We start from the raw sequence: 242,914 nt of genomic DNA, 5'->3' as shown, positions 1-242,914 counted from the left end.
AGTTCTGTGAGACCATGATCCGAAGGTAGATGGGGCAGTATGTACATGGGAGTTTTCAGAGCCCTGGTCTGAAGCTGGTTTTAAGGCTTGCTCCATCATGGGAGCCTGAACTTTATCTCCTTGTTCTTACAAGATTTGCTTATAAATGAAGTACAGGTTGAACACTTTGAGGGAATATGGGTATCCTCCAGACACTCATATTAACTGGGATAGATTCCTGGCAGGAAAGACATTTAAAGCCTGGAGATCACAGAGTATCCCAGAAATTAAGAGTCTAAAGTGACCCGCAAACAAGGAAAAAAACAGAAGTAAAAAGGAACTATTTACAAACTATAAACTAGCTATTTAACAACACTAAAGCACTCAGTAGAAGTGAGCACACTAGTTGACAACGAACTGCGGGTGGTTCACCCATGCAGCCCTATAGATCCTTAGTACAGGGCATGAGGATGTGTGGAGTGCATGTGTGCACTGAACAGGCACTGCTACCAAAAATCTCCGATCAAAGGTGCAGAAGCACATACACACCTGAAGTAGAGCACCCATGGGGACACTACTAAAAGAACTTCACATACCAAGTAAGAGAACCTGCATCATCCTTGACTTGTTATCAGTTTGTTGTAATGGATCATCTTGCACTCCAAAATGTAGGATTCCTTCACCTTCTTAGGAATTAGAATTTTACTGGGCTAGTGAGAAGGCAGCTTTGAAATCCCTTCCTACATATCTCCTAAAAGAGACAGGAATGGAAATTAGATCAGTTCTTTTAAGAATCAGGTTTCTAGACACAAGGGACATATCTCCTCTGATCTGCTGCACCTTAGTGCCTTGATCTAGGATGTCCCTGAATAGTCTGTTCCCTTTCACTAGAAGAGAGGGATCCTAAATTTGGCGGGCCAACAGTTGCTAGGTCATGGGCTCTTCTCTCAACCAGATGGCCTGTCATAGATGGGGTTGCTAATCTGACGGAGCCTTCCTTGTGCAGCATCATGTCAGAAAGTGGACATTAGCATTCACTCATACACCAGATTGCAGAATACAGATCAGGACATAGGAACCATGTCCTGCAGAGAGGGAATGCATTGAGGCACTGTGTTGTTAATTAGACATTTTCCGAAGAGCCCCACCCTCCTTTTTATCAAGGGCATTCTTAGAGGAGATAAAGCCTTTCAATGGGGGAGGACTGGCTGGGGCCCCTTTCGGGGTGAGCTCAAGGGTGACTCCCATTTAGGGAGTTTATGTAATCCATCTGTGATGTTCAGATCATGGTATTTGCCATCTTGGTTCTCCCAGGTGGAATGCACTGGAGGCCCTTCCAGGGGTAGTCAGTTATTTTTTGTCAAAGTCCAAATTTCTTGGTCAAAGGTATTGTCAAGGTCCAGCCTCCAGAGAAAAATAATAATTAAAAAACCCCCCAACAATGATAAGTAAATGAAAAGATTTCAGGGTCCTTTCAAAAGCATCTGGCAGTCTGGATTTGGCCCATGGTCCGCCTGTTGACTACCACAGCTCCATCCTATGTGGCTTTTGGGTGCTTAGAGACTACTATAGAGAAAGCTAAGGTAGACAGAACTGTTCTTCCTCAGGCACAGATGGCTAGGAAGGGATTAAATAAAAGGGCTTTGACAGCCTGAAGCTCTTATATTTCCCCCTTAGTATTTTGTATAGCTGCCTTAGATTCTGGGGTGGGAGAATGGCCCTTCCTCTTAGTGCTTCTGTATATGATCCTCTTGGAAAAAAAATATGCCTCAGGTTGAACTCCCCTTTGAGGGAAAAAAAATCTCTTCAGATTCCTGGATCTGGAGATGCAGCTAGTTCTGGGGTGGGGCAAGGCTGCAGGTTTCACCCCCTGGGTAGGGGCGTCAGGGTAACAGCCACCCAAGTTAAAGCAAGATCAAGTTATTTTCTCTACTGGAACAGACACCCTGTAAAATTTCACTCCACAGACTGTCTAAGAGTCACTGATTCAGCAGAACTGCTCCTTGCTGCTTTTGGACCACCTTACTCAGGCACTTCTCCCCACTAGTAACCATTGCTTTGATGTTCCTGTGAGGAAGAGGGGGAGGCTGTGGAATACTTTGCCCCCTCTAACAAAGATAGGTCCCTGGCTGCAGTGGGGACAGAGCTGTCCTATATTTGTGGCCACAAACCTGGTACCTTTTTACCTTTGGGTTGGACTCTGTTCTGCTGAAAGCCACAACCTCACAGACACAGCTGCTGCAACTGTCTTCTTGCTGAGATGAAGAGAGACAAGTAAGAGCATGTGACAGCAGCTAAGGAGTTGGGGAGGGGGAGAGGGAAGGAGAGACAGAGAGAGAGAGGAGTACCAGGAAATGTGCTGAGCTGACTGCCTGGTCAAACTGGGAAGAGCCACCATCAAGCTCAACCTGGTGAACTGAGGAAGACAGATACACATACTCACAAGCAACTTACCAACTTGAAGCCGATGTGTCATAGCTGAGGGCAGGCGGATAGGTGGAACCACCTTGGCCACTTAGAGCCTTACCATCCAGGGTTCCTCTGAGGAATTAAGACTTGTATTGTCATTAGCAGGGCACCTTGCTTCTTTCTTCCACCCCCCAAAAAATCCATATACGCCTGCCTTACCACACCCTCACTGTCCGCCTGCTTAGCTGCCCACTGCTCCTTGGGCACCAGTTCATCCTCCCTCATTGCACATACTCACTTTTATGCCAGTTGCCTTCGCAGCCCGCGCTCTGCCAATTGTATACAGTGCAACTGAATATGAGATGGTCTTAAACGTTTTTCAGTTACACCTGTGCATGAGGCTGCATGTTGTGACTTGGAGCAGAATTTGGGCCTTGGTGTGTAAATTGGTTGAAGGATTTCTTAGAACATGAGAGGGGACTAGCTTGATAACTTGTTTCCAGTCTGCTAGCATTCTGCCCTCTCTGCTGCTCCTGACACTGAGGTATAACTGTGGGTCAGGAGGGCAAAGAAAGGATCAGAAAACTTCAAATAAATGTGAAGTAGACTGAGGTACAGGTGACTGCTATAAAAGGAGCAGCAGAGAATTGCTCTCACTCTCTGGAGGTGGGAGAGGAAACAAGCAGTGCATGGGGAGGACAATGAAGAGAATGCAGGACTTGCCTCCCTATGTCTGTAACATCTGGGTTGAATCTACAGGCTCCAGGCTTCTTATGTAGATGTTAAAGTTTACAAGAGTCATGTGAAAGAGCCAGATCATCAGAGATTGAAACACTGGCTGCTATCTATAGCTTAGAGGCTGCTGAAAGGTGGTGTTCTGTGTAAAGCAGACACAGCCCCTTCTACCCAGTGGAGTGGGCCAAGAGAGAGGAAGGACACATTGGAAATGGAGTGTGGCTGTCCCAAGACTGTGACAGTCTGAGTAAGGGACTTGCATACGAGTCAGAAGGAGAGGTGACATTATTTTTGAATTTTAAAAGCCCTTTAAAAAGACTGAAAATATGCTCACTTGCTGGGTTTAAACTTCCATGGTACTTTCCCCAAGATTTAGGGATATTAATGTTAATATTTTGGCCAGATTCTAATTGAATCACATTCCATCTACCCAAACCCCTCAATCTTACACAACAGATTTCACTCCAAACCATTTCACAGTGCTTCACAAACAGGGATAACTTCACCCACCACTGAAACAGTGGAGAGTAACACTACCAAATAGGTTAGGACAGGAAGTGAAGAATACCCTATTCAGTTGAAGCGGCCAGAGAAATTTAGGGAAGAAGAATGTACTATAAATCAGTGGTTTTCCAACTGCGGGTCACGACCCAAAACTGGGTCACGGAATGGAAGGGACTGGGTTGCGGCAGCGCTGGTCAGCACCACCAACTGGGCCGTTAAAAGTCCTGTCGGCAGTAGTGTCCGGCTAAGGCAGGCTAGTCCCTACCTGTTCCAACATTGCGCTGCGCCCCAGAAGCAGCCAGCAGCAGGTCCGGCTCCTAGGCGGGGGGGGCCCACGGGACACTGTGCGCTGCCCCTGCCCCGAGCACCAGTTCCACACTCCCATTGGCTGGTTCCCCGGCCCTGATCCCCTCCCACACCCCAACCCCAAGACCCTGCCCCAGCCCAGAGCCCCCTCCCATACCCTGAACCCCTCATTCCTGGCCCCACCCCACAGCCCTCACCCCAACCCTCTGCCCCAGCCCTGAGTCCCTCCTACACCCCTAACCCCCAGCTCTGTTTGGTCATGGACATCAATAATTTTCTTCAACTGGGTCGCCAGAAAAAAAGTTTGAAAACCACTGTTATAAATAACCCCAATCTCCTGCTAAATATTTTTTGGGTAAACACCCCTCCTCTACAGAAAATGATCCTGTTTCCCAGGATCCTGTATCTCAGTTTAGAGAGAGAGTTGTATGTATGAGGAATCCTGGAACACTGCACCATGGGTCAGGGCACAATCCTGGTCCTACTGAGTTAACAGTTTTGCCAGCATGGGAGAGAAAGGGTAAAATTCAAGGGAAGATAGGAGATCTCCCAGGAGAAGAGAGAGAATGAGAAGGAAGAAGAGAAAGAAAAGCATCAATTTAAGTTAGTGAACAGAGAAATATTCAGAAAAAAATAATATAGGAGAGAAACTGGAGGGCAAGATAAAAGGATAATAAACTCTTGCCCACGTCTATTCACAGTAATAGATTAGCACAGCGGTGAAACCAATGGCTATTTTATGTACCCAGAGAGAGCGGCATATCATGAACATTTTGTCATACATTGCCTGGTTAAGAAACTGGAAGGTATTCCTCCATGCCCCTTTTAATCCCAGCTGGCAGAGTCCCCTCTCCTCACCTGCACCCATTTGTAGAGTGAGAGAATGAGATTCAGCACAGAAATGACACAAACAGACTCTTCTCAAACAGTTTAATAGCAAATAAACAAAGGAAGGTACCACACTTGGCATATACAAAATGACTTGTTGGTGTGTCTGTGCAATTAAAACAGCTTTAAGTTCCCTATCGGGACAAAAGAAAAAAAAAACACACGAAGGAAGAAAATTCCTTTAACACATACTCGCTCGTTCCAAACTTGTAACAAATCTTTTCATTTTGAAATCCACTACACAAACTCCGCGATCAGATCAGAAAAGCAACATGTGCTCCTCTGCTTTTAAACCATTAAAGTAAAATCCATAATTTTCTACAGAGTACAACACAATTTCACACAAGAAGACATTTTGTTTTGCAAATCAAAACAAGAAAAGGAACAGCTCAAACAAAGTAAAGAAAAGCATTTCTACAACTGAATCACGACTTCGAGTTGATTAAATCCTGTTACTGCAGAACAGACTCTACATTTGGTCATAGTGGCAAATTGTTTTCTTGTCACATTGTGAATCACTTTACATTGTTTTCTAGTAGAAAAGGCAAAAAACTGTACAAAACCCCTAGTGTTAAATACGTTTGTACCAATAAAAAAGCCCACAGGTTTGTCTCCAAAATGTAAATTTTCTTTTTTAAATTATTCACAAAAAGCAGCCAAAAATCAAAAAGGCAGCTGCTGCTCCACTGTCTCAAATCCATTAAAACCACCACAGAACAATTAAAACAACCAAAGGGAGAAAAGGAAGGAAAGGAAAGGAACATCCAACGTTTGGCATTTTGATTTTCTCCAGAGATTTTTCCACAGGTTTCCCCAGAGTTCCTCATGGAACTGAATGCACATTGTATAGAAATGTATTGGCAAAATTACTCAATACACTGCGGGGTCTCAGCGCCCCAACTGACAGACGGCCTGATGCATTCAGACTGTGGGGCTAACAGCAGCCATCTCACAATCCTATCTCAAAATGAGTCCCCACCTTCTTCTCATACAGCCTCATCCCCCAAGTCCCAGATCTATAAATCACAACCAAAAATAACATGTATTGAGAAGTAGTGAAATCCCAAGCCAACTCTGGGAGGGGAAAGAATAAATCGTCTCGTTCCCTTTTCACCACCCCAAGCACAGGGTAACCTACACAGCCAGGAGATCAGTCTCAGATCTTTCACTCTTTCCAACCTCTCTCCCCCTAGGATTTTACCTCATATGCTTTTCCCACACTGGGGTCCTTCACCAACTCACCTCCCTTAGTGACTAGGGTCTCCCCGTAGCCACAGTCTTGCAGGTGCTTCCAAGTGCCAGTTTCTAGCCATGCAGTCTCACAGCAGATGTTTGTAGGGCCAGGGGAAGCCAGATGCCCTTAGAATAGTAGCCTGTACTGCAGGGCAGGAACAGAAACTGCTTGACTCTTTACCCAATTAAAGACTAAACAAAAACTAAAAAAAAAAAAAAATCTTTATAGAGATTCCCCAGCTAAGGCCCCTGAGAAGAGGAGCTGGGGTTGGTACCCTGTTCAGGTAACAGCGTAAGAAGCTGTTGTATTGTGCTTGTCATTTGGAGTAAGAGCCAGCAGTTGCATGACCAGGCTTACAAAGGCCTTCTCTGGGATATTCTGAACACTCTACTGCCAGTGCTAACCTAGAGTAACTAAGCCTCCCTCCACCATCTCACTGACAGCGTTAAACTGGGGCTGAACCTCACAAAAATTATGCCCCAAATTATATAAAATAAAATTTAAGAATGTATGAAGGGAGCCCCAGTTCTCCGGAATTTTAGAAGCAGAATTACTGCAACGATCCCTCACTTACCTGCTTCCCATCTATCCTGGTCTACCAAAACTCCTACTAGAACAATGCAACCAACCCTCCTCCTGGGAGCCTCTGACAGCTGTGGAGATGTAACAAGGCCCAGATGCTGTGTCAGGCAGACAGTCTAAGTGCACCGGTAGATGCCTCAGGTGGCATCTGATCAGAAATTTGTCACACCAAAAAACACCAATTTAAAAGGATACCTTTGAAACCCAATAAATTGCTCAGTTTTTGCACAAACTATAGAAAACAGAGAGGTGAAGGTGATATATTTGAGGGTGTGAAGAAAACAGCAGGAAACATGCACTATCTGAGTTTGGAAGAATAAAACTAAAACAATCACATTTTGCTGAAGAGATTGTAGTTACAAAAACAAAACAAAAACAAAACAAGCATGCTGGGGTTTAACAAAATACAACATCAACTTTGATCAAATTTTCACTACAGACAAAGGCTGATAACTACACAGGAAAGGAAAAAACAGTAAGTGCCAGGGCAAAAATGCCGCTACAATCAGGAGAAAATATAATTCAAGTGTTTTGTGCTGATGCCACTCAAGTCAGAGTTTGAACTCATAAAAATACAAACTATTTCCTCAAGCACAGAAACCATTTCAGCAAAATGTGACCAGAAGCCTCCTGAAAGGCTAAGTCGTATCATTCAATTGACTTTTTTCTTCAGATTTTTGTTTTTAAAACTAAGCACACAGAAAAAACTAAGCCGAGAAAGTGACTGGCTGTATGTTCACAGAAATACAAATACTCCACGCGGTATGCTAGCAAGGCTGCTCTGAAGACAATTACAAAGAGTCAGAATCACAAAATCAAGTGGTTATCTTACGAAGTTCTAGAAAAATAGAAATTTTTTTTTATATTCAAATGCAAGTTTAAATATTCTCCTTCAGCAGTCTTTCTAGCAAAACCAAATTTGGCAGCACACACAAAAAAAAACAAACCAAAACAAAAAACCAAAAACAAACCAAAAACAAAGAAAGAAACAAACGTAATAAAAATACACATCAGCGTCAAAGGTCAACACAAGGTCAAAGGTGAGAGTTCAAGCATCAGAGAAGCTGAAGAGACAAGGATTTGGACGATGTACTTGAACGCCACATCGACATGCTTTAGGCACAACGATGAACAAACGGCAGGAATCTAGAAAAAAACAAACCAGAAAGAGGGAGACCCACTGAGTTACACAGAGCAGTACATCCAAACAAGGAGAGAGAGAACAGGAATGGGCACTGTACAATGAGACCTCTTGGGGAGGGGAGTTGACAGGGAGGGCAGCACATGCCAACGATGGACAAGTAAAAGTCAAAGTACATGGAGGACACCAAGTAAACATCAAAATGCCAGAAATAAAATGGAAGCAGAGGCCTGGATTTCCCTTTGGACACTGGTTTTGTGGGACTGCTGTGCATTCACCTTTGCCCCATGCCCAGTGTCCCTGCTAGCTCTTCTTGCGAGAAAGACAACAGAGCAAGCCCCACCCCAGGAGCCCACCTCCAAAGATATGGCTCCAGGATTAACACCCAACTCACAGAAATTCAGACAGCAAGAGACAGGACAGAGGACACGGGGGTGATTCACAGGTGATTTGACAGTTGAGACCTTTTTATGTCTAATCAAGGGAAATGCTTAGGTAGTGGTAGCCCAGGAAATCCGTGCTCTTTGCTTCAGCTCCAGTCCCTTCCCATCCCTTAGGAACACAAAAGGGAGGGTTGGTTGATTTTAGAACCAAATGAAAAGATTGTACAAGACACATAAGCGGAACCAAAACCCCCACACAATAGAGAAGAATTCCTTAAGACTTGCCCTAGCTGAGCCCTTTTCACACTATTATACCTGGGCAGAAATTTTCCTTTCCCAACCCTTTCAATAGAAAGCCCTCTGCACTCTGATTTGTGAGAAGGGGATTCTGGGCACTGAGAAACTCTACAGTCACTGTTGCCAGTTTGGAAAACTGGAAAGTATTTTGCCTGAACCTTTCTTGAGCAGAGTTTTCAGATCTGATGGGATCCCTACCAAGGGATGCTAACAGCTTTGCTGTCTTCTCGCGGCCACCAAACTGCAAAAGAGAGGGAGCCTTTTAGAGTGAACGTGGAAAGTAGAGGAGAAAGGGAGGTATCTTTTAGGATTCCACTTTACACCCAGTTGTGGTGCCATGTTCTTCAGAGTCTCTCAAAACTGCTTAAGGGTTGCTGGTGAGTGATGTGAAGCTTTCAGTATCCCTATGAGTGAACCTGATGATTCCCCAGAACGTGCAGCTATCTCAAGGAGTTCAAGGACCCTTCTCTGAATAATGGGGCAACAAAAACATGTTGCCACAGGCTGGCTAGCACTGGTGGTTTGGGTTTTCTCCCCATGCTTACCCTTCCAAAGACAACTGAGCAAGGAGACTGAGTGAAACCTCAACTAGCAAGAGACACTGCAACATTAAACATGATTTCTATAGTTCTAGCAGGTTTTTAGGTGCTTGGCAAACAGCTACAAGGACCAGGTCTCTGCCCCAAAGAGCTTACAATCCAGAAAGGCAAAGTATCAGTGGAGAAATGGAGCATGTGAAAGAACAAAAGCTAAGGGTTCAAATGACATTTAGCAGACATCATGGGAATTCCTTGTGTGGTTTTGTCTTTTTTTTTTTGGTAGATATTTTCAAATGTCTTCTCTGTCAACAACTTTGAGGGAAAGACTGGGATTCATTAGAGGCCTTTTGGAAGAAGTGTCTAAAGGAGAGACTTGGATGAAAGACTGGAGGGGTGGCAGGTTGGGGCACATAATGACATAAGGAAAGAGAGAGAGTTATTTCTGTGTCCTTGTTTCTCTCTCACATTTGTGGTCGATAACATTATACTGAAATTTTTCTGCATTCTATATTTTATACTTCGTAACATTTCCGCTTAGTGATCCACAACATCCTTATATTTGTCTGTTTGCATCAGGAAAATCCAAATGTACATTGTTGGCATCTGCACTCTTGATTTGTAATTTTTTAGCTATGACATTGCTCAGGTGAAATAGTCGTGTAAAACAGTGTTTCACTGAGCTGTTTTTAGATTGCTGCTGATTATCTGTTTTATTTCAGGAGGAAGTCAATGGGTTCACAAGTATGCAGAATTCCCTCTCCCCTTCTATACAGATATAAACAAATGGAATTGCCTGAGTTAATTCTGCCTTGCAGGCAGGCAAGTTTCTAATATATATTTTACTGTTCAGGTTAAGGGCTTTTTATTTAAGGATTTAATTGTCTGGGTGGAATTTCCCATGGTGATAATTGTATTTTCCAGATAGATTTAACTTGTTTGATCTATTATCTCATCATTAAAACATAAAAGATATTTCCAAAAATTGTTTCAGACTCTTTTGGAAAGTTCTAAGCCTAAGCAAAATGAGGGTTGATTTTAATGAATATGTATCAAAAGCATTTTCTAATAAATGCAAGCTCTGCATATTGGTAAGATAACTAAGCTGTAAGGAGACATCTAATTTTAGACTCTTATTTAGGTGCTGAAGAATCTAATCAGAGTAGGTTTGCTACAGCTGTAGATATTAAACAGTATCAGGCTAAGCCCAATCACAGTCTTACCTAATTCTTTGCTCTTAATACGGGATGCCAAGTAGAATCAAATGTCTTCTGAAAGTCGCAAAGCAGGCAAATACTTCCCCCTTGTTTCTATGAAGCAGATTGCTATTTACAAGGATCTGCAGAGTATATACATGCAGTCTGGAGTTCTGTGGTTCAACAGAAATCATACTGGATTTTGTTGTAGAATCTCTTTGGAAAATCCAGATTCTTTAGATTATGAGCATACAAAATACTTTGCCCATTTGGCTACTTCAGCAAATCCTTCTGTAGTTATTTGAACTGAGTCAACTCTTATGCCAATATCAATGTAACATTAAGAGGTTTCAGAGAAGTGCATAGATTATAACCAACCTAAATATTTTGCAATAGCTTCCTATATTTAAATATTTCAGAATGGGTCAAGTCTGTCCCAAATAATTTTGCCAGTTTCAGTTACGTAAATTCTTTCTTCTCCCTTCCAGTCTCATCTTTAATAGTCTTTGGTAGCATACAAAGTTTTTATTCTGGGGACAGTTTCTCATTTGGATTATTTCTAAAGAGTAGTTCGAAGTGATTTTACTAGATTTTTGTCACAAGGGGCTGCTAATTCAGAGTCTGCTTTTATGTTTAGTCAATTTATTCCAATGGTCCTCAAAACAGCTGACTGATTTGATTTGCAATAGAATGAGAGCGATTTAAAAAAATACAGGATTTCCTGCCAAAAAGTGAGGAAGAAAACTCTGTTCAAATCTGGAAGGAATGAAGGAAGAGACAGAAATCCCTAGTCTGTAGCAGCTGCCACCAAGCAGAAATTAACACACTTATTTTTATACAATCAGCTGCACTGCGCAGTAAAAAACCTCTACCAGTCAAAGACTTGATGCATTTATTAACTTTGGCACCACATGCCTGGACACACCAATAGACTGAATGAAGCTGAAACAGACAAACATTTAGGGTCCAAATCTTTAGCTGGTATAAATTAGTGTAGCTCAATTAAATTAAATGGAATTGCGTCAATTCAGAGATATTGGGGATCAGGCCCTTAGAATTTAACCTGCATAGATCTGCATTGGCAATACTTGCATTATAGTCATGCCAATAAGGCACAAGAGCTAGCCCAGGTTAGGCTTCTAGTAAAGATAATCACATTATCTGGGAAGAGTCATAGGGCTAAATTCATCCCTGGCATAAGTGGGTGAATCTTCCACTTAAATTAATGGAAGTTACACCTGTCTACAACAGGGCTGAGTTTAGTCAGTACAGGATGCAAAGGCTAAAGATACAAAATACAGGGCAACTGAAATGACTAGTTAAAGGAACAAGCCCATGTCTGGGGTCAATGGAGCAAGGGTCTCAGCAGCATGTAGCGTACTATAAAAGAGTGACTGTAGAGACCACAGAGTACAGCTATCCCCTCCACTGATTCACAGCATTAATCCTTCCTCATTTAGCAGTTAGCCTGAAAACAGGCCACTGAAAATCAGTAGTTTCAATCATGCACATAATTGTATGTGTAAAACAATCACATTCAGGATTCTACAAAACCCTGGCCTTTTTTCCAATGAAATAATTTAAGTAATAAATATTCTCCACCCTGGAGCGGTATAAAACTTCTATAAAAATAGAAACAACATTCTTGGTTACAGCAGGTCATGCTTGGAGCGGTTGCTCCCAATCATGATCTCTTTTCTTTTTGTCTTTTTTTTTTTTTTTTTTTGCAAAGTATATTTATAAAATAATCCCATTATGACCTTAGAGGCCTTAACACTCCAACACTTTCTTCTCAGAAAACCAGGACACATCTCTCCCAGTGCACAGAATTCAAGTGTACATGGTTCACCTAAGTATGTATGTATGTATGTTTATAGAGAGACCCAAATAGGTAACATGAAAGGGTACCATATGCCAGCATAAATGGGAAATTTGGCAGTCTGTGCTTTTAACCTTTTGTCACCACAATATTCTCTGTATAATACTCACAATTTCTCCTACCCATCTGCCAGCACTACAAACAGGTTGGCACCAAAAAACTATTTGAGTTTCAAACTCATCAACAGAAAGGGCACTTTACCCTGGTGCTCTGATGCTGTGGGTCAGGCCTTGTATTTGTGAGGTTTAAGAGTCCAGGGGACCCAGTCCCTGGATATGCCTGACTTTCCCCATGGACCGTAAGAGAGTATCTGTAAACACAGGCACATTCAAAACAACATTTCAGGGGCTTATGGCTCCTCCTGCTAGAGTAGAGAAGGAAGTAAACACCCTGTGTCTGACCCCACATGCTTCCTACTTAGGAGCCAGCTCCCAAACACAGGATTGCAGTGTTACTTGGTGGGCTGAGGAAAAGCATCACCCCAAACTGGGAACATAAAGGCGAAGAGGAAATGGAGAAAATATGAGGTAAATGGAATCTCTATTAAAGATATACAGAAACTGTAAACTTCCCGTGTGACAGAGGTGGATTTTGGTGGTTAGAGCAGTAGCCTCTACTGTGACTCCTTGACGTGCTTCAGGCCAGAGTCTCAAAGGAGCTTTGAGCCTCCTAAAATCAGTGTATACTAAGGCCCCTGTAACACATTCTTTGCACATTTGTGAATTTGCCAATGTGTGTGTTCAAGAGGGGAGTGTCTGCTCTTCCTTCAACATACTGGGTGACAGCCACTGCCAAAGGCAGAATAAGACTGGGTGGTTCAAGGGTCTGCTCTAGTACACTCACCACTTTAAAGGAAAACTGCAGTGTAAAAAGTAAATCTAATTTCTATACCAAATCACATCACAGAATTACTAGTGAACAGGAAATTGCCTTTGGAAAAGAGTATGACTGCGGAAACAGCTCCCACTTGGATATGCAAGGCAGCAGAAACCTCAGAACATGTCAAGTATGGTGTATTATTTGTTGTCAATTTAATGGTTTAACAATAAATAATTAGCATTTAGATTGTGCCTAGTGAGTATTAATTCAAAGACCTGTGAGATGGGCATTAGTGTCATTATACAAATGGGAAAACTGAAGCACAGGGATGGGAAGAGATTTGACCAAGGTGACACACAAAGTCTGTGGCAGATTTGGGATAAGAACTCAGGAGTTCCTGGCTTCCAGCCCCAAATTTATTCCTCCAGACTACAGTGCCTCTCTAAACCCTAGCACAATTCCCAGCTGATCAGTCAAGAATAAGATTTCCTAAACACTGGGAAATTCAATTAATATGTAACTCTAGATGGACTATGAGGTTTTCTGGGCAGGGAGAGTGTCTAAAATTTTTTTTAAAAAGTGCTGTGTACATTCACAGTGCAATAATAAATATCACTTTATATAGCAAAATAATCACTGCAGTTTTCCTTTAACCCATTAACCTCTTTGCTCTTCGATTTTTCACCTGCTCTAGTGACAGATTCAGCTAGGAAGTTCCCACAGAAGACATTTAACTAAGGAAATATGAGAGCATGGGGCATGGCAAAGGCTACATGAGGTCTGCTCCATACCCATCTCAAGGTGGGTCTCCCTCTCCTCCTTTCTTTTCCTCAATGCAGTCTGGTGTCAATCCTGCTCCTCCTCCTTCCCTCTGGTGTCGTGTCAGTTCTGCTGCTCTTTCTAGACTCCCCCGCTTCCCTCCCCTCCCAAGGTAGCTGGCATTGGTCCTTCTCAACACACACTGGATACAAACACAGCAAACTTCAAATAAGGAAAAACAACAACAAAAAAACACCTCAGTGATATGGCACCTAAAATCCAAAGTAAAATACTGGAAACAAAATCACAAACTTGTCCTCCATCCGAAGCAGAAATCCCAGCGGATGCTGCAGCTGAGTCTTCAGGGGGAAGATGTGCCAGCTAGAATGGCATGGATCAGCATCCAGGACTGTAAAAACACAGCCTTAGGACTTCGAATCACTAAGTGCGCTCCTCCCCAACTTACCAGAAGATCCTTCTCCCTCCAGTCCCAGAGGGGAGGGGCGCTCAGTATGGCTTGCTGTCATTCTTAGAGCGCTTGAGCTGTACTTTCAGACGCTTCATGCCAATTTGAAAGCCGTTCATTGACTGGATGGCAGCCTGCGCAGAGACAGGATTGTCGTAACTTACAAAACCTGGGAAAAGGAAAAATACATAATTATAGCATGCTCAGATCCCAAACAGACAAGTGGATAAGAGCTCTGCTCCAAGAGCTGCATGCACCCAGGTTATCTCAAGGTAAACAGGTTTGCATGAAGTGCCATTTTCAAAAGCTCATAACTTCACTAGATCACTCAGGCACTTCTCAAAGGTTCCTGGCTAAACTGTAGCTTTCTGCCACAAGCCACTTTGGCACAAGAGCTGTTGTTTAAAAAAATAAAAAAATTAAAGGTAGCACTACAATTTAAAAAAAAAAAAAACAGACAGGGAAAGGTTTTTCCACCAGTCTCCTCAGATTCAAACATAGCTTACTCAAACTTCACAAAAAATCATCCCTGGGGAGAGACCAGACTTGGAAATTTTCAGTCCAAAAGATGAAAAACTTTGGAAAGTTATAAATAATTACAAACAGGAGCTCAGCATGGAAATTCTCATGTAACCTTAATTATAGCTATTGACCATGTTCCAGTTATGAGAACAAAAACTGATTTATTGGGCATAACTGAAACCTAGCTGATAACTCTTGTAACAATAATGTCAGTATAGGCAAGGTAAAAGGGGAAGAAAAGTGGCGTTGTATGTTAGAAATATTTACATGCTGAGGCACTATGATTAGACAAACAGTAAGTATGTTGGTAAAACTCTTTGAATAGGGCCACAATGAGAAACAGTGGGCATTTGTTAGAGACCCCTACGAGTAGAGACCAGGAAGGTGAAATGAGCCAGCTCTCAGGGTACCTGGGACCACTGGATACTGTACTCAGAAAGGCTTAACTACAGAGATCTCCACTGTGTAACAAATACACCTAGCATGTTTCAAAGAGGTTCACTAGTCATTCAGAGAAAAACTTCACGATCATAAAAGTACAGATTCCAACCAGTGGAGAAGATGCCTTGGGGGACCACAGTATAGAGCAGGGGTAGGCAACCACCAGTCTGGGGGGCTCTGCATTTTAATTCAATTTTAAATGAAGCTTCTTAAACATTTTAAAAACCTTATTTATTTTACATACAACAATAGCTTAGTTATATATTATAGACTTATTGAAAGAGACCTTCTAAAAACATTAAAATGTATTACTGACATGCGAAACCTTAAATTAGAGTGAATAAATGAAGACTCGGCACACCGCTTCTGAAAGGTTGCCGACCCCTGGTATAGAGGAACTGACAGGGAATGCCAGAATCCAGCAGTATAAAGGGACTAGATCTCAGAAAGAAGTCTAGTAAGCTGTAAATGACAGGAAGTGTTAAAATCCACCAACATGGAACATGGCTGGGTGATTGAAAGACATGATACCTAAGGCAAAAGAGACTATAACTTTGTTTAAAAAATAATATAAAGTAAAAGCAGCAGCCAGGGTGGTTTCATGAGCAATTATCTGCAATCTGAATTCAAAATAAACAAAGTACTTGGAAAAGGAAAAAAGAGGGAGGCAAAGAAAGAAGTTTACAAAAGTTAATTAAAGCTGTGAATGAACAGGGGGAAGTAAGGGGAGCCAAAACATAGAATGAAATATACTAACCAGGGGGACTAAGGAGAATAAAAATGTTCTTACAGATATATAATCAGGGTAAGTAGTCCTTGGGAGAAACTAAGAAATTAAGAAGTGAGGAAGGAGATGAAAATTACCCTAAAATAGCCAAGATAATTCACTCCTTTTTAAAGTTTGCCTTAGAAAAACATTAACAAGTAAGGACAATTGGGAAGTAAGAAAGATATATAGCAACAGATATTGACTAAAAAAATAAGGGAATACTAAGAAAATGTGAAATACTTAAGTTAGCGGGGTCAGATTAGGTGCATCCAAGGATTTAGCGGAACTAACAAAAAAATGATCAAACCACTCACTTAGTTTAAAGTATTATAGGTAACTGGGGAGAGATGAGAGAAAATAAACATAGTCCCAATCTTCAAAAAAATGAAATCAGAGGCATCCTACTAATTAGCTTCCTGTCAAGTCTAAAATTCTATCCCTACTAAAATAATAGAACAAATATTAAAAGAAAAAACATCGCTAAACATTTAGAGGATAATGGTGCCATAAACAACAAAAACAGCACTGTGGATTTTCAAAAAACACAAATCTTGCCAGATAAACTTGTTTGGCTCTTTTAATAGGATTACAAAATTAGTTGACAGAAGTGCAGTTTTAGGTATCTATTTTTATCAAGCAGACATTTTAATCAAAATGAATTAAAATAACTTGAATATACTAAAGTACTGAGTGGGGGAAATATTTCATGGAGTACTACAAGGAATCCGCTAGTTCTGGACTTGCTAAACATCTTTGCTCATGATGTAGAACAGAGAGCAACTAGGACATTATCAATCTGGAAGGAGATAGAAATACTAGTGAAGACAAAGGAAGATACAAAAGTTATATAGAGAGGATAAATATGTGGGCAGAAAACAACAAAATGTGATAGCTTGGGATAATGCAGATAAGCACATCCTTGGAAAAATAACCAAAATCACGGTAATTGAAAAGAGAGGGAAAAACCAGGGAAGCAGTACTATTATGAGAGACTCAACAGCACTGGGGGACATGAAATTAGACACAAGTTTCCTAAGCAAAAATGACCAGTGCAAATTTTGGGTTGCATACTACAGTCATCAAAGTGCAGGGAAAGAGTAGTACCATTCCTTAAGGTTCTGGTATGACCATGCACCTCATTACCAGAAAAAATATCGACAAATTATCAGGAGTTCAGAGACAAGAAAAATGATTAGAGAACTTCTAAGGAAAAATCAACAGAACTATACACAAAAAGCACCATGTTAAGATTGCAGAGTTAAAATGACCATGAATTAGGATACACAACAATTAAGGTTCCAACAACGATTTATTTGACCATACCATACATCCTGCATGTTTTATGGAATATGTTTAAAGATACAGTTTATATTAATCTCTATACATTTAACTAAGAAAAGAAGAATGGAAAACACTATGTGTGTTCAGTTTAGTTGAGTTAACGTTGCTGGTGGAATCTTAACCTTAGTATTTCCTGGCTTTGTTATTTTAACACTGCAAGCTCAAATTTGCGTGACTGCAGGGTTGTTTTTTAAGAAAAACAGCAAATACTAAACAGCTTTGCTTAATAGTGTTAGACTTCATACAATCCAAATTAGGCTTTGAAATTTAATCTAGGCAATACCCAGATATCAGAGTGATTGGCATGGTATAAAAAAAACACAAAATAAATTGCCTCCTTAGCTGCTGCTATTTATTTGATTGGAGGAAGTATTTTGCAAGTTGAGTTAACAGGGGAGCATTACACTTGTTTACACTGGAGAGCTGGATGAAAAAGTAGTGTATGTAGATTGTTATAGAAATACCTTGAGACTGCAACATCCATTAAGCTTTTTTCACACCCACATTGCTCTAGTCTCTATTATTAAGGCAGGATCAGAAAGAATTTTGCTGCGCATATTTCAGTGAGATGTTCACAATCTCTCTCTGCAGATCTTCCCAGGGCCCTGCTCAGGACAGGCATAGAGAACTTGCAGCAATGCCACAAAATGAGCAAGGCTCTATTATGTTCTATGTAGACGTAAGCATGCTCAGTATCATCTGCTAAGAAGCGATAATATTTTCTTCCAAATCTAAGCTGCGGCAAATTCTGAGGGAAGGCTTTCCCCCACACTTGGAACTTCAACCACTTATCCTGCAGTTCTGGACAAAATCAGGATTGTCCAAAGAACCAGATTCTCTGCCACCTTCTACATAGGAGAAGTGGTTCCATCTCAACTAAAACTAAGGAGTTTAGCTAAACTTTAAAAATATCCCCTTCAGATAGAGATCAAGCATTGGTAATTTCAGTATGAGATGAATGTTTCACAAAGATATGTTTGATAAGACAAGAAACTATAATGGAAGCTATATTGCAACCTTAATAATGGATGTGAGTAGAATCCACTATTGCTTGGCTAACCAATAACCGTCAGGATGGTACCATAACAACAGTCTGCAGATTTTTCAAGGTGTAAACACTAATGATGATGAATTATTTAGGGCAGTACATTGTGGCATAACTAGGAGTAATGGGATGAAATTTAAAAAAAGGAAAATTCAAGGTGAATATCAGGAAAACCTTCCAGATAGTGAACTGTATTAGTCTGTGAAATAATCTCTTAATGAAATGAAGTAACACACATCACTTGCTCAAAACTAGACTGGACAAAGCACCAGAGAAGAGACTGTGAGGAACAATCTGTCATTTGCACCAGCAGGATCAGCTACAGTTATCCCAATATGCAAAGGAGGCCCAGTGGGTAACAGGATTGAGGATTCTACTATAAGTAGGGCCCTACCAAATTCACAGTCCATTTTGATCAATTTCACTGCCGGAGGGATTTTTAATTGGTCAATTTCACGTTTCAGGTGTTTACATCTGAAATTTCACAGTATTGTAACAATGGGGGTCCCAACCGTAAAGGTACCCAGAAGTGGGTTTGATTTCCCCCCCACCCCTCTCAGAGCTGCCATGCCAGGGAAGGACAAGTCCTGTATCTCCCCAGTCCAGCAGGGACTTACAGCTGGGAGCTCCCTGGTTGGGGGTGCTTCCAGGAGTAGGGGGAGGCACTCGGAGGTGGGTCTGATCTCACCCCTGCCCCCAGCTGCCATGCAAGGGAAAGAGAAGTCCTATTGCTTCCCAACCCAGCAGGGAGGTGCAGCTAGGAGCCCCCCTAGCTGGGGTGCTCCCAGGAGCAAGGTGATATTGGACCCACCTCCAGAAGTCTCCGACAGCTGAAGGAACCTCCGGGGCTAGAGCTTCCTGCAGCAGGGGGAAGCACTCTGAGGTGGGTCTGATCTTCCCCCTGAGAGCAAGAGTGGCCACGGAGGGGAAGGACAAGTCCTCTCCATCAGTCCTCTCCATCCCCCCAGCCAGGACTTGCAGCTGGGAGCCCCTTAACAGGGGCACTCCCAGCCACAAGGGGGAGATCAGATTTCATGGGGAAGGACTTATTTCACATTCCATGACATGTTTTTTCACAGCTGTGAAATTGGTAGGGTCCTAACTATAAGAGTTGTCCACATCCACATTATTCCAGCATCACCTCAGGCTACTGGGGTCTGAAGGTCAGGGCTTTCCTAGACAGACTGACTACTGAGGTCAAAGAATAAAGACAAATACCTCTGACTATCTGACCACTGTATGCAACTGTCTGCCATCCCTCCATGAAAATCTCCACCCAACTTATTTTCTCCCAGAGAATGGCAGTGATTTATCTTTTCATTCTTCACCCCCTGCTACTGACAGTGATTGGAACCAACATACCAAAACACTTGCTTAGATTGGTCTGCTTGTCAATGAAAACCTTGGCGGAGACGACATTCCCAAATGGCATGAACATCTGCAGCAGGTCCTGGTCCCCAAACTCCTGGGGGAGGTGGTAGATGAACAGATTGGCTCCCTCTGGACCTTCAAAACAACCATCGATTAGAAACACAAATTCAGCAAAAGCATGGGAGGTTGGGCCCTAATCTCAAAGCAGAGACTCAAGAGCCGTTCAATATAATTAACTCTGCCCTCTTCTCCCCGAGAAACCGGACCATCTTGATTTCAAAATAAGGCAACATAGTCTGTTGCTGGCATCAAATATTAAAGTGATTTTAGCTCCTTCCCCACTGTCTTTTCTCTGATTACTACACTTTTGGCCATCACATTGAAGTCAACATTGGCTCAGCACCACAGATCTCCTTATTTGCTGCTGCATGGGAGACCTATGGGTATGAATCAGCCCAGGGTGCTGACTAAAACAAAACAGGTACTTATGCCAAGTCTGCAGCATGAGGAAAACAGCCACATTGAATATAAAGACTAAAATGCTCCTGATATCTTGTATATTGGCAATGCCCTAAAACTCTCAGGTCCTGTTCCTTGCCTCTGAGTCAATCCTCCTCCTCATTCCACCTGCTGCCCACATCACAGTCCCATAGTCCACAGTCTTTCACTCTACATGCTAAATTAATTCAGTATCTGAAGTGTCAAAATACCAGCGACAGGGACTGTTCAGGGTGGTAACAAAAGGAAGAAATACAAGCAATAAAATGAAATTAAGAAAAGAAATATCCCTGATAGTGACGTATCAGGCTGTGGCGACACCTCCCCCCAAAGGAATGTTAAACCTGAACAAAGCACCAGAGAAATCAACTGTATGGCACAATTCTGCAGTGGTCCCCCCGAATGGAGGAACTATAAGAGAATTTTCACTCTAGCTTCTGTGATTCTAGGAAGGCAAATGCTGTGTATGTGGTATGTGTATAAGGCTCAGGGCTTACTCTTCCTCAAACCCCCACTCAAGTCCTCTGCATAACTTCCCACCTACCTTCTTTTTGACTTCCTGCTGCACCAATACTCTGTTGTGTTAACAGACTCTGGTTGTAGAGAGTGGGCAATGCGGCAGCAGCGTATTGCTGAATCCCAGAGTACGCTTGAGTGAGGGCCTCCATTGTGCTACCCGTGCCATTTGAGAGGCCACCGCTGCCAAGTCCACCATTTAAGGCTGCCATCCCTATGCAAGAAAAGTGAAATGAAGATTTAATAATTGAATGGTGTGTCTGAGCCAATGCTAGTCAACTTTCAATACACTTCACTGCTGTCAGAAACAAGCAACGGAGAACAGGCAGGGATAAACAGAATAGCTTATCCAGGAAGCACTACCACAACTACAGGAATTATAATCAGTCATTTTTCCCTCCCCTCACTACATAGAGCTTACCTGCTAAAGAGCTGACATTGAGGCCTGCTGTAGCACCTGCTAACGTCTGCAGCGCTCCAAGGGAGGCCATTGGGTTAACAGAGGAGCTGCTACTCGAGCTAGGTGAGGAACCTGCTATTAAAATGAGAGAATTAAACACCAAACAATAACTTCTACCCTTTATCATTCAAATCCCTCGTTAACCCATTTTTACTGCAATGCTAGTAACTAGTAACAAGTAACTAGTCAACCAATAATGACTAGAGCAGAGCAGTTGAGGATAGTTTACATTAAAAAACCAACTAACAAGCTATGGCCAATCAACCTTCTGATTGATGTGCATGTATGAGGAATCCCCTTCCTGCATTTTTTAACTGTTTTTTGTCTTTTATAGCAAGAGCTCTTTGGGGACAGGGACTGTCTTTGTGTGTGTGTACAGTACCCAGCACATTTTGGATGCTACTTAATATAAAATAACAACAACATAATTAATAATACATTTGCTGCAGAGTATCTAAGCCAGGCCTGGATGCAACCAAAGCATGATAACCAGCTGGGGTCTCCATCCGAATAATATAAAAATCAGTAGTGCTGCAATGTGGAATAAAATAAGTATCTGAGACTGTATTACTATCAATCACATGCAAGATGAGAGAGAGAGAGAGAGAGAGATCCTGAAGAGATTAAAGAAGGCTCCAGTCAGACTGAACACAAGGTTTTCCCTTACAGATAGGGCACGGAGAACAGATGTCTAGAATCTATTCTGGCAACTGAAATCATTTTCCACTATGGAATTCCTGCTGCAGCAGCTGGGGCTGAGGTCAGGGCCAGGAACAAGTCAGAGAACAAGTATCTCCAACACAAAAGTTCTCCTCCTCCATCACAAGACTGTGATTGCTAATTGTCCTTTTAAGCAAAGAATCAAACAGATTATTTATCAATCAGGCATGGTCTCTAACACACACACACACTCCATACTGAACCCAGTTCAACAACAGATAGAGTTAGTCACAACAAACCGGATAGGGCAGCTGATAGGAAGCACCCTGTCTCTTTCAGGTCAGTAGTTTCTGAAAAGAGAGAGAGATTTGCAGGGGAATAGAGGTTCAAACCATAGGTCATCTGTATAGGTCTCAGCACTGGTGAGAAAGAAGAAGAATTCCCTGTTATTATAGAGGCATCTCAGAGCCACCTTTTTGGATGTGACAGATCACAAGCGTACACAGGCTGACAAGCATCAGTGAGCGATAAGTGCTGTGACATTTTAGCATATTCTACTCAGTTAATCTCTTGTTTCTATTGCACCTCAGCCAAAATGTTCTCAATGTGGTTTACATACTATTAAAGCTGGTTGAAGTTTTTCATATTTTTGAAAAAATATTTCATAATTGTCATCACTATTTTTCATCCAAATCTATTCTACACAATTTATACATTAATAATTTCACCTGTCATATGACACACAGCAACTTCTAGAGTGGTATATTAGCTATTTAATAGGGTACAGCAAAGCTACAAGACATTTTAGGGCAGAAATAAGGAATCCTGTAGCCAATAAAAACTGTAGGGGAACAAAGGAGACCAGAATTTTAAAATCTGGATTTCATTTTGGCCATGATTCCTGGTCAACAAGACTACTCGTTATAAAAGTTCCAGAGAACCTTTGGAGTCTAGTTAGAACCTCAGTTTTACATCTCAACTAAAATAATCCAACAACAGTATCCCTTCCATAATGCTAAGCTGGGTTACTATTTCCATACTGACTCGGAGGGAAGAGGGCCACCTAACAGATCATTATTATTTGAGCAAAGCTAGTATGGTTAGCACTATACAATGCAGAGAGAACGTTATGATCTGTTCCACAAGTTGACAGACAAAACAGACGACATACCAGTTGGCTAGACGAAGGTCCAAGTTCAGAAATGGTGCTAATTGTTGTGTCGTGTCTAAAATGAGATTTACTTCTACAATGGTTAACTACTTAAAAGCTTTGTAGAAGAATGCGCCACAAGGCAGGATCTGAACAAAGTCATTTGGAGCACAAGAAAGAGATTATTTCAAGAACAAGGAGTAGCACAAAAAAAGGAATGAAGCCAAGAGTGGAGAAGGATACAGAGGGAATAGACATGAGAGAAGGGAATGGATGCCTTGTCTATATAAAAAAACAGCACCAGTTTAATTTAAGGTGTAATTTTAAACCAATTTGAGTGCAAAAGGTTGTGTGGACACTTATTTCAGTTTAGCTTAGTCAATTAGGATCTGTTTAAACTAAATCAAAATAACCCCTCAAACTGAGATAAGTGAGCCCACACGGGGGTTTGCACTCGGTTCAACTAAACTGATGGTAAAAACAAATTTAAATTAAATCAGTGTACATTTCCCACATAAACAAGGCCAGGGTGAAGGCAGGGAGCAGTGGAATAGAATTAGGGAGAAATGTGAGCAGAGATGTAGAGAGGAGTGGTGTTGTGCACAGTATCAAAGTGAGGACCATGAGCTTGAATTTAACATGGAAAAAGGGGAGCCAGGAAAGGGCTCTAAATAAGAGACTAGCATGGCCTGAGAGGTGTGAAAATCATTAACACTATTTAGGTTTTACTGTTACACTTACTATTTGTATTGCAGTAGTGCCTAGAGGCCCCAGCTCCATTGTGCTATGCACTGTGTAAACATATAACAGACAGTCCCTGCCCCAAAGGGCTTACAGTCTAACAAGTACCACTAACTAGGCCTCATTCCATTTAGCGTGTAGGATCTGAAGAGATCACAGCCTGTAGTGGCAAGGTTGTAGGTAATCCTCCCACTGAACTCACCACAGGTGATCTTCTCAAAGACCTTTCCAGTGACAAATGCAAGTAAAAAAAAAAGGAGATAATACTGGAGATCAACTGATATGCCAGTGGTATCAAGACTCAAAGTTCTGTGATAAATTGTGAGGAGACATACCATGACATCGAATGTTGTTTATACTTCTGCTTTTTTCAAAAGAATGACAGTAAATGGCATATAAGCACAGTACAGCACAGGATTAAAACTGAGCCAGATTTTGCCAGGTCAACAACCCCAGCAATCTTCTTAGTGCTGCTATCTTGTTCTCCAGAATCACAACTGTAATTTAAGTCTTTAGCCTTTGCAGTTATGTAGAAATCCCTGAAAACATGAAGTGTAATTGATGCAGTAATGTTTGCCCGAGTCTGCAGAAAGCCTGAAACAATAGCTTTAAGAGATGTGAATTGCCCCACACATCTCCTTGGGATGGTCACTCAGATGTCCAACAATGATCGTTTAAATATCAACATTTAACTATATTACAGTAGAACCTCAAGAGTTACGAACACCTTGGGAATGGAGGTTGTTTGTAACTGAAATGTTCGTAACTTTGAACAAAACATTCTTTCAAAAGTTTACAACTGAACATTGACTTTATACAGCTTTGAAACTTTACTACGTTGAAGAAAAATGCTGCCTTCCCTTTTTTCTTTTAGCAGTTTACGTTTAACAGAGTACTCTATTCTATTTGCCCTCTTTTTTTCCATCTCTGCTGCTGCCTGATTGTGTACTTACGGTTCCAAATGAGGTGTGTGTTTGACTGGCCAGTTCGTAACTCTGAGGTTATACTTAGGGTGACCAGATGTCCCGATTTTATAGGGACAGTCCCGAATTTTGGTTCTTTTTCGTATATTACTCCCCACCCCCATCCCAATTTTTCACATTTGCTGTCTGGTCACCCTAGTTATACTGTATGCTATTAAAGCACAGAAGAAAGGATAAGGAGAATCAGAGATCTGCACAATCTCCGCTGAGTGGCACCATCTCATTTTGGCACCAGGAGTGGATGGCACTTGAGAGAAAACCACTATTTTTTCCTTCCAATATGACCCTGGAAAAGGCCAAAGGACAGGAGCAGAGCCCTGGGATGCATCTGAGCCTCATCAAGTGGATGGTATTCCTGCAGAACATCTAAGCTCCACTGAGGGGAAGCCAATTCTAGAGAGCCCTCTGTGGCATTGAAACCCTACAGCCTAGTCCCATTAAGCAGCAAAGACCAGCTTCTATTCTGGTGGTAGATATGGGGCCAAGGATGGCCACTGCTCTGCCCTGCTGGATGGAGGCTCTCTGCAGAGTCACACAAACACCACTGTACCAGTTACACTAGGGTCACATTCAAGTTTTTTCTTCCTCTACACGTGAAGACTGGAAACATATTTTTAATGAAAGCTTAAATTCTGACATCTTCACAACTCTGGGAGTCAGGGCGTAGCTGTGTGTGTATATATACACACACACTCCTTACTTTAAATCTTACTGAGTAAGAACCAAACCTGACTAGCCCAACAGAGCCTGTGTGATCATATTTTGAACATCTGCACAATCTGTTGTGTGTGTAATCTCATTTTGGCATCTCAAATGGGTTGATTTTGAGAGAGAGTACAACTATTCCCCTTCAGTGCAAGGAAATATCTATGTTCCTAGACTATGCTCACATACATGTTTTTATCTAGGGAGGGACTGAAGCAGAGGGCCTTGGGAATTCTCTCTCTCTTCTCTTCTCTAATAGCCTGAACTCTTTGATATAGATTTTAGGGTAAACATTTTTTACTATAGGGTAATCTGACAGGCAGCCAAAGTAACTAAAAGAGTAACTGTCAACTTTAGTGAACCACACCTCTCAGTAAAAAAAAAATTATGAGGGACAACTTCTCTGACAACAGGTGTTCTCTTGAAGGCCCTCTGAGCTTGAATCTTCCTTAGGGACTTCCATAGACAGGGGAAGCCTTCTGATTTAAATCAAAACCAAAGGTCCACAATTTAACTTCTGACCCTGCAACATGAGGTTTCCCAACCAAAGTTCCCATAAGTCTCTTTCTCCAACACTAGCCATCTGGGCCTGCTGAGCAGTATGTATCTGAATCAGTACAACAGTAGATTGGTCTGGCAGACAGGGGTAAGGTTATCATCTCTATAGACTGTATATTAGAGCTGGATGAGCAATTAGGCCTTTCCATGAAAAGAAAAACTCTCTGCTAAAGACCAGTACAGTCCTCTCCCTAACTCTATGAATATTAATAATGGTCAATGGTGGTTAAAATCATGACAATCCAAAGCAAGAAATGGGTTCTATAAATAAAGGGACCTCTTTCTTTTTCTGTGTCAGTGGTTTAGAGTAGGCAGAAGTAGCTGGCCCAGGCAAAATTTTGGCTTACACTGGTACTAAAATAGAGCTTGGCTCATATAATCTAGTTTGGGTGTATGTTTTTGCTTTGCCATTTGTTATCTTTGTTAATTTAGATGTCTAGATAATCACACTTAACAAGAAATCAGCAAGACAGTGCTTAAGGAGAACTTAAATGTTCTAATCTCCCTGGTATTACACCCATAATAAAGATATCGGAAAGAATAAAAAAAGGGTAAGTAGAACAAAACTTTGTCTGTATTTGCATCCCTGCATGAGCAGCTGTATGAGATAATGTCTCCTCTCCCTAGCCAATCAACAAAACATATTGGAAATTAGAGCTATGTTTGTTTTAGAGGAAACTGTGACTGCCCCTCAGGTTTTAATGAAGATAAAGCTGTGTGTGGATTTTCTTGCATACATGTGCGCTACTCTATGTTCAAGGGCATATCTATTGCAAGAAAACTTGGGAGAGGCCAAAAACTCTACAGCATCTGCCTAAAATGCTGCTTGAGTAGTGATGGACCATGTGACCTGCATGTACTAGCAATGACTAGAGAGGTGCTGACTTCCTGTTTTATGGCAATCCCAACACTTCCTTTTACTCAAGATTAAAGTAAGCCCCTGGAGAAAATAACCTCTTCACACAAAAGCATTTGCTGGCAAAAGTATACCTAGCTTAACAAATACTAGAGAACCTCATTGGACAGGTGAGCAAAAAGACCATTTCTACTGGTTACAACTGCCTACCCACTGAAGAATACACAGAGCATTAACTATGGACTGAGAGAGAGAGGATGGCATAAAAGGACTCCCGAGCTGATCTAAGCCATGCAATAATGCACTATGCAACAAATGGCCTTCTTACCTGAACTGGTGAGCACACTTAGGGGACTGCTGGAAGAAGTGAGTGCAGCGGTGCCACTTGGTGTGTTCTGAGCTGCACTGGCTGCAGCTGCTAATGCAGCCAGGTTCTGTAACTGCATCGCATTCAACCCTGCAACACATTAAAGAATGCACAGGATTTCTGCTCTGATATTGTCCATTCAGCAGCCTCCCTCACTCTGCACGGGGAACAATGGCAGCTGGGAGGAGCTATGCCATCTTGTTACAACAGATAAAAAGTTCCCATCTAGCCATAAAGGAAACAGATCATGATCCCTCTGGACCTGTTCATGAATCCCAGTGGGTCCCAACACCATGGTTCACAATTCACTATAGAAATTCCCAGACAATCAGGGCTCTTTCCCCAGAAGAGCCAGCGCATCAGCTACAGCCAAGGGTGCAACAGATAAGTCAGGGCCTTTCGGCCCACCTGTACCTAACCTCCAGGCCCAAAGGAACTTGCCTGGGTCCAGTGACCTCCCTACACACACTCCACATAGTAACAGCAGCAGCCAGGATAGTCTGCTGAGTCTCCAGACATGCCAGTGTTACGTGAATGATTTATAACTGCTGTATTGTTGCTGCTTGCCAGTCTCCCTTCATCCCACCCCTTTTCTACTTCACTAATCCCTCAGGTGCCCAATCCAACTTTCCCTATATATTTTGCTTCTCACCCCTGTTTCTTCTGCCCATCTACTTTTACCTACTCCTCCAATCCCTTCCTCTCCCCTCGTGTCAACCCCAAGTAACTCATTCCCAAAACCCAAATGAATATAAAACTAAGTAATGGTCTTGTTTGTCTTACACTTGCACGCAGATGCCCGAGTCAGGTTTGGTGCCTCATTGTGCTGGGTGCTGTGCAAGTACATGGTAACACATACTCCTTGCCCCAAAGAACTCAGTTCAAGTTGTTTTTTTAAATACAAATATAGAAACATCTTTTAAAAAGTGCACATAGAACAAACGTGACATACACATCAATTATCCTCCTGATCACTTGTATTTCTTGAGGATAGGTGCTAAGCAGTTTGTCCCATTTACATTGTAATTACCAGATGGCATTCACCCAAGAGTTCTGAAAGAACTCAAATGTGAAATTGTGGAACTATTAACTATGGTTTGTAACCTGTCCTTTAAATCGGCTTCTGCACCCAATGACTGGAAGATAGCTAATGTAACGCCGATATTTAAAAAGGCTAGAGGTGATCCCAGCAATTACAGACCGGTAAGTCTAACGTCAGTACCAGGCAAATTAGTTGAAACAATTGTAAAGAATAAAATTGTCAGACACATAGAAGAACGTAAATTGCTGGGCAAAAGTCAACATGGTTTCTCTAAAGGGAAATCATGTCTTACTAATCTATTAGAGTTCTTTGAAGGGGTCAACAAACATGTGGACAAGGGAGATCCAGTGGACATAGTGTACTTAGATTTCCAGAAAGCCTTTGACAAGGTCCCTCACCAAAGGCTCTTATGTAAATTAAGTTGTCATGGGATTAGAGGGAACATCCTTTCATGGATTGAGAAGTGGTTAAAGGACAGGGAACAAAAGGGTAGGAATAAATGGTAAATTTTCAGAATGGAGAGGGGTAACTAGTGGTGTTCCCCAAGAGTCAGTCCTAGGACCAATCCTATTCAATTTATTCGTAAGTGATCTGGAGAAAGGGGTAAACAGTGAGGAGGCAAAGTTTGCAGACGATACTAAACTGCTCTAGATAGTTAAGACCAAAGCAGACTGTGAAGAACTTCAAAAAGATCTCACAAAACTAAGTGATTGGGCAACAAAATGGCAAATGAAATTTAATCTGGATAAATGTAAAGTAATGCACATTGGAAAAAATAACCCCAACTATACATGCAATATGATGGGGGCTAATTTAGCTACAACTAGTCAGGAGTCATCGTGGATAGTTCTCTGAAGACGTCCACGCAGTGTGCTGCGTTAGTCAAAAAAGCAAACAGGATGTTAGGAATCATTTAAAAAAGGGATAGAGAATAAGACGGAGAATATCTTATTGCCCTTATATAAATCCATGGTACGCCTACATCTTGAATACTGCGTACAGATATGGTCTCCTCATCTCAAAAAAGATATACTGGCATTAGACAAGGTTCAGAGAAGGGCAACTAAAATGATTAGGGGTTTGGAATGGGTCCCATATGAGGAGAGATTAAAGAGGCTAGGACTTTTCAGCTTGGAAAAGAGGAGACTAAGGGGGGATATGATAGAGGTATATAAAATCATGAGTGGTGTGGAGAAAGTGAATAAGGAAAAGTTATGTACTTGTTCCCATAATATAAGAACTAGGAGCCACCAAAGGAAATTAATGGGCAGCAGGTTTAAAATAAATAAAAGGAAGTTCTTCTTCACACAGTGTACAACCTGTGGAACTCCTTGCCTGAGGAGAGGTTGTGAAGGCTAGGACTATAACAGCATTTAAAAGAGAACTAGATAAATTCATGGAGGTTAAGTCCATTAATAGCTATTAGCCAGGATGGGTAAGGAATGGTGTCCCTAGCCTCTGTTTGTCAGAGGGTGAAGATGGACGGCAGGAGAGAGATCACTTGATCATTACCTGTTAGGTTCACTCCCTCTGGGGCACCTGGCATTGGACACTGTCGGCAGACAGGATACTGGGCTGGATGGACCTTTGGTCTGACCCAGTATGGCCATTCTTATGTTCTTATGTAATGGATTGAAAACTACATATATGCTACAGCTAGTGCAGAATGCAACAGCTTGCAGCATTATCTCCTGAAAATGTAAACTTGTTTGTCTGAGTGATTGGCTGAACAAGTAGTAGGACTGAGTGGACTTGCAGGCTCTAAAATTTTACATTGCTTTATTTTTGGATTCAAGTTTTTTTGTAGTTAATTCTACATTTGTAAGTTCAACTTTCATGATAAAGAGACTGCATTATAGTATTTGTATTAGGTGAACTGAAAAATACTATTTTTTTTTTTTTTTACAGTGAAAAATACTTGTAATAAAAAATAAATATAAAGTGAGCACTGTATACTTTGTATTCTGTGTTGTAATTTAAATCAATATATTTGAAAATGTAGAAAACATCCAAAAATATTTAAATAAGCGGTATTCAATTATTGTTTAATAGCACAATTAATCACGATTAATTTTTTTAGTTGCGCAATTAATCAAGATACATTTTTTTAATCGCTTGACAGCCCTAGTAATTTTTTGCTTCCACAAGATGGTGCAGATTGGTACCTGACAGGTTCATGTCTTTAACTAAGAGCTGTGAAAAAACCTAGAATGGACAGACTGGACTTTATGTACCTTAGAGTCAGAGCCTAGGGTGAGAACTGACATACTGGCTTTAAGTCCAACTTTCTACAAGATGCAGAAGGGGCTACAATATACTATTTTCCATAAGCTCCTTCTCATTAATGTGTTACAGCTAAGTGTATGCACACACATACATCAGGACATTCAAAATTAATTCACATTGTTAACTTGGCCTCTATTCACATAATGCACATAGTGTTTTGCATGACTGTACAGTATATGGAGATAATTTTAATGGCTTAATATGTCTATGCAATGCTGGGACCATAACTTTCGCTTTCCTAACTGTTGAATTGAATGACAGATCTATTAACAGCTTTCAACATGGTTTATTATGACATGTAGCCTCCAGCCTGCAGGATCTGGCAGGGTGGTTGATGGTACTAAGATGGTTTTCATTATTTTTCTTCTTCCATGAAGGCACTGGCTGCCAAACCACTTTCAGTCACAATGCAAGATCCTTTTCATTATCTACAAATCTCTAAATGGCCTTTGACTCAGCTCCCCACAGAACTCTTCTTTATGACTCCGCTGAAGTAGCTGCAATTGGTATGAATCCTGGCTTACAGCCTCCAGTGAGGAATCTGGCTCATTTTATTAAAACACAAGCCATTTCCCTCCTCTGTACCTGTATTGGCTCTACAGAGAGATATCAGACAGGCGACTCAAATGCCTGGGCAGCAGATATCGTGAATGAAAGGCCACTTTTACAAGTCACCTTTCTTACAATAGCATTTTCTACATTTTATCCATTTAAATTCTTTCTTACAAGAAAACAATTTAAATTAAAAGCCTCAGAGCATGTTCTATCAATTAAATATATGCAGTAGTGTTTATTTCAACATGAGATGCTTCAGACACATCCCTACGTTCAAGAACATCTAGAGTTCCATGCCTCTCTGCTCATGAAAGAAGACAAACATTTACTCAAAAACATGCCCACCAGAAGTAGGGTAGATCCTGAGAGCACACCGCAACTTCCAGGGAACCACTGCTAACTAAACTCAAAGGAGAACATCCTCGCATGCAGATTTGTAACTGCAGGGCTGGGTACCTCATAATCCCTCTCTCTCCTGTGCAGTGGTGAGTAACTCAGGACTACTCTTCATAAAGGAGGCAGATATGTCAGCAGCCCTTTGGCTTCCTTCACTACTAGATCACCACTGCCTCTCCTCTATTTTGGTATGGAACCTGCCTTCAGGTGAAACACTCACCTCCCATTGGATGGAGACTGCTCAATGTGTTCAGGTTCCCAGATGAGGCAGCTGCTGTCTGCTGAAGGAGCTGCAAATAAAGCTAGACATTACACCAAAAAACAAAATAAGAGTAAGAGTGAGGGCTGGCTCTGCTTCTGGGAGAAACTGCACCACACCACAGCCAGAGCGCCGCCATAAGGAGAATTCCCATTCCCCATGCATCATGCTACAGCAAAAGCACCAGCATAAGAAGAATTCCTCACATTCACTACAGCCAGAGGACCGTCATAATGGGAATCCCCAATGCTCACGCACCACGCCATAGCCAAAGATCATCATCAGAGTGCCACCGCTAAGGGCATCCCCCTTCATGCCCCACACTATTGCTAGAGTGCTAGCACAGTGTGATTGCCAACCACACAAAGACATTACACTGAAGCCAGAGTGCCAGGGTGTGGGGAATGCCCTCCACATTCTTCAGCTACAGCAAGAGCACCATCATGAGGGGAATGCCCATCATGTACTGACTGAGCCACAGCCAGAATGCCATTTAGGGGGAATTCCTGTCCTTTTCTTCATAGCTAGAGTGCTGTCACAAAGAAACCCCACTTCAACAAATCCAAAGCAATAGCATAAAGGGAAATTTCCTCTACCTCCTGCATTACATCACAACAAGAACGAGGTGAAAATTTCACCCTTCTCTACCTCCCACACTGTAACAGCATGAGGAGAATCCCTCAATCCCCTTGAAGTCCCACACAAGAGCCAGAGCAGTGATGTGAGAGACATTTCTCCCCTTTGAACCCAGCAAAGCCAAACAACTGAGAAAATTGGTCACAATAAGCTTGAAGAATAATTTAGTTTGTCATTTTTTGTTATAAAATGCTATATATGCTGTACCACTATTCCCTACATCTAGTCTCTGCCTGCCAGTTTGTTGGGGTTTTAAATTGTGAGCTCCTTGGGGTAGGGATCAGACATTCTTTTCTGTTTGTACAGCACCTAAGGCATTTGTGGGTGTCACTGGAAATAAATAATAAGAGTAATGTAATAAATGCTGGAGAAAAAAGAATGGGAGATGAATACAACAACTTTGATGGCAGATAGAACTGAAAATGGGCTTGAAATTACATACACGTAAAGTACTCAAGAGAAGCTAACCTAAGGAGAAAATCTTCCCAGCAGGTGACTTTGGGTAAATTACAGTATCTCTATGCCTCAGCTCCCCATCTGTAAAATGGGGAATAACATTACTTCCCTCACAGGAATGTAGTGAATATAAATACATTGAAGATTGTGACATGCTCAAATAGTACGGTGAGGAGGCCTATATAAGCATCTTAGATAGGCAGATTGGTAGAACCCACGCAGGAAACTCACTGCTAAGTATTGGGGTCCAAGTGTGTTCAGACCAGCCAGGTTTCCCCATACAGAGGCAGCGCTTATCTGTTGCATCTGCTGCTGGAGTTGCTGAGCAATACGTTTCTGCTCTTTGTCCTTCTGCGTATCTGCAAATTTCACCACAATGGGAGAAGAGCAACCCTGCAAATAGCAGTTCACATGGTTACAACCTCCCAAGCAACTGCATAAATATGACAAAAAACTATGCGAATGGCATGCTCTCCCCCCTGCACATATGAAGGTGCCCTTCCTACCTCAAATGTTCAAAATCTCAGCTGCTTTTCACTCTAGTTTGTATTGACTTTTGCTATTTGCTAAAATATTTAATAAATCTTTCAGTCCAAGACCCACTGTCAGGAAAACTAACTCCAAAGCTCCCCTCTCCTCCCACCCATCAAGCTTTATGATCTCTGTGTGGTGCAGCCTATCCCCACATCCCCAAAAAAGATTTATCTTACCTCCATGGTCTGTGCTTGGTGCATTGCTTTGATTGCTGTTTGTGCCATGGCTCTTGTTGTAAAAGTCACAAATGCACAACCTGGGGAGAGGGTAGAAAGAATCAAACTCACCCCCAGATTCATCTCAACAACTGAAGGCAAAGGAAAATGCCCCTGGGGCTTAAGCACCCTACCAATCACAAATATAGCTGAAATCTGATCTTGAGGTGCAGGGGAAAGAGTCCAGAGGAAAATCTTGAACTGTCAGGGAAGCTTTGTGCTTACCTCGGCTCAGGCCATCTGGGCCCCGTAATATCCTGCATTCCTCAATCTGCCCAAAGGAGGAGAACATCACCCGGATGTCATTTTCATTGCACTTCTTGGAGATCATCCCAATAAACAGCTTTCTATCTTCCACTGCTGAGGAATCAAAGGACATAAACTTTGACATTACAGTAACGTAGCACTCACATCAAGCAGGGAACTCCAGAGCTCTCATTGTTTCAGTAGGCCTTCTTTATATTACCCAGCTACTCTAGTGGTTGAAATCAGAAGCTGAAGGAGCAATGTTCCTGCAATAAGAGATACTCAGGGTGATAAAGCACTGAGTATCAACTCAGAGAAAGAGAGAGGTTAAAGGGATCAGCAATTAGATTGAGGAAGACGAGTTCTTCTAATTTAGTCAAACCCCTCTTCCTCTCACCTGACAGTGCGGGATTGTTCCCTACAGTAGAAATCTCTAGGGATTTGTCCAGTCAAACTCCCACCTATTCCAAGTAATGAGATTTTACTCATTTAAGAGAATGCACATAGAACATTTCTAGCGAAGCTGAAAGGAGCCTACAAGTGTTTTATGTTTTAATTACATTAATAAATAATAATGTGCTGAATGCTTGCTCCTTCCTTCCAAGCCTTTTGAATGTGAGGGATTGAACTGAACTCTTCCCACAGAGAGAGCTTTGTTGAAGGGGATATAGATGTATTCGCTCATTCTGCTATGCCCGCTACTGGTCTTGGGTGGTTCTGCAGTGTCTGTCCTCAGTTTCCCTTCTCCATGGAACTCCTCAATACAAGTCACATATTAGCACTCCTTCTCAAGCACTAGTTTGTTAAAATGAGAAAACTTAAAAACAGTCTCTCTTCCCAGACTCTTGCTGGTGTCACAGTTCTCTCTCTCTGAGGTCTGGCTATTTTACAGTTTCTACTCCGGGGACATCTGCGTCACTGTGTTTGCACAGAATTCATGGCCCTCATAGATTTCTTTGTTTCCCTGCAAGAGCGGTCATGCACTCCCTTCTTGGCAGTGCAGGCAGGTTGGTTTGGGCACCCAGAGCAGAGGGTAGAGACGTAAATTACCATGGGGGTGAGGGTGTTGGGCAGTCGTGTGTGAGAGAGACAGAAACTCTGTCCCTCTCACTTGCTATTGCAGCACGCTCGGCGTGAAGGGGCAGGGCTTTGGAGTGTTTCTGAAGAGGTAAGCGTGGGGCAGGCTCTGTTCCCTCAGGCAGAGCAGAACGTAGCAGCCTGCCTGCTTAGTGAATTGTTCCATTGTTCTTAGGGCAGGTCTACACTAAGGGCGGGGGTCGAACTAGGGTACGCAAGTTCAGCTACGTGAATAGCGTAGCTGAATTCGAAGTACCCTAGTTCGAACTACTCACCCGTCCAGACACCGCGGGATCGAAGTCCGCGGCTCCAAGGTCGACTCCGCCACCCGCCTTTTGCAGTGGTGGAGTACCGGAGTCGACCGCGGCACTTCCGGAGTTCGAACTATCGCGTCCAGATTAGACGCGATAGTTCGAACTCCGAGAAGTCGAACTCACCACGTCGACCCGGCTGGCAAGTGTAGACTAGCCCTTAGTGAATTCCCCCAGGTGCATAAAACAGGTGTAAAAATTTTAAGCCTCCTTTACATTGCCAGAGTGGTGCAAAGGAGCCTTACTGTAAATAACAGTATGGCCCTATAAATGCTTATGGTGCTTTAGTGATTAAAACTCATCTAAATTTTGGACTGAAAAAAAAAATCCTATCAAAATGTGCTCCATTAACTGTTTGCTACTGACCTTTTTGGAGATGGTCAGTAGCCAGTATAAACTGTGAATCTGAATCCCCAGCCCTCACTTGCTCTTCAGTTGCCTATGATGCAACACTGAGCATATGGTTGCATTTTTTGTTGTCTAATAACTGGAAGTAAAGGGTCAATACTAGCTACATTACTATTAGACAACGCGGGTTTGGTGATTTCCTCCAATGCTCCCCACTCCCATTCTCCGTCCATTGTATTGTAGTTCAAATAAATTACCAAAATAATTGAAACCAGCTTGATTATATTGTGTTATTTTGACAAAAAAATGCAGAATTTTAAAATATTGTGCACAGAATTTTTATTTTTTTAGCACAGAATTCCTCCAGGAATAAGTTTCAAACAGTCTCTCTCTTCCCAGTCTCTCTCTGGGCACAGCTTCTCTCTTCTGAGGTCTGTCTTCAATTGTCTCCAGATAGTCTCTCTAGCTGTTCCCCCTACTCTCTCCTCTTTAGAGTCTTGGTGTTACCCAGGCGCTCTATCCTGGGTCTGTACTCGCTAAACTTTCAGGCTGCTCCTTGGAGGCTTACCAGACTGCTTCTCAGCCCCAGCTCTCCAGCTGGGTCCTGGCTGTCTCCAGCAGCACTCTGTCATTGCTCCTGACTCTTCTGAGTTCTTCTCAACCCTGTTTCTATAGTCCTCCCTAATTCCCTCCCCGCAACTGGGATCAATTTTAAGTAAGTCCTCTTACAGAGGACAGTTAATTTGCCCAGGAGAAGACACTTCCCCATACTTGTCAGTTAGTGGATGGTTTATGATCTAAGCCATTGGTTTTCAAGCTTTTTTCATTTGTGGACCCCTAAAAAATTTCAAATGGAGGTGCAGACTCCTTTGGAAATCTCAGATATAGTCTGAAGACCCCCTGGGGTCTGTGGACCACAGGTTGAAAACCACTGCTCTAAGTCAACAGGGTATGATATTCCTTATGTTTTGTTTTATCCTATCTAATGTAACTGTAGATGCGTTCATTATCTGTGTAACTGTCTACTCCTTTTTTGACTCTTACTAAGCTCTTGGACTCAGTAATAATTAATTACAGGAGCTCCATAGGTTATTTATGTATTATGTGAATGCCCCATAAAAAAACGAAGACCAAAATCATAGACACGTCCCTATTTGTTTTATCAGTTATAAATTTGTTAGTTTATAGTTTTATCAAATGTCTCCTTGTTCTTGCATCATAAGAGAGGGTAAATACAATTTACTTTCTTGTTACTATTTGTTATTTTATGCACCTCTATCATGTTTCCGCTCATTTACCTCCTCTCCTAACAGTGAATCTTCTTTTCAATCTCTTTCTTAATACAGCAGTCTTTCCATACCTCTACTCAATCTCGTGATTCATCCCTAAATCTCCTCTATTTCTGCCAATGTCCCTTCAAAGACAGGTGATAAGAATCCAACATAGTATCCCAGATGAGCACATATAATGAATTTAGATAGTCATACTGTAATCCAAGCTAATCAAAAGAGTTCACTTTTTTTTGCAAATTTTTTATTAAAGTTCAAAACAATTTTCATTCCAGTTTTTGAAAAAGAACAATTTTAATGTATTCAAATTTTTTTCCATGAACATTTTTATTCAAAAATTCTTTTTTGTTTTCCTGGAAAAAAAAACCCATCTGTTTTTAGTTTGGAAATTTTCATTTAAAGACAGAAAATTTTGAAAAACCCCAAATTTCCTTTAAAAATTCTCATTTCCAATAAAAGACCATTTTTGATGAAAAAATTTTCATTAGAAAAATTCTGAACAGCATTAATTATATTTTAGTATAATTTTCTGTCCCACTCTTTTTGTATCCTAACATTCTGTTTGCTTTCTTCACTGTCACTGTGTACTGAGTAACTGTTGAGTTATCTGCCATCACACTGCCCATTTTTTTATGTCATGTACAAATTTTGCTAGCTCATTGCTTACCTGCTTTCCAGACCATAAATATCTTAAACAATACCAAACCTAGTATGGAACCTCAAGGCACCCCACTGTTAGCCTTTTGCCACTTTGAAAATTGACCATTCATCCCCAACTCCTTGATTGTCTTTTTGACAGTTTCTAACCTATGGCAGAACTTTCTCTCTCACCTCATGACTAGACACCGATAACTTTCTGAAACATTTACCTTTGGGCCTGAAACTATTTTCCGACAGGACTCTAACCTGATGGTGACTTTGCATATCAGAGAGAGAGTTTGAGCACACAAAGTTCAGCTGATTTTGTAAATGCGAGAACAATTCATTTCTCATAAATAAATTATGGCTCCCTTTTTCTGAATTTCTCTAGTGCTGAAACAATGAGGCATTTAAATATGGCCTATAACTAGCCACCAGAGCATCCTGGTAAAATTTGGTCTTGATTTGATTGAATTAAACAAAGCCCCCATGTAATCTACTGTGATCTGGACCTAAATTTTGCAGAAAGGTTCTGCTGCACTCTGAAGGAAATTCTCAAAATTCTGCACAAGCTTCAGATAATTTTAAAAACAGATTATGTTATTAAGCTAAATATGAAAATGGATAACAACATAGTAGCCCCATGTTATTTACTATGGTATAGTCACACTGTATTTTGTGCTGCCCTTACATATTCAGTTTATTATATACCACAGATTGTCATCTTTAGGTTAACAACCCATTTAGCTGAATAGAGCAGTTCATGTTTCTCAGGGCTATTGTTATAGGCCAGTGGTCCCCAACCTTTTCGTCCGGCGGCCGCCAGACGAAGGACCGTGGCGGCGGTCAAGTATCTGCCAAAATGCCGCAGAAATTCGGCGGCATTTCGGTAGCGACGCCTCTGGATGACGTTGCTTGTTGGTGGCAAGTGGTGTCATCCAGAGGTGTCGCCGCTGAAATGCTGCCGAATTCAGCGGCATTTCAGTGGATGCTCGACCGCCGGCCAGGACGCAGGCGCATTCAGATGCCCCCGTGGGCACCATGGCGCCCGCGGGCACTGCGTTAGGGACCCTTGTTATAGGCTGTCTGCGAACAAGCAGAAATCATTCCAATACATTACATTTTCAAGGCTTTCTTCACAACCACAAAGGCCAGAAACATAACATAGATTTAAAAAAAAAAAAAAAAGCCAAAAGCTCAGATTCTGGAGCACAATTCTGTGACAAGCTTTGCTGCTATGAAAAATCAGAATAGGTCCTCAGTTACAACCTTTAAAAATGCATGTTATGCACAGTACTTTCTGCACAGGGTTTGTCACAGAGCTCAGCAAAGGAAGGCAGGATTCTGGCTAATGTAGCTGGCCAGTGAAAGTGTAGGGAAGGCTAAGCATACCTGGAAAGGTTCAAGGGTGGGAGCTCTGCTCTTATTCACCTGAGTCATTCGTAAGACATACAGGAATGAAGCTCCCTCCTGTGGGCTTTCTATGGTGCTCTACAAGGATGTTCCAAGCAGTGTCCAACCAAATTGTTTCAGATTACAAGATTTTCTCATGCTCTTGTCAATCAGTTGCAGCCAGCACAGCTTAAAATCTGAAATTATTCTTTATGGTTTTTCTAATCTCTTTGTTACATGAATCTCAATTGTTACTTGTAACAATGTAGGTTAATTTTCAGACAGAAGTGTGATTTTTAATTGGTTTCCCCACAAACTCTTTGTCCCTGCCTTCAAGGCCCAGCACAACTCCAACATTGCCTATATCTCATATCCTGAGTCATGCAAAACCTTCCATAACTCCTACCCTGCAATACTGCCAAGACCTGAAATTCCGTTTGTTGTTTATTCTCTCTCTCCAATCTCCATGCCTTTTCCAGGTTGCTCCTTATTTATGTAATGACCTGCCAAACTCAACTTAGTCAGTCACCAATCCTTCCTCATTCAAACTGTCTCCAGATTCACTCCTTCCATGTTGTCTAGACGTAGTGAGTTAAATGTGTTTCTATATAAAGATTACTCCAACTCCAAGTTACTCCCTTCTCCAGGGTGTCCAATACATCCTGTCTTCTTTATGTCTGTCTTTTAAATTGTAGGCTCTTTGGGGCAAGGATTGTCTTTCCAAGTCTTATACAGCACTGAGCACACAGCTGTTGTGACAATCAATCAATAAATATATTGGTCCATGAAGACAGTAAAATTAGGGTAAGCATAAAAGAATGAAAAAATACTACAAGATGTTATGCTACACACTCTTACCCAAGGCTGCTGAATTATTGTATGTTGTTTTATTGTATTATTTGAGAAAAGTCTACGATTATGTAATTAGATTATTGAAATGTAGTTGTACAAGGGAGAAAAGACAAAAGTAGGAGGGTACATGCAACCTTAACTCTGGCATTTTCTGCATGTACTGATATTGCTGATGGAGTATCAACAAACAAATTTCCACCATGAAGAATTTATTATTTATACTGTGGTAACAGTTAGGGACCTCAACCAGTCTGGGGGATCGTACTGGGCTAGCCACTGTACAAATATACAGCAAGTGATAACCTCTACCTTAAAAAGTTATTTAGACCCCAGTTTCATCTTTCTTGTAAAGCAGACACCTTATTAGAGGAGATTGTGACTCCAACACTAGATATGGTGGACTTTATCTCAAACCAATCGACCAGCCAAGTACATGGATAATAGTGTCTGGGGTTAAATACCAGGCAAGCACAGAAAATAACTCACTGAATGCCTTCCCAATTAGCATAACTGTTGTGGGACGAGCAGCAGCAGGAGAGAGAGTGTGATTCCAGGAAGTTTAGAAACCTCACCCGTATTTATTTATCCCTTTGTGGGCATAAATTCCTCCCAGCTCTCGAATTCACAAACTTCACCACACACACAGATGCTCTGCTGCCCAGAGACCATTACAAGAGCGACGGGACCTCTTGGAATTTCCCTATCAACATTAATGAGACCCTAAAAACCAGACTTTAGTACAACTTACCATTATTTTTTTCACTGTCAGCTGGTTTCATCTGGATGGGATGGTGCATCTGAAACCCAAAGAAGAGCATCTCAAACTTGATGCATTCACTCTATACCTAGCTGAGGTACATTACCCCACAGGAACCACTAAGGACATGGAGGGGAGCCAACACAGCCATTAGAGAAGGGTGAGACATAACCCCACAGAAATTTCTAGGAAAGGTCCCCAGGGAGTGTTCCCTATATCTTTCATACTGATATGCCCCCATTCCCCCTGGGTACCTCAGGGTGTTCCCCAGATGCAGCACACACAATTCCCTGCCACCCCCCTTTCTCTTCAAAACCTCTTGAAAATTCCTTAGAGATCTGCTGCCATGACTTGCAGTTCAAGGCCCCTCCCTCTGAAGTCATGTTCTAAAATAATCACGCAGAAGAGCACGGCAATGTTTGTGCATCAGTGAAGCCAAAGAGCTCAGAACATGGGTAAATGGCAGGACAGAAAGACAAGCAAAAGAGATGCTTGAAAGAGCATGCTGCCTCTTACCCCTGGGAGGATCTTCATGTTGTGGAGAGCATTCTGTGCTTCTAGTGCAGCTTTACGGGTATAAAATGTAACAAAACAGCACCCTGCAATGCAAACCCAAAACAAGCAAATCAAGGATATTCAATTCCTGTGTGACATACTGGGATACAGAGCGCACCACTTCTACCCCTCAATCACAAACTCTTTGATGGACACGAGGATCATGGATGGAAACAGATGGCAATAGCTTAATATTGAATCTATTTAGAATAGGACTTCTGTCAAAATAAGTATAATATAACATGTGATGTCTTCAATGACTAGGCCCAACAGCCCCTGTATCACACTCAAAGGTTCGTAAGAGCTCTCCTCTCATCCCAACTGGGCTTGCCCAACAATACTTTTCTAGAGACATTCTCATTTTTCCAGTAAGCACGGTATTTTTCTGCCAGTGCAAGTAATTGTTCAATACTGTCAGCACCACTCTCAAAGATACCTAGCCCAATGAGGACTAATTCTTGGCATCACCAGGGATAAGCCTTCTCTATACAGACTTTTAAATGCTCCACTTAGCACTCGGGACAAATAATGAACATTCTCTTTGCCCACTTAATCAGACTCCAGCCTTGGGCATAAACTCTTGAGATAGAATTTGTCTCCACTAGATGGGCATAGTGTGCAAAGCAATTACACTCAACAGTTCTCAAATGACTGTAGTTATTTATACAGAAAGTTACAACTCCAAAACATAACCAATAACGCATGATGCCCCACAGGCTTTTTGTCTATAAAAGTGGATATAGTTACAAATAGGATAGTTATTAAGCACAGACAATAGAGTTCAGCTTTATGAGCAGTCCTTAGCCTCTACTATTTCTGTCTCCCCAAATGCAGCATGCAGACTACAGAATCATAGAAATTAGAGATAGAAAAAAACTGTTAAGTTTTTCTAGTCTGTTCACTCTTCCTCCTTCAAGCCCCTGGGACAGTGCAGAATTGCAGGTCTGTGTGAAGTGTGTTCTCCCTCACTCCAATTCCTTTCTCCTTCTTCCCTTGTCTTCCCATCAGCACGGGCTCTGGGTGGCATTCGTGATTTAGGACCTGACCACCTCCGTTTCCAAATCTACAACTCTATCCCCTTTCTGTGCAGACTAGAAAGACATTGGCTGTACTCCTGTGAGAGCATGTGTCATTCAGAGAGGTGTTAAAGAGTAGGTTACTGTATTCTGTTTTGCTAGTCTCAAACAGGTAGCTACTCTAGGGGATGGATATAAGAACCAGAAGTTAAAGATGAAGAAACGCTACTATTAAGTTTCTTCTCCATTCCCCTGGAGGCAAGATAGGATTGTTCCCTATTTGTTCAGTTTAATTTTAAACAATCAACAGCAATTAGGCTCTCGCCACTTCCCATAGGTGACATTTCTGCAACCTAATAGATCTCTACAAGGAAGTTTTTACTGATACTCGGCAAAATTTACCCTTTCAAGAAATTTACCAGAAATATTAAATAAAATGCATATATTCATAGAATATCAGCGTTGAAAGGGACCTCAGGAGGTCATCTAGTCCAACCCCCTGCTCAAAGCAGGATCAATCCCCATATAGTCACATGTAAACATCTCATAGCAAATCCCCTCTCTCACAAGCCAAGTGAAAAATGCTTATGATAGACTACTTAGTTGGCATATACAAAGCATATCTGTGAGCTGCATCTGAACTTTCCTTCTCAAAGTGCTTTATAAACTGTCATTACAGGCATGACTCACCACCTCTGAAATGGAGCTACCCCCGGGCTGAAACATAGCAGTTGTTTGACAGTGCACAGAAAGTCTACGAAACAGTTAAGATAGGAAGAGAAACATATTGTAGCGAACTGAACTGCAGGAGAACGTAATAACTTGATATGAAATTTAGCGAAGACACTGGGGTTAAGCAACCTCTTAAAAGAGTTCTATACGATCTTCAGCTGGTTCAGATGACCAAGACTTGTTTTGAATGTCATCCAAAATATTACACCTCCAATATTACAGTCCTTCAGAAGAGAAATCTAAACCTAACAAATAGGCTACATACCTTGGACATCCATTTCCCTTAGTGGTCTCCCATTTGTCTGACCACTCTAGCCCAATTTATGCAATGAGATCACAGTACAGCTACATATGAATGCAGATGCACTTATAGAACACAAAGGTCAGGTGTGTATGTATTTGTACATCTACAGTTAACTCTTTGGCATGTGAATAAGAGAGATGAAGCATGACAGAGTGCAAGTGACTATAGCTGGGAACCCAAGTATCAGCTGAGAAGGATCGAAGTGCTCACCTTTGCTCTGAGGAGGGTTTTGGCTCCTGTCCCTCAGGACGTTAATTTCATAGACAGCACCATACTGTTCAAAGAGTTCTCTGAGATCCTTCTCACACCAGCTCCGTGGAACCTGCCCCACAAACATCTTGATGGCATCTAGGTCAGGTTGATCTGGGTGATCCAGTGTGCCATTCATTTTCTTTGAGCTGCACAGGACAGGGAGGAACTTCTGTTACATCATCACCACCACCACCCTGTCTAGATTAATCTTTCTCACTAGGTACCAACTAATGTTGCAGCTCCAAACAGCCTGCTTATGATGCTGTGGAAAAAGGTCTCTCAACAGCAGTATTTTAAAAGGACTCCTGCACACTCCAAGCAAACAAAGAAAACATTTAGATTTAGCCATCACTCTCACTATAGAGCTCTGTGCTTGGAGACTGTCTCTCCCCTCCTAGCTCCTACAGCAGGGATTGGCAACCTTTAGCACCCTTGGTGGGCCAGGCTGGTTTGTTTACCTGTTGCGTCCACAGGTTCGGCCGATCACGACTCCCACTGGCCACGGCTTGCTGCTCCAGGCCAATGGGGGCTGTGGGAAGCGGCGTGGGCTGAGGGATGTGCTGGCCGCCGCGTGCCAAAGGTTGCCGATCCCTGCTCTACAGTATAATCAGCCACCTGGATTTGGGACACCAAAGTCTTTTGTGTAAAAGACTGAAATGTCATTGCCCATCACTGCGGAATTGGACACAAGGAAAAACTGGAGTGGGAAGGAGCCAAAAACCTGGTATTATTAGCAAAGCTACTAACAAACTATAAAAATGATTGGGGAGCCAAAGGATTTTTATTTAAATCTGACAATCCACAGGTCCCTCTTAAGCTAAGGAAAAGTGACTAGAATGAAGACATTAGAAGTTCCATAAGAGGTTCACATTACAGTAAGATTCTCATGGGTCCAGAGAACTCTGAACAAAATTCTGGGGGAAAAAACAAGGTCAGGGTTGTGGCTGAAAATGAACACATTGGTCTTATACACTATTTGGTCCCAGAGGATGATCAGGATTGATTTATCATTGATCTTGAAGTACCATCATTTTGAGAAAACTAACGGAATAGTACTGGGGGCCCAATTAGGGAGGAGGAATCATTTATCAGAATACAGAAGACAAAATCTTGTTTACAACAGGCTTCTAGGTCATCTCTCAAACAGCGCCCAACAACTGATGATCCCACACAACAATCTGCATTGGCTCATTGTTTAGCTAGTGCAAGATGAGTCTTACTATTAGTATCAAAGACCTTAAATAATACAGGGTGAGTTGCTCTGGGAGACTGCCTGAAATGATATCCTGCTACAGCAGTGGATATTAGCAGGGTGAAACTGCTAACAATCCCTATGTATAATCTAGAAGAGTGAGGGGAGAGGGGGCCAGTGACTATGAAATGATTCCCTTTTCCCTCCCACACATGGTTGAAGGCTGTGAGTGGCCTTCTGGGCCAGTCTTCTTATTTTAGTTTTTGTTGTTGTCCTCTATTTACTGTACATTAAGGAAGATAGGTGTTTTATCACCTTGGACTTATTTGTGGTCATGTTCTTCCACAGTGTTTATTAAGAAGTCTTTAAGTACGGAATTTTTAAAAACAAAATTACCAGTCAAGTTCCATTAAATGTGGACTGGATATTTATTGTGTGTATTCTGGAATCTCTTTCAACTTGCTATGTGCTGGTTCAGACACATAGGAAGACAACTGTTGCCAGAAAGTGCTCCCATATTCTAAGAAGGGTTTGCACAAGGATGGGAAGCATAAGGCTCTTTACTGGGAAAAGGAAAGGGGGTGACATAATGCCTTTCACTCCACCAGAACTCCCACTGCAAGGGATTAATGCCTTTCAAAGAATCCAGAACACCAACTCCTTTTATTAAGGGGTGAACTACACAATGCTTGAATTCTGAGGGGGAGCAACTGATAGGTATACATTATCCTGTGGCAGTTGGTCCCAGCTCTGGTGTCACTCCCATGAGAAGCTCCAAGAGGGCAAAAACAACGAGGAGTACTTGTGGCACCTTAGAGACTAACAGCATGTCTTTTGGTAGCTAAATCCACATGGTCACCATATGACCTTAGAAACAGTTCAAAGATCATTCAATTCCTGTCTAAAAGAGAGCAGTCCAAAGCCATTCAGAAGGAAGGAATCTCCTAACACTGCACTTCAGCCACTGGTTTCAGAGCATCAGTACAGTGACTTCTACTGGATTCTGTAAGGAGTGCCACCAAGTAGCTTTATCCCAAAGGGGTTAACTGTTTTCAGAGGGAATGAAGATGTGTTCTGAGCAAGAGAAAAATCAACTGTAAACAACATCCAGGATTTCTTTTAGAATGCAGCTCTGAGACTCTCCTGCCCTTTCACCTTTTCCTCCAAGGGGAATATATTAGGTAGCAAAGAAACTTCCAAAGAGGCAATTCCAAGCTAAGAACATAAGCAAAAAAGCAGATATGAAGATACAAAATACTTACACAGGACTAGCATTCAAGGAACAATGGTCCACCATCATCTCTGGGAGGAAATCCAACTTAAACGCAGCCATCGCCTCTATTGTCACAAACCACTAACACTAAGTCAACGTACTGTCTAACCCACAAACAAAAATGCCACTTCCTAAAGTCCTGCAGGTCTTAACACACCAAGGCACACAAAAAAGCATTCAAATCACAGAAACAGGAGCTCAGGGAGACCAGCAATAGACATCAGAGAAATAGGCTGGACTGGAAAAGGGACATGGAGTCGTGGATTAAAAGGGGGATGTGACCATGTGAAGGGAGGCTCAGCTCACTACACAATGAAAGTGCTGATGCATTGGGCTTGTTTTGTGCAATTTTCCCTGGCGAAGCAGGACTGAGTGCTCTGTCAGATAAACAGAGTGTCAGATCAATGAAGATAGCAGTGGTTGACAGAGCAGAAGGAACACAAACTCTAACCTCAGAGACCCCAACAAACTCTTCACCCCCAAAAATGCCAGCCCTAGGCCTTGGGGTCCACTAATAGATAGGTGCTGGAACAGAGTCTTGGTTCAGGACCTGAGTGTTGACACTTCACAGGGCCAACACAGATCAAGGTGTGGCTGCTATCTTTTGCCATAATGAGTTCTAGTAGCTTGCTGCTACAAGGAGGCTTGACCACTCAAACCTCCTCATCATCTGTGAAGGAGTGCCTTCTCTGACTACTCTCCCTCTACTATGGGCCAAAACACATGAAGTCTCACACAATAAGAATAATACTTTGCACGTACATACAGAGTACATGAAATGTGAGGGCAAGAACAGGAGAAAGTGTCTAGTGGTCATTGCAGGGAACAGAGTCAACACTCTTGGATTCTATACTGACCAATGCTACAGATTAATTGAGTCATCTTGGTAAAGTCAGTTGATCATGGTGCACCAGTTTCCTTATAATTAAAACAAGGACAATACATGCTGACCTACTGAGGTTTACATGTTTGTAGTGCGCTTTGAGATCCTGGAGAGAAAGATGTTACAGATATGCACAGAACTACTATAAACAGGAAGACAAAGGAGCCTAGTATTGAACATGCTGGGAAAACCGACCAGTACTAACTTGAATGAAAACAACATTTAAAACCATGTGTTCACCAATATTACACAAGAAACAGTTGCACTCCATTACTGTTTTAACAGCTGTCCCCCACCACCTTGCAAGGATCACATCCCACGCACTACCTCTCTGAAATGTTGAAAAAAGAACTGGTCTCAGATACATCAATTTCCTAGTTTGGGAACTGCAGACTTCACATTACCTTATACTCAAACATCACTTCAGCCCCCTGCCTTCAATAGCAGGACCAAGTACAGATTTTTTTGCCCCAGATCCCTAAGCAGCCCCCTCAAGGACTGAACTCACAACCATTGAGCTATTCCTCCCCCTCGAGCCAATATTGCCAATATTCACTGCACTTTTCCTATACCTATACCCACGGGTCCCCAGGGTTTAAAGCTTCCATGGAGCAGAATTCATTCCCACTCCACACTAGGGTGGGCCATATTCACCATGGTTTGAATTGCAGAGCAGTGCTCTAATGAGGCACTCCAAAGCTAATGTCACAATTAGCGTTTCTTATTAAAGGTATTTATGGGAATAATATAATGGAGTTTTGAATCTTTCCCTTTCTATTGTGACTGTAAACCAAATGGTGTGTCTGTCTGCTTTAATCACCCCTCCAGGTCTGCTGAATGTCTGACAGAGATCAGGAAGAGAAAGAAGAGGTGTAGGGAGGATATGTTCTGCAAGATCCTCCAACCCTCTATAGCCTTGGACCATAAACACAGGCCATGGAGAGGCCACAGGACCATGATTATAGGGAAGGGCCAAGAGTAGAGAGAGCAGTTGCTGCAGCAGAGGGCAAGCATGAGCATCAAAAAATGCACCAGGACATCATGGGTTTGCTCAGGCAACAAACTCAGATGCTGTAGAACGGTATCGACACAAACACTCCAGACTCAGCAGCTTTTTCAATCCTTGGAAAACTCCATGGTCAGTGCACCCTACACTCCCCAACACAACAAGTGGCAGCATGATGTACATCCTTACCCCTACCAAGCCACATCAGGAGAAAACAAGAACCAGAGCAACACATATACTGACATGCAAAAACCACAGGATCAGCCACAATTTACTACACTGTAGTAAATTTTACACGAATGTTCACTGTTTACTTCCATTTATACCTGAGGTTTTAAATTATGGTTAAGCCCCTTCATTTTCAGTTTAAACAGATTTTTACCAAAAAGTTCCCGGGTTTTATAAAAAGTTTTTTTTGTTTTTTTTTTTCTGATTTTCATCCTACATTTTTAGGATTCAAATATATAAAAAAATAACTTGTTTTATTAGGAAAATACAATACATTGCATGAGATATATGTATTACAAGAATACATTAGTCTGTGCGTATATGCAAAGCTGCCTGTTGAAGTAAGGCTATTAGTCTAGAAGATACACACAATAAACGAAGAGGCATGTACGCACGCTCTGAAGTGCGTATACATCTGAATGTACTGAAGACTTTCACGCCTACCATGTACATATTTCAAACTGCTGACAGATAACCGTTTAAAGATTTGACACACTAAAATGGGAAGAAAATGAAAATCTGTATCAGAATACGTTTCAGAACACAAATATTCAAAAGTTTTAAAAAACAAAAGCAGGAGAAAAGGATGAAGTTGAGTGTATGCGCTGCAAATGGTGTGGCCGAATTAGTCAATGTAAATATTTATAGGCTAATAGTTCTAAATCTACAACCAGGGCTTTGGAGCTGTGCTCCAGCTCCAGGCAAAAACCTGCAGCTCCACTGCTCCGGAGCTGCTCTGTGCTCCAGCTCTGCTTCAAAGCCCAGTCAACAGTAAACTGTTTATTGAAATGAAAAGTTTTATTTGGGAATTGAGAGAGATATTTTCTTAAACTCAGAGGTGGCATTGTGTTTTGAGTTCTGTTTTAGTTTTGCAGCAAACCACATTGATGAACAGAATTCTAAGCATTAATCTACTGAATACTTTTTCCTCCTGGTCTTTCCGTCCACCAAAACAAACCTCGATATTTACCCAGAAAAATTATTAAATAGCTTTTTGTATTGATTTTCACTTGTTTTTGTTGTTGTGATAATACACACTGATAAAGTCCCAGGAAAAATTAAATAAAATAAAAACTGAAAATGAAGGGCCCTAAGTATGGTTTACCCCAGGGGTCTCAAACATGCGGCCCGCGGAGCTCCCCAGGGCCGCCCAGAGGGGGGGGCAAAGGGGGCAATTTGCCCCGGGCTCCACAGGGGCCCCCAAGAGAAAAGCGGAGGCTCCCGCCTCCGCCCCTCTCCTGGAGCCTCGGCGCATAGAGCGCCGAGTCTCCGTCCGAGCGCCTGAGCCCCGCCCCGATCCGAGCCGCGTGGGGAGGGGGCGGGGCTGGGAGCTCTGTGCTGAGCGCTGAGCTCAGCGTGGAGCTCACAGCCCCGCCCCCTCACCACGCGGCTCTGAGCGGGACGAAGCTCAGGCCTCGCCGGAGACGCGCTCGGGTAAGGGGGGGGGGAAGCGGGAGCCGCCGGGGCCGGGCCGGGGCCTGGGTGGGAAGCGGGACCCGCCGGGGCCGGGCGGTGGGGGGGGGACGGGAAGCGAGACCCGCCGGGCCGGGCCGGGGGAGGGAAGCGAGACCCGCCGGGGCCGGGCCCGGCCGGGCCGGGGGGGGGGGGGAAGGGAAGCGAGACCCGCCGGGCCGGGCCGGGGGGGGGGAAGGGAAGCGAGACCCGCCGGGCCGGGCCGGGGGAGGGAAGCGAGACCCGCCGGGGCTGGGCCGGGCCGGGCGGGGGGGGGGGGCAGGGAAGCGAGACCCGCCGGGCCGGGCCGGGGGGGGGGAAGGGAAGCGAGACCCGCCGGGGCCGGGGCCGGGCCGGGCCGGGGGGGGGGAAGGGAAGCGAGACCCGCCGGGCCGGGGGTGGGGAAGGGAAGCAAGACCCGCCGGGGCCGGGCCGGGCCGGGGGAGGGAAGCGGGACCGGCCGGGGCCGGGGTGGGAAGCGGGACCGGCCGGGGTGGGGAAAAGAGGGACCCGCCGCCGCCGAAGCGCAGCCCGGTCTTCGGCGGTGGGGGGCCCCTTCTGTTCCGGGACCCGCCGCCTAAGTGCCCCGCCGCCAAGCCACCAAACAGCTGTTGGTGGCGCTTAGCACTTTCCAGGAGGGAGGGGGGAGGAGCGGGGAGCCGCGCGCTTAGGGGAGGAGGTGGAGAAGAGACAGGGCAGGGGCGGGGCCTCATGGAAGGGGTGGATTGGGGGTGGGGCCAGGGGCAGCAAGGGGGCGTGTCAGTGATGCGGCCCTCGGGCCAATGCACTAGTCCTCATGCGGCCCTCGGGGTCATTTGAGTTTGAGACCCCTGGTTTACCCTGTTACAGTGTTGCTAAATGGTTTTTACCTTGTATGTTTGTTTGCACTTTAATTTGTTGCCCGTTTCTTTGAACAAAATAAAATTGTATTTTTGGAAACTCAAACTATCTTTGTTAGTTTACACCACACATTGCAAAATTCACAGCAGAGGCAATAACCCACCCTTATTCAATCACCATATACACGAGACACTATTTCATAGAAGCAAAAGACAACACTACTGTGGTTGACTGTTAAAATGGCCTTTTCAGGCCTCCCTCAACCATATGGCTCCACAGTTGGCTCTTCTAATAGACCTTGTGTCCAGCTGTTCAAATTCAGAAAACAGTCCACTTTGCTGCTCCACCCTGGCGGTAGCTTTTCCCCCTTCACGTCACAGATATTATGCAGTACACAACATGCAGCTATAATGATAGGCATGTTTGCCTCACTGAGATCCAATCTAGTAAGTAAACCGTGCCAGCAACTCCTCAATCTACCAAAAGCATTTACTTGTGAGGGCATTCTGTGCCAAAAAAAATTTAAATTCTGCGAACAATATTTTAAAATTCTGCAAATTTGTCAAATGTGAAGCCTCCAGTATGGCACCCAACCTTGACACAGTGCAAGGACTCAGCCTGCCCCAGAAACATCCCTGGGCCCTGCCCCTCGGTGTGGGCGGGCAGGCAGGCTCAGTAACGCAGGATTCAAGTGTGGAGGGGCTTAATGGGGGGATCCAGGTGTGGGTTGAGAGGGTTCTGTGTGGGGGCAATTTGGGTACAGGTGGCTCAGTGGGGGATCTGGGTGAGGGGGGGGATCTGGATGCACAGGGGCCTGTTGGGGGGGTCCAGGTGAAGGTGGTTGGGGCACAGTGCCGGGGAGTGGGCTAATGGGGGAGGATTGAGCTCAGCAGAAGGGTGTGGGTGTGGGGGCCTCAGTGCGAGGTCCAGATGCTGAGGGAGTGGAGCTCAGTGAGGTGGGAATCTGGCTGTGGGGGGCTTGCTGATGTGGTCCAGATGTAGGGGGCGTGGGACTCATTGGCGGGGGGGGGGGGGTTCTGAGTGTGTGTGTGTGGGGGGGGTTCGGTGGGAGGATTTGGGTATGATGGGGTCTGGCATATAGGGGAGCAGCTCCCTGTACAGGGATCCCTCCCCCCTGCAGCTGAGGAGCAATGGGTGCAGGAGAGTTTGCAGAGTTTCCTGCAGCCGGGGGAGAAATCTGGGGGTGGGTCTGACCCAGCCCTGGATGCCATGCAGGAGAAGAGGAAGTCCCGTCCTCCTCAGCCCAGCCGGGACTAGTAGCTGAGCCCAGCGCAGGGTAGGAGCCACCAGCCTGGTCTTCCCCAGTCCCGCCTCCTGCCCACAGTGATTTACCTCTCTGCCGGCTGCCCTGGGCACCCAAAACATCCTGCTGCGGAGGGTAGCATGACCGCTCTTGTGGCTTCCCTTTGCTTCCCCGTCAAAAAGTCAGTTTTCTGTGGGGAAGAAATCTGCAGGTGACATAAATTCTGTGCCTGTGCAGTGGCGCAGAACTCCCCCAGGAGTATGAATTGTTACTGCACAGATAAGGGTGATCATATTTCCCAAAGGAAAAATGGGACACCGCGGCTAGCCTGACCCCCACCCCCTCCTCTCCTCGTGCAGGGGTGGCCCAAGCTGCTTGCCCAAGGCTCCCCCACCCTTGCCGGGCTGGCGTTGCTACTCGTCCAAGTCTTGCCCCCCCACCCTGTGAGGCTGGGCTGGCGTTGCCACTCACCCCGCCCCCCCACATTCCTCCACACCCCATTTTTTGGCAAAAGTGGGCATTTGTCCTGTTTGCTCTTGTCAACTGATCAAGTTAGCAAGACCAAACGGGACAAATGCTCACTTTTGCCAAAAAAAAGTCAGGACAGCTGGGACAGGGCTTAAAAAAGGGACTGTCCTGGCCAAAACGGGACATATGGTCACCCTAGCACAGACAGTACCAATACACATTTTCTCCTCCTCTAGCATGCCTCACATCTGCTCTAGAAGTCAAGAGGTAAATTCAATTTCTGGCACACTGAATCATTGGCTCTTTGCTGAGATTGCCAACAAGTGGGACAACCAGTGTCAAATGGGGTAGTGCTTTTAGGTGAAAGCTTATCGCTAGGAAATGGATTAAATCACCAATTCACAGCACACAGGCCAAACAGCTATCAAGACCCAATTTGCCAGCGACCTAAATGTCATTCCTAATAACATGAGCCATTCAGTCTCAACCCCTCCACACTAGAAAGATAAGGTTCATACATTGCACAGAATGATCTCAAAACAGTTTGCAATCCCTCTTCAGGCACACACACTCCCCTTCGCCCCCCCCCCCGTCGGAAACGCAGCCAAAGGGAGCGTGCAGGAGGTGTACTCAATCACCACCAGCTGAGGTTGCAGGTGCTAGAAAATTCTACAACTCAATGGACCCCAGGCTCTAGACACAATGAACTGTTTCTCTAGTAAAAAGCAGCTGCAAGACTTTACCCGAATGTTTGCTTTCATGGTGCACAGATTGCAGTTATTAAAGCAGCCTTAGGCTGCCAGCCCAGCACCTGACCTGCTACAGCTGTGTTTTCTATTTAAGTGACTGAAATGACAAAGGTTTACACTGATACAAAAAAAAAAATCACATGGATGGGAGTGAGAAAGTCTTCCTGGCAGGTCTGAATCATCTGCCCATCTATCGTCACACTATTTTCTTACTGCACAACTACTAAAAAAGTAAACTCAGAAACTGTTAAGCTGAAGGAATTCTCAGAGTCTCTCAAAGCTCAAGTTTGGGAGGATTCAAATCTCCTTCCACTGCTCTTTGGCTATATCACCATCATCATTTCCAGCACCCCTAGCTCCTCAGTCTTTTTCTAGATGAGGGCAGAAGCTACAAAAATGTTCTCTTAGCACTGCACTCCCCAACAGTATCACTTAGAGAGTGAAACAGTCAATAAGAGCAATCGAGGAAGAAACCAGAGAAATAATTCCCAAGAGCAGCTAGCTCCTCTCCATCTTGCAGACTCTGTTTTCTAGAAGGGCATTTGGACAGAAATCAAAGCGGTAATTATTCACTGTACCAGGTCTGTGCATAGCATAAGACACCTTAAAACTTTTATGAGATCGAGGGTACTAACAAAAGATAACAGCCATCTTGGTCAGCAACAATCTTCACACCAAATTAAGAAAATCAGAAGAATAGAAACAGAGATGCTACAAAACATTGCAGAGGCTCAACTGAAAAAATTTAAATGCAAAAGTGAAATCTTTGGGCTTGGCTACACTTGCAAGTTGCAGCGCTGGTAGAGGCTTTCCAGCGCTGCAATTAGTAACTGTCCACACCTGCAAGGCACATCCAGCGCTGCAACTCCCTGGCTGCAGCGCTGGCTGTACACCTGGCCAGGTTGGGGTGTAGCGATTGCAGCGCTGGTGATCCAGCGCTGCTCATCAAGTGTGGACACACACCAGCGCTTTTATTGGCCTCCAGGGAATAAGGAGATATCCCAGAATGCTTTAAACTAAATTACTCCCTTTGTTTTGTTATGCAGCCTCTCTTTGTTTTGTTGTGAACCTCCGGAGGAGCTCCGTTTCGCTCCGTTTCTACGGGAGCTGCTTATCAGCTCCTGTTTGCTGTGATCAATCTGTGAACAATCAAATGAGATCCTCCTCCCTGTTGTGAACAGCTCTGTGGAGCTCCTCCGTTGCTGCTATCTAAAAAACAAACACAGCTCCTGTTTGCTGTGATCATCTGTACTTGGCTGTAAACAATCAAATGAGAGGCAGGCAGGGAAACAGCGGGGAGTCGTGTTGCCTACATGCTGTTTGCAATTAAGAGTTAAGACTAAGGGGTCGGAAAAATGTTCTGATTTTTCAAGTCAGGAAGCTAACACACAGTGTTGGCTCCAAAAATCCACTCTCTCTTTCCCCCCGCTCCCTGTCACACTAGACCCCACTCCACCCCCCTCTTTTGAAAAGCGCGTTGCGGCCACTTGAATGCTGGGATAGCTGCCCATAATGCATCACTCCCAACAGCGCTGGAAATGCTGCAAATGTGGCCACACACCAGCGCTGGTAGCTGTGAGTGTGGCCACACACCAGCGCTGCTCCTACACAGCTGGATGACCAGCGCTGCAAACTACCAGCGCTGCAAACTGTAAGTGTAGCCAAGCCCTTTGTTAAAACTTCTGTACATATCCCATTACTGGAATGCATGGGAACTATCCAACTTCTCTTTTGAGTCTAATCGTTTTCCACCAGTACCTGTTTTCCTAGCAATAAATTAAACACTTAACAAATTTCAGTGAATCTTCCTGATGGCGCTAATATGAGAGGTACCTGGATCCTTTTGATCCTTTTGATAGCTTTAGAGGTTTTATTTTGGTTACTTAAGATTAAAGATTTGTGGCAAAGTCCCGTCTCAGTCTCCCCAGCCTCTGCTGTTTTTAGCTCTGGAGAGACCGGCTAGGGTAATGCAGTCCCCCTTAGGACTCAGGGGAAGTCTGTTCCCTGTCTTCTCACCAGTCTTAATTAGAGTATTTTTACCCTGCCTTGTAGGAGAGTGTCCTGCCGCTCTGCCTGGGGAGGCTTGCTGCTTCAACACTCCTGGTAGCCAGGCTCCTTCTCTCTCTGCTTCCCCCCCCCCGCTTCCTTCCTCCCAGGAAGGGGTTTAAAAAGGTCTCAGGCAGCTCCAAGTTGGAACCAGCTGATCCTAATTACCCTCAGGTAGCTCCCCTCAGCTGATTCTAATTTGCTACCTTGGTAACCCTTTCTCAGCTGAACCTGCTTGACCTGTAGTTGCCTCTCAGTTGATAAGGAGGAGGGCCTTTTAACCCTCTGGGACTGACTCCTCCCCCCCCCTCTGGCAACTGTCTGTCCTGAGTTTATCACACATCCCCCCCCCCCGCTCAACACTACAGGGTTGGGCTACTTGGGTCGGCAAAACAGTGTACCCTTGAAAGGCCATCCGCGTTGCCATGCTTGATTCCAGACCTATGTTGTACTCTGAAGTGGAAGGGTTGTAGCGACAGGAACCACCTGGTCACTCTCGCATTTTTCTCTTTGTTTTGGTGCATCCACTTCAGGGGAGCATGGTCCGTGACAAGGGTAAACTTCCGTCCGAGTAGGTAATAGCGAAGGCTTTCAATGGCCCACTTTACGGCCAGGCATTCCTTTTCAACTACGGCATATTTCCGTTCCCTGGGCAGGAGTTTCCTACTGAGGAACAGGACGGGGTGTTCTTCCGCTCCAACCAGTTGTGAAAGGACCGCTCCCAACCCAACTTCTGAGGCATCCGTTTGCAAGATAAACTCCTTCTCCCAGTCTGGAGCTACCAGCACTGGGTCAGTGCAGAGCGCGGTCCGCAGGTCTGCAAATGCCTCTTCAGCCGCGCTAGACCATTTCACTATATCTGGGCCACGGGCTTTCGTTAGGTCAGTTAGCGGGCATGCCCTGGTGGCGAAGTGGGGGATGAACCGCCTGTAGTACCCCACTAGCCCCAGGAATGCTCTGACCTGTTTCTTCCGGACAGGTCGGGGCCAATTCTGTATTGCCTCTAACTTGTTGAGTTGGGGCTTTACCACACCTCTCCCCACTATATATCCAAGGTATTTGGCTTCTGCTAGCCCAATTGCGCATTTGGAGGGATTTGCAGTCAGCCCTGCCTTCCTCAAGGTGTCTAGGACTGCTTCCACCTTCCCCAAGTGCGTCTCCCAATCCGGACTATGTATAATGACGTCATCAAGATAGGCGGCCGCATACCTGCCATGTGGGCGTAACAGTTTGTCCATGAGTCGTTGGAAGGTGGCAGGAGCCCCATGTAAACCGAACGGGAGGACAGTGTATTGATACAGTCCCTCTGGAGTTGAAAAGGCCGTCTTCTCTTTGTCGGCCCTGGCCAAGGGAATTTGCCAATAACCCTTAGTCAGGTCAAGGGTGGACAAAAATCGTGCTTTCCCGAGTCGGTCAATTAGCTCATCTATCCGGGGTATAGGGTACGCATCAAATTGGGACACCTCATTCAGTTTCCGGAAGTCATTGCAAAACCTCATACTGCCATCCGGCTTAGGTACTAGGACCACTGGGCTTGACCATTGGCTATGAGACTCTTCAATGACCCCTAACTTCAACATTTTCCTGACTTCTGACTTGATCTCTTCTCTTTTCGCCTCCGGGATCCGGTATGGCTTTACATTCACCTTCACTCCAGGCTCCGTGAGGATGTGATGGTGAACCTCAGTAGTCCTGCCTGGCTTTTCCGAGAACACGTCCTGGTTGCGTTCAATCATGTGGATCACCTCCACTCGTTGGTCAGAGGTCAATTCTGGGGATATTCCCACTTGGCCAGGCAGGTTGCTCTCGGGAGGGGGTGACCCTATAGTGACCACATGCGCTTCTCTGTCTTGCCAAGGTTTCAACAGGTTCACATGATAGATTTGTTCCAGCTTCCGGCGTCCGGGCTGTCGGACTTTGTAATCGACCTCTCCAACGGCTTCTATTACCTCGTATGGCTCCTGCCATCTGGCCAGGAGCTTGCTCTCTGCTGTGGGTACGAGTACCATCACCCGATCTCCCACCTGGAATTTTCGGGTCGTCGCCTGGCGATTGTAATATGTTTGTTGGGCCCCTTGTGCTCTCTCCATGTGTTCCCGCACTATGGGAGTGACTTGGGCTATCCTGTCTTTCATCTGCAACACATGCTCGATGACGTTTCTCCCTGGGTTCGGCTGTTCTTCCCAACTTTCTTTGGCAATGTCCAGTATGCCACGGGGGTGGCGACCATATAACAGTTCGAACGGGGAAAACCCAGTCGAAGTCTGAGGCACCTCCCTGATCGCAAACATTAGGTACGGTAGCAGGGTGTCCCAGTTCCTCCCATCCCGGCTCACCACCTTTCGTATCATGCTCTTCAACGTCCTATTAAAACGCTCGACGAGGCCATCAGTCTGCGGATGATAGACTGATGTCCTTAGGGTCCTTATGTGGAGCATTGCACATAGATCCTTCATTAATTTAGACACAAAGGGAGTTCCTTGATCTGTCAGGATCTCTTTGGGTATTCCCACTCTAGCGAAAATTTGGATTAATTCTTTAGCTATGGTCTTGGACGTAGTGTTCCGTAGGGGAATGGCCTCGGGGTATCGGGTGGCGTAATCTAGCACCACCAGTATGTGCTGATGGCCCCGGGCTGATCTTTCTAACGGCCCTACTAGGTCCATAGCTATCCGCTCAAAGGGGACTTCAATAATCGGGAGAGGTACCAAAGGTGCCCTTAAGCGGGGTCGGGGCCCGTGTAACTGGCATTCTGGACAGGAGGCACAATATCGTCGGACCGCTGCATATATTCCAGGCCAAAAAAACCTCTGTAGAATTCGGTCTAGGGTTTTATCTACCCCTAGATGTCCCCCGAACAAATGGCTGTGAGCTAGCTCCATCACGCCCCTCTGATGTTTCTGTGGTACTAGGAGCTGTTCCACGACTTGCTCTTGGATACGGACAACACGGTACAGCAGATCCTTCTTGATCATATAATACGGCCTTGGGCCCTTGGCTCTCCCTTCCACAGGGACCCCATTCACCTCCACTACTTCTTTGTGAATGTTCTGGTATACTGGATCATTGGCCTGATCCTGTCCAAAATTCTCTAGTGAAGTTCCAAGTTGCCCAAACTCAGAGGGTTCTATCTCCCCCTCCCCTTCAAGGGAGGTCCCTGGGGAACTGGGCCCGGCTACTGGCTCCCCAACCTCCTGCCTAGTCCCCTCGTCCGTTGGGCCAACTCTCTCCCCTACGAGTATAGGCTTCTGATTCTGGGCCAAGATGCTCGTTCCCCTCCTCTTATCTGCCCTCCTTTCTCGCCGAGTCTTCCTGGTTTTCCCAGGGGGCGAGAATAAGTCCTGGGCAAATTCTTGGAAGGCTGGGGGGTTGCTAACTATTGAGGCCACCCCATTGCTCTCTGGGGTGTTACCTTCTTCTGACTCCTCTCCAGGAAGTAGACTGCCAAACCCTGGGAAGTCTCGCCCTATGAGGACTGGGTAGGGGAGTTTCGGGACCACCCCCGCCATCACCTTAGTGGGATTTCCTTGGACCTCTATTTTCACTCGGATGGTCGGATAGTAATTTACATCCCCATGGACACAGGATATCCCTGTGCGCTTGGCCCGGGATAGTTGGTCATACCCGACCAGCTTTCCCGAGACCAGCGTGACTGCACTTCCTGAGTCTACTAACGCGGTGGTCTTTATACCATTCATTTTAACTTGCCTAGTATATCTATGAGGGACCGTCGCTACTCCTACTAGGCTTATCAGGTCACATGACTCTTCTAGATTTCCCAGGTCGCATTGCATGGGCTCCTCTAGGTTTGGGCATTGGGCAGCTATATGCCCTATCTCTCCACATGCATAGCATCGGTACCCTCCTCGGGGCAGCCCCTTAATTTTTGGGCTGTGGGGCCTTACCCCCCGAGTCTCTCTCTCCCAGTCCCCAGGTCCCTCTGAGTACTTTGGCCGCTCTTCGTCCTCCTTCTTCCCTGCCATAGTTCGGCCTGGAGCGATGGCAACTCGGGCCCTTGGTACGTAGCCTTGCCTCCTATCCTGGCGCCTCCCTTCCCCAGTGGTCCGAGAGAGTTCCTGTGCTGCTAGACGTCTCTCTACAAGGGCAACTAGCTCATCATAGGAGGAGGGATCATTTTGACTGACCCATCCTCGTATGTCCGGCGGTAGCCCTCTCATGTACCTGTCCACAACTATGGTTTCCACGACTTCCTCCGGCCGGCGGGTCTCGGGGCACAGCCACCTCCGGGCCAGATGGATCAGGTCAAACAGCTGGGACCTCGGGGCTTTGTTGGCTCGGTATTTCCACTCATGGAACCTCTGCGCCCTTATAGCTGTCGTCACGCCTGACCTTGCCAGGATCTCCGCCTTTAGCTGGGAGTAATCGGAAGCTGCTTCTGTTGCCATATCAAAATACGCTTTCTGTGCCTCCCCACACAGAAAAGGTGCCAGGATACTGGCCCACTGGTCTTGGGGCCAGGCCTCCCGCTGGGCCGTCCTCTCAAACGCAAGGAGATACGCCTCCACGTCATCATCCACTGTCATCTTCTGTAAGTAGCGGCTGGCGTGCAGGGGCCGAGTCCCATGGGGCCCATGCGTTAGGGTGGTCAGGGCCTTTAGCTGGTTCACAACCTCATGCAAGGTGGCTCGATCCTGAGCCGCCTGGCTCATCAGGAGTTGATTTGTCTCCTGCTGCATTCGTACCGCCTCCTGCTGGGCAGCCATCTGCACCCTGGTAGCTTCTTGCTGGACCGCAGTGGCCTGCACCAATGCCTTCACTACATCTTCCATATTTTTATTTTTATTTTGGGGTGCTTTTACCCTGCCCTGAGACGGTTTGCCGCAAAGTCTCACTCAAATCCCACTCCTGACACCACGTGTGGCAAAGTCCCGTCTCAGTCTCCCCAGCCTCTGCTGTTTTTAGCTCTGGAGAGACCGGCTAGGGTAATGCAGTCCCCCTTAGGACTCAGGGGAAGTCTGTTCCCTGTCTTCTCACCAGTCTTAATTAGAGTATTTTTACCCTGCCTTGTAGGAGAGTGTCCTGCCGCTCTGCCTGGGGAGGCTTGCTGCTTCAACACTCCTGGTAGCCAGGCTCCTTCTCTCTCTGCTTTCCCCCCCCCGCTTCCTTCCTCCCAGGAAGGGGTTTAAAAAGGTCTCAGGCAGCTCCAAGTTGGAACCAGCTGATCCTAATTACCCTCAGGTAGCTCCCCTCAGCTGATTCTAATTTGCTACCTTGGTAACCCTTTCTCAGCTGAACCTGCTTGACCTGTAGTTGCCTCTCAGTTGATAAGGAGGAGGGCCTTTTAACCCTCTGGGACTGACTCCTCCCCCCCCCTCTGGCAACTGTCTGTCCTGAGTTTATCACAGATTAAAGAAAGTATTACCAAAAAGTCAAATGTCAAAGTTACTGGCCGTGAAAACAGCCACCTAAATTTGCCATAAATGTTCCAGTCTGTCCCAGATTGATACATTTAATTTCTCCATTTTATCTGGCACATCTATTTACACCTTACTGACCTAAATAGGGGTGGGGAAAGCCTGTGTTGTCAGCCAATTCCTTTTGTTACCTCTTTGTCAGATAGTTAAGGAGGGCATTTAGCACAGAGGAATACAGAAACAGCTTTATTATATCCAGCATAGATGAGTCTTGTATAATGGGATATCATACATATTTGATACACAAAATACAGCATAAACCTTGCTGAGAATGAAGACGACAACAACAGAGAGACGTAAAAATGGGAGTTAAAGGGGATGACTAGACACCACATAGGTTTGCTAGGGTAATTCACTGTGTCAAATCTTACAGTAGTAATAATCACATATGATCACATATGAATCCAAGGACAGTTGCATTTAGAGTGGAGACTTATTTATCTGTAGCTTTCACATTTCTCCCTGCCTTTGATTCACACCTACAGACAAATTAAGGTTAGTATGCCAAAGATAAACTGGGTTTGTGTCCTTTTTTGCTTCTTAATGATAGAGAAAGACGACGTGAAAGAAGTTAAAAAAAACAACAACAATTATATACATATTACAATTTTAGGTCCTGCCTAAGCTGAAAGACTATTTGCTAAGTATACAAGCAGGAATTCCAGCACAAAATTCCCATTGGTGTTACCACTAGTCAGAATACCAGTGTAGACAAGGCTCTGGCAACTTTCAGTATTAAAATGTGTGCAATGCTCTGATTATAAAATAAAGGAATGACTCTTTAAAAAAAAACAAAAAAAAACTTTCAGTATTTTTACCACCGTATTAGTTAAACCTACTGAAGAATAAAACAGAAGTTATGCTACCCAAAGAGAGAAAATAATACAAATTGTGAAATTTTGCAATAGAGTCTGAAACTAGGGCAAGAACTTGGTTTTAGAAGGGATTTGAAAATGAGGAGGACACCTGGCACACACAAAAGGAGAAGGAAGCAATCAAAAAGTGGTATGGTGGCAAAAAAGGCAGCAAACATGACAGAGAGCAGGTAGGAAGTGATGGCAGAGGAGATAGAAGCATGGATAGAGCCTTAAAAGTGAGAACAGAGTCTCAACTTTCTGTGGAAGCAGCAAAGAATCCTGTGGCACCTTATAGACTAACAGACGTTTTGCAGCATGAGCTTTCGTGGGTGAATACCCACTTCTTCGGATGCAAGTGGTGGAAATTTCCTGGGGCAGGTATATATAAGCAAGCAAGAAGCAAGCTAGAGATAACGAGGTTAGATCAATCAGGGTGGATGACGCCCTGTTCTAGCAGTTGAGGTGTGAAAACCAAGGGAGGAGAAACTGGTTCTGTAATTGGCAAGCCATTCACAGTCTTTGTTTAGTCCCGAGCTGATGGTGTCAAATTTGCAGATGAATGGCTTGCCAATTACAGAACCAGTTTCTCCTCCCTTGGTTTTCACACCTCAACTGCTAGAACAGGGCGTCATCCACCCTGATTGATCTAACCTCGTTATCTCTAGCTTGCTTCTTGCTTGCTTATATATACCTGCCCCAGGAAATTTCCACCACTTGCATCCGAAGAAGTGGGTATTCACCCACGAAAGCTCATGCTGCAAAACGTCTGTTAGTCTATAAGGTGCCACAGGATTCTTTGCTGCTTCTACAGAACCAGACTAACACGGCTACCCCTCTGATACTTAACTTTCTGTGGAAAGAGATGGAGCTAGTGAAAGTGTTGGCAGTTTAAGCACAGGAGGAGACAAAGATTATTATTTTAGCTATTGAATGTTGGATAGTGATATAGCTAGAGGGGATTTGTGGTAACTTTGAAGCTTGCAGACTCACTCTGAATGCTTCAAGAGAAGAGAATCATAGAGACACAATGTTCGCAAGCTACCTCACACTTATCATGGGTGAGTTTTACTCCACATAAATGTACCCCTGGATCCTGCCTGAGTCCAGAAAAATTATGCTTCTTAGAATCCAATGGAGGCACTGCTAATTCTCAGGGTTCACTACTCCCTAGTATTTCATCTGAATGAAGCTCTGTGTTAATAGGAAACAAACAGGAAAGGACTCCTGAATTCCTTAGGTAATCCTGTGCAATAATGCAGGCCCCTCCACAGCCATTCTTTTCTAGGCCCAGAACACAAGCTACAGGCCCAGAAACCTAGCATCAGAATGGGCCTGCAGTGTACTGCCTTTTATTCCTGTTAAAGGAACCTGCAGTTTTTAATTCAACTACAAAGGTAGGATGAAAGCAAACATTCAACAGTCTTGATAATTTCTGGATAAACAATTTCAGGACCAGAACCTATACCACATTTTATAATTTTTGTCTCCTGTTAAACCACAGCTAAGAAACTAGTCTCTAGCCTAGTACCAAGAAACCTATATATAGTCCAAGCCAAAAATCTGGCAGAGTACTACCCTGTATAAAGTAATTATATTTACATATAAAGCGGTCTCCATTCTAGTTTACTTGACTGAAGGAAGCCTAGACCAGCGGTTCTCAACCTGGGGTCTGGAGCCTCCTGGGGGGCCCCGAGCAGGTTTAAGGGGGTCTGTCAAAATAAACCAGTGAGGGGCCTGTGTGAGACTCACTGGGGCCCAGGGCAGAAAGCGAACGCCCAAACCCCACCACTTGGGGCTGACGTTGAAGCCTGAGCAACTTAGCTTCACGCGGCCTCCTTTGGCATAGGACCCCGGACAACTGTCTTGCTTGCTACCCCTAATGCTGGCCCTGGCTTTTAATCTGCTGGATATGCAGAAAAACAGTTATGGCACAAGTGGGCTGTGAAACTTTTATAGCATGTTGGGGGGGTGGGGCGGTGGCAGAAAGAAAAAGGTTCAGAATCCCTTGCCTAGAGAACCAGGTGTCCGCTCCAGTTAACCCCCAGAGATTGGCAAAGCACACAGCACCCCATTATGTGAGACCTACATTGTGAACCAAAACTCTATTAAAAAGAAATACATCTTACACCCAGATCTAAACGTTAAAATGAGACCATGGTCTAAATGTTCACTTTTTGACTTGTGGTTTTTAGGTAGGTTTACCTTTAATTTTTTTTTTATTATTATTATTATTATTTAAGGGACACCATATTTTTAAATTGGATAATTACAAACGTCTATTTTCTGATAATAATCCTTTAAATAGCCCAATCTAAGTTATGTTTTTATAAGAATTTAAAAATGTTAAAGAGGTTTTTCTTTCTTCCCTGATAATGTTTAGAAGATCTTCTGGGCAGGATTGAGAGCAACAAGTCTCAAGTTTCCTCCTTCCGTGCAGGCATCAAAACCATACAAGCTGTTTTAAAAAGGAGTTACTCATTAAACTGTTTCTCCAAATTGTCCCAAATGTAACACAGAACCAGTTAATTTTATGGTAACTTACAAAATCACCCATTATTCCAGCCAATTTTTACAATTTGTTTGCTCTTATCCTACTGAAATCCTTGTTTTGTATCTCTCTCTAGAACAGTATTCATTTGCCAGCCTCACAGACCCCCAGGCGCACAAAGCCTCTTCCTAATAGAGTGATGCAAACCATGCAATTACAACACTTTAGTTTAGACAGACCTGTGATAACACTCTTAACGCTTCAACTTATACCATTAAACAGCACAATTTCCCATGACACTTCACCAGAGGTCACTAATGCAGCAGGAACATCTCCAACAGTGTTCACTGAGGGCTTGTCTACACTTGAAACACTACTGCAGCTGCACCGCTGTAGCGCTTCAGTGTAAACACTGCCTACACCAACAGGAGGGATTCTCCCATCATCATAGGTAATCCATCTCCCCAAGAGGTAGTGGTGTCTACACTGGGGGTTAGGACAGCTTACCTTCGTCACTTGGGGATGCTGATTTTTCACATGCCTGGGTCATTTTTATACTTCACTAATGTTTTAGTGTAGACCAGGCCTGAGACAGAGTAACAGAGAGTAAGATGAGGGCTGAAGTTTTGATGCAGTAAGAGCAACTCAAGCTCCCAGATACACGCAGCTTACATGAATACAGATAAGTATACTGCCTGGTCCAAATGAAACAGAGACAACTTAAAACAAAAATTCTGGGTTTGGTCGTAGAAGTCACCTTGTCTTTGGAGAACTGCATAGGAGGCGGCCAAGTGGAGGAAGATGGACCCCCGCTATCCAAGTGAAGAGTCAGATGGTAAACTGTCCTAAGCTACATTTGAAGGGAGCAAACCTTGAAAACTGGACCACCTGCATGTAAGTGGACATCTGCCCCAAGAGTCTCAAGCACGTTGGAACTGTCATGGAAGGCTGAGACTGCATAGCAGCAACATTTTCCTTCTTACCAGTTATTTCTCTAAGGTCATTAAACCCCAAGCTGCGCAGAAGGTTGCTGCTCACTTGGTACTCACAGTCCTAAACAAGTTGGTTCTGCCCGCCCCCACCACAGCACGCACACAGCAAATTGCCCAAAGCCTAAGGGTTCAGGGGACACTGCTCTTTGTAAGGGAAAATGAACACTCACTTTACTGAAGCCAATAGAAACCTTGCTCTAAAAAGGCATCTAAGAGAAAGGTCCAATAAGCAACTCAGAGGGAACCTGTATTTGGTTCATACCTGTAGCTATGCTCCTCCCTCTAGAAGGTACAGTCTTCACTCTAAAAGACAAGAATAAAAATAGACACTCTGTGCTCTGGAGCTACAAGCAAAGATATCATGAATCATCAAGTAAGCTCCAGTAACCCTACACAGGAGTAGGACTGGAGATAGTAAAGTGAATTTCTAATAATAGAAATCAGCATGAGGTACTCACCATCCCTTTTTAGACATATTTTACAGAAAATGTTTGCACCTTTTCAGAACTGCGGAGAACAAATGGAAGGGTGTGTGAAAGAGAACTAAAAACACAGGCCTGTGGAATAGGAATTGCTTCACTGTCATGGCAGCTTCCCAGTGATTCTGAAGTAGTTTGTCTTCTGGGTTCCCAAAACAGAAAAGACGGTTACTCACCGTTGTAACTGTTGTTCTTCGAGATGTGGGAGGCCAAGGAAAAAGAGACGAGCGGCCAGTCCCATAGATAGAGGGGAGGAGTCTATGGAGGCAACACCAAGTTTGGGTCAGGGGAGATTACAGGATGGCTTAAGGGGAACCACAAGGGAAGATAGGAATGGAAGGAGCTTGCAACCAGGGGGAACGGGGGATAGGTTAGAGGACCACACTGTCCCCAGGCAAAGGCAGGTCTACGTGATTGGGGACTCCATACTGAGAAGGTTGGACAGGCCTGTGACCAGGGCCGATCCGGAGAACAGAAGGGTGTGCTGTCTACCGGGCGCTAAAATACGGGATGTGGACCTGAGGTTGAAAAGGATCCTAAGAGGAGCAGGTAAGAACCCTTTGATCATCCTTCATGTGGGAACGAATGATACTGCTAGATTCTCGCTAGACAGGATCAAGGGAGACTATGCCAGGTTGGGTAAGACGCTTAAGGAAATTGAGGCTCAGGTGATCTTCAGTGGGATCCTACCTGTCCCTAGGGAAGGGCGCCAAAGGGGTGAGAGAATCCTGACGATTAATAGTTGGCTGAGAGAGTGGTGTTACAAGGAGGGCTTTGGGATGTATGGGCACTGGGAGGCTTTTGGGGACAGACAACTGTTCTCACGGGATGGGCTCCACCTAAGTAGGGAAGGAAGTAGACTTCTAGGAGGGAGGCTGGCTCATCTGATTAAAAGAGCTTTAAACTAGACACTGGGGGGAGACGGTTGGGAGAGGCCCTGGTGCACTCCACGCCAAATTTATACATTGGGAGTGGGAACAAGAAGATAACAACAGATATAGCCAGAGGGGGACGGCTAGGTGTAAGGAAGAGGGGGGGGACAGATACTAGATCGACAGGTCATACTGGTAGTACTGTGTCCCTACCGAGCGGGGTGAGAAGAGTGAGAGGAGCCCAACAGCAAAAGGTAGGATGTTTGTTCACCAATGCGAGAAGCTTAGGTAATAAAATGGAGGAACTGGAGCTCCTGGTCCGAGAATTGAAACCGGATATCGTAGGAATAACCGAAACATGGTGGAACGATAGCCATGACTGGAGTACAGGTATGGAAGGGTATGTGCTGTTTAGAAAAGACCGATGCAAAGGTAAAGGTGGGGGAGTAGCATTGTATATCAATAATGAGGTGAAATGTAATGAAATAACTAGCAATGCAATGGTTAATACGGAGTCTGTGTGGGCAATGGTCACATTAGGGAAGAAAACTACCAGAGCCTCACCCGGGATAGTGATTGGGGTGTGCTATAGACCGCCGGGATCTAGCTTGGAGACGGATAGAGAGCTCTTTAATGTTTTTAAGGAGGTAAACACTAATAGGAACTGCTTGATCATGGGAGACTTTAACTTCCCAGATATAGATTGGGAAACAAATGCTAGTAATAACAATAGGGCTCAGCTTTTCCTAGACGTGATAGCTGATGAATTCCTCCATCAAGTGGTTGCTGAACCGACGAGGGGGGATGCCATTTTAGATCTGATTTTGGTGAGTAATGAGGACCTTGTTGAGGAAATAGTTGTAGGGGACAACCTTGGCTCGAGTGATCACGAGCTAATTCGTTTCAAAATTAATGAGAGAATAATCAATATTGCATCTGAGACTAGGGTTTACGATTTCAAAAGGGCTAACTTTACTAAATTAAGACGACTAGTTAGGGAAGAGGACTGGACCAACATATTTAGGAATCTAAAGGTAGATGACGCCTGGGGTTACTTCAGGATGAAATTGCAGGAGTTGTCAGAGGCATGTATCCCGAGAAAGGGAAAACGGCTCGTAGGTAGCAGTTTTAGACCGAGCTGGATGACCAAGCGTCTTAGAGGGGTCATTAAGAAAAAACAGAAAGCGTACCGGGAGTGGAAAATGGGAGGGATCAGCAAAGAAACCTACCTTATTGAGGTCAGAGGGTGTAGGGATGCAGTGAGAAAGGCAAAGCGACGGGTGGAGATGGACCTAGCGAAGGGGATTAAAACCAATAGCAAAAGGTTTTTTAGCCATATAAATAGGAAGAAAACCAAAAAGGAAGAAGTGGGACCGCTTAAAACTTTAAACGGAGTGGAGATTAGGGATAATCTTGGAATGGCACAATATCTGAATGAATATTTTGCCACGGTCTTTAATGAGGCTAATGAAGGGCTAAGGAATAGTGATAGAGGGACCGATGGGAATGAAGATATGGGGGTAGACATTACGGTATCTGAGGTGGAGGCCAAACTTGAACAGCTTAACGGAAGTAAATCGGGGGGCCCGGATAATCTTCATCCTAGAATATTAAGGGAATTGGCGAGTGATATTGCTAGCCCGTTAGCGATGATTTTTAATAAATCTCTAAATTCGGGGATTGTACCGTTGGACTGGAGATTAGCTAATGTAGTTCCTATATTCAAGAAGGGGAAAAAAAGTGACCCGGGTAACTACAGGCCTGTTAGTTTAACATCTGTAGTATGCAAAGTAATGGAAAAAATTTTGAAAGAGAGAGTGGTTAAGGAGCAGGAGGCCGATGACAACTGGGATAGATTACAGCATGGATTTACGAAAGGTAGATCGTGCCAAACCAATCTGATCTCCTTCTTTGAGAAAGTAACAGATTTTTTAGACAAGGGAAATGCGGTGGATCTAATATATCTGGATTTCAGCAAGGCGTTTGATACGGTACCGCATGAGGAATTATTGGTTAAATTGGAAAAGATGGGGATCGAAATGAAGATCCAGAGGTGGATAAGGAGTTGGTTAAAGGGGAGACTGCAGAGGGTAGTACTGAAAGGGGAACTGTCGGGTTGGAGGGGGGTTACCAGTGGAGTTCCTCAAGGTTCGGTTTTGGGTCCTATTTTATTCAATCTATTTATTGCTGACCTGGGAACCAAGAGTAGGAGTGGGCTGATAAAGTTTGCGGACGACACCAAGTTGGGAGGTATTGCCAATTCGGAGAAGGATCGGGATATCCTCCAGGGAGATTTGGATGACCTTGTAAACTGGAGTATTAGTAACAGGATGAAATTCAATAGTGAGAAGTGTAAGGTTATGCATTTAGGGATGACTAACAAGAATTTTAGTTATAAGCTAGGGACGCACCAGTTGGAAGTAACGGAGGAGGAGAAGGACCTGGGAGTCCTGGTTGATCGTAGGATGACTATGAGTAGGCAATGTGATGTGGCCGTTAAAAAAGCTAATGCGGTCTTGGGTTGCATTAGGCGGGGTATTTCTAGTAGGGATAAGGAAGTGCTAGTCCCGTTATATAAGGCGTTGGTGAGACCTCATTTGGAATATTGTGTGCAGTTTTGGTCTCCCATGTTTAAGAAGGATGAGTTAAAACTGGAACGGGTACAAAGAAGGGCCACTAGAATGATCCGAGGAATGGAAGGCCTGTCGTATGACAGGAGACTTGAGGAGCTCGGTTTGTTTTCCTTAACCAAAAGAAGGATAAGGGGAGATATGATTGCACTCTTTAAATATATCAGAGGGATAAATACCAGGGAAGGAGAGGAATTATTTCAGCTCAGTGCTAATGTAGACACGAGGACAAACGGATATAAATTGTCAGTCAGGAAATTTAGGCTTGAAATTAGACGAAGGTTTCTAACCATCAGGGGAGTGCAATACTGGAACAGCCTACCGAGGGAAACAGTAGGGGCGAAGGACCTCCATGACTTTAAGATCAAGCTAGATAAGTTTATGGAGGAGATGGTATAATAGGATAACGGGCTTAGTCAATAGGTCAATTAAGTGCCAAACTGGTACTTAATTGGGTCAAATTGGGTCAATGATATGATATTCTTAACCTCTTTCAGAGGGTATGGCTGGAGAGTCTTGCCCGCATGCTCGGGGTTCAGCTGACCGCCATATTTGGGGTCGGGAAGGAATTTTCCTCCAGGGCAGATTGGCAGTGTCCCTGGAGGTTTTTCGCCTTCCTCCGAAGCATGGGGCAGGGGTCGCTTGCTAAAAGAGTGGGTAGATCGGCTAATGTGGCCTGCATCTTGCAGGAGGTCAGACTAGATGATCATAATGGTCCCTTCTGATCTTGAATTCTATGATTCTATGATTCTATGTGTTGCTCATATCCATTCCAGTTAGGTATGTGCGCGCCGCGTGCATGTTCGTCGGAAGATTTTTACCCTAGCAACACTCGGTGGGTCGGCTGGGCGCCCCCTGGAGTGGCGCCGCTATGGCGCAGGATATATACCCCTGCCGACCCATCCGCTCCTCAGTTCCTTCTTGCCAGCTACTCCGACAGTGGGGAAGGAGGGCGGGTCTGGAATGGATATGAGCAACACATCTCGAAGAACAACAGTTACAACGGTGAGTAACCGTCTTTTCTTCTTCGAGTGATTACTCATATGCATTCCAGTTAGGTGATTCCCAAGCCTTATGTAGGCGGTGGAGTCGGAGTTAGATGTTGCAGAATGCAAAACTGCTGAGCCAAAGGCTGCATCAGCTCTGGACTCTTGGACCAATGAGGCAAAGGTGTGGACCGAGGACCAGGTAGTTGCACGACACATCCCCTGAAAGGGTATGTGAGCCAGGAAGGCAGCAGAGAAGCCTGAGCCCTGGTGGAATGTGCAGTAAGGTGGCTCTATGGAACATGGGCCAAAACACAGGAGGTGCGGATGCACAATGTCATTGAAGATGAAATCCTCTAGGAGGAGACAGGTAAGCCCTTCGTCCGGTATGCCGGTACGACGAAGGTTTGGGGGCGTTACGAAAGGGCTTTGTCCGCTCGATATAGATTGCGGACGCTCTACGGACGTCTAGGGAGGGCAACTGTTGCTCTCCTTGCGATGAGTGTGGCTTCGGAAAGAAGACCGGAAGGAAGATATCCTGGTTGATATGAGAGGCCGACACCACCTAAGGGAGGAAGGTCGGACGTGGCAACAACTGCCCTTTTCCTTGAGGAACACAGTATACCGTGGGTCCATTGTGAGAGCCTGAAGCTCGGAGACTCGTCTGGCCAATGGAAAGGCTACAAGGAAAACTGTCTTCCAGGACAGGTATATCAATGAGCATGTTGTCAGTGGCTCGAATAGGGCAGTCATAAAACTGGTTAGAACCAGGTTGAAGACCCAGGTTCTGGCGGGGACCAACTGCGGGGGGTATAAACGCTCCAAGCCCTTGAGGAACCTAGAAACCACAAGGTGTAAGAATACAGAGCGGCCACTCTCCGCTGGGTGGAAGGTAGAGATGGCTGCCAAGTGTACCCTTAATGATGATCGCGCCAGGCGCTGCTGTTTGAGAGACCAGAGGTAGTCCAAGATGGAATGGAACGGGACCTCGGCGGGAGAAACATTGCGTGTTTCGAAGCAGCAGGAGAAACGCTTCCACTTGGCCAGATACGTTAACCGAGTGGAAGATTTCCTACCACCCAGGAGAATCCTGTAGAACCGAGGCAGAACAACGTAACTCAGATCGGTTTAGCCACGCAGCAGCCATGCTGTGAGGTGCAGGGATTACAAGTCCGGGTGGTGAAGCTTGCCGTGATCCCGCGTCATGGGGTCTGGGCAAAGAGGCAGGGGAACAGGGTTGGCTACCGACAGGTGTAGCAACGTGGTGTACCAGTGCTGCCTGGGTTACGCTGGAGCGATCATGATCAGGAGCGCTCTGTCCCTGCGGAGTTTTAGCAGGACCCTGTGAACCAGCGGGAACAGTGGAAAAGCATATAGCAGATGGCTCATCCACGGCATCAGAAAAACCTCCAAGACCGAGCCTGGGGAGAGGCCTTGGAATGAGGAGAACTTCTCTCTCTTTTCGTTCTCGCGAGAGCGAAGAGGGCTATGCGGGGAAAGTCCCACTTCCGGAAAACGGAATGGATAATGTCCGGAGGAAACGACCACTTGTGAGACAGGAAGGATCTGCTGAGGCGATCTGCCAGCTGAAACGCCTGGTATACAAGGCAGACTGCTCTCAGCTCTCGGACATTGATGTGTAAGGCCAGCTCTTGAGCCGACCGAAGGCCGTGAGTGCAAAACTGACCCAGGTGAGTCCCCAGGTCATGAGGGACCCCGAGGGGTGAATGGAACAGCATCCCTGGATACACCAGGGAGGGCGCTGACTCCCGGTCGAGGGAGCCTAGGATGCTCGGGGGGAGCGAGACGACCATGAGTATGCTATCTCTGCCCGGGTGGTACACCAAGGTGAGCCACGATTGAAGTGGATGGAGGCGAAGCCTGGCATGTTTGGTTACAAACGTGCAGACAGCCATGTGACTCAGGAAACCTAGGCAAGTGCGAGCCAAAGTTGTCAGGAAGGTCCGTAGACCTTGTACAATTGTTACCATCGCCTGAAACCGAGGCTGAGGTAAGCAGGCTCTGGCGAGACTGGAGTCCAGGATGGCCCCAATGAATTCTATTCCCTGTGTGGGAATCAGAGTGGATTTTTCTATTGATCGTCAGGCCTAGACACAGGAATAGGTCCGTGTCGATGCCCACATGACTGGTAACTTGGGCCCGGTGGTCCCTCGAATGAGCCAATCGTTTAGATACGGAGAACGTGTATCCGACAGTGGCGAAGAGAGGCGGCGACTACAGCCATGCACTTTGAATACACTTGGGCTGTATAGAGGCCAACCGGGAGGGCCGTATACTGGAAATGACGACGGTAGGCCCCAAACCGAGGGTACCTTCTGTGTGGAGGAGAAATGGCGACGTGAAAATACGCGCCCTTCATATCGAGGGCGGCCTACCAGTCTCCGGGATCCAAGGATGGGATGACGGTCCCCATGGGTACCATGCGGAACTTAGCTGTATCGTGAACTTATTGAGTTCCCGCAGGTCTAGGATAGGTCTGAGACCTCCCTTCGCCTAGGGGATTAGGAATTAGTGGGAGTAGAACCCTTTGCCCCTTTCGTCCTTAGGTACCTCCTGTATAGCTCCGATGAAGAGGAGCGTCCGCACCTCTTGCAAGAGGAATCGCTCGTGAGAGGGGTCCCCAAAAGGGACGAGGATGGGTAGGCTTTTGCCCCATTGGTGATTAGAAGGACCCTAATTTCGGCTCCTTTGGGGTCCTGATTGACGCCTACGACCGCGTAAGCCACGCCCGCTGGCAAAGTCCTGTCTTTGTCTAGGCGCAGGGTAAGAGCAGTGAGGCTGGGGACGGTAAGGTCGGCGCTGAAGCACCGGCGTGTGCATGCCGAGAGAGAGCGCAGTGACCCTGCTGCCCTTTAGGCTTTGCAGCTTAGGGCCAGTTTTTTTTTTGTTTTGTTTTTTTCTTTCCCAGAGAACAGGCCTTCGCCATTGAAGGGCAAGTCCTGTATAGTGTGCAGCAGCTGCGAGGGAAGGCTCGATAACTGGAGCCATGAAATGCGCCTTGTGGCAACACCCGAGGCCAGAGTCGTGGCAGCAGAGTCAGCTGCATCCAACGAGGCCTGGAGGGAAGCTCTCGCCAGCTTCTTCCTTTGTTCCAGGAGGGCATCGAACTCTTGACGGAAGTTCTGAAGAACCGACTCTGTAAATTTGCCCACCGCCACCCATAGTAGCGGCTAAGCAGGGCTTGCTAGTTTGCTACACAAAGTTGCAGGGCCCCCGCTGAGTACATCTTACAGCCCAGTAAGACCATTCGCCTAGCCTCCTTGGATTTAGGGGCTGGTGCCTGCTGGCCATGGCGTTCCGTCCCATTGAGGGACTGGACGACAAGGGAGCGGGGGGGAGTACATATAGGTACTCGTACCCACTGGAGGATACCATGTACTTGCGTTTCGATCAGAGGAGGGCCCGAGGAGTATGTTCCTGCCCCCGCCTCATCTGGGGAGGAGGAAGAAGAAAGGCCAGGGACAAGCGGGTCCTGTGTGGGCTCGCGCTCCTGGACGACCTCCTGATCCGGTGGGATCTGGGAGCCCGGTGGCTGAACCGGGGCTTGCTCTGTACCGGTCGGAGGGGGACGGCTAATTGTCGCCTCTAGCACCCAGAGCTCCGACGGAACGGAGCGAGATGGGATCACCGGTATGCCTCTGGCGTGGTAGTACGCCCAAGGTGACTAGAATGACCACTGATAGGTCTCCTGGAAGACTCTGGAGGGCACATCGGAAAACAGAGTACTGCGCATATGAAGTGTCTGCACGGGACGACACTGATGCGTGGCTGGATGGCCCTGGAGGAGCTGAAAAGCCCTTGGTAGAGTCTCCCTCTCTAACTGACGTCGCTCGATGCGGCACCGGGGATCGGTACCGGGAGACATACCGGTACCGAGAACGGGACCTGCCACCGGAGCGGTGCAGGGCGGTCGACCGAGATCGCGAGGCTCGATGTTCGGGAGTGGCTACGGGAGTCCTGGTGCCTGGAGCTGGATCTGTGCTGAGTGTACCGGGCCGGCGAACAGGACGCTGACCGGTGCCGTGAGTACTACTGGTACCGAAATGGAGAACGGTGCCGAGACTGTGAGCGGCGTCAGGACCTCGATTGGTGACGGGTCCGAGAACGTCTGCAGTACTGCGATCGTGAACGGTGCCGCTCTGCGGTGCCGACGGAGGGTGGTCTGATCAAGGCAGGCTTGCCGATCGACTATATAACCCGCACCGGCGGTGCCGGGGGTTGAGGCAGCGCAGACGCTGTCATTGCAATCAGCTCCCTCGTCGTGGAAACTGTCTCCGGCATGGAGGGAATAGTGAGCTCGACCACAGCTCGCGCCGGGGAGCTTTCAGGCACCGGACTTGACGGCTCTTGTGTGGCCGGGGTCGACGGTGCCGGTATTGTTGGTGCCACGGCAGGTATCGGGGCCGGGCAGTCCTACTTGGTATAGCGCTCGGGCTGCGAAGCAGGCGGCTCTGACGCAGCTTAATAGCGAGCTCAACCACGGCTTGTACCGGGGAGCTTTCCGGCACCGGACTCGACGGCTCTTGCGTGGCCGGAGGCGATGGTGCCGATATTGTCGGTGCCACGGCAGATATCCGTGCCGGGCAGTCCGACTTAGTATAGTGCTTGGGTGTGGAGCAGGCGGCTCGGACGCAGCAGGAGTCCTGTGCCTCTTCATCCTCCAGGAGAGGGATCCGTGCCGAGTGAACGTCAGTGCCGGCAACAGCCAGTGCCGGGATGCCTTGGTGGTACCGGTGATCCGGTGCCGAGGGAGCACTTCTTGAAGACTTACCAGCGCTCAGTGCCGAGAGCGGAGGCGTAAGAGCTGCCTCCCTCAGGAGCTACTTGAGACAAAAGTCTCGCTCCCCTATTGTTCTCGGCTTAAAGGCCTTACAAATGCGGCACTTATCTGTCAGGTGAGACTCCTCGAGGCACTTAGGAGAGGATCTCTTGTCGGCATCAGCTTATGGCCGGCCGAGCACGGTTTGAAATCCTGTGAACCGGGCATAGTACCCGGCACTGGGTGCGGGGAAGGGAATAAGCCCCAAACCCCTGTGACTATATACACAAACTATACTACAAACGAATGAAGTGAACTATCTATACAAGAATTAACGAGAGAAACTACGAGTAGCTAGGGAAGTGGAGGTCAGCTAAGCCGCGCTCCACTGTTCCAACGACCGACACGGGCTGTAAGAAGGAACTGAGGAGCGGATGGGTCGGCAGGGGGTATATCTCCTGCGCCATAGCGGCGCCACTCCAGGGGGCGCCCAGCCGACCCACCGAGTGTTGCTAGGGTAAAAATCTTCCGACAAACGTGCACGCGGCGCGCACACACCTAACTGGAATGCATATGAGCAATCACTCGAAGAAGAACGAGCAGAGCTGCTGTCAGCACTACAGACAATCCTGTAGTCCCTTATTATACTATGTTGGCAGTGGGGGCAGTATAGTATGCCCATGAACCTGCAGATGGGAGCGCTAATACCAAGTAGTGCAGATGGAAAAACTCTGGATTGGAACACACAGAATCAACAGCATAGCAAGGAAAACGATTCTTTCACACTTTCAGTAAATAAGCAGACAGAGAACACAGAGAGATCTCAGCAATAGTCACATTTACTTGTGTTTAATGAGACGAGATCATGTTTCTCTTCTTAAGGGCATAGGATTTCTCTTGTTGCAGTGTCTGCCCCTCTAGCTATCAGGGAGCTGTAGGGACAACTGCCTCGTTATTAACAGGATTTAGAGGTATTTGTGATAGGCCTTCCTTGTGTTTTAATGGAAGAAAAACACAAGGATCTTTTGTTCAGGTTTAAATTTATTGGGGAGGGAGAGAAATATTGTGAATGTAGGGCATTTATCTCTTGAGAGGCTCAAGGATTGACCCATACCACAAACTAAAATTAATTAAAATACAAATTGTCCTGTCTACAACTAGGTGTTAGTTAACACATTTTAAAAACACACCCCTTTTCCCAGTTTAGACATAGCCTTATTAAACTGTTCTTATGACTGCCTAGTAAAACTGTCCAGAAAGTTTACCTACCGAGGTATCCTTTACCATTATAACAGTGGAATGTATAGTATTTGACTCACCTGAACAAAAAATACCAAAACCCTTCCCATCTGGGAGTAAGCAGAATTTTGCAAGGCTGTCTTAAGAGCCATTATATTCTCCCTACTACAGGTCAAGCCTCACCACCTCTTGTTCTTTTCCTCGTTAATTAGTGAGGATAATTGATCCTGATCCTCTTTCTAACATACTTTTTCATATTCAGAGACATTTATCACATCTACAGTCATTCTCTTCTCCAAAATGTCAAGCATCAGAGGGGTAGCCGTGTTAGTCTGGATATGTAAAAAGCAACAAAGAGTCCTGTGGCACCTTATAGACCAGGAGTAGGCAACCTGTGGCACATGAGCTGATTTTCAGTGGCACTCATACTGCCCGGGTCCTGGCCACTAGTCCGAGGGGCTCTGCATTTTAATTTAATTTTAAATGAAGCTTCTTAAACATTTTAAAAACCTTATTTACTTTACATACAATAGTTTAGTTATATAATATAGACTTACAGAAAGAGATCTTCTAAAAACGTTAAAATGTATTACTGGCACACGAAACCTTAAATCAGAGTGAATAAATGAAGACTCGGCACACCGCTTCTGAAAGGTTGCCGACCCCTGTTATAGACTAACTGACGTATTGGAGCATAAGCTTTCGTGGGTGAATACCCGAAAGCTTATGCTCCAATACGTCAGTTAGTCTATAAGATGCCACAGGACTCTCTGCTGCTTCTTCAGAATGAATATTCCTAGTTCTTGTAATCTTTCCTTATAGGTTTTTTCTTCAAAAATGTGTTGCTCTTCTAAATTCTTCACAATTTGTTCAAATCTTTTTATAAAATATTGTGCTTCAAGCTGAATACAGCCCCCGAAGCAAGGTCTAATGATATAAATCAATATAACATACAAGAATAATTTCACTGGAACTCAGGAGTTTGAAAAAACAAAAAATCTGAAGATCACGAAAATTTGAAGGGTTCCACAAATAACTTCAACTCCTCCTCAGCAAATAGATAAAAATTTGATGCACAATTTTGGAGGTTTTTGAGAACATTACAGATAGCTCACTATTGGGCTTAGAACAGAAGCATTACATAGAATATATCAGAAAATTTTATAAATATTAATTAAAAACTACAAATTACATCCTTGACTATGGAGTTTCTACTTGTGGCTCAGACAAAATATTTGTCTGAGCCTGTCCCCTCTTTTCTTTTATTGAAGTAAATATATATATATATATATATATATATTTTTTTTTAATTTTTTTTAATTTTTTTTTTTAATTTTTTTTTAATTTTTATTTTTTTTATTTTTTTTTATTTTATTTTATTTTATTTTATTTTATTTCCCAAAAGTCTCAGCTCCCTACCGGCAGCCTTTTTTGTTTTGTTTTTTAACCCAGAGCTGACAGACATTTATAAGCCCTGCAGAAGTGTAATGAACCCAAAGATATAAGTTTGTGCTACTCAGTTTTAGTAAAGCCTGAAATAAGCAACTCATGCTTACAAACGTTGCAGGACATGATGATAGAACTTCTCAAAGGTTTCAGATATGTCTCTTCTCATGCCAGATACAAGCATGTGACCTCTTGAGTATCAGTCTTAACATTTTGTGTAAGTTACAAACACTGCACCAGCCAGGGAAATCCATGATGCATGTGAGCACCACTGATGAAAACTCTTTGTACTATTCAGGTATGTAGAACAGTGAAGGCTCCATGAGTAAGTAACAAATCTGATACAACCACCTCCGAGAGGCCTGGGAAATATTCATCTGGGAAGCATCTGTCATTTGATAAAAAATGTCTCACTATGGCTTGTTTTAACCACATTGAGAACCTATCAGTCTATTTTATGTAAGTTTATGCATCAGATAGGCCTTACAACTCTCTCCCTTCTCAAAGAAAACTAGAACTCAGTTTCCTGTGTTCTCGTAATGCACTGCTCCTGGCAGGTGCCACTCCTTTATTCAAGTGTGCATGGTGTACCAAATTCTGTACAACTGGCAGAGAAAGGTTTTGTGTTCACTGAGGATTTACCCCATTATCAGTCTTGGGAGGCCCACTGCTGTTATAGATGCATGGGTAAAAACACCTACTAGAGACAGGAAAACATAAGCTGCAACTTGCATCTGTGCAGTTTACTGTGGTTTCTAGCAGTGGTGAACTACACAGGTACAAATTGTGGCTGAGGGCTTGTCCACACCTGGAAATTATTCCAGAATAAGGCAGAGTGTGAATTTAAGGCAGAATAGCTATTCTGGAACAACTTCCATGTCTGGATGCTTTCATTCCAAAATTCCAAAGTGGATTAGGCTAATTCAGAAAAAGGCACTCTTCTTCCAAATATTTTTCTGGAATAGCTATCCTTGAATAGCTCTATGTGTAGACAAGACCCTTACAATGGTTTACTGTATATATACACAAGGGGTTTAGACCAGTGCAGTTAAACAGTGGCTGGCCACCAGTGTCTGAAATTCCCAGTTTAAAGTCTACATTTGTCACAGTGCTCAGATTCCATGATTCTTTATGTTATTTAGATCCCTGTGACTCATGTTTTTTTTCTCAAGCTTCACTGTCAAATAAATAACATCACCACAGGGATATATTTCACCACAGGGATATATTTCACCACATTTCTTTTTGCAAAGAGAAAAATTCTGCTGCTGCCTTCCCCCTGCAGGGGTGTGCATTTGGGTGTAGATTCTGTTTCCAGTCTCCCCTATTGAGTATGTGGGGGAATTCTATTACTGTCCACCTTTCCCATGAAGAGGAATGAAGACTATACCACTGCATATTTCATGCAAGGATGCAGGAGTGAGAAAAGATATGACTGCTAATGAACAAACTGTTGCCTCTAATGGGACATCAGGTAGATAGGATTGCTGCTGCTACTGAAAGGAGTGGCTCAGGGCCTTGGTCCCCAGAACATGGATTTAAGAACAGCTTCTTTATCAATACCTCCAAGTGGCACACTACTCACGTTTTCCAAATTCTCAGGCCTGGTCTACAGTTAAAATTTAGTTTGATATAGCTACCTTACTCAAAGGCCATACCCCTGGGCAACATAGCTATGCTGATCTAGCCCCAAGTGTAGATGCAGATATGTGGACAGAAGAATGTTCCATCAACAGAGTTGTTGTCGCTTAGGGAGGTAGTGTTCCTACACCAATGGAAAAACTCCTTTCCTTGGTGTAGGCTGTCTACACTACAGAGTAATGCTGCCATAGCTACAGCATCACAGCTACACTGCTATAGTCCCCAGAGAGTAGACATGGCTTGAGTCATGTTAACACACTGGCGTGCCTACAGAATACATTCCCTGCCCAGTGAGTGTACCCGTGCCCATTTACTGCATCTACCCTTCCCCACTAGGGGTTTATATTTAGACTTAACTTAATTGATTTATGTTTGTTCCAGTAACAAATGTTTATTAATAGTCTAGATTAGCATTTATAATCATATTCGCTAACTACCTAATTGGCAATCAATTAACTTGAGTTAAAACAGGACCACAAACTCTAATTTAGATAGATATATGTTAGGGGCCCAAATATTCTTAGTTAAATTAGGGCTGTCGATTAATCACAGTTAACTCACGCAATTAACAAAAAAATTAATTGCGATTAATCACACTTTTAAATCTCACTGTTATACAATAGAATACCAATTGAAATTTATTAAATATGTTTGGATGTTTTCTACATTTTCAAATATATTGATTTTAATTACAACACAGAATACAAAGTGTACAGTGCTCACTTTATATTATTTTTATGACAAATATTTGCACTGTAAAAATGATAAACAAAAGAAATTGTATTTTTCAATTCACTTCATACAAGTACCATAGTGCAAGCTCATTATCATGAAAGTGCAACTTACAAAAGGTAGAATTTTTTTTTTACATAAATGCACTCAAAAACAAAACAATGTAAAACTTTAGAGCCTACAAGTCCACTCAGTCCTATTTCTTGTTCAGCCAAGCACTCAGACAAACAAGTTTGTTTACATTTACGGGAGAGACTGCTGCCGGCTTCTTATTTACAATGTCACCTGAAAGTGAGAACAGGTGTTCGCATGGCACTTTTGTAGCCGGCGTTGCAAGGTATTTACATGCCAGATATGCTAAACATTCCTATGCCCCTTCATACTTCAGCCACCATTCCAGAGGACGTACTTCCACACTGATGATGCTCATTAAAAAAAATTAGTTAATTACATTTGCGACTGAACTCCTTAGGGGAGAATTGTATGTGTCCTGCTCTCGCATTCTGCCATACATTTCATGTTATAGCAGGCTCGGATGATGACCCAGCACATGTTGTTCATTTTAAGAAAACTTTCACTGCAGATTTCACAAAATGCAAAGAAGATACCAATGTGAGATTTCTAAAGATAGCTACAGCACTTAACCCAAGGTTTAAGAATCTGAAGTGCCTTCTGAAATCTGAGAGGGAGGAAGTGTGCAACATGCTTTCAGAAGAGTTAAAGGAGCAACACTCCGATGCAGAAACTACAGAACCCAAACCACCAAAAAAGAGAAAATCAACCTTCTGCTGGTGGCATCTGACTCAGATGATGAAAATGAATGGCATCGGTCTGCACTGCTCTGGATCGTTATTGAGCAGAACCCATCATCAGCATGGACACGTCCTCTGGAATGGTGGCTGAAGCCTGAAGGGATATATGAATCCTCCGTGCCTCTGGCACGTAAATATATTGTGATGCTGGCTACAACAATGTCATGAGAACGCCGGTTCTTACTTTCAGGTGACATTGTAAATTAAAACTAAAAACTCATCAAAGGAGGATTTTTTCATGTGATTAAACAGTAATTTCCCCCCGTGGGCTTCTTAGCACTCCTGTTTTTCTATATTTTTCCCTCTCACTCAACAATTTATTTATAGATTGTCCAAAGTGTGCTAAGCACTGTACAAAACATAGAAGACCTATGGCCCAAGAATTTACAATCTAAACAGAGGAAAAAAAGATTAAGCGTGTCGGAGGGTATAACACACAGAAATGCTAAATGCTACATTTCTCCCAGAACCACATTGGCTTTAGCGTCACCCCCAACACAGACTTTGTCTTGTTTGAAGAAATGTGATTTGGCAAGAAAGTCACTTGAAAGTCATCTACTGAGTATGGAGGAAAAAAACCTTTCGGTCTTTGTTGATTTAAGCTGCCTTTCATCCACAAACAACACTCATGGCCCGCCCCGGGCCTGGCAAACATCCCCTCTAGTCAAGCTTTCTTGTGGTGATTAATGTTCACTGACAGCTGTGTCAGGGCACTTTTACATTCTCTTCATGATTCTCTAAGGCCCTGCCAGATTTCTCTGTTGTGCTGGGTCTGAGTCCGTCACCTGATTCAAGACATTCAAGGAGGGGGATGATTGTTTACTGTAGTGACCCAGTGTCTTTGCATTCAACTGCTGTCATGGTTCAGAGACTGCCCATGCACTTTGCCAAGCACTAGAGATATTCAGCATTCATTTGCAGTTTCATGCACAAGTTTTCAGTTACTCACTTATTTTCTCCTTCTATTCTTTCCATTCACTCTTCCGGCAGGGCATAGTGTGACATTAGCTGTATTCCACCGTTATAAGAGAAGAAGACTGGACAAACTTCATGTCAAAACAAGTGCTATAAATATAACTATTGGCTGAACATCTTAATGAGGAACCAAAAAAAAACCCAAACAAAACAAAACACCACCACAGCTACAAAATCCTCTTACACCTCTTGTAGGATTCTAGGAGACCCCATACATCCTGTCTCCTTAATAGAAAAGGGGCAAGAATCCAGGTGTGGTGATTCACATGCCGTAACTCCCTTTCTCTACTCCCATGTCAGCAGCATAGCTCACCTCCTTTCCCAAGAACTGTCAGTATAGTCACATCATACATCAGGTCAATATGAATTTATTATACATTTTGAAAAGACACTTTGTCATTGCATATTTCCCTACATGGAGGTTAAATTCAAAGTAAGACTGCAGGTATCACACTTTAATCCGCAATGCCTCTCATTCAACTTTGAGGGGCTTTACCCCAGAGAATGAGGGAGGTCAGTGCTCAATAAAATATGAGACTGAAGAGGGTGGGGATGTAATGACAGAAATAAGCTAAGAATATCAACGTTCATAGCTATATTATCTACAGTCCAGTCTCCCTGGATTTACCCTGTTTAGTTTTAAAACATTCCAAGTGGTGAGGCTTCCACTACTTCCCTAGAGGGAATATTCCACACTATAATAAACCTCACTGTCAGCGTGCTGTCCCTGATGTTCATCTTTTTGTTATCCTTTGCTCAATTTCATTCCACTATTCCTAGTTATACCTCTTGGATAATTCCTCATTGTCCCTGGGCTCTCTTTTTAAAATTTGCAAGCAATCAGAACCCCACCCTTGGCCAACCTATACCTATTTAGTTCATTTAATATTTTCTCATCTGAATCCTTGCAGCCTTCATTTGTGTGTGTGATTAATCTTGCATCCTCCATCTTGAATCTAATTATTTTCCTGTTCATATTTAACCTACTTTTGTCTTTCTGGTATGTGTCATCTGTAATTGTAGTTCAGCAACAATTGTGACATGTTGTCTACCTTCCCTTCTAAATCATTAATGAAGCTATTTAATAAAACTGGACCGAACTCCCATCTCTGCAATACCCCAACACATTTCCCATCAATCTGATACACTGTTGTTTACTATTACCCTTTTTATCAGTATGCAGGGAAAAATAGGAGTTCCTTAATTTTAGGAGGATAACAGTAGCCAGAATAAAATCAGAAGTAAGCTGCCTCCTAGAACTTTTAAAAGAATGCTAGAGTAGGTTAGATTCCCCCTGACTTCCAATCCTGCTTTGTTGTGCAAGTCCCTATAAAAAGGACACGAAACAACCTTTTTTGTGGGTATAACATGGATCTGTGGTCCTTCTCCCTTAGGACTACTCAAGCTTACAGTATATTTTCAAGTAAGATTTTCTGACTACCAATTCCTAATGCATTATGTTATATGGCATGGCTCCCTTGAATCAACAGGAATAGGCATAGCCCCAAGTGGCTCCCTTTCAGCCACTAGGATCTAGCAGGAAGGCAGATTTTACTGCACTGAAAAATACATCAGCTTTCCAAGAAATGGAAGTTGGAGTGTAGCTCTGCAAACCACCATCCTCTGATGTTCTGTCATTATGTGCCTATTCCTACTCTCTCAATAGGGGTACTGGGAAAAGGCAGGGAGGGTACCAGGAAGCATTCCAAAGGCCAGGGAGGAGTGGGGTAACCATGAAGTACCTGGGACAAGCAAGCTGCATTGAGTAAAATCCCAATTTTACTTTTAAATTAGCATTTTAAAATAAGATTTGTTCCAATTTAATCTCTGCTACTCTGCTCTTGCTGGTGCACATAGAGGAGGGTATACCTGTAGGGGGATTGAGAATGGTCAGGCAGGAATGAGGAGAGGCAGAGAGCACTGAGAGGATGTGGCAGTATCTTTGGTATTCCGCATGGGCTTGCAAGGAGAAGGGTTTGAAACTCCAGAAGCCACTCCATATGCAGTGAACATCACAAGACTACCAGATGAAGGAGGAACAACTGTCAGCATGTGTCTACCATTACACAAACAACAACTATCAGAAATCAGCCACACAACAAGCAGCCACTTGTTAAGTAGACAGTCCTAGAGTGAGATGTCCCTCTGTCACACAAATCTATCAACTTCGTCTCTTCTGATCCCAAATATGTCTACAGACACACCTGTGGAGTCGAGACCCCCATTCAGCCCCATAACCTGCTTGTTTCCTCTGGGAGGTGACGGGTCCGACCCTAATAGTTACAAACATTTCAAATATTTGAAACATGCTGGGGATACTGCAACACTAGGAAAGAAGTCAACTCAGACCAGGTCCCTAGAGCACTCAAGGAAGATTGGAGCAAACATCTCTCTTTTTACTTTCCACACATGAATCAGCAGAAAGCTTTAGTAACCAAAATCCCAGAGACTTAGGGCGTGATTTCCAGAGGTGCAGAACATCCATAGCTCCAGCTGAAGTGAGCAGGAGCTATAAGTGGTCAGCATCAAGACCTTGTCTATCCTGAGGAAAATTTTTCAAAAGATCACACCAGTACTAATGGTTGGTTCAGTTGCCACCACTGTTTTCAGCACCATTTCATTAACCCTGCTCACAGTAAGTCCTATCAACACTGTGTTCACAAAAGCGTCCGCAGCTGGCAGCCTGTTTACATGAGGATAAACATCTGTAACCCCAGTTCAGCTGAACTTATATTAAAGGTAAGACAATTTTTAAAAATGTCCCTGGTGTAAATAGGGTCTTAGTGTGAGGTTCACACAAATGCGCAGTCAGAGAGAACAGTTAAATTTCTAGCTCTTCCTAATAAGGTATTCCATGAAGGCCCAACCTCCAACATCACCTTCAACCTGCACTCACCACCTCAAACCAAAAAAGGCGGGGCAGGATCTATCCCCTTATTAATCCCGGTTAATCACAAGTGGCAAAGAAATCATGTAGTTTGTCAGGTAGAGTATCTACCTTTCACTAATCCTCAGGGCAGTCAGAGTGAGAGCAGCTCTTCTGGGGCAGAGTATAATACCAGTTCCCAAGGCAGGCAGGGCCATCAAAGCCCCCCAGAGAGGAGCAGCCCTCTTTTTGGAGCTTGCAGCATTGCTGTTCTAGTGTGATTACCTGCCCACTGCGCTCTTTTCCAGCAAAGCAACTGTGTACTCATCTCCACTCCCAGCCCTAGATTCACAACTTTCATGGATTGTAACTTACAAGAAAAGCCCCACAAATAGATCACCTTTCATGTGGAAATCAGTCCTCCCCAGAAACACAGACAGATGGACGGACGCAAGGACAGAGACTGCAAGCTCTGGCTCACAATTCTGATCAGCAAATCCCGTGCCTGCACAAGACCAGCCACACCACCTAGCTAATGTGCTGTTGCTGTACAAACATAGAAAGTGGAACGAGAGTTTCAGCAGAACACATTCTGCTCAGCTTTCTCAGAGGGAGGAGCAGGGAGTTGAACAGCTTTACCCATACATGGTCGATGAAAGGGGTCACTGCTGAGACAAGTTTCTTCTCACACATTCATTCACCGTCGGACTGTGCTGGAGAAGAAACAGAATTAAGCTCCAAAGGGAGTGTGGGGGGGTGGAGGGTGGCACACTATGAACTTTGCTTCAAGTAAGGTTTGACGGAGTTCATTTCAGTTAAACAAATTTCCAGTACTCATATCCAACAAACAGCACCAAGTCTGACATAACGGGAAACGTTAATGTCCAGAAAATCCTTAAATCTATCCACATTCCTGAGCTGCTGTCTGATCTGCACAGGCCATGCCTTCACAGCTGCTTCCAGAAGCACCTGCCCAATTACCTACTCAGATTCTTCAAATTGATTTACAGCAATAATTTACATCTGGCTTTTTTTGATACTTTCCTAAAATGGCTAATACGAACTTTCCCACTGGTTGGTATAAACAGAAACATGTTAGAAGTCTTGATCTCCCTACTAGGTTACTACAGCTTAAATCTTTAACAGTTAACATTCTCAGGGTATGGCTACACTGGCGATTTGCAGCGCTGGAAAGCCTCCACCAGCGCTGCAATTAGTAAGTGGCCACACCTGCAGGGCACTTCCAGCGCTGCAACTCCCTGGCTGCAGCGCTGGCCGTACACCTCACTCGGCATGGGGAATAAGGATTCCAGCGCTGGTGCTGCAGCGCTGGTCATCAAGTGTGGCCACACACCAGCGCTGTGATTGGCCTCCAGGGTATAAGGATGTATCCCAGAATGCCTGTTCAGCCACTCTGCTCATCAGGTCAGACTCTACTGCCCTGGCCTCAGGTGACCCGCCCTTTAAATGCCCCGGGAATTTTAAAAATCCCCTTCCTGTTTGCTCACCCAGGTGTGGAGTGCAATCAGTGAATCTTTACAGGTGACCATGCCTCCACGTGGCAAACGAGCCCCAGCATGGAGCAATGGCGAGCTGATGGACCTCATCAGTGTTTGGGGGGAGGAATCTGTGCAGGCACAGCTGCGCTCTAGCCGTAAGAATTATGATACCTTTGCCCAGGTATCAAGAGCCATGCTGGAAAGGGGCCATGAGCATGACGCGTTGCAGTGCAGGGTTAAAGTAAAGGAGCTGCGGAGTGCCTATTGCAAAGCACGTGAGGGGAACCGTAGATCCGGCGCTGCCCCCACGACCTGCCGGTTTTACAAGGAGCTGGATGCGATTTATGGGGGTGACCCCTCTGTAAATCCAAGGACCACGATGGACAGTTCAGAGCCGGTAGAGGAGGGGGAGGGGGAGGGGGAGGGAGACAGTGAGGCTACTGTGGTGGGGGAAGACACCCCGGAGTCCCAGGAGGCATGCAGTCAGGAGCTCTTCTCAAGCCAGGAGGAAGCTAGCCAGTCGCAGCCCCTGGGGCTTGGTGCAGAAGAATCACAGGAGCAGGTCCCAGGTAAGCAGCTTTTATTGCAATGCAAAGGTTTTGGGAGAGGAGGGGGGGTGGTATGGCTGCATGCCTGCATGCCTAGACATGGAATATCCCATTGATGTGGTCTATCACGTTGCGGTAATCTGCCTCTGTAATCTCTTCAAAAGTTTCTGCAAGAGCATAGGCAATTCGTGTGACCAAGTTTAAAGGGAGAGCCAGTGTGGTCCCTGTCCCAGTCAGGCTAACGCGTCCACGCCACTGTTCCAGGAGGGGTGGGGGAACCATGGCTGAACACAGGCAAGCTGCATAGGGGCCAGGGCGGAATCCGCATTGTTGTAGGAGACCCTCCCTTGCTTCTTTGGTAACCCGCAGCAGGGAGATATCTTCAAGTATTAACTCCTATGGGAAATGGAGGGAGTGTTTCAGTGCTGCTTTCCCCAAGTGCTGCTTGCTGCCTGCCTTTAACAAAGCCCAAAAACAGGCACTGTACCCATGAAGCAAAAAGCACCCCTGCCCAAGCAAACCGCGGCAGGAACTCCAGGGTTAATTCCAGAGGGACATGGCAGTGCTGCTTTCCCCAAGTGCTGCTTGCTGCCTGCCTTTAACAAAGCCCAAAAACAGGCTCTGTACCCATGAAGCAAAAAGCACCCCTGCCCAAGCAAACCGCGGCAGGAACCCCAGGGTTAATTCCAGAGGGACATGGCAGTGCTGCTTTCCCCAAGTGCTGCTTGCTGCCTGCCTTTAACAAAGCCCAAAAACAGGCACTGTACCCTAACTTACCATTTCTGGGAGGCTGTGAATTCTCTAGCTGTGTTTGAAATGTCTGAGGAATGCTACAGTGTGAGACTTGAAACTAACTTCAGATTATACACAATGCAGGCTCTATTAAAATGTATCATTTGCTGATTTTTTACAGTGTCCTTGACTAGTCCTGGTCCGGTGTTATCAGTGACTGAAAGAAAGCTTCAGAACCTGAGAAGGAAGCCTAACAAAAGCAAAGAAGATTTGGTGAAGGCAGTTATGAACCAGTGTGCAAAAGAGAATAAAACTGCGCAGGAATGGAGAGAAAAGATGCAGCACTGGAAGGAAACAGAAAGCAGGAGAAAGGCGTTGACGCTGAAGAAAACCATGAGGCAGCTTATAAACCTCATGGCGCGCCAAACAGACTGTATGCAGTCACTGGTAGCAATGCAGGCAGAGCACTACCGTGCCAAACCCCCACCCTCCCAAACCTCTTTCCCCTATGCACCAATGTCAGCTCCAAGTCCCGTTCCCCAGCATCCAGGTTCTTACCTACACCATCACCAGCTGCCCCCGACACCTGTACGGTCACCTATGAGCCCAGAGAACTACGACCCTTACCCTCTGCACTCAACCCCCCATCACCATGCAACAGTACAATCCTGAGGTGCACAACAGCACTCCTGGCAGTACATATGCAAAACTATGAATGTACAGTTCAACAACCAACCCCCCTGCCCGTTTATTTGGTTTTTTTTAAATAAATGATTTCTTTGATTATGAAACAGTTTTTATTATTGCATAAAGTGAAAGATAACAAACCCCAAGGAAAACACAGGTAACAAACAGCAAGGAAAACACAGGCACTTAAAAGCACTGTAACCAGTGCATGTCACTCCTGGTCAAGGCAAAAAACATTACTGTTGGCTTTCAGCCTCAAATTCCTCCCTCAAGGCATCCCTAATCCTTGTTGCCCTGTGGTGGGCGTCTCTAGTAGCCCTGCTGTCTGGCTGTGCAAATTCAGCCTCCAGGACTTGCACCTCGTTGGTCCATGCCTGGCTGAATGTTTCACCCTTCCCTTCACAAATATTATGGAGGGTACAGCACGCGGATATAACCGCAGGGATGCTGCTTTCCCCCAAGTCTAGCTTCCCATAAAGCGCCCGCCAGCGCCCCTTTAAACGGCCGAAAGCACACTCCACAGTCATTCGGCACCGGCTCAGCCTGTAGTTGAAACGGTCCTGGCTCCTGTCCAGCTTCCCTGTATAGGGTTTCATGAGCCAAGGCATTAATGGGTAAGCGGGGTCCCCAAGGATCACAATGGGCATTTCAACGTCCCCTACTGTGATCTTTCGGTCTGGGAAAAATGTCCCTTCCTGCATCTTCCTGAACAGGCCACTGTTCCGAAAGATGCGTGCATCATGCACTTTTCCAGGCCAGCCTGTGTAAATGTCAATGAAACGCCCACGGTGATCCACAAGCGCCTGGAGAACCATAGAGAAATACCCCTTGCGATTAATGTACTCGTAGGCTAGGTGGGGTGGTGCCAGAATAGGAATATGTGTCCCATCTATTGCCCCTCCACAGTTAGGGAAACCCATTTCTGCAAAGCCATCCACAATGTCCTGCACGTTCCCCACAGCCACGGTTCTCCTTAGCAGGATGCGATTAATGGCCCTGCAAACTTGCATCAAAACGATTCCCACGGTCGACTTTCCCACTCCAAACTGGTTCCCAACCAATCGGTAGCTGTCTGGAGTTGCCAGTTTCCAGATTGCAATAGCCACACGCTTCTCCACCATCAGGGCAGCTCTCAATCTCGTGTCCTTGCGCCGCAGGGTGGGGGCGAGCTCAGCACACAGTCCCATGAAAGTGGCTTTTCTCAGACGAAAGTTCTGCAGCCACTGCTCGTCATCCCAGACTTCCATGAGAATGTGATCCCACCACTCACTGCTTGTTTCACGAGCCCAAAAGCGGCGTTCCACGGTGCTGAGCATTTCCGTTACCGCCACAAGCAATTTCATGTCACCCGCATTAGGCAAATCCAGATCATCGTCGGACTCCTCACTGTCACTTTGGAGCTGAAGGAATAGCTCAACTGCCAAACGTGATGTGCTGGCGACAGTCATCAGCAAAGTCCTCAGCAGCTCAGGCTCCATTTCACACAGAAAGCGTGCTGCACTCACAATGGCTAGAAATGTGGACGGGGAAACTGTACTGCTGGGAAGTGAAGCGATGCACCACGGGGCGTTGGAACAGGAAGCGGAATGACTCACACACTTCCTTCCCCTTCCCACAATACTCAGCGGCAAAACGGCGCCAAAACAGGACGAAGTGCTCTGTGGGATAGCTGCCCACAATGCACCTCTCGGTACAGCGCTGCAAATTCTGCAAATGTGGCCACACTGCAGCGCTGTCAGCTGTCAGTGTGGCCACACTGCAGCGCTGTCAGCTGTCAGTGTGGCCACACTGCAGCGCTGGCCCTGCACAGCTGGACGACCAGCGCTGCAAACTACCAGCGCTGCAACTCGTCAGTGTAGCCATACCCTCAGACAATGTAATTTTTCATATTCTTTTTACAAAAGGAAAAAAAATACCTGACCCAGATTAACATGCAAGCCCTTGTTTTAGGATAACAAAAATTCTGGCATGGAAAGACAGCAGCAATCTAATTCTATACCAAAGGCCCCATTTGCTCCAGAGAAAGCATAATATAAGTTCTGGGGCCTGATACCTGGATTCTGGTGTGGCAGACTGCAAATTCTGTGGCAGCTTCATTTATATTTTAAAGTGTATGTTTTTATTAAATATTAAAATAGCACAATCAATACAGCAGCCTCAGCTATTTGTATATTAAATTCAATGTATTTTATGCTGACTCATATTTTCCAAGTTCAGTATGCTGCAGATTTTTGTACTCATACTGTAGGAGTTATTAGGGACAAAACTTGACATTTGGGCAGATAAGTAAGGGGCAGCTGAAATTTTAGCATCAAAGGAGGCATGGGAGCCAGTCTGGAACTGAGATAAGCACATCAGCTGGATATTTCTGCTAAACAATCAGTAATAAAATAAGAAACAACGCTGACGTTTAAACTCCTCTTTCGGTTTCAGAGGTAACACTCCATTAAGGTGACTGGGGTACTTCACATCTCTTATACAGTTATTGCTTCAGACTGTCTGCAAACTTCAGTGGGTAACTCTGCATCAATTACACAATGGCCACATTTTCAAGGTTTTTTTCACAACAAGGGCTACCATATAGACTCTGCTCCTGCTCCTATTTAAATCAATAGTAAAACTCGCATTAACGTTAGTGGCGCAGGACCCGGCCAATGTTTTAAAAACGTGAATTCTGAAGCACAATTCTGCAGCAGAGGATGAATTTTGTGGCAAACATAAATGTGGAAGAGACAGAACCCTGTCTAGATCCTGCCTCTGACGATCAAATGTCAGTTGATTCAAAGGAAGGCACTTATGATATCTAATGCAAAAGGAAATTCCTACTGCAAAGTAATATATGTGAATCCAGCCCATGAGAATCAGGAAATTCTCATTTAAGGTTCCCCAATTCATTTTAATTATTTTCTCTTTGTTCATGTATCACTACAGTTAACTATTGCTGAGCAGTCAAAACTGCATTTTGTGCTTCAGAGAAAGAAGTAAGAAAGAGAAATAAACAAGACCTTTCTCTGAAGAGCTTTTTTATTATTAATCATGTTTATTATAGCAGAACTTAAGGACCAACCAAGAATGAGGCCCGTTGTGCTATGCATTGTACAAACACAGAGAAGTAGACAGTCCTTTCTACTCTGTGTTTGTACAGTACCCAACAATTTACAACCTAAACACATGAAACAGGTAATGAGGTTTATAGGGGAAAGGAAGAAGGGCAATATTACAAGATAACATGGTTCCTCATTAAGACAAATGCATGCCTTGATGATTTAAATTAGCTTTTATTTTTAAAAAAAAATCAGTTCTCATTAGTAACAACAGAAATGAGTTTTTGGGCGGACTATAATAAGGAACATAAGAACAGCCATACTAGGTCAGACCAAAAGGTCCATCTAGCCCAGTATCCTGTCTTCCGATAGTGGCCAATGCCAGGTGCCTCAGAGGGAATATACAGAACAGGTAATCATTAAGTGATCCATCCCCTGTAGCCAAGTGTTTCCCAAATTTGGGACGTCGCTTGTGTAGGGAAAGCCCCTGGCGGGCCAGGCCGGTTTGTTTACCGTCCGATCACGGCTCCCACTGGCTGCGGTTTGCTGCTCCAGGCCAATGGGAGCTGCTGGAAGCGGCAGCCAGTATGTCCCTCGGCCCGCGCTGCTTCCAGCAGCTCCCATTGGCCTGGAGTGGCGAACCACGGCCAGTGGGAGCTGTGATCGGCCGGACTGCGGATGGGGCAGGTAAACAAACCGATGTCCCAAGTTTGGGAAACACTGCTGTAGCCCATTCCCAGCTTCTGGCAAACAGAGGCTAGGGACACCATCCCTGCCCATCCTGGCTAATAGCCATTCATGTACCTATCCTCCATGAATTTAGCTAGCTCTTTTTTTCAACCCTGTTAGAGTCTTGGCCTCCATAACATCCTCTGGCAAGGAGTTCCACAGATTGACTGTGCGTTGTGTGAAAAAATACTGCCTTTTGTTTGTTTTAAACCTGCTGCCTATTACTTTTCCATGGTGACCCCTAGTTCGTGTGTTATGAGGAGTAAATAACACTTCCTTAATTACTTTCTCCACACCAGTCATGATTTTATAGACCTCAATCAGATCCCACTCCCTTAGTCATCTCTTTTCCAAGCTGAAAAGTCCCAGTCTTATTAATCTTTCCTCATATGGCAGCCATTCCATACTCCTAATAATTTTTGTTGCCCTTTACTGAATCTTTTCCAATGTATCTTTTTGAGAAGGGGTGACCAAGTCTGCATGTAGTAGTCAAGATGTGGATGTACCATGGATTTATATGGATGCAATATATTTTCTGTCTTATCTATCCCTTTCTTAATGATTCCCAACATTCTGTTAGCTTTTTTGACTGTCGCTGCACATTGAGTGGATGTTTTCAGAGAACTATCCACAATGACATTTTATATGTATAGTTGGGATTATGTTTTCCAGTGTGCATTACTTTGCATTTAGGAGAAAAAGGTTTATGGAAGGTGTACTATATACAAGCTAGGGATGTTTAAATTATGGGAAAGCACGATTTTTATAGCAATTTGCCTTCAGAGAGCATTCAAACAGAACTGTATGCAGCTTTCTAAATTTCTTCTCTACTACTAGAAGACTACAGAACAGAGCATCCTCCTACCAAAAGCAGCATCCATTGATACCTCAACATCTAGCCTGTAAAATTTTGCAAATGTATGAAAGCTGACCAGGTGGCCATCTTGCAAAACTACTAACTGTATCACATAACCTATAATTTAAATCAGCTTCTGTACCAGATGATTGGAGGATAGCTAATGTGACACCATTTCTAAAAAAAAAGGCTCCAGAGGTGATCCTGTCAATTACAGACCAGTAACCCTAACTTCAATACCAGGCAAATTGGTTGAAACTACAGTAAAGAACAGAATTATCAGACACATAGATGAATACGATTTGTTGGGGAAGAGTCAACATGGCTTTGGGGTGAGGCATGATTTCCCTTTACAAATCTATTAAAATTCTTTGAGGGGGTCAACAAACAAGTAGAGAAGGGTGATCCAGAGGATGCAGTGTCCTTGAACTTTCTGAAAGCCTTTGACAAGCTGCCTCACCAAAGGCTCTTAAGCAAAGTAACTAATCCTGGGAAAAGAGGGAAGGTCCTCTCATGGATTAGTAACTGGTTAAAAAACAGGAAACAAAGGGCAGGAATAAATGGTCAGTTTTCAGAATGGAGAAAGGTAAATAGTGGTGTCCCCTAGAAATCGGTACTGGGACCAATACTGTTCAACATATTCATAAATGATCTGGAAAAAGGGGTAAATAGGGAGGTGGCAAAGTTTGCAGATGATACAAAATTACTCAAGATAACTAAGCTAAGTCCAAAGCAGACTGCAAAGAGTTACAACGGGATCTCACAAAATTGGGTGCCTGGGGAACAAAATGGCAGATAAAATTTACTGTTGATAAATGCAAAGTAATGCACATTAGAAAACATAATCCCAATTATACATACAAAATGATGAGATCTAATTTAGCTGTTACCACTCAAGAAAGAGATCTTGGCATCACTGTGGACAGTTCTTGGAAAACATCCACTCTGTGCGGCGGCAGTCAAAAAAAGATAATGTTAGGAACCATGACAAAAGGGATAGATAATAAGACGGAAAAGATCATAATGCTGCTATATAAATCCTTGGTACGCCCACACCTTGAATACTGTGTGCAGTTCTGGTCACCCCATCTCAAAAAAGGCATGAGAATTGGAAACGGTACTGACAAGGGCAATAAAAATGATTAAGTGTATGGAACAGCTTCCATATGAGAAGAGATTAAAAAGACTGGGACTATTTATCTTGGAAAAGACATAACCAAGAAGGGATATGATAGAGGTCTAAAAAATCATGAATGTTGTGGAGAAAGTGAATAAGGAACTGTTATTTACTCCTTCATATATGGGCCCTTGTAGGGATATTAAAGAAGGTTTATATTAGACATGGTTTATATGAAAAATAACTTATTGTTAATTGATGCCTTATAACTAAAGGTTTATGCTAAAAGTAAATTTGTGATTCTAACCTGCAAGCCACCAGCTGTGTCTGTGTGAAGCCTGCTCAAAGAAATACTTTGTATAAAACTTGTTAAACATTAATTAACTCTAAGTAAGCCAAAACAGTAGCTGTTATAGTGTATAAATAGAGACCCCCACCCTCTGTAAGTTTTCATCTCACTTTATCTTTGATTGTTAAAAGACAGGGAGTCTCACATAAATTGGTAACACCCCAAAAAGTAAAGAAACAGTGAAATAGATGTAATTAAGATAGAGAATGTATGTGACTGAATGGTTAGGGAGTTACCAGTCTGAAGAATTCAGTGTTGGCTGAAGAAGGTGTCAAGTGGGATCAACCAGATGACCCACCACACCTCAAAGGAAGGAAAAACAAGCATCTGACAGAATGGAGCCAGCCATCTGCTGATTGATTTAGCAACAGCAGAATGAGGCAACTCCTATGAACTAACATAGGGAAAAATCCCTATAAAACTGGACTCTAAAGACTGAGGACTTTGAGTCTATGGTTCTGATACCAACCTCCAGGAGCATCAGATGCATCTGACACAGACTCGGCTCCATCCTCATGACCAAGGTACCTGGCCAGTAACTTGGCATGAGCAACATCTAGGCTGGTAACTATAACATCTATACAGAACCTGAATGAATGATTGTGTGGATGAATATGTGTGTGTGTGTGTATAAGGAATAAGTAGTAATGGAAACAAGTAGGAAAACATTGTCTTTTGTTTTGTTATGGTATTTACAATAAATGTGGCATCTTTGCCTTATCCCTCTTAATAAGATCCTGCTGGTTTTTATTATATTGGTACAACACCCTACCAAATTCATAGACAAAAATCAGATCTCCCCCATGAAATCTAGCTATTGTAGGGGAGGGGAGGGCTGGGGGTGCCATAGCCAGGGGCTCCTACTATGCACTTGACTCCAGCTGCTAGTCCTGGCAGGGCTAGGACTTCATCTTCCCCTGCATAGCCACTCTCAGGAGGGAGATCAGACCCACCTCCAGGAACTTCCCCCAGCTGCAGGAGGCTCTGAAGGCAACACAGAAGTGAGGGTGGCAATCCCACAATACCCTTACGACAACTTTACTCCCCCCGCCCCAGTCACTTTTGGGTCAGGACCCCCAGGGTTATAACACCATAAAATTTCAGATACAAACATTTGAAATTGTGAAATTGGCTATTTTAAAAATCCTACAACTGTGAAATTGACCAAAGTGGACCATGAATTAGGTATGGCACTATTCATGTAACACAAGAACCAGGGGTCACCCAATGAAATTAATAGGCAATAGGTTTAAAACAAACAAAAGGAAGTATTTCTTCACACAAAGCACAGTCAACCTGCGGAACTCATTGCTAGGGGATGTTGTGAAGGCCAAAACTATAATGGGGTTAAAATAAAAGAATTAGATAAATTCATGGAGAATAGGTTCACCACTGGCTAAGATGGTCAGGGATGAAACCTCATGCTCTGCGTATCCCTAGCCTGTGACTGCTGGGAGTGGACAATAGGGGATGGTTTTCTCAATGATTGCCTTTTCTGTTCATTCCCTCTGAAGCACCTGGCATTGGTCACTGCCAGAAGAGAGGATACTGGGCTAGATGGACCATTGGTCTGACCCAATATGGTCATTCTTATATGGTGCACAAGATCCTGTAGCCCCGAAAGGCACCTGTCTCAGCAAATACGTGTCAATACTGGTTTCTGAGAGAGACATTTTTGACTTACAGTCATTTCATCCACTTTGTAGCAGTGGATTAAAATGCTCTCTTTTTTTTAAGATGGCTCTTAAGGGCTCTATGGACGTTCAGTTTATGCCAAAAATTCTCTTCTGAATGACAGTTTTGGGCAAAAGGAAGGGAGCATGATCTCTCGGACTCTGTCAAACACTGTGTTAATTTGGAGATAAAGGTCAGGTCTGTTTGAAGAACTACCTTATTTTGGAATGTGCAGTACTATTCTTCGAAAGGTAAGGCCCCCAAGCACCACCATCCTCTGGGTAGAGGTGATGACTACCAGGAAGGCCATCCTTGATGGGGATGAAATAGATGGATACCTTCTGGAGATAGTGAATACTCTAATGAATGCTGAATCAAGCTGTTGCGCTCCATCATGGAACCTCAATATGGTTCTTAATGAATCCTCAGACAACAAATAAGGATGCAGCTCTAAAGAAGTACATAATAGCCAAGCATGAAGAAATCCTTTGCCTGTGAAGAAAGTATACTAGATAGCACAGCAACTTTTTTTTTAGTAGTTTACATTTAATAGTACTGTGCTGCATGTGTCTTTTTTGTGTGTCTCTCTTCTGCTACCTGATTGCATACTTCTGGTTTTAAATGAGGTGTGTGGTTGACTGCTTCAGTTCTTAACTCTGGTGTTCATAACTCTGAGGTTCTGCTTTATTAGGTCTAGTCTACATACAAAGTTGCACTAGTTTAACTGAAGGTATGAATTTAAACTGATTTAGTTAAACCATTGCAAAATACAGCATAGTCATGTTGGTTTAAACTTGGCTTATACTGGTTGAGCTTGTTTTGATAAATTAACTGGCACTAGCTAAACCAATATTTCCTGTTTTAAACTGATGTGTGTGTTCACAAAGGGTTTTCACTGGGTTAAAATGTTTTAAAAATCAATTTAGTTAAGTTAAACTCAGGCCTCGTGTGTGTGCAGCCTGAAATGTAATTTTCCTAGATGCTATCAGAGTGGAGATGACACCTTCCAAGTATCCTCTCTCTTTCAATTGACAGCTCAAAACCAGGCAGTTAGTCACAGGTTCTGTGGGTGACAAATCCTGAACCAAGAGCAGACCATGTCATAAAGAAAGGAAAAAGAGGTTGGTCTGGGCCACGTTAAGAGGACTGGAGAACCACAGCCTTCTTGGCCAATATAAAGCTACTAATACTACCAGTGCTTTCTCCCTCCTGATCTTCTGGATAGATCTGAATACCAAGGGGAAAATGCATATAGGAAGCCCACTGGCCACCTACGGGAGACAGCATCCGTGCCTACTGCCCTTGGATCCCTCTTTTGAGTGGAAAAGAAGGGAGGGAATAATGCAGTTTGTATGTGATGCAAATAGATCTACCTGTGAGACCCTGAATTTCCTCAGTAGGAGTTGAAACACTTCTGGTTGAAGACTCCACTGCACTTGATCTAATTGTTCCCTGCTTAGCCAGTTCATCACAATGGTTTTCTTTCCCTGAATATGCAAAGGTCAGATGCACTAGAAATTTCACTCTGCTGAGGGGATCAAAAGGTGCACTCCCTTTTGCACGGATGACAACTTTGTCCCAACCTGCTGACATATGCCATTGCATTGGTGTTGTCTGTCACAATTAAGACATGGGAGCTATTCAGCCATGGGAGGAGGGCTCTGAGTCCATAATGAATTGCCCTGAGTTTTAACCAATTTATTTTTTAACCTCTCAGCAGTCCAAGTTCCCTGTACTGACCTCACCTCTGTGTTAGCTCCCCATCCTTTGAAGCTGGCATCAGTGTAAGCACCATCCTGTCCAGCTCAGCTATAGGAAATATCTTCAAAAGGTTTTAGACAGTTTATTATGCTCTAAATGAAGAAACTGAACTCTCCCAGCAGAAAGGGATAGGATGTGCAGAGTAGGACAGCAGAAAAGATTGGCGAGCTCTCATGTACACTAGGGCTTACCTTAGTGTGTCCACACACAACACAAAAATCCCCAAAACAACAGGGATCGGACTGAAACATCCTCAAGGATTCTGACCACCTTTACCAATAAAATTAGTCTGTCTTGTCTCTCCTAAGAAATAATGACCATGGGAGGAGAAGTGTTGATTTTCATTAATATGTATTCATTAACATGTTGGGCTAACCATTGTGGAGGTGAAAGTGTCTGAGCCCTGGTCTACACTACGAGTTTAGGTCGAATTTAGCAGCATTAGATCGATTTAACCCTGCACCCGTCCACACGACGAAACCATTTTTGTCGACTTAAAGGGCTCTTAAAATTGATTTCTGTACTTCGCCCCAACGAGGGGATTAGCGCTGAAATCGACCCTGCTGGGTTAAATTTGGGGTAGTATGGATGCAATTTGACGGTATTGGCCTCCAGGAGCTATCCCAGAGTGCTCCATTGTGACCGCTCTGGACAGCACTCTCAACTCAGATGCACTGGCCAGGTAGACAGGAAAAGCCCTGCGAACTTTTGAATTTCATTTCCTGTTTGGCCAGCGTAGCGAGCTGATCAGCACAGGTGACCATAGAGTCCCAGAATTGCAAAAGAGCTCTAGCATGGACCAAATGGGAGGTACTGCATCTGATCGCTGTATGGGGAGACGAATCCGTGCTATCCGAACTCCGTTCCAAAAGACGAAATGCCAGAATATTTGAAAAACTCTCCAACGGCATGAAGGACATAGGTTATAACAGTGACCCGCAGCAGTGCCGCATGAAGCCTACCGAAGAACCAGAGAGGCAAACGGCCACTCCGGGTCAGAACCCCAGACATGCCGCTTCTAGATGAGCTGCATGCAATTCTAGGGGGCGCCCCTACAACTACCCCACCCCTGTGCTTCCCTCCTCCCCCACCCCTCCCGGGCTACCTTGGCAGTTATCCCATTTGTGTGATGAATTAATAAAGACTGCATGAATTTGAAACAATGACTTTACTGCCTCTGCAAGTGGAGATCAAAGGGGGGAGGGGAGGGTGGTTGGCTTACAGGGAAGCAGAGTGAACCAAGGGGGCGGGAGAAATAAACAGAACTTTCACACTGTAGCCTGGCCAGTCATGAAACTGGTTTTCAAAGCTTCAAAGATGCACAGCGCGCCCTGCTGTGCTCTTCTAACCGCCCTGGTGTCTGGCTGCATGTAATCAGCAGCCAGGCGATTTGCCTCAACCTCCCACCCCACCATAAAGGTCTCCCCCTTACTCTCACAGATATTGTGGAGCACACAGCAAGCAGTAATAACGATGGGAATATTGGTTTCGCTGAGGTCTCACCGAGTCAGTAAACTGTGCCAGCGCGCTTTTAAACGTCCAAAGGCACATTCTACCACCATTCTGCACTTGCTCAGCCTATAGTTTAACTGCTCCTTACTACTGTCCAGGCTTCATGAGCCATGGGAGCAAAGGGTAGGCTGGGGTAGGTGCAACCGCGTGATGCTGCCGACTGAGAGAGCAGCCTGAGGCAGAAGCCTGCAGCTGCCATGATATTCCAGGCATGACTGAATCTCCATTAGACAAAACTTAAAGAAGAGAATGACCTGGAGTCATTCCCCTTTTTGTCCAGGCGCCCCCGACCGACCTCACAAAGGCCAGCCAGGAGCACCCATGTCTGCCCAGGTACCCCTCACCAACCTAACCGAGGTCGGCCAGGAGCACCCACAGGACAACGATGACCGCTAGCAGTCATATTGTACTGTCTGCCGTAGGCAAGGCAAGTCAAGGGGATGCTGCTGTATAGCACTGCAGTACCACGTCTGCCAGCAGCACCCAGGAGACATACGGTGACACTGAGCTGAATGGGCTCCATGCTTGCTGTGGTATGTCGTCTGCACGGGTAACCCAGGGGAAAAAAGGCAAGAAATGATTTTTTGCCGTTGCTTTCACGGAATGAGGGAGGCCTGACAACATGTACCCAGAACCACCCGCAACAATGTTTTTGCCCCATCAGGCATTGGGAGCTCAACCCAGAATTCCAATGGGCGGCAGAGACTGCGGGAACTGTGGGATAGCTACCACAGTGCAACGCTCTGAAAGTCGACGCTAGCCTCGGTACTGTGGATGCACAGCGCTGACTTAACGCGCTTAGTGGGGACACACACAATCGACTGTATCAAATCAATTTCTAAATAATCGACTTCTATTAAATCGACCTAATTTCGTAGTGTAGACATACCCTAAGTGGTTTCCTTCCCAATTCACAGCTCCCACTCCCCTCCATGATCGGGACTGTCCTCTGAATGTCTTGTTCAGCTTTGTTTCTGGGTGAATCCCTTACCAACAGGTCAATGGCCAGTGGACAGAGATGAACCCCTTTTCTGTCTGAGGGCAACTGCAAAGATAATAAACATCTTTGTAAATAGCCAGGGGTAGCGATGAGCCAAAGGGCAACAATCTGTATTGGAAATGACAAGGTCGAAAGGCAAAATGAAGAAATCTGCTATGAGACTGATGAATGGGGATGTGGGGGTCTGCATCTTATAACTCAACTGAAGACAGAAAATCTTCTCTGTAGTCAGGGTGACATTGGCATTTCCATTTTGAATCTGGACTTCCTCAGGAACTTTTTGAGATTCTTCAGGTTTATTGCCCTGTTGCTGCTTCATTTCTTCTTGACCAAGAATAAATCCAAATACAAACCTTGCTCCCTTTTTGGGGCTGGTTCTATTACCCCAAAGTGCAGGAGATGAAGAACAGCTGATTACTTTTGCCCATGTTCTTGAGGGTTCTTGAAGGAAGGAAAATGGATACATCTGGAAGAAAGGGAACTAAGCAGTTCAAGTACATACCCTCTTTCTGAGAGCTCTAGAAACCACTTATCGGAGGTGTTTCGAGGCCAACAATCTGCAACTGGCAGAGATAATCACCTACACACTAGTCCATCCCAGCTTGTTACAGCCGCAGTCATATATTATAAACTGGAGAACCGGATGGTCTTGTGAAAATCACCTCTGAATGACTGTCTTTGGTTCTAGGCCACTCTCTTCTAGAGTGGCTGGGATTGTCTTGTCTCCTAAGCCTGATGTTCTGGAAAAAGTGCTTGTGTCTGGAATAGACTCCTGTGAAGAGTGGCAAGGAGCCTCAGAAACTAAGGAAAAAATGGGTTGGGACAGGAGTCTGAAAGGGGGAGAGGGATGGGACTAGAAAGAAACAAAGAAATTGCCACCAGATTGGTGGTCAATGCCACTTGCTTCAGAGGAAGATGCAAGAAACCCTGTAGTATACACTTATGGAAGAGTCTGCCTATAGAGAAATTTCTTACTAACCATTGTCAGAGGCTGGCTTATGCCCTGAAGCCTGAAGGTTTACATCCCTTCTGTTATTTTATTTTCTACTGAATGTAACTGTGGATGTTCTCGTTATCCATATAAACATCTAATTCTTTTTGGAATCCTGCTAAACTCTTGACCTCTATAGTAACTTGTTGCAGTGACTTCCACAACTAAATTAGTGTAAAAAAATATTTCCTTGAGACCCATTAATCTTCCGCCATGGTGAAAACTGAGTGAGTCATTCCTACTTTTTAGTTCCACAGACAGCTTCCAATCCATTACTGTACTTTGTCTCTCACCCCGGGACTATTTAGCTTTTTTAACAGCCTTTTCCGAGGGACTTTGTCAAAGGCATTTTGAAAATCCAAACTATTCTCCTTTATTCACAATATCAACATGTCTAAAAATTCTAACAGATTAGAGCAGGGGTAGGCAACCTATGGCGTGTGTGCCAAAAGCGGCACTCACACTGCCCGGGTCCTGGCCACTGGTCCGGGAGGGATCTGCATTTTAATTTAATTTTAAATTAAGTTTCTAAACATTTTAAAAACATTATTTACTTTACATACAACAACAGTTTAGTTATAGATTACAGACTTATAGAAAGAGATCTTCTAAAAACGTTAAAATGTATTACTGGCACGCAAAACCTTAAATTAGAGTGAATAAATTAAGACTCGGCACATCACTTCTGAAAGGTTGCAGACCCCCTGCACTAGAGTATGACTTTCCTTTGCAGAAGCTGTGCAAGTTAGTCCACATATACTTATCTATTTGTTTTTTTTTAATTCTATTTTTAAATAGAATTCCTATCAATGTAGCTCGTATCAAAATAAGGTTTATTATTTTGTGATTCTTTGGATCACCACTAGCAACTTTTCCAAAGATGTGTTGCCTTCTAGCTCTCTGGTATAACAGCTAATTTTAATGAGAAATGGCAGATTTTTCTTGGCAGTTCATTGTTTTTTCAGAACTCTTGAACGTATATCCTCTAATACTAGTGACTTGCTGTTATTCATCAATTTGTTCCAGCACTTTTTCATTTGATATCTCAATCACTGTCAGTATCTCATTTTTATAACCTGAAAAGTGCAGATCCAGGGTAACCATTTAGCTAGTCTTCCTCTCCGTACATTAGCACAACCAGAGTGCACTGCGCCATGTACTGCTGCTCTTGCCATTCTGTGTCTATGTCCTCCAGCTATGAGATATCTGCCCAGGTTTTCCCAGAATACATGGAAAAGCATAGTAAGGCCAAGTGGAAGATACGGATGCCCAAATAATTATGATGGCAGAAAAGCTGCTGTATGAACACAAACTGAATGGTGTTACTTGTAACTAGCTAAGGTTACCATACCTCTCACTGGTTAAATCATAGTTAAAAACTTTAGGGTATGCACAACTTTGCGTGGCTTGTAACTGTTAGGTGTGGACTGTGGAAAAGGCTTTTTTTAGTGTCAAACTGAGTGTTGAAGTTCACACCTTACTGAAGCGAATAGAATAGGAAGGAGCAAGTCCCCCTACCTTATTGCTACTGGTACTGGCTGGAAAAAGTTTTCTGTAAAGCTGATTTAACAGAATAGGCATTGTTAAAAGACAAAAACATTGCTAAAGACAAGTTAAGACTCTGTAGAAAAGTGTGTGTGTGGGGGGGGGAAAGCAATAATTATGGATTCACTCTAAAAATGCAAGAATCCATGATTATTTCATGCCTAAGAGATTGCCCCTTCCCCTTACATCCAATCTGGTACTGGCTGTTTCAAAATGGCCACAATCAGCAGCATCTATGGCAAAAGAAATAGAGAGGTAAAGGAAAAGTCCATCACAATATAAGAGATATTCCAACCATTACAGCTATTAGAAAGAAGTTGCTAAACAAGAGTGTCTTAAAGGTAATAAAAAAAATTAATAGTTAACTAAGAAGATACCATAGTGACAATCTATAGCTTACAATGAATATGTGGGAAAGAAATGGCCTGTAAGTTACTGAAAGGCAAGTTCTACACTTTTACATCACTGCAGACAAAGCACTTTAAAAGTAATCAATTTTAAAATGTATACCTGAGCTTTCAACAGCTTTTATTATTTTAAATTGGATAATTTGAAAGTGATTTACTAGTATTAAATTTAACAAAAATATTCAGATGTTTCTTCCAACAATAGTTACAGTTCCTGCTTTCTCAGGAATTCAAATACAAGTAAGGCCCTGATCCTCCAGACACTTATGCATGTAAATAATTCCAGCTGGTTTAATGAGATTACTCAGCTGTGTAAATTTAAGTATATAATTAAGGCTTGGTCTACATGTAAAAGTGATATCAACATAGCTATGTCAGTCAGGGTATGAAAAAAAACCCACATCCCTGACTGTCATAGACATGCTGACAAACTCACTCCCACTCATCCCCTCTCCCCCTCCCACACACATACACACACTGTAAAAGAGGACTTCTGTCACGGTAGCTAATGTTGTCCAAGAAGGTAGTACTTCTACACTGAAAGAAAAACTTCTATTGATGTAGGCCACGTCTACATGAGGGGACTAGGCCGGCACAAGCTCTGTAATGTAGATATAACCTACATGTTTGCAGGATCGGGGCCTCAGTTCTACTCTCCAATATTAGAATCTTGGTGCCAAGAAATAAAATGACATCTATAACTGAGAGATCATTGTGGAAGAATGCAGCTACGTTATAAAATGCCATACCATTTTTCAGCACTGGTACTAGCAACAGTTTTAAGTACTCCTGTAGACTGGGCTCAAGTGTTTTTTGCACTATGCCTTGAAGCCCCTTATCTAGTAAATAGTTAGCTATCTAGATTCTAGCGGCTAGATCTTGCAACTGGATCCATCTAGGCACAACTCATGCGCCTGGGTGACTTCAATGGGGTTCTGTGTTGGCAGACCTGCACCTGGGCAGATTCAGATGTGGGATATAATCCTAAACCCCACACAACTGGAGCTTGCCTACCACAGACAGACAGCTAAGTAGCAGCTTCAAATATCTGACACACTGAGGTACAGGGCTCTCATAACACCCAACACAGCCAGTGCTGAAATAGCACCACTACTAGCTGCTCAAGATTTGGGTCTTGACACAGCTCTGGAAAGGACAACAAAAAGTTCTTAACAGATTCCTAAAACATTAGAAATAGTTAGGAAAGGGATAGATAAGACAACAGAATATATCATTATGCCATTATATAAGTCCATGGTATCCCCCAGATCTTGAATACTGTGTGTTGTTCTGGTCACCCATCTCAAAAAAGATGTATTGGAACTGGAAACTGCAGACAAGGGCAACAAAAATGATTAGTGAGACACAGGGGTGGCTCTACGTATTTTGCCACCCCAAGCACTGCAGGCAGGCTGCCCTCAGCGGCTTGCCTGAGGGAGGTCCCTGGTCCCACAGATTCGGTGGCACGCCCGTGGGAGGTCCGCAGAAGCCGCGAGACCAGCGGACACTCTGCAGGCATGCCGCCGAAGGCAACCTGCCTGCTGCCCCCGCGGCTTGCCGCCCTAAGCACATGCCTGGCATGCTGGTGCCTGGAGCCGCCCCTGGTGAAACAGAACAGTTTCCATATGAGGAGAGATTGAAAAGACTGGGACTGTTCAGCTTAGAAAACAGACAGCTGAGAGGGAATATGGTAGAGATTTGTAAAATCATGGATGCTATGGAGAAAATGAATAGGGAACTGTTATCTAACCCTTCACATAACACAAAAAGGCGGGGTCACCTCACAAAATTAGTAGACAGCAAGTTTAAAACTAACCTAAGGAAGTACTTCACATAACGCACAGTCAACCTGTTGAACCCATTGTCAGGAGATGTTGTGAAAGCCAAAAATGTAATTGGTTGGAGATAGAATTAGATAAATTCACGGAGGATAGGTCCATCAATGGCTATCAGCCAAGACTGTTCAGGGACAAAACCCCGTGCCCTGGGTGTCCCTAACTTCTGACTGCCAGAAGCTAGGACTAGACATCAGGGGATGGATCTCTTGATAACTGCCCTGTTCTGTTCATTCCCCTGAGTCATCTGGCACTGGCCACTGCCAGAAGACAGGATACTGGGCTAGTATTGAGACCACTTGTCTGACCCAGTATGGCCCCCCTCTTACGTTCTCATGTAAATATTTGACGCTCTTGCACTAAAATATATATATCTACATGGCTGCCTACAGCACCACTGAGAGCAAGCACATGTGAGGATTTAGGATGTTCACACAGTGTAATAAACCCCATTTGTTAAACTAAGCTATAAAAAAGTGTTACTTAAAGGCACCTGTAATGAGTTGGCAATTACTGTAGTCACTGGTTTTAAACTAGTAAAACTCTCAAGCCCAAGAAAAAAAGATGAGCTCTACAACACAATCAGGTTATCAAGTACAAGTCCAGCAGACCAAAGCAGAAACACATTAGAGTCAGAGGTCCCTCATACATAACTTTCTGCTCTCTCTCTTCTATATCAAGGGAGTTCCACCTCAAACACATCTTGAGCGCAGTGGAACAGTACAGCACAAGGAGAGCATTTGAAAAGTTTCCCTTACATTTACCAGCATGAGGACCGAGCCTACAATTGTACATGTGAAAAACACCAGCACTACCATTCCCTGAATTTAGAGAAATGAAAGTTCTTTAACATATTTTATTGTAGCATTGTCTTTCAACTTCCAATTCAATAAACTTTTTTTTCCTAAATAGCTTACTCTTTCGCCAAGGCTTTTGTTAAACCTTGTTTTCTCTTCTCATCATCATTCTATATTTTCTTTCCTATTATCTATTATTTCCTCTTCCACCAAGTCTTTATATCTTTCTTTCCCTGCACTGTTCTCTACCATTTACCTTGTATTGCCTTTCTCTCTTTCTCACATATTTACCCCAAAGAGGTCTTCCTTATGTACTTTACTTCTCCTTTCTCATTCTTACTCTCTTCCCATTTACCCACCCTAAATGAAAGCCTATCATCTGAACATGACATCTCATCCAGCTTCCCACCACTGTAACTCTTCACCAACCCAAGAAACTAACAGGGCTGAGTGAGCCAGCAAAGATGAAAAAATGGATTGGAACCGAGTATCTGTTGGACACCAGCTGGAGACCGCAGAGAAGTTAAAGGGCGTGAGCCCCAAAACCATATCAGGACGGCGATTCTGTTTCCTTTCACATTTTCAAGGGAATGTTTTCAGGAGATGTAGCCAGAGCACGAACCCTACAGGTAACTGGCTCGCCTCGTAGCCAGAAACATCGCAATCCATGCAAAATGCCCCCCCTTCCCCATGACGGCGCCATTAAGCGGTTCTGGAGCGGCTACGGCCCCAATCAGCGCAGTAAGCCCCAGGCAGGGCACACGGCGCGGCACAGCCGGCTCGCACACCCCATTGGCGCTTCTAGGAGCTCGGCCCTAGCCCGCTCCACAAATCCGGGTTATCGGGGGACCTGGGAGCCTGCGAGACATTGTCAGCCGCTCACTCCGCTCCAGGGTCACCACAGGGCATGTCCCCGGGCACCGAGACCCCGGGACAGCAGGCAAGCGGGGGGCGGCTCCGAACTCCCCGGGGACCGGCTCTCGCCAAGAGCCCTTTCAGCGGAGCCAGCGAGTCCCCACCCGCCCCACGGGCAGAGACAGAGCGGGGAAGCACCAGGCCCGGGGCCAGCCGCACAGGTGGCTCCCTAGGGGGAGGGGATGAGAGAGGCCCGGGCCCGTGATGGCCCCTAGCCAGGGACTCGAGGAAGAGGGAGGTCGGTCCCGTTAACCGGGATGGGCGGGTCTCACTTACCGTTGGCTCCGCGCTGTCCCTGCCCGGCCCGGGCACCTCCTGGCGGCCGCCGCCCTCACCTGCCCCGGGGATCCGCCCGCGCCCCTCTCCGCTCCCTCCGCCTCAGGCCGGCTTCGCAAGATGGCGGCGCTTCCGGGAGAGACCATGGCGGGCCCGGGGGCAGCGAGACAGGAGAAGGCACAAGCTCCAAGGCCCCTCCCGCCTAGTGAGTCCGTCCGGCTCCCCCCGACTCCCCCCCGCCTGCGCGGTGAGCCCGTCCGCCCCCCAGCTCGCACTCCCAGTGAGCCCGTCCGCGCGCCCTAGCCCCCCCGGCCTAGTGAACTCGCCCGCCCTCCTCTCACCCCTCACCGCCGAGCAAACCAGCCGGCCCCCTGCGGCCGCGAGGATGGGGGTGGCGGTCGCGCTGGGCTCCGGGGCCGCCCGGCTCTTCTTCTACCCGTCGCTGCTCTACACCCTGGTGCGGGAGCGGCTGCCCGGCTCCCAGCGGCCCTGGTTCCACCGCATCGACCGGGCCGTGCTGCTGGGGGCGCTGCCGCTGCGGGCACGGAGCCGCAGGGTAAGGGAGCACAGGGCGGGGGGCCCGGTCCGGGCGGGGGGCGGCGCGGGCTCTGGCTCTGCCGGCTCTGACTCTGTCTTCCCCCGCAGCTGGTGGAGGAGGAGAACGTGCGCGGGGTGCTCACCCTGAACGAGGAGTACGAGACCCGCTTCCTCTGCTGCTCCGCCCAGGTGAGCCGGGGACTGGGCCTGCCCCGCACCTGCGGGGCTCTCTGGGTCGGTGTGAGCGGTTGGGTGGGGAGCGGCCCGGCCCCCGGCAGCGCAGCGGCTGTCACGAGCCCCTGCACTTCTCCGCCCTGCCAGCTGGGTGGTAACTTCTCTCTCCGCGGGCAGAGTGGCCTGGACCGTTGAAAGGCTGCTGCCTTTCAGCCCAGGAAGAGCCGTTACTCCCCCGAAGGGAGAAGCTCCCTGTTCTGATCCCTCCTAATGCTTTCCAGACCTGTACTCGGCGTGCAAAGTTTGAGCGCTTTAAAGCGATTTCTAGTTGAACAGAGCTAAATGCTATATACTAAAATGTTTGCTGGGGGGAGTTTGGTTTGTGGAAAGGGAGTATTCAGTCCAGCCCTTTATTTAACACAGGAGTAATACATTAATTCAGTGCTGGAAAGAGACACGTCTAGTATAAATCCACTGAGTCGGTGCAGCACGTGCATTGTCAGCCCATGTTTCCATGGGTTGTCCTGAAGAAATTCCCCATAGAGGTTAGAGAGGTGTTTGGCGTCATGGCCTGTTTACTTTCGTGCCTCTTGTGAGAATACATAGAAGCAGGCCAGTTAGCATCTACTGTAGCTGTGACATCTGTCCAACAGAAACTGTACTAATCTGGCCATCATTTATTATGGGTGTGTAGTCAGTGTGCCTGGAGCTGTACAACACACAGTCCCTGCAGCCTGTTAGAGAAGACAGTTCAATCTTTCATACTACCTGGTGAGTGAAGATCAAATTTCAAACCATTATGGACAGTTCTAACTATTGAGTTCTGTACTTCTCTGGTGGGTGGACTTTGATGGACTTTGTTCACTAGTGACCTGGGCCAGATTTGAAACTATCTGTGAAAGGCTGTTTATGCCCTTGCCAATCCCTAGAGGTATCGAAACCTGCCGCATTACTGAAGCTCCAGAGAACCGCTGAAGCACAGTTACAACCAAGTATTTCTGACAATAGCAAGCAACATCAGTTTCACAACATCAGATGCTGAAAGTGACTAACAGTTGAAGTTAGAAGCTCTGGAGTAACATGATGCATGATTGGCGAATATGGAATAAACAGGGTAGTTCCTGCTGTAGAAATGGAAATGTATGAGTTAAGGGCTGTCTGATCTGCTTTCTTGTCGGACAGCAGCTACTGTCAGATGCCTCTGAGGAAGGAATAACACTACCTCTCAACATGTATTTTTGCCATACTGTACCACAAGGGAAATCTTTTTCTGCTCAGTCCAGTTGGGACTAGTTCCCACCCTAAAGAATGAGGGAGTTGAAAGTCCTGTAACATCCTTTGTAGTGTCTCTGGAGACAATATATTTAATACTTTAGTGGAATGTACAAAGCTGTTTCCTACTGTGATATCTTGCTGCAATAAATTCCAGAATACATAGCACCACAGCTCTATTCTTTTAGACTGAATTAAGACTTGATTTCTTCACCCACAAGCTGACAGTCAACATTCAGTTTAATACAATAACTTAAAAAAATGGTGGTGAGGAGGAAGAGAGCAGCAACATTGGAGGAGACAGAAGTTGAGGAGTATTCTACATTTCATTAAAATTTCTTCACGGGTTGTAGCATTGTTGCCGTAACTTCAGAGGGCACCTCTTGTTCCCAGATGGAGAGCCCAATTGGCTTTCTCTGTACCACTTAATGTATTAACCTCTCCTGTTACCCAGTACATCCATTCTTATGTTCTAGATAAGACCAGTGGTCCATCTAGCCTAGTATCCTGTGTCTGACTGTGGCCAGTGTGATATGCTTCAGAGGGAATGAACAGAACAGGGCAATTTAGAGTGATCCTCTCATCCAGTCCCATCTTCTGGCAGTTGGAGGCTGAGGGACTCCTGGAGCCTGGGGTTGCATCCCTGACCACCTTGGATACTAGCCACTGATGGACCTATCCTTTATGAACTTATTTAATTCTTTTTTGCACCCAGTTATACTCTTGGCCTTCATAATATCCCATGGCAATGAGTTTCACAGGCTGACTGTATTTTGCGAAGTACTTCCTTATGTTTGTTGTAAACCTGCTGCCTATTCATTTCATCTGGTGACCGCTAGTTCTTGTGTTATGTGAAGTGCTAAATAACACTTCCCTATTCACTTTCTTCATAGTGTTCAGGATTTTATAGACCTCTATCATATCCTCCCTCTGTCATCTCTTTTCTAAACTGAACACTTCTAGTCTGTTTAATCTCTCCTCATGTGGCAGCTGTTCTATACTCCTAATAATTTATGTTGCCCTTCTCTGCGCCATTTCCAATTCTAATTATCTTTTTTGAGATGAAGTGACCAGAACTGATTGAAGTACTCAAGATGTGGGTGTACAATGCATTTATAGAGGGGCATTGTGATATTTTCAATCTTATTTTCTATCCTTTTCCTAATGTATCTTAACATTCTGTTGGCTTTTTTTAACTGGTGCTGAACATTGAGCAGATGTTTTCAGAGAACTATCCACAATGACTCCAAGATCTCTTTTTTGAGTGGTAACAGCTAATTTAGACCCCATCATTTTGTGTGTATAGTTGGGATTATTTTTTCCAATGTGCATTGTTTGGCATTTATTACTGAATTTCATCTGCCATTTTATCATCCAGTCACTCAGTTTAATTAAACCCTTTTGTAGCTCTTCACAGTCATCTTTGGACTTAACTAGCTTGAGTAATTTTGCATAGTCTTCAGATTTTGCCACCTCACTGTTCACCCACTCTTCCAGCTCATTTATGCATATCTTGAACAGCACTAGTCCTGGTACAGATTCTTACGGGAACCTGCTACCCTCTGTCCACTGTGAAAACTCATAATTTGTTCCTATCTTTTTATTCCTATCTTTAAGCAGTTACTGATCCATGAAAGGACCTTCCATCTTATCCCATGATTGCTTACTTTGCTCAAGAGCCTTTGGTGAGGGATCTTGTCAAAGGCTTTCTGAAAGTCTAAAGCACACAATATTAACTGGATCACCTTTGTCCACGTGCTTCAGGACTCCCTCAAGAATTCTAATACATTGGTGAGGCATGATTTCTCTTTACAACATGTTGACTCTTCCCAACGTACCAGGTATGTCATAATTTTGTTCTTGATTATAGTTTCAACCAATTTGTAAGAGTACTGAAGTTATGCTTATCGGTCTGTAATTGCCAGGATCACCTTTAGAACCTTTTTTAGAACAGAGGATGATTTAAGCAATAGGTTATATACTATAGTTAGTAATTCTGCAATTTCATATTTGAAATTCCTTCAGAACTCTTGGGTGAATACTGTCTGGTCCCGGTGACTCATTACTGTTTAATTTATCAATTTCTTCCAAATTGTCTATTGACTCCTCAATCTGGGACATTTGTCACCTAAAAAGAATGGCTCAGGTGTGGGGATCTCCCCATATCCCCTGCAATGAAGACTGATGCAAAGAATTCATGTCTCTTCTCTGCAACAACCTTGTTTTCACTTAGTGCTCCTTCAACATCTCAGCCGTCCAGAGGCTCCACTGACTGGCAGGCTTCCTGTTTCTGATAGACTTAAAAAAAATGCTGTTAGTTTTTGTGTCCTTAGCTAGTTGCTTTTTTTAATTCTTGCTTGGCCTGCCTTATTACATTTTTAAACTTGACTTGGCAGAGTTCATGCTCCTTTCTATTTTTCTCTCTAGGATTTGATTCTCAATTTTTAAAGGATGCCTTTTTGCCTCTAACTGTGTGTTTTACTATGCTGTTTAGCCATCATGGCCCTTCCCCTTCCCCGCTCGTTTTGGGTTGGTTTTTGTTGTTGTTGGGGGAGGGGAGATGCATTTAGTTTGAGCCTCTATTATGGTATTTTTAAAACGTCTCCATGCAGTCTGCAGGCATTTCACTCTTGTGACTGTTCTTTTTAATTTCCATTGAACTAGCTTCCTCATTTTTGTGTAGTTTCCTTTTTTGAAGTTAAATACTGCTGTGGTGGGTTTCTTTGACATTTTTTCTCCTACAAGGATGTTAAACTTAATTATATTCTGGTCACTATTACTGAGCTGTTCAGCTATATTCACCTCTTGGACCAGATCCTGTGCTTTGCTTAGGACTAAATCCAAGATGTAGTCATTTAGTGTGTCTAGATATTTTATCTCTGCAACCCTTCCTTTGGTGACATATACCCAGTCAATATGAGGATAGCTGAAATCCCTATTATTGCATTTTCTGTCTGAGCATTTCACAATCACCATCCTGATTAGGTGGTCAATTGTATATTCCTACTGCTACACTTATTATTCAAGCATGATATTTCTATCCATACAGAGTCTGTGGTACAGTTTAATTCATTTAAGATTTTTATTTTGACTAGTTCACATATTAGTCCCACTCTCCCACCATCATGACCTTCTCTGTGATTCCTATATATTTTGTACCCTGGTATTACCACATCCCATTGATTAGAGTCCTATAACTGGAAGGGATCTTGAGAGGTCTTCTGGTCCAGTCCCCTGCACTCAAGGCAGGATTAAGTATTCTCTAGACCATCCCTGACCAGGTGTGTCACCAAGTTTCCATAATGCTTATTATATCAATATTCTCATTCAATACCAGGCACTCTAGTTCACCTAGCTTAATATTTAGACTTCTAGCATCTGTATGTAAGCACTTGTACATTTTGTCAATATTCAGTTGCTTGCCTTCATGTGTTTACATTTAAATGGACCTCTTTTACATCTGGCTGTTCCTCACTAGCTCCTACCTGTACTGTACCAATTTCTTTCCTGTCGTCCTTGTTAGGATATAGAGTTATCCTCTTTAATAATTTCATCCCTAAGGGACAGTTCTGCTTGAACCGTGTGCTCCTCTGCATCTGTCAGCTTTCCCCCAGCCCTTAGTTTAAAAAACCCGCTACAACCTTTTTTAACTGTATGTGCCAGTAGTCTGGCTCCATTTTGGCTTAGGTGGAGCCCATCCTTCCTGTGTAGGCTCCTCCTTTCCCAATAGGTACCCCAGTTCCTAATAAACTTAAAATCCTCCTCCCTGTACCATCATCTTATCCATGCATTGACACCTCACAGTTCTTCCTGGTCCTGCACATGGAACTGGAAGCTTTTTAGATAATGCTATCATGGAGGTCCTGGACTTCAATCACTTACCTAGCAGCCTTAATTTGGCCTCCAGGACCTCTTTTCCTTATGTCATTGATACCTACATCAGCCACTGACTCCTCCTCAGCAGCCTTCACACCCAGCAGGCAATTTACCAAGTAGTTTTCCTGATCATCAAAAACCCAATTATCTGTGTTTATAATAATCAAATCCTGTATTACTGTTATTTGGCTCTTCCTAGTAATTGGCAACAAAGAGTCCTGTGGCACCTTATAGACTAACAGATGTATTGGAGCATAAGCTTTCGTGGGTGAATATCCACTTAGTCAGACGCATGTAATGGAAATTTCCAGAGGCAGGTATAAATATGCAGGCAAGAATCAGTCTAGAGATAATGAGGTTAGTTCAATCAGGGAGGATGGGGTTCCCACCTCAGGAAGGTTATCCTCCATGTGCAAGGATACCATGATACCATCTGGAAGGAGGGTCCTAACTATGGGATTGTTTCCCTGTGCTCCAAGTCCTTCCAAGACTTTCATCTTCCTTAATAACATAGAAGTTGTCAGAGTGGGGATGGGACCATTCTATTGTGTGGTGGAAAGTCTCATCTATGTACCTGTCTTCCATATCTCCTACAGTTAAGCCACTCTGGCCTTAAGAGCATGTGCTGTGTCTCTGACGACCATGAGGTGTTTGCACTGCATGCACACTCATTGCACCTCCCCACAAGGCAGGTAACTGTACATGTAGCACTCAATGCAATAAACTGGATAGCCCCACTCTGCTGATGGACTTCTGCCTTCGTTATTTTTACTCTTGCAGGCTTTTGGGGGGGATTGAGGGATGGACAAAGAGGGAAGTAATTGGCTTAAGTTTAAAATGTTTGTTAGGTAAATCTGCCCACTTCCTCGCTAAACTCCGCCGCTCCTCTGGTTGCTTAGGAGCTGGCTTTTTAAACCCCTGAGTTAGCTCACCCCCTTGTCAAGAGATCTTAACGGGGTTAGGGATCAAAGGATAGCAGGCTAGAGCCTCCTGAGTAAGCTCTCAGCCTAGCAGGCTGCCTGGCTCAGTACACAGCCCCAACAGACCACACAACAAACTCATTCGCTCACACATCCTAAGGGTCACTGAGTGTTTTCTCTTTCACCTGGAAAACTCCCTCACAAAAGTTGTGTTCCTAGCGTCTAGTTTACACTCCCTTCTTTACCCTCTGATAACCATGACAAAGATTTTTCTCTCCCTTCCGTCATGTCCGATTTGTTCCTGTCTTGATTTCCCCCCACTAACCTTTACTCCCTTGCACTGCTGCTATACCTCCCTGCTGTCTTGATGGGGCCTACCCACTCTTCCACCCCAAGCTTGGTGACTGATTCAGTCCTTCTGTGTTTATTACAGGAGTGGGAGGCAATGGGAGTAGAGCAGCTGCGTCTCAGCACCGTGGACCTGACTGGAGTTCCCACATTGGAAAACCTGCAGAGAGGTGTTAAATTTGTACTGAAGCATCGGGAGTGTGGAAACAGTGTCTATGTGCACTGCAAGGCAGGACGCTCCCGCAGTGCCACCATGGTGGCAGCATATTTAATTCAGGTTAGAAGGCTTCTGTACTTAAAGGGGGCACATTTATACCCCAGGCTCCCTGGATAGACAAACTATTGCTGAGATAAGGGGCCATCTCCTCAACAAGTTGCTTCCATTCAGTAAATTCAGTTGAGTGGATGACAGGGGAAGCTGCTGCTGCATGGGCAACAGGGTACTGCTGGTGGAATTATGCACCAAAAAATTAAAAATTATTTAACAAAATTAAAATTTCTGCACACTATTTTAAAATTCTTCTAAATTCTGCATATTTTGTCAAAATAACACAATATAATCTCACCAGTTTCAATTATTTTGGGTCATTTATTTCAAAATACCTGTCAGCAAGTATGCCTGTAGCAATACAGATGACAAAAAAGATTCAGGAAATGTTTTTTGACAAATAGATTCCTTACTAGGCATATTAATACAGAATTCTGAGTAATTCATTTAAACTACAATACAGAACTATATTTCCCACACCCCTCAGAAGCAGAGCAAAGGCTTGGGGGAGTCAGGGGTAACAGAGGAGCTGAGGGAGAGGGAAGTAAATTGCTGGGAAGGAGCCTGGGTGTGAACTTGGAGGGCTGTTGGTTTTGGGTGGGGAAAAGTATGGAACAGGTTTTAGGGTGGGGGCAGGGAGGGATTGTTAGGGAGCTTCCCCTCTGCAGACCCTGACTGACCTCTAGCCTCTCCCAGTCAGGCACATCTGCCCTGTCAACAATGTGTCTCTGTGCCCTAACCCAGCCACTCCTATGGAGCTCTGCACCCCTCCCCTGTCCCTGTGTGTCTCTGCACCTACCTCTTCCTCTTCGCCCCCTCCCCCCGTGGCCCTGTGCCTCCATTCCCATTCAGCCCCTGAACTAGTCCGTCCTCCCCAATTAGCCCTTATGAGCCCCTCTCTGACCCACAGGCCCTGTCTCCTAACTTATCTTGACAAGTGCTGTGAAGGCAGCCCTCTCCTTGGTTGCAGGGAGCTGCAACTTTGTTCTATTGCAGGGGTAGGCAACCTATGGTACGGGTGCCGAAGGCGGCACGCGAGCTGATTTTCAGTGGCACTCACACTGCCTGGGTCCTGGCCACCAGTCCGGGGGCTCTGCATTTTAATTTAATTTTAAATAAAGCTTCTTAAACAGTCTGAAACCGTATTTACTTTACATACAACCATAGTTTAGTTATATATTATTGACTTATAGAAAGAGACCTTCTAAAAAGGTTAAAATGTATTACCGGCACGCAAAACCTTTAAATTAGAGTGAATAAATGAAGACTCAACACACCACTTCTGAAAGGTTGCTGACCCCTGTTCTATTGCTACAGCACCCTCTGGTAGTCAAAAGGCGGAACTGCAGACATTATTTTCTGGTTGGTGCTGCTGCTGTTCCTACACCATAGCGCCCTGTGGTGGGGAAAAAGGTGGAACTGCAGCAACATTTTGGCAGAAGCTTTTTTCTGCGTGAAAAATTAGAAATCTGCAGGGGCTCATTAAATATGCGTGCAGTCGTGCAAAATTCCCCCCAGGAGTAACAAAGGGTCTGCTCAGTGTCAGGCATGTCAAGAACTACACTTCTACCCTGATATAACCTGACATAACACAAATTCGGATATAACAAGGTAAAGCAGTGCTCCGAGGGGGTAGGGCTGCGCACTCCGGCAGATCAAAGCAAGTTTGATATAACACGGTTTCATCTATAATGCGGTAAGATTTTTTTGCTCCTGAGGACAGCATTACCTTGGGGTAGAGGTGTAATTTCCAATATTACGGTTGTATTGACTCTAGGCTGCATAGCCACTTGAGGAGAGGGAATGTTAAAGAGTGGCTAAATTCCAGGCTCATTGTGGATGAGCTGTTTGCCAGACACTCCCTCTGCTCATGTTGAGGGGGCAGGTAAGGCTGATCATGTCAAACGGCTAGATGAACTGGAACACAGGCTTCCTTTGATATTCCACTTCTTATCTCTGTGCACATTGACACGAGTATGGGAATGAGTCTCCTAGGGTTCTCAATTTCACCTACCCTGACAAATCACTACTTGCTGGAAGCAAAGTACTAGTGCATGTCACAACATGGTTTCATAAGAACATAAGAAAGGCCGTACCGGGTCAGACCAAAGGTCCATCTAGCCCAGTATCTGTCTACCGACAGTGGCCAATGCCAGGTGCCCCTGGGGGAGTGAACCTAACAGGCAATGATCAAGTGATCTCTCTCCTGCCATCCATCTCCATCCTCTGACGAACAGAGGCTAGGGACACCACTCTTACCCATCCTGGCTAATAGCCATTTATGGACTTAGCCACCATGAATTTATCCAGTCCCCTTTTAAACATTGTTATAGTCCTAGCCTTCACAACCTCCTCAGGTAAGGAGTTCCACAAGTTGACTGTGCGCTGCGTGAAGAAGAACTTCCTTTTATTTGTTTTAAACCTGCTGCCTATTAATTTCATTTGGTGACCCCTAGTTCTTGTATTATGGGAATAAGTAAATAACTTTTCCTTATCCACTTTCTCAACATCACTCATGATTTTATATACCTCTATCATGTCCCCCCTTAGTCTTCTCTTTTCCAAGCTGAAGAGTCCTAGCCTCTTTAATCTTTCCTCATATGGGACCCTCTCTAAACCCCTAATCATTTTAGTTGCTCTTTTCTGAACCTTTTCTAGTGCTAGAATATCTTTTTTGAGGTGAGGAGACCACATCTGTACACAGCATCTAGCTTGCTCTGCACTCTCCTGTAGAGTTATGCCTCTGGCTGCTCAGCTGTCTGCACAGAGATGGGCAATGGAAGCTGAATGGGTGACATGTTTCTTGACTTCATGTGCAAGTGGACTGCAATTAAATGTGTGAGGCAGCTGTCACATTTAATTTCCTAGATGATTCTGGCAGATTCTGTGGCTACTGCAGAGGGCCTAGTCCTGTGGTGGGCAAACGTTTTGGCCTGAGGGCAACATTGGGTTTCTGAAATTGCATGGCGGGCCGCTTAAGGGAGGCTGTGCCTCCCCAAACAGCCAGGCGTGGCCCATCTGACTCCCCCTTGCTTCTCACCCCCTGTTAGCCCTGTCAGGACTCCTGCTCCATCCAACCCTGCCTGTCCCCTGATGGCCCTGCCAGGACCCCTGCCCCATCCACCCCTATCCAACCCCCCCCCTCGTTTCTGACTGCCCCCCAGGGACCGCTGCCCTCTGACCAACCTACCTTCTGACCACCACCCTGAACTCCCTTGTCCCCTTACCACACTGCCTGGAGCACTGGTGGCTGGCAGCCCTGCTGCCTGGCTGGAGCCAGCTATGCCCCTGTGCAGTTGGGTCAGGCCACAGCTTTGCAGTTGCCCTGCTGCCCAGAGTATTGCACCGGCAGTGCAGTGAGCTGAGGCTGTGGGGGACAGGCCGAGGGCTAGCCTCCCAGGCCAGGAGCATCCCCCAGGCTAGCCTCCTGGGCCAGTAGCTCAGGGGCTGGGCAGGAGCATCCCGCAGGCCATAGTTTGCCTACCTCTGGCCTAGTCAGTACTCCTTGCTGTAATAAATCCTGATTGCTCATGGGAAGGGCTATGGGAAGCAGAGCCAATGAAGAGTGACTCGTGAGTGAGCAGCTAGCCAGATGAAGAAAGTGGAGCTCTCAGTGGGCAAGAAAGGGACCTTGCAGGGCTCAGGCTGATGGGAAGCTTGGTCTAACTAGAATTGCACAGTTTAACTGTTTCTTTAAATGCAAAATAAAATGCAGCACCAAGGGTAAGAAACTCAAGATTAGAATAAAATTGAAGTTCCCACAAACTGAGGCAGATTCATAACAACATAAACGGATATTGAAAATGAGTGCAACTGAGGAACGCTTTGGCATTTCTACATTTGTGCAGAAATCCCTTAGTACTGCATTCATTAGTGTTTGCTTGAGCAGCAGATGGAAGCAAGAGCAGAGTCAGTCTTTCACCTGTATTAGGAAAGCATATCAGGTAAAGTAAAGCTGATGGGTCTGACCAGGGGCCCTGTTATGATCAGGGCAGAAGTTGTCCACAAAAGCATGTGAATTTGGTGAGACATGGCTAAGCCCTACCCAATTCATGGCCATGAAAAGCATATCATGGACTGTGAAATCTGGTCTTGTGCACTTTTACCTTATACTATACAGATTTCACAGGGGAGACAGTGTTTCTCCATTTGGGGGTCCTAACCTAAAAGGGAGTTGTGTGTTTACAGTATTGCCACCCTTCTGTGCTGCCAGCAGCAGTACAACACCCCCCCCCCCAACCTTCTGACCCCCACCCCACAACTCTTTTGGGTCAGGACAACTACAATTACAACACTGAAATTTCAGATTTAAATAGCTAAAATCATGAAATGTACAATTTTTAAAATCCTATGACACTGAAATAGACCAAAATGGACCTTTGGTAGGGCTCTAGACGTGGAGCCTCAGGTAATCATTTGCACCCCTCTATTTGAGGGAGTGTCCTCTCAGGAGCTCCTATTGAGAGCTGGATGTTTCACTGAGGTAGGCAGGAGGTGATATTCAGTACAAGAAGGGGTAAAGTGAGTCACTTTCCTTGACCACCTAAACTAGGCTTTGGAAGAAAGCTAGCTCCTCCAGAAGCCTGTGTTGACCTATCTTTAGACAGAATGGATTTTCATTCAAGATTTCTGCCTTTCCAGCTGTACCAGTGGAGCCCTCAGGAAGCAATAGAAGCCATTGCCAGGGTCCGTCCTCACATCCTTGTTCGCCCCAGGCAGGTCCAGGTCCTGGAAAGATTTCACAGGAATGTGATTGCTGAGGCAGCTGCAGAGAGTCATCAAGAGCTACCAGAAACCATCCATCAGCTCCCCACAACAAGCACAAGTTCTTAGTGAACTAATAAGGAATGGACTGCTGCACAACCAATAAAGAACTTTTCAGGCGCACAACAGCAATGGGAAGCTTGTTTTTTTTCTTAACAGCTTCTGGCATCATGTCCTTACACATACAATACCTGACCCTAGGATTGCCAACTTTCTAACCAAACAAAACTGAATACCCTTGCCCTACCCCTTTGCCGAGGCCCTGCCCTGTTCACTCCATCCCCTCTGCCCCCCATCGCTCACTCTCCTCCACCCTTGCTCACTCATTTTCAGCAGGCTGAGGAGGGCCCCTTTTCGACCAGGTGTTCCAGTTGAAAACTGGACACTTGTTTCTGCACCCCACCCCCACCCCACACACACGCGTTAGAGCACCTGTAAGGGTTTGATCTACCCCTCCCACATCAGTGCCATTATTGCAGGTGACAAAGGGGTGTCAAACTCTTCTCGCATTAATACAGCCAGCAAAAAGAAACCATATCTTTGTCCCACCAGACACTTTTATTCAGGTTCTCACCTAAAGGGCTACAGTGCCATCAGGGAAGGCTGTGAGAAAATGAACTTTAGTTTCATCTTTAACCATCGTACAGCTCTGTCGTATAATGTCAGCAGGATGGGAGCCCCACTAGTGGGGCTAGAAACCAGCATTGGCACAGTAGTATTGTAAGGATAGTTTTCCTCTTTCTACTAGGTGGCAAAGTAGCAGCAAGTCCATCTCCCCTACGTTAGGGCAAAGCACCAAGTCAGGGCCTTGGACCCACCTCTGAAATCAGGCTACAGTACAGTCCACTTTAGTCAGTGCCTCTGGCCTAAAGCCGGTCCTGTAGCCTTAGCAAGAAACATTCATATTGGAGCCCCATTTCAAACTGCATAGAGCTTTTTTAGGGAGTGTACAGGGTGGCCATTCCCTGTGACAAGTGATGGCAGCAGCACATGCAGCCTCCTGAGCTATTACATTAAAAGGCTGTGACAAAAAGGGGTTGCTGCTCATGCTAGGGCTTGCTGGTGGTGGATAGTTCTAGACCTAAGAAACCTATCTGCTGCAATCTGAGCTTGAAACACAGCTTCATATCAGAGGATCATAGTAACACTATTTAGTCCATCTGGGATTTAAGATGCTGTAAGTCAACTTAGAGAGAGTGTACTGAAAGGGAAAACAGCCTCACATCCAGGAGACTCATACTGCCTGCACGCAGGGCTAAAGAGGAGGGAGCACTCTATGGTGCTGTGAGCTGGTCTTGTTGGGGCAAGTGCTAAGGAAACTGGGTGCCTCTAAGCTGCTCTACAGAATGTTCATGTTGTCTTGTCTGTGGACTTGTCACCTCAAGCCAGCACAAACTGCAGGTTAGTGAGCAGCACCTTGATGCCACTGGTGACAGTCACCACAGAGGTGGCAGGGTTGAGTTTGAAGGTGTTGGCATCTCCCTTTTTGTAACGATCCCGAAAGACATAGATGCTGCCATTACAACTGGCAATTTTCCAAAGGGATGGTACTGAGCTCCAGGCATCTGGCAGGCAGAGTCGGGTGAAGCTATCCAGGAGGGGATTATAGCACAGCAGCGAGTCCCCCTCAGCCACGATGAACACTAGGTCTTTATGCACAGCAGCATGCATGTGCCCTGCAAAAGGCAATACATAAGGCTTCACGTGGCACTTCTCTGTATTGGTGTCATAGCACTGAATGAGCCGGGAGGGCTTAGTGAAGAAGTCCAGATCATTCTCCTCCCCACCCAGCAGGTAAATGATACCATTGAGGTTGGCACCTGCAGCCCCAGAGACAGCTACTTCCAGCTGGCTGGTCTCTGTCCACACATTGTCTCGCACCCTGTAGTATATGACAGCATTGGAGAGTGTGTCCTGCAACGTCTTGCCCCCCAGTGAGTATATAGCATCCTTGCTGGGCACGGAGACAAGGGTGTGTTGGAGCCGGTCACGGGGCAGAGGAGCACACCATTCCCAGTCTACGGTGGCATTGTTACATTTCCACATGCGCCGTGGAATGGAGCCCCCTACGACATAGAGGTCACTGCCATGCTTGCAAGCTGCAGTGATCTGATGGCACAGGCTATTCTGGCCACTCACACTGATTGAGTCATCATCAGCACAATGCAGAGAGACAGCAAGTGAGTGCGTACGTGATGACTCCTTCCCGATCAGGTAGATGTGAACGTTCTCCCCAATCTCCTGAGAGAGAGAAGGGATTTTTGTCAGAATCCAGGTAGGAGTTGTGTCACAACACACATGCCAGCACCATCCAAAGCTCCATACCCTTTAGGGAGTTTTGGGGCCCAGTAGCTCTGTGTTAAGTCATCTCAGCCTCACTTGACTATAAGGTCTCAGGCTCCTACATCTTCCACCCCCTGTGCTTCAGGCCTTGTCTAGGCACCTTTTATCCCTGACCTGGTAAAATGAGCAGTGCCCTGCACCTGAATCAGGCTTCAGTTCAGTTAACGGCTAGGAAATGCTCAGGGAGCAGAATTATAGTCATGGGAATGCCAAGCCCTAAGCTTTCTAAACTGGCTCCTTATCTGTATACTTGGGGAACGCCAGGCTAATACCACTGATTAATTAACCCTATTGGAAAGAGCAGCCTCGAGGCTGAGGCCATTGACAGTACCTGGGGTTTTCTACCTATGTGCACACATTCCTGGTATTGAAGCCACAGCTTTTTCCAAACACTACAAGGTCACAAATGAGGGTAGGAGCCCTTCCTCAGTGAGTAGGGAACCAGAGCAGTATGATAACTGCATTAACCACAGGGCACAGCGGCCATCCATACCTTTAGACTGGATCGCAACACCTCCGAGAAGCCTGCCCTCTCCTCTTTGTTGAAGTTGATCCAGGTTTCTATGGCAACTGTTGGATTCTGTGAACATGGAACACCATCTGTAGTTTCAGAGACAAAAGAATTTACAATAAATTGACATACTATTCTCAAGGCATGAGCTGAACCACCACCCTCTTCTGCATAACCTCTTCCCACCGTGAGGACACCAATAAACCCTATCTTGAGCAAGAGTGAGGCTGAGGTTTATAAAACCTGGCTACTATGGCCAGCGGGAGCAACTAGGCACCTGTATCAAGTCTATCTGGTTCAACATCAGGAGACATTGCTTCCTGGGTGACACAGCAAATGTTCTATTTAAGTCAAAGTCAGTGAGCTAATGTCACAGATCTTAGCAAACACCCTTCATGGGCACTCACTAGGACTTCTGAGAGATCTTATTCTACTTCTAGCAAAAAGACATTTTTCTTTTACCTTAATTACACTACCTTAGGGGCCCGCTATAACATATTACCAAGGTTCAATACCGCTGTTTCGGCGAGGCGGCGCTGGGGAAGGAGGGTTTGTTTCTGCGGGGCGGGTGGCGCTGGGGGGAGGTGTCAGTGGGTTTCAGCCCTCAGCTGTTTTCTTTGGAGTAATATGGCCCTCGCTGCTTTACAAGTTGTGCAGGCCTTCCATAAACCCTTGTATCTTTAGTAAATTGCCAACAGCATGCTAGGTGATTGTATATATGACTGCCTGAGAGATCATCGCTCCCCCTATGCGGAATCCTCTCTAGATTCAGCTTTGATTGTGTGAGGCATGACATTCCTTCTGAAGGTTCCTTGACTCTGAAATCTGCTTCCTCAGGGCCTGACAGAGCCCCAAGTTAATTTGCATTCAATGCATTAGACAAGACCCACCTGTTTGCTCATAATGAGGGAGTTTATTCTGTTTAGGGTTGGATCCATTATTACTGGGATTGTCTAAATCACTGGCTCTAGCAACCAACACACAAGTTAAATGTATGGTTTTATTCTGGAAATGTGTCCAATGGCCTAGCAATGGACAAGTTTTATAAATAAAACATCATCTGCATTACATTTGTTTTAATGCTTATCATTAATGCTTGCTTATTTTCCTCGGGCTTCCACTAACTGGGCTGTAGTACAGGGAGTGCTTAAACTAACATAGTGCTTCTGCCTAACCGCACTATGGGTGTATTTCCATTTGGGGCCCATTTTACAGGCCTACCTGGGTAACACAATTGTACAAGGGGAAAAATCCCACCACAGGAGCCTTTAACCAGAACAATCAAACCAACCTAATCTGGGACCAAACATTAAAATACCATAATCCTAATCCTACGGTTACTGCATGGTGTCACTAAAGGTCAGAGTTAAGGCTGTTTAAGTGCCTTAACTGTTTTTTCTTACCTTAACATGTTTGGATTTCTTTTAAGTGTAACCTTAACTCTGAATTTCCTGGGTTTATAATCATAGAATCATAGACTTTAAAGTCAGAAGGGACCATTATGATCATCTAGTCTGACCTCCTGCACAACACAGGCCACAGAATCTCACTCACTCACTCCTGTATCAAACCCTAACCTATGTCTGAGCTACTGAAGTCCTCAAATTGTGGTTTAAAGACTTGAAGGTGCAGAGAATCCTCCATGAACTGACCCGTGATCCACGCTGCAGAGGAAGGCAAAAAAACCTCCAGGGCCTCTGCCAATCTGCCCTGGAGGAAAATTCCTTCCCGACCTCAAATATGGCGATCAGCTAAACCCTGAGCATGTGGGCAAGACTCACCAGCCAGACATCCAGGAAAGAATTCTCTGTAGTAACTCAGATCCCGTTCCATCTAACATCTCATCACAGGCCATTGGGCATATTTACTGCTAATAGTCAAAGATCAATTAATTGCCAAAATTAGGCTATCCCATCATACCATCCCCTCCATAAATTTATCAAGCTTAGTCTTGAAGCCAGATATGTCTTTTGCCTCCACGGCTCCCCTTGGAAGGCTGTTCCAGAACTTCACTCCTCTGGTGGTTAAACTGTCATCTAATTTAAAGTCTAAACTTCCTGATGGCCAATTTATATCCATTTGTTCTTCTGTCCACATTAGTATTCAGCTTAAATAATTCCTCTCCCTCGCTGGTATTTATCCCTTGGATATATTTATAGAGAGCAATCATATCTCCCCCAGCCTTTTTTTGGTTAGGCTAAACAAACCAAGCTCTTTGAGTCTCCTTTCATATGACAGGTTTTCCATTCCTCAGATCATCCTAGTAGCCCTTCTCTGTACCTGTTCCAGTTCAAATTCATCCTTCTTAAACATGGGAAACCAGAACTGCACACAGTATTCCAAATGAGGTCTCACCAGTGCCTTGCAGAACAGTACTAACACCTCCTTAGCTCTATTGGAAATACCTCACCTGGTGCATCCCAAGACCACATTATCTTTTTTCACGGCCATATCATATTGGCAGCTCATAGTCATCCTGTGATCAACCAATACTCCAAGGTTCTTCTCCTCCTCTCTTACTTCCAGCTGATGCGTCCCCAGTTTATAACACAATTCTTGTTATTAATCACTAAATGCATGACCTTTCACTTTTCACTATTAAATTTCATCCTATTACTATTACTCTAGTTTACAAGGTCATCCAGATCTTCCTGTATGATATCCCGATCCTTCTCTGTATTGGCAATACCTCCCAGCTCTGTGTCATCTGCAAACTTTATTAGCACATTCCCACTTTTTGTGCCAAGGTCAGTAATAAAAGGATTAAATAAGATTGATCCCAAAACCGATCCAAGGAACTCCACTAGTAACCTCCCTCCAGCCTGACAGTTCACCTTTCTGTATGACCCGTTGTAGTCTCCCCTTTAACCAGTTCCTTATCCACCTTTCAATTTTCATACTCATCCCCATCTTTTCCAATTTAGCTAATAATTCCCCATGTGGAACCGTATCAAATGCCTTACTGAAATTGAGGTAAATTAGATCCACTGCATTTCCTTTGTCTAAAAGATCTGTTACCTTCTCAAAGAAGGACATCAGGTTGGTTTGGCACAATCTAGCTTTTGTAAAATCATGTTGTATTTTGTCCCAATTACCATTGACCTCAATGTCTTTATCTACTTTCTCCTTCAAAATTTTTTCCAAGACTTTGCATACTACAGATGTCAAACGAACAGGCCGGTAGTTACCCAGATCACTTTTTTCTCCCTTTCTTAAAAATAGGAACTACGTTAGCAATTCTCCAGTCATATGGTACAACCCCTGAGTTTACAGATTCATTAAAAATTCTTGCTAATGGGCTTGCAATTTCATGTGCCAGTTCCTTTAATATTCCTGGGTGAAGATTATCTGGGCCCCCCAATTTAGTCCCATTAAGCTGTTCGAGTTTGGCTTCTACCTCATATGTGGTAGTATCTACTTCCATATCCTTATTCCCATTTGTCATCCTACCATTATCCCTAAGCTCCTCATTAAAGACTGCGGCAAAGTATTTGTTTAGATATTGGGCCATGCCTAGATTATCCTTAACTTCCCCCCCTTCCTCAGTGTTTAGCGGTCCCACTTCTTCTTTCTTTGTTTTCTTCTTGTTTATATGGCTATAGAACCTTTTACTATTGGTTTTAATTCCCTTTGCAAGGTCCAACTCTACATGGCTTTTGGCCTGTCTCACTTTATCCCTACATGTTCTGACCTCAATAAGGTAGCTTTCCTTGCAGATCACTCCCATCTTCCACTCATTGTAGGCTCTCTGCTTTTTCTTAATCACCTCTCTGAGATGCTTACTCATCCAGTTTGATCTACAACTCCTGCCTATGAATTTTTTCCCCTTTCTTGGGATGCAGGCTTCTGATAGTTTCTGCAACTTTGACTTGAAGTAATTCCAGGCCTCCTCTGCCTTTAGATCCACAGGTTCTTCAGTCCAATCCACTTCCCTAACTAATTTCCTTAATTTTTTTTAAAGTTAGCCCTTTTGAAATAAAAAACTCTAGTCACAGATCTATTTTTGTGTATCCTTCCAGTTTAGTTTAAACTGAATTAGCTCATGATTGCTTGAACCAAGATTGTTCCCTACAACCATTTCTTCTATGAGATCCTCACTACTGTGGAAGTAGGGAAAGAATTAACAAGGATTTGAAGGGGATCTTAATGCATGTCAATCAGTTAGCAAGAGTCAGGCTAGTAGTTAGCAAGAGTTAGGCCACACTGTAACCCTAATGACGTGAGACTTGTAGAAGGGAGGATGGTGTGAGGCGAGAGGGAAAGAAACTGTGTGAGACGTTATTACGACCTTGCAACTGATAATCAAATATGTAGACTGGCGTCTCCTAGAAGTGAGAAAAATAAGATAGCAGGATGGCTTATGTATAAACAAAATGCAGTTGTTGCTCATTATTGTCTGTATTATTGCTTGTTATTGTCTGTAACAAAGGTATAAATGCTTGCTGTAATTGTTTACCTGTTGAGAGACCTGTCTGGGACTGGGGCAACCCTGTGTCCTAGGGCACTCCCTCCCTCTATTGTAATTACTGGAGAAATAATAAAGTATTTGATTTTGCTGCACCCAAAGAAAAAGCGAGAACTGAGTTTTTCTCTGACACTACTCACCAAAACCAAATCTAAAATGGCATCCCCTCTTGTTGGTTCAGCAACTACTTGGTGAAGGAATCCAACAGCTATCGCATTCAGGGAAATCTGAGCCCTATTATTATTACTAGCACTTGTCCTCCAGGCTATATCTGGGAAGTTAAAGTCTCCCATGATCACACAATTCCCATTAGTATTTACTTCATTAAAAATATTAAAGAGATCTCTATCCATATTCAACTCAGATCCCGGTGGTCTATAGCACACCCCAAGCACCATCCCAGGGGAGGCTCTAGTAGCTTTCTTCCCCAATGTGATTTTTGCCCAGACACACACAGTCTTATCCATTCCATCCCTTCTTATTTCTTTATAGTCTACCTCATCATTGATATACAATGCTACTCCACCACCTTTGCCTTTATTTCGGTCTTTCCTGAACAGCACATACCCTTCAATACCTGTACTCCAGTCATGACTACTATTCCACCCGTTTCTGTTATCCCTATAATATCTGCTTTCACTTCCTGCACCAGTAACTCTAGTTCCTCCATTTTGTTACCTAGGCTCCTCGCATTGGTGTACAAACATCTTAATTTTTGCTGTTTGGCTTCGCTCACATTCTTTACCCGATTAGGCACAGACATTCTACTGCCAGTATCACCCATTAGACTGGTATCTACACTACCCTTCCTCCTTGTGTCCATTCTCCTACCCACGGCTGTATCCTTTCTTACTTCATTTTCTTCCTTCTTGATGTTAAAATCCGGCGTGGAGATTACCTGGACATCTCCCAACCAAATGCATGTTTTTAGGGTAATTACAAACAAACTGTAGGTTTTTTGTACCCTTGAGTTACTGATATACACTTTCAACCCTAACTCCATCTGAACAGTTTGTCTGTGGATTTCGTAAGTTTTTTTAAATTAAAAAGTTTCATACACGCCCTAACTTAGAAAATGCTACCATGCGATATTTCTAACGATTTGCAGATATTCAGTATCAATCTTATTTTTTTTTTAATTTTAACTTTTATGGATAGATTCACCAGTACCTCCAAAGCAGTGCACAGCTGCCAGCGAGGGTGTGTGCACAGCTGCCAGCGAGGGTGGGTGCACAGCTGCCAGCGAGGGTGGGTGCACAGCTGCTTTGCCTCGCTGGAGCAGCGCAAAGCACCCAAAGCATTCCGGTGAATCTGGCCCTTAATTTGCAGTTGACTTATTGGAGGGCTGTGTTAATTAAAATACTGCTAAGCAAAGAGCACCAGGGCCAGTATCACTGAATTTTAAGGACTTCCCCATAGTCCTGCCTGAATTACCCTGGCAGTGCTGTCTCAACACATTATAGAGCCATCAAAGCAGTACCACGGGGAAGCCTTTCAAGCCCTGATGCCAAGCCAGCATGAAGCCATAGAATTTTTAAAGAGCAGTGGCAGATGGGCCAAGCAATCTACCAGTGAGAACTCTTGACATGTGTCCGCTCTCCTTCATACCACTGACTCACTGCAACCAATAGGCTCCACTTGAGTTACCTGTCTAGTGTATACAATCCTAACAATTAGATACAATTGTTTATTACTACACTAAAGATATACCCTACTTTCTTCAAATATGGCCTATGCATAAAATTTCAATTAATTTTAAGTATATGGAAAGTTTGAAGTGTCTGCATTATTATTCTAGTGTTAATATCATTTAGGACAAAGAAAAGGCATATTAAGAAATGTAACAAAGGACCACATATTTAATTAATTTTAACAAACAAATTAACAGATTTACTTGTAAATACTTTGAAAATTCATTCTGTAGTAGCAGAATGTGCAGTAAAATTGGGGATGATGTACTGTATTTTTCACGCAAACAAGACATTGAAGCCCTGCTTTAAGTAAAAAATGGTACCCAACCTTAATTATGGAGTCGCAACCAGCACCTCCATAATACCAGAAGGAAAAAGACAGTAGGGAGAATGAAAGGGCTGGAATTAATCATGACTCAAATGGCTGAAATACTGGGCACCATCTCTAGATATGTTTTCCAAAAGAAGTGAAGTTCAGGTAACTAAGACAGGAGAAAGCCCCTGTAAAAATAGCTCTTGCTAAAAAGATAAGGGAATCTTTGGAAGATGAACATATACACAATAGTGGAACAACATGCATCCCAAGCTGTTAAGGGAGCTAGCAAACAGACTTAACGTACCATTGAGTTATTTCTGGAAAAATCCTGCAAACATTCCAAAAATCTGAAGAAAAGCACATACAATTATAGGCTCCCCTACACAAGCTATGTGGCTTCACTGCCTACTGAAAGCCCTACAATATGAGTGGAGCAAAGAGTCTTCTATAGGAAACCAACTTAATACGACACAACACATGTTTGGCACTTTACGGACAAACGAATCCAGCTCTGAAATGCTTTCTACTGAAATTGACAATTATTTGAGGTAACTCATAGTATTATTGAAAATACCACATAGGATGGAAGCTCAACAGTTCGTTGAAGGTTAATAAACTAGAGCTGAGATATCAGTGAGCAGGGACCCCCATAAGGTTTAATGCCAAGCATCCCCTGAAACCTATGAGGTTGGAGGTTGTTACCCTTTCCCCAGGAACTGCTGTGAGATAGACAATATGGCCATTTTACCAGCATCTTTTATGTTAATGTAGCTATTGCTCAAAGGTTGGATGCTTCATTGCCAGCTGCAGTTACCAAGGCTTCTTTGAGTAAGTTATGCTGGATGGTTTGCTATGGGAAGACTTACTTTGATCAGTCTCTGAATAAGATAGTTGGATCCTCTGAATCCCATCCTGCTGTCCTTCAAAGCCACCCTGCTGGTTGTTCAGATAATTCCCACAAACCTGAGACAGCCACCCCAATTCTCTCTCCACACCCACATCCTGGCTGGTCTCATAAGCCCCCTGTGCCTACCTGTAAGGATGTCTGTCAGCAGGCGGAGAGGTAGGTGCAGGAACTCCTCTGTATCCTGAAGCTGTGACAAGTGTGACTTGGCACAGTGCTTTGCAGCGGTGTAGAGCTCCATGTCACTGTGTTGATCTGCCAGCCACATAACCTGAAGACAGTTCCTCACCTGCACCGTGCGGGCCAGGAAACGGGAGCACTCCTCAAAAAGGGCAGTCAGCTGGTACATATCTGCCACCTCATACGTTTCCTGCAACTCTTCTGCCCGCAGCTTTACAGTCCCATGGTAAATATAGTCCACCAGAAGTTGGAAAACACTCTCACTAACATCTTGCAGCTCAATCACCCTGTTGTGGGCCTCCTTCAGGTTGGAAGTGAACATGGAACGAAAGAAGCAGCTCTGAGCTGAGAGCACTAGACGGTGCAGCTGGAATTCTTTGCCTTCCACTGAGATGGTAACGTCAGCAAAGAGCTCATCCTCCAGACAGAGCTTCATAATACCCTGAGCTACGCGGCCTGAGTGAGAACGGTCAGTGAAGGTGTAGTTCACAAAGTAGTTCTCTTCTGTGGAGGAGCCCCCAGTCTCCTCCGATGAGTCCATGTTGCTGCACAGATCTGACCTCCAGCAATCTGTAAAACAATGGCAGTGAGACTCTCCCCCTCAACTAACAAGATCATGCAACTCAGGGAGCATGCAACTTCAAAAGCCAAGAGGAGTCGATGGGTAGCCAAACAAACTGCAGCCTAAGTAACATAGCTACTAGAAACTTCCACCTGATCTGCAGTGCTTCCTTATAAGTGCAGCACATGAGGTGATGTGATTAAAACTGCCACAGCTCTCACTACAGTGGTAGCCTCATGCAACAGTGGAATCCCAATATTCCAATCCCTGGAATTAGCAAACACAATTACCCTTTCCATCCCCATCTCAGCATCCTAGTGAAATACAGCAAAAGAGATCTAAGGTATGTAGAGGACATATCCAGCAACCCAAATCATGAATCTCTCATTTACAACAGAGGGGGCACATGAAAGAAATTTCAGAATTTATGACTCTAATAAAGTCAGATTCGTTCTTCTCACATTGCATACTCCCCACCTCCGGTTTCATAACAGGGATTTCTGAAACCAATAAAGCAAGGAAAAGATGGTAATATTAGTGTGGGCAGGTCAGATGCAAACAAGGTTGAGGCATGGTGTGTTGGTAAAGAGCAGAAGCAGCAGTTAATAGCATGACTAGGTGCTAATTACCATATGCAAATGAGGTGATGTATGTGTAGAGGTAACATATATTGGGAGTTTATTTTTCTGAAAATAAAGTGGGAGAAGAGTCATGCCAGAACTGACCAGGAGCCCTCAAACTACCCAGATGAGAAACTTGCCAAGTGCCTGACAGTTGCATTAAATTTGTATGAAGTGCCCTGCATCTTCAATATGAGATACAACCTGCAGAGACTACTCCTCCCAGGCAACTTGGATCAGATAATCAAGAACAATAGAAAGGCATCACATTTCAAACCAGATGTTATTAGCCATACTCTCCATTAGCAGCAGGGCAAGGTCAAAAGAAGCAATGGTGTTTCTTTGGCAGGCATCTCCTCAGGAGCAGGAGGAGAGATACGTCTCTGTCACAAAGAAGAGCTGCTGCAGAGAGGGGTGGTAGCTACCTCTTTACTTCACTGGTGATGCTTTTGTGCAACTGGAGGGTTTTGGCATCAGCAGTAGATGCATCCCAGCAATAGCAGAACATAGACAAGCTTCTTACAATTGGGACTATGCTCACTCAAAACTCATTTTCACCCCTCAGCGAGAGACTAAATTTCTAGCCCCAACTCTAGTGGTCCATAATGTTAACATTCAATCTTAACCATAGCAGCTATCTCTGCATCATCATTTTTCAATGATTTCAATAAGATGATTTCATCCAAGAAGTTTGCAATTGCTGTAGTCCTTCGGTTGAAGATATAGGGCCACAATTGTTCAACTCAGTCTGTAATTTAGAAGCATTCCTGAGGGTTCTTTGCTGAAACTAACACACACACACACACACACCAGTTTCCATGAGCAACACTTCCTATCATTTCTGGTTGTCAAGAAGATCCTCTATTCTGGAGAATGATAACCTTGCCTCAGCTATAAGCATCTTTGTTACTTCTCAGCTGGACTACAGCAGCATAACATACCTGGGCATGAAACCATCAAGCTTTTGGAATCTCTAACTAGTACAGAACTCAGTACTTCTCAGCAAAACAGGCCAACACAGCTACATCAAACCTGTCCCTGCTCTCTACAGTGTCCTCCCATAGGCAATTTCAAGTCAAAGTAAAGGTTTGGTTCCTTATCTTCAAGGCACTCAACAACCTGAGCCCAGGATACCTAAAAGATCACCTGAAGTGCCAGGATAAGAACGGTGATCGGCAACGTCACTCTTCAGGCACCATGAACTTTTACTGAAAGGGTAATGCTCACTTGTGTGGAAACAGACCTTCTCAGACTGTGGAACAAACTCCCACAGGAACTAAGGACCATCACAAACCTCATCACCTACTCCAAGTGCAAAGTCCATTTTTTCAACCGTGCCTTCTCCAATATGAATACAAAGCAGCATGTTCTTATTAAAAAGCTGTACCAAAACAACACACTGCAATGCACACATAGCTTCCTTCTTGGGGAGAGGATGAGAAAAAGAATGAACTACATGTGACAGATGCTAATCATGTCATTTAATGCACTGTTGGAAGGTGTTCAATGCCTGCAATGATGAAGGTGATTTACCTATATAGAAAATAAAATAGATATCAACAGTCATTTTCCTTTTCTCTTGTCTAAAATAAAGAATCCACCAGGGAAACGACATTTTAGTACTACTATTAAAAACTACAGTGGAAGCAGAATAAAGGCTGCAAAAACAAGTGCACAAATTCTGATGCTAAAGGTGACTTTTTCCTCATAACATTAACTTGACCACATATCATGTGCAGGATTTTTCAGAGATTGGGGAGTCATATAATCTTCAGATAAAGACTGGTGGTAAAATACAGAATGGGAGGATCCACTTTCATGCTTTCTTCTATACCATGTGCTCATGAGCATTATTTCTTAGCATCACTCAGAGACCTCCAATAACAATTTCAATTTCCATCTCCATGGTGATGATACTCAGATCTACTTCTGTCTTTTCCGGTGAAGGGCAGTTTGGCTGGGCAGGTCTGGGATCAGCTGGAGAGTCTGTCTCTCCCACATTTCTTCATGGAGGCCTCAACAATTTAAGCTCATCTTTCCTCCTATATCTTCCCCATGTCTCCCATTATCTATCACAGTTGACAACACCATTGTTTATATTACTTACATGATCAGGGAGTCATCTTAGGCCCTTCCCTCTCCCACCACTTTTTTCTCTGTCCCAACAGCTAACACACTTTTACAAGCCCTGATTATTTCCCAATTTGATTACTGTAACCTCCTCCTCTTTCACCTTCCTACTACCCATATCATTGCTCCCTCCAGTGCATCCAAGTTGTGGCTGAGAGACTAAAAAAACTATTAATGATTTTATTGAATTTCATATAAGTAATTATGCAATCAATCCAAGGAAGAGAGGGATGGAGCTACCCCCAAGAAGAGGGAAAGAACTGATGAAAAAAGAAACAAAGGAAAAAGTGATGAAAAAGTGGAGTGCTTCACAGGTTGTTTGATGAATGAAGAGCATATGAATTCAAATGTGACAGAGCTTTACTTCTTGTGACAATGGATAATTGATCACATCAGGGAATAAAGATTACATCTTTCAAATTGTATGAGTCTTTTGTATGCTGTACTTCCAAGCCCACCAAATCAATGCTGATCCCATCCTGGGAGTGCGGAAGGCGCCTGGAAAAGCGGTCCCCTCTCTGGATCTTTCCTGCCTCCTTTCATCCAGCCCTTCAGCACTGACTGAGGTTTACCGTCAAGTAAGGCCTCGGACAACACCAGACTGGCCTGCACGCCGCTGCTGCCCTCCTGTCCACGCCTCCTACCCCGGGCTTCCCCTGCATGCACGGCACACTGCCCACAGGGCTGAAATACCAGTCCCAAACTGGCCTGTGGCCGCCCCTCCGCTCAGAAACCTGCTCCTTCCGAGTCCCCCAAGGCACGTGAGTCCAGCCAAACCGGGGCGGCCCCCCTCGCACCTCCCGCCAGCCAAAGCCCCTTCTCCAGCCGCTGGGCCAAACCGCGGCCCCCACCTCCCCTTGCCCGCCACCCCGCTCGCCCTTTGGGACAGGAAGGCTCCTTCCCCTAGGCGCGGCCCATCCTGGACCCGGAGCCAGCGCCCGCCGCTCCCCACCGAGGGTGCCCAGCAGCCCGGGCGAGGGTCGCGGCTACGGCCCTCCCGCGCTGGGGAAGGGCGGTGGCACTAAGGGGAAAACCCCGCGCGGACTCAGCCTGGGAAACGCGCCCGCCCCGCGAGGGTTCCCACCTGCGACTCTTCCCTTCATGCCGCCGGCCCGGCCGGAACCTCCCACCAGCCTTCCGGGGAACCTCACAACGGCTGCACCTTCCTCTTCCGCATAGCGACGCGTCCGGCACTTCCGGTCAATTTACCGGAAACTCCCGGAGAAACTGACGACTGTGGCAGGTTCTACTTCCGGTTCATGGACCGGGGACTTCAATGGTAGAGGCGCTTTCCGGTTCCGGTCTGTGTCCTTGTGTGTCTGTGTCCCCGGCTCGCTGCCTGGGGCAGGATGTTGGCAGCAGCGCTGGGGCTGGCCCGGGCTGGCCTTAGAGGTGAGGCAATGGGGCAGGGGCAGGGGCAGGGCGGCTCGGCCTGAGCTGGCGGGGAGGAGTCGGGTCCCCCGTGAACCCGGCCCCACGTGAGTCGGGTTGTCTGGGCGAGGAGCCCCTCGGTAGGACCGGCCTGTGTGCAGCTCCCTCTGGCTGGGGCAGGGGTCACCGTGACCCCTTCCAGCCCTGCCTAGAGCGGTTCGCTGGCAGAGGATGTCTTCCTGCCCTGTTCGCCTCTGCCTCGCTGGGTCGGCTGGTGCCGCCCTTTGGGGAAAGATTTTACTTCGCTGAGTTCTGTGCAGCTACATGGCAAATGTCTTGTGTCTCATTGGCCACCTGCGTCTCCCTGGTGTCTCCGGGCCTCGCTTCTGTTGGTGACTCCAGGTTTAGTGAGAATCTGCCTGTTCACGTGCTGTAAGATATCTGCTGAGTTAGCGCTTCTGGGAGAAGGCTTGAATAACGTGGTGATGATCGTGATATAAACATCAAGACAGAAAGAAAAGATCTCCGAGTTTCGTGTTATATTTGATCTGTTCTTTCTGTTAAGCGGGGTGTCACCGTGTTACTGTTTGCTCTAGTATATCGAGCACTATTCATTTCCAAGTAAAATAGTTGGGCATATGGTTTAGATACTGCTGTAGGAAATTGAGCGATACATCCTCCACTCCTAAAGTGTGATTAATTAGATTTCTGGTTTAGGAGAAGAGGGTTTATTGCTTTGCGTGGAAAAGGTATCACCGTAGCCTTTGTTTTTGCATAGTACTTAGTAGAGGGAGTAGGCCCCCTTGGTAGAATTTGTGTGTGTGTGAGTAGCACTTGTTTGCTGGACTGCACATTCATGATTTCTTTGGGGGTATTTTCTCTACACTATATGATTATTGTTTGGGGGGGGGCAGGGGAAGGTCAGACTTAATTGCCATATGTTAAAATGGAGCTCATTTCACCAGGATGGGGCAACATGAGGAAGCCTCCTGGTCTCTGGAAAGGAGGAAAGAAGGCATTCCTCCTTAAAGGAGGATGGAGTATGTGGTACAGACTGTTTCATCTATGCTCTTTCTCTTTGTAGCTGCTGCACGCCCTGCATTGCTGTTGCAAGCTCGTTTTGAGGGGAGCTCCACAACAGAGACCCGTCGTAAGTCTGAGTTTATTAGTATTTCACCAACTCCTGGAGTCTGTATAGTGGGTATTATTTAGAATAACTCAGTAAGGTGACCATATTTTCAAAATCAACCCACAACATTTTTGCAGTGACATTTACATATATAAAAGAAAATGTATGTGCTTTATTTTTTCGAAGTGTGCTGGTGCTGCTACTGCCAGCTTCTGACTCCACCATAACCATTGCATATTTCTCAGAGGGGAAGAGGATTTTTAACTTTGGTAATACTCTTTCCATTAGACTGTTTCTGGTAATCATCCCAGATCTAATTCTGTGTTTCAGTAAATCTTGAACAACAAAAAATAAACCTTTTGGTTGACAAAATGAAAAAACAAGGACACTTCAGGTGTTGTGAAAGAAGTTGCTGAGATGTTAGAACATTATATGGAAAATGGGGACTGTCCTGTTAAAAATAAGACATTATGTGCTGGATAAACTGCTTTCCTCTTATCAGGAATCAGTCTATTTCCCTTAGGAAATGTTTGCTGATGTTCACTCTAAACTTCTCTCTCACTTTATTCTTTGTACTGAATTATAACATCCCCCTACCTTCTGATTCCACTCAGTGTGATGCAAGTAGTTTCATATTCATGGTGACAGGGTGTTCTGTTGTCTGACATCTGATGGGCAAGTCTACTCCAGTGCCCAGCCACTTACCAAAGTCTATTTCCTAAATATGCTATGCATCGTGTACATTACCAGAGATTAGACTCTATATATTCCTCCTGGTGTTGGTAGATAGCCATTTAGTTCACCATGTTGTAAGGTGCCTCCCTCTCATTGAGTTGATCTTTGCAATCATGGTTTGTCTCCCCCTGCCTAGCTGCTCCCTGCTGGGGGACAGACCTATGACCAAGCTGACTAGAGTCATGCTGAGCTAGTGTGGGCTGGGAGTTACTGCTCCTCTTTCTATGGCTTACCATGCAATAGCCCTGAGAAGTCTGTTGTTCTTTCCAGCCACCGTTCGACCAAAGGATGAAGTGGCCCAGAACCAGCTATGTGCTTTTGGAGAGTATGTGGCTGAAATTCTGCCTAAGTATATCCAGCAAGTCCAGGTAGGTATTACCAATCAAATCATTCTGGCTTGGGGTATGTGTAGTGAGGAGCTGACTAGTAGAGCCATGTGTGGATACAAAATTTGTATCTGCATCCAATCCATGATCCGCAAACATGATCTGCGGAGATCCACAGATTTACAGGACTCTGGGTGGGAGAGAGTGATAGAGCTGGCTAAAAACCATTTCTGCTATTGAGTTTCTTGGTCTGATGTGATATACCTGATCATGTGGCCCCAAACCCTCCTGGTCTGAGTATCCTGCTTTATTCAGTGCACTGCTCAATCCCTTCAGCGTCTATACTAATTCGCTTTCTGTTCTTTTCCACAGGTGACCTGTTTCAATGAATTGGAGATATTTATCCATCCTGATGGGATTATTCCAATTCTGACTTTTCTTCGAGATCACACCAATGCCCAATTTAAATCCCTGGCTGATTTGACTGCTGTTGATGTCCCAACTCGACAATACCGTTTTGAGGTAGGAACTATTCCTTGGAGGTACAGACCTGCAAAGAGTTATAGAAGATGATGGTGTTGAATACTAAGATAAGCAATTGTTTACAGCTCTGGCCATGGCCTTTGCATTCTGCAATAGTTATGCTTATCTGCTCTGAGAACTTTGGGTTTTGCTTAACCCACTGAGCATAGAATCAGTTGTATCACTGACCTATTAACATACCCAATTAAATAGTGAGCCCGAGGCACTTTGAGGAGAGGTGTCTGCATCTGGGGGCCATGAGACAAGTGCATACTACTATTCTTAGGGGAATTCTGTGCCACTGCCCAATGCAGGATTTCACTTTTCTCCATAGAACTAGTGATGCAGAGCTACTGGCCACCATTAGGGGCCACTAGACTCAGCAGAGCCCCAGCTCTCCAGCTCCCAAACACAGTTCCTCCTTGCTTAACATAGTTATGTTCCTGAAAAATGCGACTTTCAGAGAAACAATATTAAGCGAATCCAATTTCCCCATAAGAATTAATGTAAATGGGGGGGGGGGGTTAGGTTCCAGGGAAAAAATTTTCACAAGACAAATCTCACACACACTCTATAAGTTTTAAGCAAACAATTTAATACTGTACACAGCAATGATGATTATGAAGCTTGGTTGAGGTGGTGAAGTCAGAGGGTGGGATATTTCCCAGGGAATGCCTTACTGCTAAATGATGAACTAGCACTTGGCTGAGCCCTCAAGGGTTAACGCATTGTTGTTAATGTAGCTTCACACTCTACAAGGCAGCACGAATGGAGGGAGGGGAGACAGCATAGCAGCCAGAGACAGAGAGAGACACCCTGTGTGAGAGAGAGGCGCATTGCCCCTTTAAGTAGCTGACCCCACTCTAAGTACATTGCCTTTTTAAGTAGATCAGCAGGTTGAGACAGCAGCTGCTGCCAGCAAGCTCCCTCTGTCCTGAGCCTTGTCGTGTGTCCCCCCGACCCCTGCTTTATGGAGATGGGGTAGGCGGGGGGGCAGGAGCAGGGGGGCACTCTGACATTAGTCCCCCTCTTCTCTCCAAGGCAGAGGTTCTGGGCTGCTGCAGTTCCCAGCATGTCCTGAAGGAAGGAGGCGGCATGCAGGAAACTCCATACAAGCATGAGACCCAGCAACAGGCTGTTTCTCTCTGGATTCCTGGGCTCTGGGGGTTAGGGGATGTGGATGTCTGGCCTGGTGTGTGCCCCGCAGCTAGGCTCTAGGGGGTATGGGTGTCTGGGCTGGGGGGGGGGCGGGGGGAGTGCCCCACAGCTGGGCTCTGGAGGGGGTTGGGGGTGTGGATGTCTGAGACTGAAGGGGCACAGTTTTCCCCCAAGATGTGCACAGCTGGTATGTGTGACATCTAGACCGAGGCACCCGACAAAAGCATTACAGAGAAACAGCAACTGGGTTCTTGCAGCAGTTTCTTTAACTCTCTACTCCTGGGGGAAACTTTTTTTGTCTGTATTGTTACAGACATACTTGCTGACAGGTATTTTGAAATAAATTACCAAAATAATTGAAACTGGTGTGATTATATTGTGTTATTTTGACAAAATATAAAGCACTTTTTAATTTTGGGGCGCAGAATTTCCCCAGGAGTAATACTACTCTTTGGATCTGAAGCCACTGATTTACTTTGACCATGACACACAAACCTTTCTCCTCCATGTATTCACCAACCATTTTCTTTCTGATGATGTCAGCTCCTTCTGCTTCATCTTCCTTGCCCTCATTGCAGCCTTCAACTCTGAACAGCTCCATTCTCCTGGGTGGCCTCTGTAGTTAGGCAGACTTCTCTAGTTAGTTAGCACTAGTTGTGAAGTAGCACCCAGAGGCCCCAAACAGGATTTGAGGCACCATTGTGCTAAGCAGCATTCACACAAACATCAGAGAGTCTCAATCCCAAAATATTTACAATTTCATGTCTTGGCTCTGCTCCTACCTAGCTGCATCTCCATCTATGGTGCAGGTGCCTTCTTTGTTTTAAAATCCTCCATGGACTTGCTTCACCTAACTTCTTAGGCCTGATCGATATATATATATATATCGATCAGGCCTAAGAAGTTAGGAGCAGATCCTATGGAGGGACAGAGGCTAGTATTAGGGGGGTGGGGAGGGGGGGATATATATATATATCCCCCCCCCTAATACTAGCCTCTGTCCCTCCATAGGATCTGGCAGTTTCTCCTTTGGTCTGGTACAGCATCTTTCTCTTTTGCCTCATGGGGTTTCCATATCAGATGAAAGGTGGTGTATTCTAAAACAAAAAACTAAGAGTTGGGCTGAAACTGTTTTATTGGTATCAAACTCCTAAAAACAGTATTACCCTTCCTTTAAACTTGGTTTATGTTTAAAAACAAATTGCAACAGGGTAGCTAAATCTAATTAAAGTTGATCTAATTACACCAGTGAAAACCCTTTATATAGAAACACTAAACTCCTATTGCATATAAACAACACAAAATATATTTTTAAATCTCTTCTTAACCACATAAGAAAGTTAAAGCATTTGAACCTTAATTTACCAAATTTCTTTTTAATAGTTTTTGCTTGAAGCAACTTCCTTGTATTAATAGCTTTTTAAAAACTGCAGGAAATAATTAGTTATAAATGGTAGGTGGGATATTCAAAATCACCTAGTGGATTTAGGCATCTAACTCCCACTGACTTTCAATGGGAATTGGCACCTAACTCCCTTAGGTGCTCTTGAAAATCCCACACGGTAGCTCTTCAGTTGTTCCAAAACACAGATGCACACACAGAAAAGATAAGTCACAGCTTCTGTCTTTCACTTGTACCTCCTCTGAGACCTGAAAGACTTTTACCAGCGTTAATGCATTGTTTTGCCTTTTTGGCCACAGACTCATAGCAATAGTGCAAGGATGGACATGTCTTGGTTAAACTGGTCTGTTAGGCAAAAAGAGAGAGGCAGGGGGAGTGGTAAAAGAACAGCTGGCTGAAGCTGAACCCAAGCAAGACAGAGGTGATGCTAGTGGGCAGAGAAAAGGATTTTGAAGAGTTTGCAGCCACAGTGCAGCCTCCTTTGGTTGAAGGCACACACCCACAATTGGTCAATTCAGTCCGTAGTCTAGAAGTAACCTTGGATTCATCACTGACACTGAGGTCTCATATGGCACCACCTGCAAATATTGCTTTCTACCATCTTCAGTTGGCCTGGAGACTCCATCCCATCCTGGTGGATGAAGACCTGGTCTTGGTTATTTGTATCTTTGACACCTCTTGATTGGAGTACTGCAATACACCCAGGCATGAAACCTTCAGCCCTTAGGAAACTCCGGCTAGTACAGAACATTGCAGCACGTCTCCTCAGCAACACAACCAACTCTGAACATATCAAACCAGTCTTCTGCCCTCTACACTGGCTTCCCTTAGAATTTTGAACCAGGTTCAATGTCTTAGTCCTTATCTTCAAAGTGTTCCATGGCCTGGGCACCGAAGAGCTAAAAGACCACCTAAAGCTCCAGGGTAAAGACTGTGGTTGACAACTATGCTCTTATGGCACAGTGGAACTCTCAACAATAAGAGTAAGGCTCACCTGTGCAGGAGACACAACTTCCTCTGAGAGGCGGTCCAAGACTGGCATGAATTCCCCAGGAACTAACGACCCTCATAAACCTCACGACTTTCCACTCCAAATGCCAAGCGCATTTCTTTTACCTTACCTTCTGTAATGTAAATACATAGCAATAGGTATATTCAAACAAGCAAAGCTACCAAAACAAGACATGCCACTGCACATGCTTCTTGCTGTGGGGAGAGGATGAGAGAATAACCCACACATAACAGCTCTGTAGTTACATTGCTTAATGCACTACTGGAAAGCACTCAGCTACTGCAGATGAGTGTGGCATATGAACCTATATACAAGAGAATAAGATGGGGAGGGATGAACAGGGAAGGTAACTTACACACAAGGGAGGGAAGAGCAGTACCTAAGTTTCATATTTCAGGTATCGTTCAGGGTTTAGCTAACCTTATGGACATGGAGATGTCACCTGGTTGCTTCTCCTTGCCCATTTGGGTCAAGACATCTTTCAGGATGGTGGACAATGAAGGCTAATCAGTGTGATGGTAGATTCCTGGTTCCTAGCAGGTGACCATGCTGGCAAGACTGGTTGGCACATAGTAATACAGTTTCCTTCCTGTAAGGTTAAGCTAGTAGCCAAGTGACACTTAATAATGCAATGTCCAGAAAGGGATGACAGCATCATCCCATCAGAACTAATCAAAACATATTTAGTGTTATATGTTGACACTTCCTGCCATTCTAGTAATATCTTACTCCAGAGGTGGGTAAACTACGGCCCGTGGGCCACATCTGGCCTGTGGGACCTGCTCGGCCCCTGAGCTCCTGGCCCAGGAGGCTAGCCTCCAGCCCCTCCCCTGCTGTTCCCCCTCCCCTGCAGCCTCAGCTCACTGCACTGCCGGCGCAATGCTTTCAGCAGCAGGGCTGCGAGCTCTTGCCGGGCAGCATAGCTGGAGAGCCGTGGCTTGACCCAGTGTTCTGTGCTGCGCAGTGGCGTGGCTGGCTCCAGCCGGGCGGCAGGGCTGCCTGTCCTGTGCTCTGGGCGGCGTGGCTGTAGTGCCACCAGCCACCAGTGCTCCAGGCAGCGCAGTAAGGGGGCAGGGAGCAGGGGGGTTGGATAGAGGGCAGAGGAGTTCAGGGTGGGGGTATGGATAGGGGGCGGGGGGTGGTCAGAGGGTGGCAAACAGTGGGGTTGAATGGGGGGCAGTCAGGAAGGGGGGGCTGGATGGGAGGGCAGGAGGTCTGAGTGGTCAGGGAACAGTGAGAGTTGGATGGGGCAGGAGTCCCAGGGGGGCCGTCAGGGGGTGAGAAGCAGGGGGGGTCGGATGGGGGCGAGGGCCAGGCTATGCCTGGCTGTTTGGGGAGGTATAGCCTCCCCTAAACGACCCTCCATACAATTTTGGAAATCCGATGTGACCCTCGGGCCAAAAAGTTTGCCCGCCTCCTTAATCTGTTACTAAAACACTTGGTGACCTTGCCAAAAGCTTTGCAACTCCCTGATCAGTTTTTAGTTTAAATGCATCCAAGTTGTGATAGTATTTTTGCCTCCAATTTCTGCTCTTTTTATAAACTGGTCAAGTTAAACTCTTATTACTTTTCACCTGCTTTGGACAATATGAGATATTAATCCATGGTATAGACTGTAACACTACATGTGGCCAGTTAAGTTTCAGGAGAATTGGTTTGTTTCTGGGGCAATTAGAGGTGGTGGGTTTTGTTTTTTTCATAAATCAGGCTAATAGTAGAAAAGTTAGCCTAAATTTTAACTATGGAGTGGCTACCCTTGCTCCATAGGTATGAAGTTCTGTCATGGTCTCACTGGAAAACTCATTTGAAAACCTCTCGTCTTCCTTGCCCTTGCCCCTTCAGCCGGTATCTTACTATAAAAATCTCAATTCATTCCAAGAGACAGTTTGTACATGAGCCAGGACACAATAAATTGGTTGCTTTTTCTCAATTCCCTTTAGATTGTTTATAATCTCCTGTCTCTGCGCTTCAATTCTCGGATCCGTGTGAAGACATACACAGATGAGCTGACACCTGTTGATTCAGTAGTGTCACTGTACGAGGCAGCAAACTGGTATGAAAGAGAGGTGAGTTCCAGTGTGCTTTCCCAAGGACTTTGTGCTTGGGAACAGGATCCATATGGGAGTTGGAGGAGGCAATGTTTGAATGAAACCCTATTCCTCTGGGAACTGTGCAGGAGGGAATGGTGTTGACCTTGGGAATGGGAGAAGAGGCACTTGATATTCTTCTGAGGGCTTTGAGCAAAGGTATAACAAGATCCAATGGCTGGAAGTTGAAGTTTGACAAATTCAGACTGGAAATAAGATGTAGGGGGTTGGTTTTTTTTGTTTTTTTTTTAACAGTGAGGATCATTAACCATTGGAACAATTTAGAATCAGACACATAGCATTGGAAGGGCTCTTGAGAGCTCATCAAGTCAAGCCCCCTGTGCTGGGGCAGGATCAAGTAAACCTAGACCATGCCTGACAGGTGTTTGTCCGATGTGTTCTTAAATACCTCCATGGACTGAAATTCCACAACCTCCCTTGGTAACCTGTCCCAGTGCTTAACTTTCCTTATATTAGAAAGTTTTCCAAATATCTAACCTAAAATGTCCCTTGTTGCAGATTAAGCCAATTATTCCTTGTTCTCCCTTTAGTGGACGTGGAGAACAATTGATCACCATCCTCTTCTTGCCCTTAACATATTTGAAGATTATCAGGTTCCCCTCTGTCTCCTTTTCTGAAGACTAAACATGCCCAGTTTTTTTATCCTTTCCTCATAAGTCAGGTTTTCTAAACCTTTTATCATTTTTGTTGCTCTCTTCTGGACTCTGTAATTTGTCCACATCTTTCCTAAAGTGTGAAGCCCAGAATTGGACACAGAACTTCAGCTGAGGCCTCACCAGTGCAGAGTATAGCAGGACAATTACCTCCCGTGTCTTATGCACGAGACACCTGTTAATACACCCCTGAATGATTTTAGCCTTTTTTGCAACTGCATCACATTGTTGACTCATTCAATTTGTGATCTACTATAACCCAGATCCTTTTCAGCAGTACTACCATCTAGTCAGTTATTCCCCACTTTGTAGTTGTGCGTTTTATTTTTTCCTTCCGACGTGATGTCCTGTGCATTTCTTTATTTAATCTCATCTTGTTGAATTCAGACCAATTCTCAATTTTGTCAAGGTCATTTTGAATTCGAATCCTGTCCTCCAAAGTACTTGCAACCCCTCCTAGCTTGGTGTCATCAACAAATGTTACAAGCATACTCTCCACTCCATTATCAAGTCATTAATGAAAATATTGAATAGTATGGGACCTCATTAGCTGCATCCTCCCAGTTTGACAGCAAACCATTGATAACTATTCTTTGAGCACAGTCTTTCAGCCCAGGTTGTGCACCCACCTCATAGTAAGTTCATCTTGGCCATATTTCCCTAGTTTGCTTATGAGGATGTCATGTCAAAACATGGGACTGTCAAAACCTTCTTAAAATCAAGATACATCAATCTTCTACTTCCCACCTGTCAAAGAAGAAAATTAGGTTGGTTTGGCATGTTCTTGACAAATCCATGCTGGTTATTCCTTATAATGTTGTTATCCTCTAGGACAATAGTTCTCAGCCTGTTTACCATTGTGGGTCACGTATGCAGCCCATAATATGTTATGTGAGCCGCATTGAATACTACCTGTATGGCCCTGAGGATGTCACATGGGTTGCAGCTCTGTGCTGATTGGGCCACAGTTTGAGTAGTGAGGATGGTGGTTATTCCAATGGTTAATGACCTTCGGTGTTAAAAATTTGCATCTTATTTCCAGTCTGAATTTGTCTAACTGATAATTTTTAAATCAAGATTGGATTTACTTTTTTTAAATATAAGCTCAAATTCAAATGGAATTCTGTTGGGAAAGTTCTACGGCCTGTGTTATATAGACTTGGAAGGATTAGATTTTTAATCAGTAAATGTTGGAAATGTCGATTTTGCCATACACACACAAACTGGTGGAAAAAATATTTCCATTGATGATGATAGAAGTTGATAGGCAAAGTAAGAAAAATACTGCTTGTAAGCTACAGGTTGATTTTAGGATATTTACTTTGTTTTGACACGTGAGTTGACAGTTTGCGTTTTAATAATGTTAAAGCTTTAACTTTTTGAATCTCCGTGTCTATTGTCATTAAGTAATTGTCCCCCCCCCTATAATTTCCCACAACTGTGAAAATTTAAATAGATAAAAAATTGGAAAAATGCTTCTTAAAGCCCATAATTTTGCACAACTGTGGAAATTTAAATGGGGGGGGGATGCTTAAAATAAACATCTAAATTGCAAATAAATAATTGAATTCTGCCAAGCCTCCTTAAAACCCATAATTTTATACAGGAGGTCAGACTAGACGATCACAGTGGTCCTTTCTGGCCTTTGAATCTATGAGCAGTGCCCCAGATCAACTGCCCAGCCACTACAGTCTCCAGGCATCCAGCCTACACATTGTTGGTACAGTATATGCGGGGAATGGCTTCTTTCTAGGATGAGAGAGAAAAAAGAGGCTGGGCAGGCCCCTTTGGAAAGAGGTTTTCTTTGTTGGGTTGGCCCCTCTTAGATGAGGTGTGGACGTTTTAAGCTTCTGAGGTACGCTGAGGGGCTTTTCTAGGATGGGGTGATGTGGCTTGTTTGGTTTCCTTTCTTTTAGGTTTGGGACATGTATGGAGTCTTCTTTGCCAACCACCCTGACCTGAGGCGAATCCTAACAGACTATGGGTTTGAGGGCCACCCATTCCGGAAGGACTTTCCACTCTCCGGATATGTAGAGGTATGAAGAATTCTGGTTCACTCTGCATTCAGAAACCCATCTGTGCTTCAGAGCTGGGACATGGCTGTTATGGAACTGTAAAATGTTTGCTTAATAATCATTTACATTTCCTTAGTGCCTTTCAGGCACTGTACACATTCCCCCTGGAATTTAACCAACACACAGCACCCTGCATAATAGAGGCGTTTGGGGCCAGAGACACAGGGCAAACCTTTCCTCGTACACAAGAGCAGCAAGAAGTTTTGCTTTCCAGGCAAAGAAGACAGGACCATCTACTTTTAATGCCCCATCCAGAAGATTGAATTCATTCCCACTGAATTGCTGGAGACTCGGTTTAACTCCCTCAGAGGGTTTAATGATTGTGTTGATCTTTCCGGAACCTCTGTTTTCAGGGAGTCAAGGTGTTTCAGATCCAATGGCAAGACTACAAAGCCATCACCTTTAGCTGCCTCAGCTTTCTTCACACATCCCATTCCTCTAACCTAGATTTTTATCTAGATTAAAACACAAATTAAATGAGTTTGTTTGGTCTCCACCTAGTTCTAAGTGACTGCATCACAAAGCTTAGTATTTTTGCACAATTGAATCTGGAGACTAGAAGAGACGGGACTGCGGGTCAGGATTAGGTGCATTAACTTTATTTTGAGAGGTGGAACAGAACTGGAATAGCAGAGGCTGCTGTAGGAAAGGACAAAATGACATCTGCAGAGCTGAGGTTGGGAAATTAGGACTGGAATAGCAAGGGATCAGGCTTGATGTGTGTGACAGAGCTGGATGGTACAGGCCTGCACATTGCCGGATTCTCCTTATGCCATGTGTCCTGAGCTCTCATGAGCATTGAACTAAAAAATTGGAGTGAGCAGTCTGCAAGCCTGTCATTTTTTGTATTTGGCTAACAGAAGAAGCTGTTCAGTGGCTGGGAACAAGCAATGGTAACCAGCTTGTTTTTGCCCTGTTGCAGGTGCGCTATGATGATGAGGTGAAACGGGTGGTGGCAGAGCCTCTGGAGCTGGCTCAGGAGTTCCGCAAATTTGATCTGAATAGTCCCTGGGAGACGTTTCCTGCCTATCGCACAGCTCCAGAGACCCTGAAACTAGAAGCAGGAGAAAAGAAAGGAGATGCAAAATAGCAGCAGGACAGAGAGGATGCTGGGAACTTCCTGTGTGGCACTGACCTTCCTGTTCTACCGTAATATTTATATGAATAAAACCTGACATGAGACCCTTGTCTGTGAACTTATGAATGGAAAATGCAGTTTTCTAATTGGCTGAAAAGCACCTGGAGTTGTTTAAGCCTTTCATTAACTGTAAAATGTAAAATCATTAACAGGGAAAAAAAATCATAAACTGGGTGTGGGACTCCTATGAGGAAGAACTAGGGAGGAGACTAGAGCATAGAAAGGAAAAGGGGAGCAGATAATGCAGAACTCAAATGTCCTCTTTCTATTTAACTGGTGTGGCAAGAACTTAACCTGTTTACAGGGAAACATTTTAATTAAAAAACCAGAATGATATAAAATAAACAAGGCATATATTAAATAGATTGAAAACCTGCTAATTGACAGGCCTCAACATCCAATTACAAATAGGGAATTATCGAGCGGGTAAGTTTCTAGTGGGGTCCCGCCAAGCTCAGTTCTCGGGCCTATGCTATTTAACATTTTTATCAATGACCTGGAAGAAAATATAAAGTCATCACTGGCAGAGTTTGCAGATGAGACAGATTGGGGGAAGTGGTAAATAATGAAGAGAACAGGTCACTGATACAGAGTGATCTAGATCACTTGGTAAACTGGGCACAAGCAAACTATTGTGTTTTAAAACTCATAATATTAATTTGAAGTTATACACCTTGGCTTACGTTCTTTGTTCCTTTCTTACAGGTTGGGGGACTCTATCCTGGGAAGCAGCGACTGAAAAATAATGTAATTCTTGAATGTGTAAGGAGGGGAATATTGAGTAGGAAGGCTATATTAGATCTTTATTTGGCACTGGGTGAACTGCTGCTGGAATACTCTGTCCAGTGTGACAATGATTAAAGGATTAGAAAACATGCCTTATAGTGACAGACTCGAGCTCAATCTGTTTAGCTTAAGGAAGAGAAGGTTAAAGGGTAACTTAATTACAGTCTATAGGTACCTATGTGAGGAACAAAATACAATAATGGGCTCTTCAATTTAACATTTGGAAATGGAAGCTAGACAAATTTAGACTGGAAACAAGGTGCAGATTTTTAACAGTGATGATAATTATCCATTGGAACAGTTTCCAAAGGTTGTGGTGGATTCCCACCACTGGCAATTTTTAAATCAAGATTGGATGTTTTTCTAAAAGAGATGCTCTAGTTCAAACAGGAATTACTTCAGGGAAGTTCTATGGCCTGAGTTATTCAGGAGGTCTGACTAGATGATCACAAACGTGACTGTCCCTTCTGGCCTCAGAATCTATGAAATAAAAGCCTAGAGGTAAAATATGTAGAGGGAGGATATGCTTTCTTCCCCACTCTGTGCTCGCGAGCATTGGTTTTGTTTTGGCTTTCTTTAGGCTGCTGCAAATCCTTGTATTTGGGACTTGACTTAGAGCTGCCTTTTCTAGTGAAGGACAGTTGTCTTCAGCATAGTCATGAAAAGTTATGACTTCTCTTGTGAGAGGGAAGCAGTAGTCAGAGCAGTCAACAGGCTTTCTAGGTTTTATACAATTCCCAGCTTCGCTTTGAGCCTATGCATCCCACCATCTGAGCTAATTAGGTAGAAAATATTCTTGTGGCCACAGCTAGAAACATGATATATAAAACACGTCCAGTGCTGTTGTATGGTGGGAATATAGAAAGCTATGGGACAGCATGTATTGTGCTGTAAGTAGTAGTTTTCGGCAGTTTATCCATTATTGCAAATAGCACTTCACAAAGCACGCTCCCTGCTGCAACCCCACAAAGTTGTAACATTATCAAAAGGCTACTGTGATAAGCCAGAAAAATGAGGTGTGGTCAGTGAAACAGAAGGAAAACTTTTGCATAAGTGGGAGTGGGGAGCTTGAGTGAAATCGATAAGAAGTGAAGGGCCCTGCCAAGCTAAGACATAATGCTGGGACTGCTAAAGGACAGTGGTAGAGTCCAAACAGCTATCCTAATGGAGTCAGAGCACAGCACTTGGCTTAAGGAAAAGCTTTTGACTATCCAGAGTATTTACTGAGGAAACTAGGGTTATGACTGGGGCCAAATCCCTTCTGGTGAGAGAAAGCTGGGGGTTTATGACAGTGTAAAGCCATGCTTGTAGCTGCAGCCTACTCACTCATCCATACTATCCTTGGCCTACAAGGCCTCACTTAGTGCTACTCAGACTAGTGGCTAAAGTGTTGGTGGAGCTGGAAGGGGAACTATGTAACAATAAGGGAGAAGAGTCATGACCTAATGTTGGTTGGACCAGTGAGAGATGGATTTGCATTGCCTTGAAATATTTCAAGTTCTGTGGGAAATGTACATTTTTCCTCCACTGGTGAGCATGAACCCAAAGTTGTCCAGGGCTCAGGTGTCTTCAAAGCCCTAGTAGACACTGGTAGATCCCACTGGAGGAACAGACCAACTTTCTTCACAACAACTAACTTTGAAATGCTTTGGAATTACTACTGACCCTGACCTATTCTAGCATGAATTAGCAGAGCAAAGCCCAGTGCAGTGATCTGGTCAACTCTAATTTACAGATGTGCAGAAGAGGAGCAGCCAGAGAATGCTTTTAGCTTTACCTGAGCTTCTGTCTTGAAATCAACAAAGAAAAAATATAAACTATAACTAAATACCCTCCTGCGGCAGTAGTTCTCAAACCAATATGTGGAGAAGTTGCTGGTGCTCCACAGGGAACTACCTGGTCACATACTGCCAACTTCCCCCCCAGTGCTAAATTGCGTTAAAATCACCTAAATATTTTCCTAACACTAATTTTGTATGCCAGCAACTGCTGTAGTTATTGCAAGCAGAGGATGTAATGGCGAAGGGGAGGTGTGCACTCTCCAAAAAAGGTTGAGAGATCCCATCATAGGTTAAAGAGTTTAATGAGGAGTAACTGGAGCTGAAGCAAGTGAGGAAAAGTAGCCTGACTTCAGAAATCCAAAACAGATCCCTCAGGAGAGAGATTCTGAGCCTCCCAATTCCTAAGCCACTGGATTTTCTGTGGATCACAAATACCTTTTCCATTGAGTGGTATCTACCTTTGTAGCTAAATGCAACCACATTCATTGCCAGTGGCAGCTCTAGGGCCATGCAGCGCATAAGGCCCTGCGCTACATGCTCAGACCCAAACCATCAGCCAGAGCGTTAGCTCTGAGCCTCAGAACAATAGTCTAACTGATTCTGGTGGCAGCATCTACAGCAGAGTGGAATCCTTCATCTTCCTGCTAAGAAAGTTCTACTTCCTGTCTTCCTAACCTAGGGGGGAGAGGTTTTTTTTTTTCTTTTTCCAGAGGCCACATAGCCTTAACCTGAGTGGGATTGTAAATGAGGAAAGGGGCTATCAGGGGTGCACAGGGGTAGAGACCCAGTAATAGCTGGGGAGGGATCTAGGTGGGATTTTGTATAAATAACTACAAAACTGAAGGCTGGCTTTGTTTATTGTGATGCAGAAGTCAGTCACACAGTGGGCAGTGAGTTAGCTGAAGGCTGATTGGCTTTTGTCTTTGTTGTGTGACAGATCATTGTACTAAACTTTCCCTCCAGGAGTGTTTCTCCTGGAAAGAAAGAATGACCTTTCCTTTGTCAGCCTGTATATCTTGGATGCTGTTGACCTGCTGTGGAGCCTATACAGACTGCCAGCCCCATTGTGCTGTGACATTTCAAGATTGTTTTGAAAATTCCAAACTCAGTAAATGGAAAATTTAAAAGAAAGCCAAGGAGCTTAGGAGAAGCATGGGAGGGGCAGGGGAGGGAGGAGAGGGTGGGTATCCACACTCTACAGGGAAATTAGATTAAACTCCAGTTTTTCACATGTGTTTAAATGGAAAATCCCTTGGAATTAGAAACTTCCCATTAACATACTTAGGTGGAAAAATCAGAATTTGGAAAAGAAGCTTTAAGAATTCTGCCAAAAAACAAACAACAAAGTCTTTAAGTTTCCAGATTGCAATGGAAAATACCCTTTGGGAACAGAGAATTCAACAGCCCTTCCCAGGACTGCAGTCAGAGAGAGAGAGAGAGAAGGGAGGATCCATTCTAGCAGAGGCTGCTGTGATCAGAGAAAGGGAGAAGAGATGCCACAGTAAACAGTTCTCGGTTCACCCAAGACATTTATCTACAGAACGGGTGGGGACTCTTACCTGGCATGGCACTCCTGCTCCAGCTGCAGCTCAGAGCCTGGCTGTGGACAGCACTGGTCCTCTATGTGTTTGCTGGATCCTGGAGGCAGAGAGGTAGGAGGTGCACCTGCAAGGGAGGAGGCTGCTCTGCAAAACAAATGTGTTTGTGCAGTTCCACTGGTGCTGGGTTTTACCTAATTCCCCAAATAGGCCGGTGGGCTGGCTGTACTGACAAAAACAACTTTCTGTGATAGAGAGCAAATGAATTGTGCTCTATGCTAGACTCTATTCTGACTGAGGGGAGAGGGATGGCAGAGTTTGTTTCCAGAGAAGTTAAGAGTGCTTTACTCCTGACATATACTACTTATTTGTCCCCCCAAATGCCTTTTATGCCCTTACGGTCTTTGTTGACACTACATCCTTCAAAATCAGAGGATCACCTGCTGAATTATTTCCTATGAAATACCAAGATGTCCCCTGGGTGAGAAACCCACTGCCTGTTAGTGTGAGGCAGACAACTTGGAGGCAGGAGGAGAGACTCCTTTGGCCCCTGCTGAAGAAAGTTTTTCCAGGTGCCTTTACAAGGCTGTTGATTAGGAAATACTGTGAGGGAAGCCTTGTGAGAACAGTTTCTATTGGACCAATTATTTCATACATTTCTTGTTATGTTTTGTTTATGTATGTTTTACTCTACCTTCTACACTGACACTGGAATGTATTTTTTAAATATTAGTAAGAGTGGTTTGGGGGTTATTCTGTTCGTTCACTGAAACCCTGCAGTTGGCTGGATGTTCCCCACTATAGAGATCTGTGCACTTAGCTGTGGTCAGAATAGGCAGAAGGTGAAATGGGAATCAGGTAACCACTAGGAGAAATCCAGAAAAGCAGCTCTCAGAGGATGCAGTATCTTTACCTGAGCCATAAGCCTTGCTGGAATGTGCATTGAGGAGGTGGAAACAGCATCTTGAATCCCAGCTAACATTCTGAAAGCACATCTGGCTTTGATCAGGGAGTCTGCAGCTGTGTAGAGAAATGAACCTTCCCTCAGGCAGAAGGGAAAGCAGTATCCATCTCTGAACAGCTCCTACCATCCCCAGGGAGAGCTTTCCTCCAGAATGGAAAATTGGAAGCTGGTTTTGGTAGCAGCACCATACAACTAAAAGATTAAATCACATTTCTGTTTATTATGTGCACCTGCTAATTTTAACACTTGGGATCCCATAGAAAGATATGCTGAGTACTTATGGCTAGTTTACCCAACATCAGCTCTGTCTTCTCCCTCCTCACACCAGAAGATTCCCTCCCTCCCTCAACCCAAAAAGAGAGCCAGCCTCCCATTCCCTCTCCCCCTGCTGCCAGCACCGCTTTTCTGCACAGAGAAATTCTGTGTTCTATGCTAGTTGTCTCCCAATTCTGGCCTACCCAACATCATGACCCTGCTTCCTCCTCTCTGGCCTGAAGGAGTCTGGAACTGGTAGAAGGGGAGCACACAGGCCAAGAGACAAGGGAGGGCTGTGCCTCAGAATCTTAGGTTAGTGCTACCTTTCAGTGGTCAGAAACGCTCCCACCCTGATGCAGTGTTCACCTCCCTCAGCTTAAATCCCCTTGAAATGAGCCAAAGCCCCAGGTGACATCCACCCAGGAATTATCTGGTGTCCTAATGGTTAATCATTTCACTGCGCAATATGAATTCCTTGAGGCTGATGCTACAAAACAGTCACTGAAGGAGATCAGTTCAGAATCCTTCTCAGACCAAATGGGACAGATACAAATCCCAGCACGGAGGGTTTTCCCACAGGCTTACCAAAGCAGATACTTTTGCTCCCTAACATCCCAGCTCCAGAATGATACTGGCTGGGAGTAAGGGGTCAATGTCCTGAAACCCTCCCTTCACTTTCTTGAACTTGCTCTATCTCCCTAATAAAACCCCAATTCTGCTCCCCCAAATCCAATGGTTAGACTCTTTGGCACTTAAGGTACATCTACAAAGCAGCTGGGAGCTGTAATTCCCAGGGTGGGTAGACATACATGTTAGCTTTGTTCAAGTTATTGTCTAAAAATAGCGGTGTGGCTCTGGCGGTATCAGGGATGGCTAGCCTGAGCTGCTGCAGCCATGCTACTATTTTTAAGCACTAGCTCAAGGAGAGCTATCAGCTGTATGTCTACACATGCTGAGAATTACACCTCTCAGCTGCTGTATATTTATACCCTTAGATACCAGAGGCATAGGCACCTCAGAAATATCAAAGATAGACAGACATGGTTACTGAGAGACAATAGGGAAGATGTGCTAAGCTGTTGCTCTCTGAAGCTCTGTGGCTGTTTAATGTTTTCCAGATGGGCAACTTCACACGGAGGACCATGCTGATGTGAATGTGTTTCATAACAAGCTGGAGGATGCCAACATCATGCTAGAGGTTATTTGGGTTATGTTCTGGGCCTGTGGGAAAGGATGAGAGTGTGTGAGCTCCTGTGAGGGCTAGGGGTGGGGGATCCTGCCCAATCTGCCTTTAAACACCCAAATGTTCCTCTAGTTCTCATTGTTTTTCTATTTCAGGAGACTCTAGAAGATGCCTTAGTACACATCTCAGCAAAGTCACTGCCATATTGAATGAGACCAGTGAGTAGGGTGACCAGATGTCCCATTTTTTGGGTCTTTTTCTTATATAGGCTCCTATAACCCCCCTCCCCCATCCCGATTTTTCACACTTGCTGTCTGGTCACTCCACCAGTGAGGTCCAACTAGTCCAGCATCCTGTCTCTGTTGGTAGCCAGCACCAAATGCTTCAGAGGAAACCTCACAATTGATAATTATGGAATAACTTTCCTTAACCCCTGTCAGTTAGTGGTTGGCTTATGCTCTGAGGAAGGAAGGTTTAATTATGGCACTTCTAGAGGGGTGAGTAGGGGAGTAATAAGTGAATGGGACAGGCCATACTGCGGTAGGAATACTTTTTCAAATGAACTGAGAGAAAGCAAATAGGAAGGAGCCCACTGAGCAAGGACAGAAGTAGCCAGCTTGGTGCCAGGGTTAAGGGGTAGACTTACCTGGCTTCCTGGTCAGCACAGTCCTTGAACTTCCTGAGGGGACAACAGGGGATACCCCATGTTGCTGAAGCCAGGGTTGGTCCCAGGATATTATAGAGACAAGGGGGGGGGTGAGATAATATATTTTAATACACCCACAGCTCTTCTTCAGGCCCCTCTCCCCAGCAGAAGTTGGCTCAATAAAAGATGTTACCTCACCCTCCTTGTCTCTCTAATAAGATGTACACAAAAGCAAAGCCTCCAGTCATCACAACATGTCCCACAAGGTGGCACCTTTGGGCTGATGGTGGACAGATGGATAAAATCACTGCGCGCTCCGGACGGAGGCCAGGTGGAGCCTGTGCTGGGGCAGCGTGCAGGGAGAGTGACAGCGCACGGAGCTGCCGCGAGCGGAACCGCATTTCCAGCGATGATTGTCCCAAAGGGCGGTCACCATCCTCGGGGCTGGCCTGCTCTGGGCAGCACTGTAGCGAAGTGCAGACTTTCCACCAGGAGTCGGGGTACTGGGCAGCGAGGATCCCGCAGCGAGGACACAGCTTGGATCCGGGCTCTTCGCCCTGTGCTGCCTGTGCCTCTCTGCCGGAGAGGACAGGCTGAGTGTGTAAGGAGAAATCATGGGGATGGGGCTGTGCAGCTCCCACAGCCTCCCTCCCCCCCCCCACCCGTGTGCGGGGCCGTGCAGCTCCCCCCCGCACTCCCCGCCCCTGTGTGCAGGGCCAGGCCGTACAGCTCCCTCCCACAGAGACAACATCGCCCCTGCAAGAATTGTTCCGTCTCTGACTTTAGCATCCATTGCTCCCCCTCCCTCATGATAGGGCTGAGCCCCCCCCCCCGCGCCCCATCCCTCGGGGAAGCCGCCCGGGAGCGGGGAGCCAGGGGGATGCACCAGGGGAAGGCATCCTGTTGTGGGCAGGGCGAGAGGGGCAGGAATTCTGGCCTTTCCGGGCGGGACAGCCTGCGGGCGGAGCTGCGAGGTAGGCAGAGGCCCAGACTCTGTCCCCTGCCCAAAGCAGCATGTTCCAGTGTCACTTTTCCCCCAGCCGCGGGGACAGAGCCGGTCCCGCTCCCTCCCAGAGCAGGGAAGGGGCACAGACCAGCGTGATGCGCCCTGCCCTGCTCCCTAGGACGGGGGAAAGGCAGGGAGAGCTGAACTCCGTCTCTGCCCAGGGAGAGAGGACACAGCTACAATATACAGAACATCCAGGAGCTAACAGCTGTGCCTGCTGCGCAGGACGTAGGATAAAGCCGCAGATGCTGTCTGGCTTCCCCGAAGCTAAGGGGAAAGGCCAGCTACAAAGTGGAGGAGATACAAGGTGGAGAGGAGGATACATGGAACAGAGAAACTGGAGGCTTGAGGAGAGGCATCCATCTCCCACCTCCAAATGTAGAGACTGCATTGACAAAGGAAACTCTGAGTTTGGAACAGAAGCTCATTAACAGTGGACAAATTTAGTCGCTACAAAACTCATTAAAGCGTTAGTCAACAGTCGCGTTTTTTTTCCCTCTTGCTCCCCGATATGAAAAAACCTGTCTGCATCGCTGACGAACACAGAGACGTGCCATGCAAGAGACAGAAACAGGGAACGTCAGGGAGCAAGTTAGGGAAGGAAGGAGGGGAGCTGGCCTTCAGAGGGAGGGAAGAGGAGGTGTGCTGCCCAAAGATGTCAGATAGGGCTAAAGCAGTGCCAGCCCTTGTGATACTACCTCAACTCATGATTTTAGGGGCTGGTTTTAAGCTGCTCAGGCTCTTAGCAATAACTTCTCTGTGATTTCCCTTCTCCCCCCATAATAAAATTAGCCACCCTCTCTCCTTATTTTGAATGGTTTGGAAGCCAGGCTTCCGTTGGCTAATATGATCAGGCAGGTTGCTGTGAGGAGGAAATGAAGCGAGGAGTGAGGGAGGGGGATAAAGAGGATAATGTAGAAGCCCCAGAAGGGAGACCAAGAAGGAGTCAGACATATACAGGCTGGACAGAGATGTTGTTGGATGCAGGGGAATGTGGGGAGGGGAGGCGAGAGAAGAGCACCATAGGAGGCAGGGGGACTACGGGATGAGAAAGCAGGGCCGGCTCCAGCTTTTTTGCCGCTCCAAGCGGCGAAGGGGGAAAAAAAAAAGATAAACCCGATTGAGCTGCTGCCGAAGAGGAACAGAGAGAGTGAAGGACCTGCCACCGAAGACCCGGACGTGCCGCCCCATGAACGGATGGACTGCCGCCCCTTTCTATTGGCCGCCCCAGGCACTTCCTTCACTGGTGCCTGGAGCCGGTCCTGTTAGAAAGGAAGAATAGGTCAGATGAGAGGAACTGGGTGGGGAAGTCAAGGATAGGGTGGGAGGCAGACACGCAGGAGTCTGAAAACAAAATCTCATTTGTTTGTTCAAATGTACATGGTTTTACCTTTAGCAATCGTGTTTGCATATTGTATTTCATACCCTACACATCCCCCTACCCTGACTTCCTTTGTACAATCCTGGACTTGTTAGGAGTGGCAGATCTCTTCATAATCCCTGCAGGGGACCCACAGCTGCAGGACAGTGGTTGGCCCTAGACTTCCTGCTCTCATACTGCCCTTCTCTTTCAGTTGCTCTGGGAAGGACTGGAGATTGAGGCTAACGAGACAATCAGGCTGCAGGATGAGGAACTGGCCTCTCTGCGCTCAGCAAAGCGATTTCTCCAGATCTTCCAGCACCAGGTTCCCAAGACATCAGAAGGGATCAAGGAGCAGCTGAAACATCTTTCACAGGCAGATGCCCCTCTGAGTCTAGTAGAGTTCGATCAGCTTCTCTTCACCAGCGTTTACTGCGCTTATCAGATTCGCTCCATTCAGGGCCTGGACAAAAATATCTGGATTAGTTTCTTTTCTCAACTAGTTGATGAAATCCTCCATGATCTCTGCAAGGGATTCTGCCCTGCAAATTCCACTCTCCTGGCTTCCTGGCCCTGGAAGGAGAAGCCTTTTTATTTAACCTCACTGAAAAAGTCATATCATTCCAACCTGGCCATGATGAAGAGAGGCACTGAGTAAGGAGACTGACATGATGAGATTCAATTGCATTCTTGTTATTCTGAATGCTGCCAGTCATCCCAGATTATGCTGGTTACTGTGCAAAAGTGCCACCATTCTTCCTCTTTTGCTTTCTGTATTGTACTGGCAACATTCCAGGCATTTATCCAACCAGCTATTGTCCCATCTTTAAATATGAAACAAGGCCTGGGATGTCTCCCTAGGATCTCCATAGAAAACACACTTCTGAGATGCACTTCTGCCTTGATCACTGATGGCCATTAGAGATGTCACAGCACTTTTTCCAGAAGTCCAGGTATTAGCCTGTAATGGCTGAATTCCATCTCAAGTAATTCCATTTTGCCTCCCTAAATTCCCCATGGTTGCAGTTGGATATAGTATTTTTCCTTTACTACAGTAACTCACTGTACAGCATAGCTGTGCTGTTCATACAGCTGCTGTGTTCCACTTTATAGGTGGCTACACTGTGCGGTGATTCATATTAAGTTCTGACTCATTTTATCTGTCATCCCATACCAGGTGCCTGGAACAGTTTCCCAAGTAATGTGCACCCATTTCCTTCCAAAAACTCCTGAAAATGTACTGATTCCATGAACCCTTCTGGTATAGATATCATTCCCCACTTTGTATTAGTACAGAATGGGTATTTGCTTGTCTCTCATCTACTAAACTTTTGAGGGCAGGGATCCAGTTATTTGTTCAGCAGATTTTACCTCTTCTAGAGAGTCGTCTTCTACATCTGTGGTTCTTTACAAATAAAGTAATTGGAACAGTACTGTGTATGTGCAATCATTATTTTTATAATCAGGAATTTAATCAATGTAGAGCTCAATTATGCTTCCTTGTCATACTCCCTGCAGCATGGTATTAGCAACATAAATTCAGTTAGTCCAGGTGAGTTTTATTTGGTATTGGTTTCTTGGTTTGTGCTGGCCCTCCCATTTATACTGTAGATGCACTAATCCTGAGCCTCTACAGCCCGCGCTTTGATGGTTAGGGTCATACTTCCCACACAGTTTTACTAGACTCGCAACTTCCACAGAGGAGCCACTTTCAGAAATGCATGCAGAAAATGACATTCCCAACAGCAACAATTAACTTTGAACCTAGTTTATATTTTTCTCTCTCATTATCTGACAGATGGAGATGAGATGCAATAACCCAATAATGACAGGCCCAGAAGCAAGATGTAGGTTTTGGGGCACGGAGAATGATTTTAAAGGTCAGAGTTACAATTTTACAGGAGAACAGGGAGTTTGCAAGGCATAGATCTTGCAAAGAGTGTAGAAATTGGGACCAGGGTCTTATTTGCATTCCAACTCCTGGAAACCAGAAATAAAATATAAATGCTGCCTCACGCTATAATCCTACACGTCTTTGTAGACCCCTAATCCCAAACCTTCACCCATTTATGGAAGTCACTTAGTCTTGTAGGGGTAAGATTTCCATGGGGGGTCTTGCAAATGAATATAGATTGAGGTAGATAAATTGAAATGAACATAAGACTGGGTTTGGGTTTCACAAGAGGGTGAAAAATTTGAGACTACAATATTGCTAAGGTTTAAGTAAGGACCCTAGGTGAGGTGCATCTTTCTTGGTTGAGACTATGGCATTTGATAAGAGGACCTCAGATAAGGAGGTACTGTCTGGGATTAGAGTTTTCATGGGTGGTTAGGTTAGAGGCTTTGTCTCCTCTTGAACAAAGACTGTGAATGAAGCCAAGATGATGGCAAGTTTCAGCCAAAGTTTAGGCAGAGACCTATAAAACCTTATTGAATTTGGGAACCAAGCCAACATTTGAACACAGATCTCACACAAGACATTAATCCCGTAGCTCTGAGGAGCCCCCTAATATCCATTGCTCCACTGAACTCTTGGGTTCCCACCACCTCTCATACTACTGTGCTGCCACTGCCCCCAATCCTCTGCAATCTTAGTGCCACCCACACTGGTCCCTCTATAACAGGAGTGGGGCTCACTGGGACACAGTGTGGAGCAAAGGCAAGGACTATGAGAGCATGAACACTGAAATCACCTCTTATACCTTAGAAGTATGGTGGTGGCTTCCCCCTAAGGCAGGGTTAGGTAGAGCAACAAGGAAACAAAATGTTGTGTTATGAAGTCGTCACGCTATAACGTTAAGAGTGCCCATTTCTTGGCAATGGTAGATTTCAATACAGGCAGTATCGCCATACACATTCAGACCACTGCCATCCCCAAATGTTCAAAAATCATGAGCCAGGCACCCACAAAATCAGGATATTTAAAAAAATAATACACATTTTGGGTTATTTTTATTTGCCTTCTTGTTTAGGAGCCTTAGGGTATGCTTGATTCATGTTTTCAAACTTTTCTCCATAACCACAAGAGCTAGAAATTTAGTGGAGAGTTTTATTATGAAAACTGGGATTCACAGACAGACAGACACAATCTGTGGATTTCAGCAGCTGAAGCTTTAAGCAAAACATCAGACACTGTATCATGGGATTTGCAATAAAATCATAAGAATTGGCAACACTGGATACCTCCTCCCGCAATTCCCTGACCTCCCACAAAATACATACACTCTGGCACCTCCTCCCGCAATTCCCTGACCTCCCACAAAATACATACACTCTGGCACAGTGACATACAATCTAACTCTGCTTAACAGTCTTCACAACACAAACACATGCAATAGTTCACACAATATCAGAGCCTCTCTCCTGCCCAGAATCAGTGTCGCAGGCAGTTCTATACACACAAGTCCAGCATCTAAACAAAAAATGTATGTTTCTGCAAACCCTGCACATTTTATTTTTTTACTTTTATTAAATTCATTTCAATTACATTTTCTCTCCCGCAGGCCTCCCTTGGATGTGCAAGGAATGTTACCAGATGCTGTGCCTTCTGGCGGGGTTGTCTTCAGTAGGTCTCCCAGCATTTCTGCAGTGGCTCCCTGAATCACAACAGCTCATTTCACTACCCCTGCCACCAAACTACCTCATGCTTTATGCTTAAATTGAACGGTAACACTGGACATACACTACCCCCTGCAAAGATCATTCTACAGATAAAAGATCGAAACAGCAATGGCCCTGCAGCCAGGATATGAGCGTGCAGCATAAGGAAAGCACTGGACACACATTAGCATGCTCTTTAACATTGTCATGTAGAGGGTGACGTCCAGCCAGGACTTGCACCCAAGTCCACTGCATCTTGGCTTCTCTTATGTTCCTTTCACACCTGCATTTAGATTTTTGACCTCGTGGGGGAAGTGGGACTTGGGGGTGGCTTTGGCTGAGCCTCCGGATAGATAAGGAACCCTGTGAAGGTGATGTACTTGCCATGGTTGCTGTAGGCACCGTAGCCATCATGCTGGTGGCTGTAGAGCCAGACAGTGTCTCCGTAGTGCAGAGGTAACATAATGCTCTGGCTTTGCATCTCTCGCCTCTTGGAGTGGTTGTCATCATAGATCATGGCCTGAACCTCATTGTGGTTTTTCATAAGTTTCACTGACATGGTCTTAAAAGGCATTTTGCCAATGGTGAAGGAGAAGTAATATGCGCCTGGCACGCGGCACAAGAAGATGCCACTTGAGGAATTGAAATCCCTTCCAATGTTCACAAACTCTATGTCAAATGTGATTGGCTCATGCTGGGTTTGTTTCTCATCTGTTCCCAGGAGGCTTTGTGAGCGAGCAACAGAAAATGCAGAGCGAGGATCTCGTTCTCTAGTGGGCTGATCGGACAACATGTTTCCCTCTGAGGCTTCGTTCTGCTCTCCTGAAAGCTGATGAATAGCTGGATGGGGCAGCCCTGCAGCTCCCCCCAGCTCCTGAGAGACCACACCATTTTGGAAGTAGGCAGAAGTATCTGGATAGATAAGATACCCATTGAAAGTTGTGTATGGGCCCGCATTGCTGTAGAGGGCATACTTGGGGTCCCCATGTAAACGCAGCCAGACTGTATCTCCATAGTCCAGCTGCAGCATGGCACTCTGGCTAGCCACCTTCCGCTCCTTACGGTGATGCTCATCATACACAATGACTTGCACCTCATTCTTGTTTCTCATCAGCATGACAGACAAGTTTTTCTTGGGGTATTTCCCAACTGTGAAGGAGAAGTAATAAGCCCCAGGGATCCGACACCTAAACAACCCAGCCTTGGGATCAAAGTCACTGCCAATGTTCACATAGACCTTGTCAAAGGTGATGACCATCTCAATGCTCCCTTCCATGCTGCTGGTTCTAGCCACAGAGAAAGCAGAGCGGAACTCAGTCCCAGGATCAGTGGGGTAGCCATACACAAGGGTACAGGCCATGTGGCAGAGGAAGCTAAACAGGAGCTTAGCTTTCAGGGCCATCATCATATCTGAAAAGAAAAAGGGAACACATTTTAGCGTAAGTATTTTCAACTTATACACCAAGTGAAACCCAGAACTGTACCTTGTTACATAGACTCCAGGGCCTGTGTCAGGCTTTGTTGAGTCCTGAGTCCCATCTCTGATCAGTGTGAGTGAAGACAGACGCGCTAACTACGACCTGGGACCATGACTCAATTCAGATCCCAGGGCTGTCTGCAGCCAGAGGTGGAGCTTCTAGTCCTATGCTCAGAGGCCTAAAAATCCCTTTGCTTTGAGAGCTTGGCAGCCTTCAGGGGTAACTACATGGAGCTCTGCAGCTCACGGTGCACTGAAATCTCAACCCTCATCAGGATTCTGGGAGGTCTCCTTCTGGAAACACTTTTAGTTACAGGATTGAGATGCTATGACTAGGAAGCAACATTACCCAGCATAAGCCTTGTACTATGCTAAAATGCAGGTGAGGAACATATGGTCTAGAGATTACCATGCAGATGTCGCTGTGCAAGATTAGCCAAAGGGCCTGATACAGCACTGGTTGCTTCAAAGGGTGTGGGAACTGTAAGCCAGGGAAGTTGGTGGATGCTGTTAATTAGACATCCTACTTATATCTACACTGCAATGTAAGCATAGGGTTCAAACTCAGGCCCTAACTCCCATTCTCTACACACAAATTGCGCTAACCCATGGCTTAGACCTAAAGTCCCAGGACCCCATGGGGTGGAGGGTCTGAGCCTGATTCATGCCAGGATCAGGGTTCAAACCCTATTGCTTTGCAGTGTAGATGCAGCCACACTGGATTCATGCTCTAGGAGTCCACCAAAAGTATCTCACAATCCCACAGGCCAATTTTCTTTGTCCTCTAGACCAGTGGCCTCCAAACTTTTTTTAATCATGGTTAAAAAAAAAACACACACACAAAAAACGCTCCTCCTGCCGTGCACCCGCAAGGATCCTCTTGCGCACCCCACTTTGGAGACCACTGCTCTAGACAGTCAAGCTTAGCAGACAGTCAAGTTTTCCCACACTGCATCAAGAACATAGAGTTAAAGCAGCCACACTTTGGGAGGGCACTAGAAAGTCTAGGATATGGGTGGTTGGACTCAGGCCCATATAATGCAATGTAGACACTGGAGCCCTAAACTGAGACCCAGGGTTTAACAATTCCTAACCTAACAAATAAGTATAGGATGCTCAAATCCTATGTTAACAAACCCAGGGTCTGTTAACCTGAGTTCTACTAACCCTGGGCTTACATTGCAGTGTAGATATATCCTTAATGTTGTTTACACTGCAGTACCACCTGAGTGCTGTACAGACATAGAAGAAGAGACACTCCCTTCCCTGAAGAGCTCACAAATTAACAGACAAAGGGAGGTGAAAGAAAGACCATGTACTGCAGAATGCTTAAACTGATGATAGGCCAGGGTTAAATGTTTTTATTAAAATAGATATATTCATTTATCTTACATCAATTTGTTATATATAAAAATTATCCCAAGCTGCCCCCCAGACTTGCCATTGGTTGATTATTTTTTGTAAGCATCATGGTAGAAGTTAGTTTCAAGTGAGGGATTTGAATGTAGTGGTTGTGGGAACCAGTTCAGGAGAGGCAGAGCCCAGAGCTCATACTCCAGCCTGAGACCGAATGTTTACATTGCAATTTTATAGCTCCCTAGCCTGAGCCTTGTGAGCCTGAGTCAGCTGACACAGGCCAGTTGGGGGTGTGTTACTGCAGTGTAGACATACACAACCTGTGTATAAAGGTGACTGCACTGAGTACCATGACTGTGGCATCCGTACTTGTATTTGGAATGGGAATGAAAGAAACGCTGAATCCTTTTCTGTCATCAGCTACATTAACCAGCATGGTTCTAATGTGCTGTCTGTACTCCACGGCTGACTCAGTGCATTTGGGAGTCAGAGGATCGGCCAGTGACAGCCCCTCTGGCAAAAGACACACAAAGGGACTTTATCAGTTTAATAAACTCTTCAGTGAATTCTGACCTTATGTTGCCTCAAACAACTGCCCAATTTCAATTCCAAAGCAGATTTCTCTGTGAAAAGGTAACTTTGGACACGAGGGGAAAGGGTTTCAGAGCCCAGGCTCCAGCCCAAGCCCAAAATGTCTCCACTGCAATTTTATAGCCCCTCAAACCAAGCCCCAAGAGCCCAAGTCAGCTGACCCAGGCCAGTGACAGGTATTTGATCACAGTGTGGACATAACCAGCTGCAGCAAAGTTTCAGATTTCACTTTATTAGCTCTTCCCAATAACTCACTAGTAAATTATTTAAATAAAGTAGTTAATTATGCTGTGTTTCCAACAGCATGTGTTATTTCTGTGACAACTCCCACTCACCACTCTCAGGATTATTTAGGTTATTTTTCTATTTAAAATCATTTAGAAAGTGTCTGGGGGGCACTGATACCAAAATACTAATGGCTAATTAAGCTGGAACACACCTCACCATATCACCATGACACAATCAGAAAGTCTTCAGCCAGCTACATTGCCACACTAAACAGAAGTATACTGCATCCTTTCTTGAACTCGGATGCTGTCGTTGCAAGATTCTCAGCTAGGAACAACTAGAATGCCCACCCACTATTCCAATAGGTCTTCTGGTATTAAATTTAAACCCACATTGGCATCTCTTTCAGCATAACTGAACTTTTCCAGCAGATTGCCAGGGCAGCAACAGTTTCAGTGTGTGAAGCTAGTGATAGGCACTGCAGTCACTTCATGATATAGGCTCTGAAACTAAGGAGTGAGTTGAGAGATCCAGCATAGAACTAGAACCCAGGTCCTCAGAATGGACCACACAAGCTCTAGCTCCAGGGCCACATAGCCTGTCTACTGCAGTACTCTCACTGCATTTGGGCACTAGTCAGGATTCTGGCAAACCCACTCTACCCTCCCTTATCACTGATAGCGTTGGCATATGTGGTGTCATTATAGAAGCGCACTATGAAAACCAATCAAATACAGGGGGACAAAGATACAGTGTTGCCTTGAAGCAGTCTATCGCACTAAGGAACAGTGGCCCATGGGGAAGAATGGGAGAAGAGGTTTGAGACACCATAGTGCAGCAAAAGGAATGAAGAACATGGAACAAACTAAACTGCACAAAACATGCTCTAATTTCTAATTTTAAAAACATCATAGTAGAGGCTTAATGTATACCCCAAGTAAAAAAACCAGTAAAGAGGACCAAAAATGCCACCATGGCTAAACAGAGTAAAAGAGGTGATTAGAAACAAAAAGACATCTTTTAAAACTTGGAAGTCAAATCTTAGTGAGGAGAATAGAAAGGAACAAACTCTAGCAACTCAAGTGTAAAAGTATAATTATGCAGGTACAAAACGAATATGAAGAGCAACTAGCAAAAGACACAAAAACTAAAACAGCAAAAAAAATATGTAAGTACATAGCAGAAGCATGAAGCTTGCTAAAATATCAGTGGGGCCACTGGACAATTTAGGTGCTAAAGGAGCACACAAAGAAGACAAACCTATTGCAGAGAAGCTAAATTAATTCTTTGCATCAATCTTCTCTGCAGAGGATGTGAGGGAGATTCCCACACCTGAGCCATTCATTTTAAGTGACAAATCTGAGTAATTGTCCCAGATTGAGGTGTCAACAGAGGATGTTTTGGAACAAATTGATAAATTAAACAGTAATACGTCACCAGGATCAGATGGTATTCACCCAAGAGTTCTGAAGGAACTTAAATATGAAATTGCAGAACTACTATCTGTGGTATGTAACCTATTGTTTAAATCAGCCTCTGTACTAGATGGCTGGTGGATAGTTAATGTAATGCTGATTTTTAACAAAGGCTCCAAAGGCAATCCTGGCAATTACAGGCTGGTAAGCCTAACTTCAGTACCAGGCAAACTGGATGAAACTACAGTAAAGAACAGAATTATCAGACACACAGATGAACACAATTTGTTGGGTAAGAGTCAACATAGCTTTTGGAAAGGGAAATTATGCCTCACCAATCTATTAGAATTCTTTGAGGGTGTTGTCAAACATGTGACTGGGGGTGATGAAGTGGATATAGTGTACTTGAACTTTCAGAAAGTCTTTGACAAGGTCTCTCACCAAAGGTTCTTAAGCAAAGTAAGCAGTCATGGGATAAAATAGAAGGTCCTTTCATGGATCAGTAACTGGTTAAAAGACAGCAAACAAAGGGTAGGAACAAATGGTGAGTTTTCACAGTGGAAAGACGTAAATAGCGAAGTCCCCCAAGGATCTGTACTGGGACCAGTGCTGTTCATCACATTCATAAATGAGCTGGAAAAGGGGGTAAACAGTGAGGTGGTAAAGTTTTCAGACCATACAAAATTACTTAAGATAGTTAAGTCCAAAAGCTGACTGCAAAAAGATCTCACAAAACTGGATGACTGGGCAAGAGTTATGGCAGATGAAATTCAATTTTGATAAATGCAAATTAATGTACAGTGGAAAACATAATCCCAACTATACATACAGAATGATGGGGTCTAAATTAGCTGTTACAACTCAAGAAAGATCTTGGAATCATTGTGGATAGTTCTCTTAAAACATTCGCTCAATGTGCAGCAGCAGTCAAAAAAGCAAACAGAATGTTGTAAATCATTGAGAAAGGGGGATAGATAATAAGACAGAAAATATCATATTGCCTTTCTATAAATCCATGGTACATCCAGATCTTGAATACTGCATGAAGTCCTGGTCACCCCATCTCAAAAAAAGACATATTAGAGTTGGAAACAGTACAGCGAAAGGCAACAAAAATGATTAAGGGTATGGAACAGCTTTCATATGAGGAGAGATAAAAAGACTGGGATTGTTCGGCTTGGAAAAGAGACGAGTATGTGGAGATAGGATAGAGGCCTATAAAGTAATGAATGGTGCAGAGAAAGTGAATAAGGAAGTGTTATTTGCCCCTTAACATAACACTAGGACTAGGGGTCACCCAATGAAATTAATAGGCAGCAAGTTTAAAACAAACATAAGGCAGTACTTCTTCACACAACAGACTGTGGAACTCATTGCCAGGGGATGCTGTGAAGAACAAAACTATAACTGTGTTCAAAAAAGAATTAGATAAGTTCATGGAGGATAAGTACTTCAGTGGCTATTAACCAAGATGGTCAGGGACACAGCCCCATGCTCTGGATGTCCCTAACCTCTGACTTCCAGAAGCTGGGACTGGAAATTGCCCTGTTCTATTCACCAGCCACTGTCAGAAGACAGAATATGGGGTTAGATGAACCACTGGTCTGACCCAGTATGGCCATTCTTCTCTTTTTACATTCAATGCTACCCGGGTCTCATATTTTAGATGCCAAGAGTAGCAGGAAGGGGGAGATGGGCATTGCTGTGGGACCATCTGTGACTGGTATATATGAATGGGAGTTTTGCAGAGGTTGTTGGCTGAGGTTAAGCAGTCAGAAGGATATATCAGGAGGTTATTTCTATGTGGCTGGAGCAGCCAGATGATTCCCAAATGCAACTGAATTATTGACATTAAATTAATAATCTGAAAGAAAGGCACCAAAGTGGTAGTGACTCACACAGCAAGATAGGCATTTCAAACCATTTTTTAAAAGAATGAGACACACTTCACCCTTTGTCTGACCTGGGAAACGTCATCAATAGCCTAGTGCTGGCTGGAGGTGACTTTTCTGACCTGGGAACAGTATCAACCTATAAATGGAAGAAGAGTTAGCTTTATCCTTGTACTGATATTCATAACATTAAAACGTCTTCTGTAGACATAGAAAGGTGACCCCATTTCTTGACTGTTAGGCAGATAACGATTTTTCTCAAAATATGAATAAGATTTTGGATTCTGCAGCCCTTACTCAAGAAAAATCCCCTTTGACTTCAATGGGAATTTCACTCAAGTGAGAGATGAAGAACCAGACAGAGTTCGAATGACACACTGCTGCTGGATTAAATATAATAAAAGCTTTACAGAATCATGCAAGCTGCAAGAAAGAAGACTAGCACTTTCTAGCTGACTACCCTGGAACACATTGCTTTCACCCTAATATTAAAAGACAGCTGCAAGTGTCTCAATTATCTGAATCATCAGAAGCCTGTGTAATGAGCAGCCTGCCTGCCCTGTGGTTAGCAGGGATATGATGAAGCTATTTCTTTTGATTTGCCCAGATATACTTTCTGTTCCATTCATTGGCCACAAAAATGAGTATCAGATAATGATGCAAACTCATCATTTCTTACAACACCAAGGAAAAGATTAATTGTATCACTTGCTTAAAAGCAGAAACTGTGTAAAGTGTCCCATGTGGAAGCGACTAGGGACTCACTCCTGCTTCAGATTTTTTCTGCTTATGATGGATGAGGTTTTACTGAACTCTGGGCAGGGTCGCTGAGAACAGGTTCAGGCTCCAGTGAAAAAAAATTTTCGGGCCCCCCAGCAAGGGCGGACCGGCTAAACAGGGCCGACGAAGCCGGGCCCCAGGCCCCCTTCCAGACCACCGGGCCCCCGTAATTTGTACTGGCTTCCCCCCCTCTTGTCGGTCCTGCTCTGGGACAATACTCACTGGAGAGACATTACCAAGCCTTTCACTGTGAACTACCTAGGATGCTTTCGGGGAAGTATAACATTTTGAAATGCAGAAACTACAGTGAGCTAAGATAGGGAATCATTCACCTCAAATCTTTACTTTAGTCCAGGGAGTCCGTTAGTGTAATATATTGGCTTCCATATGCTAAAATATCCCTGGAGGGAAAACAAACCCTTTGAAGTTCCCCAACTGTAGCCCCAGTTAGGAAAAGAAAGTGGAGAGATTGTGTTTTGATAGAAATGTCATTACACCTCTAGTGTGATGTTGCATTTCAGAATATTAATGAAACCTCTGACACCTCAGTTCAGAGTCCCAAGGGGGTGTCTAGACTATGATGATGTTTTTGTTTGTTTTTTAAAAACACAAACATGTTAGTGTAGACAGGGCAAGTTACATTTTAAACACACTGACTGAGGTAAACCTTAAGTGGGAGTCATGGGTTCACCTCAACCAGCTAACGTGAGTTCAACTACAGCTTGCCCTTTCTACATTAGTTTCAGAATGTTAGCTAACAAGACATAACCTTCCATCTTTGAATCTTAGTCTACACATAACCAGAGACTCTAAACTCAGGCACATGAGAACAAGAACTTGCTCATACCCATCAGTCTTGAAGATTAGAAGGAAAAGGCTAGCGAAGCAGAGATGTTTTAACCATTGTTTCTGAAATGATGCTGAATTATTGTTGCATTGTCTGCACTTGCAGTTAAACCACACACAGCTGATCAGGTGCTGAACGCACTGTCAGTAATAGGTAGCAAAAAAAAAAAAAAAAGTTACCCACTGCTGACAATGAGTTTAACCCCAGTTCAGGGGTGCACGATTTAGATGCAGGTGTAGACTGCCCCAAACAGGTTATGAGCCATAAAGTCAGAGAGGCATCTGTTACCACGTGAAGTTTAGTTAATGCTATCGCACTTCCCATTTGTACACATGAGAGACTGAGGTGGTGTCTAGACTGGGTTTTTTTGGACTGGTGTAGCTACATTGGTGCAAAAACAAAAACACCCTCTCCACTCACAAGGTTAGAAAAGCCTCACTTCTATTCTGATCCATGTGTGTGGGCACGTGCACATGCACTCCTCTTCCCTATACTCCCTCTCTTCCCCAGCCAGTGTGGGAGCTGCTACGGCAGTATGATCAGGCCTTGCCAAAGTAGCCATCACTAAACAAGGAACTGAGTGATAGGCCACAGGGAAGGTCACTCTGGGGAGTAGAATCAGATGGGAGAGGCTTGTCTAGAACATGACCTTCTGACAAATAAATTAGGGAAATACAACCTAGAAGGAGCTACTATAAGGGGGATGCATAACTGGCTGAGAGTAAAAAGAACAGGAGTATTTGTGGCACCTTAAAGACTAACAAATTTATTTCAGCATGAGCTTTCGGGAGCTGCAGCTCACTTCTTCGGATGCATAGAATGGAACACACAGACAGGAGATATTTATACATACAGAGAACATGAAAAGGTGGAAGTATGCATACCAACAGGCAGAGTCTAATCAATTGAGATGAGCTATTGTCAGCAGGAGGAAAAAAACTTTTTGAAGTGATAATTAAGATGGCCCATAGAAGGTGTGAGGAGAACTTAACATAGGGAAATAGATTCAATTAGTGTAATGACCCAACCATTCCCAGCTGAGAGTAGTTCCCAGTGGTTCACAATTCCCAGAGAGTAGTTATCAGTGGCTCCCAATCAAGCTGGAAGGGCATATTGAGTGGGGTCCAGCAAAGATCAGTTCTGTGTTCATAGATTCATAGGTTCTAGGACTGAAAGGGACCTCAAGAGGTCATCAAGTCCAGTCCCCTGCCCTCATGGCAGGACCAAATACTGTCTAGACCATCACTGATAGACATTTATCTAACCTACTCTTAAATCTCTCCAGAGATGAAGATTCCATAACCTGCCTAGGCAGTTTATTCCAGTGTTTAACCACCCTGACAGTTAGGAACTTTTTCCTAATGTCCAACCTAAACCTCCCTTGCTACAGTTTAAGCCCATTGCTTCTTGTTCTATCCTTAGAGGCTAAGATGAACAAGTTTTCTCCCTCCTCCTTATGACACCCTTTTAGATACCTGAAAACTGCTATCATGTCCCCTCTCAGTTTTCTCTTTTCCAAACTAAACAAACCCAATTCTTTCAGCCTTCCTTCTTAGGTCCAGTTCCTTCATAGGTCCAGTTCTGTTCAATATCTTCATCAATGATTTAGATAATGGCATAGAGAGTACACTTATAAAGATTGCAGATGATACCAAGCTGGGAGGGATTGCAGGTATTTTGGAGGATAGGATTCAAATTTAAAAGGATCTGGACACGCTGGAGAAGTAATTTGAAGTAAATAGGATGAAATTCAATAAGGGCAAATGCAAAGTACTTCACTTAGGAAGGAACAATCAGTTGCACATCTACAAAATGGGAAAGGACTGCACAGAAAGGAGTACTGCGGAAAGGGATCTGAGGGGCATAGTGCATCAAGCTAAATATGTCAACAGTGTAACACTGTTGCCAAAAAAGCAAACATCATTTTGAGATGTTTAACAGGAGTTTTGTAAGCAAGACATTGAAGTAATTCTTCCGCTCTATTCCACGCTGATTAGGCTTCAATTGGAGTATTGTGTCCAGTTCTGGGTGCCACATTTCAGGAAAGGTGTGGACAAACTGGAGAAAGTCCAGAGAAAAGCAACAAAATATATTAAATGTCTAGAAAACATGACCTATGAGGGAAGATTGAAAAAACTGGGTTTGTTTAGTCTGGAGAAGAGAAGATTGAGAGGGGACATGATAACAGTTTTCGAGTACATAAAAGGTTGTTACAAGGAGGAAAGAGAAAAATTGTTCTCTTTAACCTCTGAGGGTAGGACAAGAAGCAATGAGCGTAAATTGCAGCAAGGTTGGACATTAGGAAAACTTCCTAACTGTCAGGGTGGTTAAGCACTGGAATAAATTATTTAGGGAGGTTGTGGAATCTCCATCATTGGAGATTTTTAAGAGCAGGTAAGACAAACACCTGTCAGGGATGGTCTAGATAATACTTAGTCCTGCCATGAGTGCAGGGGACTGGACTAGATGACCTCTTGAGGTCACTTTTAGCCCTACGATTATATGGAGGGAGCATTTTGAAGGTGTTGGGAATATGTAAGAAGATGAAAGGAATTAACTGGGATGGCTGCCAGTGACTGAGACCCACGCAAGATGAACAGTAGGGCTCCCAGCTGAAAGGAAGCCAGGGAGAAGGCCAAGAGGCAGGCAAGCCTAGAGGGTAGTTACAAGAGAAAGAGTGAAGCAGAAATGTTAGAGGCTTGAAGCAGCTGGCCACTCCATTGTTTAGGGCCTCAGGATTGGAGCTCTTGGTAGAGAGAAGACTCCTTCCTAGTACTTTTGTTCATCTGGGGAGGACTTTTTGGTTTGGCCAGAGGGTTGAACCAGCCAGTGAGAGGTAAATGAAGTAGTGGCTACAACTGAAACCAGAGAGGTAAGTTACAAGAAATTTCCTATTGTCATGTAATTAACATAAGCCTTGTGGGCAGAAGTAAAACACACAATAAAGCAGGGGTTGGCAACCGTTCAGAAACGGTGTGCCGAGTCTTCATTTATTCACTCTAATTTAAGGTTTTCCGTGCCAGTCATACATTTTAACATTTTTAGAAGGTCTCTTTCTATAAGTCTATAATATATAACTAAACTATTGTTGTATGTAAAGTAAATAAGGTTTTTAAAATGTTTAAGAAGCTTCATTTAAAATTAAATTAAAATGCAGACCCCCCCCGGACTGGTGGCCAGGACCCGGGCAGTGTGAGTGCCACTGAAAATCAGCTCGCGTGCCGCCTTCGGCACACATGCCATAGGTTGCCTACCCCTGCAATAAAGGTTATATTGGAAATTGTTCCTATGATACCATTGGCAACCTTCGAACTACTGACATCCTAGAACTTCATGAAATTGTTATAAAACATTATTAAACACTAGCTTAAAAATATAATCCATGCCATTATTGATCTGGTGGGATGACAAAGAGATGGCATTGCTGAACTTGATCTGGATAAACCTCATAATGGATCAACTCACACTATTTAAAGAGGAAATGGGAAGCATAAGTTATTTCAAAATAACCAAGCTTTAGCCCTCATATATGCCTTTGTATCTATTTTATATTATAAAGGAATACTACCAACCTTGTTTAGATTTGATATGAAAAAGGAAAATGTATATCAGTAATCAAATTGTATATTAGTCAATATTTATATAATGGGAGCACCCAAAAAAAACAATCAGAACTGGAGCTCCATTGTGCTGTACAAATACACACAGATAAAGGTCATCTCTGTGCTGGAAGGCTTATAACCTAAAAGTCAAAAAGGTTGACAACAGGGATAGAATGTACAAATCAAATGAATATAGCAAAGAACTGGCACAGCTTTGTTACTGTAATTATACTACTATAAAGTAGGACAAGGAATCACTAGTTTCTTACTGTCGTAATTGGATGAGATTTTAGATCTGTGGAAGTGGTTAACATTATCTGGAATTTGGATTGAGGCGGAAAGCTCTGGCTACTGTAGAATCCAAAACCTCCCCTATAAATTCTATCAGTCTCATCTCCCTAATCCTTTTCATCTGGGGCTTAAAGTCTCTGCAGATCTGACAACGATCATGGAGGTGACCCTTGCACTTTAGGCATCTGGAATGAGGGTCATTTACTGGCATAGTCTTCTTAAGGCTTAAAGCCCGGAGACTGAAGCACACCCCAGTACCAGGCATTAGTACCCAAGACAAGTGGGAAGCGATCCTAAGAAAAGCAACAAATGAAACCTACACTAAAGTTGCTAACAACTATGAAAAATAAACACCACTAACTACATACAAGAGATAAACAAAGTCTCTGGAAAGGGAGAACATTATCAGCAGGAAGCTAACATGCTCAGACTACAGATCAGAGGTGGTAAGAAGGAACTGAGGGGAATCCTTACACCATTGTGTAGCAGCATGAGGAAGAAGAATGCACATGTGCCACTGCAATGAGTACTGCTAAGGGAAAAAATCTCCAGCTCTGGTGCACTGGGTGCACATACACCTGAAGTGGAATAGACATGTGCAATCATGTGAAAAACAAGTTAGTAAGACTAAATGAGTAGGGGGGGAAAGGGTCATTCTTCATCACCTGCCTAGTTATGATCATCAGGCAAGGTTTTGTTGGCATCAAAGCAGAGGCAAGTTTTAAAGGAGGAATATGAAGGAGGATAAGATAGTGGCTGTACAGATTATATGAGAGATATTTCCCCTGTTCCCCATGCATAAGGGGGTAGCATGGGAGAAAGCCTGAAAGCATCTGTGAGAGAAACTGGCTGGTGGATGGAAAGGCTGGGAACACAGACAGAGTGGAGATAGTTGTCAGCACCACAGCCTTTTCTGGTAACGTTTTCAATAAAAGTTTGAGAGGGAAAAAGAGAAACTTTCTTCACAAGAACTAAGATGGCCTGCCTGCTTGGAGGCAGCTAGCTGCCCTGGTTCCTAGAGAGCTAAGTGTGTAGTGGAATCTGGACCTCCAAAATCCAGACCATAGAATTAGAGGGGACCTTGGGAGGTCATCTATTCCAACCTGCTGCTCAAAGCAGGACCAATCCCCAGACAGATTTTTATGCCAGTTCCCTAAATGGCCTCCTCAAGGATTAAACTCACAACCCTGGGTTTAGGAGGCCAATGCTCAAACCACTGAGCTATCCCTCCTCCCTACGATGACAAATCACACTACACCAGGATTCAGAGATCCCTGGGGTGTACGGCAGTGGGACCTGCTCTGCACAAATGCAGCTGTGACTTGAGTTGTAGTGGGACAGAAGGCACTACAGGTATGGAAGACAACTGAGGGTATATCTGTACTGGAGAGGAAAGGTGTAATTTCCAGCTCAAGCAGACATACCCATGCTAGCTCTGATCAAGCTAGTGTGCTAAAAATAGAAATGTAGCCACGGCAACAGACACAAAGAGTGGGGTGGCTAGCTGCGGCAGTGCAAGCCTCCAGAGGTATGAGCCCATCTGAGACCATAGGTATGTACTTGGGGCAATTAGTTTATGCCACCACTTGCACCACTGCAGCTATACTTCTATTATTAGCATGCTAGATCCATCAGAGCTAGTGAGGGTATATCTACTTGAGGTGGAAATTTATACCTTCCACCTCCAGTGTAGACATACACGAAGAGGCCAGTCAAATAACCACATTAAAACTAGGCCAAATTTCAGGCTTCCTTTGGGGAGGGGGCAGAGGCAGAAGTGTTACAGAAAGAGTTCTGCACTAACGACCAATAAGGAAAATCTGCCTGGTATGAGCCCCAATGAAGAGGCCAGAGATGCAAATGGACTCAATTCCTTATTCTTCTGTCCATCTGCCTCTTATGTTTCATCTCAGGCCATTTTAACAGGAAGCAACACTGCAGATCCTGCCACTTCCCTGGTGTCTCTCTCTTACTCTTTTATATCCTTTTCCAAAATGCCTGGCTGCTTTGCCTATGCCTTCCAGAATTCTTTGTTCTGGAGCCAGAACTGGAAGCAGGCTGCTCTTGACCTACAGTCTTTTTAAAGGCCCAGCACCCCATCTTAAAATACTGTGTTGGGAAACATCAGTACTATTCATAAATGGTGGGTAGGGAGAGGAGACAAAAAACACCACACACACACAAAGCAATGAATTAGCATTGATTATTGAAATGGTCAGTCCTCAAGGGACAGGGGTGGGAGATGATGTAGTGAATAAATTCTGCAGCATATAGGCCGCCAAATGATCAGTTTTCTAAATATATTCTTATTTTTCACAAAGTACTTCACTGAAAGGAGGTGTGGGGGAAGAGCAGTCAGAGCTTATACAGAATTTGTTGCTCCTTGTCATACTTTGTGCTCACAAGTCCCAGAGAATATCAAAGTACAAGGATTTTAAACACTTTGTGGATAATTCCAGCATAAAAATATTTCAACCACACTGGATTTCAATGCTAATATGCCACAGTTCATTGAGCAAAGTCTCAGTGAAAGCAGCCTTTTAAATATCAGAGTCTAATTCTTCCATTTTCTCCTTGTCTTGTGCATTCAAAACAGATTCTTTCCAGCAGTCGCTTTGTAGCATTGTGGTCCCAGAGAGTGTCTTGTTTTCATTTTAAAGATTCCCCAGTGCTTGGCTGGTGTAAAAATTGTTTCAACTCCTTTTTCTATGTGATGATCTTTACCTTCTCTTAGAGCTTTTCTTTTGTCTAAGCGGAAACATCTAAAACCTGGGGACAGAAGAATCTTTCTCCCTTCAGAGGAGTTAAAATTCTTTTTGGCTGAGCTCAGAGCATGCTCCATCTATTCTAGTCAGGATCTTATATTGAGCTCATCACCATGGCATCTGAAAGAAAGGATCATGATTCCTCTTATTTTTTCTACCTGTCTCCTCACTGGGATCCAATAGCTTTTCATCATACACAGAAGAATGTTCCATACTATTTATGTTACACATTTGAGCACTGTTGTTTCCATAACAGCTACATAATCCAGTTTTTCTCTCCTTGCTGGAATGCCTAAAAATGTCTTTTGTGGGACTGGACTTCATTTTATAGTAGTTTCTTTTGTCTCTCTCGCATGGCATTGTTTTTAGTGAGGGTTTTACTCTTGAGCTGTGATAGACACTAGTATAGGGTAGAGGCTGTGTTGTCAGTTGAGACTGATTTTCTGGTTGTTCCCTCTCATGTATTATTTTCTCCCATTTCATGCTTTTTAGCATTCACAGACTCAAACATCTGCTCTAGGGACATCAGAAAAGCTTCTTGTATATGTCTTGTTCAGAAAGGAGTTCTTTCAATATTCTTCTTCTAAGTGGCTCCCTTTCTTTTAGCTCCTCTTCCATAAGTGCTGCACTGTGCCTGCACTACGTATGAGGTATTAGGCCAAGATTTTAATAAGTCCACCGGGTAGATTTTGTTTAGTTTTGCTCCCGCTAAGGACTATCACCTTTGTCTGGAGGAGTGGCTCAGAATAAAAATATCAAAGAGTTATGAGGTTTGCATTTCTATTTGTTTAAAGGAGTTTTAGTTGTTCAGAAAATGAAGTTTACCCAGTCTGTTGCTTCTGACTCCTGCTCTGCACGCCCACCACTGCAAATTTTTAAATTGCTCCACAACTGTCCAGAATCTCAGATTTCATTTAAAAAGAAATTAAGTCTGCAGCCCTTATGTTGCAAAGAAAATCTTAAAACATACAGTGAATGTAATCCAATGATTTCTGCAAGAATCTACAGGCAAGGTGAAACAACTGCTCAGAAAATTGCCAACAGCCCCATTCATCTCTATAGCATGTAAACACTGTTCTCCTTGATGTCAGTTTAAAATGTTGACAATTATTTCACTGCTGATTATTCTAGTAGAAACATCCAGGTAACATGCTTATTTGTCAATATTGGATGTAGTAATGGGAGGTACAGAGCAAGGTAGCTAGTTGCTTTCAGATTTCTGGGGTGTGGAATGAGAACTTTAAACCTCCACTCCTCACAGACTTAGTCTCTTCTGGGAAGAGAAGTGGGAGAAAATTGGTCCAAGCCTTCCCTAGTAATAAACTCTTCAGCTGCCTCCTTGATACCAAAAGCTAAAACCAGCTCCTATGCATTCCTGGGTGCTAGAAGCTCCATCTGTCCCCCTCTTCTTAGCAGTTAGAACCTCCAGGTTTGCCAGCTGACCTCCCCAAGCCAGAGAGTAAGGACTGGAGAGCACTGAAGATAAGGAAGCAGTGGAGAGACCTTCCTGCTAAAGCCTTCATGCTGGACAGCTGTAACCAGGGGGGGGACAGTGGAAGTTCCCACCTGAGACAAAAGGGTTAAATGTACAGGGGGAGTGACTGATGTTTCCATTGTGAGAAACAGCTCCCAGCAGAGACACTGGAGGAAGGGGGGTTTCCTGATGGAAAGAATAGGGTTGCACTCCAGCTGGAAGGGTTGGGATGACTGTCCTGGCAGAAGGACAGGAGAGGACTGACAAAGAGCCAGGTGTGGTTAAAAACACTGCAGTGTGGTATGTGAGGTGTTGAGGGACTAGATTTTGAGGACTACGTACATTGCAGGTGGACTATGTTTCGGGACTTTTATTATAGGCTATCATTTTTGTAATAAACTGGCCCCAAGAAGGGGTATTAGTGAGGCAAGAAAGCTTGGATGGAGTTACTGGGGACTCTGAAGGAGTAAAACTGAGGCAGGTACCACCTGCCTGTTCTGCTGCAGGAGAGCACTCCAGGTAGGGTTGCCCTATGACATTGCCAAACCTGCAACCTTGGGAAATTGGTGGGCAAGAAGGAAGAAAGGCCTCTGTTTGGGGTGGGAGCCCATCCTATCGAGAATAGGTGTGATATTTTCTATGGAAACTCCAGTGCTGCATGCTGTGGAACCAATCTGCTATGTGCTGAGAGCTCTGAGCACATCTCTTCTATTTTTGCCCTGGCCAGAGCACATCACAGATTTCCCCTCTTCAAGAAGTCTCCATCCACTATTCTCCAAACACACAGCAGTTATTGATACATACCCTGTTATCCCTTTTCCCCAGGGAGAGGGAATCTTCCTCCCCCTCCCATACTGCAAAAGTGAGGCAGGTGGAAGTGATGTGGGAAGGAGTAACACAGTGAACCTTGGGCATTGCAGGTGCAGCATAAAAAGGTTTTGCAGGGGAGCCTAGGCTGACTGTAATGGGCCCTGCTTTTCCATCTCCAGCATCTATGAGAGTCTGTTCATTCCTATCTATCACCACCAGTCCAGCCACCCTCCACATACCTCAAGCCTTAGTAGCTCAGGCAAGCACTCTAGCCAAAGGGGAATCCATCTGCCTTCCTTTTACCCACTTTTTTCAAAGGTGCCATCCCACTAGGTGACTGAAGCTAGATGGTTGAGTTCTTGCTCCTGCTGCCCAGTCTCTACATTCCCTTTCACTTAACTAGCAAAGGGTTTTCTGGCAGGTGCATGTGCAGCCTGAGCCACTTCCACAGTAACAGCTATGTATGGGATGGATGAACAAAGTGCTGGGGGACAGAGTGAGGTCGAGCCTGTACAACTTCCCCCATGGAGCCTTTGTAATCAATTACTGGATGGATTTCTCTGCTGCTCAGTTCTGTGATCAATTCCTGCTCCTGGTTGGGCTCTCTCTGCTGGAAGCCTTAGCTCTTTGATTAGATGCAGCAGGAATTCCTCTTTTGTTCTCTAACCTGACTGGAAGAAATGAGCAATCTTCAGTGGGTGGATGTGGGCAACAGAGCACTCTGGGGGACAGATTGACAAGAGCATGCGGGACAGGGATGCTGTATGTTACTAGATTAAATCAACTGGGAAATGGACAGTCAGGACGGAAGAATAAAAAACCAAGGGATTAATGAGATCTATGTAATGAGATCTATACTAAACTCCTGGATGACAATCAGGAAGGAAGAACTGAGGCATCTCCTGTCTGAGCTGGAGAAAACATGGGAGCTCAGTTGGGTAGGCTCTGTTTGAACAATGAAAAATGGAATGTTAGCTTGTCAGGGCATAACACTAAATGGTCTAGGTCTTTCTTACCTTAGAAATAGCTTTTCTCTATTTGTGCACCTGTCTTATAGGAGCTGGAAATCAATAAATGGCTTTTGTTGTTGGAGTTTGCTCCTTTCTGGATTATGTTTAACCACAAACCTGACTGAATTTAGAAACAATTGCAATACAACTTTTCCAGACTTTCCTAGGATAACTGAATGATGGATATTTGAGCACCTGCCTGATTAGAGCATCCCTTTTACACTTGAGCCATCTGGCTGCAGTGGGTTTTTATCTGGCTTATTGAGTCCAGATATTTAGAAGTGTGAATAGTTCCCAGTTTAGTAAAGTGTCCAGCTCCCACAGTAGTGAGGGTGGTCCAGATATTAGCTGATCAAACTAAAATACACATAATATCTAATAAGGTTCTCCGTTTCACCACTGACTCACTCACTTCCCACTTCTGTGCCCATCTCCTCCTCCTCTGTTAAATACGGATAATATCCATGATGTGTTATCAGGATTAAGTCAGTCCCCAGCTTCTCCTCCATTGAGACCAACTGTGCCTGAGAAAGACCAACTTTTCCAGAAGGTGAGTGGTCATCAGACCAAGTTCCAGAAATATGATTCTTTATTTAAGGTCTCAACCGCATCATAATCGATAATGTTTCTTTGAGACAGACTATGGGGAATGGGAGAGACACCCTTGATGTACTCAGACACCCGCCACCCCGCCTCCACACAGACACAGTAATTTCTCAGGTATCAGTTAGCCATTAGCTCCTTGACTATGGGTGTGCAAGCAGACAGCTGCCGTGTTGGATGGAATCATAGTTTCAAAGACAAAGTATTTGAAAACCTTGTTACACATTCAGCTCCCTGGAGGAAACAAGCTGCAGGAAGTTGCAATGGCACCAGGATGAATAACTGAAGCAAGGCACATTCAGTATGTGCATAAACAGAAGGACCAGAATGCTGCCTCCTAACCGGCTGGCAGTGCAGAAACTCACAAATTGTCTTATGGATATTTTATCTGGAGAGGCTGACCCATTTTCCTAGGAGCTGGGGGTGGAGGGGAGAGGAAGTGACAGTAGGATTGTCAAACACACAAGGTAGATTTGTTCACAATATCAGGCACAAAACTACACTTTTCAGAAATCAATGGAGTCACAGACTAATCCCAGGAGGAGCCATGGGGTTCAACTCCCCCAGGAAACCAACTACAGAGATACCATACAGGCTTAACCCTCCCTCCCTCTCTCCAAGAAACTGGCTTCAGAGAAGTACTTTGAGGTGTAATCCCATGGAGAGCAGGGCCAGGACCCACAGATTCTTGCATCTTCCACATAAACCTTAACCATTTTCTACTGAAAAACTGGGATTTGTCAGGTATGTCATTTTAATCTATCTGCAAGTCTAACCTCTTACTCAGGATAAGGAGTGATCCCAGCCCCACAAAGAGAGAAGGCAGAGAGCCCCAAGGCACTGAGTATCATGGCAAGTCGCATCCTACAGGCTGGGACGGCTCCAGCTTTTTTGCCACCCCAAGAGGCAAAAACGAACAAAAAAAAGATAAAGCCACAATCGGCGGTACCTCAGCGGCAGCTCTGCTGCGCCACTTCATTCTTCGGCGGCAATTTGGCAGCAGGTCTTTCCCTCCGAGAGGGCTCAAGGGACCCGCCTCCGAATTGCCACTGAAGACCCAGACATGCCGCCCCTTTCCATTGGCCGCCCCAAGCACCTGCTTCCTGCGCTGGTGGCTGGAGCCGACCCTGCCCACAGGAGTATTACAGTATTACCTGGGAAAAGGGCAGGGAAGCATTGCACCTGAGGAGGGGGTTGCCTGGAGTGGCTCTTTCTCAGAGTGTTTGTGGAGCCTGCTCCTCCTGAAGGAGTGGGGCTGGGGGCAGACCATGACCACGATGACAGCTTGGAGATCTAGGTAACAATAATCAGTTTGTTCCCCCCTCCCAGATTTATGCAGGGATTAACCCCCCCAGGGTCTCCCCCTCACCCCATAATACTCCATGTTGCTCTCCCCACAGACACTCTCCACTCCTGCAGTGTAATTACACCCGCACCGCAAGATAATGCCACATAACAACCCTGCAGCCCCCTCCCCCGGGGCTAAACCCTCCATTGCGACGCCAACCCCCGTGAGCCGCTGTCCTCCCGAAGGAAGCTTCTCAGGGCTTACCCCCGCCGACCCCCGCCCCCGGCCTGCAGGGGGCAGCTACCCAGGGTGAGGTAGATGGCGGGACTGTACCTGCTGCTGCTGCTGCTGGGCACTGACTCCGCCGGAGCCGCGGGCTGGACCTGGCCGTGCAAGTGTCTGTGCCCGGAGCCCCGGCTGATGTTTGCGCACTGACAGCTCCGGAGCCGCCGCCGCTGCTGGAGGGGGACTGGGCAGGGGGAGCTCAGACACTCCGGGCTCCAGCACCGAATCAGTGACAGGAGGAGGGGCCGGAAGGGGGGCGGGGGATCGGGCTCAGCACCGCTCATGGCAGGGCACCAGCTTCACAGCCACGGGATTCCGAAGGCCTCGGGGGTGGGGGAGGCATCGGCATGTGAAAAGGGGAGCGAGGGGAGCGAGCGGGCTAGGCCAATTCAGCCAATCTCAGGAAGCCCCGCTGGGCTCCCACCCAGTCACCTTCCTCGGGAGGAACCGGGCTGACACTGCACCACCACTCAGAGCTTTATGACAACAGCATCTGCAGCGATCCCCATCAGGATCAATGGATACCAGAGAATCAAATCCCAAAATGTGCTGCACAGCCCTGTACCTTACCTACCAGATACCCAGTCTTTCCTGGTTTTATGTTGGCTGGCTTTATGTTGGTCAAAAATTTTTGATAGCAGTTAGGAAAAAAAACTACACGGGGATTCCAGATTTTAATTTGGGGGGCACCAATTGGCCAGGAAAGAATTCCTGTCTCTAGTATTAAATGGCACACAGGTTCCAAATGGCACATTTCAGATTTTAGTGGGGGGGAGGGGGGTTGTCGTTAACTGACTCCAGGGGCTACTTAGGTACCTGAAAACTCTATTTTTTTTCTCTCCAGATAATTTAGAAATTAGCCAATAGGAGAACTGTATCTAATTCCTATATAAAAAAAGAGAATTAAATAAATATTAGTCCCACTCAGCTCTAATACAAACATGTTCTTACATCTTGTGTCAAGTCACTTAAGGGACACTGGTTAGGTTTAAAATTTTAATGTATATTCTTACTTTGTTACTAACTTTTGAATGTAACAATTGAAACAGTTGTAGAAAAATCTATATTACTTTCTATGCAGGGGCGGCTCTAGAAAGTAGGCTGCCCCAAGCAGCGCGGTGCACTGCGCCGCCCTTCCCCGGTCCCGCGGCGGGTCCCCTCTTCCCGTGGCTCCGGTGGACCTGCCGCAGGCATGCCTGCGGGAGCTCAACTGGAGCCCCGGGAAGAGGGGACCCGCCGCAGTCATGCCTGCGGCAGGTCCACTCGTCCCGGGCTCCAGTGGACCTGCCGCAGGCATGCCTGCGGGAGCTCAATTGGAGCCGCGGGAAGAGGGGACCCGCCGCAGTCATGCCTGCGGCAGGTCCACCGGAGCCAAATGCCGCCCCCCCGGGAAAGGGCCGCCCCACGCGCCTGCTTGGCGCGCTGGGGTCTAGAGCCGCCCCTGTTTCTATGCAGTTCACCAAGGTTGGAATAGATCATTTAACTTTGGAAACATCCTACTAGGGCAAGGCCCCATGAGTTTATACTGCACCTGCCTGGGGCTCTAGAGGTGTTACCTCACTACAAATAATAACTAGAAACTGACTTAAAACAGGCATGAAACTGACACTTTCAAGTTTCAGAGTGGTAGCCCTGCTAGTCTGTATCAGCAAAAACAAGGAGGAGTCCTTGTGGCACCTCAGAGACTAACACATTTATTTGTGCCTAAGCTTTCGTGGGCTAAAACCCACTTCATCAGCTATATGGAGTGAAAAATATAGTAAGCCATATAAATATTACAGCACATGAAAAGATGGGAGTTGCCTTACCAAGTGGGGGGTCAATGCTAACAAGGCCAATTCAGTTAAGATGGAAGTGGCCTATTCACAAGTTGACAAGAAGCGAAGCACTACAAAAGTAATTTTCCCTCTCTTGATATTCACCCCTTCTTGAAAGAAAGATCACCTGAAAACAACATACCACCAAATACCATAATGGGCTCTACAGTTTTCAAAACCTCCTGCAAATGTAACTGAATGAAAACAAGCATAAGATGAGAGGCCATCTTCACTTCATCCACCATCAATATCATCATACAAACAAACCAGTATGGGTGGGCTCCCCTATGCACACCCTTGTGGTCAGGTATGGCACTGCAGGTAGGCCCCACCTTACTTTTCCCCAACTGGGCATCAAAACTTCTGCTTGCAAAAATGAGAAGTCAAAACAGACGATCAAAAGAAGTACATCACCTTTAATGAAGCCCCATGGAAGGAGAACTTAGAATACCTGTTCAAAGATCCTTACTCAGAACCCTGGGTTAGAGTACCCAAACTTAGCATCCTAAAACAAAGTCTCTGTGCCTGGTCAGGCTAGCCTTCCAGAGCTGGAGAGATAGCTCAACACCCTTGCAAGCTAAGCAGCTTCTAAACTCCTCTCTCCCACTCATCTTTCTGTTCAAATATGTCAGTTCTAGGGTGGAACAGGGTGTCTCCTTGATTTATACAGGCTGTTTTGATTGTGAGCTCCTGACTGACCCTTAAAAGGGTAATACACTCCTTCACAATACCTCACTTCAAAATCCACTTCTGCTGACAGCCTTCTGTATTGTAAATTCTTCCCATGTTTCACTGGCAACCATAACAAGTGATGTAGGCTAACCCCACCCTCACTATAAACTGCTAAGCCTGTTGGAGTCACAATTATATAAGAGAGTGAATCATTTATTGTGCAAACTCAGAAATCATCTGAATTAAAAAAAAGATTCCCAATCCCAGCCTCATTACTAACATATGTCAGTAATAGCCTCTAATCACTAAGGCAACATGTACCACTTATATGATCTTAACCATGCTCAGCTAACTCAGCCTCAGTAATAGTGGAAGGCTTACCTAATGAATCTACAACATCTCTGAATTTTGATTGTCTGGTAAACTATACCAGCTCTCAAACTTATTGTAATTCTTCTAAATTACTTTTTCAACACGTTTCACCCTCTTTACAAGCCAACTAACTGATTAATTGTGACTCCTCATGTGTGTTGTGATCACCTACCAATTCATCCTACTCTCACCTAGCTTAAAAAGCAATACAAATGCATCTTTTCTGATGCATGTTCTTGCAATTTTCCATGATTAATCCACCATGATTCAATCTGCTTCAGAGAACTTCCATCAAAGTTCCATCAACTTAGACCAAATCTTCCTTTTTGCAATCTTCAGAAATGTCAAACTTGCTGTCATTCAACTCTGCTACCTCTGACAAAAAAAAAAAACATCCTCCAGCAAATATCAGTTAGGTCTGGTCTGTTCACAAGACAACAGCGCTCTCAGGATCTGCTTCTGTAATTCTTTCAGCATCTTTATGTGGTTGCAAATTTCCCTGTCTCTGTCTCAAAATTTACTAACGAATCCCAAGAAACTTCCCATACAAATCTGCCTCAGGCAACTGATCAGCAGACTCATGAAGCAGTATACCAAGCTGATACAACAGAATTATCCGCAATAAACTTCATATCCACAGCAGCTTGTCAAACTGACAAAGTAGCAGAATTTTAATCATTAGTAAGATGTTCTGATTTGTGTGGCATTGATTTTGATTTCAAATGGTGCTGTACCACTAAGTACTCATCATTTACTTCTCCAGTGGAGCTATCTTCCATGGAAACTCAAACCGACAACATGCATAATACTTATCCTGGCTTTTCACGCAACCAGCCAATGATTGGAGACTAGTATTCTCCACAACTAGTTATAAAACTAAGCTCAATTGATTCATTGCTATCTGTTATGAAGCACTTTTTACCCAAAGAAGCATATGAATGTATGATACATCACAATTCTGATATTCTACTCTCCAAAAGTACTTTTCTACTTCCCCCAGGGGAGGACTCTTTAAATAGATAAACTGCAACATAACCTGAAGTCTGTGGTGGAAATTGCAAGATATTAATAGAAGAGAAAGCTCTCCCCCCCACACTCTACTTCAGTACCTTCTGAATTGCTATTTATCCACCTCAACACATCAGCATTCCTTCCCATCTATTCTCTGCACACCCCAGTAAGAAGTCAAATGGGAGTCCCGAAATACCTTAGCATACAAGACAATTCACGACTTTGTCTATACCAGTATTTCTTGATACCAGGCATATTACTTCAGATTAGAGCTGGTCAGAAAATGTTCTGTATTCCCCACGGACAATGTTGACTTTTTGGTGAAAAAACTGTACACCCAAACTTTTTGATTTGGAAGTACTATAGCAGTGCCTCATTGCAATTGTAGTTCAAGTGCCTTATGCCCTATTCTCCTCTACAGTCCTAGCTCCCTAGATGGACTACATCATTCATGATGCACCATGAACTCCATGCTTGCTGATCATGGGAGATGTAGTCCGACAAGGGAGCCCAGACCATAGAAGAGAATGAGGGAATGAGACACCTAAACTACAACTCCCATGAGATACAGTGCTGGCATTTCTGAATCAAAATATTTGGCTGAAATTTTCAGTTTTTGGGTGTTCGGTTTTTCAACAAAATCAAAAATTGCTACAGAAAGGAGACATCTTGCAAAAAGTCTTATTTAAACAAAAACTTATTTTTTCAATCAAAACACAGTTTTAGCCAAAAGTTTTTGACCACATCTACTTAAGATATTTTGAAGATTAACTTTCATTGCCTTATCTTTTTCAAAAATCATCTCCATCTTTTGCTGCAGTGTCAGGGGCGGCTCTAGGTATTTTGCCACCCCAAGCACAGCAGGCAGGCTGCCTTCGGCGGCTCGCCTGCGGGAGGTCCCCAGTCCCGTGGATTCGGTGGCACGCCTGTGGGAGGTCCGCCGAAGCCGCGGGAACAGCGGACCCTCCACAGGCATGGCGCCGAAGGCAACCTGCCTGCCGCCCTCGTGGCAACCGGCAGAGTGCCCCCCGTGGCTTGCCGCCCCAGGCACGCGCTTGGCATGCTGGTTCCTGGAGCCGCCCCTGTGCAGTGTCATGATCTCTTAATTCCTATACCCTGGACCTATTAAAGAATATGGCAAATACCACCTAAAGAACTAAGTTCACTTGTTCACTGCAATTTAAATAGATGCTGAACTGTCTTATTACATTTACTATCATGAAATTTATTTGGTGAATTTCTGTACTCAGTCTTTGAAATTTCATATTTACAACTGTCCTCCACATTCAAAAGAGAAAAGATCAAGGGAGCTTCATGCTTCAAAAGATTTTTCTCACACAAACTGGGGAATCCATCACTTGATGCATTTGATATAACTCAGTATTTTCCCCAACTACATCCTTGCTATAAAAAAAATGAATAGCATATTGCTCAGATATATTTCCCACTTTTGAAGGCAGTATAAGGTCCAATCTGCATTTTCTGTACTAGGGCATCTACATCCATATCAATCTCAGCATACAAAGAATTATTTACCTTCAAAAACATACCGCCCAACTCCTGCCAAATGTTCTTTTGTTGTTGTTGTTGTTGGTATCCCATTAGCCAAAATTACCAATTTTCCCTCCATCACTCTTATCAAATGGTAAGTTATAAGTATGTTCCTGAAGTGCAAAAAAGACACATCACTTTGCTGTTTACACCATCTACCTGCTCCTTTGAAACTTGCCAACCTCTTTCAGTCTGCAAACAAATAACTTTCTGAAATGGCTTCACTAATTGAATCAAAATCTTTTCATATATGTTCAGATCTCTAATTACAATTACAAGAACTTTATCCCCTAACATTCCATTCATTACACTTTTATGAGGAGTCCTGTTTGCTTGTTACTCGTTAAATCAAAAATAGCACAGTGCACATCTTAAATTCCATTCACTCTCCAAATGTGCAATATAATAAGACAGACATTGACATCATGCCATACTTCTGTTCCTGCCATAATTTTTCACTTGCTCCACATAAAAGTTTCTCATAGCAACCAGAGATCTGATCTAATTTCTCATATTTGGCAGCCTCAAATACAGACAACTCTTTTCCAAGTTTCTCCCTCATATTTAACTCATTACCACCATTATAGTCAAACTTCAGAAGCCTCCCCATCCAAATCTTTCCTTCCCTGAAAGTATCTATTTAAAATCACCCAAAAAGCTGAAATCTCAGTTTTATTTCCATATACCAAATATGAATCTAACAGCCCCAAATCCCTAGCTGGAGCTTGAGCCATAAAATTTTCCAACCAACCTACACATACAGGGATGGTGTAGGACCATGAGACATAAGTAACAAAGTGTGTTCTTATTCAATCCATCTCTTAAATGTGCCAAAAGCATGACCATTTAACACTTTACATACTCCTTCATATCATACATGTGCTTTGCTCTAAGCCTTTTTTATTCAGTAAAAAGTCAAATTATTTTATAGCAAATTCCGTTAATGAAATTTTCCTCCTTTTACAGAGCTCATGGCATGCCCCTCTGAAGTCTCTTGGAGATCTTCCCCTCTGTAACCCTCTACATTTCAATTGCCCATCATCTCTGTCTTTTACAGATAATACTTCTTCCTCTGGTCTTTCTTCTATCTTGTAGATGAAGGCTCAGTCAGACCTTAGGGATTTGGCCTCTGGGACCTAACTGTATGTATATACTCACAATGTAATCTGCCTGTTCAAGGTAAATCTGTTCTACTAAACATAACAAGAAATCCATCCAAATATATACTATGATAATGAACCACATAACCAAAATTACACTTTACAAATGATGCACTAACCAAATAAAGGTTTATACAAACATGTTGCAAAATCTCTTCCTAGTCAACAACATATTCTAAATGTAATCTATGCTGGTGAATACACAACGCAAAATTACACAATGTTTTACTAAACAAATTTCAGCCCTGCCTGCAGGGTAAGGGAATAGGGTGGGAGACTCCTTCTGGCTGCCTTTCCTACTTGCCTGCCTTCTGGGAAAGAGCTGGCAGCCAGTGAAACCCAAACACTTCGAGACTGCAGCACCCAGTAGAAAACACTTCCTGTTGGGATTTTTTAAATCACTGAGATCTACCACAAATAAAAACCCTCAGATGTATCTAATTAATCCTCTTTCGAGCACTGCCAAAATTATTGCACTTCCCCCTCCCCCTAAATTGATGCCCAGAGCTTTAAAGTCATTAAAAAAAATCACCTTCTAAAAAAAAAATCATTAATCCTTTCCTCCCCAAACACTTCCTCAGAACTGCATGGGAAAACCAAATCTTTTATCAATGTCTATTTACTTCAGTTGGATACTTCCAGGTTAATCTTAACTGCCCTAAAATTAAATCCTCAGTAGCAGTTACAAGGAAAAAACTACTTTGATCTCACAACAGCAAGCTAGACACACAACTCTCAATAAACAGCATTCTCCAAATAATTTCTTTAGCTAATTCCTGAAAAGTAAAGCAGCACCTAAAAAAAAATCAAAAAATCAATTTTAATATCACTCCATGAATATTGCATTCAAAGTCTATCTCACAAAACACTGCAACCCAAAACATTCACAAGCCAGTCTCTCGGAGTGTATGGAACCCACTCAAACTCTGCATATCATAGTAATCAATCCATTAATTGTTCATTTAACTAAAAAAAATGGTTACTCACCTTCTCTTCGAGGTGTGTTCACCTATTCTTCAAGGTGTGTTGTTCATGTCCATTCCAAGCAGGTGTGTGTGTGCGCATGTGCATGGCAGCCGGAAAATAGCAGCATCCGTAGGGTCGGCCTGAGCACCCGCAGGAGTCGTGCCTTCATGACCCTCAATACAGACCCCTGCCGACCCACCACCCCCCTCAGTTCCTTCTTACCAGCAGCTCTGACAGAGGGGTAGGAGGGTGGGTATTGGAATGGACATTAACACCACATCTCAACGAACAACAGTTACGAGAAGGTGAGTAACTGTTTTTTCTTCTTCGAGTGCTTGTTCATGTCTATTCCAATCAGGCGACTCCCAAGCCTAAATTCTGGAGGTGGAGTCAGAGTTATCCACTGATTGGAGCACTGCTCTACCGAAGGCCACATCGTCTCTGGCCTGCTGGGTAATCTAATAATGTGCAGTGATAGTACGTATGGAGGACTACGTCGATGCTCTGCATATTTCCTGGGTGGGAACTTGCACCAGGAATGCTGCTGAAGAAGCCTGTTCCCTGGTCGAGTGCGCCATGAGTGGAGGGGCAGGGTGTAGCACTCCCGGATGCAGGACGTGATCCATGACAAAATTAGTTGAGAGGAGACTGGAAGATCCTTCATTGTTTCTGCCATGGCCACAAGCAGTTGAATGTACTTTCTGAATGGTTTAGTTCTCTCACTGTAGAAGGCTCTGCTCTGTGGACATCCAATGAGTGAAGTCTCTGCTCCCTACCACTTGAGTGCTGCTTAGGATAGAAAATTGGGAGGAAGATGTCTTGGTTGATGTGAAACTGGGAGACAACCTTCAGGAGGAAAGCTGGGTGTGGCCCAAGCTGAACCTTGTCCTTATAGAACATGGTGTAAGGAGGCTCTGATGTTAAGGCCTTGAGCTCAGAATCTCTCCTGACTGAGGTTATTGCTACCAGAAATGCCACCTTGTACCAGAGATAGAGCAGGGAGCACATTGCCAGTGGTTCAAAGGGTGGCCCCATCAGTCTGGAAAGGACAAGTTTGAGGTCCCAGGCTGGCACCGGCTGTCAGATGTGTGGATATAGCCTGTCGAGACCTTTCTGGAAATGGCTGACCATAGGGTTGGCAAAGACCGCCCGCCTGTCTGTGCCTGGATGGAAGGCAAAGATGGTGGCCAGGTGAACCCTTATTGATGACATGGATAGTCCCTGCTGCTTGAGGTGGAGAAGGTCATCCAGTATAAGTGGTATAAATGCAAGCGTTGGGGACGAATGATGCTGCGCCGACCAGATTAGAATCTTTTCCATTTGGCAAGGTAGGTAGCCTGGGTGGAGGGTTTCCTACTGCCAAGGAGAACTTGTTTAACTGGGTCTGAGCAGGAGAGCTCCACGGGGTTCAGTCACGGAGCTTCCATGCCATGAGGTGCAATGACTTGAGGTTCAGGTACTGGAGATGGCTGTGATCCTGAGTTATTAAATTCGGGAGGAGTGGCATGGTGACTGGGGCTTCCATGGACATTTCCAGGAAAGATGTGTACCAGTGCTTGCGGGGCCAGGCTGGAGCTATCAATATCACTGAAGCCTCTTCCCTCCATAACTTGAGGAGCACCTTGTGAAGGAGAGGGAAGGGCGGGAACCCATAGCAGAGACGGCCTCCCCAGGGGAGGAGAAACGTCTGCGATGGAGCCCGGCCTGTGATTCAGGAAGGAGCAAAACTGCTGTTATTTCCTGTTGTGTCACATGGTGAACAGGTCTGTCTGGGGAAAGCCCCCCACCATTGGAAGATTGAGTTCGTGACATCCGGGCATAAGGAACACTCGTGGCAGTGGAACAACCTGCTGAGATAATCTGCCAACTCATTCTGCCAACTCATTCTGTACCTCAGGAAGGTATGATGTATTGAATGCTCTACGCAGAAGTCCCACAACATGAGGGCTTCCTGGCACAGGGGAGAGGAGCGTGCATCCCCCTATTTGTTGATATAGAACATCGCCATGGTGTTGTCTGTCATGACTGATACATATCTCCCTGTCAAGTGGGCTTGGAAAGTCTGGCATGCCAGGCGCACCGCTCTCAGCTCTCTGACATTGATGTGTAGAGTGAGTTCTGCCTGAAACCAGAGGCCTTGTGTCCTGAGGTCTCCCAGATGTGCTCCCCAGCCCAAGGCTGATGCGTCCGTCACTAGCAAGAGGGGTAGTTGAGGACCAGTGAAGGGGACACCTGCTCACACCACCAGTGGAGGGAGTCAAGGACCTGGTGAGGTAAAGTCACAACCTTGTCCAAACTGTGCCGAGCCGGCCGATACACCAAGGCTAGCCACAACTGGAGTGGCCAGAGTCTGAGCCTGGCATGTTGCACCAGTTAGGTACAAGAGGCCATGTGTCCTAGAAGTTTCAGACAATTCTTTGCTGTGGTGGTGGGAAACTGCCTGAGACGTCAAATGATGTCGGCAAGGGCCAGAAACCTCATTTCCAGGAGGTATGTCCTGGCCTGTGACGAGTCCAGTACTGCCCCATGAACTCTATTTGCTGAACCGGGGTGTGACGGGTCTGACACCCCAGCACCCCCTTGTGGCAGGGGTGGGCTGGGGGCCTAGCGCCGCGCCACTCACTTGTCCTTCGGTCTGCCACTGGCAGCCGGCGTATTACGGCCTACCGGCCAGAGTCCATAAACGCCCCCTTCGGGGCGGGGTAGGGCGCCCTAGCGGCCGGAGTCCGTAAACGCCCCCTTCGGGGCGGGGTAGGGCGGCCTAGCGGCCGGAGTCTGTAAACGCCCCCTTCGGGGCGGGGTAGGGCGGCCTAGCGGCCGGAGTCCGTAAACGCCCCCTTCGGGGCGGGGTAGGGCGGCCTAGCGGCCGGAGTCCGTAAACGCCCCCTTCGGGGCGGGGTAGCGCGGCCTAGCGGCCGGAGTCCGTAAACGCCCCCTTCGGGGCGGGGTAGCGCGGCCTAGCGGCCGGAATCCGTAAACGCCCCCTTCGGGGCGGGGTATTAAGGGGTGGGGTAGGGGGACTCGGGCCCGCCCTCTCCACCGAGCCCCGACCCAGGGCCCTGATTGTGGCAAGCTCTCCTTGCCACCCGCTCGGCGGGGATCCGCCCGCAACACGCCGAGCGGTACTGCAGCTTTAAGGCTGTCAGTCTCTACAATCCCCTGGGTCACTTCCTACCCTGTCTAGCCGGACGTCGGCGTTGTGGGAGCGGTTCCCCCGTAGGTCCCCTCCGGCCGGCGTCCCTCCCCGGGATCTCCGGTACGGCCTCTGCTCGGCTGACGTCCCAGTCCAGGCTCACTGGCTCACCTCCCGCAGGAGCTGACGGTCTGCGTCCTTCTCCCCCGGTGGTCAGCCCAGACTAAGCAGACCTGCAGGCTTTTATACCGGTCTGCCAGTTGGAGCATGCCCAGCAGAGCTTCCTGGGCGTGGCTTCCTCTGCTAGCAAAGAAGGGTTAACCCCTGCTGTACCAGTGCGGGGCTGTCCCGCCCCGTCACACACCCTCCCCCTTAAGACAGCCGTCGGGCCCGGCTGACCCTGGAATCCCGCCTCCCCCTCCTCCTCCCCGATGCGGGAGAAGAAGTCCGCGTTCCCATGAGCCTTGCCTGGCCGATGTGACACGCGGAAGGCGTAGGGTTGGAGGGACAGGTACCACCGCATGATCCGGTTATTCGTCTCCTTCATACTATTGATCCATCGGAGGGGCGCGTGGTCAGTCACTAAGGAGAAGGGGTTCCCTAATAGATAGTACCTTAGTGCTTCGACCGCCCACTTCACTGCCAAGGCCTCGCGTTCTATGGTGGAGTACCGGGTTTCGCGGGGGAACAGCTTGCGGCTAAGGTACAAGACCGGGTGTTCTTCTTCCCCTACCTCCTGTGACAGTACGGCCCCCAGTCCCACCTCCGAGGCATCCGTCTGTAGGATAAAGGGTTTTGAAAAATCTGGTTGAACTAGTACCGGTTCCCGTGTTAATTGTTCGCTCAGGGCGCGAAAGGCCTTTTCGCAGCCTTCCGTCCAGCGTACTTTCTGGGGTTGTGAACTGCGCGTCAACTCCGTCAGTGGGGCAGCGAGTGTGGCGAAGTTAGGCACAAACCACCGATAGTACCCGGCCAGCCCCAAGAACTGCCGGACTTGCCGCTTGGTTGTGGGCGGAGGGTACGTCCTTAATGCTTCCACCTTGTCTACGAGGGGACGGCTCTTTCCCCTGCCAACCGTGTAGCCCAGGTAAGTCACCTCCTTCTGGCCCAGGTGACATTTCGCCGGGTTCGCGGTGAGGCCGGCTTCGCCTAATGCCCGTAGAACTGCGGTCAGGTGTTGCAGATGTTCCTCCCAAGTGCTACTGTAGATGACAATGTCATCGATGTACGCTGCGGCGTATTCATTGTGTGCGTTCAGCACCTGGTTCATGAGTCGCTGGAAGGTAGCCGCGGCCCCGTGCAATCCGAATGGCATCATAGTAAATTGGTAGAGTCCGAACGGCGTTGGAAATGCTGTCTTTTCTCGTGAGGCCGGTGTCAACGGGATCTGCCAATATCCCTTCGTCAAGTCCAGGGTGGAGATGAACTCGGCTTTTCCTAGCCGCTCCAGCAGCTCGTCCACCCGGGGCATGGGATAGGCGTCAAAACGTGAAATTGTGTTTACCTTGCGGAAGTCGATGCAAAACCTGACTGTCCCGTCTGGCTTGGGGACCAACACTATGGGGCTCCGCCATTCACTCCGCGACTCTTCCACCACCCCTAAGGCTAGCATCAGCCCGAGCTCCTCCTTCACTGTCTCCCACATCTTCCTGGGGAGCGGGCGATGTGTGTCCCGCACGTTGTGCCCTGGAACAGTAGCAATGTGGTGGTTTGCTAACGTGGTTCGTCCGGGTCGCGTCGACAAAACCACGGGGAACGCCGCCACCAGTCGTTCTACCTGGTCCCGCTGGGGTGGGGTAAGCTCGTGGCCTATGTCCGCCGTCCCGGCTGTCTCGGGCTCTCCCACCAGCGGCCCCAACTCCGGTTCTGGTGGGTATGGGGCTATCAGCAGGCCCTCTCGGTCCCTCCAGGCCTTAAGGAGGTTCATGTGGTAGACCTGGGTATCCCTCCTTCGCCCGGACAACCGTACCTCATAGTCGACCGGCCCAATCCGCCTGACCACTTCAAAGGGGCCCTGCCACTTGGCCAGCAGCTTGGACTCTGAGGAAGGAAGCAGCAAGAGGACCCGATCCCCCGGCTCGAAAGTTCGCACCTTGGCCCCCTTGTTATACTGAGCCTCCTGAGTCTGCTGGGCTCTAACCAGATTTTCGCGGGCCAAGGTCCCCAGCTCCCGGAGGCGTTCCCGCAGATGGAGGATATACTGCACCGACCCTCGAACACAGGTCTCCTGCTCTTCCCAGGTTTCCCTTAGGAGATCGAGGATACCCCTAGGCTTCCTCCCGTACAGGAGCTCAAAGGGGGAGAACCCCGTGGACGCCTGGGGTACCTCTCGCACCGCGAAGAGGAGTGCGGGGAGTAGTTTATCCCAGTGCCGTGGGTCGTCCTCTACAAACTTTCTCAGTATGGCCTTCAAAGTGCCGTTGAATCGCTCGACCAAGCCATCCGTCTGGGGGTGGTAGACGGAGGTCTTTAGTGCCCGGATGTTCAGCAGCCTGCACAGCTCTGCCATCAATCTAGAGGTCACATTCGTTCCTTGGTCCGTTAGTATTTCCCTCGGGATACCTACCCGAGCGAAGATCTGCAATAGTTCGTTAGCAATGACCGGTGCTGTGGTGGACCTCAGTGGCACCGCTTCGGGATAGCGTGTGGCATAATCGACCACCACCATGATGTACTTATGTCCTGTGCCGCTCTTCTCCAGGGGTCCCACGAGATCCAGGCCTATCCGGTCAAAAGGCGTCCCCACCACCGGCAAGGGTACGAGGGGGGCCCTTGGTACACCTTTTGGACCGGCTCTCTGGCATTCTGGGCAGGAGGCGCAATAATCTCGTACCTCCGCATGGATGCCCGGCCAAAAGAACCTCTGGGCCACCCTTTGCAACGTCTTCTCCCTGCCTAGGTGTCCGGCCCACGGCACCGAATGTGCCAGACGGAGCAAGTCCCGTCGGAACTGCCGCGGGACCAACAGCTGGCGTAGCTCTTCCTTTGTCTGTGGTTCTGGTACCACCCGATAGAGTAAGTCCCGATGGATCTCAAATCGGGGCCCTTGTGGCTGGCGGTGGGGCGGGTCTTCCTCCCCTGGTGGGCTAGTCGCCTGTTCCCAAGCCCGGCTGAGAGTGGTATCCCCTCGTTGCTCCTCGAGGAAGTCGGTGTCCACCTCTAGCCAGCCCGGGTCCTCTGTTGTCGGCGCTTCGGTGGGGACTTGGCTCCTTACCCCTCTCCCGGAGCTCCCCGAGGGCCCCTCTAGGGGGTCCTCGGCCGTTGGCTGGCCTAAAAATCCCGGTCGTCTAGCCCGTTTCCCAGTTCTCCTCCCTGGCGGCGTAGCCCCTTCCCTCAAGAGGTTTGTGAAGCCCGGCCAGTCACGCCCTAAGACCACGGGGTAAGCCAACTTAGGAGCCACCCCCACTAGACACCGTGCCCGGTGTTGGGCCGCCTCTAGCTGTACCCAGACAGTGGGGTAAGGCTTCACATCCCCGTGGATGCACTGTAGCCGGATGGGGGCCCCGGCGGGGCCAGTGGGCTTAATCAGCCCCTCCCGAATAACCGTCTGGCTACACCCGGAGTCAACTAAGGCCCAGGCAGACATCCCATCCATCTTCACTGGCAGAACAATTTTCCCCGGCTCCCAAGCCCGGGCCCGGTGACCCGCCGTCAACACCTGCCCATAATTGCAATCCATATACAGGCACTCCCTCCTGAAGTGCCCTACCTGACCGCACTCGTAGCAGCGGTCCCGTCTCCCTTCCTCGATAGGGTTGTGGCGGGGGCTGCCCGGCCTTGCTGGTGCCTCCTCCGGTCGTCGCGGGATATCTCCTCGGGGTGTCGCCCTAGGGCCCCGGGTTACTGGTATTCCGGGGGGTTGGACATGCCATCGAGGGTCTCCCCCGTCCCCCTTACGTGGCCCCCAGGCCTGCCCTGGGCTCCGTCCACCGGGCTCTCCCGCCTGGGGGTTGGTCTTCAATGCCCCATCTGCTGCCTGGTAGTCCTCCATCAGGGAAATCGCGTCCGCGAGGGTCTTGGGGCGGTGTCGCTGCACCCATTCCTTCCCTCCCGGAGGCAGGGCTTGCAGGAACTGCTCTAAGGCTACCATCTCGGCCACTTGAACGCCCGTCCGCCCTTCCGGCTCCAGCCACCTCCAACAGAGGTCTCGGATTCGCTGGGCCACGGCCCGCGGCCTGGCCCCTGGCGTGTATTGTTCCCGGTGGAGTCGCTGGCGGTAGGTCTCCAGGCTGACGCCAACTTCGTCCAAGATGGCGGCCTTGACCTTCGTGTAGTCCAGTGCGTCTTGGGGGTCCAAGTTCCGGTACGCCGCTTGAGCTGGGCCCGTCAGGTAGGGTGCCAGTATCGTGGCCCAATGAGTGAGGGGCCACTGTACGGCGGTCGCGACTCGTTCAAAGGTCACGAGGAAGGCCTCGGGGTCATCCCCCGGCCCCATCTTAACTAGGCGCACGGGTAATCCCCCGAGACCCTCGCCGGGGTTGCCCCTGACGGCCCCTAGAGGCGTACTCGGTGCCGGGCCGATTAGTGCTGCCATCTGTTGAACCAGCCGCTCCTGGTTCGCCTGTTGCTGGGTTGTCAGCTCCCGGATCAGCTGCTGCTGCTGTTCCTGTCGCTGTGCAACTTGTGCCTGCTGCTGGGCCGCCAGCTGCTGGAGCAGCTGAGTTTGCTGCTGCTGCTGTTGGGCCATCTGCTGCTGCTGATTCTCCAGCAGCCACTTCAAAAGTTTCTCGGGGTCCATATTGGGTCCTGTGGCCTTATCTCAGGCCCGTTCAGGTCCCTGGTCAGGTACCAGTTGTGACGGGTCTGACACCCCAGCACCCCCTTGTGGCAGGGGCGGGCTGGGGGCCTAGCGCCGCGCCACTCACTTGTCCTTCGGTCTGCCACTGGCAGCCGGCGTATTACGGCCTACCAGCCAGAGTCCATAAACGCCCCCTTCGGGGCGGGGTAGGGTGGCCTAGCGGCCGGAGTCCATAAACGCCCCCTTCGGGGCGGGGTAGCACGGCCTAGCGGCCAGAGTCCATAAACGCCCCCTTCGGGGCGGGGTAGCACGGCCTAGCGGTCGGAGTCCGTAAACGCCCCCTTCGGGGCGGGGTAGCACGGCCTAGCGGCCGGAGTCCGTAAACGCCCCCTTCGGGGCGGGGTAGCACGGCCTAGCGGCCGGAGTCCGTAAACGCCCCCTTCGGGGCGGGGTAGGGCGGCCTAGCGGCCGGAGTCCGTAAACGCCCCCTTCGGGGCGGGGTAGCGCGGCCTAGCGGCCGGAGTCCGTAAACGCCCCCTTCGGGGCGGGGTAGCGCGGCCTAGCGGCCGGAGTCCGTAAACGCCCCCTTCGGGGCGGGGTAGCGCGGCCTAGCGGCCGGAGTCCGTAAACGCCCCCTTCGGGGCGGGGTAGCACGGCCTAGCGGCCGGAGTCCGTAAACGCCCCCTTCGGGGCGGGGTAGGGCGGCCTAGCGGCCGGAGTCCGTAAACGCCCCCTTCGGGGCGGGGTAGCGCGGCCTAGCGGCCGGAGTCCGTAAACGCCCCCTTCGGGGCGGGGTAGCGCGGCCTAGCGGCCGGAGTCCGTAAACGCCCCCTTCGGGGCGGGGTAGCACGGCCTAGCGGCCGGAGTCCGTAAACGCCCCCTTCGGGGCGGGGTAGCACGGCCTAGCGGCCGGAGTCCGTAAACGCCCCCTTCGGGGCGGGGTAGCACGGCCTAGCGGCCGGAGTCCGTAAACGCCCCCTTCGGGGAGGGGTAGCACGGCCTAGCGGCCGGAGTCCGTAAACGCCCCCTTCGGGGCGGGGTAGCACGGCCTAGCGGCCGGAGTCCGTAACCGCCCCCTTCGAGGCGGGGTATTAAGGGGTGGGGTAGGGGGACTCGGGCCCGCCCTCTCCACCGAGCCCCGACCCAGGGCCCTGATTGTGGCAAGCTCTCCTTGCCACCCGCTCGGCGGGGATCCGCCCGCAACACGCCAAGCGGTACTGCAGCTTTAAGGCTGTCAGTCTCTACAATCCCCTGGGTCACTTCCTACCCTGTCTAGCCGGACGTCGGCGTTGTGGGAGCGGTTCCCCCGTAGGTCCCCTCCGGCCGGCGTCCCTCCCCGGGATCTCCAGTACGGCCTCTGCTCGGCTGACGTCCCAGTCCAGGCTCACTGGCTCACCTCCCGCAGGAGCTGACGGTCTGCGTCCTTCTCCCCCGGTGGTCAGCCCAGACTGAGCAGACCTGCAGGCTTTTATACCGGTCTGCCAGTTGGAGCATGCCCAGCAGAGCTTCCTGGGCGTGGCTTCCTCTGCTAGCAAAGAAGGGTTAACCCCTGCTGTACCAGTGCGGGGCTGTCCCGCCCCGTCACACGGGGACAGAGTCGATTTCTCCATGTTGAGGAGAAGGCCCACTTCGTCAAACATCGTTATTATGAAGTTGACTTGTGCCTCCACTTGAGCCCTGGAGCGGCCCTTGATGAGCCAGTTGTCGAGGTATGGGAACACCTGTACCTGCCACTTGTGCAGGAATGCGGCCACAACTGCCATACACTTGGTGAACACTTGAAGTGCCGCTGACAGGCCAAACGGGAGGGCTGTGAACTGATAGTGGTTGTTGTTCACCACAAACTTGAGGTAACTTCTGTGGAATGGAATGATTGCAATATGAAAATATGCATCCTTCAAATCGAGGGCGGCATACCATTTCCCTGGATCCAAGGAAGGGATGATGGAGGCCAAGGAGACCATGCGGAACTTGAGTTTCTTTATAAACTTATTGAGCTCCCGCAGGTCTAGGATGGGCCCGAGCCCACCTTTGGCTTTCAGAATTAGGAAATACTGGGAATAGAAGCCTTTAACCTTCTGCTCCTGAGGAACCTCTTCCACTGCCCCTAGTGATAGGCATGAGTGCACCTCTTGTACAAGGAGTTACTCATGAGAGGGGTCCCTGAAGAGGGATGGGAAAGGGGGGTGGAAGGGTGGGATGGCACAGAATTGGATGGAGTATCCCCTCTCTACCGTGTGGAGCACCCAATGGTCCGATGTGATGCAGGACCATGCAGGGCAGAAAGGGGATAGTCAGGACAAAAGGGTAAGATGGGGTGGATCCAGTCTTTGTGCTGGTACACCGTCCTCGATCTCCCCTTCAAAAGGCCTGTTTTGGGCCCGAAGGTGGCTTGAATTGGCTAGAGCCCCGGCCTGAGGACGGGCACAGCCTCTTCCTGCTGCTCCTATTCCTCTTCTTTGAATCGTCCTGTCGGTTCTGTTGTTGAAAGAACCATGGCGGAGGTTGCGGCCTGAAGTGTTTCCGCTGTGTGGCGGAGGTGTGAAGGCCCAAGGATTTGAGGGTGGCTCTGGAGTCCTTCAAGCTGTAAAGACTTTTATCTGTCTTTTTGGAAAACAGAGTCACACCGTCAAAGGGAAGGTCCTGTATCTGTATTGCCTGTTGGACCTTGTAAGGGAGACCAGAGACCTGTAGCCAGGCACCTCTTCTCATGGCCACCCCTGTAGCCATCACCCTCATGGCTGCATCAGCTCTGTCCAGCACCGCCTGCAGAGAAGCCTGGGAAATGAGCTTGCCCTCGTTGAGAAAGGCCGAGAATTTGGCACGGGAGTCTTGCGGCAGCAGCTTTGCAAATTTTGCCATTGCCCCGCATGTATTATAGCACTACCTGCTGACAATGGCCTGCTGACCCACCCATAGAATACACCTTCCTCCCCAAAGGGTCAAGTCTTTTCACCATCCTGTTCTTAGGGGAGGGTCCCTGGTAACCTTGCCGCTTGTGCTGATTGGCAGTGTCCAGGACAAGGGATTCAGGCAGCAGGTGTGAGTATAGATGCTCGTAGCCCCTAGATGGCACAAAATAGCGCCTGTTGTTGTGCTTAGCTGTGGTGGGCAACAAGGATGGGGTCTGCCATAAAGTTTTGGTCATGTTCAATATGGTCTTGATAAGAGGCAGGGCAATGCATGCAAGTCTGGAGGGCATGAGGACATCCACCATGGGATCTGTGTCCTCCACTACCTCTGCCTGAATACCCAGGCCCTGTGCAACTCACTGCAGCAACTGCTGCAACACCCTGATGTCCTCCAGGGCTGCAGCTATAGCAGTGCCTCTCAGCACCTCATCTGGCAAAGAAAAGGAAGAAACCCCCATAAAAGGCGGCTGTTCACTTCCATCAGTGCCCAAGGGTCACGTGAATCCTGGGGATCCCAAGCTGTTGCCAACCTGGATGGTGCCGTGCCGCTCTGTGCTGGGACAGAAGACACCCATGCTGGGGCTGTAGGCATCACTGTAGGTGCCGCAGGAGCAGGGCTGGCTCCAGCGTTTTTGCCGGCGGGGGTGGGTGAGGGGAAGCCTTGATTGGTGGCACTTCAGCGACAGCTCTACCGCCACCTCTTCATTCTTCGGCGGCAATTTGGCAGCAGGTCATTCCCTCTTTGGTGGCCGAATAGCCAGACATGCCTCCTGTAGCGGGTCGACTCACCCCTGCGGCGCCTGGTGACTCTGGGGAATTAGCTCTTTCCAGCCCTGGAGCGCCCTCTGCAGGCCGGTGATCCACCTGTTTAGTACAGGCCCCCGTGTCCCTCCCAGGACCCCGGTGCCCCTTTAACTCTTAATTGGGTTTCCCCGTCCCAGGGGAACCCCCACCCTACTATCCCCACTTCGCCTCAGTAGTGGCTACTGCCCAGTCTCTATCTAGCCCCCGTTCACTGGGGCAGACTGCAGTATCCAGTACTCATCATCAGCAAAGGGGGTTTGGACCTGCTGCCTTGGCCTACCCCTAGGTTGCCCCCTGCAACTCTCAGTACCTTTTTCCCTCTGCTAGGCCGCAGCCTGGGGTTTTCTAGGCCGGAGCTTCCCCAGCTCCTCAGCCTTTCCCCAGCCCTGCTTCACCCTCAGGTACTTTGTCTCAGTTCCCTGCAGCCAGGCCCTTCTCTCTCTGAAGGTAGAGAGAGACTGACTGGGCTCCTGGCTCACAGCCTTTTATAAGGGCCAGCTGTGGCCTGATTGGGGTGTGGCCCAGCTGCGGCTACTTCCCCAATCCAGCCCAGCTTTGAGAGCAGCAGCTCTCAAGCCCTGCCAAGCTGCTTTTAAACCCCTTAAAACCCGGTCCACCCTGCTACACCACCCCTTTCCGTTGGCCGCCCCAAGCACCTGCTTGCTGCGCTGGTGCCTGGAGCCGGCCCTGCGCAGGAGGTATCAGTGCCGATATAGGTGCTGCTGATGGCGTCAGTGCCGATGTTGATGCCGATGGTGCTGGCAACAGTGCCGCAGCCAGCGTTGTTGAAGTAAGTTGTGGCAGTGCCTCAGTAGCTTGACGCAGTGCCTTAGGGAGCACCGGAGCTGTGGGTCCATGAGGGGCAGAAGGTGGCACAAAAGTAGCCAAAGCTACAGATGTTGCTGCCGAGTTCGACCCCTGGCTCCGACCCTGGCTTTGATGGAAGGCCCAGGGCATCCAGAAGGGCCATTGCATCGGGTTCTGCCACTGCAGAGGCCACAGTGCTGGGTAGGCTCATGTCTCCTGCCGTGACCTGGATCTCCTGCTCCTACTTCTGCTGAAGCAATAGGAGTTGGACTCCAACTCCAAGGTCTCAGAAAAAGAAGACCACAGAGGAGCTGTGCTGCAAGGCACTGGGCGTCAGGAGCTAGGGGACCATCTGTGCTCTCGTTCCGGGGATACTGGCGGCAGGGGTCACTGTGGAGAAGGTGAGCACCTGGACAGCATGGCTGGCTTCCCTCTTGATTATACTGTGGGGCAGACTGATGCTGTCGGTGCCAGTAGTTCATCTCTCCTTGGAGGTGGGAACGGCGCCATGGGGCATAATAAGTCCTGAGCTGCCTCAAATGCCTCTGAGGTCAATGGAAGCTGCAGCGGCTGACTCCTCGGTTCTGGCGAGTGGGATGGGCCCGGACTCAACTGCCCCACTGGGGCAGGAGTTGACACGACCCTTATGGGTGACAAGGTGCTGTGGCTCAACTGGGGTCTCATGATCATTGGCTCTTTAGACTTGGCTGGGGGAGAAATATCCCCCTCCGGCTTCTTTTTCTTCTGAGGCACCGGCGATTGAGACCAGTGCCTACCTGCTGAGTGGACTCAGGAGGAGCCATAATGGTGCCGAGAGCCTTGCAAAGAGTCCTTTCTCAGCATTGGGTCCTGGGATGACCGCGCCAGGGTGCTCTGCACTGAGTAGGAGCTGCTGGGCGCGGGATCCCCTGATCCCAGGTCTGAGTGGGCGCACAGAGCTGCCTCCATGAGCACAACTTTGAGCTGCTGCTCCCTGTCTTTCAAAGTTCTGGGGCGAAACTTGTGGCAGATTCTGCAATGGTCCTTTTGGTGACCTTCACTTAGGCAGCTTAAACATGCAGTGCGTGGGTCACTTTTTGGCATGCACTTAGCACAGAACTCACACTTTTTGAACACCTGGGACTGCAGCATACCATGGCTCTGGGCCATCGGAAGGTCGGGGGGATCCCCAAACACATGCTAAAGTAACTATAAAACTACTACTACTAATTACAGAACAACTATAAACAAAATGGACAGAGGCGCTTGCTAAAGTGAGAGCTATGGGACATTCCAGCTAACCAACACTGGCGGTAAGAAGGAACTGATGGGGTGGCAGGTCGGCAGGGCTCTATATTGAGTGCCATGAAGGCACGACTCCAGGGGGCACCCAGGCCGACCCGACAGAGGCTGCTATGGGAAAAATCTTCCAGCTGCCATGCATGTGCGCGTGCACACACCTGATTTGAATGGATGTGAACAAGCACTCAAAGAAGAATAATTACTTTCTAAATGTTTTTAACCCCCATCAAAAATACTTCCTCAGAACACTGCATAGAAAAACAGAACCTTCTATCACGACCTGTTCACTATAGGCAATATTTCTCTCAAACTTGCAGATCTTAACCTCATCCAAAAATCCCCTATTCTATATAAGAAACTACACAACACTATTCCATTCTCTGTGTCACCAATTTTCCAGTGAAGTAATTTTCAACTCACTCCTGTCACTCCACATCCAATCTTACATATACACACACAATAATCTCCATCCCACAACAACCTCACTGTAACCTTCCTCTGTATTCAGACAGAAATGGTAATTCAAGCACTCACTTGAAACCATCCATGCACTCAACTCTCTCACACTTCATTCCAAAAACTAATGTACTCACTTTCTCCCCAGGCACAAACCACCACAGAAAATGATACCTCTCTCTCCCCAACATGAGGAATCCCTAAGTCAAGGCCACTGAGACACACTCTCTCTCTCTGAAAAGGGCTAGATTCTGATACTTATGTTGGGTAGCACTTTACTCCATGAGTAGTTACACTGTCTTTAAAAGGAAGCTACTTGTGGAGTAAAGTGCTACTCTGAGCGAGTGAGTATATCAGAATCTGTCCCAAAGTAAGAATTATTTTAAAACTCATCCCTGATATTTTATAATTTAGGCATGCTAACCATGGAGATGGTTTTAGAAAGACCGAGAAAAGGAACACAGGCCATTCTTTATCTTGTAAGATTCACAGGGCTCACTCTTGCCCCTCTCCTTTTATGTATGTGCTGAATCTTTTATTTCCTCTTAATTCTGGATATTTTAAATTCTAGTGTAAGTATCAAGCCCAGAATTATTGCAGTGTGGACAAAGGTACACAAATTTTACATAACACAAAACCAACTCATAGACTCTAAGGTCAGAAGGGACCATCATGATCATCTAGTCTGACCTCCTGCACATTGCAGGCCACAGAACCTCGCCCACCCACTCCTGTAGTACATCCATAATCTCTGGATGAATTACTGAAGTCCTCAAATCATGATTTAAAGATTTAAAGTTACAGAGAATCCACCATTTACACTAGTTTAAACCTGCAAGTGACCCATGCCCCATGCTGCAGAGGAAGGTGAAAAACTATTGCACGTCATAGAATCTAAATGAATAAATTGTAACTTCAATTAAGGAACTTCTGAAACTTAGTTTCAAAGTTAAAGAGGGGATTGTGAAAGGCTTTTAAATGAAACAAGAATTTAGATAATCTATGTTTTTGGAATCAGACATCTTTCTTCTGACTAACATTGAATTGAGTAGTATTTGTAACATACTAGCATCATCTACTGGACACTGCAGGGAATGAAGTTTGGAAATTTGAGTACTAAAATATTAACATGAAATACCAATCTACACTGGTAATACAGTCAGAATAGGAGTAGCACCCCACACTTCTTTTTCCTAGCATACCTCCAAAGCCCGAAGCAACTCCTGTAAAAGATGCTCCCCATCTGAACAGGATCAGAGAACTGTTATGCAGTCTTTACTCCAACCTCTGAGTTAGAGATGCATTCCAGAACCAAGATCACAACACAAAAAATGGATCAGTGAATCCATTTAAAGGCTGAGCAAAGCTAAGAAGCTGTGTGCAGCCCTTGATCTGAGTCCTGTTGAATATGCAGTAACACCTCACTAACAGCTATGCAAGCTGCCTAGAAGCGATTTACACCCCTCCTCTTCTGACAGTAGTATATTTCATTTCAAAAGGACTATTCATAGAATCAGAGGGCTGGAAGGGACCTTGAGAGGTCATCTAGTCCAGTCCCCTGCACTCATGGCAGGACTAAGTATTATCTAGTTTGTCTAACCTGCTCTTAAAAATCTCCAGTGATGGAGATTCCACAACCTCCCTAGTCAATTTATTCCAGTGCTTAACCACCCTGACAGTTAGGAAGTTTTTCCTAATGTCCAATCTAAACTGCTCTTGCTGCAGTTTAAGCTCATTGCTTCTTGTCCTACCCTCAGAGGTTAAAGAGAACAATTTTTCTCTTTCCTCCTTGTTCTCAAGTACCTTTTATGTACTCGAAAACTGCTATCATGTCCCCTCTCAGTCTTCTCTTCTCCAGAATAAACAAACCCAATCTTTTCAATCTTCCCTCATAGGTCATGTTTTCTAGACCTTTAATATTTTTTGTTGCTCTTCTTCTCTCAATCTTTCTTGAAATGTGGCGCCCAGAACTGGACACAATACTCCAGTTGAGGCCTAATCAGCGCAGGGTTGAGCAGAATTACTTCTCCTGTGTTGCTTACAACACTCCTGTTGATACATCCCAGAATGATGTTTACTTTTTTTTGCAACAGTGTTACTCTGTTGACTCATATTTTGCTTGTGATCCACTGTGACCCTCAGATCCCTTTCTGCAGTACTCCTTCCTAGTCAGTCATTTTCCATTTTGTGTGTGCAACTGATTGTTCCTTCCTAAGTGAAGTACTTTGCATTTGTCCTTATTGAATTTGATCCTATTAACTTCAGACCATATCTCCAATTTGTCCAGATAATTTTGAATTTTAATCCTCTCCTTCAAAGCACTTGCAGCCCCTCATAGCTTGGTATTATCCACAAACTGAAAATATGTTCTTAAAGTCTGTGTATAGGTAGCAGTCACCAACAAAAGTGACAAACAGGTTTTCTTTCAGACAAGAAATTTTATCCATCTACCTGTTTATATGTAAATCAAGTATTGTCTCATTCACAACTATTTTCCTAGCACCAGACTGAACTGAATGTTGATGAAGGATTGTGAGAACTTCAGGAAAAAAACTAACAGAAAGAGAAAAATGGGGGAGTGGGTGTAGGAGAAGAACCTTATCTTGAAGTGGACTTCAAAGATTTGCTCTACATATTTGGGAAGCAAAGAAGATACCCTGACATCCCTCTCCTAAGAAGTAAATGGAAAGAGAATTTCCTTCATGAAAGTGGGATTTCAACCAGGCGTGGTTGAAAATGCTGCAGAGAACTTTGGATGATATAAACTTCTTTAGACAAAAGAGTAACTTGTTAGTTAAGTTTAGTCTCTAGAAAGCATGTTATGATTTTGTTGTATACGTAATCGTGTGTTTCCAATATTCTTACTCACTATCACATGAATTTCTATTCTTTGAAATTCAAAACTTATTCTTGTTTTCACCATACATATATCTAAGTGCAGTTGTATTAAGCAATTGATCTCCTGAGTTGAAACTTACAAACTAGTGTATACTGTTCCTTTGGGAATAACAGTCCCGATATGTCTGTCAATGTCCACTGGATGAGAAGCTGGACAGTGCAGGGAATGCTCCAAGAATCTGGGGGTTGGTGTGTGCCTATCATTACCTGTACAAAGAGAGAGGGGAGCCTGCGGAGGCCTGGAAGGTAGTGCTTGTGCAGCCAGAGGCTCTTGGTTTCAGGAAGCTTATCCACAGCAGGCAGAGACAAGACTGCTTCATGCTCTGCACAGATGGTGAGGTGCCTCACAACCCTGGGTACCCCTGGAGAGCATCACAGATGGGAGAGAGGGTTGCTACAGAAGAATGTTGCATAATATACCCAATTATATAACACTGTCCCACTGGTGAGATTTTTTTTCCTGACATCAATTGGCAATTAAGCTTACAGGGTTGAGTGCCCTTGCATTTTACCTGCAGATGCAAATGTATGTCATACTTCAACATCTAATCCTTTCTTGAATCTTGCCTGAAACAGGAAACCTCATGGGTTAATTTTGCTGAGTGTTAAGCAAATAGTTTGATTTTAAGGTTTAAGTTTGCTTCCTTTTTATTTCACCAAATATTTCCTTGTTCTTGTACATCATTATGGGTAAGGACAAAACCTTCCCTATAACATTCATTTTGCAGTCACTTGTCTTACCTTTTCTCACTCTTATCTCTCCTAGCTATGTAGTCCTAGGCGAACAAAAAGGAACATCTAAAGTTAGGTTCCTAAATCTATATTTAGACACTTACAGTTGGCCTGGTTTATGGGATATGCTATAGAGGGAGAAAAGGAGGCAACGAAGGAAAGAACCCTGTGGGATGCCCTTTTAAAGGGGAAAAGGAGTGGAAGATCCACCAAATGACATATGAAGATTGAGAGATAAGAGAACCATTAGAGGGTGCAATCATGAAGGCCAGAGAATGCTAGGATTTCAAGAAATAGGGAGTGCTTGATGGTGTCAAAGGCTCAGAGGTCAAGAAGGATGAGGATAGTGTAGAAGTCATGAGATTTGTCCAGGAAGTTGCCATCTAAGGCTTTAGTGAGAGGATATTTAATGAATGCCACTAAGCTTCGTATGTATTACGTGGACAGCTCACCATTAACCTTTTCCCATGCTGAGGCCTGGCCATTTAAGTCCTATTTTAGCCTCATAAAAGGCATTAATAGACAGTTATCAGGTGAGAACAAGAGGAAAAATGGCTAAAAATATACAGTGAATCATAGAAAATTCCAACTCTTAAAACTCACAATGTATTCCTATTGTCATAGCAACCACATTTGGTAAAGACAGAGAGATTAGTGCAGGCTGTTTCTTTGCTGTGTTATTCTGGAAGCACTGCTAGCTTCAAGCAACATGAAGACTGATGAAGAATGACTCTGAAAACTCGCATTGCCTCTTCCTCCTACTTCCTGACCACTTTCTTGAAGTGAAGACCATTAGAGTCAGATTTTCAAAGTTATTTCAGTGCCTACAGCTAAAGATATGTATTATTGGGGTTTTCAAAAGCACCCATCTGCATCTTTAGGCACTGAAATAGGTTTGAAAATCTCGTCTCAGTCTTCATTTTCTGATAAATAAAATATAATTCCATCCAGTGTGAGAAAGAATATTACTCACAGTAAGTTCATAGGCCTCCTTCTCCCATCCCATGGAAAATTCCAGGCAACTAGTGTTATAGAATCAGAGGGGTAGCTGTGTTAATCTGGATGTGTAAAAGCAGCAAAGAGTCCTGTGGCACCTTATAGACTAACTGATGTATTGGAGCATGAGCTTTTGTGGGTGAATACTCAGTTCATCAGATGTCATGTCATGCATCCGACGAAGTGGGTATTCACCCATGAAAGCTCATGCTCCAATACGTCTGTTAGTCTATAAGGTGCCACAGGACTCTTTGCTGCTTTTACAGTGTTATAGCATCATCTACCAAGGAGGCAAAAATAACCCAACAGTATAATGGAGAAGACAGCAGGGCAGAATCCACCCCCTTACCTTTCCGTAAATTTTAAAGCCAATAGCTTCCAACCCGGATAAAGATGTCCATAACATGAGATCAAGTATCAGAGGGGTAGCTGTGTTAGTCTGGATCTGTAAAAGCAGCAAAGAGTCCTGTGGCACCTTATAGACTAACAGACGTATTGGAGCATGAGCTATCGTGGGTGATATCTGATGAAATGGATATCACCTTTGCTGCCATAACATGAGAGGGGAGGAAGTGGAAAGGAAGAATTCCCAGTGAGTAACAGTCCCTTTCTCAGACTGAATGGGATTGGATTTCACTTATCTGGAGATAGGGCTTAGATTCTTGTATTCAGGTATGTGTAATTTGTTCCTCCTTTTTTCCCAACCACAAGAAACATTTTGAGGAAAATATCAGAAAGCCAGTGTATATAGAAAGCAGTCCCATAAGAGATGAAAAACATAACTAAGAGGCAGTTTGCAAAATATTAGGTACTAAGTTTGCCTTTGCATTTATGTCCACTTGGTAAAGTGTAATGAAAGTGCAAGACACATGATGTAGTGGTATTTCAGTTTTCCAGTGCGATTCCCTTGGACTTCTCAGTCCAGGAGGTGGAAATACCCCACTAGAGTGCCTTTAGCCAATGACTGATAGGGTGGCAAGAGCTATACCTTACTTCAGTCTTGGAAACAGACAAACAGGCACTTCGTTCTTCTAAAGGGCTACATATGATGGAAGTAAAACTTAGTGTCTCTCTTTACATCTCGTCTTAAAAGGAGAGAGGATTAGGTTAGAGGATCAGGAGGACCACTGGCTCACTCATGTGGAAGTGCAAAACCACTTAAGGAGGAGCTCCTAATGCCAGGGTTAAATTGTATAATCAGGGAGTTAAACTATTGAGCTTACTTCTTCAACAGGCTGAGCCTGGTGTTTAGCAATTACTTTCATAGTCAACAGATGAAGAGAAAAAGCTTTCATGCTTGTTTCCACACACACTGTCTGGAACACAGAGGGCAGATATCACTGAGAGATAATGGCTCTTGTGCTGAGGTAAAAAAATGGTACCACAAAAGTAGAGCTGCAGACAGGTGCAGGGCTAGACCTAGACTTAGCACTTCTGAGACATAGGGCATTTGGGCTTGGAGCCCTTACAGCACAGTGAGGCCACCATCCAATTCTCCACACAAACTTGTCTTGGGAGATACAGGCTTGTATTCCTGATTCTACATCATATCTTCTTTCCAAGAGGCATCCTAAACTTCTCAGTGCCTTGACTTCCCATCTACAAAATGGGGTAATCATACTACCTTACCTCACAGTGGTTTTGAAGCCTAACTCATTAATGTCTGAGAGAACTAAAAATTGAATTTGTATTTAATAAAATACAAAAACTGCACCAGAAATAAATCTAACATGATAGAACACCAGAATGGAATCAAATCTATTGCAGTAAGACAGAGAGCCAGAGTCATAACTCTGGTGAGCACAACCCTCAAACATAACTGTAGGGTCACCTGAAGGATTCTTCCTGCCAGTGGGAGTCTGCACATCTGGATCTAGAGGCTGCTCTCATAGATTCTTTTGGCAGTAGGAATCTGGATCGTCTGTGTGGTGTCACCAGACAGGTGCATAACCTTATCTTTATATTACTACATAGGCAGAGAGAGGCTGTAGGGATGAGGAGTCTGATTTTCAGAGGTGCTCACATCTCTCACTGATTTCAGATTCCAGGAATTTGGGGTGTTCATAACTTTTGAAAATCAGGCCAATTCATCTGACAAGTGGGCCCCATTAATAAGACAGAAAATCTTGGAGAATTAAGGTGATATTGCAGAGTTTAAGTGATCTCCCTGTGCTATTTTATTAGATTGCCACTGTGGAAACTCCCTCAGAAATGGAGACAGCAACCTATAGATTAAAGATTCCAGCAGTTCCCAATGGGAAGCGGATTCAAATATACACTCTCTCAAAGGAAAATTATTTCCATCTCTTCTATCTGGTACTAGTCACCCACTAATTTTGCAGGATGCAGATCTGTCAGACAAAATTCACAATCCAGCAATCTCTTCTAATTCTACAGTAAGCAACACAGGGGCAGTCTAAGTGTACAGCAGTCTGGGATGAAATGCAGCAGGAAAGTGGAAAAACAGATATAGCAGATGCTGGTTTTGCACTAAACTAAACTTAGCCCTTCACTTGAAAGGCATTTGTGGCTTTCCGATGAACCTCAAGCAAGGGGCAGTACTCTTACACTAGTACTCTTGCTCTATCCCAAGAGTAGACTCGGAGGCTGATTGTGATTCAGGGTCACAATCTGCCTCTTGGTTTCCCTTTGCTTTGGGAAGAAAGTAGCCTGTGCAGGTCTCTACCTGGCACAGGGTACTTCTTCTGGTGTACTATGGGAGAATAGCCAAGATTCCACTTATTCCCCACCCATTGCTCTGGGGTGGATGGAAAGAGCTACATCTGCAGAGGCTATGCATCCCTCAGTATTGCTACACCTAGTATGGGTAGCTTATGCAGGGGAGTAAAGGGATACCCTTTTACTGCACTCCATGACTGCACAAACTGGGCTACAGCCTGGCTCTAAATTAAATACGAATTCCTCAACTACAAGTAAAGCCCCTTAAAGACCCTCATCACTACTCCTACAAGGCATTTAGTTCTGTATGGACTGTACAGGCACACTAATGAGTTGTAAAACAAAAGAAAGTTTTTTCCAAAGAGTGACTGAGTAGTTAGAATTGCCATCTGTCCTAGATTTCCTGGGGTTGTTCCAATTTTGATGGGGAGATCACAAGAAAAGTAATTTCTTGAAACCACTACTGTATTTTGAGTTTATTAACATCCCCAAAATTATGTTTCATGAACATGGTGAAGTATAGACACAAAGCTTTGTCTAGCTGGAAAAATTAAAAATGATGTGACAACTTTACCTGAAAGTTGCTTGAAATGGGAGAACTGGAGACCTGAGAGTAGGTCAGTCACTTCAAAATTTGCATTTGGGTCAGATTTCAATATGGCATAATTTAGGAGCCACTAAAATAAACCCTAAAAATTAGTGACTGTTCTTGATTTTTTTCTAAATAGGTGATAATCCAAGAGCAGGTTCAGGGATCTCTTACCTGGAGGGCCCTTTTTTGCAAAAGAGAGAATGAAAACATCAAGCATGTTATATGCTGTGGTGATTTACCACTGTTGTGGCTTGAAAACAGTCAAGGTGTGTCTACACTGCAATTAGACACCTGTGGCTGGCCCATGCCAGCTGACTTGGGATCACAGGGCTTGGGCTAAAGGGCTTTTTAATTGTGGTGTAGATGTTAGGGCTTGGGCTACAGCCCGAGCTCTGAGACATTCCCACCTCTCACTAAAAAAGACAGTCTCAGACTATTATAAATTAATGGACTCTCTCTTTCTTTACAATGGTGCTGGGTTTTCAATGGGTCTTCACAGAACTAGTGATGTATTCTTTCTACTGACCATTACATAACGTGCAATCATTACATCTTGAGTCATTATTAATGTTGGGCCAATGCAACTTATAATGTGATTAATTGCTTGAAGTGCTGACATTTCATGGACAGAACCCAGGGGAGAGTTTTTCGTCACAATAATTACATCTGGTAAATTGTAACCTGCCGAGGACCTTGAAAGTTTGGATGTTAGAAATAATTCACTTGGCCTTATTGCATTAGACTCATTTGGAAGGTCATTTAACTGGCCAAAAAATTAGCATAAAAATCTATCTGAACTGAGAGGTAAGGAAAGGGAATTACAAATGAAGTGGTATAGCAAGGTGGAGTGGCCTTCCTCTGACAGGAGAAACCATCCCTGCCCCCTGGTGGGCATGGCCAGGCCTGGCATACCTTGTCCACTGGAAGCAGAGGGGTGGAACAGGAAGTATAAGAGGTGGGGCCTCCAGCTTAGTTGAGGGGGAGCCAGGGAAGGAGTCAGATACCTCTGCCTTGCTGCTGGCCCCTGAACTAGGGACTGAGCTGTACCAACCCCTCACTCTGGAGGAATATGCTGAGGAGCTGCTTAAATTGCTGGTGGCAGAGTACTCCAAAGGCCTGCGAGCGATGAAGCCCTACAAACAGGTAGGGGGAGGAAGTAGACCAGGGAAACCAGACATTAGTCTGATTGTGTTGCTGAAACCATGGTCAGCATGTTTTGGCAGGATCCCTACTGACCCAGTGATGGGATTCGTTGCCACTGTTAGGGCCCTGGGCTGGGACCTGGTGGAGTAGGGTGTGCCTGGGTTCCCCTTCCACTTGCTGCCAACCCCACCTCTGGGGTGACAGCCAACTCACCTTAGAGTGAATGACCTGTGTTTAGATGCTGTCTGTCCCAGCTAGAGGACTGGCTACAGATTGCTCTGCCCTGCCCCAAGGGCTGAGCCTGGCAGTGCTTGCTATCTGCCCCAGCCGGAGGGCTGGGCTGAAGACTGCCAGTTGCCCTGTCCTGAGGGGCCAGGGTCCTAGACTCTACTGACTTACTGTGTTAATCACCTGTTGATCAGCTCTCTGCCATTAGGTGATGTAGCAAGGTAGAGTGGCCTCCCTGTGATGCTGACAGGGAGAATCCACCCAAAACCATTACACTGGGAAAATAGGTGTCAATTTCTTTCTCCTTGTCTGTCCCTAAGAGCTGAGAGAACTGTGCGCCATGGCTAGGATTCTAATTTTGCTAAGAGAATGCACCTGACTCACAGATTAGAGGAGAGACTGCAAAACAATTCTCTGATTCTGCTCCGATGTTATAGGAGTTGCTTCAGGTTTTGGAGGCATTAGGAAAAGGGAGGTACCTCAGCTCTGATTGAAATGCCAGCTAACATCTGTATTTCAGATTATCAGTTTAGTACTCAAATTTCTGAACTGCATTTTCTATTATATCAAATAGATGGCATTGGTATATTACAAATTGTTCTAATTTCAATGTTACTTGAAAGACAAATGACTGATTAAAATATCTTTTGTTAAATTCCCCATGTTTAATTTAAAACAATTTCTCATCAATGTTTTAAGTCTTTGGACATAAGTAAACATTTTTCATTTTGCAGCATTTGTCTTGTTTTTAATACAGTTCATGTTACTAAAAGATTGGTACAATTTTGAAAGACTAATCTGTCAGAATTCTTTGGAGTTCTGAAGTCTGGTGGACAAGTTTAATGCATTTCTTAATTTAAATTACATTTTACATATACAAAGTCTGTGATGTGAAATGTTTTAATTCTGTGCTGTTTAAAGGTTTATTTTCCATTGTTCATACTGCAACAAACACCAGAAGAGAAACACGTTTGGGGAAAGAAAAGGTGAAATAAATTAAACTTATTACAAGCATTAGTAATATCAGGCATAGTTCTAAGTGTTCATAAAAGATAGAAAATGTTTAGATTAGATAAAGTCATGCTTTATTAACAACAAAAGATTGTATTTTTGACAACATTTCCACACTCCAAGAAATATTGTTTTGAAAAGTTTAATTATGTTCCTTTCATGTCCATACTGATCATCAAATGAACTGTAACTAAAATTAAAATTCTTACAGCATATCTTCTTTCCTCTTCAGATAGCACATGGAGGGTGTCATTGATTTTATGGATGACTTAATGAAGCCTAAAGACCTCTGGGGAGTGAACCAGTGTATGCTGATTTTAAAAGCCCAGAGAATAGGCCCATAAATTTAAGACCTACAATAGTCTTTCCTCAGACTTGGTTGTTAAGGCCACAGTGCTATCCTCTGGGGAAAAGAAACATACAAAATGAGCAGGAGAGGATTTCTTGCTTCTTTAAACCAGAGGTATTTTACTACGTAAACATGAATTTTAAACTGATTTTAAAATTGGGGTTGATTTATCTGAATCTCAGTGTCCTATGATGCTCTTGTTTCTCACTGTAACTGGCTAGGTGGATACAGAATTATTAATGCCCTATGATGCAACTGGTCTCAACCAAACAGTGAGGAGGAACAACCTCCACTGTCCCTGTTTAGTTTGGGGAAAAACGTAACTTCCCATACCTGGAGATGGACTGCTATTGTAAATTTATCAGTGCACGCTAAGATGCTAAATCAGATTTTCACTGAGTTAAAGAATGTGCAACCAGGGTTTCGCACCTTTAAATACATTGGCTTAAAAACATACCCTTAGTTAAACCAGACCTATGTTATAATACCTCACAGGCCTCATCTGGGCACTGAGCAGCTTACCTCAATAATTTTCCTGAGTGGCGTGCTCTAGGGTGATACTGAGATGCAATTTTTCTTGTTAATTACCAAAAGCAGCATTTGCTAATAACTTAAGCTATATTTAGCACAAGTTATTCTCATATTGAACTTCAAACCATTGTAGAAATCACTTCTCCTAACATAGATCTAGCTCCACTATTGATGGAGCCTCAGTTAATGAAAAACAGAGGATGCTGCTAGGAAAGCTAGTCTTTAGGATTAAAATCAATGAAACCTACAAGACTAACTGAAATCCTGGACCACATGATATTATAGCCAGAATTCCAATACAGTTTTGGACTAAGATGATATTTTGTTGTTTAGGAGCAAAGCAGTAACAGATTTCATCACTTGTTCTGGCCAAAAGGAAGCAAAAGATCAGTGACGGGAATAATGTTTACTTTTTTTCTATCTTCTTGTTTGAGGAATTGAAGGGTTTTGCCTCCTATTATATACCCCATGTTATGAGCTTATTAAAGCTCCAGTGTTTTATTAAAATTATTTAGGGAGTGTTTGATTTCTTGGAGAGAAGTGATCCTTGGAGACAGTCAACAATAGCAGCATAATGCCAAGGGAATATAGTTGCAGACAAGCCTCAGAAAATGCTCAAACGTACTTAACAGGTTTCTCTTGAGATATACAGCCAGCGACAGTCATGCTAGCATTTTTCTTGGCCCATTTAATTTGCTAATTTCTTTTCTTTTTAAAATTTTTGAATGACTATTGAAACTGAAGAACTGAATGACCACAGCAAGGTACTCTGTGTAGTGCAGGCAGGCAGCATGCAAACATTTCCCACCCAACTTTGCAAATGCTTCAGTCCTGACCTGCAGCCGCTCTACTATTCGAGCCCTGGACCTCCACACAGCTCTGATAATACACTTGAATCCTAAAATGATCATATTTTCAAAATAAAAATCCATGTCCTGCCAGAACTTCAACACAGATTTGTCTACACTGGGGAAAAAACAAACAAATATGGCAGCAAGTCTGAGAGCCTGGGTCAACAGACTCAGGCTTGTGCTATGAGGCTACAAATAACAGTTTAGACCTTCCTGCCTGGGCAGGGGCCCAGGCTATGAAACCCAGTGAAGGAGGTGAGTCTCAGGCCTGGTCTACACTAGGACTTTAATTCGAATTTAGCAGCGTTAATTCGAACTAACCGCTCAACCGTCCACACCAGGAAGCCATTTAATTCGAACTAGAGGGCTCTTTAGTTCGAATTTGGTACTCCACCCCGACAGGTGGAGTAACGCTAAATTCGACATGGCTAGCTCGAATTAGGCTAGGTGTGGATGCAAATCGAACTTAGTAGCTCCGGGAGCTATCCCACAGTGCACCACTCTGTTGACGCTCTGGACAGCAGTCCGAGCTTGGATTCTCTGACCAGCCACACAGGAAATGACCCGGGAAAATTTGAATTCATTTTCCTGTCTGGGCACTTTGAATCTGACGTCCTGGCTGGACATCGGGGCGAGCTCCGCAGCACTTGCAACGATGCAGAGCTCTCCAGCAGAGGAGTCCGGCCAATCCAAGAATAGAAAGAGGTCCCCAGCATGGACAGACCGGGAAGTCCTGGATCTGATCGGTGTGTGGGGCGAGGAGTCTGTGCTGTCGGAGCTGCGCTCCAGCAAGCGGAATGCAAAGACCTTCGAGAAGGTCTCCAAAGCAATGATAGAGAAAGGATACAGCCGGGATGCAATGCAGTGCCGCGTGAAAATCAAGGACCTGAGACAAGGCTACCAAAAAGTCAGAGCGGCAAACGGACGCTCCGGAGCCCAGCCCCAGACATGCCGCTTCTACGAGGCACTGCATGCCATTCTAGGTGGGTCTGCCACCACTGCCCCACCAGTGACCGTGGACTCAGTGGATGGCATAGTGAACCTGGACAGTTCCTCCTCGATGTTCGCCGATGGGGAAGATGAGGAAGGGTCTGTGGAGGACGGCGCAGGCGACAGCGAACACAAAACCGCTTTCCCTGACAGCCAGGATCTCTTCATCACCCTCACAGAGATCCCCTACCAACCCTCCCCGGCCGTTAACCCGGACTCTGAATCAGGGGAAGGATCAGGCGGTAAGTGCTCTAAACATGTAAACATTTATTTTTTATAAAACAGGTATAAAAAAATAGAAATACTATATATATAAAATTTTCAATGAAAAACTATATGAAAAGTAGGTCCACACATATAGGGATTGAACAATAATCCTCCAGGGACAATTCAAGAAAGGTCTCATTTAGGTCCTCGAAAAGCCTCCGCAGGAGGTTCCTGGGGAGAGGTGCCTTGTTGGGTGCTCCGTGGAAGCACACTCTTCCGCGCCAGGACATCCTTATGTAGATGGGAATCATCGCCTCCACAAGCATGGCCGCATATGGTCCTGGTCTCTGCAGGGCTTCCCTTAGCATCTGCTCTTTGTGACTCCGAGGGACCCGCATCAGGGTGATCTCGTTCATGAAATGCTGCATCTAATTAGGGCAATTAGTGTATTGTTACTGTTGTGAATGGTTGACTTTTACTTTGCATAACAATGACCCTCGCTTAACAGCCACGTGTTGTAGGCCACATAGGAAAAGCATACATTGATCTTTCCTGTGCACTGGCGGGAGTGGCTGGAAAAGGGTCAGAGTATATGATTTCCAGATTGCCTTTAGCGGGAGGGCACAGCTATCCATTAACTGATAAGCAGAATGTACTGTAAGGCTTACCAGGACTGTCTGCTAGACGGATTCAGCTGTCTCTCCCCACTTGTCCGCTCTCCTGTGCAATGCCGCAGCCAATGAGAGCGTATTCCGAAATCTCGAACTTGTCCTGAGATCTCGTGAGACTTGTTGCCCTGTATGGTCTTGTTCAGAGAAAGTGACTAGACTGTGTTCACTGTTCGCAAACATGTATCTGTTCAAGGAAATCACTTACTTTTCCCATCACACAGCTTCGGCTCTTTCCCGGACTGCCCCGGCATCCCCCTCGCAGAGGCTGGCGCAGATTAGGCGGCGAAAGAAAAAGACTAGGGACGAGATGTTCGCGGAACTGATGGCCTGCTCCAGAGCCGAGGCGGCAGAGCAGAGACAGTGGAGGGAGACCCTATGTCAACAGCATCGCACACACATCGAACGGGAGGACAGGTGGTGGCAGGAAGACCAGCAGGCGACTCAAACGCTGCTTGGGCTAATGAGGGAGCAAACGGACACGCTCCGGCGCCTTGTTGATGTTCTGCAGGACCGCAGGCAGGAGGACAGAGCCCCCCTGCAGTGTATCTGCAACCGCCCTCCCCCGCCAAGAAGTCCTGCCCCCCCCTCACCCAAAAGTACAAGACGGAGGGGCGGTAGGGGCCGTGAGAACTGTCACTGCACCACTGCATAGCGCTAATGTACCACACACCTCTCACGCTATAAATTTGTAGAAGTGCTTCCCTTACAGGCTCACCCAGTCCCAAATCCAAGTTTCATCCCCCCACTGTGTATTAGATTATTAAAAGCTGTTTGCTGTTATTGACTGTTTCGGTCACGTCTTTCGTGTCAGAGGATTTTTTTGTGTATGGGGGGGGAGGGGATTTATAATTGCACGGTATAGCCTACATTACCAGGGTACAGACTTGGGGGCATGATCAACTGCAGGGCACACACACACTGCAGTCAGTAGGCACCAGGGTCACTCTGTGTGGTGTATGCTGCCCCGGTCATTCTGTGATGTGTATGCTTGTCCAGGGTCCTAGCGCCTGCCACCCCCTTAATGTTAAGGCACGCTGCCCTTACCATGCACTTCCACCGTAGCAACGAGCCTCTCCGCTGCCCTGAGCCCCCACAAGAGCCCTCATCCACGGACAGATACTCACCCTTCCCCCACCCCCCGCACCCCATACAAAGCCCCAACCCGCAGCCCACTGCCGTCATCCAAACCCCTATCCAAAGAAGGCACCACTCGCCCCTTCCTGCAAACCCACCCCTTCCTGCAATCCCTCCCCTCCATGCACAACCACTTGCAACCGTCCCCCACCCCAGAGACCTATATAGGAGCAGGAGGATGTCATTCCTCTATGGAACAAGCGGTCTGTACATCAGTGCACACCGTGCCCAGCACAGTATGCGTCCATGTTTCAACACCTGAACAGAAATGCAAAGTAAAACAAACATTTATTAATAATGAGTGTAACAATTAATTTGCTGTAAAACGTGCTTTGGAAGTGGGGGAAACTTGGAGAACGGGGTATGTAACCGCAGATCTCACTCAACACATAGAGACACAGGCCCAGGGTCAGTTTCTCTTGAAAGCAAGTGGAGAGTCATAGGTTACCCTGCTCTCCGAGGAAACTTGCTTTCAAAGCCTCCCGGATACACAGCGCTTCCCGCTGGGATATTCTCTCGGCACGGGTGTCTGGCTGAGCGTAAACTGCAGCCAGGCGATTTGCCTCAACCTCCCATCCGGACAAAAAGGTCTCGCCCTTGCTCTCACAGAGATTGTGTAGCACACAGCAAGCAGCAATAACTACGGGGATATTCTTTTCGCTGATGTCCGAGCGAGTCAGTAAGCTCCGCCATCTCCCCTTGAGACGTCCGAAAGCACACTCCACCACCATTCTGCACTTGCTCAGCCGGTAGTTGAAGAGTTCCTTCTCTCTGTCCAAGGCGCCTGTATAGGGCTTCATGAGCCAGGGCATTAGCGGGTAGGCTGGGTCCCCGAGGATCACTGTAGGCATCTGCACATCCCCAACCGTTAGTTTGTGTTCCGGGAAGAAAGTACCTGCCTGGAGGCGTTTAAACAGACCAGAGTTCCTGAACACACGCGCGTCATGAACTTTGCCCGCCCACCCAACGAAGATGTTGGTAAACCGTCCCCTATGGTCTACCAGTGCTTGCAGCACCATTGAAAAGTAGCCCTTTCGGTTAATGTACTCGCTGGCCTGGTGGGCTGGTGCCAGGATAGGGATGTGAGTCCCATCTATAGCCCCATCGCAGTTTGGGAATCCCATCGCGGCGAAGCCATCTATGATGTCCTGGACGTTTCTGAGAGTCACTACCTTTGAGAGCAGTTGCTCAACAATTGCGTGGGCTACTTCAATCACAGCAACCCCCACGGTAGATTTGCCCACGCCAAAGTGGTTCGCTACTGACCGGTAGCTGTCTGGCGTTGCAAGTTTCCAGAGGGCTATGGCCACTCGCTTCTGCACACTCAGGGCTGCTCGCATCCGGGTGTCCTGGCGCTTCAGGGCAGGGGACAGCAAGTCACAGAGTTCAAGGAAAGTGCCCTTACGCATCCTGAAGTTTCGCAGCCACTGTGATTCATCCCAGACCTGCAGCACTATGCGGTCCCACCAGTCCGTGCTTGTTTCCCGGGCCCAGAATCGCCGTTCCACACCATGAACTTGACCCATTGCCACCATGATCTCCACGGCGCGGCGTACCCTGTTTTGTGAGAGGTCTGCGCCACTCTCCTCACCGCGCTGCCGGAGCCTCCTCGCCCGATTTCTCAGCAGCTGACTGTGGAAGAGGTGGACGATAAGGTGCGAGGAGTTGACAACGGCCATAAGTGCAGCGATGATCGCAGCGGGCTCCATGCTCGCAGTGCTGTGGCGTACGTGCTGTAACCGACAAGAGAAGGGCGCGAACAGATTTCCCGCCGGAGCTTTCAGGGAGGGAGGGCGTGATTGACGGTTCAATGACAACAGTTACCCAAAAGCACCCTCGACACATTTTTCCCCCAGGAGGCATTGGGAGCTCTACCCAGCATTCCAATGGGCAGCGGGGACTGCGGGAACTGTGGGATAGCTTCCCACAGTGCACCGCTTCCAAAGTCGACGCCAGCCCCGTTACTGTGGACTCAGAAATTCGAATTAGTGTATTTACTGTGGATACACAAATTCGATTTCATAAGGTCGAATCCACAAATTCGACTTAAGTAGATTCGAAATAGTCTTGTAGTGTAGACAAGGCCTCAGAGCTTGGCCTCCAGTCCAAGTGGGAACATCTACACTGCTATTTTTAGCCCGTAGGAGGCGCCTGAGTCAATTGACCCAGGCACTCAGACTTGCTGCTGCAGGGTTTATTTATTTATTTTGCAGTGTAGACATACCATAAAACACTGCCAGGAGATTAGATTTAAAAGTCTTGCAATGATTGTATTGGGGTATGGAAATGATATTGTAACTAACTATCTCTCCTGTTAATCACCAAATGGTTAGGTCTTGTATTTCTGGAGAGGAGACATGAGCTAAACAAAGAAATTAGGGGGGATTTGATAGCAGCTTTCAGCTACTTGAAAGGGGGTTCCAAAGAGGATGGATCTAGACTGTTCCCAGTGGTGGCAGATGACAGAACAAGGAATAATGGTCTCAAGCTGCAGTGCGGGAGGTTTAGGTTGGATATTAGGAAAAACTTTTTCAATTGGATGAAAGATTCTTAATATTTATAATTGGCCTGACTGAAAACTGGACTCAGATTAAAGAATGTTGGGGCCCTGTGCACTATGGAAATTTCACCCTTTCCTTAAAGCGTCCCTGCCTCAAACATATACCACCTCACACAGACCCCAGAATGCCCCCTTTACCCCACATATACCCCAATAACCCTCCATCAGCTCCACTTATCCTGACATCCACAGCACACCTCTCAACACCTGCGACATACATCCTGTTCACTGCAGCTCCCAGCATCTCAGTCCCATTTGATATAGCTTACATGTTGGCCCCCAACATCTCCCACTTACCCTATAGCCCAACAACTTGCCCCCAGCCTCTCACCCACTGCCCCCAGGACCTTCCTGGCTACTCACCAGCACTCACCCAGCTCAGTGGTCCGCTCCTGCCCCAGGCAAGAGCAGCTCCTTTGAATCCTGGCTGCCCAGCTCCATTCACTCCGGTCATTCACCCTTTTCTCACACCGCCCTGCACCACTCTGTTTTGGGCTGGCCATCTCTCCACCATGACAGAGGGGCAGCCAGGCCAAATTTGATAGAGGTGTTGTGACCTAGTGCATGGGGTTGCAGTGCTGCTCAGTTTTTTGTTTGTTTGTTTTTTGTTTCCTTCCAGTGGTGGGAAGCTCCCTGAAATGGGGTGCCCTGTGCAAGTGCACCAAGTGCACACTGGTCAATCCAGGACTGCTCAAGACAGGTCCTTAAATGGCTTCTTCTGAATAACTGATATAAATATTTTCTTTGATTGCTTAGCTCAATTATAAACTGTAAAATTATGAATAATGTATCAAACTGGAACCCAACTGCCTTTAAACAAATTCTTTTGCCCAATAATAAACAGTTTAAAGTATTTGAGATACTAAAATGGGCTTACAATAAATTTGGGAAACCATATACTTTATCTGAATTTACCAAATGAAGAATGCCTCTGGAGGTGACCCACTCGGAAAGGTGTAATCTCTGCTAAAAGCTTTCTCTGGAGAGGCATACAACAGAGATTGTTACTGAAGTAGCTAATGTATTATTTGTGTTCTGTCATTTGTGATTTTATTTTGCTCAACGTTTCTTTTCCTTTAATAACAAAATAGCCATGGTTAATAATTTTGATTATTTTGTTTAGTTTTCCCAAGGTGTCCCCTAAGGTACATAAAAGAACCACTGTGATTAAAACAGGGGGAGTCACTCCCTTGAGTTGGGAGTAAGAGAAACAATTAGTAACAGCTGGCCTAGCATTTCTTGTTTCTTTGAACTAAATATTTTTAAAATAAAATTACTTGGCATCCAACAATTTAAAAAGACCTTTTTCTATGCCATACATCATACCTGTAGTTAAATTCAGTCCAGCCTGTGTTGTGTAGACAAGTCCACCCTCTTTCCTGGCTCTCTCCTTCTCCTGACACGTTACTAGATTCTTCCCCTCCTCACAACCTCTCATCACACACACTTCCCCAAGCAGTATCCCTTTTCTCCTGTTTCGCTTTACTCCATGGTTAGGGCCCTACCAAATTCACAGTCTATTTTTGTCAATTTCATGGTCATAGGATTTTTAAAAAATCATAAATTTAATTATTTCAGCTATTTAAATCTGAAATTTCATGGTGGTGTAATTGTAGGAGTCCTGACCCAAAAAGGATTTGTGTGTGTGTGTGGGGGAGGGGGGAAGGGGTGTTGCAAAGTTATTATAGGAGGGATTGTAGTACTGCTACCTTTACTTCTGCATTGCTGCTGGCAGTGGTGGTGGCTCTGCCTTCAAAGTTGGGCAGCTGGAGAGCAGTGGCTGCTGGCTAGGAGCTCAGCTCTGAAGGCAGAGCCATCGCCAGCAGCAGTGCAGAAGTAAAGGGTGACTTGGTATGGTATGGTATTGCCACCCTTACTTCTGCGCTGCTGCTGGCGGGGCGCTGCCTTCAGAGCTGGGCACCCAGCCAACAGCTGCTGCTCTCCAGACAGTTCTGAAGGCAGCGCAGAAGTAAGGGTGGTAATACCGCAACCCTTCTACATAAGAACGGCCGTACTGGGTCAGACCAATGGTCCATCTAGCCCAGTATCCTGTCTACCGACAGTGGCCAATGCCAGGTGCCCCAAAGGGAGTGAACCTAACAGGTAAGGATCAAGTGATCTCTCTCCTGCCATCCATCCCCACCCTCTGACAAACAGAAGCTAGGGACACCATTCCTTACCCATCCTGGCTAATAGCCATTAATGGACTTAACCTCCATGAATTTATCCAGTTCTCTTTTAAACTCTGTTATAGTCCTAGCCTTCACAACCTCCTCGGGCAAGGAGTTCCACAGGTTGACTGTGCGCTGTGTGAAGAACTTCCTTTTATTTGTTTTAAACCTACTGTCCATTAATTTCATTTGGTGGCCCCTAGTTCTTGTATTATGGGAATAAGGAAAAGTTATCTACTTTCTCCACATCACTCATGATTTTATATACCTCTATCATATCCCCCCCTTAGTCTCCTCTTTTCCAAGCTGAAAAGTCCTAGCCTCTTTAATCTCTCCTCATATGGGACCCGTTCCAAACCCCTAATCATTTTAGTTGCCCTTCTCTGAACCTTTTCTAGTGCTAGTATATCTTTTTTGAGATGAGGAGACCAGATCTGTACACAGTATTCAAGATGTGGGCATACCATCAATTTATATAAGGGCAATAATATATTCTCTGTGTTATTCTCTATCCCCTTTTTAATGATTCCTAACATCCTGTTTGCTTTTTTGACCACCTCTGCACACTGTGTGGATGTTTTCAGAGAACTATCCACGATGACTCCAAGATCTTTTTCCTGATTTGTTGTAGCTAAATTAGCCTCGTGTCATAAACAGATAGTTAAGGGTTAAGGTCTCTTTTACCTGTAAAGGGTTAACAAGCAGTACCTGAGAAACACCTGACCAGAGGACCAATCAAGGGACAGGATAATTTCAAATCTCTGTGGAGGGAAGGCTTTGTCTGTGTTCCTTGTTTGCTCTGTGTTCTCTCTTTGGATCTAAGAGAGGCCAGACATGTCTCCAAGTTCTCCTGGAGTAGTTCCTACTATCCAATAGTGAGTATTAATTAGAAAGGTGGATTAGTCTTATAATTTGATTTCTACATTTGCAATTGTGTGTTTGCTGAAGGAAATTATTTATTTCTGTTGCTGTTACTGATTATGCTGGAGAGAGGGAAGGGGGGGAGGGGAACTGGCTGTTTCTCTCTCTCTCTCTGGTGAGATTCAAGGGGTTTGAATCTGTGTTCCCAGGGGAAGTTTTTGGGGGAACAGGCAGTGTGTCAGACACTTAGAAAACTGACTGGTGGCAGCGAGAACCAGATCTAAACTAGGATTTTAGTTTAGAGAAGTCCATGCAGGTCCCCATCTTGGAACCCAACAGCTCCAAGTGGGGGAGAAACCTATGACAGCCTCCATCATATTGTATGTATAGTTGGGGTTATTTTTTCCAATGTGCATTACTTTACATTTATCCACATTAAATTTCATTTGCCATTTTGTTGCCCAATCACTTAGTTTTGTGAGATCTTTTTGAAGTTCTCCACAGTCTGCTTTGGTCCTAACTATCTTGAGCAGTTTAGTATCATCTGCTAACTTTGCCACCTCACTGTTTACCCCTTTCTCCAGATCATTTATGAATAAGTTGAATAGGATTGGTCCTAGGACAGACCCTTGGGGAACACCACTAGTTACCCCTCTCCATTCTGATAATTTACCATTTATTCCTACCCTTTGTTCCCTGTCTTTTAACCAGTTTTCAATCCATGAAAGGACCTTCCCTTTTATCCCATGACAATTTAATTTACATAAGAGCCTTTGGTGAGGGACCTTGTCAAAGGCTTTCTGGAAATCTAAGTACACTATGTCCACTGGATCCCCCTTGTCCACATGTTTGTTGACCCCTTCAGAGAACTCTAACCCCTCTGCTATGTACATCGGCCAAACTGGACAGTCTCTGCGTAAAAGGATAAATGGACGCAAATGAGATATTAGGAATGGCAATATACAAAAACCTGTAGGAGAACACTTCAGTCTCCCTGGACACACAATAGCAGATTTAAAGGTAGCCATCCTGTAGCAAAAAAACTTCAGGACCAGACTTCAAAGAGAAACTGCTGAGCTTCAGTTCATCTGCAAATTTGACACCATCAGCTCAGGATTAAACAAAGACTGTGAATGGCTAGCCAACTACAAAAGCAGTTTCTCCTCCCTTGGTGTTCACACTGCAACTGCTAGAAGAGGGCCTCATCCTCCCTGATTGATCTAACCTCGTTATCTCTAGCCTGATGCTTGCTTGCTTATTTATACCTGCCTCTGGAAATTTCCACTACATGCATCCAACGAAGTGGGTATTCACCCACGAAAGCTCATGCTCCAATACGTTTGTTAGTCTATAAGGTCCCATAGAACTCTTTGCTGCTTTTACAGATCCAGACTAACACGGCTACCCCTCTGATATCTAATAGATTAGTAAGACATGATTTCCCTTTACAGAAACTATGTTGATGTTTGCCCAACCATTTATGTTCTTCTAGGTGTCTGACAATTTTATTCTTTACTATTATTTCAACTAATTTGCCTGGTACTGACGCTAGACTTACCAGTCTGTAATTGCTGGGATCACCTTTAGAGCCCTTTTAAAATATTGGTTTTACATCAGCTATCTTCCAGTCACTGGATACAGAAGCCGATTTAAAGGACAGGTTACAAACCCTAGTTAACAGTTCCGCAACTTCACAGTTGAGTTCTTTCAGAATTCTTGGGTGAATGCCATCTGGTCCTGGTGACTTGTTAATGTTAAGTTTTTATCAATTAATTCCAAAATCTCCTCTAGTGACACTTCAATCTGTGACAGTTCCTCAGATTTGTCACCTACAAAAGCCGGCTCAGGTTTGGGACTCTCCCTAACATCCTCAGCGATGAAGACTGAAGCAAAGAACTTGTTTAGTTTCTCTGCAATGACTTTATCGTCTTTAAGCGCTCCTTTTGTATCTCGATCATCCAGGGGCCCCACTGGTTGTTTAGCAGGCTTCCTGCTTCTGATGTACTTAAAAAAACATTTTTTTATTACCTTTTTGAGTTTTTGGCTAGCCGTTCTTCAAATAAAATAACTTTGACCCCCTGCAACTCCCTTTTGGGTTAGGACCCCCAATTTGAGAAATGCTGGTCTCCTCTGTGAAATCTGTATATTATAGGGAGGAAAAGCACACAAGACCAGATTTCATGGTACGTGACACATTTTTCATGGCCGTGAATTTGGTAGGGCCCTACCCATGGTACTTCCCAGTCCATTACATTAGGAGAAGGAAAAGGACTCGTGTTGGAAGGTAGGAGGGGAAAATGCTGCAGCAGCACCAAACAGGGAACTAGATTGGGGGTGGAGGAAAAGGAAGAAAATGGTGTGGCCCAGGAAGCATTAGGTGAGGAGGAGCAACAGCGTGGTGGCACATTTTAGGCCAAGGTGGAGACACCTTTTCATGTTTATCTCCCACCATGTACAGCAGGCAAAGTCAGGAAGTATGCTGCCAGAGAGGAAGAAAGTTGCAAAAAATAAGAGAAAAGGCTAACAACTGTGCCAGCTTCTGTAAGGTGTGTCTGAGGTGACCATTCACACATTCCCCAGAATACAGGGCATCTGGTACTTGTGGGAATGGTGTGACACCTCCCCGCCCTGGTGTGCAAGGTCATGCCATATGACAAATGCTATTTTGAACAGCATGCTGCCCACCCCTGCCAGCATGACTTCATGCACACCATGCCATTGGGGATAGAGCAGCATGCCCTTCAAAATGACATCCCTCATCCATGATACCAGACAAAATCATCTCTGGCTTAAAATTGGCTGAATGGCCTCTCTAAGTCTGTCTGGAACATTGAATGTGGATACCTGTTCCACAGAGACAAAGCTAAGAGGCCACCAAACTTTTTTCAGATAATGATTTGTGACCTAACAGTTTTTAACATCAAGACTCCCGAAGTGAAAGGCTAGAAGACAAATGTCACCAGATGTTTCTGTCCCCTACAGAACAGCTATTCACATAGAAAGATAATGAATGGAAGACTGACTACAGTTCAGACATTGTTACTTCTAAAGCAGCATTAAAATGTCACAATTTCATTGTTCTCCTATTCACCTCAGGGTTCTCTCTCTCATCCCAGCAGTTGGTAGGTTTAGGATCTTTGTTTTTTTTTCCCCTTCAGCACTAAATTTAACATCACCATTACTGGAGGATAGTGCTTTGTGCATTTCATGAAGCTTTTGTATTTTCAGCTTCATATGCCAAGAGCACAAATGCACATGTTGTGCTTTAATTTATTCTCTTAATTGTCCGAGGCTTCAAAAAATCTGTCTGGTCATGCTTCAGCACTAATAACAGTCTGTGCAAGTTTGAGGACTTCCTTTGAGAAATCTGATATTAGCTTGGCCTTTCCAACTAAGTACAGAAGACCAAGGACTGGGTGAGAAATTTTCATGAAATCTCCATACTCTTGTGTTCTGACAGGTGACCTACCAGTTCCTAGTGATTTCCAACATCACAGGTGGTACTAATTAGCTCTATTGCTGACAACCCCTACAGAGTCCAGGGACTTAATGGACCCCAGAGATCAAACTCTCATCTTGCTCCACTAGGTGGTCTCTGCAGACTAGTGGAAAGGTACATTGGCAAGGATTAGAGTAGGGGAAGCTTGCCCTGGCACCTATTGTGCTGTACATAAAGAACTATAGTCACTTGGTCTGCGAAGCTGTAGTCTTTGATCAGCACTAATTTCACTTTAAATGCAACAGTCCCCAAAATATTTTGAATTTGTAATTAAAGAGTTAATGAGGCAACATTGTCTGTTGGTCTGAACTTGACACTCATGATTCTAGTTCTGGGCCAATTATGCTGGGACCTTGATCATTTAATGATTTCTGAACCTCTATTTTCCTATCAGTAGGTGAGTAGGGAAGGTTAATTAGCTAATTCTTGAAAGCCCTGGGGCCCTATCAGTCAATCTGCCCTTCACCAGCTAAACAGCCCTGTCCTGTTTCTCCTTCTTATGCAAGCTTTTGTCTGGCTTCTTTCCAGTTATATAACACTCCTCCTTCCACAGCATCTTTCTTGTAGACCAGCTTAGGGGTCCTCAGAAGACCCTTTCCCAGCTGGTCTTTTAACTCCCTAGGAGTTTGTCTAGACAGCAAAAGCTGTGCACAAACTAGTCAGCTGGATCTAGTGTGACTTCAGCTAGCTCAGTGAAGATAGTACAGCAAAGGCTTAAGAATCAGCTGGCAAGCCAAGTACATACCAATGGGCCATGCCAGGCTTGTACTACCTGTGCTGAAGACCACGCTGTTCTGTCTTCACTGCTATTGCTACTTGCGTTAGACATCTTATCCTGTTCCCTTGAGTCTACCTCTCCATATGGAGCCATAGACCTTTTAGATGTTGTGACAGATGACAGTCATCTGTCTTCCCCTTTGACAATATGCTAACTTCAGTTTGGCCATATGATCCTTTTTGGGACCTACAAGTCCCCGAATGCCTTTTCTTAGAAGAACTGAGCCTTGGAAGAAGACTGGCTGATGCCTATCCACACCTACCTGTAAAGGGTACGGACAAACTGCCCTCTTACACTTGCAAATATCCTTTATCCTAAAAGTGAAACACTCAGCGTAACAGTAACAAAGACAGACACTGACGCAGCTTCGGCCCTAATACCTGATGGAAAGTATGTGTGAGGGAGAGCTTAAGGTTCCATGAAAGTGGCATCTGCTCCATACCAGAAATTGTGGACAAGTGGAAATTATCTGCCAGCTGAAGGCTGTATAAGATGAGAACCAAAACCATGTAGGGCAAAGCAGTGAGTGTCCAGAATATGACAAAGGAACACCCTTGATCAGGCAAAGGCTAAGAAAGGATAGTGCTTAAGTCCACCCTCCAGAATGGTATTCATCACCTAATGTCATCACCCATGTGGAGGATTGTACACCCCAAATTTGTTGCTAGAATTCAACAGAAGGGATTCAGTTCTGCCAGTTACTGCAAGAGTAACAACAGCACAGGACATGTGGACGAAGGGTTGGGTTTCTTCACCTGTCAATCTCTAAAACCTGGACTTGGCTTCAGAAGCTCATACATTCCACTCCATGGGCAGCTACATGAGATCCTTCTTTAGCCATGGCCTGATCAAAGGGTTACTTTGTCACTTTATGGAAACACACTACTTTGTCCTACAAGATTTTGGTTTCCACCTCCTGGTCATGGGGTCTGCACGCTTGGGAGGAAGTGATTCTTGTTTGTAAAATTAATTGAGATACAGTCTTATATACATGTAAGATATTAAATCCCAAACAAAAAATAAATTAATATTGAGTTAAGGTTGAGAGTACATGTCAGTTGCTTTAAAGGTAACAAACATTACAGGGATATTGCAATTATCCCAAAATCAGGAATCACAAACCCAAGAAATTTGGAGTTAAGTTTACACTTAAATCCAGATATGTTAAATTAAGAAATCCACATATAAGGAACCCAAAAAACCTTAATGTTGCCCTGTAGTGATACCATGGAATAACTGTACAGTTATGATTAATAATTTTAGTGTTTGTAGTCCCAGATTAAATTAAACCTGCTCTTTAAAAACACTTTAGATATTTCCCCTCCTGGTGTCACTACAGGGCAGAGTTAAGGTTGTTTGTATGCAAATACATTCTGGGAATAACTCAACTGAATTCCAGGCACGTATGTGTAGTATTTCTGTTGAGAACAGACAGGAGGATGGTACATTGTTGCAACAAATGTTCTCTCCAGCTCACCTGTTTAATTACCAAATCTAGAGACCCAAGCCAGGGATGGTAAAAGGTGTTTTATCACTTGTTTTAACCCCTATCTTATGCCACTGAAGCTGTTGTAAGAGGGCCATAAAGGTAACGAATTTGCCTACAGGGCATCATGCCCCAATCACAGGCTCTTCTCCAGTGGGGACAGAGCCAACCATATTGCATCCTGGAGCCTCCCTTCCTGGTGTGCCCAGTTATTCTCGGCTGCTACAAATCCTCTAGAGCAGAGGTTCTCAAACTGTGGTCCACAGACCTCCAGTGGTCAGCAAGCTCCATTCAGGTGATCCGCAGATAGTTCCCTCTAAGGTGCATGCCTGGGCGGCTGCACATGAGAAAATGAAGGGCCACCCACCTAATTAGTGGAGCTGTGCAGGCATGGCTCCACTAAATAGATGCCTGGATCCCGGAGAAGATGCACATGTGAGGTAGCAGCCTTGGGGGGGGGGGGGGGATAGAGGGTAGGTGGGAGGGGGCAGTGGGGTGAGAAGAGGGGGTGGGGAGAATTTAGGATGTGCAGGGCTGTGGCAACCAGAGAAAGAGGCGACTTTCCCCAGCTCCAGGGCTGCAGCTGCCAGGGAGAGATGGTTCTCCTTACCAGCCTCAGCTCTGTGGCTGCTGTGTTGGGAGAGAGAGCCCCCTTTCCTTCCCAGCCCCATCTCGGGGGCTGCTGTGGCAGGGGAGAGAGGGAGACACCCACCATCCTTCTCAGCCCAGCTTGGTGGCTGCCACGATGGGGGAGACCCCCCCTCCTTCCCAGCTCCAGCTCGGGGGCTGCCACAGTGGGGGAGAGAGGGCACCTCCATCGCATTAGAAAGGTAAGACTACTGATATTAAAATCTGAGTTGTGTGCTTTTATTTGTAGAACAAAAAACATTAATTATTATAATGTTTTTTCCTATATAGCGCTTTTATCCAAAGCGCTTTACAATGGTTAGCTAATAGTACAAACAAAATTTTGAAAGATCATTAAGTAGTCTTCTGAGACCTGCAGTGGTCCTCAAGGAAAAAAAAAGTTTGAGAACCACTGCTCCCCAACGTGGTGCCTGTGGGCACCATGGCGCCCTCCGGGGCATTTATGTGCGCCTGCCTAGTGCCCAGCAGGGGAGAGAAGCCACGGTCCTGCGCCTGCCAGGGACAGAGAACTCAGGCTGCGGGCGCAGTGTTCTCTGTTCCCGGCAGGTGCGGGGCCTGCCTAGTGCCCAGCAGGGGAGAGAAGCCACGGCCCTGCGCCTGCCAGGGACAGAGAACTCAGGCTGCGGGCGCAGTGTTCTCTGTTCCCGGCAGGTGCGGGACCTGCCTAGTGCCCCGCAGGGGAGAGAAGCCACGGCCCTGTGCCTGCCAGGGACAGAGAGCTCCGGGGCTGCAGGCTGAGGGCGCTGATGTTCTCGGTCCCCAGCAGGCGCGGGACCCGCCTAGTGCCCAGCAGTAGAGAGAATCCAGGCCCCCGCGCCTGCTGGGGACAGAGTACTCCGGGGCTGCGGGCACCAGTGTTCTCTGTCCTCGCAGCTTCTCTCTTCTCTCTGGATTCATATATTATGTAATATTAAATATGTTTTTTTGTATTATTTAATGTACAAATACAAAATAAGCCTTGAAAAATTGTTGGCGCCCGCCACACTCTTCTGAAAACATGAATGTGCTACTGGTCACAAAAAGGTTGGGGACCACTGCTCTAGAGGCTATGGGCAACCAAGAATAAGTTAGAGCAGCTCCAAGGCTACTCTAATTTATGACAGGAGCTGGTCAGTATCCCAGACAATGCCAGGATATGGGAAGGCATAAAGGCAGCATGAAGCCATATTTTTCTGCCCCCTCTGTTATAGTGCCAAGCATAGCTTGGCTGGAACCAGAATTGGGCCCCTCTTATATTGGCAGTTAGTTCTGAAGATATAAGTCCACTTGATTTCTGAAACCAGCAGAAAGAAATAGCACCATATCTCTCTCATGATTCTATCATCCAGGGCAATTTCCTGCAGCTGTCTCCTTGTTCTATTCCACTGACAAAATAATTCTCTTTAAGAAAATAAAAATGGCCATACTGGGTCAGACGAATGGTCCATCTAGCCCAGTCTCTTGTCTTCTGACAGTGGCAAATGCCAGGTGCTTCAGAGGGAATGAACAGAACAGACAATCATCGAATGATCCATCCTGTCATTCACTTCCAGCTTCTGTCAATCAGAGGCTAATGAGACCCAGAGCATGTTGTTGCATCGCTGACCATCTTGGCTAACAGCCATTGATGGATCTATTCTCCATGAATTTATCTAATTCTTTTTTGAACCACATTAGTTTTGGCCAATCAGTTCTATAGGTTGACTTGTGGAAGAAGTACTTCCTTTTGTTTGGTTTAAACATGCTGCCTATTAATTTCATTGGGTAGCCCTGTAGTTTTTGTTATGTGAAGGGTAAATAGCACTTCTTTACTCACTTTCTCCACATAATTCATGATTTTATAGAACTCTATCATATCCCCCCTCAACTGTCTCTTTTCCAAGCTGAACAGTCCCACGCTTTTTAATCTCTCCCCATATGGAAGCTATTCCATATCCTTCATCATTTTTGTTGCCCTTCTCTGTACCTTTTCCAATTCTAATATACCTTTTTTGAGATGGGGCAAACAGAACTGCATGCAGTATTCAAGGTGTGGGAATACTATGGATTATATAGTGGCATTATGATAGTTATTGGCTTATTTTCTATGCCTTTCCTAACGATTCCTGAGACTCTGTTAGCAGAGCTGTAACTAGGCATTTTAGCGCCCTGGGCAAGCAAGCATATTTGCACCCCCTACCAGGTTTTTTAGATGATATGAGTTAGGATATTATAGAATAATGATAATGCATTTATTTTTGTGTATTGGTACAGTCCATAGACAATAAAAGCTACTGTATGCTTCCTTTAGGTGTCACACTAATTTTCACACAATCCCTTAACACCCCCATAGTATCCTTCTATATAAACTTTGAGTAAACTCATTGGTAAGCACTGAAAAAAAAATGAACTGAAAATAATCGTAACATAAATATGGATACTGCAATGACTTAATAGTATGAAACATTCAGAAAGACATAAATTGCATTTTTGTTTATTAAAGTTATACTGGTGGTTTTCCATCACCCCACAGTGAGACTGTGGCTAGAATAAACAGCCATCTCTCTCAATGACACATGGGAGAATAAAAGGGACTCAAGAGTACACAAAGAATGAATTTAACACGGAAGTGGATTCCCTAACAATTGAATTACAACCATACCATCTGCCTCTGTATAAGCAGAAGCCACCCTTTCTCTGGCCTTTATATGTGGGAGACGGCCATTTTGGGTTGTGGGGGCTGGGGGGAGTTGTAAGATTTCTGTTTTTTATCTTTTGCGTTGTGATTTTATTTTTCTAAGAAGAGTATTGATTATTGTTTACTTCCTGGTACAATATTATGGATGGTTTATACCTGATCATTTCTCCTGCTGAATCCTGCCAAGCAAATTGGGATTAAGGATTATAGCCAGTTGCAGATTAGCCCAGGGGCCCTGGCCAGTTGAGGTGCCCCATGCTCCAACCTGCTCTGCCTGCCTGGTGCTCCTGCTGGGGAGCAGGGTTGGGGCACAGGGGCTTGCCCTGCTCTCCTCGCCCGCCCAATGCTCCTGTCAGGGATCAGGGGAAGCACCTGCTCCCTGGCAGGCGTGCTGGGAGGGAGACTGCTGGTGGAAGGGGTGGGAAGGGGCCCCCACTTGCACAGACCCAGGCCCCCCCCAAACCCATAATCTGCCTCTGATTATAATAGCATGGCTTGTTTGTATAAGGCCAGTGTGGGAAGTATCATTCAGCTGGGGAAGCTATGTTGAAACAGCTGATAGGAGGTATGACATATCCTGCATCTTTGCAGGGGGTTAGACTAGATGACCCTTGCAGTCCCTTCTAACCCTGTGGTTCTATGACTTTTGACTTCTGGCCAGGCAAGGCCCCACACACCTAAGTATGTAGACAGAAGAAAGTATATGGCTGTGGTGATTGTGAAATCTGACTATGTATGCGTCAGTGTGAGACAGTGCCTTTGGTTTAGTGGCTAGATGGGCATATAACTGAGTTGATGACCCTGGTCTCGTAGAGAAGGGTGTCAGGAACAGACTAGTTGGGTCACAGCCCAGAATGCTACAAGCACAGGTCACAGTAGACATGCTTCTTCACTGGTTTGTATCTCACCAGCAGCCCCAATCCAGATCTGAACGCAGTGCAGATTTCCCTATTGGTCTCTTCACCTGTACAGTAAATGGTCTGTATTCTTATCTGTCTGGGCACAACTGAAAATTGTCCCTAGCCCAAGATTAGAAGCCTTTTTAAAAAAAAAAAAAAAAAAAAAAAAAAGCCAAAGTGTGTTCAGCATCCTGGGCCAGTCTGCTCTGACGGTGTCAATTCCCTGATGTTTGAGTGCACCTTGCCATGGGCGCCAACTTATATGGGCTCTTGGGGCTAAAGCCCCAGGAATATTCATAGTCAGGGGCTCTGCTCCACCAATATTTGGAGCTAGGTTTTTCCCCCTCCCCGGAGCTTCCCTGCCTGAATGTAACGACAGCGCACAGCGCGTCTCTCTCTCCCTTGCTGCTGCTGCCGCCGTAGCCTAAGAGGAATGCTAACTGCTGCTGAAGCACTCAGGAGGGGGAGGGGAGTGGAGGGGGCCTCCTCTCCCCTCCCCTCCCCCGCCCCTACCTGGAGGAGACACGAACGGGCCAGGAGACGGACATCACTCACCTTAGCAGCTGCTGGGGCTTCCGTGAGTGTTTGACCCTATGATTTTGTATTGTGTTTGACCCTATGATTCCCCCCCTGCCCCAGACCCAGCCCCCACTCCTACCCCCAGTGAGGCACAGCAGGCTGCACAGGGGAGGCAGGAAGCCACATGTGAAGGCAATGCCCCCTCCCCCAGCACCCACCAACCCACCCGCCACAGGAGGGATGGGAGAGGGAGGCTTCCTAGACCTGAGCAGCTGGGGCTTGGGTGAATTTTATGACACCCTGCTCCCCCGCTCCATAGCCAGCCACCACCCTGCCTACCCCACTTTTGCCCCATGCTGGGCAAGGGGCAGCCCCATCCCCCATCCACAGTGAAGTTATGGTGAGGGGCAGCAACATGGAAGGGCCACCTGTGCCCCCCCCCCAGTACCCATCATAGGGGAGGGGAGTGAGCTTTCTGGACCTGAGAGGGGCCCTAGGAGCATGTGCAGTGACTGTGGTGCAGAGTGAGTGTGCTGTGGGGGGCAGGGGGGGAGGAGGGGTCCCTCCCCTGGAGCTTGCTGCTGCCAGTGGTGGTGATGGGGAGTCCTCTCTGGCCCTAGCCCTGGGGCAGCCTGTCTGCACCCCAAGTTCCTCATCCTCAGCCCTGCCTCACCCCAAAGCCTGCACCCCCAGCACCAAGCATGCTCCTGTATTGTGAACCCCTCATCCCCAGCCCCACCCCAGAACCCTCACCTGAGGGGAAAAACATGCAACTTAAATTTGGTGGTCAGTTTGGAGTATCATTGTATTTAGCACAATATTTGATTATTTTACACCCTTCAAAGTATGTAACTGGTCGTATGCAGGCGTTTTCTCTGAATACTGTGTGCCTCAGTTTCCCCAATGCATTTCTTAAGGCTCTAGATGGTGGGATAAGGGGGTGTGATTGTTGTAAAGCCCTAGAGGGCCATTGTGATGCTGTCTGCACAGAGAATGGCCGACACCCTGTCTCCAGGCAACTGATGGCCTGGGCCGCTCTCCTGCAAGGTGCCAACTGAAGGTGTTGGAGAACAAAGAGATCAGGTGGCCTCCTAATGCCTAGAAAAGAGACAAAGTCCAGAGAGGAGGGAGAGTCAGTGCCCTGTGCAGACTTTTGGGAAGCGCATGCTGGGATGCTCTAGAACAGGGGTTGGCCGCAAGCTGATTTTTCATGGCATGTGGTGCAGGCTGAGCTGCTCAGCCCGCCGCCGCTCTGGGGTTCCCTCTGCTGGCCCCTTACTAGCCAGGGTCCCTGCAGCCCCACTCACCTTGCTTCCAGTTGGAGTTTCAGCACAGTGTATGGTCGTTTCCATATTCAAAAGAGTATTAATAACTGATATTCTTAGTTAAATATTTTTTTATTATAGTGATATTATGCAATAAAAAGAAACTTAAACGCTTATGGCTTCCAATCCATTTTTACACTATTTAATAAAATATATATATCATCTTACAGGGGGGGGGGAGGGAAAGAGGGAGATTACACCCATTCTGGGCCCCACCAAAAATTATACAAACCTGCCGCCTATGCACCTTGCTGGCAAGTTAATGGAGCATTATAACAATGGCTCAGAAGGAGGCTCCTTATTCTGTTCTTTTAATAATGATTGAATCAGGCTGGGACAGCAACAAGTAAGGGTAGGTCACAATAACAGGACAACACAGCTAAAGGAGGGAGCAGGGCATGTTTTACCCTTACTGAGTGTTGACTAAAAAGGCCTGTTTAACTTGTGCTGTGTTTACTTTCTTTAGCTACGTCTACACTGCTCTTTTGATGATCAGAGGTGTGGGGAAAAAAAACACATCCCTGACTGACAAAAGTTTTACCAACAAAAAGCGCAATGTGGACAGTGCTTTCTCCCGCTGACAAAGCTATTGCTGTTCCTTGGGGGTGGTTTTTATTTTGCCGGCAGGAGAGCTGTCTCCTGCTGGCAAAGAGCAGCTACACGGGAGACCCTATAGTGGCACAGCTGTAGCAGCACAGCTGTGTCTCTGTAAGGTACACAGTACTTAGTTTCTACTGTTGCTTCCCCAACTGTAAATCACAAGCAGCCCAGGATGTCTACTTCCTCATAAGCATGGAACCCCCCCACCCCCACACCTTATTTTTGCGAATAGGTTGAGCCACCTGCCCTATCGGGGTATCTGTTATCCCCTCTGCCCTGCCCTGTGGCAGGGCTTTGCCCTCTGTCAACATCTGGCAGCATCTCACCCCAGGGCTGAACTCCAGCTCCTACCCCCTGCCTCCAGTTTTGCTCCTCAGTCCCTCCCCTGCCCCTGCCTCCAGCTGTTTGATCCCTCCCCAGGCAGTCAGTTTCCACCTCCCTGCTAAGACACTGCCCATCCCCACCCCTGATTTGGCGCCTTTGTCCCCATTTAACCTTTTCAATCCCCAGCGAGGACAGCAGCTTCAGCAGATGTGAACAATGAGCATGCTCAGTAGGAGTCAAGCAGCACTCAGCACTTTGCCCACCTACTGCCCTGCCAGGGTCCTAGTGCTGGGAGCCTGCTTTGGCCAGGATCACCGGGCCAGCGATCCTGCGTGGGGGTGCTTAGCACCCTGGGCTCTAGCTGGATGCTGCTGGGCCCGATCCTGCAGGGGGGGGGAAGGAGGAAGGGGCTCATGCCACCCCATTTTTTTGCACCTTTGGTGTCTCTGCACCTTGGGCAACTGCTCTGCTTGCCCTGCCCTAGTTACGGCCCTGTCTGTTAGTTTTTTGTTTTTGTTTTTTTTGACTGCCACTGCACAGAGTGGATGTTTTCAGAGAACTAGCCATTATTTACTCCAAGATCTTTCTTGAGTGATAGAATCTAAATTAGCTGTTATCATTTTGTATGTATAGTTGGGATTATGTTTTCCAATGTGCATTGCTTTGCATTTATCATCACTGAATTTCATCTGCAGTGTTGTTCAGTTTAGTGAGATCCCTTTGTAACTCTTCACAGTCTGCTTTAGACTTAACTATATTGAGTTATTTTGTATCATCTGCATATTTTACCAACTCACTGTTCACCCCTTTTTCCAGATCATTATGATATCTTTATATCAGGAAAAGGTTTTATTAAATGGGGAAAAGGTGGATTTTTCCTTCCCCAGTCTGAACAGATGAGCCAGAATGAATGAGCAGCTTCTATAAAGCTGAAAGTCATAATAAAGGAAATAAAACTAATTGTTCTTAAGGGTTCCTGGGGAGCAAGGGAAGTGCTTTTTCACAGGGAGAGGAAACAAGACCCAGTGTAATGAGATAGCAACGAGGGCAACTTCAATGAAATTGACATAGAAAAGGGGGACACATGGGGCTCCCATCTAGGAGAGGGAAATGGGCAATGGAGATAGACCGAGAATAACCTCAGTCCTACAAGATGTAGAGGCTCTGATGTGCATCTTGCGTGCATTAACCCTACCAATATGGGGATCTGGTTCAAGTGAAGTGTTGCTATGAATTACTGTCCACCCGAAGTCTCCTGGGGGCTGGTATAAAAGCACATGATACGCTGAGTGAGTGTGCATTACATTCCCATGTGGCACACTGGTATAACCAAACATCTTGCTTTCTATATTATTTTTCTCCTTCTCTTACCCTCACACAGCAATGTGGGGATCTGGTAGTTTAAAACAAAATTAAATATATATTTATAGACAATTGTTTCCTTTAAAAATTAAACAATCATTTTATTTTAAAGAGACTCCATTGTAAAAATCATTAATACCTTAGGTAACCCTGTAAATGAAAATAATCTAATTTAATTTTTACTATTAATGATCAGTTTTAGCATTTCACTCATTTTGGAGCATAGTACACTGAAAATAGACTTGAAGTGCAGCCAGTTTCACTTTCCTGTTCTTATGCACTAGCACAAACCTGCAAACACAGGGTATTACAAGGGTTGTAAACACAGCAAAAAGTGTTTATACCTATATAAAATTTTTATTTATATTCATATTCTCAGTGCAATTAAAAAAATTCCCAGTGCCACTTCCTATTGGACCTGGGTTCTATAAATTCTTGGTTTTACAAAACTTGAAATTTACATCTCTCTCTCTACCTAAACATGTCCTTTTAAAGTATTAATTAGCCCAAGCCAATGTCGATTGCTTGTGGCTGGATAGTTCCCATTTCAGATGGGTGAAAATAAAGGCAAGTTTCTAAGATAGATTTGTCATGCTCTCTGGAGTTGCTCAGGACCGTGAGTGCCTACCTCAGGGTAGACTGTCAAAAACAGGGCAGACACCCCAAACTGGTGGCATGTTCTATAACTAAATTTCACCAATCCAGTAACTAATATGAACTCCGGGATCAGTAGTTTTACCATGGAGTCACAGACAGTCCCCTTAGGCTCTTCTATCTTGCCAGTCAAGCAAGCTGGACTCGGTGATAAATGGTCTCTTACACAAACACTCACAAAATATTCAGGTTGCTTCCATTCCCGAGAGACCAGTCACTTCCCTTAGATCACTTTGTATATTAGATCTCACCAGAGACAACGCCTGTAGCCAATTCTGTAATAAACTATCTAAAGGTTTTATTAACTAGGAAAATAAAAGTTATTTACAGTGCTTAATTTGAAATGGGTGCTGTGGCTCAAGCAATTAGGTGCTGGGGCTCAAACATTTTTTCACTTTCATAACTGACATGGCAAGCCCAGAAGTGCAGGGGCTGAGCTCTGGCAAGCCCTGGCACAAATTAAGCGCTGGTTATTTACGGGCTAACGCAAGCAAGCATATCATGCAAATGAATCGCAACAGACTTGTAGTGATCTGTCAATTCAACATGTCTTTCAGGGCAAACCCAGGGATAACTCTGAGGGATCTATTGCTTCAGTTTAGAGCCTCTGGCTGAGTGAGAATACAAACAGCAAAGAGAAGATCATTTTTCCTTGTGGGGCATTTTTATATCCTCTTCCCTCAAAAATCTAGCTGATAGGAACTGTTTCCAGGGAGGTCCCTTCATCATGGAGGGTGGGGAGGAGGAATGTACTTAAAAATCTTTTATCCTTGATCTTGCACGATAGTTCATTTGTAAGTGTATTTTTAAACTCCCTCTGACCTCATGTACACACCTTGGTTGCTTTTCAAAGAGTATCTGTGTAAGAAGCTTTCACACACTTTGCCTGCTGTTAATCCAAGTTCATATATCATTCAGAGTTCTGTGCCTCAGTACAGCTTCCCAGTATCTACATTTTGAGTCTGGCTTGCAAAAAACTGAGCCTGAAGACCTGCTTTGTAAATCAACATTGTTGTTCAGTAGAGGGCCCAGACAGCCTAGCAGACCCAGTGACTGCAACATGTGAGAGTTTCAGGCTGTTATAAAATTGCATCTCAAATATCTATGCATACGAATGCTGCCTTGATGTTATGGATACAGAAAGGTCCGTGAAGCAGAGCAGGGTCTGGTCTAAAATTAATTATGTCAGGTGCTGCCTAGAACTGTATCTCAGGGCTACTGGTGGCTCTCTGCATGTTGCTAAGGAAAAGGAATGGAGAGAGCTGTGGGTAAAAGGAGAAGGTAACACCAGAAATGTTTTTTTTTCCTGCTTCATTAGTTCTGTGCAGTATCTCCTCTCCTTCCCGTCTTGCCTTCCAGCTGGCCTTGACCTTTCTGCAACTCAGACCAACGCATTGGTTCCTACAATCTGGATAGCAGATCTCTAAACATGCTGAATCATCTCGATTACGGTATATTACAACAATGCTATTTGCCTAGGGATCCAGAAAGCAAAGCTGAGTTTCACAAGAAGAGTGGAAGTGGCTGCCGGGATGAGCGGCAAATGAAAAATAATGTTAATGAATTTTGTTTTTATATGGAAATAGAACTGTCTTAGCAGGGACAGACAGTCTACTGCCAGTCTCATGAACACAGGCAATCATGGGTGTTTCAAAGCTCTCTCAAATTTTTTAATACAATTTGCTCTTCTCTCCATGGGGGGGCGTATTCTCACTTTTTGGGGCACGGGGGTTCTGTAAATTTTTACTCCTGGGGGAATTCTGCACCAAAAAATTAAATTCTGTGCACAATATTTTAAAATTCTGCAAAATCCTGCATAGTTTATTTGTGAAAAATAACACAATATAATCAGGTTAGTGTCAATTATTCTGGTAATTTATTTCAAAATACCTGTCAGCAAGTATGTCTGTAACAATACAAACACAAAAAACATTTCTCCAGGAGTAGAGAGTTAAAGAAACCTCTACGACAACCCAGTTCCTGTTTCTCTGTAATGCTTTTTATTGGGCACCTCAGTCTGATCATACATGCCAGCTGGGCATATCTGGGGGGGAAACTCTGCCCCTCAGGTCTTTTAGTTGATTCTCATTTTTTCGCCCTGACTCTGTAGGGTTACCATATAGAGGACACTGCTGGGTAGAAGGGGAGTTGTAAGGGGTACAGTCGGGGGATGCTGGTGGGGTACGTGTACTGGGAGAGGGTATTTGGGGGTGCTTGAAGGGGCTGTATAGGGCCCCTCTGGCCCAGACACCTGCTACCCCTCCCCTGTAGAGCCCAGCCACAGGGTGCCCCCGGCCTAGGAACCCGCACTCCCTCCCTCCCCAAGCCCAGTTGCAGGGCCAGACACCTGCACCCCCTCACTCTCCGAGCCCAGGGAGCCAAAGTGGGAGAGAGCCTAATGCAGCTCAGACTGGGCTTGTATTGAGTTTCCTGTGGTGATTTCAGTGTTGGCCTGTCAGGGCTGACACTGTGCAGGGCCTCCATCCCTGCCAGGCTGGGCTGGGCCTTCCATTCACTACAAGGGCATGGCCCACACACTGCCTCCTTCCTTCAAGGCATGCCGGTAACTCTCACCCTCTCTGCAGCAGTGGCCTCTATTTTCAGTCTGGGAGCTGGGCTCTGCCAGATCCAGTGGCCCTTAGTTGGGGCCAGCAGCTCTGCAACACCAATTCTGCAGGAAAAAAATTAATTCTGTGCAGAATATTAATTCTGCACAAGTTCTGCATAGCACAGTGGTTCAGAATTCCCCCAGGAGTATGTAAATATAAATCTGTGCTTACCTGATATATCTTATGGGATGAGATATACGTACTGTAAGTGCACTGGAGAGCTAGGTGGTTTGTATAGAACTGGGATCCATTTAGTTATAATTCCCCACATTCTATCATGAAATGGGGATATTGTAGGAGTGCTATGAGGGCCTCCAATTTCCAGTTAAAGAAATTGCTGGAAAATAACATTATCTGGCATTGGGAAAACAGACATAAAGAGCAGTTTAAAACACTGTTCATTAATCTATCCATTTTAAAATACTGTGAGTTACCTGAGCCAGGTGCACTGTCAATAGGTGCATTTTCCAGAGAATGAGGTCAAGTCTTATGCAAGAAGGGCAAGCAATTGCATAGAAGGCAGAAAGAAACTATGGCAAGCTTGAAGAGGAGATATTACCAACTGTGTTTTAGTTTTGTTTATCTTCGGTTCAACAACCCTATACACCATTTATACAGTACAAAGTTCTACATGTAGAAATTAGTACTAGTTTGTTTTTAAAAACCTTCGTCTTCAGCACCAAATTACAATCTAATGCAGGGTTCGGCAACCTTTCAGCAGTGGTGTGCCGAGTCTTCATTTATTCACTCTAATTTAAGGTTTTGCGCGCCAGTAATACATTTTTAGAAGGTCTCTTTCTATAAGTCTATAATATATAACTAAACTATTGTTGCATGTAAAGTAAATAAGGTTTTTTAAATGTTTAAGAAGCTTCATTTAAAATTGAATTAAAATGCAGAGCCCTCCGGACCGGTGGCCAGGACCGGGCAGTGTGAGTGCCACTGAAAATCAGCTCGCGTGCCATAGGTTGCCTAACCCTGATCTAATGTATGATGTTGAAAGTGCAGAGATATTATTTCTGTGTAGAATATAAAAGGAGTAAATAATATAGATGTCTTGAACAGGGTGATAAACAGATCAATACCACATGAAAGTGTTATTGATGAGTACGGAATTCATGCGGTGAGGCATATTCCTATTAATTCATAATTAGGAGAATTTTAAACTGAAAAACAGAACTTTTAGCATAAACTGAGAGTAACTGTTTTAAAAGGATGGCCCAAAGAAAGCGCAGATTTAGACCCCAAACTGAGATCAGATCAGTTATTTAAGGAAGAAGTTAGTGAGGAGGACATTTTGCTAAGAGAAACAAGACTTACTGTTCCAGCAGCCCTGAGAAAATAAATGATCATTAACATATAGATCAGTCATCTAGGAATTGAAAATGTTAGCAAATGAGAAGAGGCATTTTATTCCATTTGGGAGGATATTCTTAAAAGACATACGACAATTTAGTGTTCTCTGTTTACATGAGGTAAACATGCGCATTACATGCCCATTAAGGTAGTAAAATGACAGCTCCCTGGTGAGGTATCTTTGGCTTGGAGCAGGGATTTTGAGAAGAGAAGTTTACCTTCAGGATAGCACAGCTGTACAGCTCTTAATGGCTTACATAGAAAAAAACCTGGGAGATTTCAAACAATCAATACAGACCCCAATCTTTTTTTTTAATGCACTTTCAGCATGTCTGCAGGGGAAATACAATAGAATGTAAGACTGAGAACTTGCTTGATTGTAGTGTGGACATTCTGCAGGATAGCTGCAGAGTCATTGACCGCAGCAAAACTCACAAGTCCCTTCCACTTCTAAAGCATCTTGGTGGGGGATGGGGTGTTATTCAACATCTTGGTGAATAACTTCATAACATATGTCACTGGTCTGTCTTTAGCCTTTTTGAAAAATATTGTTCTCTGGCCCCTAGTTACCTAGCTCAGTGTAATATTGCATGGACATGCAGGACAACCTAAAGGGAATGAAAAGACCATTATTATCCAGCTTGCCACCAGATGCTGCCCCTCAACCTCTGACACCATGTAAGTACTGCCAAGGCACAGCCTGAACTATGAACCCAAACTAGGAATGTAATTCCCAGCCCTCGCCCAAAAGCCCCCAAGACAACTGCAAACATGAATAGCAAATACTGCCCACCCAAAATTCCCCGTCTAGCCCCCCCATATATATATTTTTTAAAAAGGTATAATTGCCTCTCTGGAACATGAACAATAACTACTTGGTTTTTTCATGCTCCCCCAGCCATGGCATCTGCAGGGCCAGAACTTCAAGGACAGGGCCTTTATCAACAGCTAAGTGGCTGGCTAACCTGAGGGAGAAGAAACTGAGAACTCAGGATGAGATTTCAGAGACCTCATTGCAAAGTCTCACAGAAAAATAAAACTGAGAGCTGGAAGTTGTTTGCGGTCTGAGAGGGAAAAAGACAGGCAGCTATCCAGAGCATCAAAGTGGGCAGAGACAGCACCGCAGAGAAAGACAGGGACATGCAGAGGCATCTCCTGGAGAAACTACAGAAGCAGAATGCTCTGCTGGAGTGTATGCCACTAGCAGTCCCACAGACAATCCAGTGCCCTCAACCAGGACCCATCCATGTTCTGCAGCCCCTGAAATGATGATATAGGGTACTGCGAACACCAGCATATATTCCCTGCTGTACCCTCACAGCCATGCTCTCAGATGCCATTTCCTGCCTCAGCTCATCCAGGATCCCAGCTTTTTCCACCCATCAAATGCCCCTGACAACATTGAGCCCCAAGACTCAGGGCCAGAAGGCAAAAGAACAAGAGCAAGGTGTACACTCACCAGTGAACTGGAGCCATCTCCCCAAAATTGTTATATACTGCTCTCCACTTGCACCGTTTCATTTTAAAGCTGTTTCATTGTTTTATTATAAATTAGAAATACTGTACATTCATGAAGAAACTGCAATGCATGATACATAAAAAACCCTAATTTTTGCATAAGTCATGGGTTTTTAAAAGAGTAGAAAAGCAGAGACACAAAATGAGTGTCGTGCCATGCCATGTCTAGTGCCCATAATTGAAACTGCAATGCTCACAATCCATAAGCAGTTGGGGTCTGTTCCTTGCAATTCTTCACTGATTCTCTGAGCTACTTCTGGCCTTTGTCTACTTGCAGGCATCTATTGTGGAGCTGCACTCTTCAGTCCTCACCCTCCCTGGAATTTTGTCTTCCCAAGAAGCTTTTCCCAGATGCCTGGCAGCTGCCTGAAACCCCTTCATCTTTGCTATCCTCTCCCTTCAGTGCCAGTCCTAGGGTCTGAACTCCTAGCTACAGCTCAGTTCTCCCTAGTGGCCCTACAGTCCACCCAGTCTGGTTTTCAATCCTTAATTAGCTGTTTCCCCTTCAGGTACCATAGACTCACTGTTAACCCTTTATTTGCCAGTGCAGGGCATAACCCCCCCATAAACAGCCTCTTATATAGTAATAAATACTAAATGTCTTTACCTTAGCACTTTCTCAAATTTACTCCAAATATACTGTAGTTATTACAGGCTTTAATTTTAACTTTTAAATGACTACTGACAAAATGGGTTTACTTCCTATTTAGAAAAAAGAACAGGAGTACTTGTGGCACCTTAGAGACTAACAAATTTATTTCAGCATAAGCTTTGGGAAGGATAAATTTCCATGTTCAAACAGAGAAAATCTTTTGTTGGCTAGTTTGTAGATCTCCTACTTGAAGATGAATTTGTCTTTATTTACTGCCTGGTGTAAAATACAGTTTTGCAGAAGTAAACAGAT

The 242,914-nt window shown here is 45.5% G+C and overlaps 6 protein-coding genes and 1 long non-coding RNA gene across 26 annotated transcripts; 4 read left to right on the top strand and 3 right to left on the bottom strand.

Moving 5' to 3' along the window:
• Window positions 1-4,849: 4,849 nt before the first annotated feature.
• CELF1 (CUGBP Elav-like family member 1) lies at window positions 4,850-106,247 on the bottom strand. Of its 7 annotated transcripts, none has more exons than XM_045015497.1 (15): window positions 106,151-106,174; window positions 64,681-64,721; window positions 43,204-43,391; window positions 40,903-40,985; window positions 40,378-40,426; window positions 33,701-33,835; window positions 33,437-33,516; window positions 32,958-33,119; window positions 31,596-31,677; window positions 27,058-27,186; window positions 21,038-21,151; window positions 20,645-20,830; window positions 19,594-19,737; window positions 14,114-14,282; window positions 4,850-7,783 (listed from the first exon to the last, which is right to left on the bottom strand). In XM_045015497.1, the coding sequence occupies exons 3-14, from the start codon at window positions 43,379-43,381 to the stop codon at window positions 14,155-14,157; spliced, it is 1,470 nt and encodes a 489-aa protein (XP_044871432.1). In that variant the 5' UTR covers window positions 43,382-43,391; window positions 64,681-64,721; window positions 106,151-106,174; the 3' UTR covers window positions 4,850-7,783; window positions 14,114-14,154. The 7 variants fall into 7 exon arrangements, with proteins under 7 accessions (XP_044871432.1, XP_044871434.1, XP_044871435.1 ...); XM_045015499.1 differs by having other exon boundaries at window positions 21,038-21,148; XM_045015500.1 differs by having other exon boundaries at window positions 31,596-31,665; window positions 106,151-106,166.
• Window positions 106,248-106,427: 180 nt separating this feature from the next.
• PTPMT1 (protein tyrosine phosphatase mitochondrial 1) lies at window positions 106,428-118,661 on the top strand. Of its 2 annotated transcripts, XM_045015494.1 has the most exons (5): window positions 106,428-106,706; window positions 106,796-106,876; window positions 112,606-112,701; window positions 113,363-113,554; window positions 118,187-118,661. In XM_045015494.1, exons 1-5 carry the CDS (start codon window positions 106,536-106,538, stop codon window positions 118,376-118,378), a joined length of 732 nt encoding a protein of 243 aa, XP_044871429.1. In that variant the 5' UTR covers window positions 106,428-106,535; the 3' UTR covers window positions 118,379-118,661. The 2 variants fall into 2 exon arrangements, with proteins under 2 accessions (XP_044871429.1, XP_044871430.1); XM_045015495.1 differs by lacking the exon at window positions 112,606-112,701 and having other exon boundaries at window positions 106,435-106,706; window positions 118,187-118,460.
• A 185-nt stretch (window positions 118,662-118,846) lies between these two features.
• KBTBD4 (kelch repeat and BTB domain containing 4) lies at window positions 118,847-133,273 on the bottom strand. 3 transcript variants are annotated; one of them, XM_045015490.1, is made up of 4 exons: window positions 133,116-133,273; window positions 128,669-129,289; window positions 121,146-121,252; window positions 118,847-120,550 (listed from the first exon to the last, which is right to left on the bottom strand). In XM_045015490.1, exons 1-4 carry the CDS (start codon window positions 133,132-133,134, stop codon window positions 119,690-119,692), a joined length of 1,608 nt encoding a protein of 535 aa, XP_044871425.1. In that variant the 5' UTR covers window positions 133,135-133,273; the 3' UTR covers window positions 118,847-119,689. The 3 variants fall into 3 exon arrangements, with proteins under 3 accessions (XP_044871425.1, XP_044871427.1, XP_044871426.1); XM_045015492.1 differs by lacking the exon at window positions 133,116-133,273 and adding an exon at window positions 132,984-133,066; XM_045015491.1 differs by lacking the exon at window positions 133,116-133,273 and adding an exon at window positions 132,490-132,805.
• A 1-nt stretch (window position 133,274) lies between these two features.
• On the top strand, window positions 133,275-145,704 carry NDUFS3 (NADH:ubiquinone oxidoreductase core subunit S3). The gene is made up of 7 exons (XM_045015493.1): window positions 133,275-133,423; window positions 134,487-134,552; window positions 135,537-135,634; window positions 135,965-136,114; window positions 141,627-141,752; window positions 144,364-144,483; window positions 145,445-145,704. Exons 1-7 carry the CDS (start codon window positions 133,381-133,383, stop codon window positions 145,610-145,612), a joined length of 771 nt encoding a protein of 256 aa, XP_044871428.1. The 5' UTR covers window positions 133,275-133,380; the 3' UTR covers window positions 145,613-145,704.
• Window positions 145,705-149,541: 3,837 nt separating this feature from the next.
• FAM180B (family with sequence similarity 180 member B) lies at window positions 149,542-156,558 on the top strand. The gene is made up of 3 exons (XM_045015683.1): window positions 149,542-149,879; window positions 152,103-152,182; window positions 155,394-156,558. Exons 1-3 carry the CDS (start codon window positions 149,792-149,794, stop codon window positions 155,835-155,837), a joined length of 612 nt encoding a protein of 203 aa, XP_044871618.1. The 5' UTR covers window positions 149,542-149,791; the 3' UTR covers window positions 155,838-156,558.
• A 1,665-nt stretch (window positions 156,559-158,223) lies between these two features.
• Window positions 158,224-210,446, bottom strand: C1QTNF4 (C1q and TNF related 4). 11 transcript variants are annotated; one of them, XM_045012734.1, is made up of 3 exons: window positions 179,542-179,670; window positions 172,362-172,367; window positions 158,224-160,189 (listed from the first exon to the last, which is right to left on the bottom strand). In XM_045012734.1, exon 3 carries the CDS (start codon window positions 160,185-160,187, stop codon window positions 159,069-159,071), a length of 1,119 nt encoding a protein of 372 aa, XP_044868669.1. In that variant the 5' UTR covers window positions 160,188-160,189; window positions 172,362-172,367; window positions 179,542-179,670; the 3' UTR covers window positions 158,224-159,068. The 11 variants fall into 11 exon arrangements, with proteins under 11 accessions (XP_044868669.1, XP_044868675.1, XP_044868676.1 ...); XM_045012740.1 differs by lacking the exons at window positions 172,362-172,367; window positions 179,542-179,670 and adding an exon at window positions 210,427-210,446; XM_045012741.1 differs by lacking the exons at window positions 172,362-172,367; window positions 179,542-179,670 and adding an exon at window positions 187,064-187,085.
• On the top strand, window positions 210,064-242,568 carry LOC123368179. The gene is made up of 3 exons (XR_006578711.1): window positions 210,064-210,213; window positions 241,059-241,170; window positions 241,391-242,568. It is a non-coding gene; the product is annotated as an uncharacterized LOC123368179 (long non-coding RNA).
• The last annotated feature ends 346 nt before the right edge of the window (window positions 242,569-242,914 follow it).

The sequence above is a fragment of the Mauremys mutica genome, chromosome 4 (assembly GCF_020497125.1).
Source record: "Mauremys mutica isolate MM-2020 ecotype Southern chromosome 4, ASM2049712v1, whole genome shotgun sequence".
Taxonomy (NCBI): Eukaryota; Metazoa; Chordata; order Testudines; family Geoemydidae; genus Mauremys; species Mauremys mutica.
The sequence above is the reverse complement of the archived record's forward strand: the minus strand, read 5'-3'. Positions and strand labels throughout refer to the sequence as shown.

Excerpts from the sequence above, each read along its gene's own strand:
- CELF1 (XM_045015498.1), bottom strand. The coding sequence starts at position 43,381 with ATGAATGGCACACTGGATCACCCAGATCAACCTGACCTAGATGCCATC. Across the intron at positions 33,836-40,377 it reads TGACAGTGAAAAAAATAATG|CAGTGGAAGATAGAAAGCTG; the intron begins GTAAGTTGTACT and ends TTGATTCCTCAG. Across the intron at positions 20,831-21,037 it reads CAATGTCAGCTCTTTAGCAG|GGATGGCAGCCTTAAATGGT; the intron begins GTAAGCTCTATG and ends TTTCTTGCATAG.
- PTPMT1 (XM_045015494.1), top strand. The coding sequence starts at position 106,536 with ATGGGGGTGGCGGTCGCGCTGGGCTCCGGGGCCGCCCGGCTCTTCTTC. Across the intron at positions 106,707-106,795 it reads TGCGGGCACGGAGCCGCAGG|CTGGTGGAGGAGGAGAACGT; the intron begins GTAAGGGAGCAC and ends CTTCCCCCGCAG. Across the intron at positions 112,702-113,362 it reads TGCACCTCCCCACAAGGCAG|GAGTGGGAGGCAATGGGAGT; the intron begins GTAACTGTACAT and ends TGTTTATTACAG.
- KBTBD4 (XM_045015490.1), bottom strand. Across the intron at positions 121,253-128,668 it reads GCTGACAGACATCCTTACAG|ATGGTGTTCCATGTTCACAG; the intron begins GTAGGCACAGGG and ends CTGAAACTACAG. Across the intron at positions 120,551-121,145 it reads TGTTGCGATCCAGTCTAAAG|GAGATTGGGGAGAACGTTCA; the intron begins GTATGGATGGCC and ends TCTCTCTCTCAG.
- NDUFS3 (XM_045015493.1), top strand. The coding sequence starts at position 133,381 with ATGTTGGCAGCAGCGCTGGGGCTGGCCCGGGCTGGCCTTAGAG. Across the intron at positions 134,553-135,536 it reads CTCCACAACAGAGACCCGTC|CCACCGTTCGACCAAAGGAT; the intron begins GTAAGTCTGAGT and ends TGTTCTTTCCAG. Across the intron at positions 136,115-141,626 it reads CTCGACAATACCGTTTTGAG|ATTGTTTATAATCTCCTGTC; the intron begins GTAGGAACTATT and ends AATTCCCTTTAG.
- FAM180B (XM_045015683.1), top strand. The coding sequence starts at position 149,792 with ATGGCACTCCTGCTCCAGCTGCAGCTCAGAGCCTGGCTGTGGACAGCA. Across the intron at positions 149,880-152,102 it reads TGGATCCTGGAGGCAGAGAG|ATGGGCAACTTCACACGGAG; the intron begins GTAGGAGGTGCA and ends AATGTTTTCCAG. Across the intron at positions 152,183-155,393 it reads ATGCCAACATCATGCTAGAG|TTGCTCTGGGAAGGACTGGA; the intron begins GTTATTTGGGTT and ends CTTCTCTTTCAG.
- C1QTNF4 (XM_045012733.1), bottom strand. The coding sequence starts at position 184,995 with ATGGAGGGAAAATTGGTAATTTTGGCTAATGGGATACCAACAACAACA. Across the intron at positions 160,190-184,901 it reads TGGGCGGTATGTTTTTGAAG|ATATGATGATGGCCCTGAAA; the intron begins GTAAATAATTCT and ends TTTTCTTTTCAG.